General features: G+C 39.5%; 1 protein-coding gene across 3 annotated transcripts; it reads left to right on the top strand.

Annotated features, from left to right (window-relative positions):
- Nucleotides 1-4,890: 4,890 nt before the first annotated feature.
- Nucleotides 4,891-223,205, top strand: CNTN6 (contactin 6). 3 transcript variants are annotated; one of them, XM_074957523.1, is made up of 23 exons: nt 4,891-5,378; nt 48,023-48,157; nt 90,744-90,870; nt 102,228-102,352; nt 127,823-127,918; nt 141,489-141,692; nt 143,511-143,613; nt 156,518-156,702; nt 158,444-158,580; nt 162,905-163,034; nt 164,494-164,644; nt 186,979-187,106; nt 194,306-194,481; nt 194,822-194,939; nt 195,927-196,085; nt 196,177-196,326; nt 200,950-201,020; nt 207,110-207,344; nt 208,027-208,142; nt 209,599-209,785; nt 219,407-219,519; nt 221,278-221,446; nt 222,169-223,204. In XM_074957523.1, exons 2-23 carry the CDS (start codon nt 48,103-48,105, stop codon nt 222,267-222,269), a joined length of 3,036 nt encoding a protein of 1,011 aa, XP_074813624.1. In that variant the 5' UTR covers nt 4,891-5,378; nt 48,023-48,102; the 3' UTR covers nt 222,270-223,204. The 3 variants fall into 3 exon arrangements, with proteins under 3 accessions (XP_074813624.1, XP_074813625.1, XP_074813623.1); XM_074957522.1 differs by having other exon boundaries at nt 4,892-5,378; nt 102,177-102,352; XM_074957524.1 differs by lacking the exon at nt 127,823-127,918 and having other exon boundaries at nt 102,177-102,352; nt 222,169-223,205.
- The last annotated feature ends 65,153 nt before the right edge of the window (nt 223,206-288,358 follow it).

The raw sequence follows: 288,358 nt of genomic DNA on the forward strand, positions 1-288,358 counted from the left end.
TGTTCCCCCCACCTTTTACATGGCACTCACAAAATATATCATTTAAAATGTTTTTGTCAGATTTTCATTTAAATTTTGAAAGATGCCAACCAACTTTAACATAAAACACTCTAAGAATAACTGACACATTATATTAACTGGCAAATAGTTTGATAAAAAGTAAGACTGTTTTAGGACAGAAACACAAGTGGACAGAGTTAAGGTTGAACTTTGAATCATAATTGCATTTATTGAATTCTGAGGTTTTATTTTCTGAAACTTAATGTGGTATTCATTTTTTGAAATGGAATGCATATTAATGAATATTGTATACCTCCCCCCACACACAAACACATCGAAGATTTGAACTATATAGATGAACTGCACATAGGACATTTAAATTAAAATCTAACATGCAAGACATTTAATTGTTATGCCAAACCAAGCAGAAATGAACCACCATTATTTGACAGCATAATGACCTGAAGAAAATTGAACAAGTTATTGTTCATTCTGCGTCTGATTTCTTTTGCCTTGGAATCATCTAAACTATTTTTGTTCTCCTTTTTAGCTCTTCTGACAAGCTACGTTACATTTTTCACTAATCAATTAAATCACTTATATATATTTTTATTTAACTTATTAAGCCTTATGCACCAGATCCTTATCTGTTGTAAATTGGCATAGATCCATTGACTTCATATTACTATTAGTTTTCACTTTATAAGAATACACAATTTATAAATAGTTACTCTAAATTGTGTATGTTGTCAACATATTCACCAATATAAAGCTCTGTATAAAGAGGGACTTTTACAATATAGGCATAAAAAAAAAAAGACCATGAAACCTCATTAATTTCAAAAGTCCAGCTTCCATTTTTGATGATAAAAAGACTCAGGACAAATTAAGTCAAGGATTTAAAAAGCACAGGGAAAGGTTATAAAGTTTCAGAAACCACTATGTGATATCTATAGGTAAATAATAACTTTTTACTGGTGAGCGCTGCATTTCATTTTGACAGGTATATTTTCATTTTTCATAGATGTGAAGGCTAGAAGGAACCATGAAGACACACCATAGAACTTCAATTTAAAAAAAGGAATATTATTATTATCCCTATTTTATACACGGGAAACTGATTAGAAATTATATTAAACAGAACAACAACCATATGTCCACTGTAATTATTAAATGGTTTTTATCCCTGTCTGCCAAAACGGTTGATGAAAACCACAAATCTAGTTTAACCATAGCTGTTAATTCTGTGAAAATAGTTCCCATTTTAGATTCTAGGAAAGGTACTATGATTGCAAGAAATCCAATTTCCCATTCATAGACCCTGTGGCTCATTCTGCACGTATGCTTCTCATGTGTTAGGAATTTTTTTTTAAACTTTGTTTTAAAATATGTTTTCTGTAAACTCAGTCTTGCCAACTGGCAGCGATGGAGTCTAATTTTACTAAAAGCTATGCTTGAACTGAGTTTTGCCTGTGTAAGGAGTACAGGACAGGACCTGTAGACTTTACAGGACTTTCAGTGTTGCCAAAGTGACTAGTTTAGGATCAACAAGAACCTTCCAATAACAAAAACCCTACAGACAGTATAACTTCTAAATAGCAATTGGTGGTTTAATAATTCAGCTTCCAACCAGTAGATGGCACTGCCAAAACGAAAACAAAAAAACATGTCCCGGCACAGATTCTGATGCCTTTGCTCACATGGAATAGAAATTTTCTATATGAGTTGTGCCTTTGGAAATTTTCTATATGAGTTGCAATGATTGGTATTATTCAAAGTGAGCACAGCAAAAAGAATCTTGCCCTATATTATTCACTGCCGCTTGGCAGTCAAACCACTAGTTTGAAGCCACGGAACTCATGCTACATTGCAGGATTCCATCAGAAATAAGTATAGCTGATATAAAATCCTGGATCTGATACACTTTGTGAACTTGCCTGAAACATCCTTAGATTTGATATCACAGTCTGCATCTCACATTTTGAGTGACTGAATACATTATTTTAAGATACAAATAGTATATGTTTCTATCTGACATATTGAAGAGGAGATGGAAAAACTGAAAGCCCAACCCTTCAAAAAAAAAGCATCAGAAATAAGAATGAAAAAGTTACTCCTTTTTGCAGGTGTATCGGCTGCGATATGTATACCTTTGGCAGCATCACAGCCTTTCTATAATTCACTTTTTTACTGAGGGGAAAACATCAATTATGGAAAGGCCATGATGCTGCTCAAGGGGAATTCTGAGTTTTTTTCTCAGTTCTGCCTCTGGTTCCTAACTCAGATTCTTGGTACTGGACAACACTTTCTCCTTCTTTCTCTTTATCCATTTTTTATTTTGTGATAAAAACACTGGAGTCATCTGCAGTTAATTTCAATAAACCTGACTGGTTAAAGATTCCCTAACTAATATAGATAGGCTGGATCAGTTACATGGGTTTGTGTTGACCATTTCATGTGTTCCAGCAATCTGAGACTGAGAAATCTCTTCTTTTTACAAAGAAAATGGGGCAGGAGAGACTATCTTCCAGACATTCAAAAGTTTTCTCAACAAACTCATCAGACTAAAACCTTCTAATTCCTATCTTTCAGTTCATACACTAGATTTCACTGTGACATTTTTAGTCATATCGGCATTCTGCTAGATTTAAGCTGATAAAACTCTTCCCTGTATATATATATATATATATATATATAAACACACACACCGGTGATTTGCTGTCGACTGGAGAAATCCCATTGAAATCCTTGTTTGAGTTCACTTTTCTTGGTTATTTTGTAATGCAGTGACTATTATACAGCATGTTAACATAAGTGAAAAGTAGTTTATAAATATAACAGGTGCGTTTTCATTTTCATTTTCGGAGAAACTTCTTTCAAGGGTTTTAGATTTCTGAAAGTACAGCATGGGTAGGAGAATATAATGGATTTTTGTGGTTTTTTTCTATTGACATTTTTAACACACAATTAGATCTGGTTGGAAATTTTCTGAAGGAAGTTCTTTTCTGCTGGAAAATGCAGAAGAAAAAAAGAGAAATCCCCAATTTTCCCATTAAATGAAATATCCGGTTCCTGTCCAGCAATATAGACCACTTACTAAACAACACCATTTGTTTTGAGGGGATTTATCTCAAATCACAGAAACGGTTTCATTTTTAATTTTTGTTTTGTAGCAAGATGACCAACTTATTACATTGCAGGTATTTGCTTCTGCCTTTAGATTTTTATTTTTTATATAACTTAGAAAAGATACCCACATTCTTTAGAAGAAGAATTTTAGTGATAAATTACAAAAAATCCATTAGAATTTCCTCCCTAATTAAATATAGCACTATTAATAATATTATTTGCCTAATTCACAGGGTATTGAAAGGTTTAATTAACTGTGTGAAAAGAACTTTGAGATCCTCAAATGGAAGGTATGGTAGAACTGCAAAATATTGTGTTAGAAATTAGGAAGAGTGGTTAAACGTAGATTGAAATAGGAGATGGAGTTATCACCACATTGGACAATGGTGGACACGCCATACTGTGTCAATGGTATTTATACAAGCCCCATGGCACCTGAGTGCTTAACTGTATTCAGTGGTTGTAGTCTTACAGCACCCCCAATGAGCTAAGAGAGTACAATTATCCACATTTTACAGGCACAGAGACTAAGGGACTTGCACAAGGTCACACAAGAAGTCTGGGGGAGAGAAAAGAATGGAACATGGTTCACCAGAGTAGTAGGCTAAGGCCTTAACCACAGAACCAGTCTTCCTCCCTGCATGTGTGGCAGAGGGCTTCTTCAAACCAGAAAGAGTAGGTGAACTCTCTTCTCGTTTTGGGGGTGCTGCTTCCATCACCCTTCCCCCGCCAATGTGATACCTCTTACTTCAGTCCTTACTCAGGAACATCTTCAAAACCCCATGATATGGCCAGCTGAGCTAAAACAGAATTGATGTTAGCCACAGTACTGTCATATAAAGGTTTATGTAGCCTAAGGGCTTGTCGCTGCCTGGTGTGGCATTCCATTCTGTAGAGGGCAATGGTCCACAGCAACACCAGCTATTATGTACATTTCAATGTGCATGACACACAATTGTGAGAAACCTGCTGTCAAAGTGATCCTAAGTTCACGTATATGGCACCATCGAGTTGACTACACTAAAAAAGGGACAAATTAAATTTGGTGTAAATTCACCAACGTCAGTAGAGTTATGCTAGAAGCTTAAACTGGTCTTTTGCATGTATGTTTTATGTTAATTACTGGAGTCAATCCAAATGATCTAAACAAAATAAAACATTCCCTCTGTTTTATTTATCTGCATGTCACTTTGGTCTTTTTGGCACGTGCATGTCTGTTGCCGTCTGACTTTCACTTCCTTTTGACGTCTTATTGCTCAGGCAGGCGTGCAATTAATCCCATTACAAACTAATGGATTTACATGGGGATTACATTAAACTGGTTTGGTGAAGCAATAGCTGTGAAACAATGCACTTCTTCCGGGCAAAATGTTCTGTAACCTGCCATTTCCATGCCCCTCTCCTGTGAATACAAATAATTTACTAACTAAAGTAGAAGCATCCTCAGCTCTTGGCCACTCCACTGGAACAATCCCAAAAAGAGTAGTGGAAATCAGGGTGGTTTTGAAGTTTATTAATCAATCGAATTTGGTTATGCATTACTTTAGACAAGCAAGTCTCTCTTTTTTTTTTTAAATATGCAAAGCACAGAAGGGTTATTTAAATGTTTCATGAAGAGAGCTTGTGTTAGAATGTAATCTACGTCCAGACAGACTTCCTACAAGCTTAATCTGATGTAGTGCATGGAGCAGTTGTGGGATCAGGAAACAAACAAAATTATTTCCACTCCTGTTCTAAATCTACTACTGGTTAGTGACCCAGTTTTCAAGAGGAGAGGTTTTCTGATTACCTGAGAGGCGCTCATATCTGTATGAAAAGAATTTAATCTTTCATGCACAAGTACAACACTGCAAACAAATGCTACTGGTGTGAAAGCTGTGCTTTTGCTCTCTCAGCTTGCATGAACGACGATTAGTAGAGAGCTGATTTTTATATGATTTCCAGATAAGAATATTCAAAAGCCGTAGCGGCTATGTGTACATGTGATTCAAACACGAATCGTGTGGGTCCTGTCACGAATACAGCAAGAAAGCGGTGTATTTCATGAGTAGTACCAGTGAAGAGACACGCAATGCTCAGTGGATAAAAGGCTTGTAGTCCCAGCTGGGAAAATAGTTCCATTATCTCCCAGCTGCATAGACATTCCATACAGCTTGGTTCTGCCTGGATGAACAGTGTGGCTTGCTGAGAGCTTGAAACAGTTCTGCAGAAAATTGTAAAGATCCTGAGAGATTTCACTGTTAAGATCTGTAAGTACAAAATTGTGGTGTCTACTGCAATGTGAATAATGCTGGGGAAGGTGCATTTTCTCTTTCTTTTGGTGATTTTCATTAGCATAAGAGGTAGAAAATGTAGAAAACAACAAATCACTGCTTTATTTATGCTGTGTTTCAATGAATTACTGATCCTCAAAATGTATTTATTCTTTGCTAAGGAAAAATATATATTGAATTTGTATTCAGGTGAGGTTAGGATGAAACATAATAGAAGACTGTGCTGCTATAAAGATACCAGCGGGGTATATTTTTGAATGTTTCACTAGCTCTGTGTTGCAGTAAAACTAATGGGCAACACAGAGAATGACAGTGCTAATTTTGGCACTTTCAAAGGACTTGATACTGCATATTAAAAGGTGGGGAAGGTAACATGAGATTCATCTCATTTTCTAAAAGCTGAAGGTTCAAAAGCAATAAACATTCGTCTTCAGACGATTTAAGTGAGTCTTTAGATGAAAGTTTCCCCCTTTGTTTATTTAAAAGGGGGGAACAAAACAAACAAACAAAACAAAAAATCCAAACAAATGAGGTGGTAACATATCCTGAGCTTGATGTTTTCATCCAAAGATTTATGAATGAGTTGCAATTTGGATTCTGTCCGTTATGTACATGGTATGTTGCAGCTTTCAAGGAACTGCAATACTTTATTAAAAGTTTTGGAAGTTTGTGGGTCCAGAAACAAACAATAGGAACTGTATGATGATCATTCAGTTTTGCTTTATGTCATGGTATACTTCCATTGTGCTTTTTGGAGAACTGCAGACATTTGTTGCATCTTTAAAGGGACTCTTCTTACATTACTGATATAATGAGCCTCCAAAATAGGAATTTCTTACAGCATTCATAGAATAATTACACTTGTAAAACAACAGAACTGTTTAGATAATAGTCTATTCATCCCTTTGTACTTTTTTGCAGTATTTATAGGTGCATACTATAAGGTGAATGCAGAATAGTTACTTCTTCTAAATCACCTTTATTTTTTTTTCTGAAGGCAGAAATCAAACAACTTGCTTCCTCTTCAAATATCTTGAAAATCCTGTAAGTCTTATGTGGGAAAAGAAAATCAAACCTTACAATGCTTGCAATTCTGAGCACCACAGCAAAACAAATAATATATCTTCACCAGCAAGCCTTTGCCTTGGGGCTTCAGGGGTGTTGAGTCAGTGGTTTGTGTTTCTTGTGTCTCTGTTTCAAAGGTGTGGTCACACAAAAAGTCCCCAATTCTTATCTAGGTGATGCTGGTGACTACTATATATCAGACTGTGCAAAAAAGAATAATAAAATGCTCCCATATCTATAACAATCTTCTTAAAATGCTAGTGAGATACTGGTCTTTGGGGGTTTTATTTTTAGTAACTAGCACTGTCTTTCAACTCGAGAGTAAATCTATAAATAATGCAAAACAACTTTGGCACTTTAAATCCAACTGGAGATATGCTTTTCTTCTTTTGTTTCCAGCTTTGCAACCATAATTAAGGAGGCTAGCCATGAATTATGGGATTTCCGAAAACCAGTTTCTTGCAGTTTAGGCAAATTTTGTATTGATCACTGTAGTCAGCACCACCACCACCAACCGTATCTTAGTGCTAAATTGTTGTCTTGTTTTGGTTTTATGTTATGTCTAATTGAGAGGGCAGAGGTTGTAGGAAATGTAGTCCTGCCTCTGTGTGCTGGAGTTGTTACTTGCAGTGTTCCAACAAATCCATTGATTTCTATAAGCGAGTATTACAATATTTTCCACTCCCAAAAGAAGAATGTAACAAGGGCCTGGCATCAGAAAGGGGGCAGAGTGCAGATTGTGTGTTTTTTTTGTGTGTCTGTGAAGCAGTACCATATCTTTTGTTTTGTATTTTAACAGAAATTATTCATTAAAATAATGTGTATCTATCTATACACCAATGTTGCTAAATTTCTTTCTAAGATTTTGCAGTAACTCTGTATTTACTTCATGTTACTACAAAACAACCCAATTTTGTGTTCTATTATTTAAATTATGGATTGAGTTTATAAAAGATACTCATCACAGATGCTCTCCCAATTGCCCTCACAATGCTGACAGATGAATGCAGTTTACCCTTCTAATGAAAAGAACACTCAAGAGAATTAAAATTAGGATTTCCCTAGCTCTGAGTCAGGGCTCCAAATGCTTTCCTTTCTTTCCCAACTCAATGGGTGCAGACAGACCCTTCTTGGTGATATGTTCCTTTGTGGCATGCCATTGAGAGATGAATTTCAAGTAAACTCTCGTAAAGTGGATGAATTCAAAAAAGATTGATTCAAAAGTTCCCCCTTTTGCTATCAAGGTTGTAGTCCAAGAGGATTATATAGAGACATATGGCCAAAGTTCTAGCCCAGTTTTCACTGGGCCTTCCATTGCTGGTTGTAGGCCTAAATAATTCCAGGTACAATTTTGTATTTATATTTATTATCCTTTGGTCATCAAAGTATCTGATTTGTGTGTATCATCAGTTATGTAGCTGTCCAGTTTTCAGAGTAGCAGCCGTGTTAGTCTGTATTAGCAAAAAGAAAAGGAGGACTTGTGGCACCTTAGAGACTAACAAATTTATGTGAGCATAAGCTTTCGTGAGCTACAGCTCACTTCTGTAGCTCACGAAAGCTTATGCTCAAATAAATTTGTTAGTCTCTAAGGTGCCACAAGTCCTCCTTTTCTTCTTGTAGCTGTCCAGGTGACTTTTGTGTTTTCAAAATGGCAGACCAGCATTTGATAATCTCTGTGACTTATTCACATTATCTAAACTCTTAATATAAAAATGGGATGTACAGAAAAAGCATGTTTTCCAAAAACAATGTGGGACTGCTTCACACTGTAAAAATCAAAACCCTACCAAAACACTGCACACACGGTTCTCCCCCTGGGTTGAGCTTGAGAGGGAGGACAAGCCACATGTGACAGGTGTTCGTGAAGTTGCTAAATGTACTATTGGAAGGTGCTCAGATACTGTGGGGATGTGAGTGGTATAAGCACCTGAATAGAATAGAATAGAATAGAATAGAATAGAATAGAATAGAATAGAATGCTGGCAAGACACTTTTTTAGAAAAGGGAGCAGTGAAACTTAGACATGCAAGAAGCGGATTCAGAATCTGTCCCTTGAGGTGTTGGGAGAGAATATGGTGCCCATTTTCTTTGTTTTATACCTTCATGCTCCAACTCCATCATCTCATTTACGACATTTTAGCACACTGGATTCCTGCCCTGTGGATTAGATACAGTTAAGTAGATTAAAAAGCAGTTTCTCTGCTTTTTCTCCTGAGGACTAAAGGTGTTTTCACCCATTAGTTCAGGGACTATAAAATTAATTGCCCCACAATAGTCACGTGATAATTAAAGACTCAACACCTCACTTCATTTTTAGTATTTTGCCTTACAAAACTGCTTCTTTGATGCCATTGCAGCAGATAATGATTTCCCAAGATCCCTTTATCTTCTAGTCTCAAATGTCTGTTTCTCTCTCATAAGAATGAAAAGGGCAAAACTGTGGGTTACCAGCAAAAAAAATAAACGTATCTCCCCTGCTTTTCTGTTCATATACTCATGGTCTGCATTCTCTTGAATGTTGCAACTTCAGTGCGGACAGAAGACAGATGACCTCTTTTCAGTACTGCTAGCACCAGCTGTGTGCCATTTAATCAGGGTTATTTCTCACTGCTAAAATCTGTGGCTTGTTTTCTTTTGCCCCAGTTGCATGGGTGCTGCAAATCTCCTGTTGTCTACTTGGGATCTGGCAAACTGGTTGTCCTCTTTTTAGGGCAAGTTTACAACATGGCTCTGTCTACATTTCCCGCTGATGCTAACCCCAGTTCAGCTCCTTTGGCATTAGCAGTGCTGGAATCTCTACTGTTTATGGCTGACACCAATGTTTTTAATACCCTGCCGTGTGGTGGGTTACTTGGCACAGTATTAAAATTGCCGGTGATCCATCCATGCTGGGGCCCACAAAATTACTAACGCTGGTGGAGCTATGAAAGCAACAGCGGGTGGGAAAATTCCTAGTGTAGGCCTATGACTCTTGAGTTCTCCTTTATGTATATGCAGTAGTTCCATTCGTTCTCACCCTGTGCAAAGATATGCATGGTGTGCAATCAGGTTGCATGCATTCTGGCATCACCTTCTGCACCCTTTAGGTTTTAGACGTGGTGTAACCTCTTACCTGTGGCCAGGAATATAGTATCACCCAATTCCCATGTCTGATTTTTGTCACATACGCAGCAATGTATGTTTCATCGACTTTAGCAAGGTATGTGCACTTCCATTCTTTTTTAGGGATGGCACAGAAGCAAGGCTTTACTATTAATATGGCAGTGATCGACATGTGCTAGGTGCTGTACATATAGGAAGCGGTAGTCGCTGGCCAGAAGAGTTTAGTCCAACCAAACAAAGACAGAGAATGGGGGAGGGGGCAGAGCTGGGTGTGGTGGTGTGCTTGGAGGGTATAGAGACATATAGTATAGAGACATAAATAACATATTCATGCAGAGGAATCAGGGTGACCATAGAGACATGGCTTGTTAATTGCTCATTGCTGTTCTGGAGCAGGTTTTGGTAGAGCCTGACTCCTGTCCCCTGCTGTCCTAGCATGCCCTCACTGCCCCTCTACAGATCTCAGCTCTGGCTGAAGATTCTTCCAGTGGAGTCTTGGTGCAGGGTGGAGAGGCCCTGGTCTGTAGAATGTCACATTGTGGAGAACAGAAGTTCTGGGAGCAGTACCCCACTCTAACACACTGCTTTTCCTACTCTTGCCACACAGCAACTGTGCTACTGTGGGCTTTCAGGGGAGATTGTATTTGCTGCGTTTTTCTGCCGATCCATCTAAAACCGTCCTTTGTGACTGCCCCTGTCAAAGAGCAGGTGCTTAGTGCCAGCCATATGAATAAGTATAAGCAGACATCCAAACATGCACGTGAATCAGTGGTGGCAGGACTCCATGCCAGGAACACCCAACAACTGACTGTCGTGAACTAAGATAGCTTTGATGATGTGCACATGCCTTCTCTAGCTCTGAGAGGAATTCACTGTCAAAAATTTAAAGCGGTCACATAAGATGGGTTCCTAGCCTACTGGAATCATGCAGAATACTGGGCAGGGCTTGGGCATTCGAAGGAATTAACCTGTCCTGTTTCATTCCCCATCAGAAACTCCAATGCATTGGGTAGTCTAAGTGTCCTTTGTCTGTCAAAGCTTTGAGCCAGATTGTAGCTGGTCCCTGAATGGGTGTGCTGAGGAGGGCACAAACATTTTTAAATCTCACACAAAGGGGCCACCCATGGTTACATCCATTCTCTCAAGTACAGGGACAGTTCCCTGCTAGCACACCTGAGGCGCTAGCTGCCTCAAAGACAGCAGGGAGAAAGCTGAGCCATGGCTCTTTGTCACACACAGCGTAAATAACTGGCTTATTGTGGAAGGTCCCCCTTGCCAGATCCCCCTCAATGGTGGTGTAGCAGGCAGGTAGTTCTGGGAGGCAGTGTGCAATGCCTCTTGGAACTCACACAGGTGCATTGGCCTAATGGGCACAATCTGGCATGTTTTGGGAATAGCTTTTCAGGTTGTTAAAGTGTGTACTGTGGTCTCTGTGGAGGGTTTTTTGTTTGTTTTGTTGATACAAGTGGAAGGCATGCATGGTACATACTGCAAATGGAGTGATCGGGGGAGAGAGAGAGAGTAATATGGTTCTAGCCTCTAAAGACGAGACCAAATGAAGGAAGATGGTCAGAAACACAGTCCGTGTTATTAAAATTCTTGGCAGCATCCACTGTAAAGTTCTTGTTAAGAGAGATGGAAAATGGCAAAAAGATGAAAGAAACAGTATTATGTCCTTTTCCTCTACACAACTTTAATAGTAGAGGGAAGCCACACAGACACAATTGGGTTCCAAATAACCAAGTTTATTAACTATACACAAACATGCAAGAGCTGGTGTTCTGACAGGGTTCTGATGGCTACACCAATAGAAGATAGGAAGAAGACCGAGTACAACGTTTCCAAACTATTTAAAGGGACACCATCCACTTCCTATATAGTACATACTCCTCGCCCTACAGTATATAAGAGCATACAAAAATTACAAATATATTACTATCAATAATATACAACATGCTACAAATTAAGTCTGAGAGGTGGTTTATGACTTCTCTCTAGGTAATGTTTCAAAGACATCCCAACAGTATCTGGAACAGTGTCTGTACTTTCTGGTGTAGCTGTATCTGTGACATCTTCCTCCTCAACCGTGTCACTTGTAGTAGAAACAGGGATGTGAAGCTCACTGGTACTATTACAAGTCATTGTCTGCGTCTGTATTGTAGGTTCAGTATTTTCAACAGGCATCACTGGTGTACTTAGGTGCCAACTCCATGGGTCCTCTGGGGCTGGAGCACCCACGGGGAAAAATTAGTGGGTGCGCTGCACCCACCAGCAGCCAAGCTCCCCGCCCCGCCTCACCTCACCTCCGCCTCCTCCCCTGAGCGCGCCACATCTCCGCTCCTCCGCCTACCTCCCAGCGCTTGCCACCGCCAAACAGCTGTAGCAAGCTCCGGGAGGGACGGGGGAGGAGTGGGAACGTGGCGCGCTCAGGGGAGGAGGTGGGGCCGGGGCGGGGATTTGGGGAAGGACTCGAATAGGGCCAGGGAGAGGGCAGAGTTGGGGTGGGGACTTTAGGGAAGGGGTTGGAATGGGGGTGGGAGGAGCGGGGCAGGGGTGGAGTCAGGGCGGGGCCAGGGGCAGAGTGGGGTCGAGCACCCACAAGCCAGTAGAAGTCAGAACCTATGTTGGTGTAAAGCCTCTTGCTGAATGAGTGCCTACAAACTGGTTTACATGTCTTCTCCATGACATGTTTGGTGCTATTTCTGGCTTGATTCAAATGTGGGCCATAAAATAACAGCCCAAAGGTGAGTAAATATTAAACTTGTTTAAAGGCTCATATCTCTTAATTACTTCTCAAAGAATAACTGCTGATGTACGACCTGGGTTAGGACTGAAGACATATCAAGCCAGTAGCTAGTTTAAAAAGATGTGTGCTGTACACAATTACATACAGAGAGCAAGGCAAGAGATTCTAGAATGTCTTCCAAAGATGTAAGCTATTTGGGAGGAGCGTACTATATTCAGTTAGAAAAATTAATATTTCTAATGTCTCATTACCCAGTACCAGATAGGGCTGCATAGGGTAACAATGAGAAAATATTGTCTAAACAGACAAGATAGACAAGGTGGGGGAACAGTTAGAACGCACAAGTAGAGTGAATAATGTGACAGTGGCAAACGTCTTGTTAATCCACAATTATTTTATTTTATTGTGTTTTGTTTTTTGGGCGGTGGGTTTACTTAGTTAGGATTAAGCTAAATGGAAAGAAAAGAAAAGGGAGGTGGAGTGCTGGGGAGGAGAGAGTAGAAGGGACATGTGTGGAGTGAAGTTTAGTTTGAAGAGACTGTGAGACGGTTGGATCAAACATCCAATCAGTGCATGGCAGAAAAAGTCAGAGAACTTTCTACAGTTTTGACTGGAATGTCCAGGGGTCCCTATTTTGGCTGCTTCTGCCTCTACAAGCTCAAGTCTCTGGCTGGCTGTTAGGGTAACCAGACAGCAAGTGTGAAAAATCGGGACAGAGGGTAGGGGGTAATAGGCACCTATGTAAGACAAAGCCCCAAATATCGGCACTGTCCCTAACAAATCAGGATGTCTGGTCACGCTACTGACTGTTTTCTGCAGTTTTGCCACAACACCACATGGTAATGAGAAGAGGAGGTACCCTCTGGGTCTTAGTCCCCTGGAGTATGTGTGGAAAGTCTACCCTGCACAGTTCTGGGTTCAGGAGAGTGCTGTCCGGAGGGGAGGTCCCAGCAGGTCGCCATCAATCATACCCCTTCCCTTCAGTGCAGCCACCCCTGCTTTCACTGCTTCTTGTCCTATCAGCTGTAGTCTCTGGCATTCTACAGTGTACAATAGATTTACAGAGAACAGAGGGATATTAAACTAATCAGCAAAGTTAATTCTTATGCTATCTCTGGTCAAGTAATCCCTAAAAGGGCTGTTTGGCAGTCATATGCAGTCGTTTGAGTATAGCAGAGCAATCAGTGCATTTGTAGAAAAGTACTTAAGCAACAGAAAACATCACCCTGATAATAAAGGGAGATGCTGTCAATTGTGTTTGATAGTCTTAAGAGCCACAAAAACACAATGCAAGAGAAAAGACCCACACACAAGTTGCTCGAAAGTTTATTTTTAAGCAAGTGTCTTCAGTGCCACCTAGAATCCAATTCCAAACAAGAAGAATGCTTGGACTATAATATGGATGAGGAACTAAATGTACATAAACTAGATGAGGAAGAGCTGAAAAGCCCACAGACGCAGCTGGGAACAAGGAGAAACAACTAGCACTATGTGACCTAACTGTTCTCAGCAGACCATCAACTCGTGCTCCCAGGACCTGAGAGTCCCAGAGGCCACAGAACTGCTGTCCTCCACAGTGACATTGCAAAGACTATTAATTCAATGCACCAAACTAAAATCACAGTTAGAAGGAAAAGCCCACATTTACAAGATGACAAAGCGAAAATACAAAAAGCTCATGGAGATGTTAATTACTGGATGAATTTCCAAAATGTCCTACAAAAAAAATTACTTAATAAATCATTTCAAAGTAATAAAAAAAGAATATTTTTCAAAATTAAGAAGAGTTTGCATACATCAAATAAGTATAAACTGGAGTCATTTGAGGTAATGACTGAGGTCTAAGTACTGTCGGTGACCTCAGAACTGATCAAGATGCTAAAAGAAATTTAAATAGAAGTGAAACAAATAAAAACATTGACAGACTCAGGATCCTCATTAGATACAGGCCTCCTGGAACAGGATACCAAATCCCTTTATAAGACCTGATGAGTCGAACTCAGGCCTGTCTGGCTGCTGACATCGCTATAATGTCACCCAGTAGCAGTGGTACCACACTTCCACATGGCCCCAGGACCTGCTGAAGACAAAGACCATGGGAAGTCCTGTCTCAAGGGGTCTGACAGATAGCAGCCTCATGGCTCCTGATTGGATCCCTACTCTGTATAACCCAAGTTTGATTCCCGGAAGTGTCCAGGCAACAGAGTGGAACTTCTGTAATTGCCACGATCATTTGTGCTCCCTACTCCTGAACTCCTGGTTTTGACCTTGGGCTTGGACTCCTAACCCAGACCCTGACATCTGACTCAAACTTGGACCTTTGGTATTGACCTTGGCCTGGAACCTGACTATGAACTGGTCCCCAGCCTGAGGTTTGACCCTGCTCTGACCCTAGGTCCTGACTGCCCTCGTTGGGATCATGACACCATGGCTCATTCTCAGAAGAGTAGGTTAAAAAATGGGAATTTTTTTCATGAGAATTTACACACACACACACACACACACACACTACTCCTTTTTCATGAGAATTTTTTGTCAAAAAATTATTTTTAAAATGAAAATTCAGCTCTAATGGTCAGGAGAGAAACTCCTCTAAAATAAGTTCATCGCCACTTACAGCCTTAGTAGCCTTTCCCACCTAGTCCTTCAAAAGACATCTTTTCTTTATATGTATTTGTTTATTTAAAACCAGATTCTGCCCAGCCCATAAAGTGTGTGTGTGTGTGTGTGTAAAGGTATAGGGTGTCAAGTACCCCATTCCCTGTTCCTCATAAGGTCAAGCAGAATTATTGCATGTGTTCTTAGGGATTCATCCATTTTGTTCACTCTTACGCCTCAAGAATCACAGAGAGCCACAAAAAGGTGGGGAGAGACAAGGTGATTTCTTCTTTCCTCCCCCTACTCTATGTCCAGTCCTCATGCACAGGGAAATGAGCTTCACCTCACAATAGGGTATAGTAATCTGGATGCAGAGGCTGTGCACTTGGGAATTCTCCTCCATGTGTTTGTTAAGTGTGTGAAGAGTCCCACTGAAGTCCTTAAAGCTAGGCGCATGCTTAAGTGTTTACTTGGGCTGGGGCTCCAAATACTCAGCAGTGCATCTTGGAAGCCAGAGCCATTATATATCCCGGGCACTCCAGCTCAAGCATTTCCACTGACCTCAGCTGAGAGACATGGTCTCTCACAAAGACAGGTCCCAAGCCACTTATGGCTCTATAAATCAAACCCAAAATCTCAACACCGCCTGAAAACCAACAGGGAGATCAAGCAGATTCCAGAGCACTGGTGTGCTGGCTGAGGTGCTCTGCTGAACAAATGGAGCACCAGCTTCACTTTCTGAGTTGATTTACAGAGTAGACGCCTGCAGGGCATGCTCCAGTAGTTTAACCTGGAAATGCCCAAGGAGGAGAGTGCCCAAGAGAAAAAGATGTAACTTCATAATAAGACATCTTGATGACTCTTGCTACAGGATTGCGTCACAGCAATGTAACAGAGTCAGTAAACATTGGCTCCCGCCATACGATAGGGTTATAAACCTTCTATTTATCTGATACATATCAGGCAACCAGTCCAGAAAATGAAAAAAAAATAGTCTATTACCAGCACTCCTGTGAGTTGTGCCTTTAGTACATGGCATCAGAAGTAATTGAAATCTTTGGCAAATATGAAGCCAGCTGAATCTCTCACCCTGAAAGGGAACCAGGGAAAGAACTAGCACTTCTAAATTTTCCTTGGCAGCAAGTGGTATTGAAGAGAAATCAGAAAGGGTAAGGTGCTCCTCACTGCTGCATATGGCAGGCCCAGAGGCATTGCAAATCTGCAGGGCAATCCCGTGGGACAGGAAGGGGACTGCGCTCTGCTAGACAAAGTCATTCCTATTTTCCAGAGGACTGTGACACATGCGACAATGTCAGTGGGGAAAGGCACATTGTTGAATAAATCGCATGAAATCAACAGAACTACTTCTGAAAATTGGCGTAATCCCTGAAGAGCAAGGTTACATCCCTTCCACGTTTTTTTAAGCATGAACTCTTCTAACTCTGGATATATAGAAAACAAGGATGTTGAACAGGTAATGCTAACAGAAATTTTGGGGAGAGAGATAAAACTTCATGATTCAATTAGGAATTAGGGGCAGGGTCTTTACTGGGGGCAGATTATTTTTCATCTGCCTGCTGTGGAGAGTTTTGCACCTTCCTTTGGAACTGGCCACTGTTAGTGGACAAAAAGAAAAGGAGTACTTGTGGCACCTTAGAGACTAACAAATTTAGTGAAGTGAGCGACAGCTCACTTCATCGGATGCATGCTGTAGCTCACGAAAGCTTATGGTCAAATAAATTTGTTAGTCTCTAAGGTGCCACAAGTACTCCTTGTCTTTTTGTGGATACAGACTAACACAGCTGCTACTCTGAAACCTGTTAGTGGACAGTCAGACCTAATGGTCAAAGGAGTCAGACCTAGGATTTAGAAGAGGCATCAGTAGCCAGGAATAGGAACCAACAGTCAGAACTGGGTTACCAGGAGTGAGGCAAGGTATTGTCAGGGCTGGGTCCAAGACAGGGGCAGGGGCTGGGTCCAAGACAGGGGCAGGAGCTGTCACACCCATAAGGAAATGCTTTGAGAAGATACCAAACTGCTGGGTTTAACAGCTGATCTGGTGACTCTTCCCACCATTCAGGTGCTGTAGCCAATCAGGCACCCTGCTACAACCTACTCGTTAGTTTTCCTGGAGATTGGCCGTTCTGCTAGTTCTGATTCCTGACACTGTTGGAGGCAGGAAACTGGATTACAGTGACCCTAGGTCTGATCCAGTATGTAAATTCCCATCTTGCTCTAAATCAGTAGAAATTCCTATGATCCCACCAATTGCATATTTGGGCCCTGTATTGATATATATTCTGATTTTGCCTGTGGTTAGTATTGTTGCCCTAATTTTACAGATAGGGAAAGCAAGGCTAAGAAAGATAACATTATTTACCTGGGATTAGAATGATTTGTATTAGATTAGGTAGAGGTCAAGAGATCTGGGTCCTAATCTGGATCTGACGTTGACTTGTTCATTGACCTTGAGAAATCTCTGAACACTTCTAAGTCCTACTCTGACTTTCTTTGTAACTAATGTCTATAAAATAAGAGCAAAGTATTAAAGTCAATAACAAGATCCAGACAGAATCCTTGTTCTTCCTTGTTCATTTAAGATCTGAACCAAAGCACACTGGAATAAATGGGAGTCTTTTCACCAAAATCAATGGGCTTTAGATCAGGCTTTCTAGATCCCCAGAATTCATAAATGCAAACTTTCAAGTGAAGATGTCTGTCTAGTCTTAACATTATTCACTATGAATTTCTGACCCTCAAAATTGTGAAAAAACCCTGAATTTTGGAAATAGACAATTGTGCAAAATGAATAGTATGAACTTTTTGATGTTTTTCTTATTCAATTTCTCCCAGCTGCATTGATTAAATTAATTGTAAACTACTAGCATCCCAAAATGAAAGTGTGACAACAGCTTTCTTTTCCAATCAAAGTCTGGAATGGATGTAACCAAGATAATTCCACTAGGCATAATGCTGTACCTCCTCATTTGATCCCATTCTTTAATCTATTTTTATGTATTTTCTTTGATCATGCCTGAGAACCAGAAAATATTCCAGCAAGGACAGATGTATTTGACTGCATTGGTGAGAGCTGTTGTTTTTAAAATGGTAAAATGAAGAATTGGCCACATGTTAAAAAGATCACAGTGGAGATTTTTGCTGTTCTTTTATTTTACAATGTCAGAAATGTAATGTTTGCTTTTGGGTAAAATTCAAATCAATGCAACCCTCATAACCTAATAACAGGTTATATATGTTATCCAATATATAATTTGTTACACAATAGGCTTCTATTTATTGAGTCATTAAAAGTTTGTTTTTGTAAAATAGACATTATGTGATTAGGGCATAACAAGGAATAACCCTTCATACGTATCATGCTATACATTAAATTACCCTTAAACTAAGTCATTAATCAAGTAGCTGCAGCCTAATGAGACCAAAATAGACAAGAACAGCTTGAAATCTTTCTTCAAGGGACAACTTTGTATTTATAGTATCACAGCATTTTCCATATCGTTTTATAGATTGGTTGGGTGGGTCCCACATATTTTTCCCCCGCAAGTTACAAAATGGTGTGTTGGTATTTAAAGAATAAGTGTTTTTCATTGTGCCATAAACTACAGCTGCCTGTGGAAATATAAGGCTAGAAGAGGGATAATACACTGTGTCTTGAGTAATGGGTAGTGAATAACTGCACTGACCCAGGAGGTGATCTGGTAGGTACTTCAGACTGCTTATTTCCCCCATGGCCATCTGCAATGATGCTGGGGGGGTTGTTTACTCTATGCTTCACCTCTGTGCATTTGCTTCTTGGGGGAATATCTGGCCCATTAGATCCATTCCCCCACCATTCGCTCATCACCTGGAGGGAACGTTCTGGTAACATGGCAATGCAAGAGAAGATGGGCATCCTGCATCCCCCAATACTCTTCTACACAGAAGGGTCAAATATAGCCCATAGTAACTTGTATGTATTGTACCTCCAGATAGAATATTTAATACTTGCTGTTAGGATTGTGTACATAATTGTGAAGTAAATTTCAATTTGCTGTACTTAGCACTCAGGTATTTTTCTTTTCTAATATACATTTCCCCCCTTTCTATGTACACTGATCCTGAAGCTGTTCAGCTGCAAGGTGGTCGCAGCCATGAAGTAGAGCAGCCTCAGGGCTGCTCTTTCTTACACTGACTGGTCCAGAAGCTGGGGATTGCTGAGCGGCAGACTTGTCTGAGTCATGCCCCACAGCTAGGATTGCCAGTTTTGGTTCGACGTATTCCTGGAGATTTAATCACATGACATAATTGTGACACTATGCCCCATATTCTTCATAGAGATTGGTTATGATATGATTATGGCATAACTAAGATGTGTTTTATGCAAGATGGGTTACGTGAGATATCACTGGATAGGTTATGATTTACTGAATATGATTATCCTATTGGTATGCATGTATCATTTTTGTATCTTAAGCTAGGAATATTGTCTGTACGTCTATTACAAATGTGCTTACACCTGGCGAACCCCCACTAGACAGAATGCAATCAGTCTGGATGGCCGGTTGGGAAGGGCCATTAGGGAAAACAATAGGTCTTTGAAGACGCTAATCTCCCACCAGGAAGTCTTCCAGGGGACGCTACAAACAGCCTCTGAGTTATGGTTGCAGGGACATGTGACCAAGTCACCTGGTACTGGATTCCATGATAATACTAGTATTTTTTTCCACTAACTGGGGGTGGGGATCACACTAGGAGACAAAGGATTCTTGCCATATGCAAAAACTATTTAAGGCAGGGGAGTGACATCATCATGGTTCACTCTTCATTGACTCCCCACCCAAGAAAGAGGACTGCTGGAAACACCTGAGAACAAAAAGACTGGACTAGGGGAGAAGGGCTGAGCCCAAGCTAGAGGATGTCTTGCCTGTGAAAGGAATATCTGGAGTGTTAAGCTACAGGCAAGTGCAGCTTGCCTTCAAGAATCTCTGCAATCTGCCTAAAACAGTATTTAGGGTAAGAGTTTGCTATTTATAACCAGGTTTTTTAGTATATTAAGCTTAGATTGCATGTTTGTTTCATTTGCTAGGTAATCGGCTTTGATCTCTTTGCTATCACTTAAAATCCATCTTTTGTAGTTAATAAACTTGTTTTGTTTTGTCTAAAACCCAGTGTGTGGAATTCATAACTTGTGGCAGAAAGCTGGGTATATCTCTCACCACATTGGGGAGGGGGGGCAAATTTCATGAGCTTACATTGTACAATTCTCTGTGCGGCGCAAGATGGTACAATTTTGGGTTTACCCTCTAGAGGGGGTGTGCACTTGAGTACTGGGCAATTCCTTAGCTGAGCCTTCCCAGGCAGATCTAATCTCAGCATCTGAGTGTAAAACTGCAGCAGGCTGTGTCCCTACTTGTATGTGTTTTGGTAAAGTGCAGTCTGAAGCCTGAGGGAGGGCTTGGCTGGCTTGCCTCAGTAATACAGTGTAAAGGGAGCCCACACTTATGGGTCAGGTGGGCTCAGTGGTACCCCAGTTCCCGGTGGTACCCCGAAGGTATGGGGGAACCCATTACAATAATCTTTAATTAAAGATGAATCTTTAAATCCTGGAGACTCCAGGCCACTCCTGGAGGGTTGGCAACCCTATCCATAGTCAACCCCCTATGCTCACTGCCAGGAAGGGACTAGTACAGGAGTCACACCACATGAGTGGGTCCCTACCAAATTCACGCCTGTGAAAAATGCGTCACGGCCTGCGAAATCTGGTCTCCCCCGTGAAATCTGGTCTTTTCTGTACTTTTATGCTGTACTAAACAGATGTCAGTGTTTCTCAAGCGGGGGGTCCTGACCCAAAAGTTCACCGATGGGTCGTAAGGGGGTCGTGGTATTGCCACCCTTACTTCTGCACTGCCTTCAGAGCTGGGTGGCCAGAGAGCGCCAGCTGCTGGCCGAGGGCCCAGCTCCGAAGGCAGCGATGCAGAAGTAAGCCTGGCAGTACCATACCAGGCCATCCTTACTTCTGTGTTGCTGGCTGCAGCTCTGCCTTAAGAGCTGGGCTCCCGGCCAGCAGCCGCCGCTGTCTGGCCGCCCAGCCCTGAAGGCAGCGCCATCGCCAGCAGCAGCGCAGAAGTAAGGGTGGCAATACTGTGACCCCCTTACAATAACCTTGAGACTCCCCCACAACCCTCTTTTGGGTCAGGACCCCTACAGTTACAACACCATGAAATTTCAGATTTAAATATCTGAAATAATGAAATTAACAATGTTTTAAATCCTATGACCGTGAAATTGATCAAAATGGACCATGAATTTGATAGGGCCCTACGTATGAGGGTTATGCCTGGGAGGAGGAATTTTCCATAGGCTAAATTTGCTGGATTTTGGAATGTGTTGCGTTTCTGGATCTGTGCATAGCCATTCAGATGCACTGAAGGACCTGACTGTATGTCTCTCCTGAGTTTCTTCAGACTTCCCAATTTAGTTCTATGCATCCCTAAATAGAACTGACTAAACCAGCAAAACATAGTTTGTGTTCATTTGGAGATGTTTTGTTCATTTGTCATGTGTTTTCTTAAAGATATGTTTGTGATACATATGGTTCATCTCAATCAATGATCTGAATCAGTTTCCAGCTGTTTAGGAAAGAGATATTTTTCATCACTGCATGAAACGTAACTATGAATCAAATAAGTTATTCACTTCTTATTTCTACCATATATAAAAATGTGTCATAACTCATTAATAAATGACTGAGAAACTGCAAGATTTTTTTTTTCACAGTAGAGTGTAAACTTTTGAAACCAAACACACTTTCCAAACTGGAAACAAAAAAACAAATGAATAACTCTTTTTCAATTATTAGAGAGATGCAGGGGGGTTTGTTGTTGTTGTTGTTGTTTTTTTGGCCCTCCCGATACAGGGATCATAAGTAGACATGAAAGGGAAATGGTTTTTCTAGTCCAGTAAGAATATTTTGAGATTTACAGAAAATTAGCCTTGATGAAATGGGACAAAAAATCAAAATCGCAAAATTGTTCACAAGCCAATAATCCAAAATAAACAAATAAATAGATAAATAAGTAAATTGATTGGGTCAATGGAAATATTTTGTTTCCATTTTAATTTTTTAAACTTTTTTTTAAAAAAAATTTTAACTATGGTTAAATTTTTAAACAAAAAAGTCATTCCAAGCTGAAAAAAGGAACTTTTAATAGTTTTGGTTTTGAGGAATCTCCATTTTCTGATTGTGACACAAAAACCCCTTGGCAAAGGGTCTCCTGTTCTTTGGAAACAACTCTCACGTCAGACCTGACAAACTCATTACACCAAATACATATCTTGTAGGACATTTACATATAAAGGTTTCAGAGTAACAGCCGTGTTAGTCTGTATTCGCAAAAAGAAAAGGAGTACTTGTGGCACCTTAGAGACCAACCAATTTATTTGAGCATGAGATGAAGTGAGCTGTAGCTCACGAAAGCTCATGCTCAAATAAATTGGTTAGTCTCTAAGGTGCCACAAGTACTCCTGTTCTTTTTACATATAAAGGGTAACATGTAACATATCTACAGAAAGTTGGTAATGTGTCAAGATTCAGTATCATCGTGAGATATATGTACAGGCAACATTTAAGGAATAATGCATTTATATTGAAAGTCTGTTTTATGGACTTGGAGTAAACAGTAAAGATTAGTCACCATGATGCTTCAATAACAGCCTATTCAAAAAGGGGGAGTTTCTGTCAATGCAAGGCTCAATTGTTTAAACTTACACAATGCTAAGACTTTGAATGGGAAACCATCAAAGGCAAGGACAAATAATTGAAACCACTTAAAGGTAAAAAAAAAAAAGAAAAAAAGAAAGATTACAGGAAGACAAGGATTTATCCTATCTCTGAATAGAAACAAAAGACTGGTTTCAGCATAACAGAGTGTGTGTGGAAGGACACTGCACCTATTCACTGAGGAAACCCTTTGAGGAGTGGGGTATGGGGGGAGAAATTTTTGAATGCTTAGATCCTGGTTTGTCTGAAACCAGCCAGCTCTGCAAAAGACGGAATTTTGGGTGGCAAATCTACTTTATTATGTAGGAAAAGTAATTATAAATGAGTGTGGCCACAGATTCATACTTTGTTTTGTTTTGTGTTGTAACCATGTGTTTCCACCACTGTCTCTTATTCCTAGTTAACTCTTTATATATAAACCTATTTTTGTATTATTAAATATGCTCACTAATGCTGTGTGGTTCACAGGAGCAGTGGTTTAAGGTAAAACTGGTAAATCAGAGTACACTTCACCTTTGCGTGCAGAGGATCTGGAATTTCTCTGACTAGCCAGTGTCAGGGGCTGGATATCAGAGGGGAACGATTCAAAGGGGGTTGGGAATTGGGGTGTGCCTACAAGTCAACCTGCAAGGTGAAGTTAGGCCTAACATAGCCTAGAGGAGAGTGTTTGAGTAGCTTAAGAGCTGGTGGTGTCAGGGAGCTGCCACAAGAAAGACTCCTGTTCACTAGAGGCAGGAGGGTAACAAGGAGACTCCAGTCCCGGGTACTCCAAGGACCGTCACACTGGTGAAGAATAGATTGTTTATTGAAAAATTTCTGACCAGCTCAAATCAAAATAAACTTTCATCAGAATGGCTGCACTGTGTAGGACTGTCTTTAAATTGCAATTAAAGATCTGTAGAGGGCCAGGTAGGTGAGGTAATGTCTTTTATTGGACCAACTCCTGTTGGTCAAAGAAACAAGCTTTTGAGATACACAAAACTCTTCTTTAGGTCTGGGCTATGTCTCTATAGAGATACACACCTAGAGATGCAGGCAAACAGTAAGTGGAATGCTGTTTCATAATCAAGATTAAACTGACTGATGATCCTAATCGTTAAAGGCCTGATCCAAATCCCACTCAAGTCAATGGAAGTCTTTCTGCTAAGTTGCATGAGCTTTGAATCAGGCTTCATATAGCAAACATTAGTGATTCATTGTTCTACGACGTATGACCCACATAACCTAATTAAGCTTGAGATATTTTGAGCTATGTGGTCTAAGGGGCTTCCTTGTATGTATTGTCTGGAGCTGGTCAGAAAACTGGTGGATTTTCCCCCCAAAATTCACAGAAAATGTTGATGAAAAAGTTTTCATCTAATTTTTCTGCAGAAAATTTTGATTTTAATCAAAATACCAAAACTCCACAAATATATTGGTTTTCCATGTCTTTCAATGAATTGTCACATTTTTGCACAGGAAGCAGAACTTTGTTCAAAATCAGTCAATCAGTCAGTAAGTCAGTCTAAAACAGTTTTTTTCAACAAGTTCGTGGCTTCTGACTCCGATAGAGAGAGAGGGAGTATTTTTTTAATGCCAGTGAAGTTTACTGACATTCTAATGACCTATAAGAGCTAAGGAATGTGGATTCTCTAAGTCCTAATAACATGCAGAAAGTCTTCTTAAACAGAATAAAGTCTTTTCATTGGGTAGGTGATCAGATAAGGAATACGTTTTTTTTTTGTCTGAGTCCAGGATTGGTGAAACCTTTTACATTCAAAATCATGTCGTAATAACATTGCTTCAGATGTGAAGGCAAGAAATGACAATGCTATAATTTAGACCAAGATCACTGGATGGACATTTTCATGAACATACCACAGGCTTCTCATTCTTTCTCCCATTCCTATTCCTTCTCCTAAGCTCTCTCCAAAGCAAGTAAGTCTGATGAATCAAAATATGCACACATTGCTAGAAAACCTCTTGGACTGAAGAAAAGGCTGATACAACAATAGCAGTGACACCCATTGTAACATCGTCAGAAATTACTAGTGCCTCTATACCCTATGTGAATGCAATCAAACATGTGGATGATAAGAAACCAGAGAAGAGCAGTAAAATCCCTGAAACCAATCTACATGATTAAGAACATAACTCTGTTGAAAATAATATTAGTATGCAAAAATGCAGACCCTTTTAATGTTGAGATCCTCCTCAGCTCCTGCTCTTCAAACAGGAATTTAGTCTAGTGTCATTAGAGACTGAAATTTATTTTTAAGATTAAATAAATTGAATTTAAAATAAACATATTGAGGTTTATTGATAGGAGGGCTTTACAGTTATTTAAAATTGTATGTGTTAACAATAAACACCCATGACATGCATACTGTAGCCTGTATGTCTGAGAAAGTGTTTGAAGGCTGATGGACAATGGTTCTCTTTTCCTGTTGCAATTGTGAGAGGTGCCCCCTAAAAATATGACAGATGGCTAGATGAACAGTGTTGAGACATAGACACTGTATGTGCATGCTGTATATACGTGTAGAGTGTGCTACATGTCCACAGCTTTACATAGGAGAAGGATTTCATCAAGGAAATTCCCATGCCACAATTTGAATTCCATCCTCACCCCTTCTCATTGCTGTCTGTTCCTTTCCTTTTCTTTTCATATTTCCACCCTCACTTCTATTCAAATACTGTTAAATGACAGGAAGGCACTATATTGGGCTGAGTGGGTGTTGGGATGAATCCTAGTTTGGTGGATTTGGTCACTAGTCCTGGTCTGGGTATATTATAGTATAATTGTTCTGTATGTTTGTAAAGAGCTTTGAACAGGCGTGTTTTCAAATAGCTCAAAATAAAGAAATAGATGGCTCAAACAGAAGTAGTTATTGACATGTAATTAGTTCACATGCAATCAAAACCTGTCATGGACTGTCCCTAAACAGCACAATCATTATGGTCCCCCACTGTGCATAGGGGGCAGGATGCAGGGAGATTACCTATTGGTTCATTGTTTTCTGAGTGCCATCATGTGCCACTGTTTCATGGAGACTCCTAATACCTTACCATAGGTGGGGCTGTGCCCAGGGAATCTGCAGCTAGTTGGATCCCCCAGGCAAACCCCCTCTCCTCCAGGCAGTATGAAAAATAGCAGTAACCGTAACTATATTACACAACGGCCTGAAGGCAGTGACTGTTCCTTTCCTGACCCCTGCAGAACTGTCTTAACTTATAGGTGCCCTATCTAGCAGCATGTGTTTAATGATTAGCATGTGAGTAGTCTTACTGATTTAATGGGTACTGACTAAGATTAAACACAGTATTATGAATTACTGTTAATATTAATAGCCATGTTTATTACAATAGTGTCTAGGGACCAACCAAGATTGGGGCCTGATTATGCTAGGCACTGTAAAAATATGCAGTAGGAGACAGTCCCTGTCCCAAAGACATTACAATCTAAACAGATAAACACATTGTTAAATGATTTGCTGGATCAAGGCCATGATCCTGCTTCTCTGGCTATGCGCTCACCAGAAAATGATCAATAATGAACAGCCAAACCACACTGTTGTAGGTAATTTGCTTCTCTTGATACAAAATCCAGGTCAACTTTTGCTGGTTGGTTTGTTTTATTTTTATTTATATGCTGCAATACATTTAAACTCTTATAAGCAAATATATATGATAAGATTTACTGAGTCAGGATGTTTGCTTTATTATGCTCTATCCATATTTGCATTTGCAGAGGTTTAAAAAAACAGGGTAACATAAGGAGATATGGAGAAATAACACACTGTCATAGTAATGTCAAAAACCAAAAATTGCCATTTGATTTAGGACACGTAAATATTCCCTGTCTTATAATAAGATTGACTTTAACCATATCAAACTCTACTAAACAATAGCAGGGACATTTTAAAAATGATCAAACATTTTAGAGTGGGTATGCTATCCTGGAGAAAGTAGGTACTTTCTATATCATTGTCAAAAGACAAAAATTGCTTCTTGATTTAGGGTCCTATAAAACTGTACACAGTTGTGAGTCACTAGAAGAAATCTATAAAACCATTGTTATATGCATGGTGGGTAATTGTGACATGGATGGAAGGATTTTCAAACATCTCTCTAGTCTCTGCTGCTACTACATCTGTATGAGCACTGGAGCCCTTTGAAAAGCTTCCTAATATTGGAGAATACTAAAAGATGACAATATATTAAGTGTTTAGGTAATGCTTTTTAGATATAGGAAATTTATAGGTACTTCTGGGAAAGATGTTTCCACTTAGAAAGTGATATGCCCTTGACTCATGTATAAATATTACAGAGCATGCATGAAGCTGTATTGAATTGACAGAGGTATATTCAGATCTTTGTGGGCATGCAACCATAAACCAGTAATCTTGGAAGGCACTGGGGAATGTAGGGACAATGGATCTGTGTTCTGGTATGTTTAAAACATTTTGATAACACAAAGAGAATGAGAACATGCATTCAGATAGGAGCAATACAATGAACTAGGCAAGCATGAGAAACTGTTATTAAATAATCCAAATAAATTCAAATTAATTCGAGATTACATTTGTATCTATTTTATGGTCCTGAAGGATCCTTATGCACTTTACAAACTCCAAATAAAATTTTACTCTTACATCCGCTTGGAGGATTTTGATCCCAATACTCCACTCCCCTTTCCTAATGAAGGAAAAACAGAACGTCAGAGTTGAATCCCATGATCAACATCACTGAGATTTTCCTTCCTCTTTAAAAACAGAGTGTTAGAACTGTGGATCTTGGAAGAAAACTTTGCCCTGAACATTGAATTCATTCCACCCACCGCTGAAATGCTGCCATAGTGGGCTTAAAAAGTGGCAGCTGTTTAAACTATGTACAGACACAATATATAACTGTTTAGGATAGAAAATATAGAACATTGTAAACACAGGGAGAATTTAGCGAGATAGAAGGGACTTACCTAGACTGGATTCTGATCAAAACACTTGGGTTAAGAGTCTTTCAAATAGACAAAGCTTCAGGTAATATCAGTTTAATTTTCCCTTAAATTAATATGGACCCCTGAGTCTTGTCAATTTCAATTTGTTTCATGGTAGACTTTTAGTACAAAACTGTTATGATGACTAGCATTTAGACAGTAGGACGACATATGTGAATAAGTGCTATCTGACATAAGTGAGGCTTGCAGAAAATGGCCTGAGTGAGATAGGTAGATGTTAAATCTTTTACTGTTAGTTTTTTATACTTTAACAGGTAGTTTAGTGTTCTGCTATTCTCCCTTCCATTAATCACTATGATTCAGACTACATATTTTAGTGTGTAAAGAGTCTAAATTAAAGTGCTGATTAGATGGGTATAAAAAAGGCTTCTCAGAGAAGTGATGGAACAAGAAGGTTCAAGTTCTATTACCTTTTGAATGTACAATTTAAAAGATGAGAAAAGAAAGCAGAAATGAAAAGGCGATTCACTCTCTTAAAGTGTCCTCACCTTGTATTAAGGCATGGGGCCGTTTTGTCCTGGTGGATGGAGAAAGTGATTCTATTTAACTGTAGGGATAGAATTTGTTGGCAGGCTGGTAGGAAGGGGATCATTGCCCCTTTAAGGTGTCTCCCTCCTCCCCGAGAAGATTACTGGGAGACAAGATATACCTGCCAGTTTGTCTAGCTCAATCCCCAGGTCGGTCACTTTATGGATGGCCCTTCTGTTGTATTTTCAATAGAGAAGTTTTGACCAAAATATTACATATTAATAAATTAATATCTACATATTAATAAATCCTAAGTAAGACCATCCTTATTGTTCTTGCCTTGGCTAGATATAAAAGTTTTTTTCCCTAAATATATGTGCACCAGTTTCTTATCTGGCATAAATAAGCATGGCTCCATCAAATTCAAGGAAGCTATGCCAATTTTCACCAGCAGAGGATCTCTCCCATTGCATTTGTTGTCAAAAAATGTAGAACACCTTCAGAACAATAAGCTCAAGCACACATCACTTTAGTGTAGCCAGGAAGAAAAAAACATTCACAAATACGTATTATTATTCAAGCTAAAATTCTGTCTAACATATTCAGAATCTATATAAATTGTCTGCTGCATACACAGTAGATGCAAATGTATTAATACGCACATCTGTGACTTGGACTGAGTGCAGTATAATTATCAGAAAAGAGAATCGATTAAAACAAATAATCTTTCATGTGTGAAGTGGGAGTCCAGTAGTAATTAACGTAATAAAACATATTCATGTTTCTCTCTATTGCCTTCTCTCACTTGTTTGGTGACAGTTGATATGGGCTGTCTTCAGAATCCACAAACAGCTCACATGTAGTTTAAAGGAAACAATGGATTTGGGAAGAAATTCATTAATAAACAGACATGAATTAATCTTAGTAATAGAATTACATCATAATTTCTGAGCAGTAGGAAGAAATAGTGACCTGGTATGTGAACTGACTTTGAAGGAACTAGAATGTGACTTTAAAGTTCTACGTTTAAAAAAAAAAAGGATATTTTCTCATAGAGGGAAAGAAATTAGATATTAGTATTGCCTAAAATTCTGCCATTGCTCTGTATTCTCTAACGTTCTGTTTTCTTCACCTCATATTAACACATTTTTTCTGTATATGTTCAATAATATGGCTTGTGGTAACATATGCTTTATTTTATAATCTTCCATTTAAAGGGGAATTGCAATATTTTATAATCTACATGTTAATAATATGTTTGATTATGCAACTTGCTATAGCGTGCCTGTTAAGAAATCAAAACTGCATATAATGCCTACTTTGTAACAAGCTATTAAAGTAAGACATGGCTATGTATCCTTAATTAAACATTCCTAAATCACTTATTATTAGAACTTTGGTGGAAAATATCAGCCCTTCTAAGGACACTATCTTAGCCCAGTTTGAGATACTGAATTCAGACAGAGTTTGCAAATTCTGATAAGCACCTGCAAATTTCAAAACCCTCAACCCTCTGCCTGTGTGACCTGTATTGGTGTGTGCATTATACACACAATTATACAATGTTGTACTAGGTGGTACGCTTTACACACAGCTCAGCATAGGGGAGGAATGGCACTCCAAGCAAGACAGGCTGCTTGGCCTTTCATCAACCAAAAGGAACAATGCAGATTGTTCCCTGCTGTGCACTGACCTGCTCCACAGGCTGGTAAAGAGGGGGGCAGAGCCAGGGGCTGACTTCCTCCCCACCTTTGTCCTTCCCCCACTGCCTTAGATGGAGCAATTACTGGGCAGATCCTAGTGACACAGCCTGTTGTTGTGATTGGCCCTTGCATGGATTACACAAGGGGTGGGTGGAAAGATCCTGGTACAGGACACCCGCTCCTTCCTGCACACCAGTACAAAGGTCAATCACAGTCTGGCCTTTACCATTTGGGAATATTCAGACTGTAGATATACCTGAAATTCATGGCCTGTGAAATTCAGAGGAGAGAAAAACAGGAGAAAGGAAAAGTTGTGACATTTTGCAAATTTGCATCCGTTCTGTCCCCTTGCTGTCCTTGAGTATAGTGCCATTGGCAATGTGGACACTGCGTCATACTGTGCCTGTTTCTCATTTGTACCAAGGCATTGCCAGAGCAGTTTAAAGGGGCCTTAGTGTAACAGGCTTTGGCGTGCAATAAGATTTTGTATCCACATAGCATGTCTGTCTTTTTTGTTGCTTTTTGTTATGCAAATCCAGCACCTCCCTTCCTTTGCTGCAGAGGGCCTTTTGGCAGTGACACTGGTAGGCTTCTATTCTGCATGGAAGATGGGCAAATGGAGGTGGGAGTGATACACAGGGCATGTGTTGCGCATCACAGAACACTACACTCTGCAAACTCCCTGAAGTAGGTGGGGTATGAGTGGTTCTTCAGCCATGTGAGGGTCTGCAAATAGTACATCTAACATTGGAGAAATGTGTAGAAAATGTGTCTACCAAATGCAGAATCCCACAGAGTCTGGAGAAATGCGACATTCTAGTTTTTGTTAATTATTTCAATGTTGCTCTACCTTAGGGTTGTACTGCTGCCCATCACCATAATATCAGAAAGCCTTCCACACAACATGGACTGTCCTTAGTGAAGCCCTTTGTGGACCACTGGGTCTCATGCTTTTTCCCGTGGCTCTTGGTCAAAGATCATCCTTCTCTTTTTCTGGATCCCATCTACATCTAATCCCACTGTTCTGCAGATTTGGTTATTAAGTTTGGGAGCTTCTGTTGCCACTGGATTAGGTAGAATCCTGTACAGAACATCTAATTTAATCAATCTCTTTAAAATGCTGAAATGGATTATCCCACTCACACATTTTCTTTTCTATATGGTAAGAAATTACTTTCACTAAGCCCAATTCAGACTTGAGCTAAAACCACTTGCTGCTTCCAGCTTTCTCGGTATTATCAAAAGAGATTCTAAATTATACTAATAAATAGAAACAATTTCCGTCTGCTAAAAAAGAATGAAATGACAAAGATTAGCATTTTAACTTGAGTCACTTACTTGTTAAACAATACACCCTGACCTCAACGTTTATCTTGTGGCATGCATGTACACATGGATGTGTGAATAGTGGTTATGAATTTATTCTTGGGGAACAAATACAACATATCAGATCTCTATTGCTCAGTTTATATAAGACACCCTGCCTAGCAACAAGAGATATAGAACTACCTGGTTTGTATTTATACTATTTAGTATTCCGGATAGCCACATTTCTGGATGGTTCAAATTTACCTAACCCATAAGAATTCATGCCTCCTTGCTTAATGTAGAAATTGACCTAGTCTCCTTATTTATTGTTTTGCAGCAATATCTGGCTATTACAAAATCTAAATATTTCTTGACAGCTCTCTGGAAAAATCTGAAGCTAAGAATTCGTATTCATGCTGCATTAATACTTTCTGCCAGGCTGAAGACTTGATTGTTATTAAGCTGGCAAAATTCCAGGTTCTGGCCTAAGAAGTAACATTAGCCCTGTTTTCACTTTTTAATTTGTTACAAGCTATGATACATACATTCATGAGCCTGGAGTGATAGGTGGCCTTGCTTTCCTCCCGACTTTAAAGGAATTTCTCAGAGTGCCTGGTTCAAAAGAGCATCTCACCAGCAACTCATAAAAGTAACTAAACTCTTCTGATCTTTTGCAGCTCCACCCATCCACTTTGTGTAGAGAGTTAAAAAGGAGAATCTGATTTACAAATTTCACTAACGCAAGTGAACTGGGAGGCCATTTGAAGTGCCTGTAGATCCCTTTCCCTCAGATTTTTGTTTGTTGGGGGTAGGGGGTTGGATGGGTCCGGGGTTTTGAGGGCTGACTGTTTGGGGAGGCACAGCATTCCCTACGCCGGTGTAGTGTATTAAATTTCTCCCTGTTGGAATGTGCTACTTAGGGTGTACTACTTACGGCTGCCTGTCCTGGTGATCTGCAAGTAGCACATTCCCATGGTGAGAAATTTAACACACTAAACCGGTGGACAGAACCCCAGACCGACAGCGGGCTGAGCAGCTCAGCCCGCTGCCGGTCTGGGGTTCCATCCGCTGGCTCCTGCCAGCAGGGGTCCCAGCCGCCGGCCCCGCTCAGCCCGCTGCCGGCCTGGGGTTCCATTCACCCAGGCCGGCATCTGGCTGAGTGGGGGCGGTGACTGGGACTCCAGCTGGCAGCAGCGTGCCAATAAAAATCAGCTCGCGTGCCGCCTTTGGCACGCGTGCCGCAGGTTGCCGACCCCTGGTATATGGCCTCTATGAGACTAGGTGACTGAAACATCCTAAAACAGAAGCAGGGAAAGAGGAAATGATAACCATATACCCAGAAACGATGCCACATAGATCCCCAGTTCTGCAGCATGTCTATATTGGATCCCTTGTCTTTTGAGTGGAAGGTGGCTTCCTAGTAAATTCCTATTTGTGAATATTTGTGAATATATATTATTCCTAGTATACCTACCTAGTGCATTTCATCTTGAAAGTACTGTTGAAATGCTAATTAATTCTTACACCCCCCTCTCTGAGGCAGCTCAACACTATTTTTGCCATTTCACAGACAAAGAGACTGAGTCAAAGAGATTAAGTGGCTTACCCAGGCTATAGGGTGATGCAGTGTTAGAGCTGGGATTAGACTTTAGACATGGCTGGCACCCAATGCAGTGTTCAAACCAGGACTCCTTTTCAGCAGGTTTTGATCTGCATTGTTAAGTCCACTCATTCCCTAGCAGTCAGAGTACAATGTGTACCCTCAGTCCCCACTCATGAATACTCACACTGACCCCAGTGGGGACCCTTTCAGTAGGATCTGCAGCTGTGAAGGAACATGTCTGACCAGCTTGTTCTCCTTAAATCCCTGAGTAAAGCTGATGAAAAGTTATCTATCTTAAGTACTTACATGGCCCCATCACCAAAGCATCAGACTGCCTCACAATCTTCCATGCACTTATCTTCACAACATCCCTGTGAGGCAGGGAAGTGCTACTATCCCCATTGTACAAATAAGGAACTGAGGCACAGAGAGTTTAAGTGACTTGCCCAAGATCACAAAAGAAGCCTGTAATAGAGCAGGGACTTGAACCTAGGTCTCCCAAGTCCTCAGTCAGTGCCTAACCCCTGGACGATCCTTCCTTATACTACAGCTTTCCATAAGATTTTTCTGCAGCTGCCCTCTGTGCCCAGAAAACCTGCCACTTCTTTTCAAAGGAGTCTCAGGATTATTGCAGAGGTATGTGTATAGGGGAAACTCTTACAGAGTGACTTTAATGGATGCAGGGTGTAAGGGAGCACTTGACCCAGCACTTATGCCCCATAGTTATTTTTAATGTCTACTTGTTCAGTATCACTTCATGTTACACTGGATTCCCTCCAATCTGCTAGCCTCTTCTATGTACTCTTATTCGCTTCACCTGGCATGCTTTGTATGCTGAACACATTATTCCTTTTCTCCCCCCTCCAGAATACAAAATGAAAGTGTGGGGAAAAAACAGTCATTTAACAAACTAACCATAACATACTTTTTTAATAAGAAAAGTTACTAGGAAGTTACCACAAGGCTTAGCAATAGGTCCCAGGATAATATTACGGAACCCAGATTTTCAAGCTGGCCAATTATACTGGAAGGAATAATAAATGACCAACAGTGAAATAAGAAACAGAAGGATCATTTCAGATGTAGGAGCAATAAACAGCAACTGAGATTCTATGCAGGTAAATATGCAATATGTCTGCAAGCCAAGAATTAAAAAAAGAGGGACTATCTCAATAAATGATACATTCCTGTTACATATTGATTTTTTAAAAAGAGAGAGATTTGTGTATAATTGTAAGAAAACCCCTCAGCTGCCAGCTGGATGCGTGGCTCTATGGTAGAAGACAAGTACTAGAATGGAGATAGGAGATATAATACAAATCAAAAGACACAGAATTACTGCTATGAAAAACACTAGGTAGGCCTTTCCTAATAGATTGTGTCCAGCGCCGGTCACTAGGAACAGGTGCCTGCAATCCTAGTGAAAGTTGCCACTGAAGTCAGTAAGGTGTGCAAGGAGTGCAGGATCAGGTGCTTTGCTAGTAAAGGATGTTATTCCTCTTGAAGAGAGTGCACTGGAAAGGTATCAAAATAGTTTTAATATGAAAAGGAGTACTTGTGGCACCTTAGAGACTAACAAATTTATTTGAGCATAAGCTTTCGTGAGCTACAGCTCACTTCGTCGGATGCAACTCACGAAAGCTTATGCTCAAATAAATTGGTTAGTCTCTAAGGTGCCACAAGTCCTCCTTTTCTTTTTGCGAATACAGACTAACACGGCTGCTACTCTGAAACCAGTTTTAATATGGTGTTTAATAAACAATCTGTGATGTTTAATATGAAGCCAGTGTCAGCCTTTTAAACACTGAATAAGGGACTTGATGGCATAAATTAAAGTGTTACTGTGACATCTGGCTCACATTGTAACAACCTCTGCATGAGATCTTGCAAGACAAAAGATCTTCAAGACACCACTGTAATGGTTTTTCAGCAGTTCCATTATGAAACCCCCTCTCCTGAAAGAGACATCCTCCCATGTTGTTTAACTGCATTTCAGTTTTGATCCTGGGTTATTAAAGTAAAGAGGAGTTTTGCCACTGATTTCAATGGAAATAAGATCAAGCTATTTATTTTTATCATGCTTAAAATATTTTGGAGGCTATTTTCCAGAGTTCTTGATTTGAGTTTTCACTTAAAGCATATATTTAGTTTCTTTGTTATGTATGAATACATGTGTGTGCTCTTTAAATATACAGCTCTTAATATCTGAGTTGAGAAGGGATTTCTGAGAACTTTTAAAGTAATCATTAATTACATTAGGAGTTATAATCATTCTAAAGGAACCCTTTACAGTTTTCCATATATCTAATCTACTCTATCTATCTATATACCTCTCTCTCTCTCTAGATATAGATATCTATATCTATATCTTATTTTTTTAATTGATGCAGCTCTACACCATAGCAAAATTTAAGACAGACTGCTTTTTAAGTTAATTCATATGCTTATTTTTGATTTTACAACACTATTATACAGATCTCCCTTGAGGTTATTGTCATAGAATTTTTTATTCTTGAAAAATGTCTGTCATCATATGAAGACTCCAGGATCTAAATCTAAATACAATGTTTATAGATCTTATGATGGGGGTGGGGGGGGGGGGAGAGAAACCCTTGAAAATATGTTCAGACCCTATGAAAATCAGGCTGTAAGATTTTACCTCATCAGATTACATAGGATGAATTACATACAGGTTATTTCCTTAAAGAGTTCCATCTGGTTGCTGCATCTTGTTTGAAATGATGTATTTGCAGGACTTTCATTTGAATCTGGCAGTGTTTTTCATCACATGGTATTGACTACTGAAAGTGTTTTGTGATGACATATTGAGAGGATACCTCAGGTGCTCTGAGGTTTTAGCTCACCATCAGATCAAGTGTTTATGCAAAGTTAGGTCTTGTGAGGTTGCCATTAGTTATTGCCATTGGCATATTGCTACGATTCTGATTCAAAGGTTCTGAGCAAGAAGTTGGACTTTCAGACAGTTTCAATAAGTAATATACCTTGGGTATTTACTGCATTATTTAAATACTTAACAATAAAATAATAAATAGCATGAGTCTGGTTCCTGTCATTCTTTCTGTTGGAGGACATTGCTCCTATTGTTAATATGGGGGTGATGGCAAAGTCTAATAACCCAGTTATCAGTGGGACTAGATAGGTTTGTTATGCTATACTGTACTCCCGTGTCATCTACCACTAAATACTTCTCTCACTCACATCTGTATGCCTTCTTCTATGGTTTCAGAGTAACAGCCATGTTAGTCTGTATTCGCAAAAAGAAAAGGAGTACTTGTGGCACCTTAGAGACTAACCAATTTATTTGAGCATAAGCTTTTGTGTTTATCACTACAAAAGGTTTTCTCTCCCCCCACCCCACTCTCCTGCTGGTAATAGCTTATCTAAAGTGATCACTCTCCTTACAATGTGTATGATAATCAAGGTGGGCCATTTCCAGCACAAATCCAGGTTTTCTCCCCACCCTCCCCAACAAACTGCTATTACCAGCAGGAGAGTGGGGTGGGGGGAGAGAAAACCTTTTATACTACCAACAGGAGAGTGGGTTTGTTGGGGAGGGTGGGCAGAAAACCTGGATTTGTGCTGGAAATAGCCCACCTTGATTATCATACACATTTTAAGGAGAGTGATCACTTTAGATAAGCTATTACCAGCAGGAGAGTGGGGTGGGGGGAGAGAAAACCTTTTGTAGTGATAAACAGCCATTTTTTCATGGTTTGTGTGTATAAAAACATCTTCTGTATTTTCCACAGTATGCATCCGATGAAGTGAGCTGTAGCTCACAAAAGCTTATGTTCAAATAAATTTGTTAGTCTCTAAGGTGCCACAAGTACTCCTTTTCTTTCTTCTATGGTGCGTCCTATAAATGAATAGCCCTTTCAGTCCCAATGCTCCAGGAACGCGCCCCCTCACTCTCAAATTCCTCCTCGCAATTCACTCATTTATGAAGCACCAAAACATTAGTCTACATCAGTACAAAGTTGTCATTAATTATTGTTATTAATATTTTTATTTTAAAAAACCCCAACCAGCCAAACTTTCTCCAGGCTTGTAACTTTCTCTGTTTCTCCCAGTGCGTTTCTGTTGAGACAGGCCCATGTCTTCTTCTGCATGCATGTTGCTGGTGCTTATCAGAACTTCAAAATAAAATAATAATCAAAGCAGAGAACTTGGAGTAAAGGTTTCTCACTACAACAAAACCCCAAAACACATGTTACGGCAATGGGAATACCCAACATAGAAGCAACATCCTAGTAATAGTCAACTGCCCCTAGGACACACAGCCACAAAACACACTCATACTCTTTCTAACAACCTCTCTTTTGATTTCAGCTATATTGTCACCCTCAGTACACACATCACACTGCAAGTCAGCCTTTCAGAGCTAAATTATTTAGGGTTAGAACAGGTCCAACCTCTCACCCATAGCCCTATGAGCTGCTTGCCATATTAGCATTCTGGTCACAATGCTGAGGACCAGGCTACTTGGTGCTGCTACTCCCCCCATGAATAGGTCTGGACAGGGACTTTGCAGGGCCAGGGTTCTGACCCCACAACCCCAAATCCCAGCCAGCAGATTTGGCAGGGCACCAGGGAAGTAAAAAGTCTGAACTTCTCCCTGGTAGCACAGGTAGGAGGTGGGAAGAGGGAAGGGAAGGAATTGTGGCTCAGAAAATCTTCTTTGAAGCAGTACTGACACCAACAAGTGGGCAAGTTGGGGTATGTCTGCCATGTGCCAGGAGAGGGCTGCTTTAAACTCTCTCCAGAGCACTACATACAGCCTGGTGGCAGAGGGTCCCTGAAAGAGTCTGTATTGCAAATACTCGGGTCCCCTTCCCTTTCTGGTCAGCCTCATTCATTTTATGTGCTGTGCTCCTGGTCCCCAGAAGAGCAAGGGTTGCAGAGGGAATAGCCTGCTATGTTCCCACTATGGGAAGACTTTACACTTCCAGGGCCCTAGCTTGGTTTCCACCAGTGCAATCCAAGGAGTGAATTGAGCCTGTCAGTGAATGCTCCAGAACCCTCCTGTAAAGTAGAGAAAATTTATTTAAGTGATATCTCAGAACTGGGATTTAATCAGTGTCAGAGCTGGAGTTTGATCTTAGGAGTTTCTGTCTCCCTTACTTATATGTGCCCCAGATCACACATACTGGAAATTATATACTGGAAACAAAAAGAGAAGTAAGACAGAAAATTGTATGTGAGGTTTACGTCTTCCAGCAGGCCTCTAAGATCTGTGTGTTTGACAATGCAGTGAGACAGGAGGTCAACGGCAGCCAATCTGTTGGTGAACCACTGTATATGTTGCCTATAGAAACTAATTAGAGTAGCCTTAGCGTGGCAGACATCACTAAACACTGCTATCACTGCTGCAGTTTTTTCTTTACACATTATCCATATTGCCTCCGGAAGCATTTGTGTGGCCTCTGTTTTCCTATCAAGCAACATAAGACATATAATTACCGCACTTTGTCTCACTTCAGTTTGATTTCATTTCTAAAAAGAGTTACAGGCTAACAGCCTATGGTCTAGGTCTGCCACATTTACTCCTGTTTTGAATTTTGGTTAGGGAACATGTTTCACTGATACCCTTAATAGTTGCGGTTGCTTCTGAAGCTAGGGACTGGTCTGCAGACCAGTGAGATGCAAATGGGGCTGGGTTTGGAACTGGGGCGCAAACACACCTGGGTTATGCAAGGCCTTTGCTCTTCATGGGGTTACCTTTAGAGGTATTGGGGGGTTAAAATGCTGCTGCCCCTTGTAAATGGGCATCGGCCATTGTCAGATTCAAGAGGATGTAGGGAATAAAGAACGATAATGGTTATGGAACTGGAACCCTGTAGCAGCGCAAAAGGGCCGGTAAATCAGCCAGGGATCAGTGGAGCACAGGGAAGCCCCAGCCTCCCATTCCTAACTGGGTATTATGGGAGTTATAATAGGAAGCATTGCTTTTGCCACTGCTTAGGGTAAAGCTGGGTAATTAATGGGGAAATAATTAGTGAATATTTGAATCGAAAAAAATCCATGAAAATGAGATACATTAATTGACAAATATTATTTGACCATTTCTCATTAAGCAAACTCTTCAGTGAGTGACATCTCGGCAGCAGGTACTGTAATGGGAATGAAGCTACTATGTGCTAGAGACAGTTCAGAATAGAAACTACTGCCAACCAGCTGCTTGACTTTGGGCCTGTCCATTGTCTTCAGTGGGGTTTAGGTCAGGCCTTATGTGTTAATATAAAAGCTAGATCTTATAAACTGTCTTTTGTAGGTACTGAAAAATAAATAAGTGGCCACAAAGTCTGCAGCAAGAAGCACACAGTATAAGGCCTAATGCAAAACCCATTGAAATCAATGTCTTTCCACTGAATTCAATGGGATTTAGATGGGCAGCTTTGCACAATTTTGGGGAACAAAAATGGAGATTTAATATAAAAGCAGTAACGTTTAAAACAGACATTTAACAGCCCAGCTTTGAGAAGATTTGAATGATCTGAGTATCTAAGCACTACACTGTCATTCACTGGTATAAATAAGTTTCTTTTTCTTATTGATTACTTCAAATAAATAAAATATTTTCATTTTTAAAAGTAAGAATTCCTTAAATGTGAATGATGTTCGTAGGGTAAGGTTGGCAATGTAAATGGATTGGAGCTGATCCTTTGCTGCAGCTAGTGAGCATACAGTGCAGCTCTAGAAGGGAAGGGTTGCAAAGCTGTCCAGATACCAAGCCAATCTCATTGTGTAACCTAGAGCAGCCTGAAGGCTGCTATACATTATGTCACCCACCAATCCTAAAAATGCTAATAAGGGATAAGTGGGGTACAGGGAAGCCCCATCCACTCTCCCTTAACTCTCAGCCTTGTTCCTGCACTGACATAAGGGAGCAGGGGCCTCAGAGCCACTACACCAACTTTAGGGCCAACTTTGCACCAGAACAGCACAAAGGAGAATCTCAACCTTTATTTATCAAACATAGCACAAACTAGAGTGAAAATGATAAACACTGTAACTTTACAGTCCAAAAAGTTGTCTGGAGTTGAGATGATTGACCTAAATTATACCTTTGTTGGTACAGTCTTAAAAAAAAAAATAGAGAGAGAGAGAGAGAGAGAGAAAGAGAGAGAGAGAGAAAGAGCTAATATGTCTAAATCTTCTATGTTATAGGGGAAAACCTCCAGTGATACTGAAATCTGAGTGTGTGAAGCAATTTCTTTTTTTTTTTTTCTTTTTGTGCCCAGGAGACAACCCTTTTAGAATGATTATAGCCATTGCATACTGTGTATCAACCAAAGAAAATTTGAAGTACTAGTAAATCAGCTTCAAAAAGCATGGTATTTATGAGATAACTGTACGTTCACTATGCTTTTCCAAAGGCTTGGGTTAAGCCCAAGGGTTGTGATTGTATTATAACAGCTATTTTCATTATGACTTATTGGTAAAGCAGTTTACTCTTAAAAGACATTTTTATGCTATTTGTGAACCATGCAACATGCTAGGGTTTATATCTCTTATTCTCTATAATTGTGTTAAATGCAGCAAATGATTACAAACTGTTAACGTTAGTTCTTTTATACGGAGTTTCAACTCTTCATAATTGTGGGCATTCATGCATATTTTGGGAGCACAATATTATTGCTTGTATTTGCACTTGTAATAAGGTACATGTGCAAATGATCATCTAGATTGCCCACTGGTAATTTACACGTATATCTTAAATATGATGTGTGTAGTCACCATAACTGTGCATGCAAAGTATACACACATTCTTCAGTGTGTGATTAGAAACTCTAGAGACTGCATTGTAAAGCACAACTAGCTAATTTATATCTATATTGCTTTCCTTGTTTGGCTATGAGACATACACAATCCAAGCTCTAGACCATTAAATACTGAGGGTTGCACGTAGCCCATTTTAAGTTACACTGCCCCCAGAAAAAGCAAGGCCAAAAACACTATGTCATAACAAGATTTGCTTTCTCTTCTTTTATCCAATAGTAATTTTGCATTTATACAGCATCTTGCATCCATAGATCAGCCTGGTAAAATGCTGGGTATGCAACTTCACTATCAATGGAGAGATGGGTTCAGCTGAGGAACAGACCTGCCAGTCCTTCAGAAGGAATTTCTAAAGTGAAGTTTATAGCATTTTAGAGGTAGGGGGTGTATTGAAACTATCTTAGTTATCCACAGGTACCATAGAGCCATGCAAATACTTGTGAAGTCGGTTGTAAAAGTGAACCAAGAGAAGCTGCAGTCACATATAAAAGGGGTAGAACTTGGCCGCTAGTGTTTAACAAAGGATGTCGAAAAAACTGACAGCATATATTCTGTCAACAGGTACATGCGTATCCCACTGAGGTGTTCAGAGTTAGGAATTTTCATTGAAGGCTGAAAGTATTTTAAAAAAAATAAAAAACCCAGAGATTTTGTGTACTAAATTTGAGTTAGAAACAAGCCACAGTATTTTCAGCTCCAGAGAAACATTTTTCAGTAGTAGTCTGGAAGGTAAAACAAATGGTGACCCAGTTCCTTTTGCAACAAGAGAGGAAACAGGAGCCATCAGCATCAGGGAAACCTTAGGCAAATAGTAATTTCCCCCCCAACAAGATATGATTCAATAATTTGGAAATAAGCAATAAATGCCATAACAATGGAGGTAAATCTTTCCGAAGTCAGCAGAACTGGTCTCCCTTGCCTTTGCTCCATATAGTTACAAGTATTTGCTATTCATTCTGTTATGACTACCTGGGAAGGAGTCTGAATGCAGAGTGTCTGAGGGATGAAGAGTTTGAAAAGAAAAAATGTATCTGTATATCATTGGTATTCATGAGAAAATTCACATTAGATGCCATAAATCAGGTGCTCAGGAGACAATATAGAGATCAGGAATAATGGTGAGCCAAAAATATAAGCCTGGCTGGGACAGACGTCAGCTTCTTTCCGGTAGCTGAGTACATGAAAGGGAGAAATAGATATTATAGGCCAAATTCATAGTTAGATCTCATGACATAGATATTTGTGTAAGTGGATGGGAGGGAAGGTTGGGATTGCAGAATAAAATCCTCCAACACAGCTATCAAGAAGAGTAAGATAAGCACACTCCTAACTTATCTCCCCCTAGTTTTAGACACACACTCTATCATATCCTTCTTTCTCTCTTCCTGCTACGCTTCCACATTTCCATCTCCTTGCATGTGAATTATGCCAACACACTCTCACTGGTGTATATTTTGGTCCCATCATTAACATCACTAGTGAATTTGACCTACATCCTCTGCTGTTAAACCCTCTGTTTTTCCTCTTTGGTCAAAGTGTTACTATTTCCGCAATCATGGCACAGCATTTTGTCATCGGTAAAACTGTCAATGAGCTTGTATTTAACGAAGAGTAAAATCTTGTAATTTTCATTTCCCAACAATGTTCTCCTCTGTAAAATGTCGGTTTTCCACCTGAAGTGACTGTCTTTCACTTTTAGAAAACGAACAGACAATCACAGCAGACATGAGAAATGTTGCACATTTTCATGAAAATCTGTTACGTCACCAGAAATGACTCTGGCCCAGACTAAGTCTATACTGTGTACCTTGCAATGGTGAGGTTGGGCCACTGCAGCCGCGCCATTGTAAGGTAAGCAGTGTAGTCACTCTTTGTCACTGGGAGAAAGCTCTCCCGGCGACAAAATAAAACCACCCCCAACGAGGGGCAGTAGCTTCAATGACAGGAGAGCAGCTCCCGCCAACAAAGCGCTGTCCACACCGGTGCCTTTCATCGCTAAAACGTTTGTCATGCGGGGTCAGGGGGTTCACACCCCTCAGCGACAAAAGGTTTAATGGCGAAAGTGCCAGTGTAGACCAAGCCTAAAACTAGCAAATGGGTTATTCAAAAAGAAAGGTTAGTAACAAAATAAAGTTTTAGAAAATAACCCAAAGCACAAATCTACTGAGTATTGTTATGCTATTTCATTATATATCTGTCAGCTCATCCTAGTGCTGAAATAAATCTGTATATCATATTCTTCTAAATTCTTCCTGTCTAAGAGAAGAACAATCAAATTTCAAACTTTGGGCTTAAGGCATAAAAGAATTTTCCCTTTATCTACCACATCACACTGGATACGATGTCACAGGAGTCAATACATTTGTTTACACCAGGCCTGAATTTGGCCCCAAATCATCAATAGTCTAGATGCCGAGACAGAAGTAATTCATGAGTATATTACACTGTGTCCATCCTTTCCAACAGAGCTGGGCAGATTATTGTCTGTGAAAAAAAGACTCAAAACTAACAGTCACACAGTAACATGCAACACAATCTGACTAAGGGTGGAAGAATTGGGCCCTTAGCGATTCCTTTATACCCACTTCAGCTATCTTTTTGTCCATCAGACTATATAGATATATTCATCTCAAGCATGCAACTATATATACCAAGCACATAACCATATAACCCCCACATATGACTTATTACTCATTTCCCCCCCCTCCAATGTCAAAAGGAGAGGAAGTGACAACTAGAGTATAATATCTGATGGGTGAATTCTTTTCCATTGATTTGTTTGCTCTAATGGGAAAGCAGCAAAACACCAGTACTGACTACTTTTGTAACAAACGTATTTGTATACATTACGTGCTGTTAATAAATGGACATGCAACCAGTACTTCTATGGGAAAAATCTAATGTCTCCCCCATGATCATATTTAGCATGCCTTGTTTTTTATCTAAGTAGATTGTGTGTTTAAAGTATGGCATAACAATTATAATAAGTGATAGCATTACATTCCGAAAACAAAGAGTATGACGGCACGATTTATCATGTTAGTTTGCCTGATTTAATGCCAGACCGGGGTTCTAGTCTGAACCAGATTTTCTCCGACTATAAATATTTCAGGGTTTTTTCATTTATTCTTGATTTAGTTTGACAGTAAATAATCCCATGGAAGCTGTTGTTGGAAAGCTGTTGTAAAAATTATTAAGTACTTGTTTGCCCGTAAGGTCCTTGTTTCTGGCAGAGTTTAAATGAGTAAAATAGTTGGGCTACCTAAAGAAAATAGATTTAAAAAAAATTTTTTTTTTTTACTATCATGTGCAATAGTTTGTGGGTTTGAGGTTAGAAGTGGGACAGCAGTTACAAATCAGAAGATTAATAAATATCTTCAGCTTATACGAATGCCATGATTACTGGATATGTAGGCTTGCTATTGGCAGCAGCATGTGCCTCTGTGTTACAAGAGACCCAGGTTTAGATGCAGTTTAAGTGGGTATTATTACATGCTTCAGCAGAACAATCTGACTACTAGGTTTCTTTTTTCCAGAAACCACAAGCCATTTATATACTCATAGATTAATATTTAACTGCCTGTCTCTGAAAGCTAAAAATAGTAAAGCAAGGCTCAACTGTGCATCAGACACAGTCCTGTTGTTGGGGGTAGTATGGAGATGCATCACCTCAGATGAGGGTGGGGCCACCAATGTCATTTGAAGAGATACAATGCTTCCAGCTCCCCGTTAGACTGGCAGTTGAAGAAACCCCTTCAGAAGGCGTGTGTGAGAGATACTCTGCCCAGGATGGCCACCCAACTCCTCTGTCTGACACGTCTGGAGGTGGAGCTGAGGTACAACTCACTTTTCACCCCTGGCTCCCCACCCTCTTCAGTGTGCTGTACATCCTCAGGGGAGATGGGAAAGAGCAGTCACTGTACTCCCTGTGTCCAGAGGGACTGTGATTCTGCTAAGCCCTGACACAGGCTATGCCCTTTATTCCCTTCCCCACCCACTGCATACCTGCATATCAGCCCAGGTCTAATCCTTAAGGTTTAGGACAGACCTATACAAAATGACCACCGTAGTTTCAGATTGGGCAAGATATTCTTACCCTCTTCTAAATCCTTGAAAATCCCTTCTTTTCACATATTCATAACTGTCTAAAACTTCACCTTTTGAGATACATTTTAGGTGAAATAATTTGGAAGATAGGTGCTATTAGTAGGGTACGTATACTGTGAATTCTGATTTGGTAGCATTTTACAACCACTTTGTGCAGGTGCAAATAACACCTAATGCAGAAACCGTAGAGACTCAGGCACTTGTTTGTCTATTATGAGAGCATCTGCAATCCATTAAGGCCAAGCTTTTAAAGTTAGATTCCTAAGTCCATATTTAGGCACCTGAATAAGTTGTGTGATTTTCAAAAGTGCCGAACACCAAACATGTCTCACTCTCTTAAATCTTACTTCTTGCTTACATCAGTGTAAATTAGGAGTAACTCCACTGAAATAAATGGATCCACACGGCTGTAAAGTGGGACAAAAGAGAGGAGAATAGGGCCCTAAATGTCGAACCTAGTTTGTCACTGGACAATTTTCAGCACTTAAAAGGTCCAGAATGATTTTCTAATTTGATAGACCCACTTTATCGAGTGCTTTCCAGTTTTGACTTTTTAATGAACTGATTCCCAACAGTAAATTACTAATTTGCCATTTGGGAGTAAAGGCCAAACTGATCCTTTTTTTTCTTGATTTAATTCATCATACAATGATTGAAATGTCAGAGGAAATTAGCGCAAATTGTTATTTAAACCCTTGGGGAAACATGTTTTATTTCTGAAGAATAACCCTCCCCCCCAAAAAAAAAAGATTTTTATGTGTATGATATTATATTGCTTTAACCTTAATTGTGAAAGTTACAATTCTATTATTAATATAAACCCTGTTCATTCCCCTAGATCTGCCAATGCATCTCTTCCAGCCCATGGTGAAGATGGAAGAGCCACTTCCTTTCGGCACTATGTCCCCAGCTCCTAGGGCATTATGGAGGGTTCTCTGCTGGGTCCCGGATTCATTCAAGTGTAGGGGAAACTCTGAGTTTGCTCATAGCTTGGGTGAGATGCTCACAGTCCCCCAGCAAAGCCCCATATGGAATGCATAGATATTTTTTCCGATAAGCCCCCTGTCTTTAGTTATTAGCAGATATTATTTCTTTTATAGTTGCATTTTCAATCATACTGATAAAAATTGAAGGGGGATAACCAAGAAGGTCCTCATTAAAACCACAGTGATCCTCATTAAAACTGGCAATCACCCTTTGCTAGTAAAATTAACATTAAGGTGGTATTCATGGCATTTCCTTCCCGGGAGTGTATTTAGCATGTGGAATAATGTGGAATACTACAACATTTATCAAGGTTTGTGGGGGGGGGGGTTGTTTTGTTTTCTGGTGACTAATACATCTGATTTAAGGTATTTAAAGAAGACCACAGAACTGAGCTTCTATGAAATCCTATTGCTAGTATGAGAAAGTGAAGAATTAAAGAGTCTAGTAATCTGTAATTTGAAAACCCACACAAATATAAACGCTTGTTTTCAGAATTCTTATCTGACTTATTAACTTTTATCCATCCCTCTTATAAAATAAGATGTCTTATATTAAAGAACATACACTGGATTCTCAAGCTGAAAAACTCCTAATTTCAGTGGGACATTTATTTATTGCAGTGGGACAACGGGGCCATATGCATTTGGAATATGGGCCATGTCAGGGTTCCTTCCCCACTCTGAACTCTGGGGTACAGATGTGGGGACTCGCATGAAAGACCCCCTAAGCTTATTCTTACCAGCTTAGGTTAAAAACTTCCCCAAGGTAGAAACTTTGCCCTGTCCTTGAACAGTATGCTGCCACCACCAAGCGTTTTAAACAAAGAACAGGGAAAGACACCACTTGGAGATGTCTTCCCCCCCAAATATCCCCCCAAGCCCTACACACCCCCTTTCCTGGGGAGGCTTGAGAATAATATCCCAACCAATTGGTTACAAAATCATCAAAGACCCAAACCCCTGGATTTGGAACAATGGAAAAATATCAGTCAGGTTCTTAAAAGAAGGATTTTATTTAAAAAAAAAAAAAAAAAAAAAGGTAAAAATCATCTCTGTAAAATCAGGATGGAAAATACTTTACAGGGTATTCAGATTCAAAACACAGATGATCCCCCTCTGGGGAAAACCTTAAAGTTACAGAAAACAGGAATAAACCTCCCTCTTAACACAGGGAAAATTCACATAAAACAAAAGATAAACTAATCTGCCTTGTCTGGCTTACCTCTACTGGTTGCAATATTGGAGACTTGGATTAGGATGGGTTGGAGAAGATGGATTTCTGTCTGGCCTCTCTCAGTCCCAAGAGAGAACAACCACGTAAACAAAGAGCACAAAAAAAGCCTTTCTCCGCCCCCACCCCCACCCTAAGATTTGAAAGTATTTTGTCCCCTTATTGGTCCTTTGCGTCAGGTGCCAGCCAGGTTAGCTGAGCTTCTTAACCCTTTACAGGTTATAGGATGTTGCCTCTGGGCAGGAGGGATTTTAAAGCACTGTATACAGAAAGGTGCTTACCCTTCCCTTTATATTTATGACAGGCCAAATTCTGGCTTTTGCTGTGCATATGTGTATGACAGCAGAAGTTGCATGGATTGTAGGAACTCCATTTGTATTCCAGCCAATTCCAAGACAAAAACCATCTAGGAGAATTACAGAGTAGGCAGCATTTGGGGGTGTGATTTAGCCTATTTATGCACACGTACTGTCCCCCATCCAGCTAATGGCTCTCTGAACAGATCCATAGAGATTCTTCCTACTTCTTAGCTGGGGAAATGTATTCCTGTGCCAAGGGTCCATGAAAGGCCTATGCCCTATTTAAGTCCCTCTAGAGCAACATTTTGAGAGCTTAATGGAACATAAAGTACACACAGGACTTGCATGAGCTGTTTCCCCAGGGCTGATTTTCAGCTATTAAGTGGCAGAAAGAATCTGTAGGGATCTGTTCATAGAACCTCTTGCTATATGAGTGAGACCATACATGCATAAACATGAGGACCATGCTTCTGTGCCTGAGGTCTTTTCTAACATCTAGCAACAGCAAATGGCCTCTAGGGACAGAAACTGCTGTTGAGGATTACCATTGCCACTGGGGAATCCCAGCCATGACCCCTTTCCTCTGGCCGTACTCTTCTTCCTGCTATAGCTGGGAGGAAGAATGGCATTACAAGAAGCCTATATTTCAGGTCTATGGCATCTGAAAATCACCTTTACTTCCCTGCACGAGTTATGCTGCATTTGGAGACAGGCTGTCCCACAGTGCAGCTGAAAATGGCAACACCACAAGGGACGTCCTGGCTCTGTGTATTTGGTGTATATTTACGTTTTAACGATTCAACATGTCTCACTATTTTTTTTAAACAGAATATAAAGACAGTTCCAGGAAGATATATTTTATTCTCTGCTGATTGGATGGGAGGGATTTTTGACCTTGGAAAGTGGAGATGATGTTGCTATGGAAACTAGTAATTCTGCTGCCACTCCTGAGCTGCAACACAGGTAAAATGGCCCATTATTACTGTTTGTGATTGATAAATATGTCTGCATCATAATTCCTTTTTTTAAAAGAGAGGCAATTACCAAAACTAGCAGTACTTATTCTCATGAACCAGTGAGTAAGCAGCTTTTCTTTAGGAAATCCTTTATTGTTCAGCAATACACGCTGCTAACTTTGAACCAGAAAAAAAAAAAAAAACATGTTTGAAGAGCTACAAGAAAGCAAGATACTGGGCATCAACATACTTCTAAACTGTGCCATTCAAAAAGGAAAAATAGAAAGTTATATATCATGAGAAATGTGTGACTATCTTCCAATTTTCAGAGGATTGTCTGTTAACTGAAGTTTTCACTCAATGTGCATCTCAAAATGTGAAAATTAGCATGCCTATTTCTGATGTTTTTGGTCCATTAACCAAACAATTTGCATCTTCTTTTCTGCAGTTTATTTGGATTGTCTACGTTAAGGGCCCAATCTTTCTCCCGACAAAGTGAACCCCTAAATTTGCATTGACTTTTAAAGGTTTTAAAGCAATTGGTCTATTTGTCAAATATTTATGATGTAATTATATTAATTATAGCAACCTCAAATGATGCTTAAATTAATTATATCATGCATGAATCAGCAGCTGTATTTGACCTGAAAAATGAACAGAAGATAATGTAGTATGCAGCCTGAGGTAGCATTTTAAAATAAAATTAAAATGTAACCAGGTCATATTGGATCTAATAGACTCTAGGTATAATCTAGAATTTTAGTATTTCAGTAATATAGATCTTGCCATTAGATGAATGCTTAACAGCAGCTGCGTCAATGACAAATAGCCACGTATTAAGCATTTTAAAAGACTGTTTGTTTCCTTGGCAACCTGGATTCCAGTATATCAATTAAAATAATTACATTCTGTTATTATCTCTGCTTTAATTCTGGACCAAGTCCTCTGCCTGTTGCACAGCCTGCGTACTCACAGACCCATCATCCCTGCCCTTGTCCTCAGCCTCTCCCCATATTCAAAAACACCCTAGAATGCATGAAGACACTCAGTATATGCTGTGTGAACACTGCCTTCCCTCTCCCTCATGAGCTCTGGAAGTTCAGTTCCAGTCAGGGATCAGATGAGGGGGCAAACAAATGTACTGATCCTCTCCAAAGCTCTGCCCACAAATCAAGCTGTGACTGTTCCTGGGCATACCCAGGGTTATGAGGCATTGGGCTACACCTGCCCTTAGCATGAAGAAGTCTTGGCTGTGCCTTCCAGGGGTCAGCTCCCCAAACTCCACTAGTCACAGGCAACACAAGCACTCCACACTATGCCTGCTCTCTCTCTCTAGATTAGCGATAGGCACACTTCAACCCCTGAGCCCACCAAATGACTTCCCAGAGTGTCCAGCCCCTGTTCTACTAGACCTTCATTCATAGTTTCTCTGCGTCCAAAGAAGCAGGACACTCGGCTTACCAGTTTCTCCTCAGATTGCCACTCTGTTTGGCACATAGTACTTCAATATGTTTATAGTGAAAACAAGTCTTTTAAACAAAGTATAGAGATTCGAGTGATAGGAAGTCGAAGTATTGGAAAAAAAATCTTTACAGATAAAATAAAACTATAGCACACATTCTAGAACCTAGACTTACTTATCTAGATACTGTCATGTCTTATACAGCAATGCTTGCCCAAAGTCCTTCTAACGTTTTTCAGCCAAGCTTAGTTGTGATCTTCTATTCATGAGACAAGTCACACTGGCAGCTTGCCTCCTTACTGAAAGACCCGTGGTGTCTCTTTGCACGCCCAGACATACCAGAACAGTGCATTATCCTTCATAAGCAGGACACCCCCTACTGATTGTTTTTTCCCCTGTATACTCCTTTCTTATAGATTTTTCAATCTCTTAATCAGCATCTGGCTCAGTATTCAAATAAGCACACAATACACAATGGCCAGACAGAAGGATAAAAGTCTTTTACCCACAGCCTGAAAGGAGCCTGTCTCATACATGTCACCTCCTAGTTACCTGCCTTAAGAACATAATTTTCAGTATAGACACATAACTCCTTAAATACTATCCATCCTCACATTTAGCAATATCATCATGAAAAGTGGGCTACTTCCTCTCGGTAGAAGCTTCACATGCCACCTTTTAGTGAATTATTATGCTTATATCCAACCTAGGGGATCCCTGTAAAGTCCTATGCACCCCCTATGCCAGTTGGCATCAAGAAGTCCCTGGATCACACAAGCCTCCACCTACTTGAGATGCCACTCACACCAGATTTACAGAGTTTTATTATAGCATTGTCCCTCTTCTTCCTTGCCTTATTTTGTCAACAGTGAAGTAGTTAACAGTGCTGACATTTAAACCATCATCATTAGGCTTCAGAATCTTCACCCATTTGAGATGAATTTCACACCTATCAAAGCTATTGATTCAGGTTGCCTGGAGACTCACACAGACATCACTACATCATTATACACTCAGTTCTCAATCTGCATCAGTGGATATACTCATTTTATTACTATTTCAAGATGTTTATTATCCTGCATGACTGATTTATGTTCTAACTATTCCCTTTCCTAGTGTTTATCAATATTTATTTTTAAAAGGTGTGCATGATTTTGTAATTATGTAAATTTATTTTCATATTCTTGTGCAAACGTCTTTTAAAAGAGGTCAGTATGCCAGACATTTTTGAGTACTGTTACACAAAAAGTGTACTGTTACACTGAAATATTCAGTTTTGTGAAGACTATTAAAATATAGATGAAAGACTTGAAAACAATAGAAAAATGATGTCCAAGAAAGATAGCATTCAAAAAAGTCTCATATAATCGTGTTATTAGTAAATCAGGTACATAATACAGCAATCTGGGCTTGATCCTACTGCAATTTATATGAATGGCAAAATTACCATTGACTTAAATGAGAGTAGAACCAATCTGACCAAGTATATGAATGTTCATATTCTCAGCTAGTATAAATCGGCATAGCTCCATTGACTTCAATGCGGATTTATACCAGCTGAGGATCTGGCCTGAAATCTCCATAGTGGCCATAATCAATCCCACTGTAAAAAGACAAAACTTCTTTGATTTCTTAAAAGCACGAAGTTACACTGGTGTGGAACTGGTATAAGGGGAGTTAAGTATCGGAACCAATAAGTCTACAAATAATATCTTAATTAAATTAACTGCATGCAAGAAAAATATGTGTATATATATTTTTTTTTTCCCGAGAACCACAGATCTTACATGCAGCAACAAATATTCCTTCCATTTCTCATTTTTCACAGACTATGTTTATGTGGCTCAACAAGGTTTTTTTTGAATAAATAAAATAGTAACAATAATATATGCATGCACAGTGAAGGAACAGATTGGGCTTTTCTTTTCTTCTTCTTCTGCTTCTGCTTCTTCTTCTTCTTCTTCTTCTTCAATAACCCATTGCTATTTCAATGAGATAATCAGATCTCCACATATCACCAGAGGCAAGGAGGAGGATGAAGATAAACTCAGTGATCATTATTTTAAATTCTGTATATTTGTTATAAGGATGCCTAGTGGCTGTCTCTTTCCCATTCTTGCTGAAATGCAAATGTCACTTGGTATTAATATGTTGAGGGAGAAAATCCAACTTCAGGAATAAGGACTTGGACAGAATGTTAAAAAGCTGATCATAATAGAGCAGTGGACATTCTATTTGTGAAGGAGAAGCATTCTTTCTTCTCACCATCTCTCGGTCTTTACACTATCTGCTCTGTCACTTCCAGCCCTTATTCTGCAAGGATAACGGCAAGTCATCTCAGAAATTAGAGGAAGGATGACCTTGTGGGTTAGGCACTATGCCGAGGCTCAAAATCGGGTTCAGTTCCCAGTTCTGCTACAGACTTCCCATGTGATCTTGGACAAGTCACTTAATCTCCCTGTGCTTCAGTTCCCCATTTATAAATAGGGAAAATAATACTTCTCTGTTCCCATTTTTTTTCTGTCTTTTCTCTTTCGCTTCTAAGCTCAGTGAAGTAGAAACTCCGTGTGTGTGTGTGTGATGGGGTGCCTAATACATTGGGGCCACAACCCCTGCTGGGGCTACTGGGCACCACTGAAATACAAGTAACAATGATATTATTAATATAAAAGAAAAAATATTGAAAGCAGCTCAGCGACTCTCCCATCCCTTTTCTCCCTCCCACTTTAGGCTGCGGGTGGGGGGGGAAAAATAATCCTACTCTGAGATTGGGTCTTGAGGGAGGGGACACAGAAGTCCCACGTGTTCTGCACTCCCTCCCAAAAGCAGCTCAAAATGATGTTAGATGGGAAGTAGAAACAGACCTGCCAGGGACTGCCTGTTGAGCAGTGAAAGGAGAGGGGAACTGTACGCTGTAGTCTGGTTTTCACAGTAGCCAGTCTGCTGTTTCATTCCCAAACTCCCCCTTGAGTTCTCTGCCATTTGGGAATAAGTTTGGGGTGGGGCGGGTTACCTTTGCCGCTAAGGTCGCCACCCATAGGTGCCGATTCCATGGGTGCTCCGGGGCTGGAACCCCCACAGAAAAAACAGTAGTGGGTGCTTATCATCCACTGGCAGCCCTGCGGATCAGTTCCTCCCGCTTCACCCAGCGCCTTCCACCCACCATGATCAGCTGTTCAGCAGTGAGCAGGGGGTGCTGGGCGGGGGGGAGGGGGAGGGGCAGGAAGAGGTGGGGGAGGAGGGCGGGAAGAGGCAAGGATGGGAAGAGGCAGGGCAGGGGTGGGGGCTTGAGGAAGGGGTGAGGTGGAGGCCTGGGGAGGAGTAGGGGTCGAGTACCCCCGGGGAACTCAAAGTCAGCACCTTTGTTGCCACCTATTGTTTCTGGATTTAAAGATGCTTTTTTGCTCTCCCCTCTCCACCAAGAACCTTCACCCTTATCTGCCCCCAAGACTCTGGGACATGAGCTCTCCCCTACCAGATTTCTTGCAGCTGCTGGTCTTCAAGGAAGAAACTGCAGTCGCTTTCTAAGATAGTTACTGCTTCTGCAGCTGGCCTGTGCTCTGCTGACACATGGACTCACTTTGTCAGGGTGTAAAAAGAAAGAAAGAAAGGAGATTGTGAGTTGGGATGCGCCTAAACATCCAAAATTAATCACACACATTATATATACTGAAGACCAAGACTGGCTAGACCTTCCTTTCACATTCAGTGGGAGATGTAGTTGTGTCTTCTGTGGCTGGATTTTGAAACCGTTTAAGCTGTGAGAGAAATTCCCTGACGTAAAATTCCCTGACGTAAAATATTCTTTTAGGTTGTAGCATGATGAATATGGAAGACATTACATCCCAGGCTCTGCCCACAGTCTCTAATAGTTTTATTTTTACCATAACAGCACCTTTAGGAATGGAACAACGGACCATATATTAAGACAAGTGACATCTTATCCAGTCCAGAAATGTAGAGGCCTATCTGAACATACAATGACACTTGGAGGGCCACCAAGGAGTCAGAGTTCTGATGATCAGGCACCTCTCTGAAGAGATGGAGGTTCTCATGACCTGGGGAAATACTGACCATGAGAGTTTTCTGAAAACGAGTTCAAAGCAATAGAAGATGGGTTAGTTGGTGATGAGACATCTTTCTCAGAAGCACTAGTTGTGATATTTAAGGGAGGGCCTCTCCCTCCACCTTTCGGTGTATGATGGGATGTCAGTCTACATTCTGACACCAGTTGAGGTGCCTGTAATTTGGAGGCATTTCTTAAGATGGTGCAGCCTCTTTTCCCAATGCTCGGACCATGCAATGAAGGCTGGTGTAGAGTGGGAGAGATGAGGCAATGCACCTTCCTCCTCCTCCTCTTCAAGAATACCCAGAGGGATCTTTCCCTGCAGTGCAAAGATTGCTGTTGTGGCTGACCTTGAGGTGGGCAATACAAGGGAGGGAGAAGGCTCCCACGCAAGTGCTAGCCACAGCCTGTCCGTCAGTGAACAGCAGCACATGCATTCAAACATAAACAAGAGTCTAAATCTTTTTTCCATTGACCAGAAAAATACTGTTGTCCAGAAAGCGGTAGAGCAGTAGAAGCACCAGCTGGCAGAAGAAATCCTCTCTGTGGTGCATAGCAGATAGGGAATTAAAAATAACCATTCCTAACAGATTGTACCCTTAAGGCTGTTAATGTAAATGTGTTGGTGACTGCCAGCTTTGCAGAAATCACTCAAGGGAGGTACCTGTCACACAGGTTTTCCATGTAATGCCTAAAAGTAGTCTTACGTAGAGAATGAGCCATTATTAAATACAGGGAACATTTTGCTCTCAATAACACTCTGATGGTGGTTGCACAAAATTTGACCCACACTCCTTAGTCTTAGGAGTGATAGCTAATGCTAAAATGCTGTTTGTTTCCCTCTGTCTATTTAGAAGAACTGTGGTGTGTTATTACAGGGGCACAAAACACAGGAAATCAAGCTTGTCTCTGGCTTCCTTCCCCAGGGCACACCCTAGCCCAGGCTCAGATACTATTGTGACAAGGAACATAGAAGTAGACTGATCAATAAGAATGTTTTATTGACAATCCATTTCAACAGAGGCTCATTGGTTAGGGTTTTCAAAACCAATCAGCGCTGACCTATCTCGAGTTCCAGGGAATTCGATGGAAGTTTTACCATTAACTTCAAGGGGAGGAGAATTTGACTGGTGCTGAACACTTCTGAAAATCCCATACATTCCATTTTGAAATTGCAGAGATTTCAACGTTGCTTTTTAAATTAAAAAAAAAAAGACAACTAGAACAATGAAATATGGTGTCTTCACTTATCCCAAACACAATATAGCACATCAAACCGACCTGTTAAACACAAGGAACAAGAAGTCCTTTAAAATCATGTAACAATATTACAATCAGTATCGTGAATAATCTTTGCTCACAGTTCATTTCCAAGAAAACCATTGACTCTATTGTGAATTCCCTGCAGTTCACAAACATATGGTGCAAAAGAGGTTAGGGCACAGATGCTTCTTTGAGGATCAATTCACTTTCAGGTTTTAGGTTGCATTGATTTACGTGTCAGGAAGATTTTATTTACAGTTTTTAATGTTAAGTTATGCTTACTAGAATGCACAGAAGTCATTATTTGAGGTATCTGTTCAGCTGGAGGTTACTATATGTGGGCAATATATAACTCCAAATGTATAGCCTGAAAATCCTACCACCTAGTGCTTTAAAGAATTATTTCAAAATCTCTTCAATGCGTTACTTTGTTAGACAATATATTCTCTCTAATCAGTTTTTGTATGGTGTTTTTCTATTTTAAATCAAGTAATTTTATCTTTGCCTATGAGGCTTAACTCTAAAAAATAACATTCTTTTGGTACTTTAGAAATAATTTAGTGTTTTCATTTTGGTATGTAGCAGGTTCAAAGAAAATTCAATTGCACTTCATTATCTCCGCCAAGAAGCAGAGAGAATTGTAGTTGATTAAGGATTTAAAATATTTTTGAGCATTTTTCTATTGCTTAAAGTGGTAAAATAAATGTTAAAAAATCAAATCTGAGAAGGTAATATGAAAATGTGTAGGTAACAAGAGTGAATAAATCAGACCCAACCACTGTCTTCAAATGTAAATTTGTTCTAATTTCCTATAACCACAAACTGATGGAAAGTCTATGAAGTCACCTCGTCCAGTCTACTGTACCATCTAGGATTTTTCTCTGATCTAATGGACTTGATTCACTTTATTTATATGTAAACTCCTCTAAAGATAAGACTGCAGCCACCTCACCAGTTAGGGCTTTCAATTTTTCAGTTCACCTATTAAGAAACGTTTTCTAGCATCTCACCTAAATATATCCTCGTCTGGCTTTCAAGCCTTACTCACTGACTGTGGATAATCCTTCCCTTCCCTTTTTCTTATCTGATTGAGTCTTTGGCTTTGTAAACCTCTGCTAAAATGAGAACTAGTTCCCAGATGCAAAATTCAGAGCTGGATTTTGAATCCCTCCAGAGTTTGTGCTGGTGTTCAGATTTGGATTTCTGTTCAGCACATTCCAAAAATGAAGACTCAGCTATAAATATGGATTGAGAATGAGTTTCAGATTCAACCTCTCCTCCTATCCCCCAAAGTCTAAAGGAGTTGGGGAGTCACATTATTAGTTCCAGGCTATTTCTAACGTCTTGTCTACATAGAGAACTTAGTCCGCAGTGAGCTAGTGTGTGAATTTAAAGTGCACTAGCTACTCTGCAGTAATTCCCTGTGTAGATGCTCTTACGGCACACTAAGGGTATGTCTACACTACAAAATTAGGTCGATATTATAGAAGTCAATTTTTAGAAATCTATTTTAGACAGTCGATTGCATATGTCCACAGTAAGCACATTAAGTTGGCGGAGTGCATCCTCACTGCCATGGCTAACATAGACTTACGGAGCGGTGAACTGTGGGTAGCTATCCCACAGTTCCCACAGTCTCTGCCGCCCATTGGAATTCTGGGTAAAGCTCCCAATGCCTGATGGGGCTAAAACATTGTCACGGGTGGTTTTGGTTACATGTCAGTCTCCCCTCCCTCCCTGAAAGCAAGGACAGACAATCATTTTGTGCCTTTTTTCCATGTGGACTCCATACTGCTTTCAGCAGACGGTGCAGTAGGACTGCTAAACGTCATCATCCACCACTTCTGCTGCAACTCTGCTCTACTGCTATTGTCTCAATAGCGAATTTCTCCATGTTGTCTGTCATGGGCTCCCGGGTACGCGTGTTCTTCCTTGGGAAATGTGCGTGGTGCTAACCGTCATCTTCCACTGCTTCAACTCTGCTCTCATGAATCCACCTCGCAGGTCCTCTGGTCATTCTCTATAAATATCTATTCTTGTGGCATCCGTCGTCAGCCACTGCTTCCGCTGCAACTCTGCTCTCTTACAGACGCCATACCATGGCAAGCATGGAGCCCGCTCAGATCACCGTGGCAGTTATGAGCACTGTAAACACCTGCGCATTATCCTGCAGTATGTGCAGAAACAGAACCTGCAAAAGCAGGTGAGGAGGCGATGGCAGCACAGTGACAAGAGTGATGAGGACATGGACACAGACTTCTCTCAAAGTACAGATCCCAGCATTTGGACATCCTGGTGGCAATGGGGTAGGGTCATGCCATGGAATGCCAATTCTGGGCCCAGGAAACAAGCACAAACTGGTGGGACCACATAGCGTTGCAGGTCTTGGATGATTCCCAGTGGCTGGGAAACTTTCACATGAGTAAGGGCACTTTCATGGAATGTTGTGACTTGCTTTCCCCTGCCCTGAAGCGCAAGAATACCAAGATGAGAGCAGCCCTCACAGTTCACAAGTAAGTGGCAATAAACTCTGGAAGCTTGCAACACCAGACAACTACTGGTCAGTCGGGAATCAATTTGGAGTGAGCAAATCTACTGTGGGGGCTGCTGTGATCCAAGAAGCCAATGCAATCACTGAGCTGCTGCTATCAAGGGTAGTGACTCTGGGAAACGTGCAGGTCATAGTGGATAGCTTTGCTGCAATGGGATTCCCTGACTGTGATGGGGCGATAGACGGAATGCATATCCCTATCCTGGGACCGGATCACCTGAGTAGCCAGTACGTAAACTGCAAGGGGTACTTTTCAATGGTGCTGCAAGCACTGGTGGATCACAAGGGACATTTCACCAACATCAACATGGGATGGCCGGGAAAGGTACATGATGTTCGCATCTTCAGGAACTCTGGTCTGTTTGAGCAGCTGCAGGAAGTGACTTACTTCCCAGACTGGAAAATAACTGTTGGGGATGTTGAAATGCCTATAGTTATCCTTGGGGACCCAGCCTATCCCTTAATACCATAGCTCATGAAACCATTCACGGGCATCCTGGACACTAGTAAGAAGCTGTTCAACTATAGGCTGAGCAAGTGCAGAATGGTAGTAGAATGTGCCTTTGGATGTTTAAAAGCACGCTGGTGCAGTTTACTGACTCGGTTAGACCTCAGCAAAACCAGTATTCCCATTGTTATTGCTGCTTGCTGTGTGCTCCACAATATCTGTCAGAGTAAGGGGGAAGACATTTATGGTGGGGTGGGAAGTGGAGGCAAATTGCCTGGCCTCTGATTACATGCAGCCAGACATGAGGGCAGTTAGAATAGCACAGCAGGGCTCGCTGGCATCAGAGAAGCCGTGAAAACCAGTTTCACGGCTGACCAGGCTACGGTGTGACAGTTCTGTTTGTTTCTCCTCGATGAAAACCCGCTCCCTTGGTTCACTCTACTTCCCTGTAAGCCAATCGCCCTCCCCCCTTCGATCACCGCTTGCAAAGGCAATAAAGTCATTGTTGTTTCAAAATCATGCATTCTTTATTAATTCATCACACAAATAGGGGGATAACTGCCAAGGTAGCCCGGGATGGGTGGGGGAGAAGGGAAGCATCAGGTTGGGTGGTGGATGAAGGGAGGTGAAGGGAGGAGGGAAGGACAAGGTCACACGGCACTTCAGAACTTATTGAATGCCAGTCTTCTGTTGCTTGGGCAGTTCTCTGGGGGTGGAGTGGTTGGGTGCCCGGAGGCCCCCCCACTGTGTTCTTGGGCATCTGGGTGAGGAGGCTATGGAACTTGGGGAGGAGGGTGGGCAGTTACACAGGGGCTGCAGCGGCAGTCTGTGCTCCTGCTGCCTTTCCTGCAGCTTCATCAGATGCTGGAGCATATCAGTTTGATCCCCCAGTAGCCTCAGCATTGCATCCTGCCTCCTCTCATCACTCTACCGCCACCTCTCCTCTTGCTCCTGCAACCTCTCATCTTGCTCATCCCTCCTGTCCTCGCGTTCATTTTCTGCTTTCCTGGACTCTGCCATTGTTTGTCTCCACACGTTCTGTTGAGCTCTTTCAGTGCAGGAGGACTATATGAGCTCAGAGAACATTTCATCGCGAGTACGTTTTTTTCCACCTTCTTATCTGCGCTAGTCTCTGGGACGGAGATGATGGGGGAGCATTGAAACATTTTCAGCTGCAGGAGGAAAAAAGGGAGAGTAGTATTTAAAGGGACACGTTTTAGAGAACAATGGGTAGACTCTTTCACAGTGAACCAAGCTGTTAACATTATATTGCATGTGTGCTTTCGGCACAAGGTTGCATTTTGCCTCTTATATTGAGGGCCTACTAGTTTGGTGTGGGAGATCACACATGCAGGGCCGGGGAACAGAATTTGGCTTGTAGGCAGCCATATTAAGCCACAGTCTTTCGGCTTCTTCAACCTTCATAACATGTGGGAATGGTTTCAAACAGCAGCGCCCTCCTTTCCCATACCAAGCACCCATGGGGTTGGCCATTTAGAAGAAGGGGTTGTTGTTTTCAGGTTAACTAACACCCCACCACCACCCAATTCTCTGGGATGATCACTTCACCCCTCCTCCCACCGCATGACTAGTAGCAGGGAAGATCCCTGCCAGCCAAACGTGAACAGCTCAGCGTGAACCCCCACCCTACCGCATGGCTAAAAGCGGGGTTGATTTCTTTTCAGCCACAGGCAAACAGCCCAGCAGGATTGGCCACCTCTGAATGTCCCCTTAATAATGTCCCTGGAGGATTTCCGCTCCACATTCTGCCAGTACCAACAAAGCATGGTCAAAGATTCAGAGTCTGTTTCTGATATCTCTTCCACTATTTTAATGAAAAGAAACTCTACTGAGGTCAGTAATATTGCATTTGTGTAAAAGTAATGTGAGATCTGAAAAGAATCTAAGACCACTGCTTCCCCATTGGTCTGTCTGTTTCTTGTTTCATGTTTGATTTGTAAGCTCTCTGGGGCAAGTTCCATCTTTTTGTTCTGCTGGCACAATGTGTTCCTGGTCAAAGACCAAGGCCTCTAGATGCTATGATAATACAAATAATCAACATCAATGGTGATGATAGATAGTAAGAAAAAATGAGTTCATGTGCACTCTCAGGAGTTGATTTTCAAACGTATAAATCTCAGATAATTGAAAACATTTTTTTCTTGAAATGTTAAAAGTGATTAGCTTACCTAATAAGGGAACTTGTAGACCAAACCTGATGTATATTCTCATAGACAATAGAGCTACGCTCACTGATACCAGCTGTGGATATGGCCCAATATCTCTTTCCAGAACTAAAAGGACAATAGCTTCTACTTTTCAGTGAGTCATTAAACACACAAACAAACAAAAACCCTCCATTTTTGGAGAAGCTTGAAAATAAAATTTCTTTAGTTGTTATTGATTAGCTACTTCCTTTTCATTTAACACATATTGAGTTGGTTTGGGATTTGCATGTTTCTTGTAAAGCAAAAAGAAAAGGAGTACTTGTGGCACCTTAGAGACTAACCAATTTATTTGAGCATAAGCTTTCGTGAGCTACAGCTCACTTCATCGGATTCATCACATCACTGTAGCTCACGAAAGCTTATGCTCAAATAAATTGGTTAGTCTCTAAGGTGCCACAAGTACTCCTTTTCTTTTTGCGAATACAGACTAACACGGCTATTACTCTGAAACCTATCTTGTAAAGCAGAAATTAAAATGAACATTTCTTTGAATTCCTTATGTTTGCATCTACCAGTACATCTATAAAAGAAGAGTTGTTAGCAAATGCTGGCTAACACAGTCACTGTGTTTATGGACTCAAGAAAGCTATTTTTTCCCCTTCAATTTCTTGGTAACAAAAGGATTTTTTGAACTATTTTCATTGTTACTGTTGTGTTTACTGCTGGAATTTATCTGAATACTGAAAGCCCTCAAGAGCTAACAGTTTAATTTGGACACATGAAGTAAAATTCAGACACAGATGATCATGTGTGGATTGGAGAGAAAATCTATTTGGGGAGCTGGGCATTTTTAAACAACTATCTGGAACACCGACTCCCTATTGCCACCAAAATCATTGCTTGTTGGTTTGTGTGTGCATGAAGCCAACCATGAGTCAGAGCGAGACCCTTATCTATATACTGAGAACAGAATCATGTTAGATTGGGACTGCTGTGGAGAGCCAGGTGTAGGGGGGCTGCATTAAAGAGAGTGCGGAGATCTGAAAAGAAGACAGACATATAGCTTAGTTGGAGTTTTATTGACTATCTGAATAGTGAAGATATGATCAATAAAACTCAGACTAAGCTACATATCCTCCTTCGATTGTCCCAATAGCCTGATGCTCTATGCAGTCTGCTCAATGCAATAACTGAGATGGAGTCCTGGAGGCGATCTTTCTTCTTTAGTTTTTCTGAAGTCTTTGTCAGAAAATGGAGGAGGTAACCTCAGGAAATTACAGGGGCATGTTTGGGCCAACACTGCTTTTAAAATGAGCACTAAGTAGTGGTAAGCTCCCCTCTGTGCCTTCCACTCTATAGCTTTGTCAGGAGATAAAACCAGTGGCAGCATGATTCCTGAAGGGGACTCTCAAACTAGTGCAGAAGTCCATACTTCCTTGCTCATCTTCTGATTTTACCTGAAAAGAGGGCTACGTAATCGGCTTCATCCGGGCCCACAAACCCTGGTGCTATGAGGGAATATAAAGAGAAAACTCATGGCCTGGACAATCCATTTCCTTCCTGTGTATTTTACCACAGGAAGGTCCACTGCAGTGCTTAGTTACTAATCACTATGCCTTTACTGTTATATGGCCACATTGCTTTTGTTCTTGTATCAATCCTATTCCACTTTGACACAAATAGCTTGTGTTATAAAACTTAATACCACCTTATTTTGCCCCTTTGTCCGATGTGAAAATATGCTATATTGTTCTTCCCTGCTTACAGTCCAATTATTTAATTCCCTAATAGACACGCTTATCATTGTTAGTGAATCTCTGTTATACTGTCATTATTATTAATATGTTGTGGCAATTGAATCGGCATTAGTGTATTAGTCTGTTAAATCATTTCTGCTATTTAATTAAGTGACTATGTGTTATACTATTGACCTCAAAAATACATGCTCTTGCTTTTCAACTTGCTATAGTTAGGTGAAAGTCATTCATTTCTATTTACATAAACCAGTTCTTTTAATCCAGTGAGTCCCCTCTGAGTGATACCATAATGTGTGTTGCCTTGAATAGATGAGAAAAGAATCCAGTGGATGAAGCTGTTTATTCAATGACAGATTCACCTTCCACTTGGGTCATGGAGATTGCTGGACTCAGCATAACTGGTGGAGTCCATTGATATTAGTAAGATCTTTGTGTGTTTGAAAGAATGGGGAAGCATGTGAGGTCAGGGTGCAATGATTAACAAAGGGCTCCACCAAAGATTGTCTCACACAGCAACCATGCCTGAGGAGGCTGCAGTACCAGTTGTGGAGTGGCTGCACTGAAATTCTGTCCCTTGGGAGAGAGATTTTTTTCTGTCAGGCCTGCTCTGAACCTTCCCAAAAATAAAGACCATTTATCCAGCCTGTGTGCTGGGGACAGCATGTTCTCCACCTAATTCATCTCCAATTTGCATTATTTTTTAATTGATACATATTTACTTCTGCTCCTGAACAACCAGAGGACATACAATAGGTATGTCTGTAAGATGCCATTAGTGTAAATTATTTCTGACACTGGTATTGATTGTGTGGTTATTTATTTGGGTATAATTCTGAAAAACTGCATATTTGCTCTTACTGATATGACATTGGTAAATTCTGTATATTGTGTTAACATTTTGTGCAGCATTTTGAAAATATAAAGTGCTGTTTATGTTCAATTGTTTTATAGACATTGGTTATAAAAAGTATCACCATAAAGAAAATATTTTTGAATCAATGTGCTGAGCCTAATTTGTAGTCTTTGTAAATGAGTACATTATGTTGTAGAACTGCTTATTATAATGCCTGACATTATATGTACATACACAACAAGTGTGCATTTGTTAGTGGCATAACTATGTAAAGAGGCTGAGATCTGTGTCTTTTTTAGCTTATTTAATTGGATTTCTGTCTTAAAAAACAAATCAAATGAACAGAACCTCACTCTATATCAAAAGGCACTCCTGATATAGAATGGAAAACACAATATCATTGGAATGACAAAGCAAAAATAGTTTAAAGTTGCTACACATCTTCCTCCCCAACTTAACAATACCTCATCTAACTGCTAATTAGCAGATCAATATGCTTAAAATTGCCACTCCCCACCACACCATTTCACCAGTTAGAAACACCACCCACAGCTGCCTTACTCCTCCATCAATGCCTAATCAAACAGGTAGGTTTTGAAGATGTTCAAATGATCAACAGATTCAGGCTCTTTTGAACTGAGAGGGGAAGACGGGAAAGAACACTCTAAAGAATGATGAGGAACATCTCAGGGCATAAGACAAAGGTACAGAAGCTCGAAGCTGGGCTGCCAGAACCCCTGGTGCAGGTCAGATCAAGTATCATGGAGAGTGTTGATAAGTTCATCTACCTAGGTTGCATGTAGAATTTGAATGGGTGCACCAAACCAGATGTTCAACAAATAGGTCTCACTGCCGTCTGCATGAAGTCCCTGTCTCACTTATGGACGCAAAAACATCTGGCTCAGGATCTATCAAACCTGTCTACGATCTGAATTACTAAATGGGTCAGAAACATGGATCGTTTAACATGGATCATTTGCAGGCAGACCTGGAGCAGCTAGAGGCATTCCATATGCTCTGTCAGTGCCAATCCTGAGCATAAAGCAGTTTGACTTTGTGCAAAATGTCAATCTCTCAGAGAACTGACCTTCCTCCAAACATTCTTTATATTCAAAAGCAGTGTTGGCTGTTCTTCAGCCACGTCTCCAGAATGTACAAAAACATGCCAGCACACCAGGCTCTCAAAGTCTCCATTGATGCAGGAAGGGATGTATGTCCTGACTCAACCTGGTGTCAGGTGAAGGGCTGCCCCAGAGACTTGAGGAGTCACAGGATTGAGACACATCTGGGAACTTTGCTATATGACGCTTAGTGCAACACCATTAACTGGGGTCACTTTGGCTGGCACAATGGTCCTCAATAGACTACACATGTTTGATGATGATGAGCCTCACAGATTACCCTCTGCCAGTAGCCCCACCTCACTTTTATACAAATGAGGGTCCAGCTTCAGTGCCCCCCAACAACTGGTTTCAGCAGCAGCAACAGCATGTCCCAGAGAGTCTCTCAGGTAGGAAGATCCTAAGTCATTTGTGGATCATTCTATGCTATTTCTATAAGTATGATTTCTTTTACACACATTGACCCTATGTGTATTATTTGCAGTTGGATTTTCTTAAAAATGGGGAGTGGGGCAAACTATTACTTTGTGGGAAAATTCACTAGTAACATAAAAAAAGTTATAAAATCATAACAAATACTTCTATGTAATTTTTTATCCCTTTGTTGAATTACTATATAGTATTCTCAAATAGACCTGAAGAAGAGCTCTGCGCAGCTCAAAAACTTGTCTCTTCCACCAGTAGAACTTGGTCCAGTAAAAAAGACATTACCTCTCCCACCTTGCCTTTCTTATATAGTTTTGGACAGTTCCTTGTTTATAGCATTTGATTACCTCTACAGACGTCTACATTGACTTTCCCTCCACATAGCAGCATATTCTCCATCTAATAGAGGTTGTCCTCATTCAGTCTAGAAACTTACTTTGTAGATTAACAGGAAAACCTGTTAAAAATGAAGTCATAAGAACTGATGCCTAAGACTAGATCACCTGCTAGATCATCCATACAAAGACAAAATATGGAATGCAACTTTTTTTTATACTCTAGTAACTTTCCACTTTAAAGACTTGTACCCAATAACAATTGACAATTACTTGCTTTCATGCAGCTCATTGAGAAATTTACACCAGTAGGTGCACTGCCAAAAAAAAAAAAAAAAAACACTAAAGAGGGTGGGGGTAAATGTCTATAATATCCTCATTAGCCCTTAACTGGATTTGTTGACAGTAATGTTATGGGACTGATAATGAACTCACGCTGGAGTAAATCCACTGAAGATATGCCAGATTTACATTGTTGTGACTGAGGTCAGAATCTGACATATAAACTCTAAATGCTGTTGATAATTAGATTTGTTATGTTTTATGCTGTATGTATTAGAGATGAGGAGAGCTTTTCCTGTATCTTTCTCCCCTGTAAACATTTGTGTATTTACAACTGAGAATATTTAGCTCTAGGCCAGAGGAAATGTAGTAATTTCTAGTGAGAGACACTGAACTCTTACTTGCCTGACAAATGATCTTATCCATCATGACTCGGCATCTTCTAATTAGTAGGTATTTTGGTTTTTTGGCCAACTTAACCCTCAGACTTTCTGGAACATAAGCTGACAGTGTGTAAATTGTATGTGATATTGTAATTGGGAGAGTGGTCTATATGTATTCTTCAGTTTTGTTTTCTATTCTGTTCTGTAAAAGCTTTTATACTTCACGGCTCACTGTAGTATTGGTGAGCCTTCCAGTGGGACAGTAATGAACATGACACACATCTGTCATATGTCTCTCATCTTCTGCCCAAAGGGCGAAAAATGTGTAGTGGAGTGTCATGTTTTGGTTTCTTTCTTTGCTTGATTTTGGAGGGGTTTTCTTCGTTTGCTTTATTAACTAAATATACCTTTTGCTATTTGTTTATATTAGCGAAGGCAAGGTCAAAGTAATGGGCCTGGCTCTTGGAGTGGACAGTGGTCAGGTTTGTGATGATCCTTAGTTCCTGGGGAAGTTTTGAAGAAAGTTTCCCAAACCATAGTAAGTCTTCTTAATATCACATCAAGCTGATTGTGGACTAGAGCTGTATGGTACAGCATAAAGGGAATGAGTCTGGAGGTCAGGTTTTATTATCAACTCTGCCACTGACTTCATATGTGCCCTTGACCAAGTCACTACACCTGTCTTGACTTCACTGCCCCATTTGAAGAGTAGAAGTAATTATACCTCAACTTTACAAAAGTGCTGTGAGATCTATGGACTAAAATCACTTCTGTAGTATTAAAAAATTGTTTGCAGAGTGCTGAAGACAAACAATGAGGTACTTAATCATCACTCCTGGATGTTCCCTTTAATAAAAGAAGCAATGAGAATCTTTCATTATAAAACCTGAAGCTACATGAAACTCATCTGTTTTCAAAGTTCATTTTGGTTTATTTGTTTGCATTCATCTCTATGGCATAGTATCTCAACTTCTCACAAACAATAATAGATATATCCTCAGAAAACTCTTGTGAGCCAGGTAAGTATACAAAAATGTCTAAGTGACATAGAAGCCTAGGCCCAGATCCTTAAAGATCCTTTGGTCCCATTTGCATCTTTAGATGTCTAAGCCCACCATTTAGTGACCACTGAAATGTTCAAAGTGATCACCTAATCAGGTAGGAGCCTAAGTACCCTAGGCACCTAAATTTCACCTATGTACCTAAGGCTGGCATTTGCAAAGCTACCTAAGCACTGACGTGTCCCCACATCTAACAACTTGCTTGGAGCCCTAGCTCAAACTGAAGCCTTGGAAGTCACAAAGCAGAACTGTCAAACTAGATGAGGGAACACCTGTCTCACCAGTGAGGCCCAATCCAGGAGGGGTGCTCAGTGCATGCCTAACACCTGTTAACTGCCAGCCCGCACATCAGAAGGGGCTGGAGGCAAACCACCAATAGGGGGAGGCGCCCTAGTGTTCCCACACAAAAGGCAGGGGTACAGGGAAACATAGGGAATGCCCAAGTCCCATTTTCAAAAATGACAGTCACTGAGAGCCAAACTTGTAAGGTATTTAGGTGCTGACAAATATGTACCTCGCAAGATTTTTAGAAGCACTGAGGGGCCTAACTCTCATGACTGTGCCTATCTGCTTCTTTAGAATCATAGAATATTAGGGTTGGAAGAGACCTCAGGAGGTCATCTAGTCCAACCCCCTGCTCAAAGCAGGACCAATCCCCAACTAAATCATCCCAGACAGGGCTTTGTCAAGCCGGGCCTTAAAAACCTCTAAGGAAGGAGATTCCACCACCTCCCTAGGTAATCCATTCCAGTGCTTCACCACCCTCCTAGTGAAAGAGTGGTTCCTAACATACAACCTAGACCTCCCCCACTGCAATTTGAGACCATTGCTCCTTACTCTGCCATCCGCCACCACTGAGAATAGCCAAGCTCCATCCTCTTTGGAACCCCCTTTCAGGTAGTTGAAGGCTGCTATCAAATCCCCCCCTCACTCTTCTCTTCTGCAGACTAAACAAGGCCAGTTCCCGCAGCCTCTTCTCGTAAGTCATGTGCCTCAGCCCCCTGATCATCTTTTGTTGTCCTTCACTGGACTCTCTCCAATTTGTCCACATCCTTTCAGTAGTGGGGGGACCAAAACTGGATTCAATACTCCAGGTGTGGCCTCACCAGTGCTGAATAGAGGGGAATAATCACTTCCCTCAATCTGCTGGCAATGGTCCTACTAATGCCTACTATTTAGGCACCTAAATACCTTTAAAAAACTATTTTCTTCAATTAGACATTGGATCCTATGTGACAAAGTCACTTTTGAAAATGGGACTTGGGGTCCTAAAACACTTAGGCATTTTTGAAAACTTTTACCCATTATCTCTATTTTACAGTTGTAATGACCTGCCCTTCCTGGGCACACCAGTTTAATAACAGTGTCTCTGGGGCATTAGCACAGCCCTTTCCCCCCTCTAATCTCCCTCTGTGGATGCTTTTCTGTGAATATTGGATGATCTTGGCTGCTGTTCTTCGTCCTATTTCAAAGGCACTGCAGATCTCTTGGGGAGCGGTGGGACGGGGGAACCACCGATAAACTACACTTCCAACTTCTGGGTCTCAAAAACCACTAAACTTAATTAACGAGAGTAAACCAAAATAGTAGTGTCCAGTAACCCTTCTACTTCTCGTTCCCAGATGGAAACGCTAGTTTTATAAGAGGCCAGCTGTTCTTCCCTTCCTGAGCATAGTCTAGCTCCCAAACTCCCTCTATGATCTTGCTCCCTTGCCCCTCTGCAGCCAGAGGCCAACTCTTTCAAATTCAATCCCCCTAAAGTTCTGAACACGTAGTGGAGGTGGAGCTTCCTTTCAGAAATCCAAGCCTCTGGGGGTATGTCTACACTTCAGAAAAACACTCAAGACAGTAAGTATCAGAGCTACGGACGTGGGCGATCGCTATCGCTCTGAGATAGCCATGAAGATGTTCCTCCTTGGGCTGGAGCTCAGGCATTGAAATCCACCCCGTCCCCAGACTTCACAGCCTGAGCTCCAGCGCAAGTGGGAATGTCTACATGGCTGTTTTTAGTGCTATTGTGGACTGTGCAAGTCAGAGTCTGTAGATTAAGGCTCTGAGACTCACTGCCACAGGGATTTTTTTGCAGTATAAATGTACCCTGTGTCTGTGTATTCAACAGTATATGTTCTTTTGGTCTTCAGCCAACAACAACATGCCCCATCATACAATTTTGGTTAACAACACTTATCTAACAACAACATCTCATATCATGCCGTTTCAAAATAACATAGTCCCTTGGGCCAGAAAGGTTCAATGACTTGCCTAAGGTCACACAGGACAGAAAATCTGTGGCAGCACAGGAAACAGAACCCAGATTTACTGATTCTCAGTCTTTTGCCCAACCACAAGACAATTCTTCCTCCCTGTTTTTTGTTACAAACTCAAAATGTTTTTGAAAGACTCACTAATGGTTTATATTGAAATCATGGCTGTCCTGGGGACAACCCTAAATTGGGTTAAACACAATAGTTTTAACTGAGTTTCATACCAAGTGTGTGTGTTCATTCTAACCTGACACTGAAAGTGAAACCTAGCACGTGGGAATTAACACAAATCAAAGCTAAAGGAAAAGGTCACTCAACCATCTTAGGTTAAGGATGTTAATGAGTTTATGAAACTAGTTAACAATACATTGATTAGATCTAGGTAAACAGTAAAGGACTAGATCTTCAGCTAGTGTAAATCGGCATAGCTCCTTGGATTTACACCAGTTGAGAATCTGACCCAGAGTGAGAAGTGTTGTACAATGAGTCAAGTTTTGGCCAATAAATCATATTATATATATGAGGCAGATGATGTATTGCATAGGAGAGGTTGTTTTTAGAGCTAACACATGTAAGATGAAATACTGCACATATAAATTAGCGAGTATATAGAAAATGGGGAAAAATTCTTTTTACATGTATAGTTTTGTGGAATTTTCACACTAAGCCAAAATGTCCTAAAGCTCTGAAATTTCATTACAATTCAGGTGCAGTTTTCAGGATAATGACACAATTTGATGCACAATAACACATGGAAAATATTTGGTACAAGAAGATTGATCACAATAGTCCCTTCTGGCCTTGGAATCTATGAAGTTATGAAGATGTGTTGTGATCCGCACCCCCTCCCCACAGATGGGCACGAATACTCAAAAAAGAAATGACAGAAGTTTTGCCCTGCTTTATTCCCTTGCAAACTGTGTTCCCTCAGCATATCTAAATCAGAGTACAGAGTAGCAGCCGTGTTAGTCTGTATTCGTAAAAAGAAAAGGAGGACTTGTGGCACCTTAGAGACTAACCAATTTATTTGAGCATAAGCTTTCGTGAGCTACAGCTCACTTCATCGGATGCATTCAGTGGAAAATACAGTGGGGAGATTTATATACACACAGAACATGAAAAAATGGGTGTCATCATACGCACTGTAAGGAGAGCTATTACCAGCAGGAGAGCGTGGGGGAGGGGGAAAAAACCTTTGGTAGTGATAATCAAGGTGGGCAACAAAAAGACTTCAAAAACAGACTCCAAGGAGAGACTGCTGAATTGGAATTAAATTTGCAAACTGGATACAATTAACTTAGGTTTGAATAGAGACTGGGAGTGGATGAGTCATTGTACAAAGTAAAACTACTTCCCCATGTTTATTCCCCCCACCCCCCTGTTCCTCAGACGTTCTTGTTAACTGCTGGAAATGGCTCACCTTGATCATCACTACAAAAGGTTTTCTTCCCCCCTCCTCCCCCCCCGCCCCCCGCTCTCCTGCTGGTAATAGCTCATCAAAGTGATCACTCTCCTTACAGTGTGTATAACACCACCCATTTTTTCATGTTCTGTGTATATAAATCTCCCCACTGTATTTTCCACTGAATGCATCCGATGAAGTGAGCTGTAGCTAACGAAAGCTTATGCTCAAATAAATTGGTTAGTCTCTAAGGTGCCACAAGTCCTCCTTTTCTTTTTAAATCAGAGTACTATCACCACATCAATCATTTTTGCGCCATTCCCTAAAAATATGGCCTTCAGGTCACAGTGCTGTTGGTGGTGCTACACAGTAGACGTGCTGAATATCAATCCATGATAAAATTTTTCTAACCATTGCAAGTAAAACAAGTACATTCCCTACCTTCTGAACCAGGCTTTTCATGGAATGGATGAGTACAGCCTAAGATCTGTACTTTAAAGCAAAGGCACAACTCATGGACATTTATGTTCCATTGTAACAGATTTTGAGCACATATTTATTTGACCTACTGCCCTTGCATTTCAATTCCCAAATGCCCTCATGGCTTTTTGGTAGCATCTATTTTATGTTATTTACTGAGTTCTTTTTTAGATGAGAATACTTTTAATTGCTCAGTTTATCTCTCTCTACAGTTCAAACTCTCTCTCCCACTTATTTGAAGTGGTCCACCTACTGAGAGCATTTCTTCCTTCAGCATACCATAGAACCCTGCTTCTCTTTATTCTCATTATGCTTTTATCTGTTTCAGCCTGAATTTCACCTCTGTCACTGATGAGGCAACTAATCCAATTTCCCTCAAATGCAGAGTGCCTCCTTGTACCTCTCTCTGCACATCTACTTTTTCCTGCATAGTCATTTTCACCGGGAGTGGGAGGCACATGTGGGATTTCATTAGTGAAAACTTACAGTGAAGTTTAATACACCGTGTTTTCCCTGCATTTTATTATTTGCCCTGTATTGAAACGTCTGTCAGGCTCTTAGTTTGCAGATAAAACCTCAACTCAATATTTCCATTTGAGCCAAAGCAGTCAAAGAAACTCAAGAAATTATCCAGTACTCAACAGCCTGAGAGAAGCATAAGCAGGTGTTAAATTAGGACTATGCTTGTCTTCCCATTTTATTACTATCCTATTTTCAGAAAACAGCCAGAGTGGAGAAGGCATTTGACTCAGATTAGTGTTTGTGGGCATCATGGAAAAGGGAGTAAAAAGAGGCATTTAAAACTGAGGGAGACAGTGGAAGAGCAGTATAGAAATATGCATGGAAATTAGAGCTGGTTGATTTTTTTCCCCCTGAAAATAACTGACAAAAATGAAACTTTTTTTGGTTTGGTCAGCATTTTTCCCCTCAAACAATTCTGTTGGTTTCATTGAAATTCTTTCCTCATAAGAGTTTGGATGTCAGCCAATTTTTTCCAGTTTTCATGATTTCAATATCTGGATACAACCCCAAAACATTTAGAGGAAGATAGACATTTTCTGCAAACATTTTCATTTCTACAATATAGCTGTGTTTTGGAGGGAAAAACAACAAAAAATGTGAACTAGTGCTGGTGAAAATGGGGGTGAAAGGAGCATACAAACAGGGTGGCTAAACTGCCATCACTGGTGGAGACTGCACCAGAGATGACATGGAATTTTTCACAGATTCGCTTGTGAAATTCATTTCCAGTGGGTAATTTCACTTGTGAAAATATGCTTGAAAAGCACAAAAAACAAAACCACTTTTTCCCTTCAAGGAAAATTCCATTCAAAATATTCTCTATATTCTACAATGTCTAGGTGATAGGCACTTGAGTGTGAGATAAAGGCTGTTTTCTCCATGCCTTCTAATATTTTTTCACATGAATTATAAAAGTAAACACAAAGAAAATTCATGTAAATACTCTCTCAGGAGCACTAAAAATACACTGAGGAAAAAGGGCACTTATCTAGTCAGTTTTGCTATAACAGAATTTGCCATTTGACAGTTTAACCATTTTGTGAGCAGCACTTATTTTAGCTCCCTAATAATGGCTATCAAAAACACCTTTCACAAGAGGTTTTAGAATTTGCTATTTTTATCATTTTGTTTTAAGAGTGAGACAATCATGGGGAAGTGCAGAATGAAACAAAGGAAAAGAAATGTAGCCATTGCTAATTTCAGCGATGGTCCAGTGAGTCAGAAAGAAAGGGGGTGAAAGATCAGAGATTCTGAAGTGAAGAATTGTACAGTTAGGACCTTAAATTACATCCCAAGAGGAACAGAGAGGCACGAAGACCAGTCTTAACACCTTTAAAAATGCTGAACTCCTCTAACCCTATTACTACTTTAGGTCACTGTAGTAGTACCGCTAGTGTAAGCTGCAGTATTTGGAACCATTACTGTGGAATACCGTAGCACTCTTTTCATAAGGGCAGATCTGAAGCAGATGATCTCCACCACTCAGACCAAAAGGTGAAGAGGAACCTGAAAACCCAAGTGGTCCTCATCATAAGTCACCTATGAAAGGCTTCTGCCTTGCCAAAAATAGCATGGGACAAATACTTTGCTTCCAGACTTCATCAATGATATTGCCACTTGAATTTTTTTGGCCTGTGGCCTCTTCTCCAATCACATGTCTGACCTTTCTACTGAACTCCTCTCTCTCTCCTACCCTCCTTACCATCTTTCTGATCAATCTCATTCCCTTCCTACTCCTCTCTTTACTGCCCAACAAACACCTTTCTCCCTGCAAAAAAGGAGAGAGAGAAACACTCAAAGTCACCACTTGAAACATCATTTTAATGGAGGCAGAGAAGGAAGTCCAGGGGCTTCCAAGAGGTCTGCTATGTATCACCATGACCGCCTGCCTGTAGGCTGCATTTTTTCCCTCCACCCTCTGTCTGTTTTGATTATTTCCATTGTAAACCCTTTGGGGTGAGGATTGTGTCCTCATTTATGTTTAGAAAGCACGGAGGACATTTTGCACAGTAGTGCAATATAAACAAACAAAGAAATATTATAATATAGCCACATTTAGAAAGAGACATGCTACAGATAAGCTCTGAAACACTCTACCCTATATATCTATCACACACACACACACACACACACACACCCCTAGCTGAATAAATGCTTCTGCTAAAATTTAGGATACTGACATTAGAACTGCTTTTAACTTAATCCCTATTTGTGAGAGTAATTTGCACAGACTAAGATTAACATCAAGATACCAAATATTCACAAAAGACAATTCCCTCAAATCGTGTTTTTGCTTATCTATAATCATTTGCTTTGGTAATTTTATTCAAGAAAATTAACACAGATCACTTGTGCTGCATTCTTAATTATTTTTTAAATATTGTGCTGCCACTCATGTTGAAATACATAACATGCAAGTGGCAGGTTAGTTTGAAATGCAACATACTAAACTGGTTTTTAATCAGTGAATGATAACGGTAGTTTGTGTTTTGACTTTTACCATTTAATTGCCAGTAATAAGATTGTTAAATTAGTAAAGTAAAATCTGAGTTCAGAGTCATTTCTCTCTGTTTATGTTTATTTTAAAACTGCCTATGAGCTTGAGGTGCTTGACACAACAACAAAAATCTACAACACTAATTATGTGAGATGTAATATGTAAGTTGCCATATATTTCCACAATAAAGAATTCTTGTGGCCTTTGAGAAGCTCTTGTACTTCTATTGTTTTCATCAGGCCTTGGAAATTCATCAGGTGGAAAGCCCTGAGACTATGTCCCAAGAAATTCCATTCAGGTTTGGCTGGAATATAAACTGGCCAAAAATCACCATTTCCCTTCTGTTACTACCATTACGCAGGAAAATTTGGCAGAATGCCAAAATAATAACTGAACATGAATATTCCAAGTCTGGGCCAAATCTGAAGCAACAGCAGATGACACTATGCAGGGAATACCTGGCTTCTTACATCTTTGAATAAATCCAGACACTCAAGAACCAAAGCCAAAATCCTCAGTGTTACTGGAATCTCCTATTTAACCAGATTTGTGTATTCATATGCACTCAGGCCTCATACAAGCTGTACTTTTTGATAAATCAAGAACTTGATCTGATATGAGTCATTCTCTTGGCTGATAATTGTACAGTAGCTTATCTCTCCTTTAGCTGGGAGTTCAGCCCCAGAGCCTCTTGTCACTTTCTTTTGCATTTTAGTGCACATGAGGTCTGTGACATTCACTCATATAGTGTCTCAATAAAACAAGATTGACTTGAGCCCCTGAGAGTAATTTAAAGGGCATGTTAGAGTCATTTATAATTATTGGTAGCCCCCAAGATCAATATTGTTTACATTTATTACAACCACAACAGATAGAGTTCAGTCTGTTGAGTGCATTTTTATGTACTGGTTTCAGAGGGGTAGCTGTGTTATTCTGGATCTGTAAAAGCAGCAAAGAGTCCTGTGGCACCTTATGGACTAACAGACGTATTGGAGCCTGAGCTTTAGTGGGTGAATGATGCATCCGACGAAGTGGGTATTCACCCACGAAAGCTCATGCTCCAATACGTCTGTTAGTCTATAAGGTGCCACAGGACTCTTTGCTGCTTTTTATGTATTGTACATTTGGTTTTTACCCCTTTCCACTAAGATTACTTTTCTGATGTTTTGTATATTGTTTCCAATAGGCTGCATGTGTTATGTTCTGCATTTATCACACTTTGTTGTTTTATCAATCTTCTCCTCAACCTTTGTGATGCTGTCTACCCTAGTGTCAGCTCAGGTCAGGGCTGCAGGCACATTCACTCATACCCTGATAGAAATGAAAGGAGTGTGAAAAGGTATTGTAGTGTAATTAGGCCACTTGTGTGTTACTTTAGTTCAAAGGAAAGGTTAATGATATTGTCTTCACTTATCTATAACCTGTTGATTGCTATTGCATTACATTGTGTATATCCCTGCAACTAGTTAATCCTAGATCAAAAGTGTGTGTTATTGTTAAGATGAGAATGTACTTGATGTATAAACTTCATGAAAACTAATGAAGAATTGTTGTTGGCTATTACATTGCCTTTTACAGAGTGTATATCCCTGTAATTTAATTACCCATCAAACACAACTGGAGCCTTGGAAATATAAATGAAGAAGAGTGCTAGCTTCAGAGCAAGGGTCATCATGGTTTAACAATGGGAATTCACAGACTCAGTCTCCATTTACTACTCATTGACATCAAAGGAAAACCCACATGGTTAGAGAGACTGGTTAGAGAAACTGTCAGATTGTCCTCTGTGAGAAGCAAATATAAATATGGATTCAAAGAAAGATCCTTTATTGCTGACAGTTTGGACTCTTACAGGGAAGATATCAAATGCAACGTGGAGATCCCCAGAAAAGACTTTTGGGAAACTAGCACTTTATTACATCAACTGCTTTCATTTGGACTTACAAACTTTGATTCACTCACCTGTTAATGTATTTTACCTGCTTTAACCTCTCAATAACTCTCATTTCTTTTTCTTAGCTAATAAATCTTTAGTTAGTTTACTAGAGAATTGGCTGTCAGTGTTTTCTTTGGGGCGAGATCCAAAGTACCCATTTATCTGGAGTAAGTGACTGATCCTTTGGGATTGGCAGTAACTTGATGTGGTGTGATTTTTGGTTTATGTGACCATTATCACTAAGTTCAGTTTGTCTGGGTGGCAAGATAGGCTGGAGTGCCTAAGGGGACTGTTTGTAACTCCATGATAAGAGTGGTATAGTCATCCAGAAGTTCACACTTGTCACTTGCTTGGTGAAGCCTAATTGTCGAATATAACACAAGTTTGTGGTGCCTGCCCTGTTTTCTGACAGTTGTGAGTGTGACAGCCTTAGCCTTCAAATAGCCGCTTTACTAACCTAAGGATTTATTCTGTGTAGGCTTTTGCCTATATGACATTTTGCATGGGGTCAGTGTAGGACACCTTCCTTTGTTATATTTCAGCTGCATTACTGTACTGAGACCTACTTGGGGCCACATGAAATATAGCTAGGGTACAATTGGGTTACCCCACACTCTTCTCCTTTCCTGTGCATGCAAAGGACCCTAAACACAGTTGAACTGGAATGATTCCACTGCATGTGCCAGGGAACAGGTTTCGGAGAGACCCCATATGGGCAGTGCGTATTCCACTTACCTCTGTATGCCAGGTAGCAATGCTCTATGTGTGCTTTTTCAGTGGCAATGCAAAGACAGTGTTGGGGGCAGGGCAAAGCCCAGAATAGTCAAAAAGCATTAGCTGCAGAATCTGCTGCAGCCCTGAGGTCCTCAGAGTTCAAAACATAATTTTGGCCAACCATTAATCTGACTATGGACAATGGCTGCTTTCTTTATTATTAGTTGGGGTAGTATAGGAAGGGTAGCGATTTGTGTTGTCCATCATAAGCCGTTGAACTGGACATGAAGCTGCATTTCATTTACTTAAAGTGTCTAGATGCTATGACAATGGACACATGAAAATCAGTAAATAAAACATATTCCAAAAACATTCTGGTTTTATTAATCTGACTTGAATCAGGATTTCCCTGGATTTAAAAGTGTTAAATATTTTTCTTTCCTTTCCAATTATATGTAAGAAAATGCCAACCCTTTTAGGGTTGTCTGGTTTTACATTGTCCTAATTGCTTGGGATGATTTATTTTCCAAAGTTTTTTCCCTCCCTCTCCCAGTTATCAATTTTCTGAAAGCAAGCAGTAAGAAGCGGTTTAATTTTTTTTAAACATATCTTTGTGCATTCTAAAGATTTTTGTCTTGAACCCTACATTTGGCTAGAAAATTAATTTTCTCCATATGGTTTTATTTCCAGTGTCTCTTCATAGTCCCTCATGGTTTTAAGGGCTGTTGCTACATTTAAATCTTCCTTTCTACAGCCAGAATCATGTCTGAATCTAAGTTAAGTTGTTTTCATGGGTGGTTCATGAATTCACATCATCACTTTAGATAAGCTATTACTAGCAGGAGAGTGGGGTGGGGAGAGAGAAAACCTTTTGAAGTGATAAACACCCATTTTTTCATGGTTTGTGTGTATAGAAAATGCATCCTCACTGAATTTTCCACTTTATGCATCCGATGAAGTGAGCTGTAGCTCACGAAAGCTTATGCTCAAATAAATTGGTTAGTCTCTAAGATGCCACAAGTCCTCCTTTTCTTTTTGCGAATACAGACTAACATGGCTGCTAGTCTGAAACACATCCAAATTGACAGTCTCAGTTACAATTACAAAACATATGAAGCAGTCAACTTGTCCCAGCTATTCAGAGTAAAAATACATGTTAATAACCTTGTAACATAGGATTATACAGATACTTACTAGTTAACTTGGCTATAATTGCAATTGTACCAAATTCCATACAGGGACTTGGTCATTGTGAGCAATCATTCCACTGTAAAGACCAAAATAATACCCATTATCACATGTTTCCTACTAAACATGAATAGGACTAACAAAGAATGTCCGATGGAAACAAGGGGAAAATAGAGTTTTAGTACATTTACAAAAATGTAACTATACACCCCTTTTACATCATTTCATTTTCATTCAGATCCATTTGTTGTTTTACTACTTTATATCCACTCTACAACAATGCAGTTGTCTTCAGTATTCACTAGCTATTGCACAGTGTTGGTGGAATTTTCAGGCACTGTAGTACTTAGTAAATGGCTTATTTCCTGCACAACATACTGTAATAAGCACAAAATGAAATTTGAATAGAAGGGAAATAAGAAAGTCTCTTCTGTAATCTTTCTTTCCCACCAGGAATGTGTTTGTTTAGGTGTGCTTCTATCAATTTATATATGCACACAGTGTTTGCACGGTAACAGCATTTCCATGAATATATACACACACAATTGAAAGATAGTGGTGTATATACTGTTATGTTCATTCTTAGTATAGGTTTGATCGAATACCCATTGAAGTCATTGACTTTCTTTTGACTTCAAAAGGATTTGACTCATGCCCTTTACAAAGAGAAAATTGATGAGGCACTCAGTTTGTGACATGAAACTATATCTTAGTGCCAGCAATAAAAATGTAAGCTAATATTATGCATCTATCATGCACCTATGAATATTTTTCTTTATTGCAACTGCAGTCATGCTGGGGGGGGGTTATTTCCTTATTCTCTGTATAAATCTGGTTGTATTTATCCCTTCTCTTCCTGGCAGATCCCATAATAAACCATTCCAGAAGGTAATCAGATAAGCAAGAAGCAAATGTGATTTTAAAGACTATATAAATGCCCCTAGAGATCATCATCTAGATTGTCCCAAACCCTCCTTGTCCATTCAAGGGACTAAGGAGAAATAAGGCACCCCCTCACCTCCTACCCCATACCTCCTTCCTTGATGCTGTTCTGATGGTCTTTCTTGCCACAGGGCAAAGATGAAGGGGGAGATCTGGGGTTACTCAGTCCCTGGGGGAATGGAAATGGGAGGAGCTTAAAGGAGTGGGAGAAGTCATAGCTATACACACAGACAGTCCAGCCATTGCTGTCTCCATGCAGAGCAAGCTACCTCACAAAAAGAGCTGAAGTAATTTTTTCCCTCCACAGAGCAATGGAGAAGCAGGGAAAATATTGAGCTATGCTCCTGAGCAGTGCAGTCAAGTGCCACACTTTCTCAAGACCGATTATAAAGTTACTCAATCAATGTAGCCTTATGAGAAGTACAATCTCTAAATATATAAAATAAGCCTTTTCAATGAAACACTGTCTTAATGTATTTAAATCAACCACTAGCATAAAGTAAACACAGACACACAAGCAAATATTCTTCTGTCTTTAAGATACTTCCAATGCTGCTTCAAGCACAGAGGTTGACAACATATTTTTGGTGCAATATTTTGTTTTTGAATCTAAATAAAACTTTGCAATGGAACAAATATTATATGTTAATGTACATAAGTCACTTTTCCCCTGTCTGAACATGAATCTGAGAGCAACATGCCAACTAATATAACTGAAATACAGGCAATATAGTTTAGAGTAAATTGCACAAGAATACAGAGCAAACCAACTTTAACAACTGTAAAAATTATCTGAACTTACTACACTAAAGGGATGATGATTAAGTATAGTTATATTTTATTCAGAAAAAAAGTTATGAGAACAAAATGTTGGATTTATTTAACTGGCAGGATATTAAATAATATAGCTGTTATCTTTTCCTGTATTGTAAATTATTGAATTAAACCTTCAGTCAGTTTGACAATAGTGCCAAATGAATATTACAACAGTACAATGCAGCAAACAATATCTGTCACTGAATCTAGGTCTCACTTATAGCTGAAATTACAGTGAATAAAATGCTTGTGCAGTAGATTGGAAAAAGGTTCATTATTATTTATTTGTCTTGTCTGGTCACAAAAACTAATGAAATTTCACTGAGAAGAATGCATGTCAGGATTACTGTACATCATAAAGACACATCCCTTTAACTTCACTGTGGATATTTCTCTGTGTAATTAGATGCCTGTTCTGCAATACTTGTATATCCGAAGGACATGGCCAAGTTCATGACATAAGACAATTCACCCTCATAAATGAAAAGGCTTCCTTTATCTCTTCTGCATCTTACACGATAGTACAAAAGTCTTCTGAAAAATGTGCTGTAAAGACAGTGTATCAGTTTACAGCAAGTAATTCCTCTCTAGCAAGACCCGTCTGTTGTAAGCTTGCCTTTTTGTTCCATGTAGCATTGTACAATTAATAAACTCCATAAATGTGTATGTCTATATTCTCATACCTATTTATAATCTATATATCTATACCAATGTCTACATAATGAATTTATCCATATATATATATATATATATATATATATATATATATATATATATATATATATGAACTCAAGTCTACATAATGTAATGTCAGATCCTCATCTGGGGAGAACTGATTAAACTTCATTGACTGAGAACAATTTTATGCAGGTTACTAGAAATATTCCTATGCCATAGCTTGAACTTCTAGCTCTGAACGCTCTGTGGAATATTTTGGCTTTGTATCAAATTATCTTAGTACTCTGTATACATCCAAAGTTAGATTTTGGCCCTAAAATTCAGCATGCTCCCTTTTATGAACAATTATTTCATCAAATGTTGATATTTAAAATAAAAGATCATATTAAGAGCTATAATTTATACAGCTATAAAATAGCCAGCTATAGATGTACACGTTAATATACATTCTCCAGAATCTCAACTGGCGTAAATCAGCATTGCTTTTTTTATTCACATATACAAGTTCAAATTATGAACCTGAACGAATATTCTTGGAAAATTAAGTGTAGTGGTCACCATTTAAAAAATAAAGAAATACAATTCTTCCCAGACTGTAGTTTCTAAGTTACCATACTAGTATTTGTTGAATATGTTTGGACATTGAATTTTTGACAAAATATTTTATCAATATTTGAATTGCAATGGAAAGAGAATTTTTTTTTTCATGAAAATGCCCTATTTTCCAACCAGTTCTGTACAATTAGCTATTTCAATTCGTAATCATTGGCAGAACTGTGATATTTTGTATCCCATCACTATATGATAACTTTTGACAAGTGGTTCCTGATTAAACAGTAACCAAAATAATGTAATAGTTTATACCAATATTGTATTTGTAACATCAAGGAACTTCAGAGAATATGCAAGAAGTATTTAATGAGAGTGTGAAAACGGACACTTCACCTCCAACTACTCCAAAGAAAGCACTGGCTAATAAACACACCATAGATATTTTGGTTTAAATATTAGGAAAAATTATCAGAATAGATAAATACTGAAACAATCTCTCAAGGACTGGCATTTAGAGTGTAGAATTGCTCTCACTGGAGATATTTAAGATTTCTCTCATTTTCAGGGATGATTTAGCAGTAATGAATTCAATCCTCTGGGGAAAGGATAAGAAAACCTTCTGTAGACCCTGATCTTCTGGTCCAGCTCAGTACAAGGTCTGGGAGTGAGAGGAAAGGGAGGGACAGAGTGAGGCATGTACAAAGATGGCTTGCTCTAAATTGTTCTGCTTTAGACTGTGCCTGGCTGCCAGTGGCCACAAGAGGGATCACCAGACTGCACAGCTGTGCCCTGTTTCATCCTGCCACACCCCCTATGCTGAGAGATGGTACCAACCCTGTGTTATGCATGTTATGCTATGCATGCATCCAATGAAGTGAGCTGTAGCTCACGAAAGCTCATGCTCAAATAAACTGGTTAGTCTCTAAGGTGCCACAAATACTCCTCATTTCTGTGTTGTTCTATCACTGTAGTCCCCATTTCCCTATTGTTTGTCTGTATAATCTCTGTCTGGTTCTGTGATTGTTTCTGTCTGCTGTATAATTAATTTTGCTGGGTGTAAACTAATTAAGGTGGTGGGATATAGTTGGTTAAATAATCATGTTACAATATGTTAGGATTGGTTAGTTAAATTTCAGGAAAATGATTGGTTAAGGTATAGTGAAGCAAAACTCAAGTTTTACTATATAGTCTGCAGTTAATCAGGAAGTAAGGAGGGGAAATGGGAACAGGAATGAGGGTGGGGAAATTGGAATCATGTTTTGCTAAGGTGGGGAAATGGGAACAGGGACACAGGTAAGGCTCTGTGGTGTCAGAGCTGGGAAGGGAGACACTAAGGAAGGAAACTGGAATCATGCTTGCTGGAAGTTCATCCCAATAAACATCGAATTGTTTGCACCTTTGGACTTCGGTTATTGTTACTCTCTGTTCATGTGAAAAGGACCAGGGAAGTAAGTGGGTGAAGGAATAAACCCTTTAACACCCTGTAGCTTCAGAATGGTGGTGACCTGGAGCATAATAATGCCTGGCTCTGTTGGAAGTCATTTAAATTTATATATAGATATACATATAGATATACATATAGATATACACACAGATATACACACACACACACACACACACACAGCCTCACCATGTAAAGTCTGAGTCTGAAATCCTGAGTGCCATTAAAGTCAATGGGAGTTTCTCAAGTGGCTTCAGAGAGACTAGGATTTCACTCCCAGTGCCTCCTAGGCCACCAGCACATTCAAGAGCATTTCAGAAAGCTGGGTTCCTTTCTATTTTTGTGTCTGATAGAAGACAAACTGGGAGGTCTCAGTTGTTCCTGAGTTGACTTTTTCCAAGAGAAACTGAAACCTGAAAGGAACCCAGTGTCTCTGAAGTGCTATACATCAATGTCTGGAGGGGAAGAAAGCACATGAAAGTTGAAGACTCCTGTGGGGAAAAAATCCCTACAGGCTTTAGGCTGTTTTTGTTGCTGAAGCCTGTAATATGTCCTTTAATCTCACTTTCTATATGTGACTCTCCTTGTTCAATATCAGGCTGGGATTTGAACAGTTTACTGGGGAAAATATGTCTCCCTGGGTATATGTCTGCTATGTCTCACATGTTTTATTCCTTTCCTTGAATGCTTTCATTCCCTTTCCTTTCTGCCTGTCACTGCTTAGTGCCTTCCATGGCCAATATCTGACTCCTTGCATTAATATGTTATTTTAAGTTTATGTGCCGTTGGTGTTAACAAGCTAACGAACTGATACTACGTATCATCCACTGCCTCTTCTTTTGCATCAGTCATACTATTCAAAGCCTTTGAGCCACTTTTTGGTTGAAGAAAGTATCCATTCTGTTCTAACAGGACTGATTCAAAATCCCTAGCATTATTTGCAACAAAAGGTTCACACACAGTTTTAATATTTGTAGGGCCTAAACAGCATTTCTTCTTTGTGTATATGTGGGGTGGTTTTGTATTTTAAAGATTGTCTTATTTTGCTCAGGTTTGCAGGGCTTTCTTAGAGGCAGATGCTTACATCTTTACAGAGTTCATTAGCACCCACTATGGTGGGACTGTCAAAAATGCATGAGTGATTTAGGAGCACAAGTCCCATTGAAAGTGAATTGACTGAAGCTGTTCCACCTTGTATAGGCTGTTAAATATTCATTAGAGTAGGGACTGAAACCTGGACTTCCTACTTCCCACATGAATGCCCTGACCAGTGGACTCAAGAGTCATTTGCACTCTCTCTTGCCCAATGACTAGTCAAATTGAAGTGTAAGTCTTTTGGGTCAGATATGTGTTTGTATAGTGCCTAGCACAGTGGTTCCCCTGTACTGATTGGAGGGCCAGGTGCTACCAGAATATAAATAAGTGATAGTAACACAAATACAAAAAAATTTAAAATGGAATTATTGTTGAGAAATGTATTAAGATTGGAATACATTGCAGGGATATTGCAATTATCCCCACATGAAGCTACAAACCAGGAAATTCATCATTAAGAATACACTTAAAAGAAATTCAAACTTGTTGAGTATGGAAATGCACAGTCAAGGCACCCAAACAGTCTTAACTCTGCTCTGTATTGATGCCATGCAATAACTGTACGAGTATAAAAACTTTCTAGTGTGTCTAGTCCCAGAATTAAACTGATTTTCGAGACATTCTGGTTTTCCATATTTTTCCCCTCATGGTGTCACTACAGGGCAGAAGTGTCACTCAGTCACCTGTTCTGCTTTTTTGGAACCGGTCGTCACTATAAAGTTGCTAGCTAAGACACCTCTTAATCACCTGCTGGTTTTGGTTCGTAAAGTCATGTTAATGTTTTGAATCAGATATGAGGCTCTGTCTAAGGCATGGTAAGAAAGATTCATTAAAGACTCACTACCCCTGAAATTTATAACCTCTCTGGAAGGTAATAACTGGGATAAATTCCTCCTTATCTAGTTTCCCTATGTGAATGATTGCAGCTTAGCATTTAGAAGCTTTCTGCAGTACAGTGCTTACATAGTGCTTTCTTGTTCTAGCCTCTTCAGTGTTGTGATATTTCAGCGTATTTAGGCTGCCCTTAATACCCACCCATTCATTTTAAGGGGCAGCAGCTCTTCCGTCTCTGCTACTCAAGCCTCTGGGACAAAAGAGTGGCGGCAACAGTTTAAACTCTTCATGGCATGTACTGTCCTGTTATTTGCTCGTACTGCACCTAGCACAATCCAGGTCCCAGATTGGGGCATTTACATGTTATCACACAATACATTTAAGAAGAAATGCTGTACCCCAGTGATCTTCTGTTTATGCATCATTTATTGTCAATGAAAATTCGGATTGCACGGGCCCTACCCATGTCCAGTGTCCTCTCTTGTGTTAGTCTTTTTGGGGACTGCAGAATGCAGAAAGGCCTTTTTGTTTCAGTGGTGCACTCCATGCACAGACCAGTTTCACCTATAATGAATAGAAGCTGCACTATAATAGTGATCATAGCCCTATATAAAACAGTGACTATAATTCCATTTTACATTGAATAAATATAATTAAAAGGAAACCTACATATTTCTGCCCCATATATATCTATTTGTGACAGGGAGTGAGGGTGTCAAAAGAAGGGGAGCTGCAGGTTGTTCCTTGCTCTTCAGCTCCCAAGCATATCTAATATACTTAGAGTTTTACTTGATTTTACTGAGAGTCTCACACACACACACACACACACACACACACACACAGAGTAAAAGCAAGTAAAAATCTAGCGGGACATACTGAAAACTGTTTGACTGGATCTGAACTGACTACTTTAGCCCACCTAACAGAAAATATGCTGCCTACACAGACACTAAAGGAAAACACATTGAAATCCTCCGTTGATTTAGGATTCTGAAAAAAAAAAAGCTTCCACCATATCCGGGTTAATCTTTATATTGATTCAAGACAATATCACATAATGATTAAAGGAATGTTATTTCATTTCCATATTCCACATTTGAATTCAAGCTAGCATAATTATGGTGTTTATGGAGCTCAAACTGATCAGACAGCATAGAAAAATACATACATTTTAACTTTATAAGGATGTGTTTCATAATGAGAGTTTGTATTTGCTTTCAGACACTAAGCAGAAGATTCACAGCCAAGGTTTATGGACAAATACATCCATTTAGTCAAATGCCGCTATTCTGATAGACAAATAAAAATCTAAATTCAATGTGTACAGGAGCAAGAGATACTAAAAAGATTCATTTATCATAACTAGTTATGGAGGAACAGGGGTAACTGGCCAATATAGGGAAAAATATATGACCACTGTCTACAAGAAAGGAAAAATGGAAGAGTCAGGAAATTAGAAATGACCATGCCTGACCTTTCCTAGAGAGACAGTAATAAGGAATGGGTTCCCAAGACTACCGAAGAAATGTATGCTGATAAAAACCTAATCCATATGGTCTCCTATAACGCAAATATATTCTGACAAACTTGGTGGCAAGCTCCATGGCTTACAGAGAAAATATGAGAGAGAAGACAGGATGACTGTGGCAAGCTGTGGCTCTTCCCGGGGCATCCAGGGCTGTGAGGTACCTCGCTGCCGCCTGCCCTTAGCCTGAGGAAGCCTTGTCTCTGCCTGCCAGGGGTCAGCTACCCAACTCCACTGGACATGGGTAACATGAGCACCCCCCCTCTCTGCCTACACAGACCCTGCTGTCCCTCTGCAGGTTAGCGATAGGCTCTCTTAACTAGTTATGGTCATGTCTTACAGAAGAAAACTCATTCAAAATCCTTTCAGTGTAGTACAGCCAGGCTTGGCTATGATCTTCCATGCATGAGACAAGCCACACTGTCAGCTTAGCTACTCTGTGGAAAAGATCCAGGATGCTCCCTGCACCCCCAGTTAGACCGCTTACCCTTATTGTTCTCCTTACTCATAAATGGGATGCTGGGTTTTTTTTTCCCTCCTATCTGTGCCTCGTTTGTCTCAGACTGTAGCTAGATCTCCACTGTGATGCAGACAATTCACAACACACTTGACCAGCCAGAGAGATATAAAAGCATCTCTTCTCTCTTGCCTGACAGGAGCACATTTGTTGCCTCCTGGAGACCTGCCTTAAACTCACATCATGAGAACACAATTTTCAGTACAGATACATAATTCCTTAAACTTTCTCCATATGTACATTTCACAACCAGTATGACAACCAGTGGTCTGTTGGGCGAGACCTCACATGCCACTCTTAGGTAAACTTAATATTCATATATCGGATCCCCTGTGCTCTCTGCCAGTTGGCATCAAGAGGCTCATGTCAGAGAAGCCATCTTCAGAAATATACAAAAAAAAGTCATGCACAATACCTGGGTAACCTTTCTAATAGGGGTAAGTAACACATGTCTCCCTTAAAGGAGCTTTTAGATCACATGTCAATTAGTGTATCCTGATTTGACATCATACTGCAGTACAGAGACTTTCAATGGGAGTTAGGTGCCTAACCTGCACAGGTGGTTTTATATATCCCACTAGGCACCTATCTGCATCTTAAAGTTAGGTAACTACCTTTGTAAATCTGGCCCTTGGAAGTCTATGTCCCATTGACTTTTAATGAAATTTAGAGTTCTAAGGGCCAAAATCATGTTTGAAAATGGCACTAGTGCTTCTGAAACATTTAGGTGCTTTTGAAAAATTTAGCCATGAGCCATAGGAAGATAATAACAATGAAAGGGCTGTGTAGATTAACACACAAGGCAAGAAAAGCACATTGTATTTACTGAAGGAAAGGCAATAGAGAGATAATTTGCCTGAACCCTTGGAATAATAAATCTGAAATTTCAGAAAGGTAGTAAAAATAAGAAAGCAGCAGACAGAGAGAATATAGATAAATTTTATTTACACAGTGTGTGGTCAGTTTGACAAATGTCCTACTAAGGGTAGTATGAGAAAGATCTAGCGGAGCCAAGTTGGGGGAAAGTAGCATTGTAGGAAATGTTGAGCAAAAGAACAGTATATTTAATATGTTGGAAGTGTCTAGGGAGGTAGCTAGGGCAGATGTTTGAGTCACCTGGGCCTCTCTTTTTCCCCTCAATATCTTTTTACAATACACGAGTGGGTTTTTTAATGTTATTGAAAAAAAGATACTGTTTAACTGGGGCCTTGTTGTCCCTTTCCAATGAGAACAAATTCACGGCAAACTGTGCATTGCATCCTCTGGAATGAGTCACCTGCCTTGCCCCTCAAGGAATTGGATAAATGGATCTCAGCCCTTTAAACCAAAAAAAAATATATGCGTAGTTTTTTGTGGACATTAGTAGAAGCCATCTGTAAGGAGGCCCAATGCTTCAGTGGAGCTCCCATCTCCATGGTAACACAGCTGACTGTGGTCTTTTGTGGTCCCAACCATTGGCTCCCCGTCCACCCCAAGGGATATTCAAAATGTGATGGGGTTTACTGCATACATTGCTGCTAATGGACTTGGAGGGGGATATTTTCTCCCCAGTCTTTCACCTCATCGAGCACCTGTCTGTGGAGACGCTTTAAGAGAATGGAGGGAAATGGGAGCAACCTTCACAGTGACTCCTCTGCTATCTGTCACTCCAGATGATCTTAATTTGATTCCTTCCTTATGGGATGGAATTATCAAGGCCTCAACTAGCGTCAGGGAAATTTCATTCTACAATATGGAAAATGTCTGTAGTTTTAGTAAAAGCAAACTGGACAGCATAGGAAGCAGAGATAAATGAGAGCCCTACTTAGATATTTACTGAGACTGGGGAAGGGACTGTCTTTTTGTTCTGTGTTTGCACAGAACCTAGCAGAATGTGGTATGATAATAATTTTTGACTTTAAACCCTGATCCAGCAAGGCATTTAAGTACATACTTATTTTAAAGCACATGTGGTCCCACTAAAGGCAAATGGTGAGGTGGTGTCCATGATTGTATTCAGTTATATTTTTGCTTTGCTATCTTTTGCATCCTGTCACTGGGTTTGCTTTATATTATTGGGGAAGCTTAATTTACGATCACTAGAGATGGCTAAATGAAGAAATGTTTGAAGTCTCATTCAAGTTCAGATATAGCCTGCAAAGTTCAGCAGAATGTAAACAGTTTTGGAAAGTGATGCTTTTTCATATGATTTACTTCATTTTATGGTCTGTTATGTCACTTATAATATCTCATATAATGTTCAGAGAAGTTTAATGGTTTACCTTCAAACTACCGGCTCATCTTAGCTGTTTTACTGGCTTGAAATATTGTATAGCTCTAGCTTTATATCCTAAACTTGGTGGATGTATTTTATCTTTCTACTGTATCTAATGTATGTATACCCCTACCATTTCCTTTATAATACAAGATACTCTTAAAAAAATGAGATGTGTCTCCCCAAACAGCTATTGCAGTGTAAAATAAATCAATCTCTTCGGACTACCACTCACAGTTTAACTCCATCTCTCCTGAAGGCTACTTCTACCAAGTGCTACTCATAAAAATACACTCACAGTCAGGTTGAGTTCTGTGAATTTTTATGTAATTCCTGAAGTGTAGACTGAATATAGTTTATATTAGTGGGCAGAATTTCTTCAAGGGCAGATTTTAACATTAAAATATACCGGAAACACTTGTGTTTAACCTTGGGCGGAATCCTGACAAGGCCAGTGGTATTTGGATATAACTGTCCATTAAAAAGATTGGTAGCCAACATGATGTTACACTTTTACAAAAGCAGCAGCAGGCACTTCTGGGGTTGAACAAAAAGCTGTTCGAGAGCTCTGCACAATACCAAGAGTGTAGGAAAGGAAACGAATTATAACAAATCTAACAGTACTTACAGTACATAAATATTTATATTCTTATCTGATTGTTACCAATCCTGTCCCCCAGAATATTATTCAGCATCAATAAATCAATCACTAAATAGGAAAACAATAAAACAAACAAGCCCAGACTGTACCAGGGAACAGGAAATAGGAGATTGCTTCTTACAAGTCTTTAAAAAGGCTTCAAAAATGTTTAAAAGCCTTTTATAGAGCATCCCTTTCCTGCAGTACTGTCTTGACGATCAGCTGCAGTTGTGTGCAGTTCTGGTCTCCCATGTTTAAGAAGGATGAATTCAAACTGGAACAGGTACAGAGAAGGGCTACTAGGATGATCCGAGGAATGGAAAACCTGTCTCCTTTCATAAGACTCAAGGAGCTTGGCTTGTTTAGCCTAACTAAAAGAAGGTTGAGGAGAAATATGATTGCTCTCTATAAATATATCAGAGGGATAAATACCGGAGAGGGAGAGGAATTATTTAAGCTCAGTACCAATGTGGACACAAGAACAAATGGATATAAACTGGTCATTGGAAAGTTTAGACTTGAAATTAGACAAAGGTTTCTAACCACCAAAGTTTTGGAATAGCCTTCCAACGGAAGCAGTGGGGGCAAAAGGCTTATCTGGCTTTAAGATTAAACTCGATAAGTTTATAGAGGAGATGGTATGATGGGATAACATGATTTTGGTAGTTAATTGATCTTTAAGTATTCATGGTAAATAGGCCCAATGGCCTGTGATGGGATGTTAGATGGGGTGGGATCTGAGTTACTCCAGAAGATTCTTTCCTGGGTATCTGGCTGGTGAATCTTGCCCATATGCTCAGGGTTTAGCTGATCACCATATTTGAGGTCAGGAAGGAATTTTCCTCCAGGGCAGATTGGAAGAGGCCCTGGAGGTTTTTCACCTTCCTCTGTAGCATGGGTCACGGGTCACTTGCTGGAGGATTCTCTGCTCCTTGAAGTCTTTAGACCACAATTTGAGGACTTCAATAGCTCACACATAGGTGAGAGGTTTCTCGCAGGAGTGGGTGGGTGAGATTTTGTGGTCTGCGTTGTGCAAAAGGTCAGACTAGATGATCATAATGGTCCCTTCTGACCTTAGTATATATTAATCTATGAGCTGCAATCCTTTAAAAGCTTTTAAGCGATAAAGTTAAAATATACAAGCTTTTCATTTGATCATATCTTTTCAATGGACTTATTGCAAATGTCAAACATTGGATTTAGATCCATGAAACTGTAAAATTCTGGTCTCATCTGTGACTAGAAGAAGCTTTAATAACGGCAAGAGGATCAAGAGGATTAAACCAATCATGCAGTATACTTTATAAGGCCCCATTCCCGCAAGTTGCGAGCTAAGTTCTACTTGCACGATCAGGACCTAAATGTATACTTAAGTGTGTTGCAATATTTGATAGTCTTTACGTTACATGACATGTAACCAATGTATCATCATTTTCCAAGAAAAAATGATATTGAGACAAAAATGCATACAGAAAACTGCTGAGCACTATCAAAGTCATTTTAAACATTTTAGAGTTGTAGGATGGTCCAGCAGTTAAGGCACTAGCTAAGGATGTGGGCTCAGTTCTCTGCTCTGTCACAGACTTCCTGTATGACCTTGGGCAAGTCACTGAGTCGCCCTGTGCCTCAGTTTCCCCACCTGTACAATGGGGATAAACAGTATTTCCCTACCTCACGGGGTACTGTAAGGATAAATACATTAAAGATTTTGAGGCCTTCAGATACTGCAGTGTTGAGCACCATACAAGTACTAAAGATAGATTGATAGAATGACACCTCTTTGTCCTTCTCAGCTTCTACCCATAATCTTTATGCATAAGTGTGATGTTCAGAGGAGAGGGAGTAGATGTAATAGACAGCCACATAATTTCTGTAGGAAACATGCAAACAAGCTACTCTTCACTTTCATTATGTAATGAATCCACAAATCCCCTGGAATGAGGTTTTATTATGAATCTGGTTTTAAATGTTTGCTCCATTACAGAAAAATCTGCAGACTGATGCCCAATAGTCCGCAGTGTGTTAGGTTTTAAATAAAAGGGAAGAACTTTGGAAGCTCTGGTTTTTGTTTTTTATCACCTACATAAAGGCTAATCTTAAACTGTTGCTTTATTTCACAGAGGAAGATACTCTTCACAGTCCTATTTTCATCCAAGAGCCATATGACATCACTTATTCTATTGGTTCAGAGGACCCAGAAATACTGCTGAATTGTACAGCCAAAGGATATCCATTGCCGTACTACAGGTGAAGTCAGCTTTGCAACTGTGTGGTCTCCCTGTAAATGTTTTAAACTATAGTTGATCAAAAGCTCGGTAGCACATCCCTTACTTTGCTGAGTGCTTACACACACACACCCCCCAATGGTATTAAGGGGTCAATGGGACTACCTTTGTTAGTAGATACTCACCAATATGGGTAAAAGTGGCACAATCTAACCCTCAAAAATGGAATATCTTCACTTGAGTCACAATTGTTAGATATTTAAATTAAAAAACATAACGACAATATAAACTGCTCAAAGAAACCACTGTTTAAAATATTATTAAGAAACCATATGTACGGGCAAGAAAAAAACAAACAAAAATTAGGCCCTTGGGAAATAATACATCCCATTGAGCTGGATTCAGATCCTACTGAAGACAATGGAAATCTTTCTATTGACTTCACTGGTTTGGATCAGGCCTGAGTTGTTCAGAATTCTTTAAAAAAAGATGGTGAAAAAATACACAAAACACATCAATTTTGTGGAGTATGTGTCATTAAAATGTCATTTTTCGCTTGTGTAATTTCATGAGCTTTTAACGTAAAGAAAACACATCACTGAACATTTCCCATAAAGTGTTTAAAAACCTACAACATTACTTAAAATCCACAGAACAGCTGTGAAAACCAGAAAAGGGTAGCATTTGGCTGTGCATAAGTATTTGCAAAAACTTTCATCATAAAAGCTTGGAATGCAAAAAACACAAGTCTTGCTTATCTCTAATTCTAACACTTCATGTATATATTTATAAGGTTTATTTAGAGAAACAGCATGGCACAGTTCTGATTTCTAGCTTACTGTACCCAGTAGGCTCACTTAATAAAATCTAGGTCCAGAGCATTTTTTGTCTGTTCAATAACCTTAGACTCTTATTTTAAACATAGCCTGTTGCTCCAATGTTCTGGAAACTTGAGTTTAATAAAAGGAGAAGCTGTAAGTTTAGAAAAGGATGCTATATGTTCCTCATTAAATGGGGTTAAAGCAAAGATTTGGGAAAAAGAAAACTGAGGAATGAGAAATCATGCATGCAAGATATTGAAGGAAATCAAGTGTTACCTAATGAACTGGAGAATATGTTCAATAACTTTTAAATATGAAGAGAAGGTTTTCCCTGCAAAGTTACCAGTAGCAAGTGGGAACTTGGCTTCTCTGCATCTTAAGTGCCAATGTACCACAGTGAAATCTTCTCAGAGTTTTATATATGAGGAAGTAAATTTTCCTCCATTTTTTGGAAGAGTAGCCACTGTAGCAAAATACCTTGTTTGCCTCAGTAGGCTCAGTCCCTTTTAGCCTTGGAGATTCAGGTTTGGGGCAAGGCAAATCCTTATAGGTAGTACTGGGTCCTGTTACTCCTCTCCTCAGCCAGACTCTTGTGTTGGTCTTCCTTCTCTTCTGGGGAGCGAGTGCAGCCTCCCTACTGGAAAGATCTGGTGTCTTGCTGCAAACAGCCTACTGACAACTTCCCTGCTCCTCTCACTCCCTCATTCTCCCCCTCCTACCACCCAGGGGAGGGTTTAAAAAGGTCCCAAGTAATTGGAGTCAGCTGAACCTAATTGGTTCCCTAGCAACCCCTTTTCCAGCTGAACCTTATTGCCCCCTGGTTCTCTCTCCTCAGTGGATAGGGTGGGGCCTTTTAACCCCCTGGGACCAATTACTACCCCCATTTTGTAGTTGTTTGTCCTGGGTTTACCACACCGCTCACTATATATTTACTTCAGCCCTCATTCCATGAACCCCTGCTATCTACCAGCCTGGCCATCAGTTGGTTCAGGTCACTGAGTTCCAGGCTCTCCAATCCATCTACTCACCCACTTTCAATGAACTAAGGAAGAGGGAGCTTCCTTGGCAGCCTGTGAAAATCCCCAGCCCAGGCCTGCAGTATATTCTCTCTCCTCCACACATAAACACAAACAGTTTCTGCAGCAGCAGGAGTAGCCTTCAGAACCTCACACTCACTGGGGCAGATCCTCAACTTGTGTGAGTTGTCACAGATCCATTAAGAAAAGGAGTACTTGTGGCACCTTCTTCCCCGTGATGTCCCTATGAACACACACACTTGGAATATGAACTCTTCTCAATCACACCCCATACTCTCCTATTTCCCCCTCTTCCTCCTCTCAATTATTCTGTTTCTCACTTTCTCTCTCTCCCGCATTCCATGCACCTTATCTCCTTTACTCCACACCCCGCCTACTTTCATTCCACCCCAAAATACAATGGAATGAACAGGAGATAGGAAAAATAATTTGGTGTTGTTTTCTTTCTCTCGCTCCCTTTTCACTTACTTTGGTGTAAGTCGGGAGTAACTCAATTATAGTAAATGGAGTTACAGTGATGCGCAACTAGTGTGATGTCAAAATCAGTTTCAACATTTTTAAGCTTTGCATTATAGAAAATATTTTGCAAAGCCCTGGTTACACTTATATGGTCAGATCCTCACTTGGGGCTTCATCTGCACTGTTCAGGGCTTGCATTGACTTTACTGGGAGCAGGAATAAGACCTTCGTGTAAATCAGCTTAACTCCTTTGATTTCAATGCAGCTAAATCAGTTATACCCTCTGAGGATCTGGCCTACATATGTGAGGTTCCCATATATCTAGAAAAGTCAAGAACAGTATGAAATTGTAGTAATATGTTATGTTGAGTGTGGAGTTAAGGATTGCAAGGACTACTGCAAAGTTTTTCTTTGATTCATAAACACAGAATCATTACAATAGGAATAAAGTTATATATAATATAATTTGCCAGCTGATACTTTTCTATATAAAGAAATATGCTTATGTGAAAATAACATAATAATAATAATAAATGCTTAGTGTTTCCTAAAGGTCTTTTTATAAGATTTTCATTATAACTTTTAAAAATATCTGTTGACTCTAGTCATAATTTTTTGCAACTTCTTTTCAAAAACCCATAATGCTTAACAACAACACCAATCTCTCTCTCTCTCTCTCTCCATTGGTGAGAGAGAGAGAGAGAGAGAGAGCATGCACTCACTGAAATGGGCATAAGGAATAAGTAAAAAACCGAGACACTATATTCCACATTGTGCTAGAAATAGCAGAATGCAGACCAGATTACAGTGAAAACAAAACTAAAGATAGAAATATAACTTTAGATACTGAGTAAAACAACATGAATATCCAGTTATATTACCTCACAATCTAATACCCTACTATGCCTTTTAATGTCCAACAAAGTTGGTTGTTTATAACATTATTTGGCCCAGTATTTCTATTGTACCTTATATAATATTGATGAAAGGAAAAAATGTCACACAGGCTTGCAAGATAATTTCTAATTCACTGCACTTGAATATTTTCATTAGAGTGGAGTCAATAATTCACAATGAATAATTTTACCAATATACTTAGCCTCTTTTTCTGACTGCAAAGTATCTATGAGCATATCATGGTTTTCTCTAATGTATTCATTATTCTGTTTTTATTTTTATTTTTTAAAAACTCGGAGGATTGTTCATAAATAGTTCTCTGTGATACTTATACATTTCCTGTTTGAACTGTGGGTGATTACTTATGATTGTTCAGGTGCAACACGTGACATTTTTTCCTGTCACGGAGTGCAAGAGATCAAATGAGTTCTCTTGCATACTGAATATAAAATTTCATGTGAGTCTGAAAGTCACATCCTTTGATTACACGTGTCAGGAAAAGATATGTGTTTAAATAAGTAAGTAAGTAAATAAATGTCACATTTTACTCATTTGTGGTGTGTGTGTGTGTGTGTGTGTGTGTGTGTGTTGCATCATAACTTGTAATGGTGTTTTTCAGATAAGATAAAATGACCCAAATGAAATCCAAATCCAGATAAAGGTAACAGACAAGTAAAAGTGTTGGGAAAAGCAAAAACAAAGGGTAAAACAGCTACAATCGATATAACCCATGTTATATATTAGTAACATTGTATAAACTCTGATATTTTAAAGCTGTGATTGAAGTGGGGTCGGAGGGGAGGGGAAGCTAGCACAGGAGTGGAAGTCAATAGTTAAGGATTGGGTTTTGTGGAGGGATTTGAAAGAAAAAAGTGAGGAAGCATGGCATCTGGCTTATATGCTGTGTAGCGACTAGTGGCATTTGTTGTTTTACTGGCAACAGACTTTACATATTACTAGTTCACTGAGTTGTTAAATTCTGAGAGCCTTCAGGTCCTGTTGATTACAATGGAAGTTGATGGTGCTTTGCTTCTCCCAGCATCTTAAATAGAAGGAGTTCACATTACTGTGCCCAGTGAATCTGAGAATACATTTTCTAGGTCTTGTTCATACTATTGAAAAATCTGAGAATGACTGATGGATCAATCCTTTCTGTTGCCTTCCCCTTGTCTAACATGTTGTCCCCTGGATCACTCTAAAAATAAATATCTATCTCCAGTAGGCTGCCTAGGGCAATGAATTTAGCAATTAGGCAACTATCAAACTTATATGTTGGACATGGTGTTAAGAACATATCAAAAACATTAGTGAATTATGTCAAATCAAAATGAAACGGAAATCATCTGTGTATCCTTTCCCCCTCTGTTTTAGTCACTACATATTAGACTTTTTTTTTCCCCTGTTTCCGTGATCATTCATGTGCATTAGCCTATCTGGCTTATAAACAAATATTGATCACAAAAAAGAACTGTATTCCTCTAAAGAGTTGTGTAGGAGATTTTCCAGCTGAATCCAAAGGATGTACGACAAAAACAGAACTCTAATAATGAAGGCTTTGAAAATGCTCTTTCTACAGAAGATATTGTTGTTACAATAGATATTCTTAAAACACATATTTTGTGTTGGTTGGTAAATACATTGGGCTAGATAATCAGCTGACATAATTAGATATAGTTTATACAAACTGAGAATCTTGCCCTTACAGTGTACTTTTTTAATCTCATGACTTAATTATCAATATAACCTCAATCAGCTACATGACTAATACATTTATTTGTCTTCTAATTAGAGATGAGCCTCCACATGATGCTACCATGAGGGTGTAAAAGTGGTCTAGTGGGAGCAATGAATGCCCAATGCTTACGTGGCTTCTGATGAAGTTGCTGCTACCTCAGAGAGGTGTAGGAGGTCAGAGGAGAAGATTTAGGACCTAATTCAAAGCTCGCTGACATAAAAGGAAAGTCTCCCACTGACTGCAGTGGGCTTTGAATCAGTCCCCACCCCACCCATGTCCAGTTAACTAGGGAACATGTGTTATGCTTACACCAAGGTTTAGGTACTGTGAAGGTATGGGGGAAGTGGAGGAGGAATGACGGGGAAGCCATGCTTGTGTGGTCAGTCTCTGCCCCACTTCTTGTTCTCTTTACTGACAGTGAGATTCTGGTGGCTCTTGGGGATCTGGATGCCATTTGCTTATTCTAGAAACTTCATCTTAGATTGGAAAATGAAGGAAAATTACTACAACAGATAGGGTTTTGTAAGTCTGTACAGTGCAATTTTTTTTTTATTAAGCACCACTTATAGCACTCGTGCTGTATGGAGCCACTTCCGATTTCCAAAAAATGTAGTGTGCTTGCCCAGCCCTTATACTGATCAGTTTGGCTTTTGGTTGTAATGATTAGAATGGAAATGCTGTCTTGAATGTTTTCAAAGACAGGAATGACTTCCATGCCTCAGTGAGTGCCACTGAGCTGCACATAAATATTTTAACCACTTAAAAGAGCATCAATAAGGACCAATAATAATAATTTGATTGACCTGAGTTGGCAGTAACATGCCTCATAGAATCCATTCTATCTCACTGAGATAAAGGGGAGATTTTGCTTCTATGCACATCTGATTTGAAAGTCCATGATTTCTTGGATCTATGGATAGTGCTTGTTCAGGTGCAATGATCAAAGAGAGGTAACGTGGCTGCTCTAATTAATGCTTATAACAAACTCCCAATGTATATTTTAAAACAAAAATGGTAATACAAATCTCACCCTCCTTCCTTCTATGCTTGTGGCTAGCATTTTTTGGTAGCATATAGAAAGCAATCCAATATGTGAAGAGCTGCTATGAGAATGTTTTCTAATGAGATTACTTTAATTTCAAACCAGGACCCCAGTCCTGCAGTGAGTAGCATCCAGGCAGACTATTGCACTGTGTAGAACCTACAGCTGGGTGTAAAATGGAATTGCCATTCTACAAGAAGTTCTGACATTTCAAAATTTGTTTTTATTCCATATTAGAATAAAAAGCCAAAATTTTGACATTTCCTGTGGAATGAAAATTCAGGAGGGAAAAAAAATCTATGTAGTGCAATCAAAACATTGTGTTTTTATAATGTTGAAACCTATAGTTTAGATAAAGTTAAAGAATTAAAGAAAGTGACTATTATCAATGCCAGTCAACATGGTTTTATGGAAAATAGATCTTGTCAAATGAACTTGATATCATGTTTTGATTGTATTATAAATTTGGTTCATAACTGTGTTGACATCATATATTTAGGCTTTTGTAAGGCACCTGTCTTAGTACTGCTTGATATTCTGTTTAAATTATAGCACTAAACTATATCAATGTACTATATATTAAATGGATTAAAAGTGTCTAACTGATGGATCTCAAGAGTAATTTTAATGGGAAACCATCAGTTAGGGGTGATTCTTACCTATAAGAAAGTCAAGAAGTGACCTGATCATAGTCTACATATGGAGAATATATCTGATAAGCCTTTAAACTAGCACAGAAGGCATAATAAGATCCAATGGTTGGAAGATAAAGCAAGATAAATCATCCTAGAAATTGGGCACATGTTTTTTAACAGTGCGGATAACTGACCACTGGAACAACTTACCAAGAGACATGGAGGATTCACCATCACTTTAAGTCTTTAAATCTAGAGTGGAAGTCTATTGTATTAAATGGACCCAAAGACTCACAGGTGTTAACATGACCCTGTCATTGTCCAGCATTAAACAGTTTTAAACAGTGCTCAGAGTCTGGAATGCAGAGACCTCAGTGTGCTTAGTACCATGGCAAACACACCATTACAAATATTTTTAATTTTTTAAAATTAAAGATACAGAAAAGAAGGAAAAACAGTTAAAGCATTTGAAATGGAAAGTTTTAAATAAGGCTTTCATTTTACCCCTATCCCCTGTTTCCTTCCCCCTTATCTACAGAGAGTTTTTATGAAGAAAATTCCCTTTTTTTGGCTGTCTCTTAGATAATAATTATCCTTTTTGGGGAGGAAGAGAAAAGGTTAGTTGAGATGGGCTGGAGCTGTTATTTTTGCTGCCTGATCTCATTTCCTAGAAGACAAAACAAGACACACACAGGAGGGTACAGGTAAGTACAGGAAAGATAGAAAATGCAGCTTCTGTCTCCAGTGCTTATTGTCACCTTGTAGTCTCTCAGCTAATAAAATACAGCCACGTTAGGCCATCTTATTAGGCACTCTGAGACTGGGCAAACTTGTAGCAGCAGTGAGATTTTTAGGGCATTGCTTTTAGCCACCTCTTTGGTCACAGGCTTACAGCAGTGTTGAAAAGTATACTGTTTTGGCTGGATAAGACAGACTCTTATTAAACAGAAGGCAAAAGGAGAGGGATAGGAAAAACAAGAAATAAGGCAGGGAAGGGGGAAAAAATCTCTGACGAGGGAGGGACACAAAGTCTCACATCTCAGGTAGTGTTTGGGATTTAGTTGGAACCAGAGGAGGTTAAAATGTCTTATGGGTCCACCTCTCTGGCCCAATCTCATCAGGACCTCTCTCAAGATTAGAGTGTGGAATCTTCAATAGTGTCACAGTGGATTTCAGGGTCCCAGGAGATAGTGGGAAGAGGCTCACTCCTTCTTATTCTCCATCTATCAGTCAGCCAGCATCCATGATAACTAATTCCTCCCTCCCAAAGTATCTTTTTGAGGATCCCAAAAGTGGGGAAGTGGATGGAAACGGAGCCCAAGCCCTCATTATTTTGTCCACCAATTAGTCCTAATTTCCAACACACCAGTTTAGGTTCATTGATTTTCAATCCCATGCTTCTGTTGTTTACGAGGGCATAATCTTAACATAGTCCTTGAATTATATCTGTAGGCCTTTTGTATTTGGCCTGATTGAGTCTGTCTCCCTTTTGTACCTTTTTCTGAGAAATATTTAGTGTTACAGATTATTGTGACTTTTTAAAAACTGTTATTCACTTTCTTACATTTAGGCTCACAACTGGGGAAGCCCTGCTAAGCCCCAGTTATCACTACAGGTCTTTCTAAAAGATATGCTGTAGCTCAACCAGAAGTTATGAGCTTGATGGAGGATTTATGAGGGACAGTCTATGGCCTGTATTATGTAGGAGGTCAGAATAGATGATCATACTGTTCACTTCTGGCCTTAAACTCTATGAATCTATAAAACAGGTGTAGTATTTACCTCACTGGAGGTCATGTTTTTGTCGGTCTAATTTGAGAACATTTCCTTCCTAGGCAAATATTTAAACCAAGCTCAGTGACTTGCATATTTTTGGTTTATATGCTGAAGATAAATTATTATTCAGTGATGTGTTTTCCACATACAAGGATAAAATATATATTTTTAAATGATTGTATTCAACAAGGTTCATAAAACTGTTAGATCAACTGGGCTTAATATAAAGATATTAAAAAAATGATTTGAAATAATCCTTCATGGATTAGTTAATATCAGATAAATACATTAGGGCACACATTCTATGATTAAACACTTGTCTGGCAATCACATGGATTCGTTAATTTTGTTCCTTCATTGATTTAAACATATTAATTAGGAAAAAAGCCCACACCAGGAGCTGAACCCCTGATCTATATGCACAGTTTAATAATCATTGTACCATGGTTATTAGAATGATTATGGGGATACTGTGAAAAATTCATTTGCTGCAACTAAGCCAACAACTTTGCATTTGTGTTGAAAAACAATTATGGAGCTTAATTGAGAGCCATGTAATGATGACAGCAGTTATTTCAGTGATTGATTCCCAAATTAAAGAGAGCTGGCAAACTATATACCAGTATTTCCTATGCTAGAAAACTAAAAGGAGAACCAAGGTCCAGAGAGCATGCACAGTACACAAATTATGAAATATGGTGAAATCCTGACTGTGATATAGAGAACTGCTTCATGTAAAAGGCTGATGGATGGCCATTACCTACAGCTCTGCTTGTCCTGATAACAATGTGAAAGATAAAATAGGACATAGGAATTCAAGGATCAAAATTAGCAGCAACTGGAGGCAAGCAAAATATTGATGTTCTGCAGTTGCCACTACACTCCTTAATGTTAAAGCATTCATAAAACAGAAGTCAGAGATATGGAGGATCCAGCTAAATTATTTAAAGCTACTAGAATTTGTTCATGAAATTCAATTGATTTGATATTTGATCAATCACTTCTCATCTTTAAAAGCATATATCCTCCTCCAAGGTCATGTTTCTTGTCTTTCTCTGTACATATTTGTCAAGATTTTCCTTACAGCATGCAATGACATTTCACATGATTCTTTGAAGCATCTTCTCCTACTCACAAATATTCCTCACAATCAAATTCTATGGAGAAAACCCTCTCAGTGGTTGGCTCATGTAAAGTATTTTGCAATACACAGCAGGGCCAGCTCCCCAGATGATGTAAACAGGTATAGCCCTATTGACTTTAATGAAGCCATGCCAGTTTATGACAGCTAAAGATCTAGCTTCCAGTGTTTACATTTGTGGGAAATGATTTTAGTTTAGAAGATGCTGGTGAAAGTATAAAAGTTTGTTTCAAGTTTTTGACTGTAGAATCTTGTACAGCTAAACTACCATCACTGTGAATAATCTTATTGCTGAAGCTAATTAGTACTCTATATTTTGCTCTGTGATTGTATGGATAATTAACAAACAAAATTCCCCTGGTGCAGAGGGCTCACAGAAGGCATCTGTGCCACTTAAGCCATCCAGGAAGTGTCTACATCCTTTGCAGACCACAGAGCTGTCTACACCACCTTCACATGCCAGTGCAGGGTGTGAAGAGTGGGTAGAGTGGAGTGTGGTGACTGGATTAGGTGAAGAACCACGGGGTCATGAGGAGCCAATTGTGCTAAAACCCTATGTATAGGCAAGGACAAGGCTTCAGATTTCAAAGTAGCAGCCGTGTTAGTCTGTATCTGCAAAAAGAACAGGAGTACCTGTGGCACCTTAGAGACTAACAAATTTATTAGAGCATAAGCTTTTGTGGCCTACAGCCCACTTCATCGGATGCATAGAATGGAACATATAGTAAGAAGATATATACATACATACAGAGAAGTTGGAAGTTGTCAACTGTCTAAATGGGTCATCTTGATTATCACTACAAAAGTTTTTTTCTCCTGCTGATAATAGCTCATCTTAACTAATTAGCCCCCTACCGTTTGTATAGAAACTTCCAATTACTCTGTATGTATATATATATATATATATATATATATCTTCTTACTATATGTTCCATTCTATGCATCCGATGAAGTGGGCTGTAGCCCATGAAAGCTTATGCTCTAATAAATTTGTTAGTCTCTAAGATGCCACAAGTACTCCTGTTCTTTTTGAAGGCTTCAGATGTTAATCAAGACCACCCCTGGAGCAGCATCTATTGAGGGCTTCAACCCATATGAATGCTAGTTCTTTAGGCTTTAACTTGAGTTATGTTAATTTCATCCTAATGTGACTAATGGCAAAGCCCTGCAACATTTCCCTTTCAAAAATAAAGAATATTTATTTTCAGTGAAGTATAATGTTTATTTTGACATTTGTAAGTAGCTGTGAAATGTTGCAGACACAATCTTTCTACTTAACAGACTAACAGAGACAAATCATGTTTTAAAATAGCAGCATTCTCATTATTACATTATCAATCTCAGACATGCTATATAAAACCTTTCCGCTTTCTTCTCCTTTTTGAAGTATAATCCTTTCTGATTTATATCTCTAAAACATTTCCATAACCAAATTTATGACATCACTTGCAAGGGCCATAAAACACTTTCAGGTACCATTTATATTATAAAAATAATGTATCTCCCGTCAAGGCATATTCTGCACTCCCAATTGGATGGATAATTTAGTTTTTATGAATAAGTTATCATTACTTTTTGTAGATATTGGTTGAATGCTGGTGACTAACATAAAAGCAGCAAAGATTTTTAAACAATAGAATTATTGATAATATTAAGATTGATATAAAAAGCATTCTGATATTTAACCATACTTTTATTGTTACAGGTATGCTACAGCACGCTATTTGATAAATATGAATAGGCTCTGTAAATTATAAGCATAATTTGATTTTTTTCCCCTCAAAGGTGGAAGCAAAATGGCACAGATATTGATCTTACCATGAGTTATCACTACAGGTTGGTTGGAGGCAGCTTGGCAATCAATAACCCACATACAAAACAGGATATTGGAACATACCAGTGTTTGGCCACAAATTCATTTGGAACAATTCTGAGCAGGAAGGCAAAGCTTCAATTTGCATGTAAGTTGCTAAGACTGCATTTATTAAAGCATTTCTAAGTAATTCTGTATGCAAAATGTAATTTATTTGATAATTAAAGTATCACGATGACCACAATAAAAGGGAGGGATTTACCTCTACAGTGCTTTTCTATTTTAAATTTAAAAAACCCTATTTTCTCATAAAATATTAACAACAAAAACAGACTTCCAATTCCTTACAGCACTCAGAGAACAATAATTACCACTGATGATTGAAAGGTCAAGAAAGATGAATGCAATTACTTTTGTTCAATAAAGCTGTTATGGTTTTTTGTTGTTTTTTTAAGAGGGCTTTTATTTATTTTTTTTGGTTGAAGTGATATTCATTAGTTATCTAGTTCCACACCTAGTCACATGCAAAAAAAGTTGCAGGAAGACTAGGCTTTACATTTGCTACAACGTAATGATATCCAACAGAGTCACATAAATGTCACACCGGTAATTACTTCAGCGACATTTTGCTACAGTAACAGACATACAGTAAGATACCCTTCTTCCTTATACACTGTGCAAAAGGATACTGTTCTGCTGTGCTGAAATGTGTCATATTTCAGCCAGGTTGGGTACAGGTGCAGATGTCAATTTGAACCAGTTTGAGAATTATTAATGCTAACTCTTTTTTATTTCTTCTGCATGTTTTTGAGTGGTCAGTGAATGTTGTTGGTACCCTCAAAAGAAACTTGAAGGAAGCCACACGTTTTACTTGCACTCATTTTTTTCAGTTTAAAGGTCTGCACTGTCTGTTACTGTGAGAAAGCAATTGTTTTCAAACCTCATTAATAAAACATATTTCTAAAGCCAACCTTATGTCACTATTTCAGACATCAGTAAATGTATTAATTATTAATCCTGTTCCATTTCTCATAGGAAGTCTCATGTCACAGAGGTTATACAAAGGAGACATCAGAGGTTGAGATGGTTCACAGACATTTTTTTCGTAAAGCTGATCATTTGGTTTATCATTTGTACTGGGTTTTATAGTTTTCCCACTGAATTTCTTAAGCAAAGAGCTTTGGTCTCCGGAGCTGGGCAAATGAAAACTAAATTTTAATTCATCATATTCTGACCCTTTTATATTTGCTTTTCTCAAATATTTCTGCAAGTAACCTTTCGTTCATGGGAAATGAATTCCACGCTTGAAGGTGAAATATGCTTTGTGACAAAACAAAACCCCTGTCAGGCAGAAGTAATGGAACAGCCATCTTAGAATTTTGTTTGTGAAGATTGAATGAAGAAGGAAGCAGGGCAGGCTACTGGGAGTAAACTGGGGAATGAATGGAGGAGGAGGAGATCAAGAGAGGAAAAGGAAGATGCCCAGGAGGCCCTAAGAGGAGGAGGCTGAAGGCTACATATATGTCACACATATACCTGTAATCAAGATGTCTATCGGAAGGTGTCTATTGGAGCCCAGCTCCAAATCTGATGAGGGGAAACTCCTCCTTTTCTTCACCTGCAAGCACATTGTCCTGCCAGGAGGAAGATACATCTACCTGAAAAGGGAGCCTGTAGAAAAAATAAAAGGCATCTGGGCCCTACCCACAGGATTTCCTGAACATTTCTGGGAATATTCTTCTTCTCACAGCCTGGGTAGGGGAAGGAGGGAGCTACAAGATGAAAGGAGCATTGGAAGAGTAGAAGAGGAACCTGGAAAAAAGAGAAATGGGGCTTGCAGGAAGGACTGGAAGGAATTTCTGTCTCTTTTCACTTGGAAGAAGGAAGGGAGACCATTCTCCGCCAGGTTGCTGTTGCATGTTATTTTTACACAGTTCTTGGTATGAATCACATGATCAAGAGTATTAGCCAGGATGGCTGACAGAGACACATTCATAGAATCATAGAATATCAGAGTTGGAAGGGACCTCAGGAGGTCATCTAGTCCAACCCCCTGCTCAAAGCAGGACCAATCCCCAATCAAATCATCCCAGCCAGGGCTTTGTCAAGCCTGACCTTAAAAACTTCTAAGGAAGGAGATTCCACCACCTCCCTAGGTAATGCATTCCAGTGTTTCACCACCCTCCTAGTGAAAAAGTTTTTCCTAATATCCAGCCTAAACCTCCCCCACTGCAACTTGAGACCATTACTCCTTGTTCTGTCATCTGCTACCACTGAGAACAGTCTAGGTCCATTCTCCTTGGAACCCCCTTTCAAGTAGTTGAAAGCAGCTATCAAATCCCCCCTCATTCTTCTCTTCCGTAGACTAAACAATCCCAGTTCCCTCAGCCTCTCCTCATAAGTCATGTGTTCCAGTCCCCTAATCATTTTTGTTGCCCTCCGCTGGACTCTTTCCAATTTTTCCACATCCTTCTTGTAGTGTGGGGCCCAAAACTGGACACAGTACTCCAGATGAGGCCTCACCAATGTCGAATAGAGGGGAACGATCACGTCCCTCGATCTGCTGGCAATGCCCCTACTTATACATCCCAAAATGCCATTGGCCTTCTTGGGTAACAAGGGCACACTGTTGACTCATATCCAGCTTCTCGTCCACTGTAACCCCTAGGTCCTTTTCTGCAGAACTGCTGCCGAGCCATTCGGTCCCTAGTCTGTAGCGGTGCATGGGATTCTTCCATCCTAAGTGCAGGACTTTGCACTTGTCCTTGTTGAACCTCATCAGATTTCTTTTGGCCCACTCCTCCAATTTGTCTAGGTCCTTCTGTATCCTATCCCTACCCTCCAGAGTATCTACCTCTCCTCCCAGTTTAGTGTCATCTGCAAACTTGCTGAGGGTGCAATCCACACCATCCTCCAGATCATTTATGAAGATATTGAACAAAACCGGCCCCAGGACCGACCCTTGGGGCACTCCACTTGATACCGGCTGCCAACTAGACATGGAGCCATTGATCACTACCCGTTGAGCCCGACAATCTAGCCAACTTTCTACCCACCTTATAGTCCATTCATCCAGCCCATACTTCTTTAACTTGCTGGCAAGAATACTGTGGGAGACAGTGTCAAAAGCTTTGCTAAAGTCAGGGAACAACACATCCACTGCTTTCCCTTCATCCACAGAACCAGTTACCTCGTCATAGAAGGCAATTAGATTAGTCAGGCATGACTTGCCCTTGGTGAATCCATGCTGACTGTTCCTGATCACTTTCCTCTCCTCTAAGTGCTTCAGAATTGATTCCTTGAGGACCTGCTCCATGATTTTTCCAGGGACTGAGGTGAGGCTGACTGGCCTGTAGTTCCCAGGATCCTCCTTCTTCCCTTTTTTAAAGATGGGCACTACATTAGCCTTTTTCCAGTCATCCGGGACTTCCCCCGATCGCCATGAGCTTTCAAAGATAATGGCCAATGGCTCTGCAATCACATCCGCCAACTCCTTTAGCAGTCTCGGATGCAACGCATCTGGCCCCATGGACTTGTGCACGTCCAGCTTTTCTAAATAGTCCCGAACCACTTCTTTCTCCACAGAGGGCTGGTCACCTCCTCCCCATGCTGTGCTGCCCACTGTCATAGTCTGGGAGCTGACCTTGTTCGTGAAGACAGAGGCAAAAAAAGCATTGAGTACATTAGCTTTTTCCACATCCTCTGTCACTAGATTGCCTCCCTCATTCAATAAGGGGCCCACACTTTCCTTGACTTTCTTCTTATTGCTAACATACCTGAAGAAACCCTTCTGGTTACTCTTAACATCTCTTGCGAGCTGCAACTCCAGGTGTGATTTGGCCTTCCTGATTTCACTCCTACATGCCCGAGCAATATTTTTATAATCTTCCCTGGTCATTTGTCCAATCTTCCACTTCTTGTAAGCTTCTTTTTTGTGCTTAAGATCAGCAAGGATTTCACTGTTAAGCCAAGCTGGTCACCTGCCATATTTACTGTTCTTTCTACACATTGGGATGGTTTGTCCCTGTAACCTCAATAAGGATTCTTTAAGATACAGCCAGCTCTCCTGGACTCCTTTCCCCCTCATGTTATTCTCCCAGGGGATCCTGCCCATCAGTTCCCTGAGGGAGTCAAAGTCTGCTTTTCTGAAGTCCAGGGTCTGTATTCTGCTGCTCTCCTTTCTTCCCTGTGTCAGGATCCTGAATTTGACCATCTCATGGTCACTGCCTCCCAGGTTCCGATCCACTTTTGCTTCCCCTACTAATTCTTCCCGGTTTGTAAGCAGCAGGTCAAGAAGAGCTCTGCCCCTAGTTGGTTCCTCCAGCACTTGCACTTGCACATTCCATATGCAGAGCTTGTGTTGGAAGTAACATCCACTGAAAGACCTCCCTGATGCAGAGAAGAGAAAACTTTGCCAAGTAAAGAATAGAAACACAAACCTCTATTTGGCCAAAGAAGTTGAAGGTGAGAATAAATCTGAGGCAAACTGCAAAGATACATATGTCCAAACTGAGTAGGAGTTAACTTTATTGCATGGTGCTAGGCCAAAAGCAGGTCCACTCCTTTCAGAAGGATGACTTAGATCTCAGAAGACTGAGGACATTGTCTTTGCCAGGCAAGTATTATTAGGATCTACAAACAAGAATACAATAATCAGCAGTGGAAAGCAAGGATACTGCTTAGGAGACTATGAGAACTCTCTCACTCCTAGATTAGCGTACCAGCAACTGGCCACCAGTTATCAGGGGTGAAGTTAACCAAAACCTAAAGGAAAACACAAATGACTTTTCCCAGGCAATTCTGCTGGCCAGAAAACCTGCATAAGGAGTATATAACTGAATGCAACTAAAGCAATTCAACAACTAGTAAGGACTATGGCTATATGGATAGTGTTAAATGGTTTTGTCTCATTAATACACAGTTTTTGGCACTCTACATTGATGAAGCATTCTACCAGAAGAACTTAATTCACTGGGAGATAAGGTCCCTTAGTGATATACCACAAGCTCCAAAGATTAAAGGTCAAGCAGTTTGTTTATTGAGGTTTCATATCTGCAGAGATACACTTCCCATGTTACATTTAACATGGGTGCAGGCTTCCCTGACTTGAGAGTTTTAGTTTGCTTTTTCCCGTCATGAACATAGCATTAAAAATGTTCGCTGCCAGCATCCTCCTAGATACCTAGAGTGCAATGACAGGATCCTTGGTGATAATGCCACTAGAAAATGGCGTTTCTAGAAATTGTCACAGAGCCAATCAAAGCAGCCGTTTGGGGTGTCATTTCATTGCCAGAAATAGCAAGGGTGGAAGCACAGGAACATCAGAAAATCCACAAGATGAAAAAGCATCCCAGTTCATGGAAGAGTTTTGACCAGTGAGTGTTTCTCTTCTGCTTTGGAGTTGAGAGGCATTTTCTTCATACATATGAAGGAGTTGTTTTTCATAAAGCCAGTCTATTTTTGTGAATGAAGATTATATAACTCACATTTAATTCCTTAAAAAAAACAAGTCATGAAGAACTGTCAAAGTGCTGTTTCAGCTGGGATTTTATCCCTCCAGCACTGGGGATTTGCTTTAATTATTTCATCAGTTTTAAGTAAAATAAGTACATGCAAACAACTGATCTTGGGGGAAATACCCATAACCAGTTCCAGTAAAGCAGTCCATCCTTGCCCATTATTATTTCTTTTAGTTCCAAGTAATGATCCAAACGTACACAAGCACATTCCAGAAATGACAAGTCAAACAACATACTGAGGGAAAAAAGACTATGTTGTGAATCAAATTATGTGAAACAATATCATTCATGACTATTCATAGAGAGTGAAAACAGCAGACCAAATATTTAAAACATCCAATTTATCAGGGATCTGAAATGAGAGTCTTTCTAATACATTAAAATCATTTTGTCATATATTCCATTACTAATCAGAAGAAGTGATTATGATTTCTATTTAACACAGGTCTATTCCTTTCCTATGTAAAAGTCAAGTGACAGTCAGAAATCCTTATTTTTTACTTGTGAACTCCAATAAACATTCACAGGAACTTGAATTCAGGTATAAGATTAATGGGTTTCAAAAGAAAGCAATACTCTTGGATCAGGCAGCACAGATCCACATTTTTAAAAGCTTCCCCCTTTATTTTAAACAGAGTTCTAGTTGTATTTTGCTTGGCGTTTTATGGCCACATTTAGATACCCATTGATTTCAATGGGACTACTCAGATGCTACTCCATGCAAAGGTATCAGAACCTGGACGTTATTATCAGTGTTAAAGAGAACATCTCATGTTCCATTTTCATGTTCCCTGCCCTTGGCTGGAGATAAGGTTTAGTGCTGGCACACATGCGCCAAGAATTTTGGATGCAAAAACGGGAATTGGAATAGATGGAAGAAATCTGGATTTCCTGAATGCTCTAACACAGTGTTTGCCTGACTGTTGTATGTGTAGAACACACAAAATATTTTCTTTGTTAAAGTGACAAATGAAAGAGGAAATAGCCCTTCTAGGACATGATCTTCTGTTTTGTAACAGGGAAAAAATAACCCCAAATCTTTATTAGTATCTAACCATTTTAGGATAAGATATTTAAAAACATTCAGATCCATTTAGTCGTAGCTAGATCATGACAGTATCAGGTGCATGCAGAGCCCTTTTAGACGTTTTTTGTATGAGATGCTCAGAAAGCATAAAATCCCGCTTTTCATCTGATTACTTCATCATGTTGTTTACCTTTGACTGCACACAAATTACACGAACATCACAAAGCAACATAGCATGCCTCAAAATGTCATAACCCTTTTTACTTGAACCATATGTTTTGAAACAGAAAATGGAAAAATCAATGTCGTTAAATCAGATCAGGTATTCTGAACTTATGACGTCTCAACGTGCATGAATTTCCCTCCAAATGGCTCTTACACTGCTAGCTAGGCTGATAGTATGCTACTGTACATGCGTTGAGATGCCCATTGGAATTATTAGGTCATGATTAAAGATGTAGTGGGTGTAGTATTTACTCCCCAGGAGTAAAAGCTTTCTCAGGTAATTTGCACCACTGATTACCAATTAATTACCTTCAAATGCTTGCATACTGATCAGCCAGACTTTATCTACTTGTACTGTATGACAAAAATCATTGCAATATTTTTTCTCCTTAACAAATAATTCTATGAATTCCATAGTATTGTTTACATTTTATTCATTTTTGCCAAGGTTGAGAATTATGGATATGATTTTCAAAAGCTCCTAAGTAAACTAGGAGACTAAGACCTATCTTCAAAGGGGACTTAGACCCAAATCCTCAAAGGTGTTAGGGAATTTGGCACCTAAATACCTTTGAGAATCTGGCCTTAGACCTTTAAAAGTTTAAGTCCCATTAACTTAGTCACTTTTGAAAATGGGCCTTTGGCTCCTAATTCACTTAGGCACTTTTGAAAGTGAAACTCACTTCTGTGTCTCATCTTGGGTAAGGAGCAGCCCATTACTGCGCCATCCTTGGAGCACCCCAGGGAAGGAGTTGTGACTTCTAGAGATGGAAGCAATCTGCAATTGACCCATATTGGCAACAAAGTACTTCCCCAGCAGCACTGACTCTCTATCACTGGCCAATGATTGGGGGAGGTGGGACAGAGCCAAGTATCCATTTATTCCCCACCCCTCTCTGGCCACTCTTTATCTTCCTATGGGGGGGAAGGAAGTAATACTTCCAAATTCAGACCAGGAACACCACAGAGAGAAGTAAAAGGGGCACTCGAAGCCTCCTTACTCCCCTGTAGGAGCACATAGGGCAAGTCACAGTTTTGCCCTTTGTTTTACATGGCATTATCATGACACCTAAATAGAATAACGCCTAAAACACACAATCATTGCTTAAAATTGTTCCCATATCATCAGTGGAGAAGCTTGTCTCAACTTGTATGCACATATAGGACCAGATAGAGTACAGAGGAACATAGGACTGGAAGGAATTTCCTGGGTCATCCAGTCCCCCGCTATCCCCTTCTATCACAGGCAAATCCTTCATCTAATTCCATTTATAAATGTATCAAGCTCCATCTTAAAACTAATTAACTTGTTTGCCCACTACTCCTATTGGAAGATTGTTCCAGAACCTCACTCCATTGATGATTAGAAACTGTGTGATTTCCAGCCGAATGCATTGCACCTCACTCTGTCACCAAGGCAAGATATGCCCCAGTGTGGATTCACCCTCAAAGAGTTCATGCAGTGGCAATGAATTATTGCCTGCCCTCCCTCAGCATTTCTCCCAAGTGAGGAAAGAGCAGCCCACTTTACCAAACTCAAGCAAGACTAAAGTGATATTGGTAGTAGGAGGGGAATGCTTTGAAGATATCCCACTGCTGACTGACATGTGCCTTCAGGTTGTTAAATGGGTCCACAACCTGCGTTCCTTGTTGGAGTCTTCATTATGACTGGGTACTCAAATAGCTAGCAGCAATAAATGCCTAATCCCATCTGTGACTGGCTAGAATGTGACCAATAGGAATGGGCATAATCTGCTGTATATAGAGTTGTAATAGATAAGCCTGATGTTCACAAATGCAACTCCTTATTATGTAGAAACAAATCCCCATTGGCTGGAAAACCTCTGCCTTGTACAAAATGAATCTATCCATCTGTTTATGAGCACAGATCACCAAAGAACCCTCCACTCTGAAGCCCATCCCCACCCTAGGCTTCAGAGTCCAAGTTGCAACTACAAAGCACTGTCTACACAGCTCTTTTTAGAGAGCTAGTTCAAACCCTGCTAGCCCGCGTCTTTCGACCCAACATTGTGTAGGCATACCCTGGGAGACCTGGGTTCAGTTTCTATTTCCGCCATAGACTTTCTGTGTGACCTTGAGTATGTCACTTGTTCTCCTTGTGCCAAAGTTCCCTGTCTATAAAATGGGGATAATAGCAATTCCATACATCAGAGAGTTGTTGTGAGGAGCATTAAAGATTATGATTTGCTCAGGTAATAGGGACCATATAAGTATTTGAAGGTTATTTTTTAGTTAGATATTATTTACTCTTCTGCTATTCCTATAGAAAGGTTTATCCTAAATCAGCCTGTTGTAAGTTGTCCTGGAAAAAGCAATATGTGTGATTGAGATATTGTTGGTAACAAAGCATCTATAGGTCCCAAAGCTGTTGGATTCTGATTGATACAATTTAATATTTTTGAAGGGTAAAACCAGTCTCTTTATTTGCGGTGTGGGTGAAGTTCCTTTTTATCTATCCGAGTTTCATTGAACGCAATATGACTTAGCTTCCAATAAATTATGGAATGCAATATCTACAATGTCCACGTGAGCTTTTTTATTTTTGGCTTGGCACAAAAAATAAAAAGATAGATGGAGATTTGGAAAAAATAAGAAAACCACATAAAATTCTCAGTAATAAATGACTGTTTTCTTTGAACAAAAAGTAATTAAATCAGTTTTTATTACTTATTTATTCTTGTACCACAAATAAATCTTGCTTAATATCGGTTTCAAAGACATAAGATAAAGCTCAATTATTTAGTCTTTATATTATACAATTTATGTTCAAGGGACAGAAAGAGTCTTCATCATAAATACTTTTAGTAATAAAAGTGAGAAAGGCCCCAAAATTAGCTATTCAGGATAAAAAGGATAAATTCTGATATGAAGAATCACATTGTTTTTACCTCACAGGGCTATAAATAGCCACGTCTAAGATGTTAAAATCTTGAGTTGAAATTGAAAACCATAGAACTGGGGTCACATTCACAAGCAGGATTAAGGCCCCTTTTCACTACTCAGGTGAATTCCAGAAAATTCAGAGGGATGTCCCTGCTGGTGTTTTGTGCAGCAACTGGACCCTGTCACTCCCCCCACTCCTCCTGAGGTACAGGTTGTGTAGGGGAGAGAGAAGGTGGGGGCATGTCAAGGGTCCAGATGGGCAACCCTGCACTGGCCCAAGATCTGTTAAGGACCTACTGCAAAGTTAATCTTTCTAGACAAGCATTTGGATAGGGCAACAATGGGTGGGATGGGGATCTTTGTTATATTCTGTGTGGAAGGCCCATGTGTTGTGAGATCTTCTGCTTTTTCTATTACTTATATTTTATTGGCATGGATTATCATTCATAATATTGTGTGAGGGTGCCCAGGGCCAATCAATATAAATAAGTAACTGGAGATGAGGGCACTCAGTATTTCACAGGGGGTGCTCAGCACCTTGCAAGATAGATCTGGCTTATGGTGAACAAAGCCCCTGTCATGAAACTGGTTTTGTGCAGGTTCATTCAGGACTACACATGCTCAGAGGCAATTGAAGGATCAGAGTCTGAGTGAACAAATGACTTAGTCATACATAAACACCCATATGCATACTGAGAATACAGGTCCAAATAGGAGAGTGGGGAAATAGAAATAGAAGAGACCAGTTCAAGGTGAGAATGAATGCCTCCGCCGTGAGATACAGTTTGACACCAGGGGCCAAGTCCATCCCGAGTGTAGCTGCATTGAAGTCAATGGAGTTACATAAGGATTAATTTGGCCCATTTGATTTAGACTTTGCAGAGAAATATATTTTTAAGAACACTCCAATCTGGGAAAACTCATGCAGATGGTAAAGTGACTCTGTGATGACAGGTGACAAATTGACTCTATGATGACAAGCGAGAAAACGTAAATAATATAAATATTAAATATATATATTTTGTTTCCTTTTGTGAGGGTAAATTTCTTGGCTGTACCTCTGGCCTCCAGCTGGAGTTTAGAGTGAAAGCCTCCATCAATACTCACTGCTCAGTACAGTTCACCGTGGCTTGGTTCAGAAGTGAGTTTTAATATTTTATGCTGTTAACACTAAAGATGTGGTCCAGCTGAAGGACATCAGAGGATATGCTTTGCAGTGAATTTCTTTGTGCACACAGCAAATATAAACTCAGTCAAGGATTTTTCTGTCCTTCAATGTTTAATTTAATTATGGTCTTTTGCTGTTCCTCCATTGTGGTGCTTGATATTATCTTGCGGGGGGGGAGCTTACTTTCTTAATTTACAAGGCAGACAAAGTGTTGCTATCCACGTTTTACAACAGGGGAACTAGAGCACAGAGAGATTGAGGGCCATATTTTTTAAGGTATTTATGCACCAAAAGAGGTAGATAGGCACCTATATAGTAAATACCTTAAAATATCTTGTCCTAAGTGACTTGTCCAAATTCACCCAGAAGACTGGGATTGGGTCATAAATTTAACCCAAATCTTCAATGTCCCAGTCCAGTCCCTTAACGGCAAAGGCCAACCTTATACCAGCTGTTACTCCTGAATGATGGTTGTCTAATATTCAGTATAGGCTGCCTATCATTGCAATTCAACTCTCCATCAGAATCTCCAGAGCCAATTTATGCTAATCAGAGACCTCCTGTGAAGTTATTCAATTGGATAGATCTCTAAAGGGATGAATTTTGGTGACTGACTTTCTTCTCCCACCTGTTCCAAAGAACTCTGCCATGACAACTGGGGACAGAAGAGAGGGGATTCAGTCTCAGAGTGAAGGAGAAATAATGTACTATGCCCAGAACTAGTGTGTCTTTGTGAAGGGAGATAGGAGAAAAAAAGGATGAAGGTTTTCTGTTAAACAGAAGGTAGGGTAGGTCTGTGGAATATCCCAAGTGGGACAATGGAACACGAGCAGTAAATATTACATCAGGATTTCAACCTGTGCCTAGTGGAATGGGACCCTCAGCATTCTTTGTGGCTGTTAGTTCAGCCATGATCATTGTGTCTCTATAGTGTACTATGGGCTATTGTCACAGTACAAGATTATATTAATGACAATTTGGAGGCTTACCCAACATATAGTTTCAAAGGGGACAGAAGAAATACATTATAGTAAAGAGAGGCTCTTTAAATGTTTAGTGGAAAATACAAGGATTTAAATCAGGAAGTGACTAATGCTTTCAGCTGCCTTAATTAGATATAGCATTGCTCTTAATCTTAAGAATGAATTGATGGAAAATCAATTAGAAAGTAAATACTGAAGATTAGATAGTGTTAAAAAAACAAAGAGATCAATAGCATCAACACCGTTATCAGGATATAGGAAGCGTCAGAGAAGTCACTTGATAAGTTTACTTCACTTTTGAGAGTTAAAAAAGTATTTTGTGACTCTATGAGGTTTCTGAGCAACTTGTGATCACTATGCGCCACCATAGTGATATCTGTAGAAAATGAGGGTGCTTACCAAGGTAACTACTTTTATGAATACATGGCCCTTACAGATCCACATTAAAGGCTCAAATGCCCTGCAATGTGAAGGTGGAACCCATTTGGCGGGTGGGAGCTTTTATACCCTTGGTTCTAGAATATTGGAACATACTCCTCTCCTCCCCAATGTTTTTCTAAGGGTATATCTACACTACGAAATTAGGTCGAATTTATAGAAGTCATTTTTTTAGAAATCATTTTTATATAGTTGATTGTGTGTGTCCCCACACAAAATGCTCTAAGTGCATTAAGTGCATTAACTCGGTGGAGTGCTTCCACAGTACCGAGGCTAGCGTCAACTTCCGGAGCGTTGCACTGTGGGTAGCTATCCCACAGTTCCCGCAGTCTCTGCCCCCCATTGGAATTCTGGGTAAAGCTCCCAATGCCTAATGGGGCAAAAACATTGTCGCGGGTGGTTCTGGGTACATGTCGTCAGGCCCTCCCTCCCTCCGTAAAATCAACGGCCGACAATCGTTTCAGTGAGCTCTGTCAGATTCCACTGCTTTGTGGCAGGGCATCTGATTTCACAGTGGGAACCTGTGGTGGTAACGCCATGAGGGAAATCTTTTATCATATGGTCTTATGTTTGTGACGAGATCATGTCACCAGGATTTAAAAAAATGCCTTATATATTTAGAACCTTTTAATTGCAATGCACAGCCCTCTCATTTGAGGTGTCATGAACAGGTCCACAGTCAGTTGTGACCCTTTCTCTCTTTATGTCTAGATGGAAAATGGGCCCTTTTGTAAAATGAGCTGATAGTATGAAAAAGGTCAAAAGCCTCTGATTTAGATCACTGAGCATAACCCTGAGCATTTAGGGAGAAGCAATAGCTCAGTGGTTTGAGCATTAGCCTGCTAAACCCAGGGTTATGAGTTCAATCCTTGAGGGGGCCATTATAGGGATGTGGGGCAAAAATTGGGGATTGGTCCTGCTTGAGCAGGGGGGTTGATTAGATGACCTCCTGAGGTCCCTTCCAACCCTAAGAGTCTATAACTCCTGAAACACATCAGACCAACATTCAAAAATAACATTAATATGCTTACAATGGAGGTTTCTAAAATAAGTGTTCAAGTATCATTGTTTTTACATGCTAAACTGTGGGTTGCCATTGATAAAATTGACTTTTTTCCCTCCCACCCTGATTGTTAACATACTCCAAGGTTACCTGATCTTCTGTTGTTCTTTTTGTTTATCATAATATTGGTTTTCCATGATGTTGAAAAAGAGTTATTTTTTGGAGAAAAAAAAATTTAAGGACTCTGATCTTAAAGACTTTTTTTTTTTAGGTATCTTCAAAATTTTTAAAAATTGATCTTAATTTAATTGACTCATTTTCTGATGTTCAAATTCAGTTCCTATAGATGTATAGATAAATTATTTCAGGGCTTTTATTTCCATTGTGCTGAATTCTTTTTTCATCAAGACCATTGGACCAGACATACATTACAAGTAATGGTACCAATAGTACAGTATTGTATACGTTGTTGTATTACTTACTTGTTTCTGTTTAAACAAATCAGCCATATGATGCAGTTAATAACAAACACTTAGATTGACAATTATCCAGTCTCTTCTATTACTGGTTGATTGAGACAGAAAAAGAGATAATATCTTTTTTATTTGTCCAACTTCACTTGATCTTCCATCTCTCTCATATTCTGACACCAAAATGGCTACAATAACACTGCAAACAGCAAGAATTAATTGACGACTTATGTTGAAGTCTCACTCTACTGTCTTTTTTAGATGAGTTTTCCTCATGCTGTTTAAAGTGAGAATACTAGATTTCATTGTGAGCCACATCCTGCTTGCTTTACTCAAGCTAGTAGACCTACTGATGTCAATGAAATTTCCCACATGCCCAAACGGAGGTGGCTCTGGTACAACATGTTTAACTCTCTATTTTAGATTTTCTTTAAAATAGTTATACATAAACGTTTTCAAAAGTACAGCAATGATGACAAGAAACACACTCATATTATACATGCATTTGCAGCCAGTTGTGGCATTTTAGAACGAATCTGCATTTGGGATTGCTCAAAGCTACAGTGCCCAAATGGGAACAATAGGAGGCATTGTACCTCTAGGTGGCACAATGCCTTCTGGGAGAGCATCTTGGTGCCCTGCACTCTTTTGGATGTGCATCAGGGCCAATCACAACTATCTGACCCTAACTATTTTTGTAGCCCTGCTGAAGTCAATGAACCTTCTTGCATGACGAAAGATGATGACTAAGAAATAGCAACAAAGGTAGGAATGAGTCTAAAGTCCCAGTTCTGCAAAGCTTTGATCATATGAGTAGCCTCATTGTTTGCATGGGGGCTAACTCCTGTGAATAACAACCATTCATAGAATCATAGAATATCAGGGTTGGAAGGGACCTCAGGAGGTCATCTAGTCCAACCCCCTGCTCAAAGCAGAACCAATCCCCAATAGCCCCCATCGTCAACAACATATCAGGGGACTCCAAAACTAAAAGTATGAACTGCTACAGCTTAAGCTAAGGATCCAGGTTCTTTAGCTGGGTGTAGTAATAGAGACTCATATCGTCTGTGAATCAGGCACAAAGGGCGACTTGTAACATACACTATAACAGCAGTGAGTTATATGAGTAATTTGCACCACAGGAAAAAAAAATTAGGTAACAAATAACCAGTCTCTAATCACAGATGGTAGAATTGCTTATTGCAAATTTTAACAATGGGCTTTTTCTGAGAACTGCTGAGTTCACAATTTTTGGTCACATTTCCCGGTGAGGAAAATTACATTGTGATACATCATGTCATGATCTATCACATTCTCTAAACCAAAGAAGAAACTGGAACCCAACGTGTTGTATCACAAATCAGCACATCTCCACAGAAATGTGAGAAAGCCTATTGATTTTTCCTCAGCAGGATTTCTAACTTGTGAAATGCTCTTACTTCTAATTACTTAGCATACATAGTATTATTCAATAATGGCCTTTAATTATATCAGTAATATTTGGGATTATATAATGACAAAACATTCATGGAAAAAAATCAAAAGTTCAAGAAAGCATGAAATTGCATTAATTCAGATGAACTGTTAGTAATTACGCAAGGTGATAAATTTGACTTGCTTTAATTGTCTGTAACAATCTCATGTACTAAAATGCTCTTATTTCCTTGTTTGCTCGTTAGTAGTACAGGGCTGTTCAATATTCGTTCCTAAAATAGGTTAATAGAGTTTTATTTTTTCTAATTATAAAAAAAGAAGATTTTTTTCTTCTAATAAGCTATTGGCAATAAAGCAACATAATTTATCACCAGATCACCAAATCTCATGCACCAAATCAGTGTTGTTTTATCATCTTCCTATAAATACACCAAGAGTATATCCCTTGCATGGAATCCTTAACATACTGTTGCATCAGACCTACTTTGCTGCATGACCTGCGTCAGTTGCCCAAAGAGTGGTGCAAATGACAGTGACTAACTAAAGAAGATCCAAAAAGAACATGGTGTCCTGGCTGGTGTCATGGAAAGTTCAGTGTGCTACTGCACATATTGTGCAGTCTGAAAGTCAGGAAACATGCATAAGGTGAAAATACATGCGGGGTCTTTCTGGAGCAGTGATAAGATTGGTTTCTGAGCACTGCCTTTCTGAAACAGTGTCCTGCACTAGCAAGTTGGTTCAAGGATGCACAAAAAGACCAGACCTACATTCTTCTCTCAATTCCATATCCATTGTTTCTCCAGTATGCAAGAGATATTTTTTTCTCAGTGAAAGAAAGGCTTAAATCTAAGGTCAACAGTGTTGGATAAAATAAAACTTTCTGAACCTTGGCCCATTTTTAGAATTCATAACTAAATCGTTTTTGGAACTGGTGAAGTATTTGGATCAAAGTTTTCTTTATGACTTGGCACTCATGTCTTGAAAAAAGATGATGATGATTCCCTCCCGACACTGCAGTTCTACTTTCTTACTTCACGTTTCTGGCCAGGATTTCAACAAGAAATGCTGGACTGCCATGATAAACGCTATCCTCATAGGTTTCAGAGTAGCAGCCGTGTTAGTCTGTATTTGCAAAAAGAAAAGGAACACTTGTGGCACCTTAGAGACTAACAAATTTATCTGAGCGTAAGTTTTCATGAGCTACAGCTCACTTCATCAGATGCATTCGATGAAGTGAGCTGTAGCTCACGAAAGCTTATGCTCAAATAAATTTGTTAATCTCTAAGCTATCCTCATAATGTTCCCAGCTATAACTGAGAACAGAAGCGATGGAAATGTCAGAAAACATCATGAAACAATCTCTTCCTGTGACATTTTTAACCCAAATTTACCAACTCAGGAGGCCTAGATATTTCTGGGTTTTTTTTTATAAGCATCCCAACTGAATCCAAACTAGGAGCATTCTGATGCTCAGCTGTCTCAACTTAAATCATGCAATTCCTATTGACAGTGTAACACCAACAGACCATGGTTGTCGTCAGGCAGGATCAAACCTGGGTTCTCTGAAGCTTACCTCTACTGCATGGGCTACAAGCCACATGACTCTAGGTTAGGGTTGTAGCAGACTCAATCTCTAGATCAGTGGTTCTCAACCTGCGGCCTGTGGGCTGCTGGCGGCCCAGTCAGCACACAGCTGCGGCCTATGTTACATCCTCGAGCCATACAGGTAGTTTTGGATGCAGCCCATATAACACACTGCAGACCACACCTGCGGCCCACAATGGTAAATATGTTGAGAACCACTGCTCTAGATGGTCTATATGCCACTAGAGGGGGCCAGAGTACCATACCAACCAGGCATGGGTTACAATAGCACTATTTATCACTCACTTGGCATGAGTGTCATACATTGGATTTAATTTATTGCAAAGTGTGTGTCAGTACTTCATGGCCTTGCTGCCTGTTCTGCTTCTACTTCACGGAATAATACACAGTTTTATTATTTTCTGTACATTGCCCTCACCATGGTATCAGAACGCTATGTATCTGTAAGCAAGCATGGCAGATTCTGGTATATTTATCTGTATTCAAAGCACCTAAGAGCACTTTAAGACCAGGGAATCAGTTATTAGTAGTGCAGTGGCCATATAGGTATCAGTTGCCAAGGCCCACTAAAGAATGTGCTCTGCCCAATATTTAAAAAAAGAGAGAAATCAGCTGTATGATGTGGGCTAAAAATGGAGGTGTGAAGTAGGGGATTCAGAGTAAGTCTAGATGAAGGGGATTTTATCTAGAACAAAAATTTGTATTCAGACAATCAGCTCAGAGCCAGACCTGTTCATATTTTACTTGAACTGGTTCACCCTTCCCTATCTACCAGCTTCTGTCTGAAAGGTGAGGATTCTGCCATCTCCGTCTCTGGCATTTTAAAATGCATGTGAAAGAATGGAATAACACTCCATCACCCTGAAGAATGATGTCCGATTAAGCTGAAGATTCGGAAGTGTCCCGACTACCATTATGTAATTTATGTAGCTTTGACCTTACCATACATAGATTAATATTAAATTATTTCCTCCTCCTGATGAGATTTTGATACCCACTGTATGAAAATGCATCATCTCCCCACATCCAGTCTGATCTACTGCTTTGTGACATGTTAGGATACACTGTTGTGTGACTTAAAATAGTTACTCCATCACTTTATTTTAGAAGAAGTTTACGTTAAAAAAAATAAATCAAGCATCCTGTAGGTAAAAATAAAAATAGTTATAAACTCCTGGTCCAATCAGCATTCATAGGATTGGCTGGCATTGAACACTTAAAAAAAGAGACTTTGGGAAATAGTCTCCTTTCAGTGATTGATCATCAGTCCTTTTAATGCAGTCTCATGAGCACATTGAGTAGGAAATGTTTGTGTATATTACATTAGTACATTTCTTCAGATATCATCATTCATCACCTTAACTAAACACTTCACTGATCACTATGGATTTGCATATCTTCTGCTAACTGCAGTGCAGTTCTTAGCAAAACTGCTCTGATGTTCATTTTCCTCTAAAATACTATTCATTTTACCTTCTCCTTTTACTTGTAATTGAATATCCGAATTTAAGAATCACAGGCCATACCCTCAGCTGGTGTAAATCAGTGTAATTCTGTTGACTTTGACAGAGCTATAACAATTTATACCCATTATACCAACTTCCTTCCCATATTTACACCTCATGCAAATCTGGAAACCCCACTACCTCAAATTTTTCAACCTATATCAGAAATGGTCCTGTCAGCTGCTAATTTGGTTTCCACTGGGTAACATATGTTTTTCCTGTTCTAAGCATATATCTCTCTTGCTGAGGTCTGCAAATGTTCCCTACTGAAGATGATGACTTGCTGCCACACACAGCTGAGTCCATGTATTTCCACACTTCACTTGAAGAATCACTTATTCACCTGAGTGTTTTCTTTGTCTACAGGACCTCATTATTACATTTGACTGATTAATTGTGCCATACCAATAGTAATCTGCCAGCACACACAATTCTGAAAAGGGGATTATTTTTTTGACTTGCTGCTCATATGTACAACGCAATTTGTGGCAACTCATTATTCACAAAGGGAGAGAAATGCAGGCAAAGAATGGAAGGAATCACAGAGAAATAGGTAATATCTTATTTATAGATTTCTGCAGAAACTCTATAGTTAGCAAAATATACCATCTGTTACATATCCACACTATTCCTAAGTGCATATTAGCAATCTAAATACATGCCAAACACCTGATCTTTGCTATCTTATTTAATACTGTTCTTGACAGGCAACATTGTGCTTTATTAGGTTATGTCATGTTGTGTTATAAAGTTATGCTAGGTAACACAATAACAAAGGAGGCAGTGTGGTTCTGCTGCTGCTATTGTAAATGTTTGTGTTGGGGCAGATTTTCAAAGGAGTTCAGCACCGAACACCTTACATTTACTCACTTATTTCAGGGGGCAGAATTTTCAAAACAGTTCAACTCCAGAGCTGATTGGAAAATCGAGTGGTTGAGGAGGGAGGTATGCTCAGAAAAAAATGACAAAAACTAAAATACATTGGTTTTTAAGTGAAAAACTAAAAAAACCCAAAACTTTTGGCCCAAAATTGAACATTTTCAGCCAAAATGTTGGATGAGGAAATGCAGCTGTGGTGCCTCATGGGAGTTGTTGCTTGGGTGCCTCATGCCACCATTCTCTTCCATGGGCTGGGTTCCCTGGCTAGACTATACCTCCCAGTCTCCTGCTGTCACAGTGCATCATGGGAGTCCCTGGCTGCAATGCATCATAGGAGGTGTAGGCTGGTTGAGAAAACTGGCCCATAGAGAAGAATAAGGCACCTGAGCTACAAATCCCATGAGGCCCTGATGAGGCATTTACCAATCATTTCCCCCTCATTTTCCAGGTGTTCTGGGGGTTTACCCAATTTTCCATTAGATAAGAGTTTAAGCAGAATTTTTTTTTTGACTAATTCTATTAAGCACTCACTAAGTGTCCATTGGTGTTAATGGGAGGTGCTGAGCACCTCTACATGATCTGGTCACTTCCTTTAGGTAACCAAATGGGAATTAAATTATTTTGAAAACCTGTCCCCACCTGTGGTGAGTGCTGCACACTTTGGCAGATCTGACCTCCAGTATACTGCCAATAATGCCAACGAAACAGGAAAGATTCCTGCACAGGGATTTTGGCACATCACTTGTAGATCAGATACTGAAGATAATTTCTTACCACATCAAAATTAGTCTTACTAATTAGGAAACTGTTGCACTATTGACATTTTAATCAGAAGTGGAGTCTGTGATTTTAAATGAAAAACAAGGGGAAATCAATTCCTTAAGGAAAGGTAGAGGGTGGATGCAAGACAGATTACTGTAGCCCCGCCAGACAAAAGTTTCTCCTTACAGTCTGCTGCTTTCTAGCAAATGCACCAATTTCCACAGTCACAGGCGCTGACTTTTCAAAGTGCGGGGGAGGGGGTCTGCTTGACCCCCCTGGCCCTGCCCCATGCTCCACCCCTGTTCAACTCCTTCTCCCAACGCCCCGCATGCCCCACCTCTTCTCACCCTGCTCCACCCCCACCCTGCCTCTTCCTGCCCAGTTCCACCCTCGCTCCTCTCCCCTCACACCCCAGAGCTTTCTGAATGCTGCAAAACAGCTGATTACAGAGGGCAGGAGGCGTGGGGAGGGAGTGGGAGGTGCTGATCCATGGGGCCCGCCACTGGGTGGGAGGTGCTTGGGGGGAAGCTGATAGCGGGGCTGCCAGTGGGTGCTCAGCACCAACCATTTTTTCCCCGTGGGTGCTCCAGCCCTGGAACACCCATGGAGTCGGTGCCTATGTCCAGAGTGATGTGTAATATTACTGGCAGAACTCTAAGAACAGAAACTTGGTTAATTTTGCATCTTTGTGAAAACATTCTTCACAGTATTGCTCTTCCCCTCCCCCCCCCCCCCCCCCGAGCTTCTTTTACCAGCAGAATCTTGTTAGCAAAAATGTGAATCTACGATTTGCAGTAATGGAAGGGGATTGGAAGCCCTTGACTAAACTATGTATATTTTTCAGGGTATTTTGTTTTATTTTATTCTGTTTTAAGAAAAAAAGACAAAGCCTTGTCTTCTGTGTGCTACAGTGGCAAAAGGGAGGATAAAATGTGCTGGGATTTCTGCTGGTTTTTATTACTAATGCACAAACCTCAAAAGGTTTGGTTTATTTCATCCCTGTGGTAATCTGACAGTTTGAAACTTTGTATGCAGTGTAGTGGCAGCTTGTGTTGGTTCCATAAGATTAGAGAGACAAGGCAGGGGAGGTGATATCTTTTATTGGACCAACTTCTGTTGGTGAGAGAGACAATCTCTCAAGACACACACAGCTCTTCTTCAGGCCTGGGAAAGGAACTCCCAGTGTCCTGGGAGGTGGAACAAATAGTTTAACATAAGTAGTTAGCACATCCACTGTTCAAGGTAGAGTGGCCCATTAACACTTCTGCAGTCATAGGACAAAAGGGGGGATGAATGGGTTACAGATTGTTCTAATAAGCCATAAATTCAATGTCTCTGTTCAGTCCATGTTTTTTACCGTCTAGCAGAGTTAAGCTCCCAGGCTTGTCTTTTGAAAATGTTGTGCAGGTTTGAAACTTTCTGAGGGTTTCTGATCCTTCTTTTATTGAAGACAATGAGGGTTTTTTTTCCCCCACAGTGTAATTGGGTCCCTTCTCCTAAACTCTGAAATTTGGGATATTCAGGCCTGAACCATCCCCAGATGTTATGGCGACATTTGAAGTCTGAGGCAGTGTTCTTATGAGGATCTACCCAATCCTCACAAAAGCACTTCCTAGAGGTGTTTACCCGTGTTCTAAACACTGGTTTTTCACCGCAGCCTTCACATGCCATCGCCAGTATCTTCATAGCAGTGTTGGGAAAGACCTTATGTGACTTGATTTTTGCTACATTCTAATAAGCACACAATACTCTGTGAGGCACTTATCTCTATATAAACCAAGTCAACGCTAAGGCCTATGCACCATTGCCTGACTTTGGCACAAGGTGTAAGTGGGTGCTATGCACCTACTAATCTCCCTTGCCAAGAAGATGGGTAGGTAATTGATATGGATCTATAGCAAATATGGATCTGGAGAAAAGGGAACAGGCATAATCCAATGACTCTATTAGTACTTCCTTCATTTATATTGTACTAAATTTTCAGAACAAGTACGTAGACATGTTTGTAAAAGGTTTAAAAGACTGGGTGTTTCGTTAGTACACCAAATAAATAAAACAATAAGAATCTGTTAAGTTTGAATATAAGTGAAGCATACAGAATCATGCCATTCTTGGTTTCCTTTCTGTTTATGGTAGTGAATACAACAAACTATATGCTCTTTTCCTTTTTGTCTTTTCCCCCCATAGAATACTTAGACTCCAACCCAGAAAACTAGCGGGCAGGCAATTAAAGGGACATCAGGTATCTCCAAAATGTTTTTCCAATGAATTGAGAGAGACCTTCAATTGTCACCATAACAGAGTGTAGAACGTGCTCATGAGGTGTTCCAGCTGCCTAATTCAATTCAGCCACCTCTGAAAAGAGACTATCTGTCCAGGAGACCAATATACAAAAAGAGGGAGAGGAAGAAAAAAAGTAAAGTCAGTTGTGTAAGATTCATCTAAAGGGGAGCGAATTCAGGTATTGATAAGCAAGAGCTGAGCCTGTCCAGATAGTGACTACTGTTGTTTTGAGTAGATTAGGCTGGTTTTTTTTTTTTGTTATTTGTTTTTGTTTTTTATTATTGTTCATAAATTCTCTGCCTGCTGGCTCAGGAAGTTACCCAGTTGTTGAAAATAAGGGGAGAATAGTGGCTGTTTGTGGAAATTGTGAACAAATACAATGCTGAAACTGAATCCGAACAAAACTGTCACTCTATTTTTATCACTTTGAAAAAGTTAGTTTGGTGCAGGATTGACCACCCTGGAGGCAGAATTCTTCTATTGACTAGGTGCAACACAAGCAATGGGACCATTCTCACCTAAACCTTGCCAACATACCTACATCTACCAATGTGCCTCCATCTTGGATTGGAAGGAACTTTTGTAGGGATGAGATGTGATTTCAGTGTCCCTGACCCCTTTCATCCTGAGCCTCCTTCATGTCATTTCCAGAATTCAGGACCCATAATTATTTGGAACCCTTGACACTCCCCTCCCCTCATTTAAGCTAAGGGACTATAAGCTTTAACGCCTCAGCTGATCAAACTGCTGTTGAACCACATGAAGAAAAAAGTATTCTCTGAGAAAGCCAGGTCTCAAAAAGAACTTTCTAGATAAAAAAACAGCACTTTGAATCTGCCCCCACCCAAATCAGCCAACAGTGAGTACAGATTGCGAAGCACAAATACAATACGTTCCTTAGGGGAAACAGTGGAGGAGCCCCAAGTTGCAAACTTGCATAATAAATGGGAAGCACAGATATAGACTCCTCCATTTCTTCTGGTTACCCACTAGGTATTACCTCATTCTTATCCTCACCAGCTTGGTCTCATCCTTAACCTCATAATTAGATGTTAGGCAAGATGCTTGACAGCAGGAGAGATTGAAGAGACTGACATATAGAACTAGTGGGTATTGCATATTGATGACATCACAGTTCATGAATTCTAGCTAGCTATATAATGATCCCCTACACACACTGGGAACTGTTCAATCCTGTGGAATCACCAATGTGAGAGCCCAAAAGGGAAGTTGAACAATTGGTCACTAATACTTTCTACATCTTCTCAAAAAAAAAGAAAAAAGAAAAAAAAAAAGAACAGAGCCATTCAAGTGTGACTCCACTTCCTCATTTTAAGGTCCACTAACGTGTCAAAGAACTCCACCGGGTTAGAGCTATCACAAGCAGCTGACAAATACAAAAGAAACAGCACAGACATGTGATCTTCTTTGCCTGCTGACCACCACAATCAACATCATCTCCATGTTATAGCATTCCTTAAAGCCAAAGTGGGTATGGTAAATGTACCTGAGAACTCCATTAGATTCTTGACCAGTTCCACCAGAGCCTTCTTGATAATCCTTCTCAGGAAAAGAATGGTTAAAAAAAAAGATATTTTTAAGAGTCTGTGATTGTCAGGGAAGGCTCTTATAACCATCTCTTTCAAAGAAAATTGTATGTCCCCCTACCAGAGACAGCTCATGGAAATAATTTCCAACAATATCCCCAGCAACTTTCTGATGGCCTTCACTAGCCAAGAAGGACATGTATTCAATGTGCAGGTCCTAACAGAAAACTTTCCTATCACCACCACCATATCAGCAAGTGACACTGGCAAAAATTCAAAACAAAGTTGACTGCAGGAGCAGACAGCCTGGGCCAAATCTGAGCTAATGTAACCACAAAATAATCTGATTATTTCTCACAGTGAGAAACAGTTGACTCTGTCACTGGATACAAATGACCTGAATTAACCCTGACATTTAACAGCCCCATTAACACAGTCCCCTGACACATCTATCTACCTGTGCAGCATTAAATAAAATATTTAAAATAAAAAAAAAAGTTGAGCTCATAGGGAAAAAAAGCAAACACAGCTATTATTTACCTGATTTCTTGTAGGTAATAAGTTTGATTTGCATGACACTATCTACAGGACTAAATTTCCATGCCTAACAGGACCTAAAGGTACGTTTCAGAGTGTGAACATAAAACCCTTATGGTAAGATAAATAAAGCAAATATGTGAAATTATATGGGATAGATAGCTCTAGGAAGGAGATGATATATCCTGTTATATTTTATTAAAACACAGTTTGAATGAAAAAAAAAATGCATTTGATACATCCCCTGCCATAAGGCACGCTGACATAGAAGTAATGAATCTCAGCATTTTAAATGAGAGCTTTTGGAACAAAAAGAAAACCATTGGCTTTGGTGGAATTTTTTTGGAAGATACATCTGCTATGTTATCTTTTGTCATTAGAGTCACATTATTAATGGGGAACCACATTGAGAAACTTATTATCTGCACCTTTTTAATAAGCAATGAAACAGAAGGGTAGATTCTTCTCTTGATGTATTCATAGCTTCAGTTAAAAGAAACTGACAAATAGCCATAGAAATTACACTTAGGGGTAGGTTATGCGTGTGTGTGTGTGTGGTCAAAGGGAGACTTTACTACCATAATGAATCTCTTAGTGTCCATTTATTTGTCTCCTGTAAAGCTCTTCATTTGCTCATATAGGTCCAGATACAAAGCCCATTGATATTAATTCCCCCTGACTTTAGTGGGGTTTGGATCAGGACTATACTGATCAGATTCCTTTGAAAAAGGTCTGCCAGCATAGGCATTTAAGTACAGATTCTCATCAATGTACCAGAGTAAATGCTAAAGTTACTGCCCACCTAATAATTAAACAAATAAAACATTCATTATTAGAAAAATAGGCTTTTTCTCCATTGACATGAAAGACTTGTAAATTTGAAATATACAAAAAAAAAGGCCAAGACAAGCTTCTTTTTTGTGTTCAGTATCCAAAAATGGTGCTATAGAGTCATCAAATAATGCAGAATGAGCTTGCAAAGGGGAATATAATGTATTACAGAATGACAGGACTTGGGAAGTAACTTCCCTATGAACAGGTTATTCTATAATCATGCACCTCAAGGATTTTAGCACCTCCACCTGAAGCATCTGGTTCTGGACAATCTCAGAAACAGGGTACTAGATTAGAGGGACCACTGGCCTGACATGGTACAGTATATGAGCATGTATGCAGATAGAAGTTTTATTATACTATTGCAATAAAAGGTCTGGCTCTTTTAATTTCAATTAGATTTTTGTCAGAGTAAGGATTGCAAAATCCGACCCATAATTTGCAGCTAAATAAATCTGACAGTTAATATTTGTTTTTTGTTTTCTTTTGTTCAAGATCTTGGAAATTTTGAAACCAAAACAAGAAGCACCGTCTCAGTCAGAGAAGGACAAGGAGTGGTTTTGCTTTGTGGTCCTCCACCACACTATGGAGGTATTATATGACGTTCTGAATTGTTCAGTTGATGTTGATTTATACAGATACTGTCATGTCCAGCAAAAGGTAGCCTGCAGCTCACAAGGTGATGGACAGTAGAATACTGTAAGATGGACCCAACAAATTGGTAATTTTTGTTTCAAAGCATTGCATTCCTAAAAACAGAATGAAATGGCAAGTATATATACTACCTTACTGTAAAATCACCAGATATGAGTAAGTATTCTTCAGTTTCAAACCACTAATGCTGTGCTCTTAAATGGGTTTCTTACAACATGTGGATTTTCAGTATTAAGACCCCTAAATTGGACTACTCGTGGCAATATAGTTAAGCAAGTGCATAAGTGTTTGCAGGATTGTGGCCTAAATCTATACTTCGGTGCGTACTAGAACTGTGTAAACTAAGAGCCACTGAAAATCTTCACTCTGATATCAAACTGTACTCAAACCTTTTAGAGTTTCAGAAAAATATGGACAATATTTACCCCTATTATTTTTCATTTTCATGTTCCTCTACATTTCAAATTTCAGCCTGAAGTACAAGTTCCAAAAACATCTGGAAAAGTGTTATCAATACAATGCAGTATGATAACAAAGACTGATAAAAATTGTTTTCTTAACATAGTGTAAGGTCTTCCAATAACAGTAGAGCAGAAATGTACATGGTATACTTCACAATATTCTGTGGTAGCATCTTAAGAAAGGGATTTGCCAAAAAAAGGACAAAATATATTATAAAGATTTCATTGTATTTCCAGATCCACTAGAAGCAAAAATTAATGAAAGCCCTGTTTCATGAGATTGTCAGTCCAATTTCAAAGATCAAAGAAATTCAGATAGATGATAGTTCTTTTTCATAAGGTCATAGAAGAACCCATATTTTTCTTTATTATTATTCATATTGCAGAATCAAGGCTGCATTGCACTGGTCACCGTATACACATGATGTAAATATGATCCCTGTGCTAAAGAACTAAGTACATGCAGATTGGTTGTTCACTACCTGGTAATGACTGTTTGGGTTAGAGCAAATATTCCCTCATCAGTATTCAACACCTCTTCATCAACAGAAAGAAAGTGGGAACTCTAAAAATAGGGATAAAATTATATACTCCATATCACTAATTTTGACCACATGCACTCTGACAGCTTGAGAGCTGTGTGAAACATTTGTTGAGAAACTAAACAGACTTCCTGAGATTGAAGAGCTTCTGCGGAAAATGCTTCATGTCAGTGAGTATTAGTAGAAGTTAGGCATGGCAGTGTTATCAGTTAAGTGTTTAGCATCTCAGGTTGGGTTGTTTGGGTATCAACACATGAATGAAGTCACATGACATTTCTTCAGGCTTCTTGATGGGCTTTGGCTCTATTCTGTGTGCTTGAAAGGATCAACAGAAGCTATTTTCTCCTGTTTCCTAAGCTTGTGAGAGAGGAAGCAAGAAGATATGCTGAACAGGGAGCAGCTATGAGGTTTACTAAAGCCACTAGCTAGGGATGCTTGGTCACTAGTAAAAAGAAAAAAGAAAAGGAGTACTTGTGGCACCTTAGAGACTAACCAGTTTATTTGAGCATGAGCTTTCGTGAGCTACAGCTCACTTCATCGGATGCATAGCATATTGTGGAAACTGCAGAAGACATTATATACACACAGAGACCATGAAACAAAACCTCCTCCCACCCCACTGTCCTGCTTGTAACAGCTTATCTAAAGTGATCATCAAGGGAGGGCCTACCCTCCAAAAAGACAACTTTAGCTGGGGAATGGGGGAAATCAGGAGAAGGGTCTATTGGAAGGCCTACTAAGGCGCAAAAAAATAGGGTATTATTGCACTGATATTTTGGTTTAAGTATGCGGGAGTGACTTACTGTATTCTCATATTTAGTTTCCATTCAGTAACGCTAGAGTTTGTATTTCATCTCTCCTCATCCTACCTTGTAATGCTAGAATTATTTCAGAGGGTAAAAGAGTGTGTTATTTGTCTCTGGAGGACAAAAGTGAGATGGGGAAACTAGGAAAGTTGAAAATATTTTGTCTCTCTCTATGCAGTGAATCCACAAGCAACACCACCTCACTTCATCCCATGTCAATTCCTCCATTTTCTATGTGTAGTAACTGAACAGCAGCCTGCAGTAAGAACTCCATTATGCATTACAATCACTTTGGGTGGTATAAAAGCGCCTCCATTTGTCTTTGTGGTCACCATTATTTTGGTTTCATAATTTATACATAAAATCTGACATGGAAACTCACTTTATTCTCTGAAACATCTCTGATTCTCTTCTGAAGCAAAGCCCATCTTACCTGTGTGTGTGTGTGTGTGTGTGTGTGTGTGATGCTGTGACTGTTTGTGTACATAACAACACACAGTAAAACTTTGACTAAACCCCGTAAAGAGTGGGGGAGGAGTCTTCTGGGGAATTGCTTGAGAGGTTTCTTGATGCTTCTGCTGCCCCTACTACTGCTTCTTGTGAAACCTAGGTGCTCCTGAGCTGCTGGTGTTTGCAGTGGTGGCCTCTCTTGGCTGGTGAAGTAGGGGGTTCAGCAAAGTTCCTTCGCAGGAACTTGTGATCTAGGTTTTGCTTGTAGTGCAGGGTCACATGTAACCTTCTCACATTTTCCGTACATGTAGCACAACATTTCAAGCCCCTGTTTTCATCTAAATTATTCTGAGACCTTAGATACTATGCTCACCTGCCCTTCCCATTGGCTTCCTGTACAGCCTGTTCTCTACTGCCCTCCATCATCAGTGTCACACATATATGTATTTTAGTATGAATGCATTTATATGTGTATGCCTTTATGCTTATATAGATGTATTTTTTTCCTCATGGTATTTATTTTCCTACCAGAAATAAGTGATGTGACTCTCAAGAGAACCTGTTCTTCTGAGATTTTGCAGCTCAACCTTGCAGATCTGAAGAGGGCTTGAATAGTTTGCATGAGCAAACAAAAATTCTGGGTGTTATAACCCAGATCAGACTTTTTGAGAACTGCCCATGAGCAATCAAATGCTCACAGCCCCATAGTTTTCTAATGTGGCCCAAAAGGCTCCCTGTATTACCTCTTAAAGATCATAGAAAATTTCATTTAAAAACAATAACAAGAAGAAATAAGAAATAGCACAATGGCCAAATCAGTTTTTCAAACTGAAAGCAGCAGCTACTCTTCGGTCATTCATTTTTTTCTGTCTTCCAGGGGAGGTGACCACACATACTTGGGAGCTCAAAATAGTTTACTGCATGCTAGCACTGACCTCTCTCTCTCTCTCTCTCTCTCTCAGCAATATTTTCTCAATTCTTATTAAAGAAACAGAGTTATAAGACAAATTCTCAAGAGGAGAAGATAAATAGCTATCTGTAAAGGGAAAGCAGTATATCAGAGGGGGAAAGAAGTCCATCAATCAGCTTAAGCCCAGAAAATCTTATAGAGAGATGAAATGTCAGTTCATGTAATGTTTACAGCACTATGAAAGAGGTATATAATCAGGGAGATTAACTGAAACCCAGTCCTTAAAGGCAGAGAAAGCTCCAAAGGGAGTCCCTGAGATGGATCAATGGGATGGATAGGACAATTAACCATCCTCAGACTATCAGGCTCCTCTAGACTCAAAGTAAAAACATTATACTGACATAAAGCCGGGGAAGATGTTCATAATGGAAACAAATAGTTAAAGGTGAGTTGATCCCAGCTTAATTGAACTGACAGAAGGATAGTCACAAACAAACCTCTTCCATAGTGTTTTATTGGTTGGAAATGTGAGCTGCTGACGAAAGGGCATGAAAACAAAAAACATTATTTGGAATAACAAGCCTCCAGGGAATGGAAATTGAGTTCCTCTCCTTCTGTGAGCCATTGACACTGTATGTGTTCCAAAATTATATGCCATAGGGATGAGGAATAAGGTGTAAACTGCAGTATAAATTGTATTCTATTTTAGGGCACTAAGACAGTGAAACACTTCTATTACTGTGGAAAAGGTGCTTTGATTGAAGCTCTCTCCCCTGACACTAAACACTTAAACGAGAAAGGCCTAGTGGCAGTATGCATGGTTCCCACTGAATTCAATGGAAGTTCTGCATGAGTAAGGCAGGCAGGATTTGGCTCTTAAAAAGAGATGGGAAGGAAACTGGTTAGCTATCAAATAGTTTGCTGTTTACTTTCTTGGCCTGTACACCATGCCAGAGAAAAGTTGCAAATGTGTTGAATTTCCTTGTTTTATACAAAAAGGGTGATTTGGATTAGAGGAAGGAGGATCATTACAGGATGGACATTCTTGTAACATTCATTAGAGAGAGAGAGAGGTCATATTACATTGATCTTTGTTTCTTTAAACAGAGCTTTAGTTTCTACAGGCTGTACTCTCTACATTTACTACTGAAGACAACATGTTCTGTCCATTTGTTGCAATCTAAGATTAGCCGCAGAACTAATGATGAGGTTATTATTATATATTTATATTACAGTAGTACCTAGAAGCCCTAGTCATGCACCAGGACCCCATTGTGCTAGGCACTGTACAAACACAGAACAAGGATCCCTGCACCAAGATTGCCTGAATTTGCCAGTGATGATCCTTTTAAGGCCTAACATTATTCCCACAAATATTACAATGAATAAGATCCAGACTTTACACAAGATCTCTGTTACTTTGCCACAACTCTCATTCCTGATATGGTTAGTTCACTCAAACAAACTCATCATTAGATTTCAGCTAATAATTTTGTTTAATATTTTGAAATGAACAAATGAGTCATGTAGCTTGAAGGACCCTTGTAATAAAAATTACCACCACTTAACATAGACTGTTTGAATAGTAGTACGCTATCAAGAGGCTTTGAAATCAAACTGTCATCTTATTCCTCACATTATTTGTAGATGATCAAGATAAGGAATAGTTATGTTCTCTACTCTGTACTGTCGAACTCTATGTGCATACTGTAGAGCATGTATGCTCCATGCATGACATTTCATTGATGTCAATGGAATTTCCACATGCAAAGCATAAAATAAGGACCCACCATATTATTTATTATCTTATTACTGACAGCCGAATGTAATATGCATCCCTTGTGTTCTACATATTACAGAGAAAAGACTGCCTTGAGGAATTCACAGTCTAGTTCAATGTGAGACAATATACAAAATAATATGGGAACTTTCAAGCCCAAGACAGAGTAGAAGAACTGAAGCTAAATATACACATAGGAAATGCTGATAGTGAATACTAAAGAAGAAGATCTTTCCTTACTATTTTAAGTACAGATAATCCTGAGAGCAGAAATTCATTCCCATCTCCCCCATTCCACTGCTAGAAGACTGGAATGCAAAAGCAAGAGGAGGGGAATGCAGGATAAGGCTCCAGCTGGGATCTTAGGCCTTCATGTTCATCAGACCCAGAAATAAAAACATGAAATGATGGAGGGGCGGTGGGGAGATCAGACTCCTAGGGATGGATCCAGCCCCTGAGAGAAGAGACTATTCCTCCCACCTCTGACAGAAGCAGTGAAGTGGGGGTTGGGGGAACAAAAGCTCCGCTTGGGCCTCACATCCCACCACACTGCTGGAGCTGTGAAGGTTTACAGCAGCTGAGGATCTGCCCTTCTGTTTTATAAATGTTTTGAAACTAGCCTTACCACTAGTCCCACATTTGCTAAGAGAAAAACAACAGAGCAGTGGACACTAGTACATTTCCAATTCTGATTTGCAGTATGGAGAGAGCCACAAAGGTGCTCTTCTTTTAATGCACTTTAAATGTTGTTGAAAGCTAACTTTTAAAATAAGCTGATGTCCCAAAAGTGTAAATGCTATCGTGTATGAGGTAAAAAATTGTCAGCTGTGCCTCTAAGACTATTTATTCCCAACCCAAGAAATAATGGTTATCTTCCATTTCCGCAGCAGTGCAAGGAGAAATTGACACCATCTCAAAAAAAGAGGTCAATTATATATTAGGTAGGAAGGTTGTCATGTGGAAAGGAGATAAAGATCCTCAGCAAGAAAGCAAGAGACCCTGAACACCTTGATGGAGTTTAAATAATTTGGCAAAAATTTTCAGTAAAAGCCTTAACGTATCTCAAATTGTCCACCTTAAAACTGCCAGTCACTGAATATGCCTGAAACTTTCAGCCTTACTCTGTCCCTTTACTCACATTAATAGATAAAGACACTAAGTTTTAGAGCAAAATGAATGTTACAATCAAGAATATTCCGACTCTTCAAGGCTTTTTGGTCGCCCTAGTCAAAAGAAGAAATTTTAAGGGAAGGCTTTCTTCTGCCAAGTTCAAAGTAAGCAAAATAATGCACAATTGATTTAATCTAGGTTTAAAATAAATATCAAGGCTCATAAATAACTCTTCTACCACAATACCCAAGCAATCTTGCTCTTTTCTGCTTCCACTTCCAGGTGGATGTATATACCCAGCCCCATGCCCCAAATAGATTCAGCCACTTATTACTAATTATGCTCATCAACACGCTGCAAGGTGCAGCTGCTAAACTACCTGGACTGGGTAGCAAGGTTCAGGAAGGCTGATTGTCATGGGAGGTGCTTTAAATCTACCTCTGCCGCAGTCTCTGTGAGAACTGTCAGCCACATCAGTTACTAACTGGTAATTCTGTGCAATTGTAAAAAGTAGAACAAAAGAAAAAATAAAACAGCAAATCTGAGGATGTTGTCCCTCTTCCCTCCAGTCTTATACAAGTTAAAAAAGAAGTTGTGACCTTATTAAGTAATGGGTGTATTCATGAATGGATAATATATAACAGAAGTAAATAAAAATGCTGTTAATTAATTGAAATGAATGCACCAGACAACATGGATGTTAGTTTGTTGGAGCTGATCATTAAGAAAGTTGGATTCTTTTGTTGTTGCACTGGAACCAAAGACCTATTGTCACACTTCTTTACTTTACCAGTATGTGAAACCTGAGGCCCTGCTCCTTCAAACTATTACACAAGAGTTTAACTTTAAACATCTGAATAGTCCTATAGATCACAGAGGAACTACTCATATGCTTACAGTTAGGCATATGCATAAGTGTTTGCAGGATTGGAATCTAATTCCCTGTATGTAAGTTCATGTTTAGCTTTCCTACTGTGATTTCAGTGGGACTATTCATAGGCGTAGAGTTAAGCACATATGTGTTTTCCATATTAGAGCACTAGTGGAGGCTTTGCTCCGTGTATATTTGAGTACCAGGGCTGATATCCACAAACAGGCTTAGCCTTGGTCTACACTATGAGTTTAAGAAGAATTTAGCAGAGTTAGATCGATTTAACCCTGCAACCGTCCACACGATGAAGCCATTTTTGTCCACTTAAAGGGCTCTTAAAATTGATTTCTGTACTTCTCCCCAACAAGGGGATTAGCGCTGAAATGGACATCCCTGGGTCGAATTTGGGGTAGTGTGGATGCAATTCAATGGTATTGGCTTCCGGGAGCAATCCCAGAGTGCTCCATTGTGACTGCTCTGGACAGCACTTTCAACTCAGATGCATTAGCCAGGTACACATTGCGTTGAGCAAAGACCAACCAGCAGTAACTGCTCATAGGAGTTGTCGTTCAGTGCTTATGATGCAGTGGCTGAATATAATCACAATATTTTAATCAAATTGGAACAATTAGACTTTGTAAGCTTGTCTGAGAGGCTGGCACCTCGGTGTTACATTAAAAATGTAAGGAGAAAATGACATGAGTATATTCCCATCTTGCTGTGGATTTTTTGCTCAGCAAATCCTAAAAGTTTCACACTTCTCTGAATTTGATTTTCCATCATTATTTGCAAGCACACATAGCCAGGGGATTCTCTCCAGGTGTAAAATTGCCATAAGGTTAGCAGAATATTTTTACAACCTAAGGGTAAATTACACTCTGTTCCTACAGTATCCTGGGAATGAGTCCAGCTGGTATCGTAGATGATTTTGATGCAAAAGTTTGCAGAAAACCCCATACATGTGGTTGGGACCAAGGTTCTGCTTGCCTGACAATGTTTGATGTGCCACTAAGCAGGATTCGCTCCTATTTAGCCCCATCCAGCAATAGATTACACACTGGGTCTCTGATGGAGCCTATGCATATCCCCAGTAGCTTCATTATAATCAGCTATACTAGGATTTGGGCCAAAGTGGAAAGAATGTCATCCGCTAATATCATAATTCTTCATTCTTTTCAATGTCTAGAGCATATTCTGGAGATTGTGTTTTTCTTTTCAGAACAGCACAAGATCATTCTAAAGGTATTTTGTTAGCTTAAAGTATGAATGAATGATTTGCCTAGTTTTTAATCCATTGTGCGTTAAATGTGGATCTATCTATCTATCTAATCTTTTATGTGGTCTTACCACATCTAGAAAAGACTAGGTAATTTTATGACTACTTATAATATTTCTTGAAATAAATCTCATATTTCAGGGAATAAGCTTATCGCCTGCAGCGATTCTAAAAGAGCTACAATTCCCCTGACCCATCCTGCCCACCATGTGCGAGACTGCATATTTTGCTAAATGCATTCATATTTCTAAAGCGTGAGACATTGGCTACTGTTGAAGAGAACAACTGAGTAAATAGACTAATAGTGAGATCAGGTATGGAAAATCCTCTATTCCCTAACTTCAGAAATTTTGTTTTATTTTAATTTCATATAGAAGTAGTTACCCCAAAGGGAAATTTCAAAGGTACTGTTCTCCGAACAGAAAAAACAAAACAAAACCCAAAATCCTCATCACTGCTGATGGGTAAAATGTGCATCCCGACATACAACACTGTAGTCCTTACACAACAGTCTCTGGAATTCAATAATTCTTCGGAGACTGTCACAGGTATGTTGATAGCAAGAGGTGTGATTCACATAACTGAATTTTTCACAAAGATCCTGTAGATAAATGAAAAACAAAATAAAATAAATAAAAAATAATAATTGTGCCTTGGAAGTTGCAAATATGCAGTGAAACGGCCTGCATATTTGCAACTTCCAAGCATTTTAATTTCAGTAGGCCTCATTAGCCAGGGGAGATACTGTCCACTACTTTCTCTGTTCTTTTAGTGCATCTTCACACAACTCCTATCTACTTGTCCAATATTATTCCTACCAGACTCTTTGCTGAGTTACTGATAGTAATAAAAATGAAGGAAACCCTACACGTGGCAGGCATGGTCTCCGCACACCTTCCTTTCAGTAATACACTAGTTTAATGACTCTGCCTTGAATCTGTTTGGCAGATTCAAAATCTGGTGACAGGCATGTACATTGTCTAAGTAGTTGTACCTTAACTTTTACAGAGAAAATAGCTCAGAAAATGTAGTCCTGCATTATAAAAGAAGCAACTGCATATGGAGCTAGCCTGGCAGTCTAGTATTATGCCATACAGGAGAGCTCTAGAATCTGGCCTCTTGCTCTCCACGGATTTGATCCCATTGAACTCAGTTAAAACTAAGGCTTCCTTTGACCTCAGTGGGAGTTGAATTGGCTGCTTGGCAAGTATGACCCGTGAGGAAGGAAGGAGGGAGGGAGAGACGGTGGTGGTGGTGAACCTCCAGTTAGAAGACTGGGAGCTCTAATACTACTTCTACTGGGAGAAATGTAGATTCAGATATGATGGAGAAGGGCTTGCCCTTGCTCCCAGATAAGTTAATGGAAAAACTCCCATTGACATTGATAAGCCCAAATGCAATAATGTGATAGGGATGCGGGGAGATGCCTAGCAAAGTGTGTGGTAGCTGAGGCTGACTGGAGATTACTGAGAAGGAGAGAGAGAAAGCTGACCCTTCTTTGCTGATTCATTAGACTCTGAGATCAGCCTTATGGAAAACCTCTATATAGCATGAAGCCAGTATGATTTGATAGACATTTAATAGGATTCTGTAGAGTTTTTCTTAAATTACATAGCATTTAGTAGGGAGTAAGATCCTTTCTATAGGTTTTTTTGTTTGTTTGTTTGTTTTTTAATACCACACTATTGATTTCTATAGCAGGAACATAATTTTCCATTACATTCTATGGAATGGCTCAACCTCTGAACAGGCGTTGGTTTTGTATTTCATTAGAGAGAACAGTGCAAGCTACTGAGTCCATCACAATACTCTGTGAAACAGGGTAGTCTCTGGCACCACACTGGGGCATTGGTTTAGTATTGCACCAGAAGAGAGAGCCTCTGAATCTGCTGAACTACCTACACCACTTCCTAGAGTACCCTAGGTTCATCCTGAGACGTGAAGTGGTCTACAAATCCAGTGCTAACTAGGGCTGACTCTCAAAGGTGCAACTGTATAAAAAAAGGTTGAAGTGGGGGGAAAACAAAAGTTTAAATGCTTAAGTCCTGCAGCTGAAGTGAAGGGGATATGAACAGAATGGTTGAAAGATGTTGGAAGGTTATTCTAAGAGGTTATTCATCCTTCTCACCCTTCCCCATAGGATGCACACTACACTTGTAAAATTTGATGAAATCACAGTCTCAGCTGACTGCTTGCAATAAACATCATGAGTCACAAATCTACCTAAAATTTGGCTCTTTTCACTTTGGGCATTTACTGTTTAATTCAGATAGAACAAAATTAAAGTCTTATGAGCCAGATATTTAATTGTTTATGTATACAATCCCTAATTTTCACAGACAGATACCTACAGGTAAGCAGAGCTATTTATTGATCTATCTATCTATCTATATAGTAACTGGCAATTCCAAAAAATCAGGGGAAAAAATTCATTTTGGGTCAACTTGATAATACATTTTTTTGAAATTTCAATCAAATGAAAAGAAAAAAAGGTGTGGGTAGAATGAAACATTTTATTCAACCTGCAACATTACATTTCAATTTCAATTTTGACTTTTATTAGGGCATTTTTAATTTTTGTAATAAAGGCAATTTCAAAACAAAGTCATTTTGAACCAAAAAACCCTAAACATTTCATTTCAAGAAAGCTGAAACAAAACTCTGTCTTTTTTGGATTATTTTTAACACAAAGAATATGAAAAACCAACTTGAATTTTCAAAAATGTTGATGTTGGAAAACCTGCATTTTTCACCAAAAAAGGTTTTGCCCAGCTTTACATGTGACTGTAAACTAGAGTTTGCATCAGAGTAAGTCCATGCACCAGCTGGCCATGCATACTTCTGAAAATCTGTCCCTATATATCTTTTTAAAGTATGACATTATTTTAGAAATTGCCAATTATTCTTGGTTTATTGTACATCCAAATAGCGTGGTGTAATGTCTAGTAGTAAAACAGGCTTTAGCTACTTAGGGAAAGTGTCCTTGATCGGTCCCCAGAGATGTGTCATTTCTAATTATACTCATATAATGTTGTCGGGTGAGAATGTAAAACTCCAGCAAACTACTGAAGTTTACAGACATCTTATCACACCATACTGATGTCATAACTGAAAAACAAATTATGTTTTCAAAAAGGGGGTTGATGATGTGGGCGGGGGGATATGTAAAAATGAAGCTGTTGGCAGAATGTTGTTAGCTCATGAATTATACATTTAAGAAAAGCTAAGCTGCTGGATTTTGAAACTTCTGATTTACTGTGTTTTATTAAAAATAGAATTTCAGTACTAGTCCTGCCACTTTTGAAACATGATAGAAAGATCTCTGCAGTCAGCTGTCAAACTCCAGGCAGCAGAAAGGAGCAGCTGTGGCAGAGGCAGACAGAAAACTTAGAAACAGCGGGGAAACAAGAGGAAAGGGGATGAAAGAAGAGGGTTAGGAGAGAGGGAGGCAAGGAATTCTCTGTGCTCCCCATGCAGCACTGAAGTGAGACATAGAAGGGCGAGAGTTACAAGAGATCAAGAGGTAGATGGTAGCAAAGGACATGCACGTTGTCCTATTCTTAAAATAAATTATAGAAAAAATAAAGTATAACCATATGAGGCCCTCATGTCCTCCCTTCTTGGGAATATGGTGATATACCCTTAAATCACCCTATTTTTTCTCATGTTGCTTAAAACAGAAGAGAAGGGGCCAATAGAATATTGGGATGAACATGGAACTTGATGTACAGGATTCAGTATACTCCTCCATTTGGGTATTCAGTAATCTTCAGAATAGAGTAAGTTATCTCACAGTATACCTGTGATAATTATAACAGAACTCATGATTTTCTGTTACTGGCCCTACGGAAAGAGTTGTTTAGATGCAGTAGTATTAAGGCCAATCTCTTATATGAGAAGGTGAGATAAATGCACATTAGGTCTTGTTTGATTCCATCAGTAAAGAGCAGCACTACACAAACAAGCAGTAGGTATACAATACTGGGTGTTGGTGTGATACCTCTCCCTATTTCTTTCTCTTTCTTATTCCCTGGCAGAGGGGCTGATGCGGGGCACAAACCCCATCTCTTTCCCCGGAGAGAACAAAGGAGAAGTTGACGAAACTGGGTTCCTCTTCCTTTGCTTCATGGATGGCAGGGAGAGCTGCAGGCTTCTTCTTGTTCTCCTTTCTCATTTGTAGGAGATTTCTGAACTTTAAGTTGCCCAACACAGTGATCATCACTTTGAGTGTTATCCCTATTCTAAAACCTAACCCCAGCCAAAATTACCAGAACACCAGTCTGTGCAGACAGTGTGTTAGCACAGCTGACAGCTGAAGCCATCAGCAGAACCCAAGTATTGTTCTTAAATCCAAATGTCAGTATGGAGATAAGTTAATGGTCTCTGTTCTGATTCTCAAAGCCCTTGATGAGATTTGCCATAACTACTTGAGAACTCACCTCTCCCTCCATAATTGTGACCTCCCACAACATATACGTACCACCAGTAGAATACAACTGTCAAGAATAAAACTGTGTGGAAGATATGTAAATTTCACCAGATCTGAATCTATGAAACTGTCTCTTAGAGCAGACGAGAAGTGCCATAGAACTATCTTCCGAACTAAAAAACAAATTCACACCAAGTTACACACCCAAATATAAATAAGCCATCCTACAAAAACTTATGCTAATATCAAACCATTTCTCCTATGGGGTGGAAAGAAACAGAAAGCAGGATTGTTATTGTTGTTTCTTTTCTCAAATATCTGAAAAGCTTTCAGACACTGTGGTAATGGGGCCACAAATACCTAGAAATAGCTTACAAATGTCTCAATGAAGAGATGGGATTCAAATAGCCTGCAAATATCTAGATGGATAGCCGGGATAGAAACAAGCTTTTTCTACACACATATAAACACAGTAAGCTTCCAGAATAAATATAAGGATATGTGGGAGCCAAAATGCCATGCAAAGAGCAATAGAACTGTCAGATATTTAGAAGGACAGTATTATAAATGGAAATTACTTACTAAAACAGCTTTTCAATGGCACTTCAGCACTTTTGTTTCTTCTTCTTGTTGAAGCCAAGAAATAGATTGGCAATAGAAAAAGAAAATGAGTGGTGCACAAAAGTTGGTGAATTTCTGAAAAGGTTTGATTTATGTTTTAGGATGAACAAATGCTTATTTAATCTGAATTCATACCAAATTTCTCCTGTAAGGATGACTGGATATTTGAAACGGGCTACATTTGGGTTTGACTCTAACATGGAATAGAGTACATTGGAAAGGATGCGTGATGAATATTTGATGTTTTCCAGACCTTTCCTATGCTTGGATCTTCAATGATAACCCCTTGTATGTTCAGGAGGATAGTCGTCGATTTGTATCCCAAGAGACAGGAAATCTATACATCGCCAAAGTAGAGCCATCTGATGTGGGCAATTACACCTGTATTGTAACTAATGCTAAATCAGAACAAAGTGTTCGGGGCCCACCCACTCCACTCATCCTCCGTAGTGATGGTAAGTTCTTTTAATGTGACTATCTGGAAAAAATACAAAACTTATTAAAATCATTTATTTGACTTTGATGTTAGCTATTCATTCTGAGGCAATAACAAATCCCTGTAGACAAACATGCAGATTCATACTTCTTATTTGGATCCTGATCCAAAGATTCCTTTTTACCTTAGTGGACTTTGGATCAGGTCTTAGTTGGTAAAATGAAGAAAGAGGTTCAGTTTAGGGTTAATTAATAAACACATCTACAACAAGCCAAAACGTAATACAATGGAAAGAAAGCAAAAGAATGCCATTTCCCCATTCTAATTTTATTCTTCCCAGGAAGGCTTGTTTGGATTTGAATTTGACAAAGCTTTCTAAACTTAAATTCAAGTTATTGCTCAAATATAAAATCCAGAGGTAGCTCAAAACTAAGTGAGTCACTGGAGTGAGAAAAAAACAAATATCTTTTAGGTAGCTGTCTAAATAAATGTTCACAATGGGGAATATATAGCTGGGAAACCTGTTAGCAAAGTTTTTTGATGGCATTGTTTACCTAAATTGTAATCCTTCATACTGCTTTCGAAGTACTCTGATAAACTAACAAAATACAGCAGAAGGTTATGTTCCTAGAATAAATAAAAGACAAATATGCATTATAGGGCAAGGTCTGATGGTCTTTTAATTCAGAAGATCAATTTTTGTGTTGTTTGCACAAATACCACAGCCCCCAAACAAATGTATAGCTCCATAGCTCATAAGTTAGTTATTTTATATAAAACATGGGTACAAACACCCTATGTTTTGCTCCTATTCTTCTTTGCCCCTTTCTACCAACACGCTCCTTTTTTCCTACCCTCCTTCCTCCATCCACCTTTTTTCCATACCTCTTCTGCTCCTTATCTTCTAACCTCTTTCTTTACATTAGGGAGAGTAGGGGCCTGATCCAGAGCATACTGAAATTCATGGGAGTATTTCCATTAACATCAGTAGTGTTTGGATTAGGCCCCAGGCCGGTGATCTCTGAAGCACTGTGCGACAGTGAAGAAAACACACATAATGTTAATGAAATTCTTGTTAAACATAAAAAAAAGAAGCACTGGTTTATAGCCAATATGGAATATGGATGAAGACACTGAACAGATTGAACAGCCCTGTGTAGTCAGGAAATTCAGCTTTAAGCATATTGACTAAAAATATAAGCCTACAATCACTGCAATGCTAAACACCCCCAAACAGATCCTATTCACAGTAAGCATTGCAGATGCTAAACCCTTAGTCAGATTTTCCAAAATGCTCAGTACAGAAAATTGGGACCAGATTTTCCAAAACCTTCAGATCCTGTTTAGGTACCTAAATTAAATGATCAGATTTTCAAAAGTTCTCAGTACCCAGCTGCTTTCATTGTTTTCATCTTCACCCACATCTCATACTGACTATTAACCATCTTGCTTTTTATACTTGACAGCATTGTGGTTAACACTGTTTGTATTAGAAGTCATTGCTCTGAATGGGAGCTTCTGGGTGCTCAGGTTTTTTCAAATATCTTGACCCACAAGTGAAATTTACCCTGGGCAAAACCTATGCACTACTTAAGATCCACATAGACTCAAATAATTCCTGGGCCTTGTAGTGGCTGCTTGCACAGGGGTCATATTTATGCAGAACCCCAGTCCTACTCCCTCTGAAATCATATGAAAAATGCTGATTGATTCCCATGGGAACAGGATGAGGCTCTAATTTTAGAAATAACCACATCCTTTCTTTTACACTGAAATCCTGTTGTACTAGACAGGTCTCAAACACAAATGGAGTGCTAGCTGTTTTGATGTTCAACAGGTGTGATGGGAGAGTATGAACCAAAGATTGAAGTACGTTTTCCAGAAACAACATATGCAGCGAAGGGTTCATCTGTTAAACTGGAATGCTTTGCCCTTGGAAAGTAAGGAATTTTTGGTTTTGTTTTAATGTTTGTTATTCAACAGTGATAGTCACTGTGAGTTGTGAATATCTTTAGAATGCTGGGTCACGGTGGAGATTTTTTGATTGGTTGTCATCCAAATGTCAAAAATACATAGATAGGTCCTTTAAAAAAACCAACCCTTATTTTGGTTTATTATTGTTTCTGTATTAAATATTCACAATGATGCAGGCCAGCAAACAAACAAAAATCTGAAGCTGACTTAGTGGCTGGTTTTGTTACAAACTCAGAACTAAGACTGCATTCACTGAAAGGTTCATCAAGCTGTGTAAACCTTGGAAGGAAGCCCAAGCCTTAGTTTAGAACAATCTTGGGCTGATTTGCAGTTTTCAGTCAAGATCATGTAAAATACTATGTGAAACCAAATTTTGTGTTCAAATTCACATCTCAAAACAGAACTTGGGATGAACCCACGCCGATTGAACCTGAACGTATTGTAAGGAGCCTTCCAAAATGGAGCTACTGACGTTTGTGTAGTCCACTTTATAACTACTGTTGAGAGGTGCTGATTATCTCTTGAGAGGTGCTAAGGATCAAACCTCACATTATAGACCATCAGAGTTACAGGTACTCAGCATCCATCAGGACTGGACCATATCCTCTAGGCATAGTATTTATAGGAATCTATTGTGCTTGTCCAAAAGGAGTAGTTGAAGTAGCTTGACTTTCTACCTCATACTTCACAACACGTTGTTCAGTATGACATTCAGTCAGCAATAGAGTGAGCCAGATCCTCAGCTGGTGTAATTCAACTGGTGTAATTCAAATTGGTGCTGTCCCAATTTACACCCGCTGACGATCTGGCCAGTTTCTAAGCTATCCTGTTGCATGATTAATTGGCGTTTTCAAATAAAAAGCATGTTCCTGTTTTGAATATTAAAAACAATTAACTGACATTTGTTAAGGATAATTACAGATAAACTGGAACTGCTTAGAGATGGAGAAGGTGTTATATCCCCTTCTCATAGTACGTCAAATGTTGCTGGGAGTACAGTTCTTCTGAGAGATGATTGGCCCTTTCAGCTACAACATGGGTCTTTCTAAGAACAGTGTTTATTAAATGGCATTGAATTGACTGGAACTGCTATGATAAATACATTTTGGAAAAAAAATTGTAATGGGAACTTGCTAAACACTGTAGTGAATCTCTTCTTAGATTAGCCATCAATGCTCACCTCACTATAATGATATGCTTTCATCAAACACAAGTTATTCAGCTCAATAAAGGGACAACAGGATGAAATTCTATGGCCTGTGTTATACAGAAGGGAGACTGGATATTCTAAAGGTCCTTTCTGGCCTTAAAATCTATGAACTGCAGGAAACTGCAGTTGATTTGCTTTCCTAATCTTAGTCCTGGTCTACACTGGGCGGGGGAAAGGGTGGTGTAGATTTAAATTACGCAACTTCAGCTAGCTGAAGTCAGAGTATTTAGATCTACTTACTGCAGTGTCTCCACTGTGGCAGGTTGACTGCTGATGCTCCCCCGCCGATTCTGCCTAAGCTTCTCACTCTGGTGGAGTACCGGAGTCGATGGGAGAGCACTCGGCAGTCGATTTATTGCGTCTTCACTGGATGCGATAAATCAACCCCCACTGGATCGATCGCTCCGGAGGTAAGTGTAGACATGCCCTTAATCTCCATGTCTAAGGAAGACAAAGATCCCAGTAGAGCACTCAAGATCATTTCCAACATGTCCTGTAGGGATCTGTGTCAGTTAACACAATAAATGTAAAGTAGGTTAAGAAGATCAGAATGTTCCCTGAGTAAATATTTTCTTTAGAAAAGCCCTCAGATTGTTGACGTCTATTTAGTTTTCGTTCAATTTGACATTCTGTTTTAAGGTTGTGAGCTTTTAAATGTTTAGAGCTTTCCGGAGGTTAAAAGGCTGAGTTGCAGAGAAGACAAATTAATCAAATGTTCCTCCAGAAACCACTGTGAGAAGAAGAAAAATAAAATAAATTAACAAAACAAACAAACAAAACTAATAGGAGGAAAAAAATTAACAATTTTTATGACAATTTCTCCCAGATTAGTCTTCTACATTTAACAAATCTGATTCCCCCTCTGCAAGACTGTGATTTTGCTTTATATACTTACAGTTATGCACATTTAAAGCCTTGATTTAAGAAAGAGTGGGTGAGTCAGTGCTGGCTTTACATTTCAAAGGTTTAAGTAGGAGTTTTATCAGATGTATGGTGAACATACGACAGAAAGAGATACTGGCTATATGGAGTCATCTCAAAAGGCGTGTAAGTTATACATTTAAAAAAAATGTTGCCATATTATTTCAGGGAGTCCAAGAAGGGCATAATAATGTGGTGCATGGGGCTTGCTCACATTCTGGGCACTTTGTAAAAAAATTGAACACAATCTGACTATCCAAAAGGAGGTGAGGCTAAGGCTAAATCCCTTAAACAGTATGGTACTCTCTGAGTTGTGTTTAAAACAGGGAGCAAGTTATACCTGTTCAAAGCAGCTTCTGCTACTCCACATACGTAATCACAGCTGATATCGGTACTGGTATGGTATCTTTGGGGTACATTCAGTAAGTACCAGTGACTACTGTACAATAATAAATAAATAAATATGGGTATCATTGATACCGTACTGAGTGGAACAAGTGTGTATTGGATGGGTGCTGTTTGGTGTTCAAATCTGTGTAATGGAGTTTTAGGAGAATATTTCCATTATACATTTGCTATAGTACAGATATACTCTCTTTTCTTTCATGCAGTCCTTGATTTTTTTAAATTGAATTCAGCCATGCACCACATTTCTACCAGCATGTGAATATGTGAAAAGACACCATTCCAGAGTTGACAAGCATGTACGAGAACAGCAGGAAAACAGGATAGTATATGCATCATTCTTAAGCAGGTTACATAGGGCCATTTATTAAAGGAAGTTAGGAGCGTAAATATGCAAATATGTGCTCACTAGAATTTTCAAAAGCATCAGGGTTCCTAACTCCCCCTGATTTCAACTGAAGTTAGTCACCTATGTAAAGATGGGCAACATTTTTTGACCGAATTCTTCTCTTTTTTTGGCAAAAATTGCAGATTTAGGTCAACCAAAAATTTAATGAATGTGTGTCAAATTTGCTGAATTGGCCAACCTGTTCACCCACCAGAATAAATAAATAAATAAATAAATAAATAAACAATTCTAAAAAAAAAAATGTGCTATTTCAACATTTTATAAAGAAAATGTTTTGTTTTTTCCTATTCAAAATGACTTCGTTTCAAAATTTCCTTTCCCTTTATTTAAATACATATATATTTTAAAACCTCAAAGTCAAAATAAAGCATTTCATTTCAGATCTAACAAAATATTTAGTTCGATCCGGAATGATTTTTTTCAACTTATTCATTTGCCAGTAATTGCAAAAAAAAAAAAAAACAACCCAAAAAACCCCGTTAATTACAGGTCAACCTGAAACATTTCTTTTTCTGGAACTCTCAGCAAACCAAATAATCACTTCACACAGTTCTAAGTGCTTGGGGGAGGATAGCTCAGTGGTTTGAGCATTGGCCAGCAGAACCCAAGGTTGTGAGTTCAATCCTTGGGGGGGCCATTTCAGGATCTGTGGCAAAAATTGGGGATTGGCCCTGCTTTGAGTTAGGGGGTTGGATTAGATGACCTTCTGAGGTCCCTTCCAACCGTGATATTCTATGATAAGCCTCAGTGCTTTTGAAAATCCCACAAGGTGTATATAGGCATCTGGACCTTATATAGTCTAAACATATCAGCTCAACATTTTTTTGAAATATACCTCTCATATAGCTCAGCTGTTATGAGGTATTGTCTCTCTTAGGATTCAGAACTGCATTCCCATTATCCACTCATATATATTCATACTATTAGTCCACTTGGGTCAGCCAATGCCATCAGCTCTCAATGTCTTTGTGCTGTGTATTACAGAGATCTTTCACATCTAAGCTGGTGATAGACAACCTGCTGTACTTTTGCGCTCCAAAAGCCTTAAATGAAAGTACTTGCACGGTGTTTAGAGAAACACGACCTTTTCCTTTTCTGGAACATAAAACCACACCACTGACTGCTGCTCGCAAAACACATGGGCACTCTAAGATATAAGAGCATGAGAACAGAGTTAAGTTTGAACTGTAGACATTGTTTGTATTTTCTGACTTCTGAGTCTTTTGTTCTTAGCCATCCATTTTATTAACCCCAGTTTAATGGATTCTAAATCGCAGTAAGAATGAAGATGTTGACTTATTGGCAATTCTACGATTAGACTTCTCCTTTTTGCTTATACACAGTGATCTAACATTTCTTTCTAAAAGAATATTGACTTTTAAAATATATCTTTTCCTCACTACAATATTTCCTACACCCTGGACATAGCATGTAAATTAGTATATCAATGATTGGGACCTCAGGTAATCCTGAAGCATCTCAATTAAGAATTAATAATTTTACCTTTTCTGCAATATTTATGGCACAGTGCTGCAAACAACAGTAAAGAACAAGCATTTCCAATTAAAAAATGCTAATAAATATCTCCTTCATTTTTAATTTCATTTTTTTCTTTGTAGCTTTTCAATACTAGCACTGTAGCTGTTAAGAAATAGCCAAAAAGTGGTGTTAGATAAAGACCTTAGCCTCTATGCTATGGCTTTTTATTTTTTTGATAACACTCTGGGGGGGCACTGTAAATGATAAATGATCATTATCTGCTATTACAGATGGCAAAATGAATATAGGTATAAATACATAAAAAGGACATTATAGCTGAAATGTTGACCCTTAACTCTAGTGTGCTAGTGGGTGCCACATATATAATAATTGAGAGTGAGAAAACAATACCATGTAGAAAATTTCAGATACCGAAATCTGCCAGAAACTAATAATAGAGATCAAATTCATCCAGTGACTTAAAAAACTAAAGGACTAGTGGGGAAGCCTGGGGGTGGGGGTGATCATTAGAATTATTCTGCCTCCAGAGGTAAAGTCTCTTGTTGAAGACCTGCAGTCAAGCAAGAAACAGAAGAAAAAGTTCAGGTAATAAGTACAGCTGCATAATAAATTGTCAGTACTAGAAAGAATAATTTACCATTAATTGTAATTAATGGACTTAATAATTCATGACTTCAGAATCCATTAGTCTTGATTTGGTTTTGTTTTCCTTAGCAGTGGTGATTCAAGAAAAAATGTCATGATAGTTTAGATCAAGATAATTAAGGTGGTGTATTTATTATTATATATACACAAGGAATGATAATACATTAACAAGTGGGATAGTAATGGATTGGTGTTAGGTTGATGTAAATGCAGGGTACATCCGATGATGTCCGGGGACTTACTCTTCTTGTAAACGAGCGTAACTGGAGTCTGAAACTGTCTCGATTATTATTATTTATTACAGCAGGATTAAAAAACATTAGGTGACAGTGAGAATTAGAAATGACAAAAGACCTAGAAAGAGGTTTTATTGTATCAAAAATTGTTTTTCTAAGTGAAAATAAACATTGTGCCCATTATCTTTTGGTTGTATGGTTCTGGAAAAGTGAAGGTCAAAGGATAAATTTAGCTTCCTCTGTCTCTTACATTATTTGACTAATTACTGGTGCTGGAACTTGCCCCTCCCTCAACTTGTCCCCCGCAGATTTTTTTCCGTCCAGCAGAATAATAGATTCTGCCGGGGAGGTGCTGCTATTATACCTTTCACCCAGCAGAGGCTGCTGTGTTGTTAGAAGAGCGGGCAGCTGGCTTACTACCAGAGCAGCCACCTTCAGAGAAAGAGGGGGTACTTTGGCTCCCCCCCGCAACTTCTACAAAGGTGTTGGTGCCCTAGGCTATAATAGATATAACCAATAGTGAAGTACCAGACTGAAGAAAGACCAATTAATATACTGCGGGGGGCAGGGGGGGAATCCTTCCAGAACTCTGCTTCACTGGCACTTTGGCTGCCAAGAAGAAGGCAATTTTTTGTCACAATAGATCTCAGAAATCAGCAAGTTGAATTGCCAAGAACGTGAAGGTGGACAGAGCATCAATATTAGATTAACTTGGTTGAGGTGGTTTTCTGGTAGATGGAGAAGCTGCATGTAAGTTAACTGTTCACAAAATATTTGAAGGACAGGAATGTACTACCAAGCTAAAAACCAACATTAATATCAAATTATAAAACACGCATGAAGGATCCCATAATTAGTGGTGAATGGAGCAGGCAGTATTCAAAAGTAATTTTCAAATTATGAATCATCTACTGACAGTGAATTGTATGCTGGAGAATACAACAAGACTCTGTGTATAGTTTCCCCAGACCATGAAGGAACCTTTGACTTTTAGATGGAAAATAAATTAATATTGAAAGTGTTGGATGATTGGGTGGGTTGGGGGACACAAATATCTTGCATCTCCATCAGAGGAATAGCAGTTACATTTATGATTAACTAGAAGGGTGAACAGAATAGGACAAATGAAGCATTTAAATGTGTTTTAGTTTCATCATTTTACACAGAACGAAACTGAAATTCAGAAGAGTTACTTGACTAAATTCCCGCGGCCACACAGCAACTCAGTGGCAGAACTGAGATCTAAACTTCTGAGTTCCAGCCTTGTGTTCATTCCCCTGAACAACATTACCTCCATGTGACATTAAAGGTCACATTTTAGAATTAACTGTATCAATAGTGCTAGATATTCTTACTTTCATTATGCTTTTGAAAGGGTTTACTGCAATAAAGGATCAGACACATTGCCTTTAACGCCAGAAGGGACCATCATGATCATCTAGTCTGACCTCCTGCACATTACAGGCCACAGTACCTCACCCACCCACTCCTATAGTAGGCCCATAGCTCTGGTTGAGTTACTGAAGTCCTCAAATCTTGACGTGAAGACTTCACATTACAGAGAATCCACCATTTACTTTAGTTTAAATTTGCAATGACCCAGACCCCATGCTTCAAAGGAAGGCAGAAGCCACCCAGGATCTCTGACAATCTGACCTGGGATAAAATTCCTTCTTAACTCCAAATATGGTCATCAGTTAGACCCTGGGCATGTGGGCAAAACCCATCTGCCAAACACCTGAGAAAGAATTCTCTGTAGCAACTAAGAGCCCTCCTCCTCTATTGTCCCCTCTCCAGCTATTGGGGATATTTGCTAATAGTGGTCATGGATGGGCTGTATGTCTTTAGTCCCATCATACCAACCCTATTATAAACTTATCAAGCTTAGTCTTAAAACAAGTTAGGTTCTTCTTGTCCTCTTCTAGAGTTTCACTCCTTTGATAGGTAGGAACCTTCACCTAATTTCAGTTTGGTGGCTGAACAAAACAAATGGAAAAAAAAATCATTTCAGGTCAAACTGAAACAAAAATGTTTAAATTTTTTCAGCAAAACTAAATGTCAGAACAGTTTTGTTTTGATTTTGAGTTTTTAAAAAGCATTTTAATATTTATGTTTTTTGATAAAATGAGGGAACTTCCAAAATGAGACACCTTTCCAGAAATGCTTTTTCATCCTGACCTGGGCCAAATGGGAATAGGAGTATGCTTACTTGTGAAAATAAACGAAATGGCTCCCAAAACAGGCACACATGCTGCAAATGCAAAATTCACTTGTATTCTGACTGGCAGTAACCCTGTTCATAGCTATTCCCCATATAGATTATCTCTGCTAACATCAGGAATGATACTTTTGGGAGCTTGTGTATATGGCCATTGCTGGATCAGAGAACATACAAGCACATACATGGGGACCATATAGCTCAGGCCCTTTGAATCATAACCCAGAACACTTATCATGGGGGGTTCCCCATCATCTTGCCACAGTTTTTGGACAGAGATAGCATTGTGTCTATACTTTCCAAACATGCTTACTAACTATATAAAAAACATACAAGGTCTAGCTAACTCTACACACTGTACTCTGCTAGGATCTGGTGGCTTCTGAAATAGAAGACATGGAGGATCACTAGAAGGCTCCTGTAATGGGGCAGTCACCCTCCTCCGGCTCAGAAGGGGTTAAAAGTCAGCACTTGGAGAGGGCTTGGGTGGAGAGCCAATCAAAAAAGGCTGGGAGGCAGACAATCAGGGCCAGGCTGGGCCCTATAAAAGGGCTGCAGGGCCAGAAGGCAGTCAGTTTCTCTCCAGCTTTGGAGGCAGATGGACCTGGCTGCCTGAAGGACCAAAGGGTACTTTGGACAGCATAGTGCTGCGGAAGGGCAGGAGGAGCTGAGGGAGCTCCAGCCTGGCAAACCCCCAGGCAGAGGCCTTGCTGTCAGGGCTGGAAGAGGTATTAGGGCTGTGGGGAGGCAGCCAGGGAAGGAAGAGGCAGCAGGTCCAAACCCCCTGGCCGATGATGAGTGGTCACTTCAAACTGCAGTTTGCCCTTGTGGTAAGGGGCTAGATGAAGACTGGCAGTGGGTCACTGAGGCGAGCTTGGCTTAGGAGATTGGGGTTCTGCGGGGAGGGGAAGACCCCGAGTGTGGGATCATTGCTGTGGGGTAGTACCCAGGAGAAGGGGCACCATGGGCTGGGAGGGATGCAGGGCCTGAAGTACAGAAGTGGAGACCAGGAAGCACTGGTAGGGAGACACCAGCCAGCAGGAGTTCCAATGTGCAACAAATGGGTTGGACAATTTCTAGCTCACACTCCTGATTCAGGGAATGGATATTTTCGCTGATGCTCTGCACATTAACTGCTAGAGACAACAGATCCTTAGCATTACATCACCAGTTACAAGCTCCAGGGGGATCATCTCCATCTCCCTGCTTGAGGTGGATCACTTGATTCTTGTCACACTTCTGACCAAACATCTCCTGCAGAGGAATGGAAGCCTCAGCTGCTCTCCAAGTAATAAAGCAGAATGATTGGAAGCTTGAGCCCTTTAATTATTATGCCCTTTGGAACTTAATTCTTTCGTGAGTCAGTATTTGATGCAGACATTATAGGAGCTTTCAAATCTCAGCTTTGTCTCATTTGTTTAACCAGGCATGGTCTTAATTATCTAAGCTGTAAATTTAATTTTATTGTGAAATGCCCTGAGATGCACAGCATGAAAGATGTGACGAAAGTACAGTGTGATCGACTGGCTGTTAGGCTATCTGTGCCTTCATTTCAGGATGAGATGGAACTTTCCTATTGGTGCAGATTATGGTGTTACAAACACATTAAATTGAGGCCCAGTGTGATAAGACTTATCCCCCAAAATAAAATATTTTTGTCTTCTTTTCTAATTTAGTAACTTATGGATGCGTGACTCCGCAGTCTGTGCTGTAGAATATGAATAAAAGTAGTAGCTCTGGCCAGTGGCCCTAGGTGCTCTGGAGCTTTCAGACAAACTATAGATTTATGTTCACAGACCTGCACGCATTTATATACTGTGCTTCTTTATTTTGGAAGAAAAGATCGAGACTTTGCTGTCTGTGAAGTGCAATACATTTTAAAATTGTCCTCATTGTTCTTAGACTAAAATAAGTAATTGTTTAGGGCAGGGAAGATTTGTAATGTCATTTAAATCTGTAGAAACCAGATAAAAAGCTGCCTTGTGCAAAAAATAGTGATTGAAGACATGGAAAGTCCATGCTAATGAGTTACCAGAAAAGCCAATGGAGAAATGCAAACCTTCTCAAACGGCCCAGATAATGCAGATTCTATTTATGTATGTTAGGCCCATAACAGAAACACTGATCCTACTGTAGACTGCAACAGCAGTCATTTAACCTATAGTTTGGGTCAAAGAAGGTCTGCTGGAACTGCTGTCCTCGCAAATGAATTCTCTCGCTTTTGATAAAACTAGGCCACTCGCTTGGTCTAAGCCTCTACTATGAGAGAACAAAGTACTGTTGAGTATTTATTGCAATTACTAATGTAAATAGTGCAAAGTTGATGAGCCAAATGCTGAGTTTTACTTCTGTCATCCTGTAATAGTTCACAAGAGAGGAGAAATGCATTTCAAATCATGTTGGTACAAAGGAAAGGGGGGCAGGGTGGGGCAAAAGGAGATTTTGTCTTGAAAGATCCCCAAGGAAGTAATTATAAGGCTCTGGTTCGGATAAGGAAAACAGGAGGACATCTTCAGCTCAGGCCTTGCTAAACCTTTGAGTTAACAGATTGACTGCAGAGGCATTTTTCCACAGAGCCCTGCCTCTGGCCTTGGTGTCTGCTGAAGACTTTCCTTATTCATGAATAGTGATTGCTCAGATAAAACAAACCAGTAACCGGGTAGGAAATATTTAAATAATCATTTCTGGATAACAAAGTATGAGTGAATACACTTAATAGTTTTTCTTTTTTTTTGTCTTCTTTTACCGCCTCCCCCCAATGGTCCCTACTTTCTCGTCATCTTTTTGCCAGCTAACTCCCACCCCAGAAGATACAGTTTTTAAAAGTTTAGCAATTCACCTATTGTTTAATATGCAATACCATTTTTAAAAGGCTGCCATGGTCTCCTGCCTGTTATCAATGGTTTCAGTCAATCTATAGCAAGATCCACTCCAACTAATCTTTTTCATAATCTTGACCACAATAATGAGGGGACAGGCCTTTTCTGCACACTAACTGCAATTTTTACATGAGTTTAAGAAGCAGTGTGTTTTGCAATAATCCAGTGCATGGAAGCAGAGCCCTGGATAACAGTGAGCTGGTCTTCATCAGCAAAAAAGAGTATAACCTCCTGCAGAACCACAAATAATAAAAGCAATCATTTTACTTTGTAATAAAATTAATCAGTTTACAGCCACTGCTATCTGATCATCCAGAAGAGACTTGGGGCCCCAAAAGTGCTGTAGGTTACAATCCTGCACAACAAAAGAGGGCATAGCACATTAATTGTGGGCACTGATAAAATCGTACTTGCTTCTTCCAGGTGCTTCCCTTGCTACTGACGTTACCTCAGTTTTAATTCAGTTAAGACTCCTTCAGCTAGCTCTCAGCCATTCCCCAGTCTCACTTAGAGTAACTTGTTTAGCTACATTTGAGGGGTCAGATTAGAATCATATATATACACACTCAGGACTGTGGCTAAATGCCACAGTCAGGCCCAGAGTGAATTGCATATAGACTCACACTGGCTGTGTAAGCAGCATAGTTATGATGAAATACTAAGATAGCTGGATAGATCACGGAGTTCTCTAATAGCTCTTAGAGGGTTTTCAGCTAAAGTTCTGGTCTTGATGCTATACTTTTCTGTTTCATATAGCAGAAAGGAGCTTAGGTTATAAGTCGTTCTTCTGCTCAATTTATCAACTTCTGCCAGGACTAGATTGCTGAAAACATTTGCAAAGTTTTCAGTGCACCTGGTCTTAGTTTTGCATTTGCAATGGTACCCAAACCAAGTGAGGTTTGCATGATTTTGTCTTTCATTATATTTCATGGTGCGCTAACTGTAAATTGTTGTGTGCACATTTGTTTTTTCCTACTTAGATAACTATATTTCCATACAGATAACATTTGACCTCTCTCTCAATATAATTAGACACAGACTCATACACACTATAGCTTCTACTCTACAAGTGGATACAGGTCAGTGACGCTGACTCTCAGAGCCCAAGCTCTAGAGTCCTCCCTGCGAGGCGGGAGGGTCCCAGAGCTTGGGCTGCAGCCCAGGCCCCAACGTCTACACCGCAGTTAAATAGCCTGAGCCCTGTGAGCCTGAGTCAGCCAGCTGTGAGGTTTTATTAGCAGAACAGACATACACAATGAGGCTCCATGCAGGAGCAGAGATCTGCCCATGAAGATGGACATGCAGGATCGGGACATATACTTACTGGTCCCTTGGAACATGTATACAGCAAGTTACACAAAATATATTTGTTGCCATTGTTAATTTTAGTATGGAATATTTTCTGATGACATTACTAGCCACAGGGAAGAAAAATAAATAAAACCCTCCAGCATTCAGTCAAAGCCTCTTCAAAAAGCTGTTCCCAGTGTAACAGATCTTCTACAATGGAAAAGCAGCTTACTTTACTTTTCAGTACCATGAAAGGCAACCTTGAAATGCAAGACTATTAATATTTCAAAGTGTTCTGGTGACACAATAAATCATGAAGGTGAAGCGTGTATTGTCTGTGATATTACCAGAAACTCAAGAAGTATTTATAGCCTTGTTCACACTTGACTATTTTTTATCATATAGAATACATTGATCCAAACATAAATGGAAACGATAAAAAGCTATAAAATGCGAAACAAGGAAATATTCTCCCTTGTCTCTTTACCTTCTTCCTGACACAGTCAGTCATCCTCTTTTCCTGTTCTCTGTTCATTTCTCTTTTTTTGTACTCTCCCTTCACTACATCTTTTTATGTCCTTATTTACAGCTCTTCATTCCTCCTTTGTGTTCCTGTCTGAAGTTTCATCATTCTGATTAGCGAGGAGTATATGAAATGGTACAGATTGGTTGGTTTTGTTCTGAAAATCAACCAATAATTCAGATGCTTGCATGAAGATTAGCTGCCCTTTCAAGCTTTCTGAGCTCTCTCCTCCCACAATCTCCTTTCTCTCTCTCTCTCTTTCTCTCTCTCTCTCAGGTATCAGATGGCAGAATTTGGTGCTAAAAGTTGAGCAGATCTGGGTGAAGCAGTACTGGCTGAGGCTGGAATTTTCAAAAGCACTTAAGGGACTTAGGAACACACTTCCAATGACTTAGGAACACACTTCCAATTGCTGTCAATCGGATCTGTGCTTCTAAATCGCTTGGATGCCTCTGAAAATCCCATCCTTGGAGACCACTTCAAATAAAACTTTTAGAAATGTGCAAGTGTTTTTAAAATCTATTTAAAATCCTTCCCTCTTCCCCCTGGAGTTATTGTTAAGGGATTACACTTTATCTTTTCTCTGATGTATTGATTGAACTATCCCCACATCTAATGCAGTATAATTATTTAGTCCAGTTCCCAGTATTAGCTGGAAGAGGAGTGATGGACACCCATTGGCAAGGAAAATCAAACACTACAAATCCAAAGGAGTCCTTGAAATCCCAGATTTTCAGCAGGAAGATGAAGGCTTTTATGAGTGTATTGCAGGAAACATTCGAGGAAGAAACATTGCAAGAGGTCAACTAATAATCTATGGTGAGCAAATGGAATTGTTTTTACATTAGAGTATGTTAGCATTTCAAAATAGTCTGTACAAGACTAAGATAAGGAAGTCCGTTAGCCCCTTGCCAGGAGATATCAGTGAAGAATACAGTTTCAGGTTAAGCTGATTAATAAAAGGATTGGAGGTTTGAAATGACCTCTGAATTACAATTTAAACTTCAGCGAGTACAAGATATTGTGTATTAGTATCAGATTGAAAAATGTGGGCTGTGCCATGCTGCAGCTATGAAAGTTAATATAAGGCAGAAAGAAATCTCATGTATTTACATGAAACATTAAGGGATGGACAGAGAATTTACTCTCAGCCCATATCATGGGGGCAGCATGTAGCTGTGATGTCCCATGAACATAGGGAAGGAATAATTATACAATTATGAATGGAGTAAATGCAATTAAGATTGCAAGCTTATTAATTGTGCTTTGCAGTTTCATTCATAATTGTTGGTAGGCCATGAAATGTATATAAATAGCACAGATATTTTCACAAGCATTTTTCATGATTTTATAAGCAGGCTGGCATGATTTGTGTGATTTACTTCCTCATGCTTAATTCCCACACTGTTGCAGAATGTTCTGTCCATTCCCTCTACCCTGTGTCTGTCTGGTCTATTTAGACTAAATTCTTTGGGACAGGAACTGTCTGTGACATTGTGTTTGTACAGTGCCTAGCACAACGGGCTCCATTCTTGGTTAGTCCTCCGGCACTGCTGTAATAAATATGATTCACAATTAACAGTAAGCATGGTCACCTTTTACCATCTTGTTCTTTTATTACAAATGCACATTCCCAATGCAGGGACTGGACTCTAAGAGTGGTTTGCATCCAGGGATGAACAATTTGGGGACACAGAGTCAGGATTCAACCAATAACTAGCTGTGTATCAGGAATAACACTGAAGGATATTTTGTCAAAGTATCATGTTCTGATCATCCCCTGAAAATACAGTGATCTTTGTTAATTAAGGTAGGACTGCGATTGGCCCTTACAATGGAGAGTGAGATGGTATGTGCACAAAGAGACTCTCTATGTTTTGAACACGCTGCCCAAGAGTCTCTTACAGGAGAACACAGTGATGGCTCCCTGTGTATGCCTCTCAGGGATGCCTATCAGCTCAAAGAAGGCAAACAGTAGCAAGGAATAGGAGGGATTGTGCGCCTGCTCTCCTCTGTGGTAGTCTCTGGAGCAGGATCAACCCACCAGGGAGAGCAGATGTCATCATCCTGTCACAGTCCCCTAGTTCAATGAAGAGTTTACAGAGGGATATCTCCCAGTGCACCCCCCAAGGATGCAGTTTGTTATTTATTATTACTTAGGGTGATCAGATGTCCCGATTTTATAAGGACAGTCCCAATAGTTGGGGCTTTTTTTTCATATGGGCTCCTATTATCCCCCACCCCCGTCTGGATTTTTCACGCTTGCTATCTGGTCCCCCTATTATTATCTGTATTATTACTGTAGTGCTTAGGAGCCCCAGTTATATTCCAGGATCCTATTGTGCTAGCCGCTGTACAAACATAGAACAAATAGAAGGTCCCTACCCAGAGAGTTTATGATCCAAGTGTAAGACAAAAGACAACAGATGGATACAGACAGACCGGGGCATACAAGGAATCAATGAGACAATATTGGTCCACGTGAAAGGCTGTAAACTGAGCAAACCAAAAGCCTAGCTTCTATTTACAATGCTTTGCACTTTTTGTCTTGTTAATACAGCACTCCCTGAATGGGATAAAAAAATCCAAAATGCCTATCTGTCTCTCTATGACAGCTTGTTTTGGGAATGTAAAGCAAGTGGAAAACCAAGTCCTTCCTACAGTTGGTTAAAAAATGGCCAACCCCTTATGCCAGAGGTAAGATACAACATTTTTTACATTGTTTAGCAGATGGGTTTGACTTTGGCTTTTCTAAAAGAAGAAAAAAAAAAACCACCTGATCATTTTGTGAGTATTGTTGCCCCTTCTTAAGTGGAATTATCCAGTCTGTCTTTGAAGAAGGAGATGTTATTTACAGCCTGCCATTTTCTAATGGTATTCTTTTAATAAAAGAGGGATAAAATACTCTAAAGTCTCACTAATATTTTTCACCGTAGTTACAGTACATTGTAAATGGAATACTTCAGGCAACAAAATGTAGAATGTTATTGCTCAATGGACTAAATGGATAGTTTGCAGGTGAATGTACAGTGAGTGTAATAAAATATTCACTCTTTCACAGCACTATGCTTGCTGAAACGATCGTAGAAAGCTGCTTTCCACCCTAAGATTTATTCTATAGTATAGGTCCACTGTTTAACAAACTACTTCTTTCTGACCACATAGCTGGTCATCTCTACGTTATTTCTGCTTGTGTGCATGTGATGCTGTACCCTTCATTTTGTCTGAATAACTCAAAAAATGAGTCAGATGAAACATGCAGGGGGGGGGGGATTCAGCTTCTGCGTGAACTGTTTGTATTACTTTTTAAAAGGGTTTTTAAATTCATAAACTGTCTGCTATAAAAAAAGAAGAAGAAGAAGAAGAAGAAGAAGAAAAAAAATACATTGAGAGGATAGCAAACACCCTGCAGGTAGAACTAACTATGCAGAAGATATCTGTAGTCAGAGTCTCGACGAAAAAAGTGGATAAGTAATGTGATGTTGTTAATTAGTTAGCAATATACCAGCTACATAACCCCAGGCTATTCTCTCATCAAATTTTCGAGGTTGGATTGGGTCAGTACGTGGTTGGGAGACCTCCAAGGGGAAGAAAAAAAAACAGGATGCTGAAGAAATTGTTTTTGCTGACTCAATAAGTGGCACTCCTTCCTATGCATCGATGTAGTAACAAGAGGACATTGAATAATCTCTGCAACTAGCGTTATCTTTTACTATTAGGAAGTTACATGAAATGCATTGACTAGTTCACAAACATATATTTTATTTTAGATGCATACAGTATTTCAGCTGAGGATTCTATTACATACTGTAACGCTGTATGGTGCACTCTAAATTCTATGGAGACAGTGTAGCCCGTCTCAAGAATATAATAATAAAACAAATCTGTTGCTTCCAGACCTGCATTCAATGATGGGATTTATATTCTGTTGCTGTGGGTTTCTTTCTCACTGATTCATTTTGGAGAGAGTACTCTCTCTTGCTTTCTGGTATTCTACTTTACAGTGTGGCTTTTACTGTCCCTGGAGGATAGTGATAGTAAGACTTGAAATATTTGATTTTAAGTTATGTTAGTAGTATGGCGCCAGTTTTATTGAGTGCTGAGGAAAAGGGAAGAAAAAAAAATTGTTTAAAGCATAGAAACAAAAATGTGGGCCAAATTTATCCCGTGTGTGTGTGGTCTTTTTATTTGTTTTGTTGTTGTTGTTTTTACTTCAGCAGCACTACACTGTTGATTAAATTGGCCTAGTAAAAGCTGAAATTCAAGCTAAGCATATCCAGCCTCCACTAGATGATCTGTGCTGGCTGCCTGTTGGTTTCCAGGTGAAGTTTAAGGTTAAGACTGTCATGTAAAGCCCTAATTGACTTGGGACCTACCTACCTAAAATACTTAATATTTTACCCTTTGATAAAAAGGATACCAAACTGTAGTTATGGATCAAATTGTTGGACAGTAACTATGTGTTTTCACAAATTAAGTATATTATTAAATGATCCAAAGTTGGAGGACTAAATGTGCTTATCAATGGAAAAAAGTCCAAAATTTTATTCTGATTGTGAGGATCTGGTTGTTTTCACATGACTCATGCCTTAAATGTTTTAGGCAATATTATCTAAACTGCTGGACACCTGAAATGTTTAACTGATGACTGAGGTCAGGCTTAAGGAGAGTTTATTTATTTAACTAACAATAAGAAATAACGTTGTGTGCTGTTTTGTAGCCGTGTTGTTCCCAGGATATTAGAGAGACATGGTGGGTGAGGCAATATCTTTTCTTGGACCAGCTTCTGTGGATGAGAGAGAGACAAGTTTGCAAAGACAGTCGTGATGCTGTTGTAATCTAGCCTAGCTGTATTCTCTGTCTTAGTCTCTTCAGCTGCTTCTCTATGTGGGAATATGTGAGTGTTAGCTGGGGCAAAAGATCTATCTGGCTTTAAGATTAAATTCGATAAGTTTATGGAGGAGATGGTATGATGGGATAACATGAGTTTGGTAATTAATTGATCTTTAAATATTCATGGTAAATAGGCCTAATGGCCTGTGATGGGATGTTAGATGGGGTGGGATTTGAGTTACCCAGGAAAGAATTTTCTGTAGTATCTGGCTGGTGAATCTTGCCCATATGCTCAGGGTTTAGCTGATCGCCATATTTGGGGTCGGGAAAGAATTTTCCTCCAGGGCAGATTGGAAGAGGCTCTGGAGGTTTTTCACCTTCCTCTGTAGCATGGGGCACGGGTCACTTGCTGGAGGATTCTCTGCTCCTTGAAGTCTTTAATCCATGATTTGAGGACTTCAATAAGCTCAGACATAGGTGAGAGGTTTGTCGCAGGAGTGGGTGGGTGAGATTCTGTGGCCTGCGTTGTGCAGGAGGTCAGACTAGATGATCATAATGGTCCCTTCTGACCTTAGTATCTATGAATCTATAAGTGGCACAGCATAGTGTCCTGCAGGTTGTGTGGTATATTTATGATTTGTAATAAGGTAGCCTTTGATCATAATCCTTAAATCATTAAGGGAAAGTCTAGAGAACATACAGGCAGAGTGAATATTGGCAAACATCATATTAGTTCCATGATTTAAAGAAAATGAGAGGGAAGGTTTATTTGGAGGGAATTAGATAAACAGCAAGGGAAGTGGAGAAAGCATTGAAGAGAGGAAGGTGAAGAGAGGGGAGGAGAGGAGAGAAGGAGAAATGAAGGGAGTATTATGGGCAGGTGGAGTGAGGCTGAGGTAAGTGACTGTTAAGGAGGGCGAGTGACTGTTAGAGAGGGTGTGTGAGGGGTTGGAGCAAACAGCCAACCAACAGAGAGGAGAGAATGTCCAAAGTAAAAACTGAGAAACAGTCTGTTGACATCATAAATGTCCAAAGGCCCCTAATGCAGCTTCTTCTTCTGTATCTGCTCCTGCCTGCTGAGTTTCTGGCTATACTCTGGAGCTTTTCTCTTCCCCAAATCCACATGGATGGAGGGGAAGGGTGGAGTACATGGGGAGGGGTCTCCCTTCAGATTTCTGTCTCTCAGGTGCTGAAGGGGGTAAACCCCTCAGGGCCTCATTTTCCACCTCCTCCACCTCTGTCCCTGATGCAGCTGCTTTGGTCTCCACTTCGTGTTAAGCATAAGCCTTTAGCTCGCAATGCAGCAATGCCTTTAAACAATGAGACTTCAGCATGTGCCCATAGTTAAACATATGTTTAAGTGCTTGGATGAACTGGGGCCTTAAAGCTAGAGCTGGCCGAATAACAAATTCTTTGGTTTGCTGGCAATTTTAATAAATTGCCAAAGAATTCATTTTGGGTCAAGCTAAAAACAATTATTTAAAAATGTTTGGCAAATGAAAAATTGAAATCAAAACATTTGACCCCTGACTAATTTTTTCAAACTTTTTTATAGGTTTCAGAGTAGCAGCCGTGTTAGTCTGTATTCGCAAAAAGAAAAGGAGTACTTGTGGCACCTTAGAGACTAACAAATTTATTTGAGCCTAAGCTTTTGTGAGCTACCTCCCACTTCATCGGATGTATCTGATGCTGTAGCTCACGAAAGCTTAGGCTCAAATAAATTTGTTAGTCTCTAAGGTGCCACAAGTACTCCTTTTCTTTTTGCAAACTTTTTTATGTGTGTATTTATTAAAATAAATTAAAGAAAGTTTCTAAAATAAAGGTAATTTAAAATAGAAAAATAAAATATTTTTCTTTTTAAGTTTTTTTTAACTGAAACAATTAAATCAAAATCTAGACAAATTTGCAAAATATGTTGGTGTTGCTGAATCTGAATTTTTCTCCCCAAAAAATTTTCATGAGAAAAATTTTGCTTAATTCCTCTTATATCATTACAGCCATCATGTAACCTTTATTCTAAGGTATATATCTGAGCTAAGCTACTTGGCTTCTTTATTTTATTTTTTTTTAATTTTCATAGTGTTTTAATAAGCATTCAAAAGTACAAAATCTCAGCTTCTGACTCATGACCACCAGCTTTTATGTTCACTTCTTGAGACAAAATGTTTGCTTGTTTTTCCTTTATTAGGAGAGAATTCAAATAGAAAATGGAACTCTTACCATAGCTATGCTGAATGTATCAGATTCTGGCCTCTATCAGTGTGTTGCGGAAAACAAATACAATACAATTTACGCCAATGCTGAGTTAAGAGTGATAGGTAAGTAAATGAGTCAGCTAGAATGTAAAACTAATTTCGAAATTCTGAAAGCGAGAAATGAAGAGAGCTGACTGAATACTTCAAACACAGCTTTTGTGGACTATTTGAATTCCACAAGGCTGTTTAGTTCAGCTATGTTTGTATCCCTTACTTTTCGCAAACATTTGGGCAAACGTGTTTTGTTTGCATGAATGTTTGGGGGAAAGGATGTTCTTTATCAGTATTTTCATGTGAGCAGCATTTCTGTGGGTGAACAAGGGTGCTTATTGTGTGTTATTCCTTACTTACTGGAATTAGTATTTGTTATTCTTCAATTTAAAAACATCAGTCATCATTTCAAGCGAGCAAAAAATGTCATATGATTTAAGCAAACAGCACAATTAGTGCATATAATCTCAATATGAATCTCAACAACAGGCTGAAATTTGTTCACATGTGATGAAATTCATCCCTGTACAGAGAGTCATTTTGCAGCCTATACAACAATCAGGTCCCACTTCAGCCATCAAAACACGACCTCCACTTGCACTAAATGTTGCGTAGGTCTTGTGCTGCTCCTCGCAGCAAGATTGAATTTCACCCACAAATTATTTGACAAATACCTATGAATAATGAATGGATTTCATACATCAAGATCAGATCATGAACAGAAAAAAAAAGCTAATTGAAAAATTTATTTGCAATGAATAATCTACATTCTAGCAATGAATACAATGGACTAGATTCAGGCATAATGCAGTTAATTCTGCTCAAGCTTTTGGTATGTCTACACTGCAGCTGGGCATATGGATTTGTAGTTCCTGTAGACATATCTGCTTTAGCTTTTAATCCAGCTAGCTTGCTAAAAATAAATTGAAGATGCAATGGTGTGGTCTTCAGCATGGGCTACACAAGCCTACCTGACCCTGTCTAGGTACACACTCACTGTGCAGCCTGTTAGAGCTCTGCTAAATCACCTCATTCCTGATCTAAAATAAACATTCCTTCCAGTCCTCAGACTGTCCTAAGCAAAGCCTACCACAGAAAGTTGGGCTATTCTCATCTTTTTAGAAAAAAGAAAAGGAGTACTTGTGGCACCTTAGAGACTAACAAATTTATTTAATGCTCAAATAAATTTGTTAGTCTCTAAGGTGCCACAAGCACTCATTTTCTTTTTGCGAATACAGACTAACACGGCTGCTACTCTGAAACCTGTCAGCTGGTAAAGTTCATGAAACCCATCTAATCCTTTTGTTTCCAGGTGGACAAAATTCACAAAAGGCAATATAAATAGAAGACCTCGAAACAGGTTTAAGTTCCTAGAGTTCAAATAAAAAACTTGAATTCAAATCTGCAAAGGCAAAAAGGCAATTGGATTCACCCACTATGTTCAGCAGAGAGAAAAATTCAGAAAATTAATTTACTTTGTCAGCTATATCATGAGTTTCTTCATTTTTTCCTTTCCTTTTCTTTTTTGAAGCTTCAGCCCCGGATTTTTCCAAAAATCCTGTGAAACAAATGTCAGTTGCTCAAGTTGGGGGTGAAGTTACCATTGAATGTAAACCAAATGCTTCTCCCAGGGCAGTTATCAACTGGAAAAAGGGCACCAATGTTCTGCGACAAAACAAAAGGTACTTTGGTAAACTGATTGCTGAGCTGTTTGGGGTTTTTTTTTGTTTTTGTTTTTTTTCTGGTATCTGAACATTGGTAAGTATCACTTTTGACAGCTCATTGCTGGCATACTCTAATGCTGCAGGCCTATTCATCATGAACTCTAGCCATACATTCTAGATAAAAAGCTGATTGACAACAAAGCTGGGTTAAATATATTTGGGTAACTGTAAATTCTGTCTGTGGGACACATGCTTTGCTTTCTTGAACAGCTATAGCATTGCAATATTCTCTGGGCCATCTCTTCTTACCCCATGCAAAGCCTGATTGAATCAGCTGCATGGTAGGGAGATCAGTGGAGCTTTGAGTGGATGAAATCTACCTCGTGGCTCCAGATCAACTGCACAGTAGCTGGATAGGCTGTACTGTGACCCATGGCTACATCATTCACTGTCTGTGCCTTTAATACTTAAGCAAGGAGATTTTGCCAATGGATCAGCAAAGCAGTAGAGTCACTTGCCATGTGCTGGCCCTTCTGCAGGAGTCCTCCACCACAAACTCCTTTCTTTACCTTGAGCCACCCATGTTCATGCCTGCCTGACACCCTGGGTCCTAGCATGGATGACCAGCCTGTGCTGCAACAGCTAAACTGCTATTTTTAGCACACTAGCTTGAGCAGGTTTAGCATAAGTCTGACTACCTGCTCTGGGAATCATACCTCCCAGCTGCAGTGTAGACATACCCTAAGATTTTAAGGAGAGATCTACCTAAGATTTTCAATCACCCATACAGGGAAACATCTATCTATCTATTTCAGGGTTAATAAATCCTGTTATCTATACTTAAATTTCCATAACACTCTTAAATTATAATTCATTGGCATTACACCAACCAAATGTACAATGTGGAGATGTGTCTCCATGTTCAATATTGCAATTGTGCATAATGGCATTAAATATAGGAACAGAGGGCCTGATTCTCCATTTGTTTGCACTTTGTGTACTCATTTACACCTGTACAAAGTGAGTGTAAAACACCACCAAATCAAAAAGAGAGCACTTTGCATCTACTTTGCACAGATGCAAATCATTACACAAGATAAAGTCAGTAGAGAACATGGCCCAGAGACTGTAATATAAGATGCTATTATACAACAGAAGTTCCTAATTATTTTTCCTCTGAGACAATAGCAAAGAAGCAATCTTTAAATTATGGGGAAAACATTCAGCTATTACTTACTATAGTACCGTTTTAATTAGTGTTTAGCCAGATCTTTCAGATGGTTGAACATAGTGTATAATCTAAAAGTAACTAAGTCCCTGGCCAAAATGCTACTTCTATAATATGCAGAGAGAATGATTGGGCTTCCTTATGTACAGTAATAAGGAGATAAAGACAGCCTAAACTTTATAGCACCAAGGTCTGCACTGGCAACGAGGGTCCCATCTGATTTGCATGTGCATGAGCATGTTATATATATAAGTCCAAGTAAATATTATGGCTGTGTGCATGTATGTTTAATTTTATATATCTATATCTATATCATTATTAACTATTTATATACACAATATATATAATGTTAATAATGATATAGATATAGATATATAAAATTAAACATACATGCACACAGCCATAATATTTACTTAGACTTATATGTTCCCTGATAATGTTAAATTATTAATAATAATTATAATAATCTTGCATTTATGGGCATCCATCCTGAACAGCTCCAGGCACTTTCACTAAAATAAGCCAAAGAAGTATAATTTCCATTAAAAAGGCAATAGTTGGGTGTTTGAATTCACCAGCCCCCCCATTCCTCGCATGCAGTTAAAGCGTATCATTTGGACATAAGGTAACATAGTAACCAACAATCGCTTGTAAATTGCTCCTTCTCTTGATTGTTAAATGATAAAGTAGCTGTTGCCACAATTTCAAAGATGATAGAGATAGTTCTCTGTAGTAGAACTCTTCCAGAAGTACCATAGCATGTGAGGTAGCATACAGAAAATGAAGTAAGGACTTGTCAGGGTTTTTTTTTTTTTTTCTCACCTAGCAAAATCATATGTATCTTTACTTATAAAAAAAGGGGGGAAACATCCCCTCTAGCTTTTTATATGTATATTTTAATACTAGCAGGACACAAAAATCTGACCTACTTTAACTAAAGGTTACCTGAGTTTCTTTCCCTATTTTATTGTGCAGCATTTATAATCTCCACGGACCCCTTTTCTAACCTTTCTGAAAAGCTGGTCATCATATTATCTGAGAAAAAATATCATTCACAGTTCTGACAGGAATGTGATGATGGACAAGTTGCTAAATAAGTCAAACCACATAGCTCCTTTAGGATGATCTAGACAAATTAAATACTTTGTTAAGGAGATGGGGCTACCAAACCTTTGGAGAATATTTTGCCTTAAAGGAGAAAAGACACTCATTTTCCCCTCATTGTGTGCTTGCTCATGATTTGATCTATTTCTGATGGCTATGCATAGTATTATCATGTCCAGTTACTCCTTTTTTAATATCACATGATCTGAAAATGTTACCTCTTATTTATTTTATCTCCTACATATAAAAACAAAGAGATTATTAGGCAGAACTGACTAATCAACTGAGACCCACCTTCTTGTTCTGTCTATAAGAGTATTTTCAAACCTTGATTATAGATGTTTGCTCAAACTGTGAATAATGAGGAAATGGGGGGGAAAGAGTGATTTGTACCTCAGATAAAGCAAGTTTTGAACTCTAGACTTTGATCCTGCACAAGTCATTAGGAGCTTTGCCATTGACCTCAAGGGTGCAGGATCAGGACCTAATGAAAACTTTGCTATATATTACAAGTTATTTTCAGCTAAAACAAGTTGGTAGATGGGAATCTTATCCCAGTTGGTCATCTGTGAGAGATGCTGTTTCCTGAATACAAGGGTAAGGGATCCCAAAATGCTGTAAACACATACATACATGTCAGGTTTCAGAGTAACAGCCGTGTTAGTCTGTATTTGCAAAAAGAAAAGGAGTACTTGTGGCACCTTAGAGACTAGCCAATTTATTTGAGCATAAGTTTTCGTGAGCTACAGCTCACTTCATCGGATGCATACTTGCATCACTTTAGATCTAAAGTTCTAAGTGAGCTGTAGCTCACGAAAACTTATGCTCAAATAAATTGGTTAGTCTCTAAGGTGCCACAAGTACTCCTTTTCTTTATACATACATGTGCAAATCACCTCCCCTCTGACAGGAAGCCTGCTGAGGTAAAGCATAGAAAGCATTTAATAAGGCAAGAGGAAGGATTATATTAATTGTACAGCTGTTTCAATGCATTAATAATCAGTAATAAAACTATTCATAATTTTAAAACTCCAGATTTGTTTATGATATTTTATTTTTTTAGGAAACAATGCAACTGGACAAAATATCGGTCTAGCAATCTACAAAGGGAAGCATTATTTTACAATATCTGTTCCCAGTCTGACTCGTAAGCTAAAATTTTATTCCAGTTCCATCACTACAGACATGAGGGACATTATCTATCCAAAATCGAAGCTCCAATACTTGATGGACTTTCACCATTATTTTATATAAGGTTTTCAGTATTTACCATGCACATTATTGCCATTTATCAGAGGAGGAATATGAGGAAATCCTTTAAAAGAAGAATTAGATGCTGGCTTTTAATAACCTATCTAAAGAAAACTTAGACAACTGAACAGATGTTGTCATTGCAGACTTTTATTGCTGCCTAATAAAGATTATCCAGTAATTGCTAAAATCTTACAGCTGACCTTTGGAGTCTTAAACTCAGAGAGATCTTCCCATTTCCAACATGGTGTGTAGTGACCCAGAAGGTTTCATTAAGTAAAGGATTTCAATCTGTTTATAGCAAGGTATTTCATTTGAACTATGCCACCAGCCTTCTAAGCAGGAGGGTTCTTCCAGGGCTCTGTGTTCTGATGTACAGATTTTATCAATTCCTTGTGTCTGGAAAGATCTAGCTTGCACAATATTGTGAGAGTAGAAGGGCCTCGTTCTTATTTACACCATTTACACCATTTTTATGCTAAAATAATACATTTGGTCTTGATGCAATTCGTCCTTATTTACAGTGATGTGACTCAGACCCCGGTCAGGCCCAGCATGTCAAAAGTTAAAATATTTATAACATCTGATGAGTAGACATGTCTCCTTAGGTTTTTGTTTGCTATTGATGCTTTGGATGGTTTGGAGGTTTCTTTGGAAGGGGGGTGTTGTTTTTTGCTATTTGAGGAAGAGGGAAAAGATACTGTGGTTGGGGGTGTTTTTTTAGCTAGAAAAAAATACCAAACATAGATACCATGGAGGAGGAAGAAAGGGATCATAAATTTCCATTTTAAGGCAAAGGTTTTCTAATGAATTTAGTGCTCATGGAAGATGCTGTGTTGAGAGACCTCAGAGCTGAAATTCACTGTTCATAGAACAGATACAAGATAGTCAGCAACAGTGTAAACCACCTGCATGTTTGCTAACGTAATTTAACCCTGACCCTACAAGTATTAGGTCCAGTCCTACAGCACAGAAGTATTGCGTGTTACACAACTCAGGGAACACCTCAACCAGGTGTCCTCAACCAGACTGATGTTGGGCCAGCCCTCAGCCCCTAAAGGCTTTATTTATATGTATTACAATAGTACCTATAGGCTCTAACCAAAATCAGAGCCAATTGTGCCAGGCACTGTACAGACACTGAGCAAGAGACACTCTAAATAGACAAGACAGAAGAGCTGGTCAGGAATTTTCAGTGAACATATATGCCAAGGGAAAATGCAGTTTCCACAAAATCAAAACATTTCAGTTTTGCCAAAAACATATCTTTTGTGTGTGTGTGTGTGGAGAAAAAAAATGTTTTGTTTCTGGTTGAATTGACCCAAAGTGTAATATTTCATTTTGTTTAACTGACTCAAAATATTTAGTTTTGAATCAGTTAAAGAAAACATTAAAGTGCAGTTCCCTATCAGCACATTGCTTTATGTCTCTTGTAGGTCAGGCCCCCATTCTCTCCTGTTCACCAATGGCTACTATGCTCCCTGGAGGATTACATCTCATATAATGCAATGCAGACTCCCTTCTGACCAAGCTGCATGGTACATCATGGGAATCACATGATTTCAGATGCATCATGCAAGATGTAATCTGGCCAGGGTATCTGGCCTTCAGGGGAGATTAGGGGCTTCAGGCTCTTAAACTACAGCTCCCAAGAGGCAATGCACCACAATGGGAAAATGCAGATTATTATTGAACTGACTTGAAATGAGGCATTTCAGGTCAGTTCAACAAACGGAAATGAAATGTTTTGATTTCAGAATGTCAAAATGTCACAATATTTCATTTTGATTGAAAATGGTGAAACAAACCATTTCAACATTTCCTTTTTGAAATGTCTGTTCCACAAAAATAATTCAAAATATCAGTGTTTTGCTTTGATTTGTGATGAAAATGAATGTTGAAATATCTAACAAAGGGTTTGAGGAGCAAAGAAAAGGCAAAGTGATGTGCTGAAGGTCACACATGAGAGCAGTGGCAGAAAGAAATAGACCCCCCAGGGCTCCTGACACCTAGTTTAGTAGCCCAGCCAATAGACCACACTGCCTCTTGCACCCTCTGCTACCAGTGGGGTGGGATGGGACCTTCTGTGCTGACTTTACAGTTTTACATGGGAACAACCATTCTCACTATATTTCAGCACTTCTGGCTTTGGGTTTTTCTAACAAAATGTTTAATGAACATATGTGCACCTACAAAATAGTTTGGGTTTGTGTAGTTTCAATTTTGGGGCCTGGTTTCAGTGTGTTCTCCTTTATCCTTGCTCCTCCTTCAGTAGTAATTTTTCATAGCTTTGATACTTCCCTTTAACCCAGTATCTTATCAGTGTGTATACTTGTAAAGAAGAAAGTTCATTTCCCCTTCTAGTTTTTAAAGAGAGCAGTTGAAGTATTGGCATTAGCAGTCAGAACAGTTTTAGATATCTTAGGCAGCATCACTGTAAATCAACATGAATACAGATTAAGCTTATCTCTTCATGACATTCTAATTTGATTTAGGGAACCAATGGAACTGATTCCGCATCTGTTAAATTTGATTAATCACTTCAGTTCTATTCTTAGCTAACAAGTGAACTGACAGAAATCAAATACATAGATTTGCCTGCCTATTTCCAGTGCCCATGTCTTGCTCGTTCTGAAACCATCTATTGAGATATGAAAATGCATGCAAAATCTCAGATTGCTGGACAGAATCACCTTGATTTTACTTCTAGCAGAAAGCACTAAACATTTAACATACTCTGCTAAACTGACAACATCATAATTACGTCTCTTTCAAGGGAATGCTGATAACAGTAATGAGTATTTGAGTTGTAAAACTATATTTCACTGTATGAGCACAGTGACTTCTCTCTTTATATGGAAGGATGGCAAGTGATGTTTTGTGGCAAAAATATGTAAGAAGAGGGGATTTATAGACCTTGATAATATATTTATCTGTTAATGACTCTATTGTTATCCTGTTTGTTGTGAATTATGTACAATTTTAGCCTCAATTCTACAAATACTTCTCCACACGCTTAACTTTGCACCTCTGAATGGTGTCATTGAACTCAGTGGGTCTGCTCACAAATGAAAAACTAAGTATTTGCAGAAGTGTTTCCAGAAATAGGGCCTTTGGTCTAACAGCAAGGAATGTGGGAACCCAAAGACACTGACACCCAAATCCAAAGACTGTGACAAAAAACGTTGTCTGAAAAGTTGTCCTTTCATAAGAAAGTTGGGAAATTGCTCAGATTATTCCAAGATTTGTCTCTAGGTTCAGTCATTGTTCTTTCTGTATCAGTCTCTCTTTCCCTTAAGATAAGAGAGAGGATTGCAAAGTAGAAGGAGCACTAGCTCTGCCTGGAGTGCTGGCATGGAGGGAGACAGAAAGACTCCAGGCAAGGCTAAGGCCAAAAATATAATAGGGTTCAAAAAAGAATTAGATAAGTTCCTGGAGGATGGGTCTGTCAATGGCTATTAGCCAAGATGGTCAGGGATGCAGCCCCACGCTCTGAGTGTCCCTAGATTCTGTCTGCCACAAGCTGGGAGTGGATGACAAGGGATGGATCACTCAACGATTGCCTGTTCTGTTCATTCCCTCTGAAGCACCTGGCATTGGCCACTGTCAGAAGACAGGATACTGAGCTAGATGGACCATTGGGTCTCACCAACTATTGTCATTCTTATGTTCACAAATGGGTGAAGATGATGAGAGAGAAGAGAGATTCATAAATCCCAAGGCCAGAAGGAACCATTGTGATCATCTAGTCTGATTTCCTCTATAACACAGGCCTTAAAACTTCCCCAAAAAATTTCTAGAGTTTATCTTTTAGAAAAACATCCAATCTTGTTTTAAAAATTGCCAATGATGGAGAATCCACCATGAACCTGGTAAATAGTTCCAATGGTTAATTTCCCTAACTGTCAAAAATGTATACTTTATTTTCAGACTGAATTTGTTTCGTTCCAACTTCCAGCCATTGGATTTTGTTATACTTCCCTGCTAGACTGACAAACTCATTATAAAATATTTATTCGCCATGTAGATACTTGTAGACTGTAATCAAATCACCCCTTAACTTCTCTTTCATCCTCAAGATGTTTTCTAATTATTTAATCATTCTCATTACCCTTCTCTAAAATTCCTCCAATTTTTCAACACCTATCTTAAATTGTGGTCACCAGAACTGCACAGAGTTCTGGCATGGTAGCAGCAGGGCCAAATTAAGAGGTAGAATAACCTCTCTACTCCTATTTGAGGTGTCCCCTATTCATGCATCTAAAGATCACATTAGCACTTTTGACCACAGTTTTGCGCTGGGAGCTCATGTTCAGCTGATTATCCACCACATGCCCCAAATCTTTTTAGTCCTCCATACAATAAGTATGATCACATTCTTTGTTCCTAGATATACACATTTATATTTAGCCATATTAAAGGGCATATTGTTTGCTTGCACCCATTTTACCAAGAAATCCAGATCGCTCTGTATCAATCAATCATTTACCACGCCTCTAATTTTTGTCTCATCTGCAAACTTTATCAGTAATAATTTTATGTTTTTTTCTAGATCATTGATAAAAATGTTAATTAACGTAGGGCCAAGAACCAATCCCTGCAAGACTTCACCAGAAACACACTCCCATTTACAATTCCCCATGTACAATTACATTTTGAGTTCTCTGAGTTAGCAAGCTTGTAATCCATTTCGTGTGTGCCATGTTGATTTTATATTGCTGTAGTTCTTTAATCAAAATGTCATGGGATACCAAGTTAAACACCTTAAAGAAATCTAAGTATATTACATCAGCGTTATTACCTCAAAGAAAGATAGCAGGTTACTTTGACAGATCTATTTTCCATGTTGATTGGCATTAATTGTATTGCCTCCCATTTAATTCTTTATTAATTGAATCACATATCAGCTGCTCCATTATCTTGCCTGGCATCAATGCCAGACTGACAGGCCAATACCTACCGCAGTCATCATCTTCACTCTTTTTTAAATATTGGCACAACATTGCCCTTCTTCCAGTCTTCTGGAATTTCTCCAGTGCTCCAAGACTTATTGAAAATCAACATTGAGCTCCTCAGTCAGCTCTCTTAAAACTCTTGCATTCAAGTTATCTGAACCTGCTGATTTAAAAATGACTAACATTAGTAGCTGCTATTTAACACCCTGCTGAGATCCTATAAACAGAAAAAAAGTGTTTTTGTACGATATGACTAAATCATTAATTCCTCCCCCCGCAAATGTAGAACAGAAATATTTATTGACAATAGGAGAAGAATGAGCAGGGATAGGAAAAGAAAAGGGAAGATCCTCCTTTTTTTCTTATCCTATCACTTTTGTTTCATTGTTCCCCTTTCTTCCTTTGCTGCTCTTTCCATCTGAAACCACTGCACTGAAACTTAATGAGAATGCAGAATGGCACCCAGATAGCTACTTGACCCAATGAAATGTTTGCAGCCTGCTGATATTAAAACAATAGTGCAACCAAAAGCAATAAGAAAAGAGCCTTTTCTTCACCTTCCCCCTCCTTAGAGAGCTTCATAATGGAACAAGCCAATAAACCTAATTTTATCTTATATCACTACTTCTTAACATAACATGTTTAGTACAGCAGCTAGCGCGAGCGTCAAATAGGCAAATGAACCATATGTTCTCATGCTTAAGGAAGACTGACAACCTGCATAATAATTGACATGTTACAATTTACCTTCTGTGTGTTGTCTTTGTAAAAAAGTTCCAATTCAGCTGCTGGGAGCCTTGTTAAGGTGAGCTGTACCAAGGGGGATGCAGTACCTGCTGAAAATGTCCCAAACAATCTGCCACTCTTACCATTTCATATGGAGTTGTAACAAGCTCAAATCCTGTGAGTGTCACTGATGAGCCCCCCTGGTCACTCTTTCTGAGCTTCATACTCAGCCCTTGATTCATGAATATAAATATCATTGATATTTAGGGCATGAGCCAAACGAAATCTTTCCATTGACTTCAATGGCCTTTAGATCCAATCCATAACTGGGAGCTCTGCATCATGGAGAAGGAGAGTTTTAAGGAGGGTAATGAATTAATATTGTGAATGTTTATGGTCAGTGGAGGCTTGCATCATGGGATGATTGGAGGTGGAAGTAGAGATAAGATAATAAGAGATGATAGATTATATTGACTCTAAGTATGTCCTGGAGGAAGGAAGAATCTCTCTGGGAGTGAATTCACTCCCACACAAAGGGTCACATAAGGCTCACTTCACCATTTAAATCCCACTTAAGTCCTGTATTAATGGTTTAACTTTACATCAGGACTGAGTTTGGTCTTATCAGTGGCAGTATCTGAACTCATAATAATGCCTGAAACATCATGAAAAATAATGATCAGTGGTGGACACGGTCTCCCACAGTATTCTTGTCAGCAAGTTAAAGAAGTATGGGCTGGATGAATGCACTATAAGGTGGGTAGAAAGTTGGCTAGAATGTCGGGCTCAACGGGTAGTGATCAATGGCTCCATGTCTAGATGGCAGCCGGTATCAAGAGGAGTGCCCCAAGGGTCGGTTCTGGGGCCAGTTTTGTTCAATATCTTCATAAATGATCTGGAGGATGGTGTGGATTGCACTCTCAGCAAATTTGCGGATGATACTAAACTAGGAGGAGTGGTAGATACGGTGGCAGGTAGGGATAGGATACAGAGGGACCTAGACAAATTGGAGGATTGGGCCAAAAGAAATCTGATGAGGTTCAACAAGGATAAGTGCAGGGTCCTGCACTTAGGACGGAAGAATCCAATGCACCGCTACAGACTAGGGACCGAATGGCTAGGCAGCAGTTCTGCGGAAAAGGACCTAGGGGTGACAGTGGACGAGAAGCTGGGTATGAGTCAACAGCGTGCCCTTGTTGCCAAGAAGGCCAATGGCATTTTGGGATGTATAAGTAGAGGCATAGCCAGCAGATCGAGGGACATGATCGTTCCCCTCTATTCGACATTGGTGAGGCCTCATCTGGAGTACTGTGTCCAGTTTTGGGCCCCACACTACAAAAAGGATGTGGAAAAATTGGAGAGAGTCCAGTGAAAGGCAACAAAAATGATTAGGGGTCTGGAACACATGACTTATGAGGAGAGGCTGAGGGAACTGGGATTGTTTAGTCTGCAAAAGAGAAGAATGAGGGGGGATTTGATAGCTGCTTTCAACTACCTGAGAGGTGGCTCCAAAGAGGATGGTTCTAGACTATTCTCAGTGATAGAAGATGACAGGACAAGGAGTAATGGTCTCAAGTTGCAGTGGGGGAGGTTTAGGTTGGATATTAGGAAAAACTTTTTCACTAGGAGGGTGGTGAAACACTGGAATGCGTTACCTAGGGAGGTGGTAGAATCTCCTTCCTTAGAAGTTTTTAAGGTCAGGCTTGACAAAGCCCTGGCTGGGATGATTTAGTCGGGGATTGGTCCTGCTTTGAGCAGGGGGTTGGACTAGATGACCTCCTGAGGTCCCTTCCAACCCTGATATTCTATGATTTCATGATTCTACGATTCTATGGAATTAGATCTAATAATAGCTGTGTAGGCACTCTGTCAGAGGGTAAGTGAGATTTTCTCTGGAGCTCCTGCATTGTTAATGTCTTTCAAAAACAGCAGGATTTACTAGCAAATAGGGGAAATTGGCAGGCTATCCTTCTGACAATTACATTTGACATTTACACTTCTACTTTCACTATAGAATTCAACAACCAGTGGAAGCCGATTCTTTCCCTGTCAGTAGAAAGCTATATTATATTTCTTCCTACTGTGGATTCTTGGCTCAGGTTCCCAGGTCTGTAAGGACTTTGTTTCACTGTGCCCCCTTCACATGGCAGAACCATACTGAAGAAGCCTTCGACCTCTCTTGGCCGGACTATGAGTTTTGGTATATGACTGTTGACAGCATGGGAGGATTATTCCTCCTCCCTTGTGCTAATAGAAGGTAATCTTCTCACTGTAGCTGCAGCTTTCAATAAGGTGGCAGTCAGCTGAGTGGGTGGTACTGAACAGGTTGGGACACTTGAATTGGTCCTTGATTAGCTATGCTGCGTAATATTGATTGCTAAATTTGTAGTTGGGAGTATTTTTTTCTTCCTACACAGATTGCCTGAAAAAGGAGTGAGTGAGTGTGTGTGTGTGGGGGGGGGGGGCGGAGGGGAACAGGAGTTGGCTTCCTTGGTGTACTTTTGCAGGAATTGCTCGTGGTTTCTATATTTATTGATTTTTCTTTGAGCAGGCTGGCTAGTTATTTTTCATTTGTAGGATGGAATGTTTGTAGTTTGGGTAATCTGATCCTTCACAGACACCCGAGGAGCTAAGTATTGTACATATTGTCACAACTTTGAGGTTGGGCAAGTACCCTGGAACAGTTTCGTAATCTTCTCTTGGAATGAGAAGATAGGGTGGGGCTAGACAGAAAGTGGGGACATAACTAGTGTGGATGAGCCTTAATACTGAGAGCTTGTCCTGCAGTTGGGACTACAGGGGTGTGAATATAAATGCTCAGCAAAGTATTGAGATGTAACTCCTCCATGGGGATGTTGCGTGTGCAAACACAAAGGTTCTTAGTTCGCATTAATTAGTCATCTTCTAACAGGACTAGATTAAGGTGAATTAGAAAACTTATTTCACACCCACGTATCCCCATGCTGGAATTACATCAGAGCACTTTGGTTCACACAGTTATTCACACCTCCATAGTCTGAACTGTGGGGCAGAGTATATAGTGTACATAGTCTGAGCTCACATGAAGACCAGTTTTCCCCTTCGGGAAAGACCAGGATGGGGAGTTGCGGTTTAGAGCAGTGGATTGGGGGTGAGGATATGCTATAGATAGCCAATATTAATGGAGTGGAAGACAACAGGAATTTGGGGATGCTGAGTAATGGTTTTATTCAGGCTGAGTTAAGCGTTTAATGGAGTTTCAGCCAGTGGCCTTTAAACCAGTTATTTGTGTGGTATGGTGATGGGATGTCTACGCTACACAAGGACTGACCAAGTGGAAAGGGCCAACTAACCCTGTGACAGGGTGCACCTCAAGGAGAGTCATGGCTGATAAGGCCTACTTGCTGATGAAGCCCAGATAGGGGAAGAGCTGGGGCAGACATAAAGAGAGGAAATTGGTGTTAGGAGTGGGGCAGGGTAACAAGCATTGTGGAGAGGGGGGAAGCAGTAGATGTGATATATCTTGAATTTAGTAAGGCTTACAAGACCGTCTCAGAGGAAAGCAAACCCAAGGAAATATAGCCTAAATTAACCTATTATGAGGGGTGTACAACTGGTTGTAAAATCATACTCAGAGAGCTGATATCAATGGTTGACAGTCGAGCTTTAAGGGCATATTGAGTAGGGTCCCACAGGGATCCATCCTGGGTCCATTTCTTCCCAATATCTTCAATATGATTTGGATAATGACACAGAGCATACACTTATAAAGATTGCAGACAATACCAAGCTAGGAGGGGGTGCAAGTGCTTTGGAGGACAGGATTAGAATTCAAAATGATCTTGACAAACTGAAGAAATGGTCTGAAATAAATAGACAGAAATTCAATACGGACAAACGCAAAGTAATACACTTAGGAAGGAATAACCAATTGCACAAATACAACATAGAAAATCTCTGTCTAGGAAAGAGTACTTCAGAAAAAGATTTTGGAGGGTTATAATGTATTGTAAACTAAATAGGAGTCAATAATGCAAAATTTAAAAAAAGAGCAAACAGATTCATAGATACTAAGGTCAGAAGGGACCATTATGATCATGTAGTCTGACCTCCTGCACAATGCAGGCCACAGAATCTCACCCACCCACTCCTGCGATAAACCTCTCACCTATGTCTGAGCTATTGAAGTTCTCAAATCATGGTTTAAAGACTTCAAGGAGCAGAGAATCCTCCAGCAAGTGACATCATCCTGGATGTATTAGTAGGAGTGTTGTAAGCAAGAAATAATTCTTCTATTCCACTTAGCACTGTTAAGGATGCAGCTGGAGTATTGTGGCCAGTTCTGGGCACCACAGATTGAGAAAGATGTGGACAAATTGGAGAAAGTCCAGAGGAGAGCCCCCGCAAAAGATGAAAGGTCTAGAAAACATGACCTATGAGAAAAGTTTGAAAAAGTGTGTTTTTTTAGTCTGAAGAAGGGAAGACTGAGGGGAGACAGGATAACGAGTCTTCAAATATATAAACGGTTGTTATAAAGAGGAGGGTGATGAATTATTCTCCTTAACCACTGAGGAAGTAATGGGCTTAAATTGCAGCAAGGGAGATTTAGGCTACACATTAGGAAATATTGCCTAACTGTCATGGTGGTTAAGCACTGGAACAAATTACCTAGGGAGGTTGTGGAATCTCCATCATTGGACATTTTTAAGAACCGGTTAAACAAACACCTGTCAGAGATGCTCCAGATGATACTTAGTCCTTCCTCAGTGCAGGGGACTGGACTAGATGACCTACTGAAGTCCCTTCCAGTCCTACTTTTTGATGATTCTGTGATTTACCCAGATGCATCAGGGTGCTTTGTGTCATATGTATTTTGTACTGAACAGTGAGTTGCTGGTTAACAATGGACCCCACTATAATTTTTTTTTCTTAGAAAAAATTAAATTAGGTCACTGCACAAATGACCTTATGGGTTGTGTTTGGTTCTTCTGTATGATTAAATGGGGGACTTTACTAACTTATCTTTTATGGAAACTTAGTTTCCTCACCATATTGCATTTTGCCTTGAAGCTTTATCATTCAGTAAAACTCAATTCAGATGTCTGTCTATATTTGCATAAAAGAAATATTTGTCTTCACAAATTGTACATAGATCCTACACCCCAGGTTATGTGAAAAAATAGTAAAAATAAGAGACCTTGCTTTTTAATTAGCAAGGAACAATGCTGTGTTATCGCTTATTGTGATTGCTTTATAATATTCTTTATTTAAATATTTTAATAACCCTGTTCAGTTAGATATTGTAACTTTGTTTTGATCCAAATAGTAAACATTGGTTTTAATGGTATTTATTTTGTTTGCAGTTAATTGTGCCATTTGATTTTGAAGCTCATTAATATCAGCCTGCAGATAAAGAAAGTTTTCTTTTAAACATAGTTTATTAAATAGCAATACTATTAGCAAACAAATGAATACTCTGTATGGGATAAACAGGTACAAAGATCATTAACATATAATATAAACAACTGGATCTAAGATGGAAGTCAGTAGAACCTTTTAACTAAAACCAAAGCTGTCATGAGGCACAATTCATTCAGTTAGCTAAATTTAACTCTAAATGAAACCTTCGAAAGTGTAATTTGACTGACTTTAGCGAAGTTACTTGAGAATCTGGCCCACTTTTCTATGTTTCTCTTGCTTTCTGTTATACTTATCCAAATCACTGTAATCCAGTCCCTCTCTCATTTGACTTCTAAATATATTCACCTGAATTTTGAAAATGAGGCTATTAATTTGGGTGCCTAAATATGGATTTCTGAGCCTACCTTTAGGCTCCTATTTTTAAAAATCTGGTCTCCTGGCCTAATTGGTAAATGTAGTTACCCTGATTGTATATGCAATTCCGATAATTAAATTCACAAATGGCTAACAAATACACAAATGGCTAACTTTGTGCATAGGGCTGGATTAAACCAATTTAGGCCTATTGGCACACCACAACATGGGTCCCTGCGTAGTTTTCTCCCAGCAACATCACCCCAAACCCCCTTGGAGTAATGATAGTAAAGTGGGCACTTTCTGTCCACAAAGTGACTACAAGGATACTCTTCCCTCATACTTATCTCAGCAGCTAGGGTTGATGGGCTTGGATGGATGTGCTGACTCTGTTGCTCCCTCCTCCCACACAGGGTCCTCTGTTTGGGTGATGTTGGTAAGACCAAGCAGAGCAGTTGGTCTTGGTGTTAACAATCTATTGAAATGCATGGGATTGTGCACACCAGTCTCAACTGTTGTTCCAGCCTGTCTGCAGACTCAGGCAGATGTTGCTGGGTTGATTATGATTGATTCACAGTTTAAAGCTTTTCATCACATCCCTGCGGACTAGAAATTACTTCTCCCCCATCCCCAAAATGAAAGCAGAGATTCCATTCTAATCATATAATTCCAGTTCTGTAGTCCCTAGTCATACGCCTAGAGTGCCTATTCCTTAAGTCAGACCTCTTTGTGCATGCAATTGTCAGACTTGTGCATTCACTTGTGCTAATTGTGCATACAAATCGGACACAAAATTTCAGATCTAATGTTTAAAAAATTCTCTCCCTCATTGTCCTAATTGCTGTAGATTTAAATCAACACCAATTTTTATAATCAAAAGGCTGTGATTCTGCAGCCCTTAATAAGGAAAAAAGACCCATTGGCTACAGTAAAGACTGTAGGACTTGGAACTTTGGGTCTGATTCACTACAGCGTTAGTCAAACTTTACACCTGTGTAACTAATGATTTCAATGGCATTAGACTGGTGGTGTACTGAAGTACAGCAATGGTGAAGCAGGGGTGCAAGTGTGTAAATAGGTAAAATGAATGACATAGCAGTGCACAACTTGCCTTGAATAATTTAGCAGGGTACACATTACCTCTGCCACAGTTTAAAATCTAATGTGTTGACATCTGCTACCTCTTCCAGCTTTTATTTTCTATCAGCCTTGTTAAATACATATCATTCTTTCATGCTCTCAAGATCAAGAGAAATAGCTGTCAACAATCTTTTGTTCACAGGAGATATCACTTTGGGAGATGATTTGTTTGGCACAGTTAATTAAAAGTTGTACATATCGTCTCTGCTTGAATTCTTAAGCTTTTATTTAGGTGAGGCTTGATTTCTTAAGCTTTTACTTTACTTTTAATGAACATTTTTGGTACTGCTCAGACTTGCGTCTCCTGCACAAAAGTGGCAAACCATTTTTATTACTGGAGACCATTAAGAAAATTTGGACTCAGGTGAAAATTTACAGAGTCCTTTTTATTTTCTTTTGTAGTGTAAAGTCATAGGCATCCAGAGCTAAGGATTCCAGTTATAGAGATAGGACTTTATATTATGTTTATCTCATAGATGAAGCAATAATTCTAGAAATAATGGATTAATTCAAGTCTGTAGTGGGTGTGTGTCTATTTTATGTGTTTATAAAGCAGGATTTTCATTCATTGCTTCATTTCCACACGGAATGGTCACCTATTTGTGTCATTCACCTACACTACAGTAGCACAGCTCAGACCCAGATTAAAATAGTAAGCACATGACTACCTTTAAGCCAGTGAGCCTTTCCATTGACTTCACTGAGACTAGTTCATGCTCAGAGTTAGGCACGCGCTCAAGTAACTTGCTGACATAGGGCCTCAAAGAGAAAACCAATTATATCTTTGAAAAGCCCATTGACCTCTTGTCTCATGATGTCTCTTAATGGAGATGCTTTCAACAGATTCACCTTAACTTTTATTCATTTTGTCCTTTGACACATGGTAGTTTATTTGCTGGCAAATACTGACTTTCTTGGAGGAGAAAATGTATCCCATGGTTACTTGTGTTAGATCAAACTTTAAATATTAATGCACATTAGTATCTTGTTCAAGTACTTGGAATTACCTTGACTTTTGATGTAAACAAGAATTATTATTACCAAGCTTCATTCTGTCCAAACCTTGTGAAAAGTTAGTTTTATAGTAAGCATTTCACAAAGCAAAATGGGGTCACTTTTCACAGCTTCTTTTCTTGCTAATCATTTGCTGCGGGAGCTTGATCCAAAGCCAATTGAAGTAAGTGGAAAGATTCCCATTATCTTCAATGAGCTTTGGATCAGGCCCACAATTTCACTATATAAAAAAACATACTGAAAAATACAAGAAACAGGCCAACCAGCCCAATCCTCTGAGTGAAATCCAAGATTTCACCCCCTTATTTTTCCGGATGTATTTAAATTTTCTGCCATGCTCTGTATCCCCATCCTTCTCCAGAAACAAACTCACACTCTTTGTTTTAATTGCCTTTCCTTTTAACTAATTATGTGTTCATTACCCTTTGAAATAATTGTGCCTATGTCCCGCATTTACTGTCAGCTTCCTAATTTTTAGGTAATGTGACTTCAAAATTCTAAAACCACTCTCAAACTTCCATTAGCTTTTGTCACAGTTTCTCTTTGCCAGCATATATTTTGTTCAGTAGAGAAAGCATGTCCAGTTTCAGACTGGCTGATTATTTAAATATTTGTGTATCAGCAGCGATTCTCTAGGTCAAGGATTATCTGACCAACATCTGAGTGGACAGTGAGCAATCCTAATGGATAAACGTGTGTAGCCAAGATGTCATGCATAATATGCACTAATCATTGTGCTCAACCCCACGGAGGCCTAGATTTCTAGAAGAGAATATAGAAAGATCTCTCAGTTTGCACAGCTAAATTCAGGAAATGAACCATCCGCAGTAATCTCTCTCTCTGAGCTGGATTAACTTCATAAATTTGAGGAATTTTCCATTAGAGTGAGTTTCAATCTCCAGGCACTTTGGCAGAATGTGGTGTTGAATGTCTTAATAATGAAATCTTTACACCTTTTGCAGTACCTGTGAGAAGTCCCCATATAATGTTCTGAAACACACTTTAATTAGAATAAAGGTTGGCAGGATGCTGAGGACTGTTTTGTAGCATTCTGTGTGTATGGAACACATCTATTGTAAATGAATAGCAGTGCTTAATTGGTAATCAAAGAGGTCTCTGGACTCAAGCAATTCGGTGCTGGGAGTCAAGGAATTTTTTTACATTCATAACTGATGCAGCAAGCCCAGAGTTGCCGGGGCTATGCACTGCCAAGCCTAGAGGTGCTGGGGCTCAGCCCTGGCACAAATTAAGCACTGATGAATAGACCCGAGTAGAAGTGTCAGTGCATTCTAGAGTTCCCTATCAGATTGCTTTACACTGCTTTGGCAGTACAAAGGGAATGTAGAATGGCCTTATATAGGGGAATGCCGTGGCATGGGGTATGCTCTGCTTATGCAGAGTGGTGTAGCCAAATCTACACATGTTCCTCATGCCACCTCCTCACAACCCAACGTGCTCTGTTGCTACCTGCTCACATAATGGCATCTGGGGGCCATTATTACAACCTGGTGTGATTTAGAAGAGCTGTAAATTACACTAGGAGCTGAAGTGAACTCTGCTGACCTACAAGTGGGGTAACAGAAAGCTGCCTTTGACTTCCCAATCCCTGTTATACAAAGTGCTGAACAGCTCTGGTGCACGCAAAGATCCTATATATAGCCAAGCAGTTGATCTTTCTGTCAGTAGGTATTCATTTATATCTTTATTTCATTAGCTCATATGCTCTTTGGACTATCTTTTTGTTTTATATTTGCACAGCACCTAGCACAGTGGTCCATGACTGGAGCTCATAGGAGCTACCACAATACACATAATAAATACATAATATCTGATTACTCTAAACTCGACCTCCTGCTCAGTCTGAGTTATAACTCAGGCATACAGTGTGTGACCATCTGGTGATCCACAGGTGAAACATTCTTTGATTTTCACTATACAGAATGAATAGTCTTTGCTTATTAGTCACCTCAATCTATTTTATCACCCGTATTTTCTAATGGCTGTTATCTGCAGCTGTGGTGTAGACCCATTTTAAAAGCTAGAGAAGCTTGCAGCAGAGAGAATTAAAGTCTTGCCAATGTAGGGCCAAACCCTGTTGGCTGTATCAAAGATAAAACCTGAGGGATGTCATTTGACCCAGTTTGTAAGTGAAGACACTCAAGCTGTGCTGTAAAAAGAGCCCATATTGCTTTTAACAAATGTCACATTTGTCAAATACTTTGGCATAGAGGGGCAATCAAAATTACTGTATAAAATTATATTGTGTATAGGGAATAACAAGGCAGATGCACAGAACATTGGTTGGTTTTTCAAAGGGAATATTTTCAGTGCCTGGCTTTGCTGTGTGTCAATGATTGTGTTGACATCCAAAAACTTGAGAGTGTAGTAATCTTTTCATCAATACTTACTATGGGCTAGTGTGGCCTGAGGCATAGCCCTGCACAATGGACAGTGCACAAACTGCAGCACCGCCTAGAGTAGCCCTGGGAAGAACACAGTCAAATGCCTTCCATGATTCCCTCTTCCTCTTGTCAGGGACAGGGAAAAGGGGGAGGGAAATGACTTACTGGTCAGCACTGGAAGCGAGGCAGGGAGAAGAATAGATGCCCGCTGTCTCACAGAGGGCAGCACTGGTGTTAAAGACCCTGAGCTGATGTAAGATCTGAATGCAGCCATGTCTTTCTCCCCAGTATGGCTATACTCGGGCTAGTGACAACTTAGCAATAAATAAATTGGGTCATTCCTCTATCAGGCTTCCAAAAGGATTAGGTCCCATTTTAGCTACAAAGTTCCTCAGTGTGGCATGGGGAGATTAGGCTGATTTAGCATTGTCCTTCTTTGGTCACTAGGTTGAGTATAGTATAATTTATGGATGGCATTTTCTAAAGCACTTATGTGATGTAGGAGTGGGACTTGGACTCCTAATTCAGTTAGGGACCTTGGAAAATCCCTCCCTTCCTGGATTTCAGTGGAGTTGTGATCGATTTACACCAGCAGAGAATTTGGACCTCTTTTCTGCCTCCCCCCACAAACAAAAATTCACATTTTTAGGAGATGAACAGTGCGAGAATAAACAACATGAACTATACCTGGTGAAAATGTAGACCTGAAGGTAAGTTTAGTTAGTTCTAGGATATATGAAAGCATCCTGCTGATTCAGCAATAGTGGCAGACAGAAAAGCCTTCCTCCTCCATATTCACACAGGTCTAACCTTTATACCCACAGCTGATCACCCAGCACACTAAACACAGGTGTGAGAGCTCCCTTTCATTGGACAGCTAGTTGAACACAGTTTTAATAATGTCTCTAGCTCCACGCAAATCAGAGAGTGTGGTGATGCTAGAAGATGAATTAATTATTATTTCTACTTCATCAAAACTTGGGCCAGATTCTGTATTCAGTTACACAGAATGGCTCTCAACTACATAAAGTAAATGAGAAGTGTAGCCAGGTAACAGAGTAGAACATAGCACATGGTATGTTATGCAGATAAACACAATGATATAAATATATGTAGGAATACAAGATACAATACAATAATATTTTGTATATGTTTAATGTATTTGATATTACCGCCAACTTCCTGTTGCGCTCTAGTTGTTGTTCATTTGCTTTAATAATTTAAATGTTAAATCATCTAAATTTATGTTGTAAACATTGAACACCCTGGCTGTGAGGCTTACTTTTTTTTTTTTTTATGTAAAATGTGTTTTTTATATCAGATTTATATCTTCCTCCCTGCCAGAAAATTTCCTCAGTTTTTATTTCCAGTATTTATTGTTCCATTTAACTCAGATTTGAAATTAAATTTTCCCACTTCTGGATGGTTGCATATTATGTGTATGTCTATAAAATGACGCAGCAAAAGTCTAGTGTTATTGTAAGGGACTGCGGAAGACTTTGTTATGGCCTAGCTAGGGAACTTCCGCTTTCTTGAGGCAGCCCGGTCACTGTAGGACATGGAGAACCAACTCTAATCGGTTTTAGGCTGGTTTTGTCTGCCTTGTATGGCCCGTTGCCAGGTAGCGGAAAGCCCCCTTAGGAAAGTACCTAATTATATATTCATGAGCTGTTTCTGTGTACTGCTTATTATGGCTCGCTGGTTGCCCCTTCGTTGGACTCCATCCCAGGCAAAGCTCCAGTGTGCTGGGTTCTCCGCCTCCGTGACAGCAACGCTTGGAGTCCCCGTTGCGGGTGTGTCACTAACCTTCAATAAAGCCAATAACTCGCTGCTTAGCTGCGTGTGGGTCTCGTTTTCCAGAGTACCTCTGCCGGCCTGCGGTGCTTCGAACACCTTGGCCCAGAACAGTTATCTGTCCATATTCATCATCTGGGAGGTAACACAATGTTGAGTCCTTGCTCAAGCCCCCTAAAAGTTTAACTAGCAAGAATTTAGGCCAAAATGTGCACTTGATTATACTCTGAAATGCCACGTTGACTCAAAGAGGTAAAAATCAGTGAAAAATTTGAAATATAAAATGCAGGAATTCGAGTTTACATTGCTTGAGACCGTTCTGATATACCATCACTGCTTTCATCTGGCATCTATTTCTCCAACTTTCTTTCCACATATCTCACCATTATCTTTGAGGTTCTCATAATATTAATCAGTATAAACTAGTCAATACTCACAAATCAGTGCATAACTAAGCAAGGTAAACCATAGTCACTAATAAGGTGATTTCTTAGAGCAGTATAACAAAGCTGTGTATTTTATGTTTTCATTGTCTGTGAGATGGTATTTCAGGCTCTCATCTAGACTGGTAACAACTTTTCATAAAAAACTGACAAAATTACACAGGCTGTCAGTTACGGTTTAACATCGTAAGCGGCTTAGCATCTGGGGTCTGGGAAAAAATCCCCTCTAGTATAATATAGCATAATTAGCTGCATTATTGGGGTTTTATTTCTTCTTCTGAAACATCCAACATTGAACACAGAAGGACATAGAAAATTGGACTAGATGGATTGATGGTCAATTCCGGTATGTCACTTTTATGTTCCTTATACGTTGACAGTTAATAGATGGAGGTGAAGAATATATTTAGTTTGCTGTAGGAAAACATAATCATCATAATAGTACCTAAATATTAGCAATGCAATGTTACTTTTATTACAGTCCCTGTACAGGAAGTTGGCACAATATCCTGTTAAGTTTATCTATCTGTATATTTTTTAGGATCTTTATGCTAGAGGATGACAGTCTCAAGATATATAATATTACCAAAACAGATGCAGGAGTGTACACTTGTATAGCAATGAATCAATTTGGAGTTGCCAGGAATTCAGGAACCCTGATTGTGAAAGGTATTTTATTGTCTTCATTTGTGCTTTATGAATATTGGAAATGTACATACATATTTGATGAAACATACTGGGATGTCAAAGATCATAATAATACTGTTATGATGCAGGGTTTCAACTAAATCTTTACACTGAAACAGAGCTACCAGATGGCTGCAGCAACTGTTAAAATGCCTGGCTTTAGTATCATTCTTAGAGGACATGGACAACAAAGCATTATTCTTTCACCAGGGCCCTCTGAGTTATCAATATCATTTTTAGATCAGTACTTCTAAGAAAAACAGTGATAAATTAACAGAAATCTGGCAGTCGATTACTTATATCAAATATATAGCAGTCATTATTTATTATTTGTATCGTAGTAGCGCTTAGGAGCCCTTGTCCTGGACCAAGACCCCATTGTGCTAGGTGCGGTACAAACACAGAACAAAAAGACAGTCCCTGCCACAAAGAGTTTGCAAGCTAAGTACCAGAAACTTGAAATATAGTGGCTGTGGACCTCTGAACACCTTTCTGTTCTCCACTATGTACAATGGGTTGAATCAATGCTGCTCATTTATAGCTTACGTTGGATCTCAGGCTACAAAAGATTATTTTTATGCCACTGTAAATTAAGGAGAAGAGATTTAGTGAATTAATCTAGAAACTGGATTGTTTCATTATTTTTGTTTTTGTTTTAATGTTTTGTTCTATTTTAAAAAAGACTGGTTTAGAAGGTGAATAAAAATGTCACTCTAATAAAACAGAGAATCGCAAAGAAGATGCTTCCCCCTATCACAATTGTGGTTAACCACCTTGGCACATGACACTAAAACAACACAGAGCTGAAAGAGGAGTGCTCTCAGGCCCTTCAGACAGTTTCCTGTTCTTAATATTAAAATGCTCCCCGCCTACACACACACACACTCCCAAAGAACACAAGGAGCAGTTATGATATCTCCTACACTTCACTGCTCGTTACTTTCCTGAATTTTAACACCTTAACCTCCCAGATTCATTTGTGAGATTTCACTGCCTGCTCCAACAGCTAAAAATATCTGCTTCTTGGGGGAGTAATCTGAGCTGCCAGCTAACCAGAAATGTTCACATCACCAAGCAAGTCATTTAAGTGAAGGAAAAAACACCTTCTTCTCATGTTAATTTTTTATTTCAAACTGCATATTAGTTGAACTTCTAATCCTCTTCTTTGAAAGAAATTGACTTGATGTCACTTTGTGAGACATCACTATGGACTTGTCCTAGTCAGGTTGCATTCTGACAAATCCAGTCTGAAGTGTTCTAAGAGAATGTGACTGAAGTAACCTGATGGGATATGTCAAAATGCACCCACCAGGCTAATATACAAAAAGAAGTTTTCCAGAATCTGAATGGTCATTGAAAGTGTTATGGAGTCAACATAGTAATTGCTGCTACCTATGAGCCATACCTAATTTTTTCTAAAGGGGCTGTTTACAGGTAATTGCCTACCTTCAGGCCCATTGAGGGAAATTTTGAGGCTCCGGTACATCGTGTTCTCTGGGACCTGATGTTTTCCCATTTCACTTTATTTACACAGATGATACAGATATTTCGGGGACTCCCTGAGCTCAGGAGCCCCATACAATTGCTCCGTCCCTCCCTATCCTAAAGGATTTGTGAGAAAGAGAGGGACAGGGGTTTTTTTTAACTCTAAGTATCCAGATCTCTTTATATACTACATAGAATGCTTAGTCACAAAGTGTGGAAACCTTAATAGAATAAAAAACAAAGAAGTTTTCATCATAGGAAAGGGTTACATTCACCCCTGTGCAACATGCCAGGTCAGCCTATGCACCTCTTACCTTATTAAAACAGGGTTCTAGGTTTGTATTGGAAGGGGGAATTTCACCCTACATGAGAAGCTAAAAGGGAGGATTGACCATTTTTTAGCTATAATATCTCTTTGTGATTGTCAACTTAAATGTCTCGGACTTCCTACTGCTGTTCTGGGAAGCATGTTAAAGTGTATTATGCTTGTATGACCTTTTTCTCTCTGTTGTGAATGTGATACACTGACTAAGGCCTTTGTCTACACTGGGACTTCATCTGCAAGCCCTGAGTGCATCTGTGATTGACAATGGTGCATTTTACCTTTGCCTTTAATATCATTACTTTTTTTTTTTAAACACAGGCAAATTGCACTGCATCAATGTAAATCATGTCTATATTAAGCATTTTCACAAGTGCAACTGCACTGAAGGCTGACATAGCAACGTAGACAAGCCTAACTGTATCTTGTCGTCCATTTCATGGCTGAGCCTCCTAATTGTTAATAATGTACTCTTGCTAACAGCTCATAAAGATACTTCCTTATCTCAGTAGTAGGATGCTTGTGACTGGTACTGAAGATTCTGGGTTCAGTCCCTGCTGATCTGTGGATGGGTGAATCATTACATCAATGTAGCTGCCAACACAGGAAAAACTGGGGGAAATTTCATACCTTCTCTTGCTGCTAATTAAGCATGATTGTTCTCAATATATATATTTGGTTTCTTATGAAAACATCCTGGTGACATTAAATGGTAATAATAAAAGGTGGAGAAAAGTAAGTTAAAAACATATAACTTTAAATTCAATTATCAGAGTTATGAGCAGAATACTCTCGATGTTAGATAACATTAGAAATGATAGTAGTTATAAGAATGACAGATTACCCAGCATAATTTGTAACTCAGCTTTTTTTCTGATTTGGCTAATTTTAGGTAACTTCACAATCATTTTCTCTAGCCTGCAGGCTTGACTTTCCTCCTTACCATACCGCAGCTGGCTAAGATAGTTTTCACGTTCAAATTTTGGAAGTGCAGTTAGTACCAATGCGATGTGTAATTTGAGAAAATGTTACAGCACCGCTAGCAGTGAATAAAATGAGTCGTGTAGTGTTTGAGGAGCTTTTCCTTCATGAGAGTTAGATACCATTGCACATACCGCCATATATACATCCTAATGGAGCAGTATGCAAAAAATCACATTAAAAACAGCAACAAAATAATTTCATTTGGCATTTACAAAGTGTATTAAAAAAACAGAGTAATAACATGGTATAAAAATGATCTTGTTTGCAGGGAACATTTGTTTTTGTTTTCCCTCTGGAGAAGTTTTGGCTGTTCAATTATAGGGCTCATTGCTTCAGCATTATTTTCAACTGAAATGTCAGAACTTGGAAAAGCATATCTAATGTGCAAATTAAGTTTATTGCTGCTCATTGAGTTGTTTATTCTTTGTGATAGAAGTCTTTATTATACCTCAACACACAGCATCTTATCTATTGTTTGTCTCTGGAAAAAAAAACATTCTATATAATACATCTCTGCAGTTACTAAGCAAGATGGATAGATAATGGGAAACCAAGAGTTTTTGAGAGGCATTTGAAAGGATCAGAGGTGGAGGTTGTAAACACAACTTCATAAAGGAAACAACAAAGATCATACTAAGTGAGCAAGTAGGCATGAGGCATGTCATGTGACATGGTCCAGCAGGAATGATGAGCACAAAGGAACACACACACACAAACCCTATATAATTCAAGTTTAAAAATATATTTGCGGAAAAATAAAAAGATACCTGCCATTGAGCAGATTTGAGAAAGCAGGGCTCTTTTGCAGGTAACGGTTAAGTGTGTAGTTATGGACTTTCTCAGTGTATAAATGGAAGCCTTTTGATATTCCAAAAGAGCAGATCTGTAGTGAGAAGCCCTAGTACTACACTTTCCAAACTGCTTGCCTATCCCTATGGATCAGTCCTATGGAATTCTATAGAAAATGACAAGTTGTCTATTGGAGTAAGAATTCTATCTATACAATTCTATAACAGGGGTATTCCTGTCAAATGTTAGAATAGTGGTTTGTTCTCAGTCTCTTTGAGCCTGTGACTCAAATAATTCCAGGAAAAAACAGTCTTCCAGCTGACCTTACCCAACAATTCATTGTGGTCACAATGACATGGTTAGGGGGAGATAGCAATAGGCAGACACAGTGGAAGTTGGATGTACTGCAGACGTGGGTGCTAACTGCTAGAATGGGCACGGTTGGGGGGGTTCCCCTTCTCCCTCTCTTTGCGCCTGCCTGTGCAATGCTAAGATCTGGAGTAGTGAACTGAGCACTGTGGTAGAATGGAAAGGGGAGAGGGGGAAAACAAAGCTCTGGATTTGGAGGCAGTAGGAGGCAAAAGCAGAAGAAAGAAGGGAGGGATAATTTGCTCCTTCTTTGTGTTCATGCTCCTAGCAGGTTTTTACAGATTTTTTTTCTTTCATGTGTACATGTGACTCATCAGACCCCACCCACTCACAGATATTGCTGGGTAGAAAACAGTTTTCCCATCCTGCATTTTTTTCAAGATTTCAAAACATTTTCCTACCCCACATTGTGACACATACAAGTCACCAAAAAAATTTGCGAATTGGAAATTTGTTTAAAAAAAAATCAGCTTAGGTCAATTATTGAAACATTTTGTTTTGATTTTGACCATTTTTAAACTATAGAATCTCAGGGTCGGAAGAGACCTCAGGAGGTCATCTAGTCCAACCCCCTGCCCAAAGCAGGACCAATCCCTAATTTTTGCCCCAGATCTCTAAATGGCCCCCTCAAGGATTGAACTCACAACCCTGGGTTTATTAGCAGGCCAATGCTCAAACCACTGAGCTAATACTTCAAAATGAAAAGTCCTTTTGAAGCAGAAAACTGGCATTTTTTTATTTAGAAAAATCTCCAAGATTTCATTTTGGCAACTTTCCTTTCAAAATGTTTTTTAGTTGAAAAAATTGTCAAAGCCAACCCTCTCTCATGGAAATGTTTAGATTTGATGAATTGGCAGTTTCTGACAAAAAAATTGTTGAAAAATCCCCAACTCACTCTAGTCACCTAACTGAGGCCGGTGTTCCATGTATTGTGAAACTGTCCTAGGCAATGGTTTAAAATTCAAAAGAAAGGATATCATTTTCTGTTACATTCCATAGGTTTCTGAATGATTTCTATGGAGCCCCATTTAACTTACACACAACCCTATTGGTTTAATTTCTAACTTTTTATATAACTTTCCTATAAGGCTAAATTGTTTTTACTAGTAGTATTAGTATTCATAGAGTGCTATAACTTTACACATAGCTTTACAGAATAGGCAAAAGGTACCTTTCCCACTGATTTACCATCCAATACAGATGAGTAAGATTTGCAGGGGAACAGCTCAGGCACCAGGTGGTGTTCAAACATCCTAGAAGAGATTGACACAGCAAGATTTCTGTGAAGGATATATGTTGCAAAGAGGAATTTGAAGGACAAGAAGGGCACTTGGCACATGGGAAATATAATGCACATTCACAGCTTTATTAAAGATTAATCAAGCTAGGCATAAAAGGTTAACTTAATCCCCTAGTGTAACGACACTGATGTTATATGAGTTGCAAGATTTTTAGAGCCAAACTCTTTTTGGGTGTTTTTCAGAGTTTGAGTATTTGTAGTCAGTGGAGTCATGCCAACAGAGAATTTGGCATTTGAATCCATGTGAAATGTAATGCACCTGCCACTCTTACTTCCAGACAGGAAAATTTTCTCTATTCTACTGGTTAAAAAAAAAATCTTTAATAGTGTCATGTCATGCCTTCACCCTTGGGCAAATCTTCAAAAAACCAAGTGATGTGAAACTCTTCTGATCTTTAAAAGAAAGGGTTCTAAACAGCAATTAATTCACGCAATGGAAACCAAAAAAAGTCTGCTCTGCTTCAGCAATTGAGTTGAAATTGAATTGAGGTTCTTCAAAGACTCTTTTTTCCTTTCCTTACAATGTGTACCTGTTAAAGGGGGAGTCCAGCAAAGAAAAGATTTTAGCACCACCTAATCTGTTTTAACAATACAAAGATCTTTCTTTGAATTCATTGGGAAGTGCCAGTTAAAGACTGAGGTGTAAACACTATAACTGGAGACCCAGTTTTAGTTCAAAAGAAGGATCACAGAAAATGCAATATTCCTCCTCATTGCCACTTGACCGCTGTCTTGACAGTCCCAGAAGTTGAAACTCAACTCTGTGAGGAAGTCACTTGAAGTTCAGGACTGTACAGAATGGTCCTACCTACATAGCACTCAGTGATTGCAACTGCTTTGGCAACCTGCTTAAAAGTGTGGTCTGAATAGCAAATTAATAAGAGTTGAATCTTCCACCTTTAATAAATGAGTGATCCCTTTGAAGCCAAGGCCCCATATTGAATAAAATTCTCAAATACTTTGCCAATACACAGGGTTAATCCTAGCATGGGATAGACTTACTGAACTAATGTAGTCCCTGAAACCCTCATCTTCCCCCCACCGCCACACACACATACACTTACTTTTTTCAGAACATATTACTATCATTGAATGGATTCTGTGCACATTTTATTCACATGCATCTGAATTCTCATGATTTTATAAATGTTCCTGCAGAGAGACTTTATTCAGGAGAATCGCTCACACAAAGTTTATGTGCCAAACATGCCAACAATAGTAAAACCATCTAAACCACTGTCTTTCCCCTTCAGCAAGCTACCTTTCCCTTTAATGAGAGCTGCTTCTCTCGTTATTAGTGTATGGGGGTAAAAAAGATTAAATGATTTTTCAGTCTCTCGAGTCGCCTCCTTTGGAGCCTAAATACTGCAATGCACATGACACTGTGGGAAACTGCCAATGAAAATTAAATTTATTAAACTAATAAATAAAAAGGGCAAGAAATCTCTATTTAAGAAGTAAGAAAACACAGTGACCACATTTTATTTTGCTGCAATATTCTGCAAGGACAGTTTTTCAAAGTCTGCATCATCATGTCTCTTCCTCTTCCCCATGTAGTCTTAGCAGCCTCAACAATATCTGCTGTTTTGTTTGAATTTAAGTCAGGTCGAGTGAGTATGGGATTTATGAATCAGCATACTATAGGAGATGAATTTTGGTATGTTGCACATTTTCTGTTCTTCTCTAAGATATACATAGCACCCATTGTATTCACAGTGCTCTTGGCAAGAGGCTATAAATGGTTTATAATACACTGGAATCATCAACATGTCAAAGATCAGTTTCTTTAATAGGGACAGTAGCAGAACATTAGATCAATTTTAAGCCATTTCAGAAATGTTGCAAAAATCATTCAAATATTTTTTTTTATTACAAATGTATACTGGTATTTTTATACACTTGTTTATAATAAAGAATGATTTTTCTCAACAGAGAGGACTGTAATTACTGTTCCACCTTCTAAAATGGATGTTACAGTTGGAGAGAGTATAGTCCTACCATGTCAGGTGTCTCATGACCCCTCCGCTGAGGTTGTGCTCACATGGTCATTCAATGGAGATGTGATAGATTTTAAAAGAGGAGTGAATCATTTTGAAAGAATTGGAGGAGTAAGTTCTTCAAACTGTTTAGTGCTTTATCAAGCTGTTCTTAATAGTCCTTAAACCACATAAACATCTTTCGTAATTCCCATTTTCGATATGCATGTCAAATCACTGCTCCTTTATAAAAGTTACATCCATTTAGTTTGCTTTCTTATATTTCATAAATATGCTCAAGTTATTTGTGAAGCCATAATAAAAGTGTCAAACTGATATAAACTGATGACAGCAATGAATGCTTTAATTTAAAAGCTGCATTTTTATTAATATTTAGCAAGTTATAAAAATGTCCGTTTGGAAAACATGTTGTGAGTGATTAGTTTTATCTTTTTCTTCCTTTTATCTCCAGGAATCTGTTGGGGATTTGATGATAAGAAATATTCAGCTAAATCATTCCGGGAAATACGTTTGCATGGTACAAACAACCATAGACAGTCTATCTGCAGCAGCAGATGTAATTGTAAGAGGTAAGTCTATTAAGTGTAGAATTGTAACATAACTTATGTAAGAATGTGAAATGGGTAACATCAGCAACTGGGTTGGTGAAATTTAAAAAGTTTGTGGGTCTCTGGTATAACAATGCAGTTATGTGATGGCATTTCCTACACTCATTGCTCTCTTTGGACCAAACTATATTGGGTAGGTACTAGCCAAAGTAAGGGTGGTGAGTAAGTGCTCATTCCAATTGGAGCAAGCCCCATTTAAGGTAAGGTGGCAAACATCCTCCCCAAGCATTCCAGTAAATGGGGAGGTTGTCTCCACAGTTTGCACCAGCCTTCAGAATGGCACATCCTGCTCCCCCACAGGTGTGCCCAGGTTATTCTTCACATTGGTGGAAAGAGGCAATGTCATGATCCTGCCTTCTCTCCTCCCCCCATTTAGAGTTCTTAGGATGGAACATTCTATGCATTCTACTGGTTGCTGGGACTCCAATTTTGTGGCCCTTGCTAAAATACAGGGATACAATTAAGAATCTAAGAAGATGCTCTACGATAGATGTTGAAGCTCAATTATGCATCCATTTCAAACTTTAGGAAAAGTCAAATTCTATTAGATATAAGGCTCCATCTCACAACCTTTGCAGACCCTAATCCCCCATTAACTTCAGTGGGAATTTTGGATATTCAGAGAATGTGAGGTCCAAAATCTTATTTTACATAGTCATATAATAAAGCTTTTTCAACTGAGTTCTGGTTCCTTCATGCTAACAATAGAGATATTTATGTTCAATATCTTGTTTTAAATACCGCAGGAATGTCATTTTTTCAAGCATTTAATGAAGACATGAAACCTTGAGAGCTAGATTATGTAACTCTTACTCATGTGGGTGAGCCCTTATTTCCATGAGACAGGCCCACTGACTTCAGTGAGTGAATATGGGTTGCACAATCCAGTCCAACAATGAATTCAATATCCTAGGGCATCAGTTACCCTAAAATATATGTTTCTATAAGGCCCTCCAGGTCCCCCACAAGATGTTAGAATCGAACACATTTCTAGCACTACTGCCCTGCTATGCTGGAGACCAGGAACAGATAATAATAGTCCAGTCCAGATCTACAGTGTTCAGACAAGGACTCCTTTTTCAGTTGGATGGCAGGCAGTTTCAACCGGTAAGCAATCTGAAATTTCTGGTTCACTTTCATGCATGTCACAAGACTTACTCCAAAGGTGCATTTTCATTCACATGTCTTTTGTATTTAGTTCCTGAAGTTCTCAATGGTAGAACCTATTCAGCAACAGTGACTGGTTTAAACCCTTGGGTTGAATATGAATTCCGTGTGGTTGCTGGCAACAACATTGGGATTGGGGAGCCAAGCAGACCATCAGAACTGCTAAGAACAAAAGCATCAAGTAAGTTTTCCTGATTTGTTCCAATGATTTTAGAAACCTCCTAGTAACTACTCTGTTCTATTTAAAAATGAAATTACATCAGGCTATGGGACTGCTCCAAAGCCCACTGAAGTCAATGAGGATTTTGCATTGATATCAATGAGCCATGGTCCACGCCCTGTGTACATTACATTTGTGGAAGCATCTCTCAGTTCATAATATGCTAATTCAGTCTTAATGAAGCTCCAATTATATCAATGGAGATTATCTTTCTTACACCGGGTCTGAGGTTGGTCATACTGTTATAACAAGATATGAATTCTATTGTTTAAACACTAATCACAGATCTTGTTTTCTGCCTGTTATAATGGTGTGCACATGCCCGCCACTGAGCAAAGCATCAGTATGGAATGGTTAATGTCATCTTCCTGAGTAGAATCCCTAACAAAATTTTACATCTTTATTCAAAATTTGTCTGAGATCACCTGAGTATCTGGGCATAGTTGAAGTAACTTAGGATGTTATCCAAAGACCACTGAAGCCAATAGGATTGTATTCAATGATTTCAGTGGCCAAAACATCAGTCCCTTTGCTACAAAGTCAGCCTAGCCCATACACATTTCTCTAACCATCTCCTCCTTCAGCTCTTTTACCTACTTTGTGAGGGACTCTACCAACAAACACCTCTTATGTTGGTTGGTTCCCCCTGCTTGGCTTTTGCCAGTGGGGATATGCAGACTGCATTCCCTGCAAGTCAAGACTACAGCCTGAGCAGAAGCCACCAGGGTCATAACACCTATCTGGTGGGGGCCCCCATAGGTGCAAACAGAGGAAAAGATAGCAGTAGTGTTGGTGACATGCCATTTTTCTCCCATTGTGGGTTCTTCCTTGTAGAGTACCTACAAGTTAGGGAAAGGATTTTTTTTTTTAAACCTACTTTCCTCAACTTGCAAACTCCCTTAGGCTCCCATCTGCCTTCATCTTACCAACTACTTGAAGAATGTCTACACTGCAACTAAAGGACAATGGCCAGCTGACGTGGAGCTTGGGCGAAGGGACTGTTTAAATGTGGTGTAGACATTTGGTCTTGGGCTGGAGCCCAAGTTCTGGGACCCTACCCCCTTCTCAGGGTCCCAGAGCTCAGGCTCCAGCCCAAGACCAAATGTCTACACTGCAGTGAAATAGCCCCTTAGCCCAAGCCCTGCAAGCCTGAGTCAGCTGGCACAGGCCAGTCTCAGGTGTCTAATTGTAGTGTAGACATACCCTGGTACATACTTTTAAAAGTGTGGGCCCCACACATAGCAGGAATGAGTGACTCAACCCCTCTCACTCAGCTGCCTCTAATTACTGGTCTATTCAAATAAAAACTGAACTGCTCTGACTTCTAAAGGCCTTGCCAAAAAACTGGTGCTAACTCACCTAACTGCAGGGCAATCTAGCCCAGACAGTCCTCAACCACATCTAGATTTCAAAACACAGAAACCAACCCAGAATCCCACCAAACTCAATGGCAAGTTCCCAGTACAAAAAGAGCTCCTCCTTTGTCCCCCCGAGTTAATTAATAATAATAATAAGTCAGAAGTGCTCACCAACTGCCTAATTCCCTTAGTCTCCCAGCTGCCTTCATTTTACCATCCCCTGGGAGCCTATGTGCTTTTTAAAGACTGGGGCCCAAAACAGCTGGAAGGGATGACTCATCCTTTCTCATTCATCTGGTGGTGATGAATAGAGTGAAGATACAGTCTAGCTTTTCTTAAGAGCAAGGGGAGTATGCTGCAGCCCCAGAAGGGGTATAGTAAATTGCTACCTTCTCCCCCTGGAGCAAGTGGGGAGTATGAGAGGAATTGTGACTTACTAAAACTGCTCTTGGGACAGTTCAGCTGTGTGCCATCCTTCACACAGGACTGAGCATGAAAGTTCAGTATAGCCCAGGGGAGGTTCTAATTCCTCACCAACCTAGAGTGATACAAATACCAAAATACCTTCTCAGGATGAGGTTTCAGAAGCACCTATTGCAGTCAGGGACTTTTGATTCCCTCCCTTAATTAGCAATGCTGCTGTTTACATGATGCTTCAGTGAGTACTAGTGTGTTGGAATTCAAGCTTCCTTCCATCAGGAAAAGCTTTCAGTAGCTCTGCTAGGGGGCTGCACAAGACTAGATGTGAAGAGATGGCACTTGCACAGCAAAAACAAACAAAAACCCAACAACAACAAGACCATTTAAAATAGAGAATTGGGGAGCAATGGAAATAAGAGAAAAGAACAACTTTCTCACAATGCATTCACTAGGGCCTGACCCATTGCCCATGGAAGCCAGTGCAAAGACTCCCCTTAATTCTATTGGACTTTGGGTCAGGTCCTAGTGCCTTAAACGCTTTATTGCTGTAAAACATTCCAGCTGCTGTATATACAGCCTGAATACAACTGCTGTGCAGAGAGATATACTAGACACAGCCTAGCATTCTTTTCTTAACAGAATATGAATTCACAGCGAGAACACAGCAGTGGCACCAGAAGACTAGCAGTGAAAGGGTAAATTGTAAATGCCCTGTTGTAATAGCTATTTTGCCAGCTAAAACCTGATTGAGCATTAGTAGATCTGTGGATGCAAATGAGCCACTGCTCATTTCATTAAAATGCAGCTGAGAATTAATTGAGCATCCGTTGGTGCACTCAACCGTAAATTTTCATCTGTTTCTCAACTATGACCCAGTTGAGGCTCTGTTGAGCAGTAGTATAAATTTTTCCCCATGCAAATGTAGTAAAGACTGAACTCATTTAACACATGTGCTAATTGAGCATCAACGGGTTCATGGAACAGTGGAGCACGAGTTGAGTCTGGCTTGAAAGTCTTTCTTCATTTACTTCTTTAGATTAATCCCCCTCCTTCCCATCTTAAATTCCTTAACTATGAAGCACACAGTGACGTTGGATATGAGTGATAAAATGTAACCACCAAAAGATCAATACTTTACTTTCATCAAATACTGTCATTTTGAACAATATTCTCTCCAAATTTCTAAAAATGGAAAAACAAAGCAAAACAACTGGTCTGTACCCAGTCCTCTGAAATGTTGTGCAGAAGATATGAGCTTGAGGCTAAACTTGCCCTATAGAACATGTTCTCTTGGAGAGAGACTGTGATTTATATACAAAATTGCTAGAGGGGATGAAGCGTCACAAAGGTTTAGAACTGCACTGGAGTAATTAGTGTGTGGTCATGTAGTGAGTGGTCATGTATCTGGTTAATAACAATACAAAGCACGTCAACATATATGGCTGCTATCTTTCTGATATTGAGTAGTAGCTTATTTATGTCATTAGTCCCATAGAAGATGGACAAGAATAAGGGACTTCTCAAGGTAAAGGAGACTGAATTTGGCCCATAAGGTCAGATTCCTCTACCTGTACTCTGGTTTAATATCAACTTAGTCCAAAAATTGTCCCACTGAAGTCAATGGGTGTGATTGTATGGTGTGCCTCTGAGAGGCACAGCACAAAACTTGCAGCTCAGAAGGTTTTAAGCCACCTTTGTTCACTCTCAGACCTGGCCTGCTTGAGGTGCATTGAGGCCCCAATAATTTGAGGGACCTATGAAGTGTAACCCTACCCTTTCCACCTCTGACATATCCTTCTGGCCCACATCACACAAGGGACACAGACTTTACTCTACATCAAGTCTTGCAGTGGAGGCCTTGTAAGGCAGAGTAAACTGCCTTGAGCAAAGCTACTAATGAGGGGAATGCTCTTTTGGCTAGCTCCAGCATTCTAATTTTTTTTTTTTTTTTTTACATTGCTGTGGTAACGTATAAGGGCCATAGTGGAGGTGAGAATCCTTCTCAATGTTGCTACTTGGGGGCTGCTATTTAATCTGAGTAATGCTGTCAGAATCTGGCACATTGTGAGGTAGCAGAATCTGGTTCACAGAAAGAATTGAAAACAGTTTCCTTTTGCTGGGAACTTATTGCAAGATGCAGGGAATTTCCTGGGCTTTCTTGCCTCTTGGGATTTCTATGAAGTATGTGCCTCAGCTTGAATCACCACTGCATTACATTAGTTGGACACTGGAACTATACTGTCATGGTGAATCAGGCCCCCATATTTATGCACCATTGGCCTCTTCTGATTGCTTGTCAAACGACAAGAACAAATGTGGTGGCATTTTTTTTTTTGAGTGCTGAGTTTCTTAAGAAAAAGGAAAACCTATATTTAATTAAAAATATATATTTCTCTATCAACATGTTTACTGCACAAATATATAACTAGCCAGAAAATCAATAGTCTGAATGGAACATTTGCCATACAACTACAGTCTGAATGGACATAGCTACAGTCTGAATGGAACATTTGCCAATCATTTGATGCATATTAGCGTCAGATGCTTGATGTTACTAGGTTCTTTAATTTTTCGAGCCAGGATACCCATGTATCAGGCACATCTGTGTCCCCAGTCTTAGAAAACTGAAAATGTGTAAATATAATTTAAACTCATTTAAAGTATACTGTTGTACCACAGAGTCCATGTATTGCATTTTGAAAAGCGGAATCCCTGTATATAAAAACAGCTGAAATGCGAGACTGCAATCATGCATTTGACAGCAGCTGCTGTGAATCGCAAGTCACAAATGTCCTTTGTTCTTTAGTTCCTCTAGTGGCACCTACAAATGTGAGCGGAGGTGGAGGGAGTCGCTCTGAGCTTGTCATCGCATGGGAGGTAACTTTTAAATCAATTGATCAAAACAGTTTTCTGAAAGAATGTGGGTGAAATCCTAGGTCCCTTGAAGCCAATGGGAGTTTTGTCATTGATTTAATTTGAGCCAGGATTTTTCACCCTCTGCCTGGCAAAGAAATACTCAGAAAGATACAGATCAGGTTTTCTTTGTCATTAATAATTTATAGAACTAAACAGTTTGAGAGGCATACTCTAAATATATTTAGAACACGTCTATAACCCTGTTATCTCTATTATACAGAAAATTGCTTAACACGCTAATCTGCTTGGCCATTTTCTGCATTAAACATTTTTTACATTTTTGTTTGCATGTTGTTTATTCTTGAATACTAAGCTGACAAGGCAGGTTTCAGAGTAGAAGCCGTGTTAGTCTGTATCCGCAAAAAGAACAGGAGTACTTTTGGCACCTTAGAGACTGACAAATTTATTAGAGCATAAGCTTTGGTGAGCTACAGCTCACTTCATTGGATGCATAGAATGGAACGTGTAGTAAGATATATAAGTTGGAAGTTACCATACAAACTGTGAGAGGCTAATTAGTTAAGATGAGCTATTATCAGCAGGAGAAAAAAACATTTGCAGTGATAATCAAGATGGCCCATTTAGACAGTTGACAAGAAGGTGTGAGGATACTTAACTTAAGGAAATAGATTCAATATGTGTAATGACCCAGCCACTCCCACTCTCTATTCAAACCCAAGTTAATGGTATCTAGTTTGCATATTAATTCAAGCTCAGCAGTTTCTCGTTGGAGTCTGTTTTTGAAGCTTTTCTGTTGCAAAATTGCCACCCTTAAATCTTTTACTGAGTGGCCAGAGAGATTGAAGTGTTCTCCTACCGGTTTTTGAATGTTATGATTCCTGATGTCAGATTTGTGTCCATTTATAATTTTGCAACAGAAAAGCTTCAAAAACAGACTCCAACGAGAAACTGCTGAGCTTGAATTAATATGCAAACTAGATACCATTAACATCCAATGAAGTGGGCTGTGGCCCACTAAAGCTTATGCTCTAATAAAGCTGACAAGGCATAACCTATCATGTATTAAAAGAGATGAGGTCTTCAGTGCATACACTTAGTATTAGAGAATTAAAGACCAATCACACATCCAAAGGAAATCTCTTGCTTAAAATATACAAACCACAAGATACGGTCTGGACTAAAACTCCAATCACCACTCCTAGAATCAGTGATAGACACGTAAAACACTTCCTTCCCTTCAGGTTTTTTGTTACAGATAAGAAATGTGGCTTGGATTTTCTGAGCTAATTAGAGGATTTAGACACACACAACTCTCACTGAAATTAATGGGAGTTACACTGTTAAATATTTTAGTTGTCTTAGAAAATGTCAACCTGTATCTAGATATATGAAAAGGAGGATTCAACCCAGATTGCAGGGTGGAGACCAGGCAAGAAGGATTAATAAAAATAAATCTGCAGCTAGGGTTTTTTATTTCAAAAGGGCTGACTTTCAAAAATTAAGGAAATTAGTTAGGGGAGTGGATTGAACTGAAGAATTTATGGATCTAAAGGTAGAGGAGGCCTGGGATTATTTTAAATCAAAGCTGCAGAAGCTATCGGAAGCCTGCATCCCAAGAAAGGGGAAAAAATTCATAGGCAGGAGTTGTAGACCAAGCTGGATGAGCAAGCATCTCAGAGAGGTGATTAAGAAAAAGCAGAAAGCATATAGGGAGTGGAAGAAGGGAGGGATCAGCAAGGAAAGCTACCTTATTGAGGTCAGAACATGTAGGGATAAAGTGAGACAGGCTAAAAGTCAAGTAGAGTTGGACCTTGCAAAGGGAATTAAAACCAATAGTAAAAGGTTCTATAGTCATATAAATAAGAAGAAAACAAAGAAAGAAGAAGTGGGACCGCTAAACACTGAGGATGGAGTGGAGGTCAAGGATAATCTAGGCATGGCCCAATATCTAAACAAATACTTTGCCTCAGTCTTTAATAAGACTAAAGAGGATCTTAGGGATAATGGCAGCATGACAAATGGGAATGAGGATATGGAGGTAGACATTACCATATTTGAGGTAGAAGCAAAACTCAAACAGCTTAATGGGACTAAATCAGGGGGCCCAGATAATCTTCATCCAAGAATATTAAAGGAATTGGCACAAGAAATTGCAAGCCCATTAGCAAGAATTTTTAATGAATCTGTAAACTCAGGGGTTGTACCGTATGATTGGAGAATTGCTAACATAGTTCCTATTTTTAAGAAAGGGAAAAAAAGTGATCCGGGTAATTATAGGCCTATTAGTTTAACATCTGTAGTATGCAAGGTCTTGGAAAAAATTTTGAAGGAGAAGGTAGTTAAGGACATTGAAGTCAATGGTAAATGGGACAAAATACAACATGGTCTTACAAAAGGTAGATTGTGCCAAACCAACCTGATCTCCTTCTTTGAGAAAGTAACAGATTTTTTAGGCAAAGGAAATGCAGTGGATCTAATTTACCTAGATTTTAGTAAGGCATTTGATACCGTGCCACATGGGGAATTATTAGTTAAATTGGATAAGATGGGGATCAATAGGAAAATTGAAAGGTGGATAAGGAATTGGTTAAAGGGGAGACTATAACGGGTCCTACTGAAAGGTGAACTGTCAGGCTGGAGGGAAGTTACCAGTGGAGTTCCTCAAGGATCAGTTTTGGGACCAATCTTATTTAATCTTTTTATTACTGATCTTGGCACAAAAAGCGGGAGTGTGCTAATAAAGTTTGCAGATGATACAAAGCTGGGAGGTATTGCCAATTTAGAGAAGGACAGGGATACCCTACAGGAGGATCTGGATGACCTTGTAAACTGGAGTAATAGTAATAGGATGAAATTTAATAGTGAGAAGTGTAAGGTCATGCATTTAGGGATTAATAACAAGAATTTTAGTTATAAGCTAGGGACGCATCAATTAGAAGTAACGGAGGAGGAAAAGGACCTTGCAGTATTGGTTTGAAAAAAGCTAATGCAGTCTTGGGATGCATCAGGAGAGGTATTTCCAGTAGGGATAAGGAGGTTTTAGTACCGTTATACAAGGCACTGGTGAGACCTCACCTGGAATACTGTGTGCAGTTCTGGTCTCCCATGTTTAAGAAGGATGAATTCAAACTGGAACAGGTACAGAGAAGGGCTACTAGGATGATCCGAGGAATGGAAAACTTGTCTTATGAAAGGAGACTCAAGGAGCTTGGCTTGTTTAGCCTAACTAAAAGAAGGTTGAGGGGAGATATGATTGCTCTCTATAAATATATCAGAGGGATAAATACCGGAGAGGGAGAGGAATTATTTAAGCTCACTACCAATGTGGACACAAGAACAAATGGATATAAACTGGCCACTAGGAAATTTAGACTAGAAATTAGACAAAGGTTTTTAACCATCAGAGGAGTGAAGTTTTGGAATAGCCTTCCAAGGGAAGCAGTGGGGGCAAAAGATCTGTCTGGCTTTAAGATTAAACTCGATAAGTTTATGGAGGAGATGGTATGATGGGATAACATGGTTTTGGTAATTAAATATTCATGGTAAATAGGCCCAATGGCCTGTGATGGGCTATTAGAAGGGGTGGAGTTACCCAGGAAAGAATTTTCTGTAGTATCTGGCTGATGAATCTTGCCCATATGCTCAGGGTTTAGCTGATCGCCGTATTTGGGGTCGGGAAGGAATTTTCCCCCAGGGCAGATTGGAAGAGGCCCTGGAGGTTTTTCGCCTTCCTCTGTAGCATGGGGCACGGGTCACTTGCTGGAGGATTCTCTGCTCCTTGAAGTCTTTAAACTACAATTTGAGGACTTCAATAGCACAGATATAGGTGTGAGGTTTTTTTGTAGGAGTGGTGGGTGAAATTCTATGGCCTGTGTTGTGCAGGAGGTCAGACTAGATGATCATAATGGTCCCTTCTGACCTAAATATCTATGAATCTATAAGTAGGCCACACCCTTTCCTGTGTAGGAGAGCGCTGGGGAGAGTGAGTATATATGACATTCTACAAAATGAAACACGTTTTAAGGGGAAAGACTCCCATTTATTTTAGTGGACTTTGGGTCAGGCTCCTCAATTCACAGTGCTCCCTCTCTAAGTGGTGGAACTTCCTCCATGGTTCCGGGTGATGGGGGAGCATGATCTGATCCTGCCCCTAGAGTTTGCTTCCCTTTGTAAAGAGTGGAGAGTCCTGAACTCATAGATAGGATGTAATTCTAGAGAAGATTAAGGACAATTAAATGGTGCAATTTCCATAATTAGTGGCCACAACTAATCAAAATTCAACTGCGTTTGATCATATGTTAAACTGACATTTCACTCAGCCACCTTAGATAAACTCTTCTTCTATTACACAATGTCAAGAAATAAGTGGCAGCTCTTGATTTCCATGGCCTTGAGAGATGACACTGCTGTTATTTTCTTCCCTCCATGGAAAGAATCTAAGAGCAAATGGTGATTCCAGTAAAATATTTTACAGTTTCTTACTGAGCAAATAGGAATCTTGGAATCAGAGTTTAGATTGCACAATGGGCTTTTTGTTTTTTATAGTGCTACAAAGGTGTTTCTCATCTTGTATATCAGGCACCCTGTGTACCCATGTCACTTCAATGATGGTTTTCTTATTTTTCAATATACTATTTTCTCCACTTTTTGGTTTCCTCTCCTCTGTTCATCCATCATGAAGAAAGAAAACAGCAACAACCCCAAAACACCCACATCAAATTATCCCTGTTTTGAAATCTAATATATTGGACTCTACAATCTGTCCTGAGGAGCAGCCATGGGAGACACTTATTATACCAGGCTAACAAAACAGAACACAACTCTTCTGCTTCCTGTGATGAACTGACTAACCACCCTGATTAAAATCTGAGGTCACAAAAGTCTCAAAACAAATTAAATGCTCTACCAAATAGCTTAAACTCTGACATATCCCCCCCACACACACACACACACCATAATCTATCATAGTTAACTCTCTCAATCCTGAGTAAGAAATACAAGGGGAAACTATACTATGGAGGGTTTTGAGGATTAATGTTTGTAAAGCACTTCAAGGATGGTAAGCTCAATATAGATGCTAAGCTTTACTATTTCATGTCTTGCTTGCCATTGGGCTCAGGAGGATTAAGGAAAATAAGCTAAAATATGATTCTTAGGAAACTTGTTATGCTCTTCTTGCTTTTTTTCCTCCTTTTTCCAATATTGATGGTCATGGTGATTCCAACACACAGTAGATCTTTGGACTGTAAGCTAAGCTCACTGAAGCTTCTGGTGTTCTTCCTGCCTTTGTGTATACCTCCAGATTTTCTATCACTTTTGCATGGCTGCTTTTCAGTGCATCTTTGTTTGATGTGAATATTTGCACGATGTGATATATTGCTAAGGAATACATCCAGTATATCTTGTATCATGCAGCACTGATCCTTTCACTTTCTTGTTCAAAATATTACACAAATGTTCTCTCTCCTTGAAATGTCAATGTGGCAGTATTTTTTTTCTCATAAGAAAACGGGCAAACTGGCAACAGTGCTGATGAAATTGCCCGCTTGGTATGAGTCATTAATAGATACCTTGAGAGGAGATTTCAATAACATCTCTATGCAAGACAAACTTAAATAAGGACATTTTTATGCACTTGGGATGGCACTCATGCTAAAAATTGAAATAAAAGTGGTGTGCTTATAAGTATGCAATTAACATACACTTATGTATATACATTTGCTCTTTTACAAATTCTTTTCTCCTTATAAATCATCCAAAATTAGCATTTCAGTCCCTGTGGGGGGAAAAGATTCAGACGCATCCTGAGTTGAGTGAAATGCTTTTAATTTTAAAAAACTTCACACTTGCAAGAGCATGCCTTTAATGGGACTGATCAAATCTTTTGTTTCAAAATTGATTGCCTCAGTGGATATATTGTTTTGATTTTTATTTCAATATTAAATTGACTGATGGAGAAAACATTATTATCTTCTCTAAGGCACAGTCAACCAGATCAATACAACTGAAACATACTGATAGAATGAAGATTCAATTAAAACCATATATACTTTCAAATGCTTATTGATTGATTTCCTCTCCGTCTACAGTCAGTTTCTGAAGAACTACAAAACGGGGAAGGTTTTGGCTACATCATTATGTTTCGGCCTCTTGGTTCAACAAGCTGGACGAAGGCAGTAGTGGCTTCAGTAGAAGCATCAAAGTATGTCTACCGAAATGAAAGTATTATACCTCTCTCTCCTTTTGAAGTTAAAGTGGGTGTCTACAATAATGAAGGAGAAGGGACTCTGAGCTCTATATTCATTGTCTACTCAGGAGAAGATGGTAAACAGTATTTATTATTATTTATTTATTATTATTATCATTACATTTATTTGTGTTCTATTAGCATTTGTAGACCCCCAGCCATGATCAGGGCCACACTGTGCTAGGCACTGTTCAAATATTCTAAGAAACACTCCATGCCCCAAAGAGATTACAATCTAAATGCACAAGACAGGCAAAATGTGGTAGAAGAGGAAAAAAGCATTACCTGTATTTTATAGATAGGGGCTGGAGGTGAAGAGAGCTCAGGGCCAGATTTTCAGAACCACTCCGTATCTAGCAGCCCCCACTGAGTGGATTCAGAAGAAGGCTAGACGAGGCTGCTTATTGCCAGATTCTTCTAAAAAATTTGGCATCCAAAATGTCAAGCTCTTTTATAAATGTGGCCACTTATTTTGTCGCTTAAATTAGAGCTGAGCTATTCTGAAAATCTGGCTCAAGGTATAGGTGCTAAGCATTTTTGAAAATCATGCCCTTACTGACTTAGCCAAGGTCACATATGCTGTCTGTGCAAAACCAGGAATTGAAACCAAATTTCCTGAGTCACAGACTAGTGCCTTAACCATAATACCTTTTACTCCTTTTAAGTTCTTGCACGTTTGATGTTTTAACTTTTAATCAAATGATATGTTCTGTAAATTGCATTTATTACAGACATGCATTTTCTTTCTTATGATCCCAGAGCCACAGATTGCACCAATGGGGGTTTCTGTGCAGAGCTTTTCAGCTTCTGAAGTTGAAGTATCTTGGAATGCTATTGCATGGAACAGGCATACAGGAAGGGTACTTGGCTATGAGGTGACGCACACAAAAATTAATTATATATTTTGTTGAAAGATGTTAATTTCAGACTTCACTGCAATCATATCTCTTCCGAAAGCCATGCATATTCTAGCTTGCCTTCCATTACAGCGAGTTAATGGATAAGAGACCTTCACCCTACTCTTATTAGCAACATTTCACCTGAAATAAGCACAAGTATTTACAGCCCAGTACCGCAGTTCTGTCTATGCCTAATGGACTAAAGTAAATTAAATTTTCACGAACAGCACTTAGGTCTACACTTTTGCATTGAGTACTATAAGAAGACTTGCATTTTATTCTAAAAACCATAACTATCTAGCCATCCATTCATGTTGTTATAGCATAATCATCACTATAGTATCTGAGCAACATCGGGTGGCTTTGAGGCATATAGATGAGCTACAGCAAGTATTTTAACATTGGGTCACCAGTACAAATCCATTTGAAATTGAGAGTAACTGAAAGTAGTTACAATCAAAAGACTGTTCTGTAGCTTATATGAAATACATTGGTATTCTCAGTCCAGCTCCTAGTGAATAGCTGTCCAGGTCATAAAAAATAACCGCTTACAATAACAGCACATTTCTCCCCATTTCTCACACTGATTGGCAGTCTCTAGCACTGAATGGTCGTGAAGACTTGATCCAAACTCCACCTGAATGTACACCACATGCAACCCCATTGGTATCAGTGGGTTTTCCTGGGATGTAAATTGGGAAAGAATTGATCCCAAGAGGTGGTGCCTTCAGGAAGGCACACTGGTGAAGGTTGGGGGGAAGTTTTTTACATTACCATTATTTGTGCTCTATATGGTCTATGAATAACACTGAAATATTATTTGTGCTTCCAGTGCTGTAAATCCAACCCATTTCACATGCACTATGAAAAAACCCACTTCTCTACATAAAATAAGCCTAGAATAAATCAAATGCAGACAACAGAAATATTTAAAATTCTATTGTCCTATCATTATGAACATACGTATCAAACAAAGGGGCAGGGGTGTAGAGTATGCAAGCCTTACTAAATCAAACATCCATTAGAGCAAGAGAAAGGTCTAAGTAAATAATTGCTATTATATCAAAACTCATAAGTAAAAACCTCCTTGATGGCTGATATAAGTGTCTCACTATGTCTTTTTAAGTCTTTTTCAAATATGCTCAAATAGTAAAATCAGACAAGCCTTTAAAATATCTTACCTTATCAAGGTTTCCCTTTTGGACATCTATAAAGCTAAGGATTTCTCATTTGCTTTTCTAATTTGTATTCAGAGTCTGAAATTTTATTTCTTCACTATAAATATTCATGGTTAATTTTATTTCCTGACAGTTTCAATTACAAAACATGCTGTCTTTCTTGAAACCTTAGTTGTTGGCTTGTCTCGTTTCCAATCAAGACTGTAATTGGTGGGAAAACAATGAACTGCCTGTTCTTTGCTCTTAATATTCAGGTTTTATACTGGACAGATGATTCCAAGGAAACCGCAGCTGGTAAAGTTAGAGTCAGTGGAAATGTAACAGCAAAAAACATCACAGGACTAAAGGCCAACACAATATATTTTGCAACAATAAGAGCTTACAACACAGCTGGGACAGGACCATCCAGCACTCCAGTCAACATCACTACTAAGAAGTCACGTAAGTATTTAATTTCATACGCAATAAGTTATACAAAAGCAGAACAAATGCCTAACCTTAAATCAACATATCGCAATGCATCTTTGTTTTATGTGGTGATGTTAATAAATGGATCCATAATAGCTTCACAGAATTAAACAGTACATTTACAAAATAAAATAAACTAATTTATCTCTCCCTCTGCTGTTAATAGGCAGAGTAGTCAACATTAAAAAGTCAACATTTACCAACAGTTTCCTACCCTGTGATATCTGAGATGCCAATTCAGTAAATAGGCAAAGGGAACTCCTGGGGTGAAATCCTGGCCACAATAGATATGACTAGGCTACAACTAGACACCTGTGTCTGGCCTGTGCCAGCTGACTAGGGGTAAGGGGCTCGAGCTAAGTGTCTGTTTAATTGCGGTGTAGACATTTGGGCTCCAGCTGCAGCTTGAGCTCTGGGACCCTCCCACCTTTCAAGGCTCTAGAGGGCTGAGCCCGACTGTCTACACCAGAATTAAACAGACCCTTAGATCAAGCCCAGGTCAGCTGAAATGGGCCAGTTGCGAGCAATGTAGACTTATCTAAATATGTAGACTTATCTAATGTAGACTTATCTAAATGGCAAAACTCCCATTGATTTCAATAGGACCATGATTTCACCCCTGCAGATTATTTTATCTGTTCTATTCTACCTTTAGGTGATTCCCCCAGTAATTCCCCATTTTTAGAACATAAAATTACTATGGCATTTCAGATGCTGCCATGTGGCAGCCATTGATAAACATTTACTTTTGAATAGCAATTATGTGCTGCATTTCTGCATGTTTTCATATGCGATTTCAAAAGAGATGGCGAGTCAATAAAGAAAAACTGTTCCAAATGGCAAACAACAATATCTGGAACCAGGAATATGAGTTTGGGGTGGGTTCTTTTGTAAATGTTACTGGTTACATTGCTGCCTTCCACTGTTCTGCAGAGTGAGACAAATATATGTATTGGATTCATATAAAGGCAGATTTTTAGTCATTTAAATTTCCCATAGTAACAGAATTATGACAAAACATGCCACTCCCTTTTTAGACTGCTGTCCAATTAAGCTAATAACTGATGGTGTTTTAAGGCTTGATTCTCCAAGATGCTGGAAGTATCAAGCGCCGTCCAGGAGCTACCAAGCATCTTGCAGGATAGAGTCTTTAAAGTGGTGTGAGAGACCTATTAGTTAACAGTAAACATTCATTAGAAAAAGCATTATGCCACAGATCTACAAAGAAGGGATGTATTTGTGGAATCATGATAAGAATAAGATTTAAGACTGATCCAATTCCTGTGGAAGTCATTAAGGTCAGTGGGCACCGGATAAAATGGATAAAAATAGCAAGAGTTTGCAGAAAAATTTTGTGCAATATTGAACATGCATGTGCATACCATATGGCAGATTCAAAACAAAATCTGAATATTAACCAGACATGTCATGTCTAGATGAGATCTAAATAAGCACATTGTTGTCAAAGGCTTAAATCAGCTACTTAAACTTCTTTTGACCCTTGAAGATTTATAGCATTTACAGCTAGAAATTGTACTGATTCTTAATTAGATACAGTGGTGGGAATGTTAGACATATAAGTTACTAAGTGGTATTCAGTTTTTCCTTGCTATCAAATACATTCAGAATACCTGTCAAGGTTCCTTCCCCACTCTGAACTCTAGGGTACAGATGTGGGGACCGGCATGAAAGAGCCCCTAAGCTTATTCTTACCAGCTTAGGTTAAAAACTTCCCTAAGGTACAAACTTTGCCTTGCCTTGAACAGTATGCTGCCACCACCAAGCATTTTAAACAAAGAACAGGGAAAGACACCATGTGGAGACGTCTTCCCCCAAAATATCCCTGCAAACCCTACACACCCCATTTCCTGGGGAGGCTTGAGAATAGTATCGTAACCAGTTGGTTACAAAGACATCAAAGACCCAAACCCTTGGATCTTGGAACAATGGAAAAATCAGTCAGGTTCTTAAAAGAAGGATTTTATTAAAAAAGAAAGAAAGGTAAAAGTCATCTCTGTAAAATCAGGATGGAAAATACTTTACAGGATATTCAGATTCAAAACACAGAGGATCCCCCTCTGGGCAAAACCTTAAAGTTACAGAAAACAGGAATAAACCTCCCTTTTAACACAGGGAAAATTCACATAAAACAAAAGATAAACTAATACGCTTTGCCTGGCTTACCTATACTGGTTGCAATATTGGAGACTTGGATTAGGATGGGTTGGAGAAGATGGATTTCTGTCTGGCCTCTCTCAGTCCCAAGAGAGAACAACACGTAAACAAAGAGCACAAAACAAAAGCCTTCCCCCCCCGCCGCCCCCCAAGATTTGAAAGTATCTTGTCCCCTTATTGGTCCTTTGGGTCAGGTGCCAGCCAGGTTAGCTGAGCTTCTTAACCCTTTACAGGTAACAGGAGGTTGCCTCTGGCCAGGAGGTGTTTTATAGTGCTGTATACAGAAAGGTGGTTACCCTTCCCTTTATATTTATGAGATACCTCTCACATAGTTATCTTAACCCCAGTCATAATTCTGCTTTTTTTCTGCCTTTATTACATATCATTTCTAGAGATGAAAAAATACACATACAAGGGGCTCTATAAAGCCAAATATATTATTATAGTGCTGTCTGGAAACTCTGCTATACATTTTTGGCATCATTTTCATAATAAATTCCTAATTTTCAGTGGTTTCTGAGTTGGAAGTGAAAAGTAACTTAGTCAGAAACCTGGCATAGAACCTGGAAATATGGCATATCCTGGAAGCAAAACATATTGGCAACTAAGAGGAACCAAATGACTTTTTAATATATAGTGTTATGATACATTATGAAAGCTCAAAAGTGTCCCAGTACATCCAGCTTATGAGGACAGTTTTCCTTTTCTCTTTATATATTTCAAGTATTATTAGAAAAATTAGAGTTAGAGTGGAGTTCTCAGTCCAGAATTAGAGTGTGTGTGAAAAGCCCTGAATGTTCTCAAAATCTTTTGCATTTGCTTGTTGCTCCTGAATAATCTTCCCTTCCTCCTGAATATTAGGCTTTAGAAAGAGTGAATCCCCTATTAATGTCAATTTAAGAGACAATTTTATTGAGTATTGCCATGCTTATTTTTGTTTAACTGCATCTCCTTTTTAGATTGTATACTTCTTGTTTGCATATGGAGAGGTGGTCATGTATGCACAGGTAGAGGACTTTATGCTGACTAACAAGGCATTTAAATATAATCATGAAATTCCCTTTTAGTAGTACACATCAAAATGCCACAATGTATCTTTTTATGAATTAGAAAAAGACTGCAATGCTCAAAAGGGATTTAGTGAGTTAGGTGTCCAACTCCCATTGAAATTCAATGGGAATTGGACACTTAGCTCCATTGACAGAATCATACTTAGGGCATAAGGGAAGGCCAGATAATTCAAGATCTACCCTTCTCACTTCAGAATGCATCCGATGAAGTGAGCTGTAGCTCACGAAAGCTTATGCTCAAATAAATTGGTTTATCTCTAAGGTGCCACAAGTACTCCTTTTCTTCCTTCTCACTCTACATTTCAGTTACAGTTCATATAGTTTATTTTACCCACAATAAATTTGGTCATCATAACCTTGGGTCCCATCTCCTCACCTTCAGCCCACAACTTACATACTGCTTCCTGGAACGGATCTACAACTTTTGCTGTGAGAAAAATTAAAAAGGTATCATTTTGATTGTCTTGTAGAAGAGAGAAAATGTGTGTTTTCTTTTTGTAACCTTTACTATCAGCAAAACTGCATTTTGCCTATTCCTCAAAAGAGTACATCAGAATTAGAGCTGAACACAAAATTTGTAACCAACAGTTTATCCAGTGAATTTAGTCCTTTTTCCTGTCTGAAGTGACTGCTTTATGCAGATAAACTTACCCTTCAAAATGATTATTTTGGGTGAAACTTTTTAGCCTATGGATTTCTTGTGAGCTGCTTACTACATATAGCAGTTTGAATATGTCATTGTGTGGCTGAGTGCCTTCTTGTGGCCTCAAGGCAGTCCTGCAAATAGCCCCTACCTCAATTTCTGCCTTTTAGGGGCTTCTTCTATAACTCACAAATCCTTTTGTCCTTTCACACATCTCCTCAGTTTCTGGTTTATTAAATTAATAAATATTCAAATCCCTCCTCAAGTTGATCTGTTTACATCTTCTCATCAAGTCACTTGGAGGCCTCCTGCTCATGATCTCAATCCCAGAGTCCCAGATTTCTGTGCTGGAACCTACTTGCTCACAGCAACCTTTTTATCTCTCTCTCTTAGAAGTCCTCCATAACTCTCTCAGCTCAGCTCTGGTATCTCAGTATTCTCTGCTGTAGCCTATTTGCTCTCCACAATCAGTCGTCTCCCTCCATCCCCACTCTATTTTCCTAGGGAATATCATCTCTGCAGCTTTCTGCTGCCCTTAATAGCAGATACGGTTGAGCCCTGCTTGGGTATGCCTGCTCATTAACTAGGGTTGGCTAGCACTTAAAGAGGTGAGCCACCCTGTTACAGAGTATTTGAAATTTACAATCTGTCATTCAAGTGGTGCGATTGGTCACCTACGCACACAGTAAGGTGTTACTCACCATGACTGAAAATGGCAGAATCTGTCCCTTAATTTCTTAGAACCTTAATTTATCTATCTATTAATGGGTGTAATTATACTCCAACATTATGAGGTCTCGTTTACTAATATTTGAAAAAAGCTAAATTCCTCAGAAGATAGGTGCTTTATATGTCATAAGAATCAAGTAATAGTAATAATAAATGAAACTAGATACTAGTTCTCTAGATACTCTAATATTTATTACTAGAGGACAGTGTATAAGAATGTAGAGTAGGTATGGGCCTGAACTATGAAGTTCTGATCTAGAACTGAAATTCCCCACAGTTCAAGGGGATTTGGATCTGTGTGTTTTAGTCCTATCTTTAGTATTTATTATGACTGACAGCAAAAAGGTTAAGCACTTGTAACTATGTTCACTAGCAGCTTCATTGATAAGTTCCCACCTCCACCACCAAATACCCGCTTCTCTCTATGTATCAAAATACTTGTGGTTTAGTAAAGCATCTGTGTTTTCTTTTGATTATCATGGCACTAGAATGATATATCAAAATGAGATCTGCCTATCAGAATATTCAATAGGATGAAGCTTCTAGCTCAAGAAAGTCTAATTCCAAATATTGCAAAGACTGTTAGGCTTTTGTTTGTTTGCTTAATTTATTTTAAGAATAATATTGTATTCACATTATTTTCTCTCTGTAGGCCAGATCTCCCAGTCCAGTCACATGGCTTTCTACACAGACCCAAGGAGGTGTGAGGGATGGGAAAGATAGCTGTAAGCCACCTTTCTTGTCCACCAATCTAGGACTGGCTGGGGGCCAATCTGACCTCCAAAATAATTTGGAGGACTGCTCTAATTTACACAGGTAGTGACTGCCCCACTGACTGTTCCATTAGCACAGTGAACTCCAGCTACACCTTCAGGCCTCCCCAGATGTATCCCCTTCAGTGGTGGGGCTAGGAGTGGACAGAGTACTGCTGGCTACATGGAGGAATCCCAGAATACCACATTAGCTATACAAGGTTTGCAGCAGCCAGGTGGAGGGCAAAGGATCTGGCCCCGAGCTTTTATGTTTTTATTTATTTATTTATTTGTGAAATCTGCCTTACAGATGGAGGGAAAAATAGAGGCATAGGTGGGATGGAGTGAGGCTGGTGAATCATACATCCTCCCCTCCTCAAGCTCCTCAGGGATTCTCTGGAGAGGATGGTAGTACCACAGGCCATATTACCAGTCCTGTTGTAACCCTCTTCACTGATGGGATCCCATTTTAAGGGGCAGCTGAGACCACAGGGCGTCCCTGGTCATATTGCTCCACTGGAGCCTTGTTGATGGGTAGTGCAGTGGGGAGGGGAGCCTCTTGGCTCATTCCACTTTGGGGATGGTGTGGGGACCCCACTGGGATGGTTGAGGAGAAACTGAATTTCACTCACAAAGTTTTCCCTTCTTAGCCCATTTTTATTGGGAATCCAGCCCTGGAGCAGGCAAATTGAAAGTGCTCCTCCTCCCTTTGTTCTTCACTTGGTGACCACGCTAGCCCACAATGCTGTCTATGTACACACTGTGCTAACAGTGTCCAGTGGTGCCTCCCCACCAGGACATGGTAGCAGCAGTGAGTGTGGAAGGAAGGACCTGGGCAGGTACTGAGAAAGCAGCCTGAAAGGAGGCTGTGAAGGTACTGAGTGGGAATGGGTAGCACAGCTGAGATTCCATTTTGGAGCTAATTGATTGTTTGATAAAGCAAGAAAATTAATGTGCACTCTGCATTTTTTTATTCTATGTAAGCCAAAAATTATTAAATACAACTAAGATCAGAGGGTGCTGTATATTTATCACAGCAAGGACACCATTACACATAGAGCCATATGATTGTTTATTAGGTTGGCAAATGTTACTGCCATGAATTTTTGCTCTTGGCTACATGTTTTGGAGGTCTTGGTTACTCCTTTGGTGTTTAGGAAATTCATGGTGGCTGACCAGCCTACATCCTTGTGCCGAAGGGAACAAACACTAGTTCTCGATTCTGGGTGGCTTTTACATACATATAGTAGTATGGCACAGACTTCCCTCTGCAATCTCCTTTCCCTCCCCCTCAGTTTTGCTGCACAAAGGCAGCCAGAATCTAATTAGGCAAAGTTTTTGTATCTTCAGGGAAGTCCATCTTATTGTCCTTGGCACAGATCAATTTATCCCCCCTTTTTCTTTGCACATTATATGGGACAGATTTCAGTTTTTAGAGACATAAACCCCAACAGAGCCAAGCACATGCTTAGCATTAAGCATGTGAGCAATCCCATTGCTTTAAGGTTAAGCACATGATTAAATGCTTTGCTGAATTGAGGCCATGCTCATTATTACAATCTATTTGATGAACACTAGTTGTGAGGATATTTCACTCTGTGCATTTTAGACTTTGTGAACGCTTCATTGCATCTGTTGCTTTGAGTTATGACTATGGTATTTGTAATTTGCTATTCATGCTGTATGACTGGTCACCTCACTAACAAAATATTACCTATGCTCTCTGATTGGATAACTGCAACTTTTAGATATAGGAGGAAGTTTGGATAACTCTCCTGTGATGCAAACAGATGCATTTTGGCACAACAAAGACCTTTGTGGTGGCTCTTTGGAAAGGGGTGACGATCATCCATGCACAAGTACTTGCAACACTACCATGAAAATACCTGTGAGAATACACAGTTGGTTGAGGATTCGTGACCCTTTCCCTTCACTGAACATCCTTGTGAACAAGTAATTGCTTGAAAAAGTGTTTGTGGAAAGCAAATAAGAGGTTGTGAACACCATTTAAGTGAATTCACTTTTTATGCAAGTTCATGAATGTTTTTTAAAAAAAGAAATCAGTATTCACCCAGCTTTCGCACTATTTCTCAGTGAGGGAGCAGCTGAAATATACACACATCTGTTTGGTTACACCTCGGTTGTTCACCAACATCTTCCTTTCCTAATGATAAAAAGGATTAAACTTCTCCACAATTATGAAACAAAAAACACTACTTTTCTTGCATAATTAGTTTGTTCCACCTCTGAAGGAAACAAAAGAGATTACAGACTGTTTCCAAATTAAAGGTTCCTTATAAATTTACATACTTTAAGTGTCAAGGTCAGATGTAGGAACAGCAGTGCATAGATTTAAAAGGGGAGAAAATGGATCCCAGAAAATTAACATGTTAATTTTAGGTCTGAGTCATGAAAACAATAGGAGTCCTACTGGTCCTAATGAATCCATTTTCTTCCTTCCAATCCAAGTCTACATTAATAGACTTTAAGGCCAGAAGGGACCAGTGTGATCATCTGATCTGACCTCCTGCACATTGCAGGCCACAGAACCTGTAATAGATTTATAACCTCTGGTTGAGTGACTGAAATACTCTCATCGTGATTTGAAGACGTCAAGTTACAGAGAATCCACCATTTACTCCAGTTCAAACCAGAAAGTGACTTGTGCCCCATGCATCCGGGGAAGGCAAAAAATCCCCAGAATCTCTGGGGGCAAATTCCTTCCCAATCCCAAATATGACAATCAGTTAGATCCTGGGCATGTCAGTGAGATCAACCAGACAGACACCTAGGAAAGAATTCACTGTAGTAACTCAAAGCCCACCCCATCTGGTGTTCCATCTCTGGCTGTTGGAGATATTTTCTATTAGCAGTCACAGATAGGCCACATGCTAGTGCAGGCAATCGCTTCTTATTCCCTTAATTTCTAAATGCTTTCTTCCCAGAAGTGTTCCCTAGCCAAGAAGGATACACCATACAACAGGATACAATCCACCATTCTAAATCTCAGATTTACTTCAGAGATGCAGTTTCAACTTCACACATCTGTGGAGAACTCTGAATTTTGCAGGATTTAATCCCAGTCATTTTAGGGTAGATTTTCAATGTCACAAACAGCACTTAGGCACTTGGTCTAGATCCATAAAGGGGACTTAGTCCAGCAAGCTGAATGAGGAGCTCCCTAAACTAGCCACAAGGACATGCCAAGGAGTGGGGAGGGGCTCAAGTCCCCCACCAGTCTCCACTCCAAGATATTTAGGTGCCTAACTCCAGGCAAAAGGGAGGCACCTACCCCTGTTTGACCCATGAACCCTCTCCTGGAATTAGTCTCCTAAGCCTAGTCAGTCCTTTCTCATGAAAAAAGAGACAGAGGATTGTGAGCATACGTACCAGATTGGGCCCCACAAGCAAGGCAGGCAGGGGAACACCTCATTTAGGAATCCTGGCATGGCTAGGGCACCAAGCAACTTGGTGGCAGTCAGGACTTAGGCATTTTTTGCACATGCCCACAAGTGGAAGCTTAGGTTCCTTGAGGACTCCAGATGCCTACTGGGTTAGGTGGCAGATGAGCAGGGTTTTGAGGATCTCAGTGGTGCCTAAATTCAACATTGGATCTCAGTGGTGCAGAAAGGTTCAATTAGGCACTAAACTTTTACAGGCAGTTAGGTGCGTAACTCCAATTGATTGTAGCAGGAATTAGTCACCTAAATACCTTTGAGGATCTGAAACATTGTGGATCTAGCACCTAATGCATGTTATTTGTGCCTTCAAAAGTCTACTCTGTCTACTGTACACAAGGGTTCCTAAAACCCTGGCAGTCTGATCTATCAAAAACAGACTTGTACATTGAGCTTGTTTCAAGCTTTGTGACCTCATATTTTGGTTTTTTCTGATATCCACATAGAAAAACATTTTGTAATACATTACATCTAAATACTCATAATAGTACTTAAAACTTAACAAAATCTATTCAGTGTACTTAGTATAGGCCAAAAGCAACAGATTCTGCCCATATTCCAAATTTTCACTTTTCTCAGTAGGTAATTTGTGTTATGAGCAGAACTTTACAATTCTAACCAACATGTTAGTGATGACTGACCTAAAAATATTTTTACTCCTCTTGGTTTGGATCAGCCGTGCATTAGTTACTTTCATGTCAGCAGCTCATTCAATTATACTATGCAAATTAATATCCAGTTGTATCTTGTGATTATCTTTTTTAAAGCACCAAGTCAACCACCAGCAAACATTGCATGGAAACTGACAAATTCAAAAATATGCTTGAATTGGGAACATGTAAAAACAATGGAAAATGAATCAGAAGTGTTAGGCTACAAAGTAAGTAATTTCTTTGTCTAATTATTCATACTTATTGGTTATAACAGAGGCACCACAACTAAAGCAAATGCTTCATGGCAATCATACTTTCCCTGAAACTAATCACAAAGTGGAAAATATTGACTTCTTCAGTGTTCTTCAGACAGTTAAATAGAAAAATTAAAATTGGGCTGCTATCAGCTCTTATAATTTGTCAATGCCTAAATGCATCTCCACACAGATCAGAGGATAGACCTCTAGATAACAAAAAAGTGTCAAGGAGCTCTACATGAAAATCATTTAAATAAATCTATTGTTTTAAAAAGGTAAATTTAATATAAAGCCTGTTCACGGTGCTTTTGACCAAGGAGGGATGTGGCCACAGTTCAGTTCAAAAAAGGAAAAATTCTTCATTCCCATCGTGAAGAATTTAGACACTGGCCTTTAGGCCCAGTCCTGCAAAACTCTTACTCACATGGGTGAAGACTTGCATGAGTAAGGGTATGCAGGACCTTTGTATCATCATTGTTTTACTCCCCCCAAGGCTATGCACAGATATTTCCCATGAAAAAAAAAAACCCTGTCCAAAAAACCAAAAACTGTGCAACATTTCTGGAATGTGACGAGCTGCACACTTTTGGGGACAGACTAGACTGTTGAGCTCTGTTACATTCACTCCTTTGTGCTTTAACCATTTGCTTCCAGGCAATACTTTTCTATTATATTTCAACATTCTAAGAGCTCTTTAAGTACTCACTGCAATAAACCCATTTTTAAAATGCCCATTAACACCATTTCTCCATCCACTTCATTCTGCAGTTTATATCTTTTTAGCATAAAAGTGTCAAAAAGCTGCCAAGGGGAAGGAGTTATATACTGTCATTGCTGTGCTGGCAAAGAAGAAAGACTTCCTGAAGAAGAGCTTATTCTTGCACGCAGGATTTGCATCTAAATTTATCTCTGGCTAGCCCTCATGCACCAGTGAAGTAGTCCAACCAGTCTGTAAATTGGCACAACGATATAACAAAAAGACCACATGAATACAGTGAGTTGTGTGTTAGGAGAGAAGGAGTTCTAGTTGACACTATCCAAATTACTGTCACCTCTTCAGCTTTTTTAATACATACACCAACAGGTTGCTTTACTTTTTTCAGATCTGCAGATAAGCATTACATTGCAGTCAGTGGGAGTATTTGTATTGATTCTGATGGACTTCGAATCAGAAACAAATGGGCAGATTTTCAAGGGAGCTCAGCATGATGGGTTCTTTGCTGTTTTGAAAATGGGGCCATAAGTGTCACAAGGGGAGATGTTGGGCGATATGCACTTTTGAAAATAAATCCCTCGTTTGGATATCTTAATGAGAGCTGAGCTGTTTTCAAATCAGGCCTCAATTGTGGATGAGAAACATTAAAATCTGGCTTTAAGTGCATCCTCAGCAATTCCACACTGGGTGAGATAGAGACATGAATAATACATTTTTAACAATCTTTCATGACCTTACACTTTAATTTATGACTACTGTGTTGCACATAGGACAAGGACTGGCATTGTCATTGAAGCACTACACCCATTGGGCCCCATATGCTGAGTCTACACAGAAAATGATTGTAGCTTTTTGAAGTGCTCTGTGTTTCTGCTCAATAAATCTGCAGGTTTCTGAACATGCAGAATTACATGTGTGTGAGATATGAGAAATAATGCTCTCTCAGAGACCCTTAAAAAAAGCAACTACAAAAATCCAATTATTTCTGTTTTTTCTAATCCCTTTATATTTAGATTTCGTACAGGCAAAATAGACAAAGCAAAACTCATATATTGGAGACAAACAACACCTCAGCTGAGCTTCTGGTACCATTTGAAGAAGATTATCTCATAGAAATAAGAACAGTCAGCGACGGTGGGGATGGCAGCAGTAGTGAGGAAATTAGGATTCCAAAAATGTCAAGTAAGTTTTTTTTTCTTGAATATTATCGTCTAAAATGAAGCTAGTGCACTTCTAAAGGGAAGGCTAACTAGACCTTCACCACCATCGATGATCAATAGCATGGCTTAATGCTGCGTAAACCTAGAGCAATCTCTGGTATAGTTTTATGTTTAATGCAAATGGGGAAAGCAATTTATATAGTCTGTGTGTGATCTAACTTTTCAGGGTCTCTCTCCCTCTGCAGTGGCCGGGAGAGTGGGACCAAAACTCCGTGTGGAATAAGTGACTCTATTCAACACAAGGGTGTGCCTAATAATAGTGCCATTATGTAGCACTGAGTTGTTGGTAATAGACTTGGGGGTGCATCTCCTCCTAAAATACATTCAAAGAAGGTGCCAGCTGTCATGAAAAGGTTCCTCCTTTTCTCTTGTTGAGATGAAGTTATGTCATTTTACTTCCGTAATTCCTGCGCAAGGCTGCTGTAAAAAGGATTATGTGAATCCATTAACAGTAGCGAAGCACTATGGTCCTGATCTTATGAAGTGCTAGCAACTGTGGGCACTGAGGACACTCAGCACCTTGCATGACCTGATTATGAATTATTATAATTCATAACATTTGTATATGCATTTTGGTTGAAGAATTTGAATGATTCTGAATTCTGTGAAAAATAGATCTGACACAAAGTACTCTTGCATATGAATTTACTTGCCTGAGGTGATTTTATTTTTGTATTTTTATAGGTTTAAACTCCAGAGGAACAAAATCATTCCAGCTGGTAGTCCATGTGGTAACAAATGGGATTATGATTCTGAATTGCATTCTTACTTTCTCAGCTCTTTGATGATTAAAGCCAGGGACAGTCATGGACTTTTGAAAGTAAATTGTCTATAGATTTTATCCTGATGCCACAGCCAACATTCCGGATGACTATACTATTGGGGGGTGCGAATATACTCTGTACATTATCAAGAATGTAAATATCAATATTGCATTAATAAAAATATATTAAAAACTGAGGATAAATATATATAAATAAATTAAATGGAGTGGTGCCAAAATATAGCTGTGTGATTGTAACAAGTGACACCTATTATATTTTGCAAACAATGAGGTATGGTACAAATACAATTTAATTATATGACCCACATGAAAGACCCGGGCCAACTCATAAATGGTGAATTGATAGCAAAGAGGGAATAGGTTTGCAGATGTTTGTGAAGTGGATATTTATCCTGTCTTCCTCATTTTAAGCTATAAAAAAGAATAATAATCAAACTTTACAATTTAATGAAAAAATATTTGTTTACATTTTGCACCTATTTGTATCAGGTTACCACCGGTTAGAATGTTGCGAGACGTGAATCAACATATAATGTACCCTTTTGACCTTTACCAAATTATTTTCTCTCAAAAAAGGAAAATAGTCATCTGCTTCTACAAAAGGAATTAGAGTCCAATCCAAAACCCATTGAACTCAGTTAAAACAATCCCACTGACTTCAATCCCAAAGGCTGTGGATCAGGCCCTTAAAGAGACAATATTTCTTATGATACAGCATACACTAAACCACTATATTCTCAAATACATTAAAAAAACTTTTTCATGCAAAGAAACTATTCTGGTCAATAAATCAAGCATTTCAGAGGGGGGCTAAATATTTACATTCATATTATTATAAAAGGAACATCTTCACGGTTGGTCTGTGAAATATTTGATGTACTATTTTTCTTATAACTGTTTGGAAATTCAATGTAATTTTGTGTTTCATTTTCTAAATCATCTGCTTCAGGGTTCTGTTTTTCTAATAAATAAATAACTGAATAATCCAACCATAGAGTTACTTAAATATTTAAGACTATATTTTCATCTTGCTGCTTTGGGTAAAAATAAGCTTAGGGGGGTTTTCATGCAGGTCCCCACATCTGTACCCTAGAGTTCAGAGTGGGGAAGGAACCTTGACACCCCACATGCAGGGTCCTGGCCTCATGCCCGGGGCTCCACACCCACCCCTAGCTGTGGCCCCAGCCTCCGCCACTTTACCCCATCCGCATCTCCCTGTCCCGGAGCCACGGCCCTGCTCCCAGCCCCAGCTGTGGGGGGTGGTGAGGTGCATGGACAGGGGTAAGAGGGGTGCAGCTCAGCACCCCCACTCCAAAAACTGTTCCAGCATCCCTGAACTCTTGCCATGTTTAGGTGAGAGCAGGTGTCATTCTGCTGCAGGAGTTGAGACCATATACAGTCCCCCTAGCTCCTGGGGCCCAGTATTGAGACAGGAGGCAGCAGGGGTAGGACTGATAGATTCACAGTTGTATAGATTCACTATTTACTGCCCTCTGAAAGGTACTGATGGAATACAATCTACTGTAGCTCTTGGGCCACTCAGAAAATGAAAAGTTGATGTGTGACCTTATAGAAAACTCACCGCACATTTGCACTATATCTTTTTTACACCAATACTGCCCTATCGAATAAAATGCAATCATTGAAAGAATTAATGATGAATCTGAGGAGAGCTTTTTTCCATTACCAGTAAAGCATACAGAGGCTTGTTGAAAAGCTCTGCATATTGATTTGACATAAATAATCTGAAATGTTGAAAAAGTTCTGAAATGTTTTGTGCTCAGCCATATAATTGCAGAGTATTCACATTTATGTAGTCCCCAATGCCTGTACATAGTGGATGAAATCCTGGCCCTACTGAAGTCAATACCAAATCTCCCATTGACTTCAACGGGGCAGAATATCACCTGAGGATATTACATCACTGACTAATCTTAAAGGACCCTTAAAGGGATCTGACCAGGAGATACTGAAATCATGTGGTGGGAGAATAGGGTCCAATGTCTTTAATGTTTTGTAAAGTTGATCTTTAATCAATTCAGCAAGAGCATTAGTCATAATTTCCACAGATTGTCTTTCTTTCCCTCAGTTACTATATACAGTATAGATTTTACCAACCTTCACAAGGAAAAATCTCAGTCTTCCCTTCGTGTTTGACTTCCACTGTTTTCTCACATTTACCAGAGCAATGATATCATATCAGAGCTTGTTAAAATCCTTTGTCACTAAAAAAAATATACTAGTCTCCCAACAGATTCTGTCACTGTGTATTAACTGGTATTTATTTTGTCACTGTTTGTAACTGTAGATTCATCTTCAGGTGGAAGTGTGAAGGGGAAGGAAAGGAGCAATGCTTTATATTTATACTGCACGATGATGAAAATCACCTGATTAAGTTCTTCAATTGATTCAGTTATTAGACAGTCAAACTCAGCCCCATGGTATGTGTCTATAAACCATTTAAAATAAATGAGTTTGGCCCAAAATGTGAAGTGACACTAGTTGATTATAGCTTGACAGCTTTAGGAACACCAATATCAATGGACTGACTCTCTCACATTAGGTTTGGGGAGCCAAAAAGTTCCTCAGCACTTCACACTAGTTTTGTATGCCCTCTCCACTGCTGAATACAGTGAAACGTGCACCCTCAGCATAAAGACCTGTGCTGTGTCCCCTTTCCTTGTTAAAAAACCTGAATATGTAGAAAATATTTACCAACACCAGCCCTTTTCATGAAACATACTTGCATGTTCTGAATGTTCCTACTGATGATTATTGTGTACCCATTCCCCTTCACAAAAGGTCCCGAGGGAAAAGAAATCTATTCACATACCAAGGAGTAAGAACAGATTCTTATTAAGATTAGTATTTATTTTGAACAGGGTCACATTTTTCAAAGCTCAAAACAACATGCTCATCCATAGACATGGAAGGCCTGATCAGCAGCAGAGCCAGTGTTGCCTGTAACAGATGTGAGCTCAAATGGATTGGGGGATGTCATTCTGCAGACTAGTCACCCCCTGGCATACACTTTTAAAGCACTGATTAAAACACCACAGAACTATGTTGAGATTGAAAAAGAAATGCTGGCAGTTGTGCTTGGTTGTGAGCAGCTTCATGCATATGTATATTGGCAGAAATCTGTTGTGGTAGAGATTATAAACCATTGGAAACCATATTACCATTGGTTTCAGAGTAGCAGCCGTGTTAGTCTGTATTCGCAAAAAGAAAAGGAGGACTTGTGGCACCTTAGAGACTAACCAATTTATTTGAGCATAAGTTTTCGTGAGCTACAGCTCACTTCGTCGGATGCATAAAGTGGAAAGTACAGTGAGGAGATTTTATATATACACACAGACCATGAAAAAATATACATTGTAAGGAGAGTGATCACTTAAGATGAGCTATTACCAGCAGGAGGGTGGGGTGTGGGGAGAGAAAACCTTTTGAAGTGATAATCAAGGTGGGCCATTTCCAGCACATTTCCAGGAGTTAACAAGAACTTCTGAGGAACAGTGGGGGGAGGGGGAGGGATAAACAAGGGGAAATAGTTTCACTTAGTATAATGACTCAACCACTCCCAGTCTCTATTCAAGCCTAAATTAATTGTATCCAATTTGCAAATGAATTCCAATTCAGCAGTCTCTCCTTGGAGACTGTTTTCGAAGTTTTTTTGTTAAAGGATAGTCACTTTGAGGTCAGAAATCGAGTGACCAGAGAGACTGAAGTGTTCTTCTACTGGTTTATGAATGTTATAATTCTTGACATCTGATTTGTGTCCATTTATTCTTTTACGTAGAGACTGTCCAGTTTGACCAATGTACATGGCAGAGGGGCATTGCTGGCACAATGATGGCATAGATCACATTGGTAGATGTGCAGGTGAACGAGCCTCTGATAGTGTGGCTGATGTGATTAGGCCCTATGATGGTGTCCCCTGAATAGATATGTGGACACAGTTGGCAATGGGCTTTGTTGCAAGGATAGGTTCCTGGGTTAATGGTTCTGTTGTGTGGTGGTGTGTGGTTGCTGGTGAGTATTTGCTTCAGGTTGGGGGGCTGTCTGTAGGCAAGGACTGGCCTGTCTCCCAAGATTTGTGAGAGTGATGGGTCATCCTTCAGGATAGGTTCTAGATCCTTGATGATGCATTGGAGAGGTTTTAGTTGGGGGCTGAAGGTGACGGCTAGTGGCGTTCTGTTATTTTCTTTGTTGGGGCTGTCCTGTAGTAGGTGACTTCTGGGTAACCTTCTAGCTCTGTCAATCTGTTTCTTCACTTCAGCAGGTGGGTATTGTAGTTGTAAGAATGCTTGATAGAGATCTTGTAGGTGTTTGTCTCTGTCTCACATGGAACCCTTCTCCACTTCGGCCTTCAGAGTTCTCGTTTGAATATTTGCTACTACCACCAAGATCTGCACCTGCGGCGGCTCCACCCGGGCCCGCGCCCTAGGCTTCAAGGCGCACCGCAGCGGCCCTCCTACTTGTCGCGGCGTAGCCCCCGCAGCTCTCATTGCCGGTGACGGCTGGGTATGGGCCCGACGCTCCAGCGCCATCCATTTTCAGGGCTAGTTGATTCAGCAGGTGAGTTGTTACACACTCCTTAGCGGATTCCAACTTCCATGGCCACCGTCCTGCTGTCTATATCAACCAACACCTTTTCTGGGGTCTGATGAGCGTCGGCACTGGGCGCCTTAACCCGGCGTTCGGTTAATTACCATTGTGAGAGGTGACACAATTACCATTGTGAGAGGTGACACCTACACTTCCATAAATTAGCATGCACTTGCAAAAACCCCTCATTAAACGTGAAATACAGGCCCAAGGAGGAACTTCCTATAGTGGACACACTTTCAAGAGCAAGTGAAAAGAAGGAACTGCAGGGAGAGGAGTTTGCAATAAATACAACAAAATGCAGAAAAATCACAGATCACCTGATCACCCTTCCTGCAAGGCCATCATAGCTAAACTAAACAGAAAATATTACTTTTTTTTAAGTGGACTAATACTCAGTTTCTGTGGAAATTGAGCTGTTGGACAACCCCCTGAGTAGCAATGTAATTGCTCATTACCATATATTGTGAGTCATAGGTTGTTCATAAGTGTTAAGAGCAGATAACTGACCCCAATTCATATATGGTTCACTTCAGGAACTCTGATATCTAAGCACCAACCCATTACTAAATAAATGGTTAAATGGATTAGCAGAAAAGTCACTGCAAATAGTAAATTATCCCCGATTAATTCATGGGAGTCATACTTAGCATTATTTACAATATCAGATTACACTTCCCATATGTTAGTAGGATCACCATTCTGAAGACGTTTGGGCAGAATGACAATATCTAAAATGCTTCTTGAGTCAAAGAAATTGACGTTAAAGTAGATAAAAACTAGGGTTGACAATTCCAATTTACAGCAACTTTTGAGGTTTCAGAATTTGTTTTTGTTCCACATTGGCATGAAAACAAGCCATTTCACATGTTTTTTATGAAAATGGAATTGTGTTGAAATGTCTATTTTCAGACAAACACCAGAGATTTTCATTGTGTGTGTGTGTGCGCGCGTGCAAAGGCAAGTGCCCTAAACACCAGGCTGTATGAAAGTCTCTCTCTCCTTTCCAAGGTAAACTTTGTCAAAACCACTACACCCCCATAAACTGTTTCAGCTTCGATGAAACAGCATATGGCAGCAAAATGAAATTTTTCAGAAAATGTTCCAACCACCTCTACAAGAAACTGATATGCTAGGAAACTTAAATGGAGGATAGAGAACAAGAAAAATGTCAAGCAGTTACCCCATGTCAAGTGGGAGAGAAGGGCAAATTTCAAACAGAAATCGGCACCCAATGTGATAAATTAATATCTAGATAATCTACCACATGATTATATGCAATAACCAGTTGTGCTGGAAGAAAAGAAGATATTTAAACAAAATTAAGGCAGACACTGTCTATTTCTTGCGGACATCCAGAATGCTGCTGACAGAGGGAGGTAGCAAGTCACCCAGTCACTGGCACTGAAAAACATAGGCTTTAGATGGCAGATCCAACTCAGAAGCCAAACCAGGCACAGAACTGTTCTGAGAACATAAAAGTTTTCCATCTCTATTGGTGTATTCCACTGATCACCTGTGCTTGTTGATGGTTGCTAATTTTATTGATACTGGGGGTTTTTTGCATTTAAGAAAAAGATTTAATGAAAAGAAAAGGTAACAATAAACACCGGACTCAACAGACAATGATCCCTGGCATGTGACAATAGTGTAGCCTTTTGTAATCTGGACTCATGTCAGTTGACTGAATCAGAAATTGGAAATAAAGATTAATCTCTTACCAGCACACTTATGAATCACACCTTTTTTACACTGTTTGGTAATACATAGGGATAAGATGTGCTATGAAGGGTGCCCATATTCAGGAATGTGATAGGATGGTCTGGTGTTTTGTGGGGTATATAGGTGTTTCTATAGCCTATAAAACTCAGTGTTGTATGTGGCTTGATTAAGTGAGTAAATGTGATGTAAGTGGAGTATGAAAGATCATCTTGTCTTGTTTTCTCTTTCTGTACTATGCTCTGTCTATGCTGCAGAATTGTTGTTGTTTAAATTCCTCTCTCACTCTCTTTTGGGAATCGAATGAGCCTCAGAGATTCCTGACACCTGGGATTCAGTTGAGTTGCCTTAATAACAATTGGCCAGACAAGACAGGGCTAATTGTCTTGGTTTAATTCTCAGCAAGCCTAACCTTGCCTCTGAATAAAACAGAGTCTGGGGCCAATCAGGACCAAGGAAGCAAAATAAATGCAGCTTTCCTGTCTATGAGAGAGGGGTAATTCAAATGTTGGAAGCTTTAGCTTCCTGCTTCCAAATGCTGGGGCAGTTAAGGTACATATGCTAGGGGAATTGCAGCCTGGAAAAACCCTGCTAGGGAACCTGAATTGTTTACTTTGGGGTCATTGTTTTGTATTTGGAACTGTTTGGAACTCTCCCAGCTACAGGGAAGACAAATACAATTTTTATTCCACCCTTGATAGAGAGAGAGAGACAGCATCTGTGACTTTGTTTTTTTCAGTGTAATCCACACCCACTACTTGGCACATCACTAGGATATAGAACCAGTATTTATGCTACAGTTAGTATATTTATTATATTTGTGCTTTGTGTATTAATGTTAAAAATCCATGTAACTTGGGGCAGAACACTTAGTCTGTAGGCCAGGGATAATCAATTATCTTTTCTCAAGGTCCAATTTCTTGGTCAAAGTATAGTCAAGGTCCAGACTCCAAAGAAAATAATACAAAAACAACAATAATGATGATAATAATAAGTAAATAAAATATTTTGGAGTCTGTTCAAAAGCATTTGGCAGTCTGGATTTGGCTTGTGGTCTGCCTATTGACTAGCCCTGCTGCAGGTAGTCTCTTTTCCAGATATTTACCCACAGCATTTGTTCTAATTTCAATCTTTTAACACTGTTGTCTCTCTGTTTCCCTTGAAGATTTCCTGAAACCCAATGGATATATGTAAGCGTGAAAAGAATGAATAATAATTAATTATTTCCTCTAAATCAAAGAAAGGCACTAGGACTATCCAGAGCTCACCTCAGCCTTAGCTAACAAATTTCATGTCCAAAATAACCTGTGTAGATGGAGAGGCTGAAATATTTTCAAGAGTTTCAAATGGCAATCCTAGCTGTTATAGCAATGTTGAATGATCTTTGAAAAAGGAACAGATGGATTAAGGGTAGAATGGTTCTGATTCTTCTCACCCGTTGGAGTAAATCAGGAGTCATTCCAATGTAGTCAGTAGAGGAAGATCAGTGTGAGACCAGAGTAGAACCCAATAATTTCAAAGTGAGATTAATTTTAAAAAAGACTGTGTTGACATGACAATCAAATTCACTAGTGGGCTTCAAAATCAGAACAGTTTATTGTCTACTTCAAAATGAAGAGACTGTCTCATTAAGTTACCGTTGCATTTATCCTTGCAAGCACATGCTGAGTTGCTCCCACGCTTCTGCGTTGCAGAGAGCTCACAGTCGGCGCAAGATCCCAACGCAGGTATCTGACTGCATGCATATCCCCACAAGCCATCTGAACATTGTTTAGAGTTGCTTAATATTTTATGACAGATGACATTTAAAAATAGAGATAAGCAAAACTATTTTCAGCTAATTTGAATAGTCAGTGCAAGTCCTGTATCTGTCAATTTACAGACACAGCAGGTAGGTTACAATCCACGTGGCACCTTTCCATGCTAATAGCAATTTCAGATTTCTGCAATCTGAATTTGTTAGTGTCTACCAGACAAAGAAGTAACATGGGGATGGGAGGCTGAACATCCTTACATTCTCTTGTTAGATTGTCACAAAACAAAAGTATAGTTCTATTCTAGAAAGCCATTCTGTCAGCGTGCAGCTGGGAGTTTCCATGTTAATTACCTCTCAATAATCAATCATCTAACTTCCTCAGTTCACAAGTAAAGAGATGACGTCTATCTGTACAACTTCCACAACTTAAGCAGGCTCTGAATGTTAGGCTGGTTCTTTCTGGGCTGTATGTCATTATAATTCATAAAGATTCTGCAACTGGAAGCAGCCTTTGCAGAAGCAAAATTCCCTTTGGCCCCAATCCTACTAACACTTATGCACATACTTAAATTTATTCACAAGCAGTTTTAACATTTATCATTCTTATTTATTCATTATTTGTATTGTGGTAGTGCCTAGGAACTGCAATCAGTGACCATTATGCTAGGCACTGTACAAACACATGACAAAAAGGTGGTCCCTGCCCCCAAAGACCTTACGATTTACGTTGGAGGCAAGAGGCAACAGGTGTGAGCACAGGGAAACAATGAGACAATATTGATCTGAGTGATCTCAGCACTCCAGGTGCTTAACTATTGTCAGGTGTTTTTATTAAGCATCATATCAAAGAAGAGTTTCAATGAGAGATTTGAAGGAGGACAATTAAATAGTTTTGTTGATATTTACAGGGAGTTGCTAAGCATGAGAGGCAGCCTGGGAGAAAGCACAAAAGTATGTGTGTGTGTAGATATAGATATATACTCCAAATATCATGATACTTGTGATAAAATCATGAAAGCTGATATCACTTGTCTTTTAGAAAGACATCTAATCTTGATTTAAAGATTCTAACCAATGGAGGAATTTTCACATCTCCAGATAAACTGTTGCACTCGTTAATTACCCTCACTGTTACAAATTTGCATCTCATATTGATGATACCAGAGCCAGAAGAGAATCCATTTCACTCTCTCATGGATGTACGGCTTGTGTAGTGTTACCAGGAAGGTGCCATAATGAAAAGTTTTGCTTTGTTTTGGTTACAGGTAAGCTGATATTAGTTACAGTTAGAGCTGGTCAGAATTTCTCTGAGGGACTGGCTTTCCATCAGAGAGTGCAGATTAGTGGAAAATGAAACATTTCATGTGAACAGTTTGATATACAGTGTTGCTCTCTCTCTCTCTTTTTGAAGATACTTTTCAAATGGAAGCATTTTTTTCTATCCATACCTTGCTATTCTCGTTCTAGCCTCAAATATTTACCTAATCCTACAAACCCTTTTTCATGCCACTAGACCCAGTGACTGCAATAGGATTATTCGTTTGAGAAAAGGTACACAAGTCCTAACCATGAAACTCCTCATAGTGTGTAACTTTACTCATGTGAGTGGGCCCCTTGAAGTGTGGAGCTCCTGCAAAGGCAGTGGGACCACTCGTGTGAATAAAGTTACCTGTGTATTAAACTCCCTTAGAACAAACTGGAAGCAAAGAAGCAATTGTGCCTCTTTGGGTCACATTTCTGGCCTGGGGCTGTCCACAGGGCTGAGCCTAAGGCACAATCTAGCCCAATATAATTATGTTGCAAATATTTATTAGCAACAATCGTTATTTATCTGTGCAGCCCCAGCAGTCTGCTAGTTGCTCCTGTTCATTCAAACGGTTCGATTAAATTATGTTCTAAAGATGTCTGCAGGACGCAGGCTTTTGGTATCATACAACTGGAATAAACTATTCCACTGATATAGACACATCACCTGGTTTTAACAAAATATCTGAATCTCTTTCCTGAAGAAAGTTTAATAGAGTAAAAGGAACTGAAATTGAACCTGCTCACTGCTTTAGTCTGCCATTTATAGCATCCTGCCCTGTATTTATACGGTAATAAAGTATGTTATTCTGAAATAACATTCGTGAGCTAATACTCTCACCTGAGAGTATGCCTACCAAGCTGTCCCAAAGAGCAAACCTTTAAGTAAATTCACAAATAAAAAAAAATGTACAGTGTGCACGGGAAGGAGTTTAAAGATAATCTAGGTATGACCAAACACTAAGTGAATACTTTGCCTTGATTTTCAGTAAGGGTGACAATATGGAACAGGCACACAAAGGCAGGAAGGCTGATGGAAGTGAGCATGTAGACATGGAAATGACCACATCTGAGGTGGAAGAAAACTTAAAGAATTTAATGTGCTCAAATTTGGGGGATCAGATAATTTCCATCCCAAAATACTGATAGAATTGACACATGAGATTGTTAAACTGGTAGCAAGGATTTTTAATACAGCTATCTATTCAGGGGTAGTACCATATGTCTGGAGAATAGCTAATGCCTTATAGTCAAGAAAGAGAGAAAAAAAGTGACATAGGCAATTACAGCCCTGTTGGTCTGACCTCAATCGTATGCAAGGCTTTAGAAGAAATTGTGAAGAAAAGAATAATTAAGTTCCTGGAGGTAAACAGTAAAAGGGATGTAATGCAACATGGGTTTATCAAAAATAGATCATACAGACTAATCTGATTTTCTTCTTTGAGAAAATAACTGATTTTTTAGATACTGGAAATGCAGTACATTTAATACACTTGGACTTTAGTAAAGCATTTGACAGTGTACTATATGGGAATATCATTTGAGAAGATGGGGATTAGTACAGAAGTGTAAGGTGGATAAGGAATTGCCTAAAGGGGAAAAGGCAAAGTGCTGTGCTGAAAGGTGTATTATAGGGCTGGAGAGAGGTTACTGTTGGAGTTCCTCAAGGATCGGTCTTGGAACCAATCTTATTCAGTTTTTTGATTAATGACCTTGACATAAAAAGTAGGAGTGTGCTAGTGAAATTAGCTGATGAGACAAAGTTGGGAGACAGTCAATACAGAGGATCAGAATATCATACAAGGTCATTCCAATCTTCCTGAAAGCTGAAGTAACAGAAATGGGATAAAATTCAAAAGTACAAAGTGCAGGGTCATGCACTTGAGGTCTAATAGTAAGTATTTCTATTAAAAGCTGGGGGCTCATCAGCTGGAAGTGACAGAGGAGAAAGACATGGGTGTGTGGGTGAATCACAACATGATTACGAGCCATCAATTGGATACCGCTGTGAAAAAGGGAAATGCAATCCTCAGATGTATTAGGTGAAGCATTTCCAGCAGAGATAGAGAAGTATTAGTGCCATTGTACAAGGCACTGGTAAGACATCATTTGGAATACTGTGTATAGTTCTGGTCACCCATGTTCAAGCAAGATGAATTCTAACTGGAACAGGTGCAGAGAAGAGCTGCTAGTATGGTCAGGGGGATGAAGGGACTATTTTATGAGAGGAGACTGGTAGAGATTGGCTTGTGTAAGCTAGCAAAAAGAAGGCTGGGGGGGGGATATAGTTGCTCTCTACAAATACATCAGGATGGTAAACACCAGGAAGAATGAAGAGCTATTTAGCTAAAGGACACCATTAGCACAAGAATAAATGCATATAAACTGGCCATGAATAAGACTACGATTTAGTCACAGAGTTTACTGCGGTCACAGACTTCCGTGACTTCCTCTGCTTCAGCTGGGTTTCTTTGGTCTCCTTCCTTTGAAGCATCAGTAATGGCCATGTCTAGGGATAGCACACTAAGTGGGAAGGGCCAGGGCTCTGAGGTGGCATCGAGCATTCTCTCTCTCTCAAGTGCTTTGTTGCCTGGTTCTTGTTCACATGCTCAAGAGCTAACCGATCACCATATGTGGAGTCAGGAAGGAATTTTCCCCCAGGTCAGATTGGCAGTGACCTGGTGGGGGTGGGGTACAGTGTGTGGCTGTGGGTCATTTGTCAAGATTATCTGTGTATAGCTCACTTAACTACTTCCTTGCCACTGTGGGGGCCTTGGGAAATGGTGCACCTTGGTCCCTCCTTTTCTCTGCCTGTGGCACATAATAGACTAGTCTTCTGTGGGCTACAATACTTTGATCTATTTTGAGCTGTTGGGTTTAGCATGTGGTGTTGGTGTCCTGTGATATGCAATGGATCAAACTAGAGGGGACCTTCTGGCCTTAAACACTATGACTCTAACATACAATTACCCTTTGAAAAGAAACAGTGTAACTTACCACAATACAAGCCCAAAAGAGCACAGCAGGTGCTTATCCAAACCCAGTCTACTTTCCTTACAGCTCCTCCCATGACTCTTCTTAGTAATAATGTTCTGGTCATTTGAGGAAAATCAGTTATCAAAGGCAACCACTGCCATGACAACCAGTACAATAGTCATTCTCCCCAAGTATGCAAATGAACTGGAAGGAGGGTGTGATGAGTGGTTGACTGTGTCTGATGTCACATTGTTACTGCTTAGTTAGCAGCAGGGAACAGCAAATGTTCACAGTGAGGAAAAAAAATCAAGTTTTTCCTGTGTTCTGGTTTTCCCAAATTTCCTAACACATCAACAACATAGCAACACAAAATACACATTGGAGATCATTCCAGACACATAGTAATTTGTGGCTGAAATTTGGTTCAAATTTCCTATGGTATGTTTACAAAAAATGTTTCCAAATAAAGACGAGACACTAGGTTACAGACTCTATAAAACAATATTGAGAGGGAAGCTTAACTATGGTCTTGCTACTGCAAGACCATAATACAATAACAAAGAAAACGTACACCATGGGCAACCCATCATATTGTGTGTCTTACTGTGGTATTATCTTTCACACGTTAGCCCTGGCCTTCCTTTGCAGTGTCGCACTATGGAGAGGATCTGTTGTGAGGAGGCCTGTTCTCTAAGCTGTCAAAAGTCCAACTCAGCCTGTTCAAAAGAGTTGTTTATGAAAGTTAGTAAAAATTACAGAAAAACTGATCTGGAACAAACTGGATTGTTTAAATTAATAGGCCAGTGATAAGGGCAGTTTTGCCAACTCTTGGTGTTATTTCAAGTCTTTTGATGTTTGACATTTTCATTGCGGCTCGATCTGCTAAAACAAATAGATTCTAGGAGAATTTCAGCTTTCTTTTTTTTTCTTTTTTTTTTTTTTTAACATAAATGTTGGTCCCTCACGGTTTGGGGGGGAAGCTTGAACATGTGAAGTACAGTAAGTGCAACTTAAAGGCTCAGAAACCAGAAGACAAAGGAATTCTAATTTTTTTTTAAAAAAAAAAACATGATTTTTAAGCTGAACTCATGATTGTTAGGGGCCTGACTCCTGATCTTTGTAAGGCTGGGGTTAGCAATACTGTGAGGGTTTTTCAAACCTCCTCATAAAACCATTGGTTAGCATGACAATGAGCTCAATGATTCTAGAAATGGGAGGAAATGTTTACAGTTAAATCACCAAAATGTGTTTTGATTGAATGGAAGGAGGAAACTTTGTCATCATCCTCCGCATCTCCTGGGACCCCCAGATCTAACACAACACCACTGGGTCTTTGTTGTTCTGACCCTGTAAGGCACTCTGACCAGACCATGCCACAGAGAGGGAGCCAAATTACATTGCCACCCCTCCCTGGCTTCACCTAGGAAATGAGCCTGAGGTTCCTGCTGCCTCCCTTCTCACCCCTCATTGTCATTTTCCTTCCCCATTTTATTTCTCCTTTTTCTTATTTTCTTTCCCAGCCTTCTAGTTAATTAGAGTCTGGCCCAGCTGGCCAAGGCAACCTTTGTAACAACTGCTGTGAGTCTGTAACACAAAAGACAATGCCTTAAGCAGCCCAATGCTAATAAAAGCTTGCCACATCTTGGAGTGACCAATCACTGGGTCTGTGTTTCCCAGCACCAAGGTTGCAAAGTCAGCAACAGAGAGAACTGTTTCTATCTTTTTGCTGCTCTTTTTCCTTCCCTCTTCTGTGCATTTGTTTTGCATTGTTTTAAATGAAACAAAGTTGGATGTCAGCAACTGCTCAAGACTACCTATACTGACTTGTTCTCTTCTCTACTGAAAAGGGCTGTTAATACCATCTTTAACCACCTCTAAAAGACTGTCAACGAGAGTTTTTCCCTATAAAAGACTGTATACAATCAAAGGGAAAGGGTATAAGAGACACTATTTAATGAAGGTCTTACTTAGTACTTTACATTTCAAATTCTTTAACTGGTTTTCCTTCTTATTCTGTCTCTTTAATAAATGGCAAAGATTTTTAATGGTGTTTGTTACAAAAGCAGTCACCGGCAATAACTTGATTTGAAACCCCAAACCACACTTACCTGTTCAATGTTCTAACGGTGAGGAAGGATTTTATTAACATCTTATTTCTTGTTGGGCAGGAAACACCCTGTTATCAACACAACAGTTCTCCGAAGGATCCCTTACATGCATATCCACTCCTTCCATTTGCATTGGGGATTGGGAACTCAGTGGTGAGAATAGTGAGGCAGTCCTCTGTGATGGCTCTCAGAAGAGTACAAATCCCGACTACATCATGGTCACAGGTGGGAGTGCGTGATGGTCGGCAGAGATTGGGATTGAATATGTTTGACGTATGACAGAAATCAATAGCTATTAGACACGTTCACTTGAAGGTCTTGGGAATTATGCATGTAAAGTATAATTATGCAAGGTCCAGCAGCCTGTGTGTGTTTTTGAGTCTTGATTCCTTACTCCCTCACTAATGTGTGGGTTTGGAGAATCCCACTCATCTCACCATATTCTTTATCTGGAACAAGTCACTTTTCCAAGCCCCCATAATAACCTCCATATTGTCTTTTTCTAGTGCCTGTACAGAATATTGGCTGGGCACGACATATATACTGGGCTGTCTCTTACACTGCTATGGTGGGTTCCAGCTATACCAGTTCCTTGTGCTGACCTGCCTTCTGCTATCGGAAATATATGTGGGATACAGCTGCACATTTATACTGCTTACACTTGGCACTCTTCCTGGGCCGTCCCCTGCGTCTCTTTTGTCAATGTCTATATGCTACAACGTTTCTTCTAACATCTTTTGCTGTTGGCATATCTGAGTATGTGCGACACACTTGGCTTTCCTGGGGGGTCTGGTTTGCTTAAGGCTTACTTGTCCATCTGCCAGGCCTCAGGGCACCGTCTCTGATTGACTGTGTTGGTGTTATATGCTGGGGGATTGTTGGCCACTCACATCAACAGAAGGCTTCCTTCCCCCCACAGACAAGTCTTCCCCTCCTCTTCTGGAACATGCAGTAGCTAAAATGACCTGTGTTTTGATAATGAATGTTCAGTAGGACGTGCTCCAACTGCTCTGCACAGCTGAGGCAAGAATACTACTTGTTCCCTAATGAACTAATGAGCTGAGCCTATAGCTTCACTCTGCTTCTGCTAGTATGTTTTTGATATCAGCTGAGATGACAAACATGAAAACAAGATCACAGTGGGATGGATTTTCAGCTGCTTCATGCAGCTCCTTTGGCTTCAGTAGAGGTTGAATGGTGTTTTCGAAGGCAGTATTTGGCCTACTGCACACACCTTTTGGGGAGAATATTTTAATATTATCTGGGCCAATATTTTCAAATGTGAATGCATAGTCAGAGGTCTGGCTTTCTGAGGTGTCTGGCACCCACAATTCCCATAGAGGTGGACCAGGAAATCAGACCACTTTTACATCAGTGCCTAAAAATGGATTTAAGGACTTAATTTTATGCAACCAGATTTGAAAATGTTGGACTTTGGGTAAATGTGGATTGACATATAGTAAAATTATCAGACTAATGACCTATAAATTGGTTCAAAAAGGATGTATCTGAGATTTTCGAAGTGCAGATAGTGTGGAAACATACACTGCATCTCTCTTTTTGGCATAATTTAAAAAAAGTAATTCAACCTCTCTCTGCCATTGCAATGATATAATGTCTATAGCCTGCCTTCTAGTACTGAGTGTGTATTATTGGAGTTCTGCTACTTATGAGGGTAGCTTTGTCCGACAGGGGCAAAAAAAGACAGAAAATGGCCAAATGAGGTATTAAAAATATGAACTCTTTCTGAAAATTTAAACAAGTTGCAAAACATCAGCATATAATTCAAATGTTCCCCATGTCAGCTCCAGAGTATACACAGGGGCTTGGCATTTCTCTCACACTGACCATTATCTAATCCTAAAAGCAGGAGAGAAAAAAACAGTGTTATTAAATGATTCATAAATAGTCTTTCTTGGAGAAATTTCCTGTGTAGAAAAGGTCACTTGGACATTTTGACAGAATGCTAAAATGAAGGCCTCTCCACCGCCCTCAGTCATTTGGTTTTCTAATATGAACTTCTTTTCTGTGTAAATTCCTAGCACTTAGTACTTGAAAATATGTCTGAGGTAGCAATTAGAATGTCAATTTTATAATATTGTTATGTATCTTTTCATTACTTAATCTGCCCTTTCATATGCCAATATGTTTCTTTAGAAAGAGACTTATTTGTTGGCAATAAGTCTGAGATCCACAGTGGTATAAAGGAATACCACTAGGCCCTCCACAACACTTAAGCCCTTCACAAGATTTGTGAAAGGAGAATAGAGCAGTAGCCACTACTTTGTGTCTGTACACTTGTACCACAGGTTTCAGAGTAACAGCCGTGTTAGTCTGTATCCGTAAAAAGAAAAGGAGTATTTGTGGCACCTTAGAGACTAACTGCATTCTGATGAAGTGAGCTGTAGCTCAAGAAAGCTTATGCTTTAATAAATTTGTTAGTCTCTAAGGTGCCACAAGTACTCCTTTTCTTTTTAGTTGTACCACAGAAACTGTCTTTGTGTCCATTCTGCTTAGTGAATGAAGGCAAAAGGGCTACAATTGAATATCAGGTGTGAGGAAGTTGGGGGAGGGCTCACAGCAGCTCTGTTCGTTGTCTCCAGATTGTGTGGTGGCTAGCAACATCTCTGTACTCTAGACAGATAGAGCACAATTAGGGCTTTATTGGGTTGGATAGAAAGGATGGTCCAGTGGTTAGCACCCTAGGCTGGGCTGTAGGAGATGCGGGGGAGGGTCAATTCCTGCTATTCTTCCACAAACATTCCGTGTGACGCTGGGCAAGTGGCTTGGTCTCTTTACCCAAGGTCCCCATCTGTAAAATGGGGATAATAGAGCTACTCTACTTCCAGTGGCGTTGTGAAGATGGATACATATATATAAAGATATTGAGGTGTCCAGGCCCAGATTTTTAAAGGTGCCTAGCAGGAATTTCAAAAGTAACTAGGTGCTTAACTCCCATTGATTTCAATGGGTATTAGGTATCTAGTGCTTTTAAAAATCTGATTAGATGCCTATCTGAATCTTTAGGTAGGTCTAAATGCCTTTTAAAATCTGGCCTGTAGATACTAGAGTACCTGAGATGTATAGAGAGATGGAGTAGATTTCACCCTGAGAAATACCAAGTACCCCAAAGTGACTTCAAAAGCCCTCTTGTCTCCTAGACAGAAACCTGATCAGAAACAGTAAAGTTTCACTCAGGTAACATAATCAACACCATCCTAACTGCCTAACAAACAAACAAACACACACACACAGCTTGAATTTTAAACTGCAGCTACTGAATAATTCTGATAACGAATAGATTTTTAAAATAGCATTTTCTCCATGGCCTTCTCAATAAGAAAAAGGATTTGTTTTATTGGTTAGATATTCATTTGTAATTGTTATTAAAGCTGAGATAATAATGTTTTGTGGTTACATAGTGCCCGTCATCTGAGGATTTCAGTTTCTTTTATCTTCAATGTTAATATTCTGTCCAGTAATCTCCTGCTTCTAGGGTATGTCTATACAGCAGCCAGGAGTGTGCTTCCCAACACAGGTAGATGGACACATGCTAGCTCTGCTTGAGCTAGCATGCTAAAAATAGTAGTGTGATGGGCACTGACTCAGGCTAGCAATCCAAGTACATACCCAAGGGTCAGGTGGATTTGTACACGGGTGGATAGCTTGTGCTGCCCCCCAGACTGCCATGGACATGCAGCTACTTCTAGTGTGCTAGATTTAGCAGAACTAGCATGTGTCTGTCTACCTCTGCTGGCAAGCACCCCCACAGTGGCAGTATCAACATACCCCTAGAGTTCACTCACTCACTCAGAACTCAAAGTGTCTGGGGGGGTCAACTATTCCAGCCTGCCCTGGGCACAGGTAGCATTTGTGGCAATTAGATTTGCAAATCTACCCTTATTTACATCCATGAAACCCTAATGTCTTCAATCCTGTGCTGCCCAGATTTCATTCCAGCATCCACTAGTCCTGGCCTTTCTTCCTGAGTCATTGCCTCGTGATAATTTTCTGTGCTGACAGGTATCAGCTAAAGGATATTTCCTGGGGTATTCAATGTGCCATGAAGTAGACATTTTAGGTGGTGCTAGTGTGATTTAATCGTATTATTCTGCAGCACTGCTACCCTGGAGATTTTAAAGGGACTGCATATGTGCAACAGGAATCTGTCACACATCTCACTATCCTAAGTAAATTGAAAGGCTACAAAGTTTGAGTGGGTTTGAAATTTATCTGAGGGCCTTCTTACAGCTGTACAATTTATCCACTGAGATCAGCATTTTACAGCATATTGACTAATGTGGTTATTGATTTATTCTGCGATTGTACAGGCCTGGTATGTATAGCACTGGAAAGAGCTGTATTCCAAGAGTGATTGACTCCTCTCTGTATTGACAGAAATGAGCTGATGAAAGTCTTCCTCCTGGCTGAGCTAGTGCTCCATTTTTATATGCCTGCTTCTAGCACAGAAATTACTAGACGAAAGCTGACTCCAAGAAAAGAAGCTCCCACCTCTACATGGCTCAACCCCTGCTATATCACTGTGGCTGAGCTAACCCATAATCTCAGGTAGGGTATGAGCTGGGACACTGGGACATTTTGAACTAAAGGATCAAATAACTATTTGTTCAAGCTTTTCTAGGTGAGTCTTGGAGTTTACTGCTGTTCACTGATGCTGGTGGTGAGCTCTGATCTGTCCTCCCTACAACCCTCCACCCCATCTTCAGGAGGGTAGAAAGACCAGGTAGACTTGTAAAGGAAAGAAATGTGAGGGCCTTACTGTCCCCAGAAGGAACAGGGGAAGAAGTGTTGCTTTGTATGGTTTGGACTGGTTTATTGAAAGGGTGTGTTGACCAGTGAAAGTCAGGACACCTAGGGCTAGATTCACAAAAGGATGTAGGCACCTAAATGCCACTTTAGGGACCTAAATCCCAGATTCCAGCCCCACTAGGATTCCTAGGATTCACAAAACCCTGCAGATGCCCAAACTTGCTTGGTGCCTACATTTTTGCAGTAAAAGTTCCCTAGATGCCTATATCTCCTCCTCTGAGCATGCACTTTTCAGCCAGATACCTGTGTAAAGCTGATATGCCCCTGTCATTGGCAGGCGGAATTGAACCAGTGACCTCTGGAGCTTAGTGCATGAGCCTCTTCAGCATGAGCTAAAAGCCAGCCAGTTGCTCTACAGCTAAGGCTGTAGAGCAAACTCCTTTTCTCTCTCTCTCTCTAGTGGGTGCCACTAGATGGTACAGAGCACCACACCTGGAAGGTGTGTGGGTTACATACTTCCTCCAGCTGAGGAAGTACATCCCAAGCTTCAGAGACTTCCCAGTTGAGACCCCACTTGTAACCCCCACAAGTTGTCGGCAGGCGGGACTGAACCTGGGACCTCTAGAGCTTAGTGCATGAGCCTCTACCGCATGAGCTAAAAGCCAGTCAGTTAGCTAAGGCTGTAGAGCAGACTCATTTTATCTCTGTCTTCAAGTGGTCTTGGTGCCACTAGATGGGACAGAACACCACACCCAAAAGGTGTATGGGTTACACCTGCACCCCAGAACCAGGAGAAGATAGGAGTTCCTCCTCCTAATTCACCCAGGAGGTCTGATCCAGCAAGCGTGCTCATAACTCACCTACTGAACCCTATAGGTCAACTGTTTGCAGTTTTTTTTGGGAGGTGGGGGGGTATAAGGTGGAATGAGAATAATCAGTGGGACACCGTAATACCAGGGTACAAACTATAACAGAAAGACAGAACAGTTCATGCTGGTGGGGGAGTAGCATTATATGTGAAAGAAAGCTTAGAATCAAATGAAGTAAAAATCTGAAATGAACCAAACTGTACCACAGAATCTCTATGGATAGCGATTCCATGCTCTAATAACAAGAATATAGCAGTAGGGATGTATTACTGACCACCTGACCAGGATGGTGATAGTGACTGTGAAATGCTCAGGGAGATTAGAGAGGCTATAAAAATAAAAAACTCAATAATAATGGTCGGTTTCAACTATCCCCATATTGACTGGGTACATGTCACCTCAGGAAGGCATGCAGAGATAAAGTTTATTGACACCTTAAATGACTACTTCTTGGAGCAGCTAGTCCTGGAACCCAAAAGAGGAGAGGCAATTCTTGATTTAGTTCCAAGTGGATCTCGTCCAAGAGGTGAATATAGCTAAACCACTTGGTAATAGTGACCATAATATCATTCAATTTAACATCCTTGTGGTGGGGAAAATATCACAGCAGCCCAACACTATAGCATTTAATTTCAGAAACGGGGACGACACAAAAAATGAGGAAGTTAGTTAAACAAATTAAAAAGGTACAGTGCCAAAACTGAAATCCCTGCAAGCTGCATGGAAACTTTTTAAAGACACCATAATAGAGGCTTAACTTAAATGTATACCCCAAATTAAAAAACATAGTAAGAGAACCAAAAAAGTGTCACCATGGCTAATCAACGAAGTAAAAGAAGCAGTGAGAGACAAAAAGGCGTCCTTTAAAAAGTGGAAGTTAAATCCTAGTGAGGAAATTAGAAAGGAGCATAAACTCTGGCAAATGAAGTATAAAAATATAATTAGGAAGATTAAAAAAAAATGAAACATTTAGTTTGTCACAAAACAAAATACATAATTTAATTTTGAGGGTTTTTTTTTTACCTTTTAAAAATAAAATGACATTAAAATTCAAGACCAAAAGTTATTGCAAATAAAAAGACTGAAAGAGTGCTATTACAGATGCCACTTTCCTACATACTACTGGAATCGAGCCTAAAATAATATATATATATTCTTCACTTGCCCACACAATGGGAATAGGCAATGTTCCTGCTAGAGATGTTTGACATTTTTTTTTTGGTCTGAACTGTTTTAATCAAAATCGAAATATTTTATGGTAATGTGTCAATTTCAGTGAAATTCGACAGAAAAAAATTGAAACAATTTCTATCAAAATGGAGTATTTCATTTCAACTTCTTTTTTTTTGTTCTGATTTTCCTGTTTCATTTTGACTTTTGTTTTTCACTTTTGTAACTTTTAATTAATTTAGCATAATTTTATATCAGATATTATATTCAATATATAATATTGAATACATTATATTTTACATTGTCAAAATGAAACATTTTAATAAGTTATTTGTGATGGTTTTGAAATAAAATATTTTGACCTTTCCATCACAAACTAAATTTAGAATTGTTGACTTTTTCATCTGGATTTGGGACAAAAGCACACTTCAAACCTCAGAATTTCTTTCCAGAGAGATATTCCATTTTCTGACCAACTTCTTCCTGCCAGTCTGTGTTGCCCTCAACTTTCAGGATATTGATGCTATATTTATAAATATGTATACAAACATCTGAAATGCTCCCAGTGTGTGGAGCATGTACAGTATAATCATTGCAGCCTATACAATTGATTAAAAATTGTGCCATCCTACTTGTCTAGCAGTGATGGACTGAATCGGAAGGTGGTACTGTGGAACTGAGCCGTTAATTACACTTATGCTTCAATCAGAAAGAACAAAAGATTAGAGAAAGGGTGTAATTTTCAAAAGCAGCTACATGATTTAGGAACCAAAGTATCTTTTCAAAAGGGACCTAGGAGTGTCTACACAATGGGAGAGTGTGCATAATGGGGTTTATGATTTCTAAAAGCACTAATGTGTCGCACATTAGTCCATGTAGACCCTGCTCATGTGCACTAGGTATCATTCACCATAAAAGATTTGCAGTTGCTGTTTATTCCATTAACTGATGAATTTCAAATGTTCCTACCCTTCTGAATAGAACAGTATGAATTTCAGATTTATATTGGTTTAATTTGTTGTCTCTTTAAAAAAATCATTTTTTTGCAACCTCATTTTCATGTAACCATATAGCCTGAAAACAGCAGGTTTGATCTCACTAAGAGACAGAGATTTGAATACAGGGTGGTTTGATTAGGATATTCCAAAAGGACCTTCCTGTTATTGAGGTTTGAAATATCTAAGCTGCCAAATCTTTACATTGTTCATGAATAGAAAGACAGAGAATGCTTAGAAAAATAAAATAAAAAAAAGAGTTAGTAACTAAAAATCCGTATTTTAGAAACAGAACATAGTCAAGAGATAGATAAATTATTATTCATCCCTCTCTCCCAGAGAAGGAAAATCAAAGTGATTCTGAAATATTAGGCAGTGCATAGCAGCAGACATTTGTATCTAAGGCCCACCATAATAATTTATCTAATTTATCTATGATACTACACTCATAAGTATGGATTCCTAATCATTTCCAAACATTAAACTTTTTTTTCCCAGCTCCTGGAAGATTTCTTCTATAAATACATCACTGGTTCTTTGATATACAAGTCACTGCGAGGAAGTAAAAAATGGTAACATGCCCTGCTCTATAAAACCTTGTCTGTAAAGCATTTTAATAAAAACACTAAATGACAAGTATGAGATAAAATCACAGTCTGTTGCTTATCATTATGCCAGCCTAACAGTTGGGTTTTTTATTTTAAATTAAAGACATTAACTATGGTTTGGTCACTGTGCGGTAGTTCACAGCTTTAAACAAAATAAAACTGCCAAGCCTTAATGATTCATAGGTTCTCCAAGCTATTATGGTATTTAGTTTGGCATTTAATAAAATTAAATATCCAGAGCCCAATTACATCATCATTTTTAAACCACAATTCCAATGTGGTCCCTGATGTTTAATAAGATATTGTTCTTTACTTACTATGGACAAAATGCTACTCTCTGGTCCTTAGGCTTCCAATCCCAGACTCTCCAATATTCTGCTCTCCTTCATTTCACAGAACTCACATTTGCATCACATGGACCCTGTACATTCCACTTGAATAGAATATTGGAGTCAAAATTTGCTATGTGCATCTGAGAGGAGAGTTTTTCCATTTGTATGCGAGACATGCATGACTTTATCAGAGCTACTTGCTTTATCGGATACTTCTTTTGCGGTTTAACTACACAATGACATCCAATCATCATCCAATTAAAGACTTCATAAAGGCAATTTACTTGGTGCCAAAAGCGCTGCAAGTAACTTGTGGAAACTCTCAGGCAGGGTTGTAGCTTCTCTCGTCTTTTGTATAGAGCCACCACCTGCCAAAAAATTATGTCCCAGCTGCAGTTGTCAGAAGAACAAAAATTTAACGAACAAGATTTAAAAAAAAAAAAAAAAAAGTCATTCCAATTAGAAACAAAACCTGAAAATTTCAAAATGATCCATGAAAGAAAATTTTTGGGGAAAATATTGTTTTGGTCGAGCTAAACTTTATTTCAATTTTGACTTTTACATTAAAATAAACAAATTTTGAAATGAAAACTCATTTCAAAAGGAAACATTGAAATGGTTCATTCCAAAAGTGTCAAATAAGGATGTTGTGACAATGGGAGAACTATTTTTTCCCCTTTTTTGCTCAAAAAAACCCAACAAAATCAACTTGATTTTACAGAGCTTTTAGATTTTAACAGAACTGCGTTTTTTGCACTGGAAAATGATTTCTTCAAAGTTTTTTTTCCAAGCAGCTCTAGTCCCAGCATTCAATATTCCAATTTAAGAAAACAGAGATAATAAAAGTCCTAGCATGTGATGCAGCAGCAGTTCTTTTCAGATTAAGATGTAGTATGGAATGCTGGAACTTGTAGTCTCTGTAGACCTATTAAAGACGAAGATGACAGCAAGTCATATTTCACAATTATATTTGGCCTGTGAGTCACACTTTGTCTGTTTCCACTTATCTTTTGTTCCTAACTGAGCACTACAAAGGTTAAACTGAGGAGACTTAAATTGCAGGATTAATTTTCTAGGACTTATTTGTGGATTTTAATTCAACTGAACTTTTGTTAAATTAAACTACATCTTACACATTGGTTTATTTCTCAAAGATTAATGTATGAAAAGAAGGGAAATTAATAATTACCAGTTATTAAACTAGACTTTATTTTACAGAGAACATTTTGTGCTTAATGGGCTACAGGCACAGACAATATTCTTCAACTGTTCTGATTAATAAAGATTTATATTGTGCATTTCACTGTACAAACTTAAACTGATATCTAAACTCCAGAAAAGACCCTTGTCTTTACTAGGAAAACAGTTGTGTTCTTGACTCATGTTAGCTAACGTGGTAACTAACATGAAGTAAAATCTTAGCGAAGACAAAGCAATTTGTAGTTTTAAAATGTGTTAGTGGGGTGAGATAAAACTATAGGGGAACCAAGATTTTTAGGCCAGAAGGGACCACTGTGATCATCTACTTTAATCTTCTGCATAACATAGGTTGTAGGACTTCCTTGAATTAATTCCATCTCAATGCCCAATAGCTGTGGTTGAACTAGAACATAACTTTTAGAGAAACATCTAATCTTGGTTACAACATTTTCAGTGTTGGAGGAGCCACCACAGCCATTGGAATGTTGTCCCAATAGTTAATTAACTTCCAGTCATTTAAAAAAATGCCTTATTTCTAGTTTGAATGTGTATAACTTCAACCATTGAAACTTGCTACACCCTTATCTTTCAGACTGAATTCCTATCACCAAATTTCTGTTCCTTATGTAGGTACATATCAACTGTGATCAAGTCACTCCTTAACCATTTCTTTAATGAACTAAATCAGGGGTCAGCAAACTTCGGCATGCGGCCCATCAGGGTAATCCGCTGGCAGGCCGCGAGACATTTTGTTTACGGTGACTGCCCACAGCTCCCAGTGGCCGTGGTTCGCCGTTCCTGGGCAATGGGAGCTGCAGGAAGCTGCAGGCTGCAGGGACATGCTAGCCGCCGCTTCCTGCAGCTCCCATTGGCCGGGAACAGTGAAATGCGGTCACTGGGCGCTGCGGGGGGCTGTGCCTGAGGATGGTCAATGTAAACAAAATCTCTTGAGGCCTGCCAGCAGATTACCTTGATGCGCTGCACGCCGAAGGTTGCCAACTCCTGAACAAAATAGATTGAGCTCATTGACTCTCACACTCTAAGGCATGTTTTCCAATCCTTTAATAATTTTTGTGGCTCTTCTTTGAACCCTGTCCAATTTTTCAACGTTCTCCTTGAAACGTGGACATCAGAACTGATTAACTTATTGGGTGGAGCGGTTGCACCAGTGTCAAAAATAGAGGTGATAAAACCTCCCTACCTCTATGCAATACTCCCCTGCTTATATATCTAAGGATCACATAAGCACATTTAGCCACAACATTGCACTGATGATATCAAGTGCCCCCCACAAGACATGGCCCTCCAAGCCTTTCAGATTCATTGCTGTCTAAAATAGAGTCCCCCTTCCTTTAAGTAAGGCCTGCAATCTTTGTTCCTTCCATTTCTCCATATTGAAATGCAGATTGTTTGCTTGTGCCCAGCTTATTAAGTGATCCAGATCACTCTGTATCAGTGACCTGCCCTCTTCAGTATTTACCACTCCCCCAATCTTTGTGTCATCTTCAAACTTTTTCAGTGACGATATTTTGTTTTCTTCCAGGTCATTGATAAAAATATTAAATAGTGTTGGGTCAAGAACCTCTCTCTGTGGAATACCACACCATCAGTGATGATTCTCTGTTTACAATTACATTTTGAGACCTATCAGATAGCCAATTTTAAATTAATTTCATATGTGCCTTATTGACTTTTTATCATTCTATTTCTTAATCAAAATGACATGCGGTACCATGTCAAATGCCATACTTAAATTTATGTATAGTACATCAACACTATTATCTCTGTCAACCAGACTTGTAAATAAGGTATACTTTGGCCTAATTACTGGTGTTATAACTATAAATTGTCTTGTCATCATGGGACTTTACATCGTTAGTCACCATGTGTTCACTAACATGAGTGAACACATCTTATTCACTAATAAAAACATACCAAGACTTCTACCAAACATGCATTCTGGAACTTGGGTTGCTTTTACATCATTAAAGAAGATGTCGTTACACAGGTACAAAGATGTATCCCCCACTACAGTGAAATGCAGCAACCGTTTAACAGTGCATAGCAATACTACATAACAATTTAGGGCAGGAAGTGAAGAATGGTAGAATGTAAGTAAGTAATTTGGAAGTTGGCCAGGATTAAAGTGTTTTAGTATACTGCCTCCAGCAAAAAGTCTTTTTTTAGTATAATTAGCTTAAATTTCAAACTAGAAAGCCATTTTAAATCCATAAGAAAGGGATTTTGCATTTTGAAAATGTCAAGCTGGATCACTTTGACAATTTCAAAACTTGTTTCCACTTTATTTAAAATGAGAAATTAATTATAACTAACCCTTTCCCACAAAGAGTTTCAGTTTTGACAAAAAAAAATTTTGCTGAAAAATTTCTGACCAGCTCTACTTTTGAGTGCTTCTGCTCCCAATCAGAGAGATCTCCATCAAACAATACCCAGTGAAATCGACCGCCTGCACCAGTAAGTGTCTGTCTTGGCTCCTGCTATTTCAACTATGTACTCCCAAAAGTTGCTTAACTTTTTCTTACATTTATCCTGGATGAAGGGCAGCTGTCATGCCCACCTGCATCAAGAAGGTTTTACCCGAGCTCCATCATAATATTATCCCAATGAATAACAGTTATAAATCAGGTCTCACACAAATAAGATAAAGTATACACTCACAGTGTTAATATGGCTGGTGTTACTAACTCTTTTAAAGAAGCTATTGAAAAAGCACCCAAGTGCTAGATAGCATAGTTGATTGCATTTTTTATACTAGTGGAGTGTATTAATGGGAAAAAAAGTTATACCCTAGCATTATAACTCTTTCAGCTGATATTATCATTATGTGCATTTCACATTATCACTAATTTTATATTCAGAGTATCAGGACCATTAATTCACGTTTAGTTTCCAGCTGAATAAGCCAGATCGCTTAAGAAAATAAATGACTATTTCTTTTTATGGGGTGAAGTTCATTTACAATTCCAGACTGAGAGAACTAAAGATGAGAATTAAAACCATGTTTGCTACATGAGATTTCCCAAAGATTAGCATTCATGCATGTTGTGAACATATAAAGTGTCTTAAATAACATTTGCAAATTCTCTTCAGCTAAAGGCATTTTTCCTTAGCTCATTTTGATCTGTTTAGCAACTATGTCTTTTAAGCTTTCCTTGTAGCATATACACATCAGTGGAAGATTAGACACTGAGGTTACTGAATTAAAAGAGAATCAGTATTTACAACTGTGGTCTAATACAAAATGTGTTTCTGGTGGCTCACAAAGGAAGGTAAATAGAACTTCTTCAGGATGGCATGAAGGAGTTTCATCCTCATCTTGTGTTATAGATAAAAAGTTTGTCACATTCAATGGAATTTCTGAAGCAGCAATATGGCATGTTAACTAGTACACAAACTGAAGCGCTCAGGTCAACACAGCTAAGCAGTTAAAATTTTGGTGAGGAGAGAAGAATTCAATAAAAACGCCAAATTCAAAAAGCAACGTTCTGTCCATATCAATCTTCCTTTGGAAATTAACTAGCATGTAACTCTGGAAGACAGAGCTGGAGGATAGGGGTGGAGTGGCTTATGTTGCCTATCTGCAACCTGTTTTCATTGAAGTCACTGGAACGTATGCCCCTGACTTCAGTGAAGAGGATAGACCCCTCTGTTTTCTGTTACAGTGCAATTCATACCTCTGAAGAGGGCCAGCTCAAAACCTGTACACTAATTAAGACCCAATTAAGCATTCAAAACAACATGTAAGTAGTTCTTAGTCCTCATGGGGGCCATCTGCACAGCGGTGAATTTCGTACTTAGCTGCCCTCCACCCACCCACTCAGTTCTGCTAAGAACTCCACACAGGCAGGCCCTATACTCGCACAGAGCTTACTGAAGCATTGCCAACCTCAAGCATTCAAAATTCATAAGTTAGCCCTATAAAATTATGAGTTTTTTCCCACTAAATAATAAATTTGGGGTTCTTTTTATTTGCCTTCTGATTTCTGAAACTGAGAATGCCCTCGGGTCAGCTTTTGTCTGCAATCCCGAGGGCTAGAAAGGACTTTTTTGGGGAAACAAAAGCTGAGATTTTGATGCAGTCAATCTTTTTTTTCCCCCTCCCCCAGCAGTTGGAGCTTTCTCAGCAATTAAATATAATAAGACTCACAATAATTGTGAGAACGGGCGACTCTGTCGTAGCAGGATTGGGATCTTAGTCAGTAATGTACTTCCTAGAATCCCCTAAAAACTGAATTTTTTGCTGAAAGAGAAATACAATTTAAATTTAAATTTAAAATCCATAGTTATAATAAGCAACTGAGTATGAGTGTCCTAGTTAAATGATGTGCCTTTAAAAGTCCTGGAGGTTTTTGTACTGTTTTAGCTTACCTGTTAAAAAAAAAAAAAAGGCCACCGTTTAAAGGCCTCTCTGGTGAAAAGAGATGGTGATATGAGTCTATCTAGGCATTTAGATAAGGCTCATCCCCCATACCATCTGAGCATGAGTCCATTTCACAGCATAAAGGACACCATATCAATGGGCACCAGTGTAAGTAGGAAGCTAAGGACTGAATGAGCATGTGAGCTGATGCAGAATCATTGGAGGTGTGTGGCCTGGTGTGAGACGCTCTCAAGCAGATAGAGTGAGAAAGACAGGAAGCAGATGGTAAGATCAACGTGTCATGGTACTTCATGTTGTATGTCACAAGGAGCCATGGTTATAAATCTTACCTTTCATACACCATCCTTGCTTGCACAATGGCTAAAGTGATCTCAACATTTTGGAGGCCAGGGCAGAAAAATGGTATGTTTCAAAAGAAATGTACAATACTTATCTTAATATATGAACTATGATGGCACATCAGTGTTTTTCTTGCAAAGATGCAGCATGTTTTGATGTCACACTGAGACTCTAACAGCTGAAATCAGACTAACAATTGTAGAAATAACATTGCCTCATTTTTTTTTTAATAAACGGTGTTTTTAATTCTAAAGCTAAAATCCAAATGCAAGAGTGTTATTTTATAACAATTGTTCTTATATCATGAGCTATTTTCCAATGTTCCATCGCTATGCCTATGTAATAATGGTTTAAGAACATAAGGATGGCCATCCTGGATAAGACCAATAGTCCATTTAGCCAAGTATCCGATCTTCCAACAGTGACCGATGCTTCAGAGAGAGTGAACAGAATAGGGCAATTTATCAAGTGATCCATCCCCTGTTGACCAGTCCCAGCTTCTAGCAGTTAGGGGTTTAGGGACACCAACAGTGTGGTGGTGTGCTCCTGACTATCTTGCTTAAAAGACATTGATGGACCTATCTTTCATTAATTTATCTAATTATTTTTTTGAACTAAGTTATACTTTTGGCCTTCACAGCATCCCCTGGCAAAGAATTCCACAGGTTGGCTGTGCTCTGTGTGAAGAAGTACTTCCTTATGTTTGTTTTAAACCTGATGCCTATTAATTTCATTGGGTGACCCCTGGTTGTTGTGTTATGTGAAGAGCTAAATCATAGAATCATAGGACTGGAAAGGACCTTGAGAGGTCATCTAATTCAGTCCCATGCACTCAAGGCAGGACTAAGTATTATCTAGACAATCCCTGACAAGTGTTTATCTACCCTGCTCTTAAAAACCTCCATAATGGAGATTCCACAACCTCCCTAGGCAATTTATTCCAGTGCTTAACTACCCTGACAGGAAGTTTTTACTATTGTCCAACCTAAACCGACTTTGCTGTAATTTAAGCCCATTGCTTCTGGTCCTATCATCAGAGGTTAAGGAGAACAATTTTTCTCCCTCCTACTTGTAACAACCTTTTATGTACTCAAAAACTGTTAGCATGTACTCTCTCAGTCTTCTCTTCTCCAGACTAAACAAACCCAAGTTTTTCAATCTTCCCTCATAGCTCATGTTTTCTATTTTGTTGCTCTTCATTTTTGTTGCTCTTCTCTGGATTCTCTCCAATTTGTCCACATCCTTCCTGAAATGCAGGTCCCAGAACTGGACACAATACTCCAGTTGAGGCCTAATCAGCGTGGAGTAGAGCAGAAAAATTATTTCTTGTATCTTGCTTACAATACTCCTAATACATCCCAGAATTATGCTTGCTTTTTTGCAAGAGTGTTACACTGTTGACTCATATTGATTTTGTGATCCACTATGACTCCTGGATCCCTTTCTACGGTACTCCTTTCTAGGTAGTCATTTCCCATTTTGTATGTGTGCAACTGATTGTTCCTTCCTTGGTGGAGTACTTTGAATTTGTCATTACTGAATTTCATCCTATTTACTTTAGATCATTTCTCCAGTTTGTTCAGATCATTTTGAATTTTAATCCTATCCTGCAAAGCACTTGCAACTGACACTTCCATATTCACTTTCTCAACACCATAGATGATTTTATAGACCTCTATCATATGCCCCATTAGTCATTTCTTTCCTAAACTGAACAGTTTGTCTTTTTAATCTCTCTTCACATGGAAGCTGTTCCATACCCCTAATCATTTTTGTTGTGCTTCCCTTTACTTTTTCCAGTTCTAATATCTTTTTTGAGATAGGGCGACCTGAACTGAACACAGTATTTAAGATGAAGATGTACTGTCGATTTACACAGTGGCATTATGATGTTTAATGTCTTATTATTGATCCCTTTCCTAATGGTTCCTAACATTCTGTTAGCTTTTTTGAGTGCCGTTGTACACTGAGCGGATGTTTTCACTATCCACAATGACTCCAAAATCTATTTCTTAGCGACCACTAATTTAGGCTAATTTCATTTGTATAGTTGGGTTGATGTTTCCCAATGTGTATTACTTTGCATTTATCAAAACTGAATGTTTAAAATGGGAACTTTTATTTTTGCCCAGTGTTTAGTACTTTCATAAGAAAGAGGGCACTAATTACCATCACTGACTTACAAGGGTCAGATCAAGAGGAGAAAAAAATGAAACTAAATGTTTCAGAAAACAGGTAAAGTATCCTGCTGTGGCAAATGTGGATGATTTAGCTGAATGCTTAAAAAAGCTTTAACTTTTTCTTCTATAGTCGATTGGATACACTGAAATTGTGATTCCATTGCACTCATCTTCCATTTATTTCAACCCTATGCAATTCAATTCAGCAACAGGTGACTCCTTACAAAAGCTTCCTCTTTCCATTGGTTTCATGGGAGGTAGGATGTCCATCCAAATAAAAACATTCAGAGGAGTCTGAAGACACAGAAATGGATCAAGTGTTTTGGTTTTTTCCCTTAACAATTTTGTTTCCGAAAAATGTTAAAGTCCTGGAGGGTAAAACTACTTGGAGTTTTCTTTTTCCTCACTACACTATCAGATCACAAAGCCATATTTCAGCGATGGCCTAACATGAAAGGCAGTAGGAAGAAATAGAGATAGTGGCCCAGATCATCAAGTGAGCCAGAACAGAGCATTGGTGCACCTGAAAGGGGAGGGTCTATGATGGCTTCAGGTATACTTGGGACAACATACGTGGGACTGCTGGGGCTGGTTCAGCTCCCAACCTAATTTAGATCAGCTGCTTCACCATCTGGGAAATCACTGAAGAGTATTCCACTCTGCCCATATGCCCTTCTATCCCCATTATGCCATCAACATGTACCATGTACTGTGGGGGGCTAAGAAAAGGTGATGCAGAGTTGGCTGTGCCACATATAGATTCTTCTATACAAGGAAACTCCATAGCTGTCCTGTTAGATCAGGACCCAAAAGGAGGAGAAGGGGCAAAGGTAGGGTTACACAATCCAAAAGGCAACCAAAGTCCAAATCAGCCCCTGAATATGGCATCCTCCAAAGGGGCACAAAATCTACAGGTCTGAGTTTTGATCCATAGACTGCCTAGGGACATCACAGACATTACTGCAGTGAAAGGTCACCTTAGGGATAGTCGGGATCTTCTCAGATTTAGCAGCAATGAGAAAGCATATGGGCACTCCTTCAGGAAATGAAAAAGAAATAGTTAAATACATGCAGGAGCATCCTCCCTCCCCTTGCTGGATAATCGTACTCTGCCACAGATATACTGGCAGGATCCACTTAATAGAATACAAGAAAACAATGAACAATTACTTGGAATGCCTGTAGATTTTGGTATCTTGGGCTTAAACAAGATGAAACACTCGCTCACATGAACAAATTTAAACTAAGTGGGAAATTTGGGACCAGGAAGGAAATATCTCCCCGGGGCACACTGGAATTTGAGTTTTTTCTTGTTTATTTTTTTTCTTTGCCTTCCTGGGGAACATTAAAAAGGGGGCTCTGTCATTATGATCACTTGGACTTATTCCATATGACCAGCTTAGTGCAGGTGTAGAGGGTCAGTCACTGAAAAGACCACGACTTCTCTCTCTCCTGCGATTCCCTCCTAATCTGAGAAGTTCTCATAAGAAATAAAGAAGTCGATAAAATCATTTTATTGCCTGACAGGAGGGGAGACTGCCTTAATTTTGTTGTCACTAGGAGTCTAAATGTATAAGGACAGCTGCTGTGCTCAAGCAACAATGCAATCAGTTAATGCTTTCAGCAGGGAGACATTAGCTGCTTCTTCCTCCTGCCAAGCAAGTAGAAACAAACTTTTTATTTTGGGAACTTTTTAGAGAATTTATCTTTTTGCATGAGCTTCTTAGAGCTGAGGAAAGGCGAGGACCACAATTGAACAGTGGCATACCATGGACAATCTTCCCATTGCTGCATATGGCCTACTGATTTGTGTTATTTGGCATTTTGATTGGATTTTGGCCATACTACATTCCCTTGGCCTACTTCTGGTGATTAGCCAGAAGACAGCGAAATAACATGAACAACAGTATACTAGTCATTCAAGGCCTACTAGTGCACCAGTGAAGTCATGGGGAGTTTTGCCATTGACTCCAACTGGAGCAGGATCCAGCTGTAGGGCAGCTATTGAATCAAATATGAAGCAATGTTAGGAAACCATAGAGAAAATAGATACCCTTCAAAGACAGACAAAATCAAGGTAACCAAATGAAGACATTAACTACTGGCACATTCCCAGTAACTGTATATTTAGGGACAGCAGAATAAACAGGGATATAAATTAAAACCGTGTAAGTAGCTGCGACACAGTCTATTGCTTTGCCCCAGAGCTGAAGAAATGTAGGACTCATTAAGCACTAGGAACAGGTTTCAGTGGCTTAGTATGCTGACTTCTAGAATTATCCTTAGAAAAGCTTTTAAAGAGTGATGAAAAGAAGGATCACAGCAAGCTCAGTCCTGTCTTGGCAGATTTCATTGTGCTCTGTTTTCAGATATTCCATATGGATCTAGATTAATCTACAGTTCAATTGTCCTCCTTAAAAAAAATAGGTCAAGAAAAGAAGACTGAGGTTTACACCAGAGGTTATCAATCTGTCCTCCACTACAGGAGTGCACTTGTGCGGAAGGATGTGGAGAGTAGAAAAGGGCGGTTTCAAGTAATTTCTCCTCTTCCCCCCTGCCCCCCAAGTTACTAACATTTTCTAGTCTAGAGAAACAAATCTTAATAGCTCTATCTCTTAGTGCCAATACAGGGATGCAACTCCCACTATATTAATCATAGGGGGGTTTCTGTCATGGCTTCATGGACACCATGATGAAAGATAAGAACAGAAATCACAATTAACTATATTTTATTAACTATAACTATAACTATTTTATTGCTAAAGAAAGGGGGGGAGGATTAAAAACAAATCAAAACAGAACAAAGAGCAAACTACAGTTATTTTGGTTACAGTCTCTTCTTTATGGGCTTCTGTGGAGAACTTTCACCAGAGATTATACCATTCAGAGGTGGTCTATCCTTGTTCTCAAAAGCAGGAGTGAGTCCTGTTTTATGGAACCATAGATGACTAAATAGTTTAAAGATGGGCAAAATAATTTCATTTAAGTGCAGGTGAGTTTTGTTTGGTTTATTATGGATAACCTAAACAGTCTGTGGGCAAAGTTGTGTCATCTCCACTAAGTCCTATAACACCAAAGAAAGAATTTGTGAGTCAAAGTAACCCATACAAGGAGCTGTCTTGAGACCCACAGATGAATGAATATTCACAATTTTAAATCTGAATTAAATCCCATTATATCTCCTTTCCAGAAATACACTGTCTAAAAAACTGTGTGTTTAATAGGAGAAGCTGTTAGTATCTTAAATTACCATAGCATTTCAACATCCATTTAAAATCACTGAAGATATATTTTAAACTAATTCTTTGGCAGTGCTCTATAATTTCATCTGACCAATACGTGACTTCAACATGGATGATGTCAGCTGAACTGGAAAGTTGATTCTTCATAATGCTTCTCTGTGGCTGTTTGTTCTTCTTAGCTGTAGCTCTGCAGCTGCTGGTTCCTTACAGAGGTGAAATGAACAGGCTGAGTCATGATGACCTCTGTAAAGGGTGCGGTTATATTAGTTTAGTTGGAATACATGGGCCAAAGGTGTTAACATAACCTAGTCACTGTCCAACATTAAACAGGGTACAGGATTTGTTATATAGAAACCTCGGCCTGCTTAGTACTGTATCAAACACACCTTTAAAAATCCCTTTAATCTTTTATTAAAGATAGAGAAATAAAAACAGTTAAAGTATGTTAAATGTAAAGCATTAAGTAAGGCTTTCATTTTGACAGCATTTCTTGTTCCCTTTCTGTTTGGCTGGAGAGAGTTTTAAAAGGAAAAAAATCCTCTTGTTTGGCAGTCTCTTACATGGTAAAAAAAAAATGGTAATAGCTGTCCATTTGGGTAAAAGAGAAGTTAGTTGAGATGAGCTGGAGCTGCTGTTTTCATAGGCACCAACTCCATGGGTGCTCTGGGGCTGGAACACCCCCGGGAAAAAATGGTGGATGCTGAGGCAGCCCCCCTACCAGAACCTCTCCCTCCCCACAGTGCCTCCTGCCCGCCGGCTGTCCCTGACAATCAGCACCTCCCCCTCTCTCCTAGCACCTACTGCCTGCCATGGATCAGCAGTTTCGCAGCATCAGGGGGCGCTGGGGGGAGGGGGAGGAGCGAGGGCACAGCACACTTGGGGAGGAGGGCGGAAGTGGGCAGGAAAGAGGCAGAGTGGGAAGAGGTGGGACGGGAAGGGGTGGAGTGGGAGCAGGGCCTGGGCAGAGCTGGGGGGAGCACCCCCTGGCAGGTTAGAAACTCCGCGCCTATGGCTGTTGTCATTGATGCTATTGTTAAATCCAATCCCTTTTTATCTCAGGCCATGTTTGGGATTTAGCTGGAGCTGGTAGAAGTGGCAATGCCATCTGTCTCTCTCTTTCTGACCCGGTCTGGTCAGGACATCTCTCAGGATTATGAAGACGAAAGCTTAGGGTCCCAGGAAACTGTGGGATGGCAGACATGATAGTGAAGCTTGCTCCAGAGCCTCCATCTGTTTTTCCATCATTTAAGTTTCTTTCTTTAAGGACCCAAAAAGGGAGTGATGGGTGGAACAGCCCATGCCCTTATTATTTGTTTTAGTACATTAATTTTCGGTTCCACTTCTTCTGTTTTTACCAAGCATGATATCAACACAGTCCTTGAGTTATATCAGTAGGCCATTGTGTTTAGACTAATTCAGTCCATCTCCCTTTTGTACCTTTTCCCATTAATGTTTGTTACTATAAGTTACTGTGACATTTTATGAACTTTCACATACTTTTTACAGTTGAGCTCACAATAGGTGTAAATTTGTATGTCCAACTATCACAACAGTGGGGAGCAAAGAGCATTGCTTGTTCACTTCAGAAAGACTTTATACCACTCTTTTAATTTTGATGAAAGAAGAAGACACACCTCTTTTAGGGATAGCTGTATTCAAAAATGAGCTGTTGTCACCCTTTTATTGGCTTAATGACTTCATGGGTTAGTCTTAGTAACATCTTCATCTCATAAAGTCGGTCTAATGCATATATAGCATAAATTTTCCCCCCACAGATGAACTGTGACTCCAGACAGTGGAGTTCTATTTCAAGCTCTCACACAGAACACCTTGTGCATGCCACTTAGTGTGAGATTTTCAAAAGAGTCCAGTGTTTGGCCTAACCTTGCTCCCAGTGAGGTCAATGGTAAAACTTACATTGACTTGAATCGGAGCAGACCTGAGTGCTTTTGAAAACCCCATCTTTAATCTTTTCTGCCCATTGAAGTCAATGGGAATCATTTCATTGCCTTCAATGGCCATTGATATAGGTTATCTGTGCCTTAGTAACCCATCTGTAAAATGGGGATACTACTACTCATCAGGGTGTTGGGAGGATGTAACTGAAATGCGCTCATTAAATAACAGTTGAAAAGCACTACATAAATTACAAGTAAAATAAGAAACTAACACTTGAGCCTTGCCTGAAAGAAGACTGATTTTAAAGGCTGCAAACAGGACAGTTACTAAGAGAGTTTGACTGATAATTTGGTGAAGTGTCTAATAAGGGACCACAACTAAAGCTTTAAATCATGATTTCATACTACAAAAAAATGCATCACAGGAAAAGAAATTTCAGAATGTAAATGACTTAATATGTATTACTAACAGTCTGAAACGTCTGGAGGTAATTGGGTGTTACACCTCAAGAAAGGTGGATTGGGGAAACAGGGTAAGTTAATACCCCAAAAGCACATGTTGCTTAGAAAATTAGACTTCAGAGACGTTAGTGAATGGAACGCTCAATAGCTAAAATGTTTTATTATTTCTGAGAAAGATGAAAATGAATGCACTACACTACACACACACACACACACACACACACACTATATATATATATATATATAAACAAACATAAAAGAGTCACAAATAGGATGACCTGACACCTGCAATATCTATGTGCATGTGAAGTTCAATATTTCTCCAAAGGGAGATCTGAAAATAAAAAGCAATAATGCAAACATTAGAAAGTTATTAGGTGTTATTACATTAAAAATGCATTTGAGAGTTCTGGAGCGGAGACGAAGTATTTCAAATGGTAAAGCAGGTTCCTTCTCTAGGGAAAGAAAAGCACCCCAAAATGAATAATTTGCGGCCAGATAGTTTAGCACTTGTTCACTGAAGGAATCCCATTGGTTTGACTTGCACAGGGCTTGGCAAATGAATCCCTCATCTTCCCTCCTCTGCTGAGCTTTAAAAAAAAAAAAAACATCAGAAGATCTGAGGTCACTTTCAAACTTAGGTCTCCCAAAAGACAACATAAAAAGCAATGTGCTGTACGCAAATAGACGAGACCAGGTTAAGATCTTTCAAGCACCAACTCTAATGTACAGCAAGAGCAGTACAAAGCAGACAAAAAAGAGAATATATTTAAATATAAGAGGGTGGCAACATTATGAGCTGAAAAGAAATATGGGAATGACAGTTTTAATAATTCTTTAAAACTATTAGGCCATCACCGGCTGAAATAAAAGAATTTTTCTTAATTTACTTTTAGCCCCAATCTTAACCTTATTCATCATTATTAAATGTTGGAAGTTTAAATATTTAATATAGATGAGATGAAACTATTTAAGAGCTACTGAAGCCTTTGCAAGAGAATCTGATTAATCTCTAAATATTGTGGATAATGTTGGGACCAGACACATCAGAAAAAAAAACAAAACAGAAGACAAAATAAAATTGTTGATTAAATCATTTATTTATATCATCTTAATTTCAAAGATTACTGAAAAGGGATTTAAAGAAGATGTATTAGTTTTAGGAAATGACAAACTAAGCCTTTCATAGGGACCAGCGATTATATGTAGGTGTATTGAAAATAGAAGAAAGAATGTTATGTAGATGTGCTGGACAGATACTATAATGTAATTTAGATATTAATCTAGAGAAGTGGATTAACAGAATCAGCTCATTGGTCATTTTCATTGTATTGGTAAAAAAGCCTACAAAGAATTAATTGAGGTTTTATATCAAAGAGAAATCACCAGAGATAGGCGGTGGAGGGTGGAAACAGGAGGGTAGAAACAGGTTTAGTTCATCTGAAAAGATTAAACACTGCTTTAAAATAATTTTATTCTTTGTTCTTCGTGGTGGAATCTTTGGAGCTTGTTGTTTTTCTTCTTTGCTTTCCTCCCTCCGTCCTGAAATGCCCCACTGTAGGGATTCTCCTTTGTGACATAAAGGCTCTCTCCAAAGTCTGCAGAGGTTGCTCTGAGCCTCAGCCAGAGCAGCTCACTGAAAGATCAAACGAAGCAAAGATGTAAAGAGACTAATCTTTAAAACTTCTTGTTGATTAAATGGCAAAAATCTGAACCTGAGCCTTTTCCCAGTGAGGTCAATGGCAATTTTACAGCTGATTCAACAGGAGTAGGAGCAGGATTTGTGCTAGTAGTAATCAAAGGCCAAATGTGGTGGGGAAAAATATCTCCAAGTGGAGAGGCTACTGTAAGCAGGAAGCTTTTGCTTGAATATTGGCCAGTGGATATGACTTAATAAATTAATTAAATTAAAAAAGATGCTACCACCTTGCTGAAAACCATTCTTGATCTGATATTTTCAACATATCTGGGGATTTTGCAATGACTGTTTGTCCTGGGAGATTTGAAGGAATGGCACTTCGAGGCATTGTGGTGATGTGACATTTGCCTTTGGAAAAGTAGCATTAAAAGAGGGATAAACCAGATTATATTTGTGAGATGAGATTATGCAGCAGGACTGACTTTGCATGTGTGTGGGGAGAAGGGTTTATATGTAGAAGGTTAAAATGATCTGTCAAATGAAATGCTTTCATCAAGGAGTTCAGACTAAGTTTCTCAAGTTAATGGACCCTTAAAAGTTCTGAAGAAACGGAATATAATGAGGATGCAAATAAACAGGATTGAGAGACTATTTCAAAACATACCAGTAATATGAATTGATATACAGTAAATAACCAACAACTATTGTTATAAAAACCAGGAAAATGTCAAAAAGAAAAAGGAAATTAAACTAACTATAACCAAGCAGAAAATAAAGCCAGTTATGGTCCTGCTTTGAGCAGGGGGTTGGACTAGATGATCTCCTGAGGTCCCTTCCAACCCTGGTATTCTATGATTCTACTGTTAACAGTAGTTATGAGAACTGCTTTTATCTCTGGGGAAAGAAAAATCTCAAAAATTCTCTGTTCACCCTTTTCCTCTGCTTTAGGCAGGTATGCCATAGTGTGCTCAAAAATGTACATTCTTCTCTCCTGTAAGACAACTGTATTTTAAGTTGGATATTTTAATACCTATCTGTGTGCTGTAAAGTAGATGCCAGGTTTCACCTCAGAGGTGTCTGCCCTTCACTGGTAAATGAAGCGATTTCTGTATAACAGTGGTTCCCAAACTTGTTCCGCCACTTGTGCGGGGAAAGCCCCTGGTGGCCCGGGCCGGTTTATTTACCTGCCGCATCCGCAGGTTTGGCCGATCGCAGCTCCAAGTGGCCGTGGTTAGCTGCTCCAGGCCAGTGGGGGCTGCAGGAAGCGGTGGCCGGTACGTCTCTTGGCCCACACCACTTCCAGCAGCTCCCATTGGCCTGGAGCAGCGAACCACAGCCAGTGGGAGCCGCAATTGGCCGAACCTGCAGATGTAGCAGGTAAACAAACCGGTGTGGCCAGCCAGGGGCTTTCCCTGTACAAGCGGGGGGACAAGTTTGGGAACCACTGCTGTATAGATAAGGACTCTGGGCAACTTTGAGATGAACAAAATCCTAAAAATGTAGGATATTGTTATGTCACAAGTCACCAGATGGCACTGGCACAAATAGTCTCTCTTTTTCTTGGCATGCAAGCAAGTTTTTAGTCCTTGAAGAAACACTGTATTGTCAGTTTTGTTATGTGATGGCCCTTTGAAAGAAGCTATGACAGATGGAGTTTGATCTTTGCTTTATTCTCTATTTAGATAGAATTATTGGGACAGAGTAGCATCCTGGAAACTAGGCATTGGTGAGGGGATGGAAAGTTCTCAAGAGGACAGTACCTGCATCATGTTTGTGAATGTCTTTGTTCCATGAATGGTGTATGTGTGTAACTAAAGCAAGTGGCACTTTAAGTATATCCAGAATCTATTTCATGGATTTCTCCTCCATTATCATCACTTGCCAGATGGATGTTAGGGGTGCTGGAATGGTCACTGGTGCCAGCAGAAGGGGTGACAAAATTATCAATAGAGCTGACTGGGAAATGGAAAAAAAAGAATGCTAGAAATTAGTTTTCATTTTGAATCAAGATCTCACTGTTGTTGAAACTTCACAAATCAGAAAATGTCAGGTTTCTAGCTTTTAACAGCAGCTTCACCATGGCAGGTGACTTTTGTTTAATTCTACATGAAAGTCATAATCATGTTCTACCCTTAAATTATGCTCAGACATAATGCCCAATGACATAATCTGCTCAAACGGAGTAAATGCAGAATGTGTCCCAATGTGGTACAATAATCTTCTGCTTCTGAATGTTTTAGAGCCAGATCCTTTTCTCATTGAAGTCAATTGAAAGGATCACATTGATTTCTGAGAGAGTTGGGATCAGGATTTTACTGCATTGCTGCTGACAATTTCTAGGCAGTATTTGTCTCACATCCTGAGCCTGTAGAAAACAGACTGTATTTTCCCTTCTTTTAAATAAGTGCTGAAGTGTATACAAATAAGAAGATACAGTAAGTTGGTTTCTCTCCTCTGTGGTTCTTTGAAATTGTTCCCCTTTAATTTTTGTCTTTAAAAAACAAATGACTTTAAACAGCTCTTAGAACTCTAGAGAAAGCTGTAAAATGTTTCTTTCCAGGCAATCAAAGGCAAAATATTTTGTTCTCAATTAAATTACAAATATAGGATTTTAAGTTGAAAAAATATATAAACATAGAAATCATATTAAAGTGTTGTCATCTTTTAGATAGTCATACTCTATTTTCAGGTTAGAAGGACCTTTGGGGCACATTTCAAAAGACAATTTATTTTCCCAGGCTTGGAATGAAGTAGGGCTTTGGTGGGTGTTCATATTTGCAGGAGAGTGGAGTTTTGCTGGATAGAGACTTGTTTGTTAGGGGCTAAAAGCAGCTTAGGATCTGTTCCAGTGCCAGATTCTGATAACCTTGTTCACACTGGAGTATGACCGGACTCTGTAAGTAATCCCACTGAAATCAATGAGACTTCTACTTGTGAATTAAGGTACTAGTCATTTTGAGTAGAGTGGCCAGATTTGGTCTTAAATAAATAAATAATTATTTAAGGGGGACCAGATCCTCAACTGGAGTGATGTTGCTGTAGATCTGACCCTGAAGTTTCTAGTGTTCATATTTAAGTTTGAGTCTCCAGCAAACAATATAAGAACATCTCCTTGTCATCACATCATGTCTGAGAAAATTATTGTTGTAGGTGTACCCAACTCAGATTCGTCATCAGGCAAACACCCAAAACTGACAATTTAAAGGATGGTGCTGTATCTTCATAAATGAGTTCAAACGAGAGTTAGAGTGATTTGCTTATCTAGCTACCTATATATCACAGATGTTGAGAAACTTGGTCCTACAGAGTTGCTAGCATTAAAAAAATAAAAATAAAGGAGAGCTACTTAAAATTTAGCTTTATTGATTTGCATTTTGAATGAGGAATCTAAATTAAATTTATGCTAATATGATACATATATTCTTCCCTGAAAGATACCATTAAAAATGGGACTACACAGATCAACAGTTTAATAACTTTGGTTGTCAGTCACAATTATTCAAACTGTTTTGCTGATCAGAGTTTTAAAAAACTTGGATTGAATTCCCTTGATAACATCATGAGTAACTTGGAATATAGGAATAGACTAAAAATAAAATGGTTTAGTTTAAATTTATTCGGTAGGTTAACTTTTGTTCATAATTGATCAAATAAAAGTTTGTGTTGCACGGTAAGCAATTACACTGTTTATTTTAATTTTATTTTAATATCATATAAATAAGATCCCATAAAATAATAAAGTACTAACCAAGGAACTTTAGTAAAATAATGCTTATGTTAAACAGATAAACCTGTTTGTGCACCCTGCCAAATTTCTGAGAGCTCAAAGATAGAATCAAAATCTTCAAAAATACTTAGCTAAGGAAATATGTCAGATACTGCCATATGGCAACTGTTAATAAATGTTGATCATACTTGAACTGAATATCCATGCCAGGTACTGTAAGCGTCCAACATGCAGGAGTTCCACTTGCAGCATGTTTGCAGGAAGGAATCTGTTTGTATCTTCCACAAGTTTCATTTAGGCCAGGAGAATTCAGCAGCCACCTCTGAGGTGAGAAGTTCCAGTATCTCAGGGCTCATTCAACCTTTGCCCTCTGTGCTTAGACTGTCACCTAGGTTCTCAGTTCATGCCACTTGTAATGGTAGATTTTTGATATAGCTATGTCTCTATTAGGAACAGGACTCAGACTAGCAACTCATTTCACACTGAACAATCAGATGGTAATGACTTTGTCATTTTCAAACTCAGTCAGATGTGATCCATTGACCTAGAGTTGAAAGACTACACATCCCGTTATCAATACCTTGAAATCATCCAGTTTCTACTTTGTTTTATTTTTTAATCTAACTCTGCTGTTAAAGAAACATTTAAAACACACATTAAAGAAGTGTGTCCTGTAGTCATTATATTTTCAAATTTTGTGGCTTTTAAAGTGATATGAAGCATGTATAAAGTGAGGTATGGATGCACAGTAAGAAACAAGTTTTTAAGAGCTGGCCTCTATTTTTGCATTCACTATTTGCCTCTCATTATTTTCCACCCCAAAAATGTGGGTTTGAAAATTGAGACCCAGTTAATACTAGGAAGAAGATCAGATCTTAGATTATAAATAGGCAAATGCTTTAATTTCCATTTTGTCAAAAGCACGTTAAGGTGCTCTTATCTTTTTGCTCTGTCACTGGAACTAAAATAGTGTCTTCTGAAGAAAGACATGCAGAAGTGATTGCTAGGGTCTGATCTTGCAACCACAATTCATACATTTCGATTTACTTCAGTGAGACTAATTTTGTGAATGAGCACAACTGGTGTGAGTAAGTGTTTCTGAACTGAGCCCATAGATTAAAGTTCTTTGGGGTCTAGGACATGTCTTACTCTATGTCTGTAAAGTACTTTGTATATTTATAGTGCTCTATGAATGATTATTAATAGCACAGATTAAGGAATACATGAGGCAACTGAAGTGAATTCCGAATTCCCAGATCTGACATTTTACTGAAAAAATATTTATAGCCATTTTAAAAGTCTCTTTATTCTCCCTTTGGAGTGACCCAAAGTGGCAGGGAGGGGCAGGGAAGAGAAGGGGCATAGTCCCCACTTCCACCAGCCCATGGAAATGGACCATCATGAAGGGGGAGTGTGTCCTAGAAATGGGTGTAGAAATGCACACGCTCCCCATGTGTGCTGTGAGTTCTGGGAGACATTCTGTAGCGTGCCAGTTGGTGCTTCTCTGGATGGTGCAGCTCTGCATGGCCCGCAACACAGTGCTCACTGTCTTAAAGGTACAGTTAAGCTGATGCAGTTTAGAAGAGAACATGACATGTTAAGCTATCACTATCCATATGTTTATATTGCAAAGTTTGTTAAACAATAATATGATTAAAAGAACGTTCCCCTAAACACCGCAGTCTAAACATTTTGCATGTCAGTTCTCTGAAATTCATCTAAATATTTTGTTCCGTGACATTTATCATTGTTCTGTTCTAGCAAAGATTGTTGTTTTATTTCCCAATTACTTTCTGACCTGTCTTTAAAGTCAGCAGTCTAATCAGTCTTAGCTGACATACAGAAAATAGTAAAATATTGACTTTTACAAGAGGTAACACAATATGAAGAGATGAAAACTTGGCACTGAATTTTCCATATGAATGGAAGTGTCAACAAAACAAGAGAAACATCCACTCTTCATATAGTCAGTGTATTTTCTATATATGTGCTTCCTATGTGTGTGTGTATACTTTTATATAAAATGACTCCAATGTACTTCTGAACTTATCTCCTGAGACTGATTTAGGGATTCTAGTTTAAAAAACATGTAACCTTTTATTTGATAAAAACATGGTGGTTCATCTCTTTATGGATTCCTAAAAATTGAAAGAAATTAAATTGCTTTGGGCTGTGTGTTTGGCTTTATGGAAGAACTCAGCCTTCAGAAATCTGCAATGGCTTCCAGTCCATTTAAGAATCCAATAAATATGTCTCCTTATAATTGTCAAGGTCCTTTCCTGAAACCTTTCCTATTCTCCAGTCTGTTCTCTTGTCTCACAAAAATGGGAAACATTTTCTCCCGTGTTGTTCCATCTTCTGGACCCTTCTGACTCCCTTCAAATCCCATCTCAGGACACAGGATTCATCGTCATACTAGTTCCAGTAAATTGTATGCTCAGAGAAAACAAAGGTTAAAGGATCGATCCATTTTCAAATATGTAATATGGTTTAGATAGGCTAAACAAAAACGATTAGTAGTGCTGATTGGAGTTTTCAGAATTTTCAATGTAAAGAATCTTGAATTTCCGCCAAAGAACAGAGAAACTGTTCAGTGACACTTTCATAGCGACATTAAACCAGTTTTTCTGGAGAAAATACAAAGGATACAATCAACAGTATTGTAGAACGCTGACACAAATCTGGCTCAAGAGGGAAATTAGCTAAAATTAATAACAACCGAGGACTATTCAGTGGCCTTGCGAGTTGAATGCCTCAGTCCAGCTCCTAAGTGACTGATGATCACCACAACAGCAACAACAAACAAGGAAACTGTCACTAATTGACCGGTTATGCTGGCAGTGTCATCACAGAGAACAAAGACTCTTTCTCTCCATGTCAAGGCTATCACAAACTGGGGGAATATTGTGAGGAACCTTACATTTCTGCTGTCCATTTAGTAAATGGTGTATCGGTATATTGAAGGCGACAGTCTCTAGTGCTATCTATAGAACTTTCTCAAGCACAATAGTTTCCTTCAAATCTGCTTAAGAGTAGTAAACTCCATCCCACTAATTATTATTAGTTCTTCATGGAATGATATAATGAAATAATTGGTGTCTTAGTGCCCTGAAGCTATAGGGGTCATTTAAATTCAAATATAGTGAATGAAAAAGCTACATGTTGCTGATAAAACTCCAGAATTTGTTAATTTAACATTTGAGTCTTTTGAACTGGTTTAGTAGATTTTAGAAATGAATCCAATATAGGAAAGTGGACATAGGTTGAAAATGACACCACAGTTCAATATTTATGAAATGTCATTTTTTCCTTAGAAATACAGATATTCAGGACCAACTGTTTACCTCCCCATAGTGAGGTGGAGTGACCTCCCACTAAGGCTGATTGGGAGGAACCGCTCCCTGCCCTCTGGTGGGCAGAGCCAGGCCAGGCCAGCCACCAATGCCAGAAGCAGAGGGGCGGGGCAGGAAGTATACGAGGCAGGGCCTCCAGCTCAGTTGGGCTGGAGCCAGAGAAGGAGGCAGATGCCCCTGCCTTGCTGCCCTCTGTAAAATACCCAGAGGGCTAAAGCCTGACTGTGTTTGCTGTCTGCCCCAGCCAGGGAGGCTGGGACCATGGACACATTAGTGAAACTGTGCCAATGACTGCTTTTTAACCATCAGAGGAGTGAGGTTCAGGAACAGCTTCACAATAGGAGTTGCGGGGGCAAACAATTTTTAAGATTCTTAATTTTTAAGAGAGAGCTGAACACACTTATGAGTGCAGTTGTATGACGGGGTTGCTTGTGATGGTAGGGGATAGGGCTCAGAAGCCCTGAGGCTCACTTCCAGTTTGTCTTACTTTCCTAAGTCTCATGCTCCACAGTGTCAACCAGCCACTGTCAGGGATCAGAAAAGGTAACTGCTAACTGCTCTGCCCTGCCCTGAGGCCTGGAGCCAGATGGTGGTTGCCATCTACCCAAGTGAGGGAGCTTGGGTGATTGCTGGTACCTGCCCCAACGGTCCAAGCCCTAGATCATTAACTGCTACTTGCTAATCCCCTGCCAGTTGATTATTGATAGTTAGGTGGCATAGTGAGACAGCGTGGCCTCCGTTCGAGGCTGACCAAGAGGAACCATTCAAAGCCACTACATCCCCTCTTTCCTTTCTGTCTGTGTGTGAGATCCTAAACCCAGTGAACTACCACAGATACACTGCATGGCGAGAGGAAAGGAAAGGACAGGACAGACTATGGAGAGACTCTGAACCTCCAACACACTGTGAAGCCCCTCTCCCCATGCCAACAGAGACAGGGGTTTCAGGTATGACTGGGGCAGGCCTGGTGAGAGTTTTCCCAATAGATCCATCACTACATGGATCCACAATCTTAACCACACCTTTCCTAACCTCCCCTGGTTGATGTAGGGTGACTAGCTGCTACTACAACTCATTGCTTGTAATTATTTCAGTGGGGCAGCTGCACATCCACTCGGGCAATGTCAGAGGAGTGGAGAAGTGGTGTCCTTACACCCAACCCCATTAGCATCTCTTAGATCTCCTGCACATAGTCCTTGTACTTATTGATTTGTTTTCAGTGAACAGAGAGAACTGGGAAGAGCATTTAGCCCCCAGTACTAATCACTAAAAGTAGATTTTGTCATTTATCTACTTTCCCATTTTTAATTATTTTCATTTGTTAAAATTGGAAAAGCAAAAATAATCTGTCCATTATTCTACTGATCAATTTGGCCCTTTAGGCTCATTGGCATGGATTCGTTTCCCACTGGATCAATCACAAAGTCACATAAGAAAAGCTTTCCCCATTTTGCTCTGTGCAATGTTCTGAAAGCCTTTGCGACAAGCCCTTTATGCTTTTATAAATGTATATGAGATCAGAGGTAGCCGTTGATACCAGCTTTCCACAGACCCATAGATACAGGGTGCACCACAGTTTCCAGGCAGTTTCAGTACAAATTTAACAAACAGGAGAAAAATGTTACCTGTTTAATATTTGAAGATGTGTTTAATATTTTAAACAGTAAAATTCTTCTGGTGGTTAAACCAATATTAAAGCAGGATGGAAACTACTTACTGGCTACTGTCTATCAAAGAAATGAGTATTGAAGAATGGTTCAGTGATCATGTTAGCTGTCAGTCCAGAAAAACACCTAGACAATAGGGCACTAAGGGCAGTGTGAACACTCTTCATGGTTTTAAATACACAAGGGGAGAAAAGTGCAGAGGGCCATGCAACCCAGTGCCTTGTGCATGGGTGAATTGCACCCTTAGATAGCCTGCAGTACAGTGAGTAAGTATTATTTCTTCCCATTGTACTTCCTTCCTCTCTTACGTTCTTGTTTGAATGTGTACAATGGTGGAAGTTCCCTTTCTTACTCCAGCAGCTGGTAAATGTTGAGGAGAAAAATACTTCTTATTCAGTGTCTTCTATGTAGGATGACCACCTTTTTGAAAGGCAAAAGCCAGATATATGTAGGATCCCTGCGTCCTCTGTGGCCCTGCCACCTGATCCTCCTTTCTTCTTCCCCACCTTCCCCCAAGATCCTGCCCTCTGGCCAGTGGTAAGAGCCTCCTAGGGAGCCTGGGCCACTCTAGGGAGCCCTGGACCCTCCATTTGCCCTGGCCGGGGGGCCCGAGACCATCATGGCCCGAGACCAGGGCATGCCACCCAGGGCAGGTGGAGGGTCCAGGGATCCCCACAATGGCCCAGGCTTCCTGGGCAGCTCTTACTACTGCTCAGGTCTGACTTAAGGTCTGGATACGGGGAGGGGGTTCAGGGGAGCAGAGGGTGAGGCCTTGTGGCAAAGGGGGCTAAATCCCCTCCTCCCACCACCGGGAAGAGGCTGGTGCCACCCCCGTGGTAGGTGTGGAGCGGTGCCATGAGGAAACTGAGTAATGCTGTCTCAAAGTCAGTCAGCCTGGGACCGGGACCTGAAGTCTACATTTCGGGATGGCTCGTCACCCTACATCCATGGCTGCGCACTAACCATTTTGTGGTAGTCAAGTTACTCTTTTTATTTTCAAGGAATCATGTCTTGGGTAATTTTAGTCTGGCCAAATGAGCCTCAAAAAAACCCTAATTACTTTTGATAAGAACAGATACACCTCTAATTGTGATCATGGTCAGCATGAAAAATGTTTTAACTCCTACCAACAAGACAAGGGATTCTGTTCCTGCTAATTCCTTTGAGAGTTACTCCACTTTCTTCCTGTCTTGCTTTATGACTCCTCAGACTGTCTCCTTATCTTCCTTTTCAGCTCTTTCCTTAATATAGTTTACTGCTGAATATTGCTTTATGCTGGAAGTTATCCTTATGCAACTTCCTAAAAAGCACCTTGTACCTACTGCAAAATAACTGTAATAAGCCTGATCCTTAGCTATTGTAAATCAGCCCAGCTCACTGGCTTCAGTAGAGCTATGCCATTACAAACCAGCTGAGGATCTGGCTTTTTATTTTGTGCTTTCCTTCCCACTGTATTCCTTTAGGTGGTCCTTAAAGGCCCCATTTTGTAGCTAACTGGGTAGTCCCTCATTTGGTCCAATTACTTTCCCACCTGAAACCCAAACCTCTCCATTCACATGAATTCCTGAACTACTCTAGGGAAGCGATGTTACAATGCAATCTGAAAGTGAATTTGTACAGTTCACTGTTCTTATATAGTTCACTTCCCTTTAATTTTCCCTTTATTTCAGGTAGCCTTGTTATAAATTTCTATTGATTTCTCTAAACAACGTTATTGTGTTCAAATATTTCATTGATTGCTAATAGAGACCCACATAATACATGAAAGCAGGATATCAATTCCTTTTCCAGTTGAGAGAGGATGCCCAGTGCCACCTCAGAGCCCTTGCCTAACCCCCACGCAATGTCCCATCTCCAGTCATGGCCATTCCTAATGCTTCAGAGGAAGTAGATGGGGAAAAAAACCTCCCAGAATACCATTGGGAGGAAAAATCCTTTCCTGATCTCTGGCAGTGGCTGGTTGACACTGAGACTTAGGAACATAAGACAAACTGGAAGTGAGCCTCAGGGCTTCTGAGCCCTATCCCCTACCATCACAAGCAACCCCGTCATACAACCACACTCATAAATGCGTTCAGCTCTCTCTTAAAAATTAAGTTGTTTTTCCCCCCAACTCCTATTGTGAAGTTGTTCCTGAACCTCACTCCTCTGACGGTTAGAAAGCAGCCACTGGCAGAGGTTCACGAAAGTGTCCATGGCCTTACTTCTTCTGATTGCCTTGTGCGACCATGTTAGGACAGGGTACAATCTAGCTCATGATTATAAAATCAGTTTTGTAGTTTACTTATAGGAACAAAAAAGTATCTGAAAGAAAGTGCAACCCAACTTACCTCAAAAATGAGGTTACCAGTCCCTCTCTATCATTATGACTCAAAGGAGAGCTGTTATATAATTTACGAGTTGCCAGCTTTACTTTTCTACAGATGCAAAATAAGAACAGAAACAAATGGTTTCATGCTAATAAACAAATATACAAAGCATGATCAATTAGCCACAGTGAATGACTCATTTGTCATTAAGACAGCTGTGCAGAGATATAACTCATCTATACAAGGATCCCACTCATCATCTGAGCATTCGGTCTGTGGTGTATATTCTTCTCGAAAGGATCTATATAAAAATAAACAAATCTACAACCTCTTAGTTCAAGAAGTCCTACCACAAGGAATCGGGGGTAAAGTAGTCCACTGCCTGTTGAATATATTTTCTTACGTTTGAAGCAGCTGCATTGTATTAGTCTCTGAGTGTAATAAAAGATTGTTGATCAGTGCTCTTTTCCCCTTTTTATTTTTTATGGTACCATAAAAAATAAAAGCAATCTCCACTTTACAGCTCAGAACAATAAGCATTCAGAGGTCTAACAAAATTGCTTCCTCAACAATACAGTCCAATACAATATTGTCTAATTAATTCATTGCAATCAGCAAACCCTTTCTTTTTTGTCTCATTGTCAATTCCCAAATAAACACAGATACCGGAATAAAGATGTACATAAACACATTTTTCTTCCAAATCCATTTTCATGAAAGGTTGACATGAAGTCAAGTTCTCTCACAAAAAAAAATGGTTTCTTTGTACAAAATCTTTTAAAGTAACAAAATATTCCAAAAGCGAGTAAGAACCAGATTCCACGACACTCACTCACACTGGGTAACATCTTATTCCACGAATAGCCCCACTGAAATCAATGCAAGCGGGACAGAATTCGGCCCAATGGGACTAGCCATGGAATAAAAGTTAGGACTTAGCATGCGTCATGGGGAGACTGAGGCCCTGAAGTGCATAGTTTAAGGAAAACCCCTTTATGGGCAGTGGAAAAACTTCAGAGGAGGTTTGGAGGAGTCTCAAAATGTTCAGTAGAGTGGGCCATAGAGAGCTAGATGTTATTGTTTGTATTATATATTAATTGTGAAGTAGTCTTCTGGCCCACATTCTCCCGGCCTCCCAATCAAGTCTGCACTCACAAGCATACAAAATCTCTGTGACAAATTATTATTATTATTAATAATCATGTTTATTACAGCAGTGCTTAGAGACCAACCAAGAATGCCTAAAACAAATGGGCCCTGAACACACACAGTACAATCTGAAGAGACAAGAGAGAGTCATGGGATGCTAGAAAGGAATGTAATACAAGATGTGATGGCAGCAAATGTCATGTTAAGAGCCACATTTTTTGGGTGGGGTAGTTAGGAGGGGATCAGGTAGATGAGAAAAAAGGTGAAGGGAGAGGGGACATTTAAGGGAGAGGATGTAAGAGGGACAGGGGAGGGAAGAAGAGGGTAAAACAGACAGCAATGGAGTGAAGCTAAGGTAAAGAGACTGAGGGAGGAGGAGGAGGAGGAAGGGTTGGAGCAAACTGCCAGTCAACACGGGGCAGAGAAAGTCCAGTCAAAACTGCAGAAAGGTCTCTGAAGGTCCAAAGCTTTAACTGCTTCTCCAGTGGCTCCCACTGGCTGGAGTATTGGCCAGGTGGTGGAGGCTCAGTGGTAGGGGGAAACGCACACCCTGAGTCCTAATTTCCACAAAGGCGGGGGGGGGGGGTGATGCTTGAGGGTGATGTGGCCTTGGCTGAGCCCCATTTAACCCCCCTCTCCCCAGTCCAGCAGTCTGTGCTTTGGCTGCTCTGCAGCTGCTCCCACCAGTTGGGGTCTCTGGCTGTTTCCTCCCTGCTGTTTTTTATCAAGGCCAAAGCAGTTGTTTACAGGGAGGTGCTATAGTAGGAAAGTGTGTGTACTTGAACTGTGTTTAATGTAGTATGTTTGTTTTTGGCCTTTTTGGCAGGGAGAAATAGAAACTGTCTCCCCTTACTCTTCAGTGCATCTCCCTCCTCCATCTGTTGTGTCTTCCCATCTCTCGTGCTGCTAATGCTTCCCTGTTGCATGTTCCTCCGCGCGTGGTGGCTCTTCCTCTTCCACTGTTCACTCCCAGTTGTGTTCAGCAGCTGTGGCCTTACTGGTGTCACAAGTTCCAGATGGCAACTTAATAGTGGTAGTACTGTGGTAGTGCATACCATGGTGTATGGGAATTGTAGGCTGTCACTTTAATTTGCAAGGATTTTCCTGGTCCTGCGTGCAGGCTAGGGCACTCTGCAGGGAACTGTGTGATAAGAGTAAGCATGGAAAAAGCCAGCCTAGCACAAAGTACCTAAAAAAGCATTTTTTTTTAAATCTAACTTCTCTGTTTGTATGCTATGAATGTAACACACAGGGACCCCCACACATGGATCCAGGGCTCTGGAACAATTTGTATATTGGGGGTGCTCAGAGCCATTGAATCAAACTGCAAATCCTGTATATGAGAGAAACCACTTCAAGCCAGGGGGTGCAGCCGGACCCCCAGAACCCCTAATTGCAGCATCTATGCATGGATCAGGACACCACTGCACTAGACATTGTACAGTACATTATGAAACAACTCTGCCCACTCCAAAGAGCATGCAGTCTGTTTCCTCTCCTCTTCCTCTTTATGTAGCAGTGGCCCCTAGTAAAAGCAGCTAGAATAAAGGTGTGGCCCCTAAGTAAAGGCAGCTCCTCCTCTGCCACATTTCCAGCTGCTTCTATCGATATCCATACTCTTCCTTCCATCCAAGCTCTTCTGTTCCCCCTCATTCTACTGGCTTCAGTTCCATTATTCCCTTGTAACCTCCATTCACGTTCAGTGCTCTATTGCTGGTCTAATGAATGCTTCACAGATGCTTTTCCAGTGCTATGTCGTGGTTATTTTTAAAGCTATTCCAATGACCAGACTCTGCCCTCTGTACAGGTAGATTCCTTTGAAGTGAGAGGGAGCTGTGCAGACCTACCCAATGACAGAATTTGGTCCAGATTTCCTCACCTTCTTTCTCTCCAGTGCCATGTTTTCTGTACAAATAGATAATTGCATTGCTGCTGTTCTTTTAATACTGAAAAAAATATATCCCACAAATATTATTCTGGGATGTAGAGCTGGGCATGATGGAGAGCTGTTTTCCCATTCTGCACATATTGTCCAGAGTATGCGTCTTTTTCCATCTCACATTGAGATTAGAAGTCAAAATCTCAAATATTGGCACATCAAAAACCAAATTTTAAACATTTTGTTTCGATCATTAAAGGTTTCATGAATTCAAACATGTTTTTCAGTCTGATGACCAAGTTTCTAAACAAAAAGTTGTTTTGAATGGGAAAACTGGAATTTTTCATTTTTGAAAAATGTCAGAATGAAATTTTGCAACAATTTCAAAAAACTTCTCAGCATTTTTTGAGTCGAGAAATTCCTCAAACCCAACCCAGTTTCACAAACAGTTTTGGTGCCAACAAATTGGCACTGGTCAATGAAAAATTATTCCCGACCAGCTCTATTGGGATGTATATTTTTCACAAAATGCGTGGTAGCCACCATTATGTGGACATATCTTATGCACCTTTCTCCCCCTTTCACCATTTTGCAGCTGTTTACTCTTACTCTGATCTTTGTCCATTAGCCTCTGTCGCCTGTATGACTGAGTTTCTGGCTGTGTTTCCTCTTCCCAGACAGCTCTGCATAGGGGGATTATCATATACTCTTAGTGATTCCTTTATGCTATCAGCACAGGTGCTACTCTCTCCTTTCACTTGCTACTTTTACACTCCGAGTTGGAAGGGACGGGTGGGCAGAAGCAAAGAACGTGTAGTGCCTTCATCTCCCCTCCCCCCGATGCACACACACTCTTGCTGGCTAGTGCAGCCGAGATGAGGGAGGATTGTAATTTTCTGCAGCTATAGGCCATCAGCAAAGTATTAATCCCTTAGAGCAAGTGGGAAGGAAGGGAAGAATTGTGATAGAAATGTGATTCTGAGTCATGATGTCTCCAGAGACTACTCTTGGATTGATGCTTCATATCACCTCTTGCTCAATCTTGTGCCTGATGTCACATTCTAGCCATTTGTGAGTAAATGGATGTAAGGAAGAGACAGATATGATTGTCAGATTTGTGGATTTTGGCCCATTGGGATAAATCTTTCAGCAACCATTCAAGCAAATTCCCATCAATACTAGGGGGAGTTTTTCCCCTCAGTGAGGAGTGAGTAAAAATTGCAGGTTCAAACCCACTGTATTTAAAACATTCCTTTGATATTTATTCTTTCTGAAGTCCACATTCTCTGTCTTTTCATCCTGGTTAGTTGCAGAAATTTTGTTTTCTGAAAATGAAAGCTTACATTCTGGAAAATATGATAAAATCTTCAGGAAATCTTTGTGAAGACCCTAAATCCTCAGAATTCACCGATTTTCCACATCCACAGATTTCTATAGCCCCAGGCTATAACTCCCCGACATGCCATTAAGAAACAGAATTGCATCAAGCTGCGCACTAGAGTTTCGATGTCTGGAAAATAAGCCCCTCAAAGCTTGTAAGCTAAGTGCCATTCACCCCATAGGCTCACTTGTAATTGCAAGAGTGCAATTGCAAACATAGCATGGTTTAATAGAAAGGGAGCTTGCTTGGAAGCTGGATTTTCCATAGTTTTCAAAGCTCAGCCAAAAATCCAAGCTGATAACCACTCTTTTGTGGGATGGAGGCTCTCAAGTTTTCATCTGTTAACTATAGATGAAAATATCTTGTCAATCACATTGTGGAGGGTTTATTTTTATGAGCCTGCATGCTGTGAAACCTGGTGCACTAATTGGTATATAGGTGGTGTGTAAGAGGCATTAATCACTGTTTGTAGGATTTCTGTTACCTTTTGTTTCATCCATATGGTTCCACTTCTTTATTATATCAGCAACAAGAAATTAGGATGGTCAAATAATATGATTAAATTGTAAAATGAATCATTACAAGTCTTCTTCAACATGCATCATTGCTGGGGATTTCATTAAAATGAGAAGGAAATAGCCAAACAATACAGTAGAAAAATGTCATGCAAACACACACATTTTTACATTCATGCAAACAGACACAACTTTATACATCTCTCCAAATCCTGTTGCTTCCTTTATTTTACAATATCTTTACTCACGCCCTGATCCTGCAATGAGATGAGCGGGAGCAGATTCCAATGGATTTCTCATGAGGAAGATCAGGGACTTAATCACAAATTCCAGAGAAGTTTCCAGCTGGCATGAATATAAAGTTAGCTTGCACGTGAACACAGACACTCATGTACACACATGTGAGTGTGAGTCTGTGTGTGTGTGGAGACAGAGAGATAAGTGTGAGGTAATATCTTTTATTGGATCAACTTCTGTGGATGAAAAGTTTTCAAGCTTACACAGGCCTTTACTTCAGGTGTCTCGCTCTCTCTCTGGACACACACACACACACACACACACAGATAAATTGACATGACTTTACAGCAAGTGTGGATCACATTATTTTTCTGTTATGGAGTTGAGAGAAATTCTTATGGCAGTGTTTATGTGCAAAAGTCAGAAGAGAAAAAAATTATGTAAAGGGCCTGAGTAAGGATGTTACAAAATAAGGGAAGGGAATTTATATATGAAATCTTATTATTCTAACAATAAAAAAAGAACATGATTGATAGAATTTGCTTTGTAAAGTTAGAAAATTGTTTAAGGAAAAATGTAAAAATATCAATATGCTAAATTGTCCTCTGTTCCACTGACTTTATGCTCAGAGTGCAACATGAACAGGGTTCTCTCTCATTGACATTTAGAGCACGAGTGACAGCAAACAAGGCAGAAACTACAATACTCTTTGGAACCCACTTTGAATTACAAAACTTATAGTCAAAATGATTTTTTATTATCTCCCTAGCAACACAATTGCTAATCTTTTTGAGCAATTAATTGCATAATTGTTCAACAACCACAAAATGTTCTGCTGGCTTTGGGACTATCAAAGCAAGCGTAACAATCCTCCCTAACAGCATTGTATAACATGGATATAATTAAATGGGAAATATAAAAAGAAAACAGACTAAACAACATACAGAGTAAACTGCTGGGATATGGCATTTACTGTGATCCTTCCCACTTCACTTTCAGTCAAAAATGTTGCTATATTGGTATTCCAGCTACACAGGCATATCGGAGAAATTCCTGACCCTGTCTAATAAAGTTTTAACCTGCTCACTGATAGCACGGTTGTGTTCTCTATGGACAAAACATTTGTGCACGGGGAAGGAGGCATGAGGAGTCAACAATTAGGATAGAATTATAAATTCTGATATCTCTATGTGGCACCCAATACAGTCTAGGGGAAAAAACTGACACAATGAAGCTGATTGAAAAGTTACCCATTACCTGTAATGATCTTAGAAATCTTGGTTGTTTTTAATTAATTGAAATGAATTTACAGTGAATGCCAGGTGTGGGAATGGAAACACTGGGTGCTGGGGAAATTGGTGGTCTCATAACACCTGGGTCTGACAGAAATTGCAATACTTCTGCAATACCTTTGGGGACCATATTGTATTAAGTTTATAAGTAGTGTAAATATCACTGTGGACCAGGGATTGTATGCTACTTGGAGGAGGAGCGGTACTGAAGCTCCACCAGGAACAAAAAACAGTGGAGGGTGATTAAGGTGAATCACTTAGGGTGTAAACACCTCCAGAGAGGTAGCACCCTTAGGGGAGGCTTGCCAATACTGGTTCACATTGGATTTTCCAGAGACTAACAAAGAAAGGGCTTTGGATATTAAAAAAAGATTGTTTAAACTAAGTCAGGCCTTCTTTCTGCTCCAGCAAATGGACAGGACCTTCTGCCCAAGGAGGCCCCAACTCTTGCAAAAGGAGTGGAAAGACTTTGGCCTGCTAGGGCCTCATAAGTGTGATGGGTGGCCTCTTGTAAGCTTTCAGCAGGTGTATAGGAATTTATTGTTTTTAATGCGTTCTCTATAATGCTTAAGAAAAAATGTGCTTGCTTAGAAAGAGCTGTGTGGTAACTTGTAACTCCTGGCAATAGATGGTTTATAGCCCACAGAGAAAACAATGCACAGGCACCAGGGGCGGCTTTACCAATTTTGCCGCCCCAAGCAGTCGCCGCCAAATTGCCGCCACCTCAAGACCGGCGGAACTGCCGCCCAAAAGCCGCCCTGATGGGAAGAGCAGTGGGGCTGTCGCCGAATTGCTGCCGCGGCACATAGACTGCCACCCCATTTTGAATGCTGCCTCAAGCACCTGGTAGGAAAGCTGGTGCCTGGAGAAGGCCCTGACAGGCACTTGTCGTTAGACAGATTCACTTGCTGGAGATATCACAGCGTAGAGCAGGAAGCTGTGCAGCCTTAAAACTCCCTGGTTGGACAAAAGTCCATTCTCAGAGACAGGAGACAGCTGAAGACCTGAGACCAGAGTAGGCACTTCTGGAGTGGACCATGAAGAAAGGGATACAGATGCAGTTACCCTGAAACTGTGACACTGGGTTCAATTCTTAGCTGTGCTAGAGGCTTAATGTGTAACCTACAGCAAGTCACTTAGGGACAGATTCTCTCATCAGTTTCCAGTCCCCTTACATCACCAAGGAGGGGCAAATGGAACTGCAACTAGACAGCTGAAAATTCCCACCAGAGGGGAACTCTGAGCAGTCACAAATGTGCTGGCTATGGGACCTGCACCTCTGACACCCCAGTGCAAGGAGCAGGTCAGAGTTCTCCTCTACCACAGCAATAATGCACTGTCAAAGGATGCATTTGTTCAAATTAAAACTCATGGCAATTTTAACTCAGGGCAGGTGTGCCCTCAATAATCAGGGAGCAGGAGCTGGCAATCTGACACACTAAGCCTTGTATCAAGCAAAGCTTGGTGCAGGAGCATCTGGCCTTTTAGTCTCCGTGCCTCAGTACCCAATCTCTGTAAGGAGGATAATAATGCTTTCTTCCTCCATGGTTTGTCTGTCTCACCTGTTTCGACTCTAAGCACTTTAAGGCATGGAATTTGTCTTAGTGTTTATACAGTGCCTAGAACAATGGGACCTCCTTTTCAGTTGGAACCTGCAGGCAATACTATAAACAACAACTTCTCTCTTCATTCACAGAAAAAAACAGGGAAGCTGGTTCTTCTTCCACTGAAGTCAAAAGATACTTTGCTGTTCATTTCACTGTCAGCAGGTCAACAATGCCTACAAATCCCTGCTAATATGATGATGACGCTCCGGTCTATGTTTTGAATATATGTGACCCAGCTGGAGCAGTTGAGTGCATTATCCACTGTCTGGCAGGGAATGGGCTTGTGACAAATTAGGGATGTGCACATCATCTGTCGCCTCACTGCAGTTTGGGAAACGCATTGCAGCAAATCTATTATGCTCTTCACATTGCCGAGTCACAATCCTTGTAGCAGGAGACAATTGATGGCTCTACATACTCGCATACTGTGCATTTTCCAATTCCAAAATAATTTCCTACTCACCAGTCACATGCCAACATTGCAAGTTTCCTTGGTGCTATCACCACTCATTTCTCCACTGGCAATGCAGCTCTCAGTGTCCCTGTGCAGGAGGAAGTTCAGCACACAGTTCCAGGAATGTGGCCTTTTGCATCTCAAAGCTATGCAGCCACAGCTGATCATCCCAAACCTACACTACGATGCAATCCCATCAGTCAATGCTTGTTTCTCTGGCCCAGAAGCAGCACTCCAATGTATACAATTGCTTCATGAATGCCACCAACAATCTTCAATTGTTTTTCACTATGTCCCTTAGCAATCTGTCCTCCATGAAATTGTTGTGGTTTTTCCTGCAGCTCTGAAAATAATGGAGTATTATTCATCCTATGTTTGCAACACTCATGACATTAGTGCAGAGTTCTGCAAGCTCCATGCTTCTGTCAGAGACCACATACAGCAAAAAATTAGTGCACAGTTTGTGGGACTAAAAAAAGAACAAAATTTGTGTCATATAGATGGCATTAAGGAATAGTGAAAGTTGTATTGAGGGAACTTGATCCCTTGCTCCCGGTCATCTCTGCATGACTTGTTTCTACACCAAAATGCACTGCAAAAGTGTTTCTCAAAAGGCAGTGTACCAAATGGTGCTGCAGGGCATGCTAGGAGACCTATCAATAGTTCACCTCGCTGTGCATCAGCACAAGCATTCCTGGTGAGCATGCATAATGCCAATACAAGCACCCAAGTATGTACACACACAAACAGTAGAATAACTGCTGCAGCTTTACACCACCATAACTTGCTTCACCAACGTTTGCAGTTTAGACATGGTCTAAGACTACTTTTATTCTGAATGAGGGTGTTCACCCAGTGGCTTAATGCAGTTAAACTAATCCACTTCACAATTTAGTTTATTTGGATTAACTTCCCTGGATGGCCCTTTGTGGGCAAGTCCTGAATTAGTTTCACAGTCTGCATGCAATTTAAGACCACACATTAAATTTCAAATCTCAGAGAAGAAATAATCCGCAACAAAAAAATACTAAAAAAAAAATCCCCTCTGTTTAAAGGGATATTAAAATAGTGAGAGAATGAAAGCAAGGAAATTCATTTCAACCTCAAAAGGTACATCCTGTGAACCAGTTCTTAGAGGCATCCCATTGTTTTAACAGTTTGGAAACATTCCATGCTTTCAATACTTTGTCACAATGGTTCTTCTTCTGTTATGTTTTTCCTTGGGTGGAACACACACAGTCACTTCTTGTTTTCCTGTTTAGCTATTTCAACTCAAATTTGATTAAAACAATAGTTTATTTTTCTATTTTCTCTTGAACCGTATATCAATCATTTTAGTACTGCACATATCAGTCAGTTCTGCAACATGCTTATTATAATGCTCTTTCTGGGTAAAATTTTCAAAACTACTAAGTCCCTTTGCAAGGGATAGTAATGAGTGACCATAACTTGCATGCTGACTCTAAATCTAACTGAAGCCTAAACAATAGCTAGACACATGGAGTTATATTATTTTCATGTAGGGTTATATGAAACAAGCGTGTACTTCTTGTGGTTTTCACTAGATGAAAAACGAAGAATTGGAAAAAAGTCCAAAGCTGCTTTTCATCTTTGGTGAATACCACAGAAGAACAGACATACGGGGTCAGACCAATGGTCCGTCTAGACCATTATCCCATCTTCTGACAGTGGCCAATGTCAGATGCTTCAGAGGGAATGTACAGTATAGGAAATTGAGTGATCCATCCCTTTTGTCCACTCCCAACTTCTGGCAGTCAGAGGCTAGGGACACCCAGAGCATGAGGTTGCATCCCTGACCATCTTGGCTAATAGCCATTGATAGATAAGTTCATGGAGGATAGGTCTAATTCTTTTTTTAACCCTATTATAGTTTTGGCCTTTAGAACATCCCCTGGCAACGAGTTCCACAGGTTGACTGTATGTTGTGCAAAATGCTTCCTTTTGTTTTAAACCTGCTGCCTATTAATTTCACTGGGTGACCCCTCATTCTTGTATTATGTGAAGGAGTAAACAACACTTCCTTATTCACTTTCTCCACACCAATCATGATTTTATAGACTTCTATCATATCCCCCCTTAGCCTTTTTTCCAAGATGAAAAGTCCCAGTTTTTTTAATCTCTCCTCAGAAGGAAGCTGTTCCATATCCTTTGTGATTTTTTTTTTTGCCTCTCTCTGTACCTTTTCCATTTCTAATATATTTTTGAGATGGTGTTGGCATATTAAAGAAGGTCTGTATTAAAATCACAAGGGAGTTTGATTCCCCATAGTTTAAATTCCAGGGTATTACTTGAGACTTGCAAGCTGCTAATAGCGTCTGTCCTCAAAGCAATACTTTGTAACTGCCCTTTGAAACAGTACACAGACTCCCACCCTCTGTAGTTTTTAATCTCGCTTTGTTATGTTTGTGACACCCCGAGAGTTGTTAAAGTCGGAAGAGGCAGCAAAATAACACCTGTGATTAAAATAGAGATAGAGGATGTATGTGGATGGATGCTTGGTTTAGATCATAAATGAATGATCAGGGAAGTGCCAGCCTAAGAATTCAGTATCAATTGGCTGAAGAATGCTCAGAGTGGAGATAATCGGATGACCCCCGGAGGGCAAAACCGGAATCCACTCAAGCATCCCAAGGATGAGAAAACTGAAGAACCAGATAAACACTTGATAGCCATCATGGAGCCATCATGACAACAGTATGATGAAGCAATTCCCATAGACTGGTAGGAACAAATTCCTATTAAAACGGACTCTGAAAACTGAGAACTTGAGTCTGGTTCTGCTACCACCCTCCAGGAGCATCGGATGCGCATCTGACAAAGATTCGGCTCCACCCTCGTGTACAGGCTATCTGGCCAGTACTCTTTCATGAGAAACCTCTAGGCTGGTAACTATAACAACTGTGCAGAACTTGCATGAATGAATGTATGAATTGATATGTGGATAAATAAGGAATAGTAGTGATATAGAATTTTATATTCTGATCTTTTAATTATATTTACAATAAATACGGCATTTTGCCTTATCCCCTTTACAAGATCCTGTTGGTCTTATTTTTATGATATAACAATGGGGTGGCCAGAACTGCATGCAATATTCAAGATATGGGCATACCATGGATTTATATAGTTGCACTATGATATTTTCTGTCTTATCTATCCCCTTTCTAATAGTTCCTCACATTCTGTTAGCTTTTTTGACTGCCGCTGCACATTCAGAGAACTATCCACAATGAGTCCAAGATCTTTTTAGAATGGTAACAGCTAATTTAGACTCAGTCATTTTGTATGTATAGTTTGGATTATGTTTTCCAAAAATAGGATTCTGTTTTCCAACAAAAAAGGGTTGTATTGAAAAGAAAGAATGTAATTTTCTCATGATCAGTTCTGACCTAATATAGAATGAGTCAGAGTCCTCATTCTTGGTTCCAGTGAGCAGCTCAGGATTTAAGGTCCTAAATCAAGTAGGCACTTTGGAAAATGTTACCTTGTGTTCTCCAGGTGATCATCTAAATTCATGTGTACAGAGGGACTATATATCAGTAACTTAATGATCTGAACAATGAAGCTGAACAAAGGTTTCCAGTTACATTAACCTAACTTGGCAATGACATTGTATTTTGAAGATGCATTATAATCCTGTGATCATTGCAATTCCTAAACTTGTCAATATTTGAGAAACATTTATCTTTTGTCTCTTTGCTTGTAAATTTGAGTATTTCTTGATATACAAATGGTCTTACACACCAAATCCTATAGAATTATCACTAGAGCAATAGTTTGTTAAGCTATGAATATGGAAACCAACTGCTTCTGTGGTGTTGAACATTTTAGAAGCCACCTTTCCTTCTTTTACTGTTATTAGTAAATTATTAATTATGATTATTATTACTATTAATAATAATATTTCTGGTAGATATTTTTCTCTATTTAAACTTAATTAAAATGAAAAATCCGAGCTAAAGAAAAGCACTAGCATCTTTGCTTGTACAGTCCATCCCTAAAGATGTTAAGAAATGTATAGGCTCTCAGGGTCCTGAACTAGTTTTCCCCACACATATTTGCATTCCAACTTCCAGTCACAGCACAGAAATCCTACACTGATCAGATTAGAAAAAAAAATGCCCTAGCCACCACATCTCACTCCACAATCGTTAAAATCAGTTTCAAAATAACCCTGCACATCCAAACACGTTTCAATCCATTTTCGGCAGTTCAACTGGGAATATTTATGCACTCCCGTTTGGATACCTGTCAGTTTATCTTCAGGGCCACATTCCACTTTTCTACTCACATTGGCCCGTATGCAATACATCTCTTAAGCCTGGGCATAACTTTAAATATTTGAGTAGTCCTATTGAAATAATGGAATCTAATATTAAATAAAAGACATTGTTTATAATTGTAATCAATCACTCCTAATCACCACTACAGTACACTAGATTATCAATACCTTGGTGGTAGGGGAGATAGGTCTTTTACCTGTGTAACTCAGAGCACACAGTGAGTACTCAACAAATAACTGTGAGAAGGATATTTCCTCTAAAGCAGAAAAATGTTTTCTGCAAATATGATATCCAAAAAACAATGGTATCAAACTAATTAAAGGGAGACTATGATTCCTATACAATATAGTGTGCATTAAAAAAAACCAAAAAAACTGGATAGCTTGTGAAAAATAAGTTCATGAGATTTCTGGCTTACAATCAGGTTAGAAATGCAATGAGAAAAGCCTTTTTCATGCCTTTTAGGGGGACTCATGTTTTTTTTCCTCAGAAACAGTAAATGTTGAGATGTATAAAAATGAAAAATGACGGTGAAGAAATGGCATCTGAAGTTTTAAGACACTCAGAAAATGTTCAGAACCACTGGACTTTGGTTTAAATTTTGAGTGATCAGTTGGGAGAGGGCTAATTTGATTAGCCTCCAAGCCTAATAACAAATTCCCATTAATATATATTCTTTACAGGAAAGTCTAATTCAGGAAACATCATTGAAATATAACTAGACAGAAAATGAAATCTAACCTAATGGTGATCACCAGTATTGATCCGTTTTATGACTTGTTGTTTCATACAAGGACAATCATTTGCAATTACAAAAAAGGAGAGAGAGAGAGAGAGAAAGAGAATCTCCGTGCTATATTATATTTTGTGTCTCCCATTTAACATGCAATCAGTTTTATTGACAATACCTTTTTCTACTTCCTTGTAGTAGTAATCATAGAATCATAGGACTGGAAGGGACCTCGAGAGGTCATCTAGTCCAGTCCCCTGCACTCAAGGCAGGACTAATGTTATTAAGCAAATCTGTGGGTTTCCTGTTTTTTAACTAAGTGATAATCACCTGATTAAAACAATTTCATTGCCAGAATACTTTCATGTGAGATTCTAAAGCAGCACGCCACATGGGAATTGTATTTCTTTATGTCAAGAGATTAGATTGTATAATAGCATATAGGGTTGTATTGACATCCTTTATCTCTCAGGCTTTGTACAGTTATCCTAATAGCTTTGAGTAAAAAGCAATTTCTTTTGAAGATTATAGTGGTTGTCATTAAAAAAAAATCAACATTTGCCATTCCACAGTAACCACAATGCCATATCATCAGTTTTTCTTGGTGTGTATTATCTGTCTTAGTGATTGTAAAAACACATAGTGGGAAAAACTCCCGGCACAAAAGCTTATAACTAAGGGTAAGATTTTGTCATGGATATTTTTAGTCCAAGTCATCCACAGGACAGGGGCAAAAAAGAAAAAAATTCACGGAAGTCCGTAACCTGTCCCTAACTTGGACTAAAAATATCCATGAGGAGCTGCTGGGTCCCTACAATCCTCTCTTCAGCTGGGCAGCTGAGGGGGGAAGAAGCGCTAACAGCTCTGGGGGGCTCCCACCACCCACGGTGGCTCGGCGCTTGGAGTCCCCCCACTGCCTGCCATCTGTGACAGCTCAGCACTCTGGGGTGCCCCTGCCGTGGCTCAGAGCTGCGGAGGAGATGTGGGGTCTCCCCGCTACCTGCAGCTGCCGAGAGCTGCACTATTCCCCAATGCTGTGAGTGGCAGCTAGGTACCAGAGAGCTCCTGGCTGCCAGCTCATGGGCTCCCAGCTGCTGAGGCTGAAATCAGATTCCGTGATTTCTGTGACCTCCGTGACAAAATTGGAGCCTTACTTATAATTTAGATAGACAAAGAGCTGGAGGAGAAAATGAATTACAGAAAGGTGAGGTGAAACAGTAGCTCATGAACAACCTCTGTAACAGAACCCAGGTTTCTAGTCTAGCCCTCTATGCATTAGATCACACTTCTTCATATAGCAAGATATTGTAGCTATTACAGGCAGCTGGGGAAGTGAATGAGTTTTAAATGTTCTCACCGGGTGTTCAATGATCGTTTTAGAACACCATTTTAAACTCAGTCCTTTCACATTCAGTTGAACCAATATTCTAAAATCCAGTGTAGCTCACACCTTTTTATGAAATGGTAATTACATTTAATGGTCACTTCCCATATTTAGTGTTTCCAAGAGTTTATATCTTTGATTCAAGTAATGCAGCATATACTGTGACTTGGTGGAACCATGGAAAGTACATACTGATGGGGGAAATATTTGAAAACGCTGATATTATTTATCAGCATTCATTACCACGTTAGAAGCTTTCAGTGTGTTACATGCTTATGGAGATGTAACAAAATGGGAGCACAAGAGTAAGAAAACTAGAAGACCCCTTGGTCCAAATCTAAGATTAGTTACTCACACTTTATACTAGTGTAACTTTTACTTTAGGGTAGTTATTTCAGATTTGCACTAGTGTGAGGTCAGAATCAGACCCTTATGCTTTCCCTTCCAGAAATACAAACCTATTAAGCAGAAAAGAAAAAAAAAAGAAGAAAAAAAAGAAAAGAAATGAGACAGTATCTTGTAGTCAGAAAAAATAATCCAATTGCTTAAAACTGGAATGACCAGAATAAGTTCAAAAAAATACAAAATATAACATCATGGGGTGTAAGGAGCACCGTGGCTACAGCTTGCAATTTATCTTCACTCCTTGTGAATCAGTTAGATTGTCAGTAATGAGTTTTTGATCGCATTCCTGGAAATGTATCCCTGAGCACCAGGCAAAACACCATGTGGTTTGCACTTCAACATAGCATATCTAGGAAGGAAAAATGGATGTGTAATGAGGGCACAGGCCTGGGATTCATGAGATCAAATCCTAACTCTGCTACTACCTTCCTGTGTGACCTCAGGAAAGTCACTTAATCTTTGACTCAGTTTCCCCATCTGTAAAATGGAGATAATACTTCCTTTGCCTATTAAGCTGTTTAGAGCAGAGACTTTCTCTTACTACATGTTTGTGCAATGCCTACCACATTGGCGCCTCTAATAATACAAATGATAGTACCTCGGTGCAATATTGTTATGCCCATAGGAAAATATGCAGCCTTCTGTGAGTATCCAGGCGTACAGGCAAACAGCAGATATTTCCACTCTTTCCCTTTACTACCAAAATGTGATCTGAATCATTCTACAGTAACCATATTTCTTCATGAAAAAAATTCTTATGGAACAGAAGTTTAGAGGAAAAAACAGATGAGAATGTTTATCAAACTCCTTTGGTGCCTTGGGCTATAGCAAGCTAGCAAAAATATTTTGGCTAATATAAATGGCCTGAGTTTTTTTTTTCCCTGCCATATTTTAGCTCTCTTTCACATACCAGAAACAATACTGCATCGGGTAATTATGTGACTCTTGAAAGCCAGTAATTTCAGATCCTGTTAAATATAATTTGAAAAATGAAAAATATCCTGTGCTCGATAATCATTCCTTAGCAGACAAGGAAGCCTCTGGTGTTAATCAAATATGAAGATGACTTTAGGAGTTAATAATTGGTTACCAGGGTGATTCACAACATTTACCGGGAAC

Source organism: Natator depressus, chromosome 7 (assembly GCF_965152275.1).
Source record: "Natator depressus isolate rNatDep1 chromosome 7, rNatDep2.hap1, whole genome shotgun sequence".
Lineage (NCBI taxonomy): Eukaryota > Metazoa > Chordata > Testudines > Cheloniidae > Natator > Natator depressus.

What these genes read in the sequence shown, in the direction of transcription:
- CNTN6 (XM_074957522.1), top strand. Translation starts at nt 48,103, where the DNA reads ATGATGTTGCTATGGAAACTAGTAATTCTGCTGCCACTCCTGAGCTGC. An exon ending in TATCCATTGCCGTACTACAG is followed by an intron (nt 90,871 to 102,176) that starts GTGAAGTCAGCT and finishes TTCCCCTCAAAG; the next exon opens with GTGGAAGCAAAATGGCACAG. An exon ending in TAGGATTCCAAAAATGTCAA is followed by an intron (nt 221,447 to 222,168) that starts GTAAGTTTTTTT and finishes GTATTTTTATAG; the next exon opens with GTTTAAACTCCAGAGGAACA.